Source organism: Molothrus aeneus, chromosome 8 (genome assembly GCF_037042795.1).
Source record: "Molothrus aeneus isolate 106 chromosome 8, BPBGC_Maene_1.0, whole genome shotgun sequence".
In the NCBI taxonomy this organism is placed as follows: domain Eukaryota; kingdom Metazoa; phylum Chordata; class Aves; order Passeriformes; family Icteridae; genus Molothrus; species Molothrus aeneus.
The window spans coordinates 9,320,751-9,609,108 of record NC_089653.1 but is presented as its reverse complement, the minus strand read 5'-3'; the positions used below and the strand labels follow the sequence as shown (position 1 = coordinate 9,609,108).

The following is a 288,358-nucleotide window of genomic DNA, read 5'->3' as shown; positions in this document are numbered from 1 at the left end:
ATGGAAAGGCAAACTGTTTCCTTCCCTCCTGCCCTTGCTACAATAAGGGCATTGCTTTTGTGCAGTGTAAACTGCATTTAGTAATGGTCTTGTGCTTAAGAGCTTCTAGTTAATGAGACCTATTAACAATAATGAAAAATGGCATCCTTAAAGTGCAGAGCTAGTCAGAAAAATAATTCTTCAAGAATGACTGGATGGCTGTGTACTCTTTCTTGGCTTATTTAATTTAAGGGGTGGGGGAGGAGCACAGTCTTGGCTCTGAAACTAATTATTCTTCTACATATGTGCCCGTGATCTGCAGTTCCTGCTGGGGATTTGCAGAGCTGGGGCTTCTAGAGCTAAAGAGCTTCCCAGACTTCTAGAGCTAAAGAGCTTCCCAGAGCATAGCTGAGACTGGGGCATGTAGGTTGGGCTTTGCTTTCCCAAGCCTCAGTGGGAGCAGCAGTAGTAAAACCCTTTTTTTTGTCTGCTCAAATGAACACATCTGAGTCAACAACACAGAGCAGTTGCATGGAGTAGAAAAGTGATTTTTTTACATAATTATTCATCTGGCTATGTTTGTATTGTAGTGTGTTGCCACCTCCGCATCATGTGCTGTTTTAGTTAGACAAGATATACACTGCTTTTCAATATGTGAATAACCCTGCTTAAGGAAAGGGGAGGATTGGCAATGATTTTATTGGATTTGAGATACAAAAACCCCTACATTCCTGCGTAGGAAAGGACACAAGGAGACTGCCTGCATGATGGCTGTTCATATGAATAAATAGTAAGGCATTACAGGGAAAGTCTAGAGAAGTGAAAGCTACCTATATCTCTGCCTTGGTGTCCTCCCACTCAGTATTGCACTCCCATGTACATTTTAGTAATTCCCTTTTCAGCCAGGACAGCCTGTCATGCCAGCCAGCAGACTTGGAATAGCTTCATTTAGTATCGGACCACCTTGTCCATCTTCACTGAAGAGGATTTCTCTGGTTCTGTTACTGCTCTGTTTATGCTAAGAATTGCAGCTTTTTGTGGTTATAGGTTCTGTATATTGGGAGAACTTCCATGCTGTGGGACAAAGTGGGCACATTTTAGGACAAAGGAGAGATTTTCATGTAAAAGGGATGTTTCTTCTCCACTTTGGGGGCAGCACTGATTAGTGAAGACAGACTTAATTTCTTGGTTCTGTACCCTGGCTGCCAACTAAAGCTAATGGTACCACACCCCTTGGGGTTTTAATTGAACATCTTCTAAGAAGGCACCATCCTATTAACTGCCATCTGTGGCAGGATCACATGCTCAAAACAGTCCTAGATGGATAGACAGTGTCCAGCTCAGTGGCATTTCTTCTGTCTCTTTATCCTCTGGTACTAAGCAGAAGGGTGTCAGTGTCTGCTTACAGAGGAGCTGTTTCTGTGCTATAAAGAAAGCATTTCAAACCACTTTGTCCTTGCTTCTAGCAGGTTTTGAGAGGTTCATGTAATTTTTCAGGATATTTTATATGCTAATGTATGTGTCCTTTGTGGAAGAGAGGAGTTGGAGTGTTTGCCATAGAGCACTCAACCCCTACTGTAGAGACTGTTGAGCCATCTGGGAGAGACAATCACCTTCTTGAAAACAGGCTTCTGAAGCTGTTTCTGTGTGGAAATTGGAATCCAGTGGATACCTAGGGCATGTAGGAGCATTGGCTAGGAGATTGCTTTAAAATGGAGCCAACAAATATGCTGTATGGTGAGCTTCTGCATCCCCAGTGAAGCTGCAAGATTGTTAGACGGGAAGCAGGCCAGTGCGTGAAGAAGGAGGTGACTGGCAGTGAAGTGGGGAGCAGAGCACTGATGGGGGTGTGCAGAGTGCTGCTCTGTAGGTGAGAGGAGAAATTAGTTCTTGGTGAAAAGTGTTTTGTGGCCTGATGGCCAAGGCCACCCACCAATGCCAGCTTTGCATGCACATTTGGCCAGATTTTCTTTTCCAGGTCTTGCTCTCTCCTGCTGTACACTGCCACAAGTCCAAGATTTGTGAGTTTGACCCAGAATTGCAAGGATAAGTCTCTGCTCTGTTTTCTTAGACTGGTGTGTTTGAAAAGATTGGGATTTCCTTACTGAAAAATCAAAACAGAGATGATTTCCCCTGGAATTTCATATCTTCTAATAAGGTGTTAACAGAAGGAAGGGGAAAAGTAATTCAGCAAACCTGAATACCCTGATTTAAACTTGTGCTAAAACTTGGACTTTATTAATTGCCTCTTGCTCTCCTTAGCTTGTCTGTTTTTGAGGTGGAAGCACTGAGCACCCATGCTTCTACTGGGCATAATTTATCTTGACATTCCCATTGTCGAGCATTCCTTGGGATCAAACATCTATTCATGCATTCTCTAATCACATCTGTGACGTGGCATCACTACCAATTTGCACAGACAATGTTAATTCTGCTATTTTTTTAACTTCTAGGTGTTTTGGAATAGAACTTAGGTATTCCATTTTTAAAAATGTGTGTTTTGCCTACTGGATCTATGTAAATATTCTTCCTCTTTCTCTTAATTGACTTGGTCATTCAGTGCTGCAATCCAGTTTTTTATTATTCCCACTCCTGGGTTAACTGTTGGCTGGTAGGGAAGGAAGGCTTTTACATCTATGAATCCTTTGCTAGGAGATCGTGTCTTTTGCAGTAGCTGCCACTTCTCCTTCTGTCTCCCTTTCTATGGAGATCAAAAGAGCATGGTGAACAAAGATGCAGTTTATCACAATCTGCCATCACTTCCAAGATGTCTAGAATGTCTTTTGACTACAGTGAATTGGGATAAATGGCTGGATGCCACTTCAAAGTGCATTTAATGTTTGGATATTAGAGCATAGTTTCTGTGTAGCTGGCATGGAAGAGGAGACACCAAGAAATGCCCTTTATTAGAAGCATCTATAGCAAATGGGTATCTCTGGGGCAATAGTGTCCTTTTCCTTAGAAACCTTACTCATAGCTTTTGTAATAAGTTGATAAGGCAGTCATTGCATTTTGGTGTCTGCTGAGGTTTGGTATTCAATTCAGACAGAAAGCCCAATACCTCCTCTTTTTTTTTCATCCTTTTCTCTCCTGTCTGTCTCCATTCTTTCAGAAGTAGCTAATGTCTGGTCAAAGCAAGTCAGATTGTTGGGCAGGCATCATCTGTGGAAAAGCAGAGAGTCATACTGGGCCTCAACCTTTTAGAATGCAGACAATTTTGAGTCTTGGATTGTGTTTCTGTAAAATGGGGTAGTCTGTTATGGCTGGAACTATTAGGTTAAGTTAATTGCTGTTCAAAGCATCTGAAAAACTAGTGCTAGAAGTTGTCATAGGAAATGTTGGGTGTTCTTTTTGCAGCCAGTATGAAATGCTAGATCTGTATTTTGTTTGAAGGGTGTTTCAAATTCTTCTTGATGCTTAGTCATTACCTGTCTGTATGTTAACATCCATTTTCTACATAGTAAATACAGACTTTAACAATTTATGTGCTGAGCAGAAGGATCTTTCCTATAACATGAAATGTTTGCTAATAAGCTGTCATGTTTTGGGTCACTCTGGTCTACTGAGGTAGATGATTAGAGCTCTTCTAGTGATGCCCTTAGAGCTTTGCTAATCAGAATCTTATGAACTGAACCAGGAGCAAATATTTTATCTTTGTAATAAAATTTCATAAGCTGAGGGATCTCAAAGTGCATTCCAAGCTGACAGTGGTAGTGGGACTACTGAATTGCAGTCATAGGCTGGGGAATCACAGAACAGAGCTATATCTTAAATTGGTGCTGAATCTGAATTCTCCTATTGCATAATTCAGGCATGGTGAAGACACTTAACATGTTGGAAATATGATGGTTCAGCATAAAATCAGAAGAAATAATAAAGCTTTTTTCTTGGGGGGGGGGAGTGGTGATAGTTCCTGCTCTTTTAAAAGTATGAGGAGCAGAGGGAAGCAGCCTTGCACTGACGAACACAGGAAGATGCAAAATAAAGATCTGGTGTATTTTTGCCAAAATATGACTCATTGTTTCTCTTGTCTGACTTATATTCCTGGGAGCATCTGATCACAGAGTTGCAAACTGATTTTGCCCAGTGGTTAAGACTAAATGATGCATCTTGTTATTATGAAGGCAACCAAAAGTTCCTAAGGACTGTCTTTTGTCAGAATAGCTGGATAGGCCAAAATATGTTTACTCAGCAGGAGGCAAAGAAGACTGGAAAAGCACCTTAGAGCAGCAGACATCTGGTTTTCTGATATATGTTGCCCTCTTTCACCTCTGATGGCAGGAAGCAAACTGCCCCAAGTTCTCCTATATGAGGACCTGCTTATTTGATAAACAAAGCAAACTCTTCAAAATCCCCTCTTTTCCCGGTAAAATGGGTGTTTTCCCTCTCTGGACTCTGCTTATCTCGTTTTCTGTGTGCTGCAGATCAGAGAGGCCAAGACGGGTTTATCTTAGCCCACAGCAGTGTAGCCTGCCATCAGTGAGTCTGGCACAGCACTTCCTGCCAGCCATGGTTCTTGGTGCTGTCACCTGGCTCTTCCTTCTGAAATGCCTTCCTACCACATCTGCCTGGGCTGTTTGGTACCTGCTTTCCCCAGACATGTCTTCCTTTGTTCCTGTGGAGCCATCTTAATGATTTTTCTCTTAGTGTGCAGATTTATGTATAGGCTGTAATAAAGAAGCGCTTCTCACAAAAGCAGTCACTGATGTGCTTTTCTGGATAAGTTGCTGTTCCCTTGAAGCTTCATTTCTTTTAGTTGTGGAGTCAAGTGTCCTATTTCTCTAATATTTGAATAATTCTTGATGTGTGCCTCTGTTCTTGTCAGGCAAACTGGGAAGATTTAGCTGTCTCCAGTTTTAACTTGGGATGCTGTAAATGCCTCAGTGCTCTGACCTGGTGGTTTCCTGACCAGCTAGAGCTAGAGAGAGAATTGCTCTTTATGCTTATGGGCATAGGAGGAGATGCTGCTCCTTCAAGTTTTCCAGTATATTGAATGAATGAGAGAGGGCTAAATGCAGATTTAGGAGTTGGTACACTGTAGTTTTGGCTGCTCTTGTTAAAGAGCAGTAGGCAATCTGAGGGATATCATTCAGTGTCTGTTCTCATGGGAGAGGTCCTTGGTTCTGACTGTAAGCAGCCAACTGCATAATTACTTCTTAGGAAATCGCTGTGTATCACTGCCTGCTGAACAGCCCATCTCTAAGCACTGCTGTCTCAATAACAATGTCCTATTTGCCTTCATACAATCCAGATTGCATGTGATATCCTGGTATTTTATGGATAGGTTTTATTTCTTTCTTTTAGGCACAGGATCTGACTCCTTGCAAATTTCAAATAAATTGCTATATTCTCACTCTACTTTTTTGATTTCCAGAACTGAGTATTTTTCTTCACTACATGAAGTGGGGATGGTAAAGATAGATATTCCCTATGTACTTACAAAAATGATGGCCTCTTTATGGGTGGCAGAAGTTATTAAGGGTGAATATTAGGGGAGATCTGAACAATTTTCTCTTATGATGGGTCAGAAACTAGGGGTAATTCAGTCAGGGGACTAGAACATCTCATGGTCTGACATGAACTGTATGTGAGCAGTATCTTGGAGTATCATAGCAAAGGGTAGTTGAACTGTCCCCCATAGCAACATGAGCAGTCTCAGCCAGCAGGAGCTCTGCTGCTGCTGAAAGAGGCAGCCTTTCTTCTGGCTGTTCGCTCCTTGCACTAGCACAAATTCTTTATATAGGTGTGTGGTGAACCAGGTTAATGATGGATCAGTTCAGTTATCCAGTTCAGTGCGCTGCTGCACAAGTGCTTGCGTCAGCATCAAAAGTAAAGAGGATACAGGGCCATTAGCAAGAGGCAGGGGAAGGATGTGACTGCTGTGAGTGCCAGCTTTGCAACAAGGGGATCTCCTTTACCTGCTGTTGGACAAATCTGCACCACAGACAGGGCCAGAAGAGTGATCTCTTTTTTTCCTAGAGATATTAAAAAAAAAATCTGGCTTTATCTTAGCTGTGGCCTTTCAGGGGAGGAAATCGGGGTACTACATCAGTGCTGTAGTGGGATGTTAATTTCTACAGCTGTACCACTGAAACCCTTCATTCCAGTGGCTTACATAAAGAATCTGAAATGCTGTTGCATCTCTATATAGCTGAATTACTAAAATACTATCTTATGAGTATATGGGCTTTTTTGGAGGAAGTGTGAGGTTCTTTAGGGTAAGCACTGTCTTGCTGTGGTGCTAGCTTTGCTGATGTGCACTAGACTTTGCTGAAGGAACTCTTCTAATGCAACATCCTGGAATTGCTTATGCCTATGAAATTTATTTACTGGTAGACATGATCCAGACAGAAAGGAAGACCAGCAGTGGTTAATATCACCTCTAGCAGGGAATTTTGATGTTCTGGAAGCATAGTCTTGATGGTGTTTTCTGTCCCCTCAAGCCTCTGTGTCAGGTGCTGAACCCAACATTTGGGTCTGAGATTGGTCTGATTATCTACTTAAAGCTACTGATGGTTGAAGAGAATGTCATACAGTCTAAAGATCACTTGACTGAAGAGATCTCTGTGCAGTGTGTCCTTTGTCTCTGTGGCGAGCCATTTCATACATAGAGGAGCTGGGCTGCGGGAGCGGTTATCTGCGTGATCCCTCGCAGTGTCATTGCCCACACGGTGAGTCACTGGTAATGCCCGAGTTCTTATTTTTAGTCCTGTTGCTGCCATCGTGCTGAAACCATTGGCCGGTAAGAGACTTAAGCGAGGAGATAAACATGTTAATCTCCCTAGACCTTCCCCCTCAGCTGCTGCCTCTCTGCCTTTGTGCATCTCAAGATGTAGCCTTTCCCGGACTGTTGGGCAGAACGATGTCCCCTGTGTACCCTGGTGGGATGTCACTCAAATATTTTCACAATTAAGTGCTGGAGCTGGGAGGTATGCCTTCCATGCATGTGGGTTTGCATGTGCAGGCAGGCCACTGTGCTGTGTCAGCAAGCAAAGCAAGCTGGGCAGGCTGTTGCTGTTCACCCAAGCACCTTTGCCATCAGGGCTTTACAGGGAACATCCACTTTTTCCTTGGGTCCTGTCACCCAAGTGCCTTTCCCTCAGTTCCCTCAGAAGAGTTCTGAAACAAACTCAGGATTTACAAATGGCAGGATTCTTTTGTATAAGCTTGCTGTAACAATTAAGCAAGTCTGTCTCTTTTGGTGAGTTTTTAAAGTATCCTGTTGAATTCTTGGGTAAGGCCACTGGTCTTTCTGATATATTATTTTACTCTAATAACTGTTTTTGTGTTTATTCTTAGGCTTCCTATTTTACTTGCTTTCTTGACATGGCAAGATAGAGGATATGGGAGTACTAGTGACTGCTTCTTTGCCCAGTAGTTCGCTGGTAGTGATGCAGACTGAATAGAGTGTTTTCTTCTGCTCTGTCCTTCTTGTGCTCCCTTTCCTAGATACATCTGATCCTGCAAAATTAACTAATTTGCAGATCCCTAGGGGTCCAGCTAGTTGTTTTCTGTGGTTAATTTTGTTAGCACGTGTGTCTCCAACTTCGAGGACTCTTAAACAGATTTACACTGTGTGAATTTTAAGGGAAGAAAGGAGTGTGTTCAGGTGTTCTACAGTTTTGTTAGCAGGGTTGATTATTTCCTTAAATTATGTATTTTGAGGGTTTTGCTTGGTGAAGAGAAGTGAAGGAAATACAATCAGCTGGCGGGAGCTTGCTCTTGTTCCAGCAATAACCTGAGCCCTCGTGGACCTCATTGTTCCAGAAGTCCCAAAACACACATCCATAGTTAGTAGCACTGTGTGGTTTTGGGTGATCTGCTTCTCCGTTTCTTTAACTCAGTGGCCTTGGGTAGCCAGCTGCAGCTCGTAATTTGAGTATGGCTCAGACTCCTGAGCTCCTGGCATCATGTTGGTGGTACAAAAGCGCGTGCTTAACTGAGATGGAGTTCAGTCCTGTTGATGATGGCTCTGTTGGTGTCATTCTTCTGACCTTCCTGGTCCAAAGGCTCTTTGAGTTCTGTACTCTCATTTTTGTTCCTGTCCATGTGCCTTTGAGGGTGGCCTGATCTTTTTAAAATTCAGAATGATAATTTTGAAAACCTCTTTTCTTTCTGATGCCTACCTTTTGGAAGGAAAATAATGCAGTGCTGGGTGATTCAGGCCTGGCCTCTTTTTTGTTGGTTTGTTTGTTTGCAATTTTTTCTGTCAGACCTGGGAGAGAGAACATTAACTCAACCTAGGAAAAGCACACTCAAGTATAGAGTTGAGCCATAAATTGACACACTAACTACCAGTACTGCCCCATCCTGCTGGGTGACGCGATGTAGAAAGGCAAGTGAAGGGAGTGATCACAGTGAATGAGGAAGTAGTACTGCCAGCATGCTGAGAGGGGGAACCAGTCCTGTGTGTGACTGAACTCACCTGCAGCTTCTCTGGAGGCTGCTCATTGCACTGAAAATGAAATTGACCTTGGACAGTGGAGTTGTGAGACAGGAAGTGTAATCACTTCACCCACATGTGCTATGAGTTCCTGGAGCTGGTCTTCATGTGTCTCTTCCTTTTGGTGTGTTTTTATGTTATTATTATTAATATTATTTATTTATACAATCACTGTTCTTGTATGATTTTGTTTCTGCATGTGCTCAGTGTTTGAGAGTGAAAATGCACAGGACTGGACAAGCAAAACATAATTATTAATACCTCAGTGTCTGTATTTTCTCTCTGTCTCTCCCTCTGTCAATTTCTCTTACTGTGCTACTCCTAGTCTAAACACAAGAACTAAACATCTGAAGCTGATGGAGAGGTGAGTCTCTGCTGGTAGTGTAGCAGAAGGTGTGATTGCAGCATGAAGGACACAGTTCATGAACTTTATTCTCAGTGTTGTAGAGATAACAGCATTGAAGCCCCAGTGATATGGGTTTCAGTGGAGGCTAGCAGTTTAGGAACATATGTAAGTCCCCAGCAGGCCTTACAATTTGTGTTCAAGTCTATGAATCCCACTATTACTAGTCCTGCTTGTGAGGTGTAGTGCTAACATGGATATGTATGTTCATGCTGTGATTAAACCTTTGATTGTGGACTAGACATCTCCATAAAGATTGGAGCTCTTTTGCAAGGACAGAAGGTGCCCAGCAGGAGCAATATCAGAAGCTGGGTGTCTGTCTCCTGCTCATGAGTGCCAGTTCCAGAGGAAATTGTTATGCAATTTGCTTATCACTTCAGTTTTACACCATCTCTCTCTCTGCTGCTGCTGTACTTTTAAAGTGAAGGTCTTGGCTTCTCAGAGGACAGCTGCTCTTGATATCCCCTTGCACAGGGTCTTGTTCACTGAGGCCCAGCCTCCTGGAACTTTTCTTCTCTCTAACCCTATGGAGAAAAATCTGTGTGATCACTGGAGTCCTTATAGGCAACAGCTTGTCCACGATGCTGGATTAATCATCATCATGGGATCCAAGGGATGGCTGATTTCTGTCCCCTTAGTTGAGGGGAGGAAGCAGATGGATGGAAGACACTCGGAGCCATCCATCTGTCCTTTCATGGCACAGTAGCAGAGAGGGTTCTAGAAAGCCAAAGGATGTTGATAGCCTGTGTCTGTGCTAGCTGTGGTGTGGTAGGGGTGCTAGTGTTTTTAATGTCCTGGAGGTCACGAAAGTTAGTACTGTAGTGTGCACGGGGAATTACCATGACTCTCATGGCTTATGAAATGTGAAAAAGGGATCTAAAAACTAGGAAAGTGACCACAAAGCCTAGTAACCCATGTGTGCTGCAGTATACCTTACTTTGCCCCTCCACTCACCTTTCCTGCCAAAGGAATGAAAATGCAACCATGGGAATTATTAGCTATGTTGGTTTTGGCAGTGGGATTGTTGGGTTGTGGTTTGAAGAGGCCTTCGTTTTTGTTGTTTGTTTGGGGTTTTTCTCCCTCGTCACAAAGCTCCAGAGAAAACTGTGTTCTTGGAAAGGTGACTCAACTCTGCCCGGTGGAGTGGACGTGTCAGCCCTAGAGCTCCCCAGGGCAGATACCTCAAGAACTGCAGTAAACAGGGGAGAACTGTGGGGACAGCAGGGCTGAAACCAAGATTACCTGATTCTTGAAATCAAAATAAGAGATGCTTCCTTGCATGCTCTAGGTGATCTGTCAGACCTGGTGATAGGTTCTGTGAATTTCATTTTTCTGGTGCTTGGCTCTTGACAGAAAGTTCAGCAGCAGTATTGACTGTGATCATTGCAGTCATGTCCATGCAGAAGTTACCCTGTTGTCCCTGCCAGAGACCTTTCCCTGCCACCTGGTCCTGTGTCTGTTATATGCTTCCTCCAGTTTGCCAAGCAATTTTCAGAATCTTTCCTCCTGTTCACTTGGAATCTCCCCAGCTGTAGATCTGTCAAGATGCTGTTCTGAATCAAGGTTGTTTCCCCACTCTAGATATCATTGTGGATTCATGGATATATTCAAGGCTGCTGTTAGCATCTCAGGCTCTGTGGAGCAGGAAATGGACAGTGACGGTCATTTATCATTGCTGGATGGGATGCAACTTTCCTGGGTCCCTAAGTGTGGTCAAGTAATCACTGTGAAAATCCTTGCTGACCTGTTCTTCAAGACTTGTGCAGCCTCTTTTTCTGGATTAGACAGAGACTCACCCAGCTTGCATGGAAACTGATGGCTCAGTCACCTTCTGTTACTCCTTTGCAGTAGCCTTAGCTCCATTTGAGCAGCTGCTTCTGCTGGGCACTAGAGTGAAATCCTGTCCCTCATGGTGCAGTTTCCTCCCCCACTTACTCTTCCCCAGGCAGACATCCACAGATGCTTTATGTTGGCCATGCCATGACTGCCTCTCTGAGCATTCAGTTTTTCAGTGTTCCTGCTGCTCCTCAGCTGGACACAACTCTGGATACACCGCCTGTGTTGTCCTTCTTTGTTGTGCTTTACAACTAGTTCTGTGTTCCAAACCTCAGTTGTATTGATGCAGGGAGTTCCTGTCTCTGTTTCTGTGAAGCTTTGTGGCAGGAGATGAGAATTATCATCCAGCTTCTGAATGAGGGTACAGCCAGAAGGGAATTAGCCTCTGACGTATGGTTGAAGGGACAGTGGACGCACAACATCACTGATGGCATGTGGGCATAGGTTAAGAAGGTCAGGATAGCAAAGCAACATCTGCATAATCCCTTTGCTGTTTTGTGTGAAGATGAATGAGTGGCTGGGCAGGGGAAGGAGGCAGCAAAATCACTGTTACAAAGGCAGACTAGAGTGTGGTTACAGGTTTGATTTTTGTGTTTGTTTGTTGGTTTTGGTTTTTTTGTTTTTTTTTTTTTTAGCAGGAATGAACAGGTTTTTGGTATAGTAGCAGTAAAACATGCACTGAGCTGGCAGCCCTCATCTCAGGAATTTGAGAACTTCCTAGAATTGCTCATGTGAACTGGAGGCAGATTTCCCCCCAGCTCAGAAACTCTTGAACAGTTGATAACAGCTCAACATTTGAAGGGACAGCATACTTACTCTGTGACTATTCTTGCATTCCTCAGCCTGCCTGACCCTCCAGCCCTCTGGAATGCTAGCCTCTCTGCAGGTGCTGGTGAAGCACAGCAGCAGCATTTCCTTGGTGCTCCCTTCATGCTGAGAGGCATCTCCTTCTTGCTGCAGCCTTCCTTGCTGGCTGTAGCCAACATAGAACAAGAAGGTGTGCAAGAAGAGATGATTCCTGTCTGGCTGCTGGGGATAAGGTGTGCTCAGAAAGCTGGAGCAGGCACAGAAGCCATGCAGAAGTACAGTGTAGTTCAGACACCTCAAACTGCCCTGGCTAGGGGAGAGTCTCTGTGTATTTTGGGCTTTCTGCAGCATGCTGCAACTTTAGGCAGGAAAAGAGGAGTGGCTGTCTTTTCAAAACATCTGAATTGCTTGCCTTGCACTCTTCCTTTGTGGACGAGCTTTCATGAGAACAGTGACAGCTACTAGAGAAGCTGCAGCCTCAGGATTTTCCTGCGTCTTCCTCCCACCAGAGCTGGCGGTGCTGTTTTGATGTGTGTTTAACAGACCAAGCCTTGAGACAGTGTGGGCCAATGCCAGTTGGAAGGATCCATTTTCCAGCTGCATCTTGCTAGTCAGTGTCTGTGAGAGAGCAGAAGGCAGTGCCTAGATGAAGGGATATGGAGACCTCGTGCCATTATGAGCACTTTCTGGAAGGAAATGTGCAGCAGCTGCACTTTGGGGCACGGAGGCCTTGTCTCCCATGGAAGCTGGGAAGGTAGAGCCCTCCTCAGCTTCCTCTGGAAAAAAAAAAACAGTGGATAACTAATGCACTCTTTGTAAATGCAACTTGTCCTCTCAGTCCTATCAGTGACTAATGAAGGCTTTTTTTTCCCTTCCCCTCCTATCTCACTAATATAAATGGAGTTGCTCAGAGCTCTCTTTCGTCTTGTTTTATTTTATTCTTATCAGTGGTGTAGCAGGTGATGCAGGTCTTTTACAAAAGGCAGCTTATTGCTCCTTTTTCTCATGTGATACTTAATTCTAGAAGGTACTTTCTGTATTTGTTTTTTTATGAGGGTCATGGTGCACTCCTAAAGTGTTTTTTTTGTTCCATATGCTGATCTTTCTTTCTCATATTGGAACCTGTGTTATGTCTACAAAGCAGGAGAATCAACCCTTTCTTTAATTTTTTTGGTTGGACGTGTGACAGCATGCAGTTAGTCCTGTACATTTGGACTGTACTCAGACACTTGCTCCTGATTGCACACCTAATCCTTGTGAAGGGGCAGCCTATTTTTTTCCTGGCATTCTACTAACAGACAGCTGCCAGCCTGCAGGTTAGGAAGCCTGTGGGCTTGCTAAAAGCTCTTGGAGAAAGCTCACTGTGCTAGTGCCATGCTGTCTGGCCCTCGCAGATACACACAGTATGCTAACAAGCTACCCTAAAGAACCAGAAACAGTATTCACCAAGATGTCTAGGGAGATACAACTCATGTGGTAAATGCATTATGAAAAAGAAGGACTTGTAATTCAATAGGAAGCTTAGTTTTAGGTGGAAATGGTATATCAAATAGAAAAATTGCACACAGAAGTTCTCTGAACCCTGCTCTGAATTTTCTCCATGGTCTCAAAGGTTATTCATCATTGGAGACAGATCTGTAAGGGACTTGGAACAATAATGTTCTTGAGTGCTGTCTTGGATTTGGCAAGTAGATTCCATAAAAGCCTATCTGACTTTGTCACATTGACCTTTTCTGAAAAGAAGTCTAGAAAACTGCTTGTAAGTTGGGTCAGGTGTTTTGCATCCCAGATATATTTCTATTTTCAAGGCAGCAAGGACAGAAAAAGATATCTTAATGCTGTCAAATACCATGCGAGCTCTGCCTTGTGAACCTTCTGGAAAGAGCACAGAGGAGCAGTACTTGGTAAGAGCACGTGTTTTCTTTTGAGGAGGCCATCAAGCGTATTTCTTCCTTCCCTCAGTGCTCTATGTTGCTAGAGTAGTAGTTAAACTGTCACTGCAGTGTTACAAAGAAGAATTTTTCAGATTTTTTTTTGTCCTTTGTCAGGCAGGATTATTCCTCATTTTCCTCTCTATTTTGCTCTGCACCTCCCATCCTGCCCTTCCCTCCACCAAATCATGACTTGTTCTCTTTGGTTGCTCTCTCTGCCTGTCCTGGTATGACACCAAGTCTTCACTGCAGCCTTTCCCCACCCTCTCTTTATATCCAGCTTATAACTGACCTTAGTTGCTCCTCCTGTGACAGGCTAGCTGCTTGCTCTTGCCTACACTTGTACTCACAGGTCTCTGGGGTGCTTGTAGAAGTGAATCATAGAATCACTGAATATCCTGAGCTGGAAGGCACCCACAAGGATCATTGAAGCCCAGCTTCTGGCATGGAACAGGACCATCCCCAAGAGTCTCACCAGGTGCCTGACAGCATTGTCCAAAGACTCCTTCTACTTTGTCAGGCTGGTGTTGTGACCACTGTCCTGGGGAACCTGCTCTAGGGTCCAACCACCTGCTAGGTGCAGAATTTTTTCCTATCCAACATAAACCTCCCCTCAGCTTCAGGTCATTTCTTCAGGTCCTGTCACTGGTCACCAGGGAGGAAAGATCAGTATCTGTCCCTTCACTTCCCCTCACAAAGAAGCTGTGAGTTGAAATAGGGTCTCTCCTCAGTCTCCTCCAGGCTGAACAGGCCAAGTGACCTCAGCCATTCTTCATAAGCCTTCCCCTCAAGGCCCTTTGCCATGTTCACAGTGCTTCTTTGGATGCTCCTTATCTGTTTCTTAAAGTGTGCCCAGAGCTGCCCCCAGCACTCGAGGTGAGGAGGCCCCAGTGCAGAGCAGAGTGGGACAATGCCCTCCCTTGCCCTGCAGGCCATGCTGTCCCTGATAGCCCCCAGGAGGTACTTGGTTCTCCTGGCTGCCAGGGCACTGCTGACTCATGTTCAGCTTGCCACTGCCCAGGACCCTCAGATCTCTTTCTCTAGGACTGCTCTCATTACCCAGTCTGTACACACAAGTGGAGATAGCCAAGTCTTACGCTCCTGTCTGACTTTCAGAGGTCACCATAGTGGCCCTCAGCTGTCTTTTGGGTACCTTCTAAATTAAGATTTATATGAAGTTACTTGCTGACTTTACTATGAAGAGCCAAAGTATGGATTTTCTTCTATAGGCCTTTTGAGTTTGTTGTTTATATTTCAAAAGGAAAAATAGGTTTATTTATAAGCACAAGTCTGTTGGTTAAAATGTGAAGTAAGGAAAGAGATGGAAGGAATATAAGAGGGGAAACTTGGACTTCAAAAGCAAGAAATCTGTGCTGGAATCAATCACACGTTTATCCAAACTCCTGTCATGAAATGGAAACAAATTTGCCATATAAAAGGTAGCATAATTGCTGGTAGCAGCAAGCTGTTTCTCCTAAAAATGTTTCTTTCTCCAAAGAACATAGACCCCTGCTTTATCCCACACAGGTTCAACACTCCTAGTGACTTCCTCCTCCCACAGACCTTTTATCTAGAGTTCTTGGTCTCCTTGACAGCTCAGTGAACAGTCTCTTGCCTTAGGCTTCAGAGTTGGGCTAAAGAAATGCCACTCTTAAATATGACAAAGTGTGATTAATTGCACAAGCAGGACCTGAGCCAGTTGATACGAATCTGCTTAGGGAAGTTAAGCAGGGATTACTTTAGAGTGGTATTGGATGGACCAAGCTGACCGACAGAAGGAAATAAAGAAGTCTTCCCAGGTCTCCAAGTCCACAGGTTGATTTGTCCATTGCTGTACTTTTACATGAGCTCAGTATAATGGGAAGATGCTTTCCTCTGCCTCTCCATAGTTCATTGAGTCCCCGCACCATTTTCTTGTAAAGCAAGGATTTGCTGTTTGAGGATACCTTTGCTAGGGCTGGGTGGAAGACAGAACTTTTTAAGGCAGGACATCTTGGCATTTTCAGGAGATTTTAGAAGCCTCATGAATACATCAATATCTTGGGCTAGCCTGTTTTTTGGCACATTGGCACTGCTAGCCAGGTGTTTTCTTGGAACAGGCGGCAGCATTGGGTTCTTCAGAAGAACCAGTGTGCTGGAGTACCCAGCTGTAGACAGGACAGAGTGCTTGTGACTAGTGTAAGTCAGTTTGCTTTGCTGTCTTGGGGTACAATAGGCAGTACTTTGTGTCTTGACCGCTCGTTTCATCCATTCTCTTGCTGTTTCTCACTATATGCTGTGTTGATCTGAAGGCTGTAGAAATGAGCATCTCTTTCCTCTTCACTTTCAGTAATGCAGTAAAGGAGCTCAGATAATCTTGTCTTGACTGTTTCATTAGAGAAACCTGGCATCAAAGCTTTCAAACAATTCCACCTGCATAGGGAACAGATATAAAGACTGCACAAGTAGTTTAATCCATTGACCTTTTGTCAGTATTTAGTTATATCAGTGACCCTTTATGGAGCTGTTGCAGGTATGGGTACTTGGTAGGATTTGTTGTTAACATGCCCTGGGTTGAGGCGGGTGCCCTGTGCAGCACCTTACTTGCTGCCTTGTGCTGCTCTCTCTTCTTCATATATTCCTTGCTTTTAACCATGCGTGGCAGCACTGTAGTCCTCCCATCCATGTGTCAACAGTTGCAGGCAGGAAGTTTTACAGGTACATCTAAAATGACTGGATTTTTTTTTTTGTGACAGGGAGTGGGAAAATCACTGTAACATTCTCTTCAGGTCAGAGGGAAAGATAGATTAGATGAAGGATAAGCTGTTCTTTTATTTCTTTGGATTCTGTGAAATACTTATGATAATGATTTGGAGGAGACACCAGTGCAGTCTTGGTCAGTTTTAACTGTGGGTACAACTGTGTTTTTTCCCAGAGTTCCATTTGTCTTGTAATTTCACAGCCAAGAGTCATGAGGGAAGTTTTCAGAACTGCGTGACATAGAAAGTAGAATTTAGAAAATTGCAAAATGTAGCATCATTAGCTTGAAACTTGGAGTTTGTGGCCTGACCTTTTTTTCTTGGTATGCATATCAGCTAGCCAGCTTCTGTTTCTGAAATCCTTAGCATCCAGCATGTACACCAGTGCTGTAGATGCAGCTAATTGAGACTCTGCTCCTTCGAGGTTCTTTTCCTTTTCTTGCCATGTTCCTTCTGGTATATTTGTACACTTGGGAAACCAGGGTAAAAAAATTCTCACATTCTCAGGGCGTGAGGACAGTTAAAACTTCAATAACTGTGCCACAGGGATTGCATTGGGCATAGGACTTACTTAAAGTCCTTCATTCTTAAAACAATGAATGACATGACTGCAGAATTTGCAGCTGTGGTGCCTCAGTATTACAGCATTTAAGGCTTTGTCTTACAGAGATCTAACTAGCTGGAGTGTTTTAGACCAGTTCCCTGACCTTGGTGCATCTGTAGTGGAGATGTTACACGTGGTACAGACTTGATATGATTTGCTCTTAATTCTGATGCATTTTGTGCTTTGGGTAATTCTGCCTTCACCCTAAACTTCTGCATCAAGGTAAGGCAGTTCTGATATGATCCACTAGGACTTGTTGCTCAGATGGTACGAGTGAGCATCCTGCACTGTAAACAAACTAATGCCAGTGCAGGGACTCAGAGCAACATCCTACACAGTGTCTTTATTGCTATTTTTATCATCTATTTGCTTCCACACTTTTTTCAGTATTTTCCTTGTCTAAATGGGCAAACTTTATAATGCATCCTCATCTGCCTGAGATCTCAGCCCTTGAGGGACAATTCCTGAAAGCAGGAGCAAGGGCAAGAAGAGACATAAAAGTCAATCCCAGGCAAATGGGAACACCTGAGCCCTAATAGTGACTGTGACTACCTCTCTTGCTTGCCCACTTGCACAAAGATGGTGCTGTTCAGTGCAGGCTTTGTGCCCACCAGGAGATGAGCAGCAGGAATGCTGTGGGCTTAAGAGTCGGTTTGCAGCACCCATCATCGACTGGCAGCAGCATTTATCTAGGCCAGCAGGGATGCAGGGAGTGAGTGACTCACTCGAGGATTCATGCGTGCTTTCCCCCTCTCCTCCCCCACCCGGCACAGCTGTGCCTTGGTCATCAGCCATTTGGGAACTAGCAGCTTTATTTGGTTGCTGTTTGCAGTGGGCAGTTTCTGTTGGGGTTGTTAATTTTATCAACTGCTTTCAAAGCTAACTGACTTCAGAGAAGACTTAAAATTGCCTTTGCTGCTCTCTTCTCCTTCCCTGTTCGTAGGGCTGTCACCCAAACAGCTGATCTGGCACTGAACTTGGCTGAGGAGGTGAGAACAAGCAAATGGGCTGGAGGCAGAAACTTCCTGAGCTGATCCGCCAGCAGCATGGTCACTGTTTTGGATGGTGGCTCTTGTGGTTAGGCTGAGTGCCCTCTCTGGGCACCTCCTTGGCTGTGAGGACTGGAGGGTCTTATGGCTTTGGTCCAGCACAGAGAAACATGTTTCAGTGTGTGGTGGAGGACTGAATATGGGTACAGTGGGAAGAACAGGAAATTGTTTAAATAATTGTAAAATTAAAAACAGATTCATTTATGATTAAAACAGTTGCTAAACTAATCAGAAGTTGCCAAACTTAATTTCTGTTGAACTGTGGGTGACATGCTCAGTAAGGCTGCTGAGGGTTGTGGCCCATGAAGGAGAGCAGCCTGCCCTGGGCATCCACTGTGCTGCCTTTTGCTCCCATTCACCAAGGCCAACAAATCACATCTCTGAGTTGGGCCTTCTCAGTTCACATGATCCCATTTTCCTTATGCTGCCTCTTTTGGTGGGTTCTCTGTCCTTCCCATGCTCCATACACATGGCTTTGTCTTCCCTCTGGACACTTCTTTAGTTGTCTTTGTCTCCTGTCTCTCTTCCTGTCTACAAGTGCCATTAATGTTTTTCTTTTAGAAGCACAGTTTATGCTTGCATTTCCCAGGGCCTGGAGGACACACTTTCTAGGCCTTCCTGCCCGTTGGCTGCTGTCACTCCAGATCCTGGCTGTGTTAGATATAAGCAGCTTGGGAGACTTGCTGTTCCTAAGTCCTGAACACTGCTGCTTGCTCTGCCACTGCTCCCCTCCTCTGCTGGGTCACAGAACCCAGGAACCTCTTTTGCTGCAGAGACCAGTCCTACAGCACAGGTGACTAGTTAGTTAGCTATTTATTTTAGGTAATGGGCCATACTGCTTTTTTCCACATTCCCCAGCTGTCTGTGAGCTTGTGAGGTATGTATTTCTGTGCTGAGGCTGCAGCAGTATCTTCACAGTATACACCTGTAGTTGTCCTCTGCCTGCTGTGCTGGAGGACTGCACTATTTGGATACCCTTCTTGACAGAAGAACTGAAGAAAAGGAGAGAGGCTTAGGAAGGGGCAGGAATCACCTTTGCTAGCATTGCCCTTGAAACAAAGATGGCAGCTTCAGTGATAGGATGAGCAAGATCCCAAATCTTATTTTGCTAGACCAGCTGTCCAGGTAGAGATGGCAAAAAAAGTGAGCATAAGGACACATTTTTTACCATGCTGTCTGCTGCCAATGGTGCCTGTTCAGAAGCTTCTTCTACCAGGGAGTGCTGCAGTCTACAGCCCACCTTTGTGCTCCACAGATCTCATACTGGACTGTGAAGACTCCTCAGGCACTGGTCATAGACAAGACCATGATCTGCTGTCTTTATTGGATTTGAAATTCAAACTCTTTGTGGAAATAACATTTGGAGGGCAGAAGTGTTCCTTTTAGGTCAAATCTGAGGCTGCCTGGTGGGTAATGTGGAGAAGATTTTTCTGCCACTCTTCTCATTTATGTGTTCTGTAGACAAAAGAGGGTTTGGTCTTCAGACACGTTGGCTTGACATCTTAACCACCACCTCATTAAAACTGAATCTCAACAGAGAAAGTTCCTTTGTAGACATCAGTGTTAGTGTTTTAATAACCGTTTCACTGCATCTTCTTTCTCCATATGACAAACCACCCTTTACCCTCTCATTTTTTGCCTCAGATAGGCAGCAATTTACAGAACTGTGTGCTCTGAGATAACGTGAGGGAGACGGTTTCAATCCCTCTTGTTCAGTCTTTCTTTGTGGTGGGGTGGACTTCATCAGTGAGAATGTTCTGGGTGTGTTGTCTGTTAATCAGCAAATCTGACCATCTCTTGAGATTCAGTAAGTGTCTGTTGACTTGATGTGGTGCTGTGCAATTCAATGCCAAAATGTACCACATAATTTAGATCCAAATCACAGCAAGAGACTTGGTGTGGGGGAGCTGTAGATGACCTTAAAATTGGTATTACGGTAATGTAGCAGCATTAAATGCCTCCAGGCAAACAAGATCTAAACTGATCTAGCCAGGAGCATTAAACATTGATCAAAACAAGAAATTAACTTAGCCAGAGAATAAATCAAAACTGTAGCATAGCAGCTGCTTTTTTGGAAAAAGGTGCAAGTCGGGTGCCTCATTCCCTGAGAATCTGAAAGCAAGCATGGTAATGGAACAGGGTGACCACTTTAAAACTGTTGTGCACACCAGATTGACCAAATCTGGAGCTTTCATGTGAACGAAGCTATTTTCAGGCTGTGCTCTTGTCAAGTGCAATGCAGTCTTTGTTGGGCGGCAGTTCCCAAAGAGAATAAATGTGTGTTTTTTTAAAAGAAAAGTATTTTTTTTCCAATTCTGAACACCAGACCTCATAATAAAAATTTTTTAGGTCCTAGCATGCCATTGAAGTCAGCTTTCAGGCTTCCCAGAGTGAGACATGATGAGGTATCACAGCAGTACTAATGCTGCCCCTATCAATTTTTGCTTTGAGTGTTCAAAATCCATTAGATCTGAACTGCATTGTTTCTATCTTCATTTCTCTTTCTGCAGAGGGATGAAAAACAGCATAGTGAAAGGCTCAGGTTCCAAAGATCTGAGTTTGTTCACAGACTTGTCACTGACATTCTCTGGTTTCAGTACCTCTACTTTTCTTCTCCAGCTCTTTAAAGGTAGAGAAAGAAACCTCATGCTTCAAGGGTTTTCTGGCCTTAGAGTAAATAATTGTTATACACCTAGAGATTCTCCAAAAAAAGATACTATGGAAGTAGTTGTTAATTTATGAGCATATTTTGTTTTCTAACTTTTTTCCCCCACCATTTAATTCTCTGTTTTTTAGAAATTTGCCAGAATTTCTATTTTCCCAAATCTCTGCTTGTGCTGTGTAGGTTTAGGGGCAATTCAAGAGAGGTGTCTAAAGGGCACCTAAGGAAATACATTATTGTACAGCTCTGTGTGAGCTAAGAGATGCTGCCATGCATATTATCCTGTCCATCTCATTGCAGAAAGCATATGGAACCCATGTAAAATTTAGACTGTGGATTTTTTAAAAAAATCACTTATCCCCTCCTCATGTCTCTGTGAGAGCATGTTGGGATGCTCTCTATTTAAGCATATATCCTACAGCTGGCCTCTTGGATCTAAAACATTCCCCCTCAACTTTCTAACCAAATATTGTGGTGTGTTTGTGCAAGTTAGCATTGGTGCTGCAGCCTCCTGCCTCAGCGCCTCCTAAGCCACAACTTCTCCCTTTCTCTGTGTGCGAGCCATAACCTTGGTGGGAGAGATGAGCTCCTTGAATGTTTGCCTTCAGTGGATCCAATGGGATGCAAAGCTGGTGTCCCATCTCTTTTTGGACTTGATGGTTGGCTACAGCATGTGAGCTGCCAGATTCCCCTGTTGTGCATTTGCTCTGCAGCTCTGCTGTGAGAGTGTCAGGGGGAAGGGGCTGTGGTAAAGGAGGGGTGTGGGTGGAGGATCTGCTCTTGGTCTTAGTGAAGTTTCTGGTAAGCTGGTCACATGAAACAAAAAATACATCAGCTCCCTTCCCCCATACACCAGAGTGTTTCTTGGCTCTGCACCCAAACTAGCAGCTGATCACATGATTTACTTGTAAAATGCAGTTTTTTTAAAAAAATGGTGCCCTTGCAGATGGGAAACTAGGGATGGGAGAGCTGGGCTGGGGCTGCCTGGGTGCAGCTGGGGCTGCCATCAGAGGGAACGAGGATGTCTCCCTGCTAAGTTGCTGAAACTGGGGGGATGTGGGGCTGCAGAGGAAAGTGCAAGCTGCAAGAGGCAAAATGGAGCAGAATGTGCTGAACCACAGCCTTACCGGGGAAGGAGGTGGGCGTGCTGCATGTGGGGCAGGCACAAGGAAAGGGAGGGCTCTGTTGCACGTGGTGTGAGGGGCTGGGCTTTGAGAGTTGGGCTGCACAGGTACTCTGAGTGAAGGTCTTCTTTGCAAGAAACAGTCTGAAATGTGCATGACAGAGAGTTGTAGTCATTTTTGTTCTGGTTTGGTGCAAGAAAGGGAAGTTTGTTTGACCATTCACAGTTGGGGAGCTCAGCGTCTTCTGTTTGGAAAACTTCATTCATTTTGCTAGTTGTGTTTGTACCCCACAGTTCTTCTTTTCTCTGGGATATAGGCTTTTGAAAGTTTTTAAATTACACTAAGCTAATATGCCCAAGAAGAGCTAAAATAAGCTGTTATGCTCATCTCACACTTAGTGGGGACCTTCAAGCAAATGCCCCCAATGTGCCAGGCTGGCCAGCAGGGCAATCACACCATTCTTAGTGGGTGTGCAATTGCACCACATTTCTTCCTGTGTCAGGGCTATGATGGGTGCACTAATGCCCCCTGGCCACAGTAGATAATATTTGTGCCCTTTGCTGTGCTGCTATCAGCCTGACAGAATTTGTGGTTGGTGATCTTCATTGCTTCAGATTAGGAGGAAGGTGGCTGCATTTTTGTTCTTGTCAGCTGGAGGATGTATTCCTTCAGAGGGGAGCTACAATCTGCTGCTGTGGGAATGGTTGCCAGGCCCTCCCACTGCAGCACTGATTTTCCTTGTGTTCCATCCCACCCTGAGCAAGGAAGAAGTTCGTAAAGCAAGAAATGGCCTTCTTTGCAGTAGCCAATGGAACAGGTGGAGTTGGTGAATGATGGGTAATTTTAATGGTCAGTTTGTAGAATTCTTAATTATTGCAGCAGACTGTAGGTACCAACTTGGTGGCTGTAGGTGTTAATCTGGCACACAGCTTTGCAGGCAATCTCTGAGCTGAAATGTTTCCTTCCTATCCATTCACCACCAACCCTGAAAAGGCACTTCCTTCTATGACTTTCCTCCATTGTGTTGACATGAAATAAACGTGATGGTTAGCAGGAAAAAAGAGGAAGAATGAAATTCAAGTCAGAGCCTCTTGGAAATTCTTCATTGGTTTTTAGCAACTAAAGTAAATATTTGATGGGAAAGACAGATAATAAAGCAGAATAAAGCAGAGTTGGCACAGGCCTTGTGTATCCCACTGGTGGCATGGGAAAGATGACTGGGGAGATGGAGAGATGTTTATCTTCCCAGCAAGAGAGACTGATATGCCCTGAGAAATGTGGACCACAAACAGGCTCGTGCGTGAGATGGCATGTATGTCACGTCAGATTTTATTGAAGACTCTAACTGGGTCTCAGTGGTGCTTTGGCTTCTGTCGGTTGTTCTGTAGGCAGGTATCCTCCACTCTCCTAAGGCAGTCGTCTGCTGGCTCATTTGTCAGTGGCTGCATTGACACCAGGGCTTCCAGCTGAATCCACTGGGCTTTGCTTGGCTCATTGCACTTTGCTGAGTAAGACTGGGAACAGTAAAGCTTTTAAAACAGTGTGGAGGGCAGGGCCGCAGGAGCCTGTGGCTAGTGGGGAGGGGGCAGTGTGTGGTGTGGAGGGATGTCTCATGAAGGGGTTTACAAAATGCTTCCCTGAGTGCTGTAGAAAGGTCAGAAGGAGTTCCCTTGCCCAGATTCTGAGTTTATCTTAAGTTTGGAGCCAAGGACTATGTCTGCAGTGGATGGCTGGGGTGCTTGCTCCCTCCCCTTCCTGAATGCCCATGCAGTTGTATTTCGTGTTGCTTTGCAGTGCTGGCTTTGGTCAAACTGTGGGATCTTCTGGAGGTGAGAACCTGCCAGAACCTGGTTATCATACTCTCTGAGATAGTGAAACACTCATATGGCTTTATCTGTGCCTTTGTAGGCAAAGAATGGCATGTTAGGCTTGAGCACACTTAATCTGCTCACATCATTAATTGTGACAGAGATCACTCTCACCTGTAGCAGTGAGCCTGTGCTGATTCATTAATTTGACCTCCTTTGATTCTTGAAGTTCCTGGAAAGTTGCTGGTGGCTGCGAGAGCTCGAGCTCCCCACTTCCTCTTCACGTGCACATTGGTGTGCTGCTGGTTTGCTTTGTAAGGCGTGCAGTAGGTAATACTCAGGGTATGTGTTCCTGTTGAAAACAAGTGGAATTCTCTTTCTTTTACCAGGTCCACCTGCTGGATAATTCAAAGAAAAATTTTCGACAAGTTGTTAGCTGATAAACTGAGAAATATACACGTGAATAGAAAAGGCAGCTTTGAGTGACACCACATGTAGAAAGTGCAATGTCAAAGGTGCCCACTATGACTTTTTAAAAAAGATTCCTCTCTTCTGGGTATTTTTAATAGCTTTTTTGCTTTGGCCACTGTTGTATACATATTAATATCTGCCTTCAGTCAGATTATCTTTGCAAGGTAAGTACAAGGTAATGAAATGCAGGAAAAGAGAATAAATTGCTGTGGCCCACTCTTCAGGGTGCTCATTTGAGATACAAATAGAATTACTTAAACCATCTTGATTTCTACTCTGTGGTGTTCAAAGTCTAATTTCTGTGTTACTTGAAGAGAAAAGTAGAGACTGTGCTAAGTTTACGTAGGTTGTTTATTTTAATTTGTTTGTTTTGGTTTCTCTGTACGGTAATACCGAGGGGTTCACAGATACTGGTGTGTGTAAACAGAGCTTGTGACCGATGGTGTGGACTTAAGATTGTCTTTAAGATCTGTGTGTATATGTACTGTTAGGGGTCATATTACACTTTTACACACGGAGTTGTTTTCAACAAGGTGTTGATGTTAGTGGTTTTACTGAAGGAAAGGCTTTCAGAAAATATGTTTACCAGCATTTCTTGAAAGAAATCTTATATTTCTTTATTGTGTCATGTTGGCACTTAAACCTCCTCCTTCTGTCTGTAGCTGATGGCAAGAGATGAGGATTTTGCCACTGTCTTGTTTCTCTAGCTTTCACTGGCTGAGAAGAGTGGAGCTTGGCTCTTTCATCCTCACATGTGGCTCCAGACATGTGTTCCCCTTGGTGACTTTGTGACTCTTGCACAGTTGCTACCACAGAGGTGCTGGAGGTGCTGTTTGGGTGTGAGAGCCCCTCTGCCCTTGCACTTGGGACATGGTGGCACTGGGATCATTCTGCACTGAGAGGCTAGAAAACAGACTCTGGCTTTCAGAAATGTTGCCTGCAATGGCAGTAGTATGGTGCTACAGATTTATTAATTTTAGCTGGTCTTTGAAATGGCAGTGTAGAAACACTGAAATGAAAAGGAGGGAGGAAGGGGTCATCATATGCTTATTTTCTTAGCATTTCTTTTTAGGCATCTGCTCCTAGCTCTTGTCAGAAAGGATATACTGAATCCATGGGAGCCTCTGGTCATTCCTAAGGCCTAGGATGATTTTTATGTTTGTTTCTACTAATTCTGCAGATGGGGAAGTGGTGTCAGTCTAAGGCTTGCTGGTATCCCTGTTTAAGGTGGTGGTTTGGTATGGCATAGTGTCCTCTGCTACCCTGTTGCAAATGCTGAGACATGTCAGTTGTTCTGTAGTACAGTCTTGCTGGAAAAAATGACAGAATATGGGGCGAAGTCTGTGTCTTGAAGTGCAGGGTGAGGGAGCTAACTCTCTTTTGCTGGGAATGTCTCAGAGAGGAAGTTTAAATTTAAACAAGCATGAAGGAACCTGAAGGTTTCAGACTAGTCTCACACTACAAAATGTATTTGATGTAAATTCGATTTCTGTCTTGAAGCAACTCAAATGGTATCTTAGCAGCTGGCACCAATTGACTATCTCCCGGAATTGGCATGATGACAGCAATCAAACTGAATTTATTGCTTTGAGTTTGATTCTTCTTCCGGACTCTTCCCATTCTCAGAAATGTAATCTAGAATGTGTTCCCACAGGAATGATAGTTGTAAGCCTCCTTTAACAGCAAGGACAGAGCATGATCCTAATGCAGGATGAAGACAGGTGGACTGCAGTATTGAGCACCCAGATTGTATATTCCAGTCGAGAATAGAAATATTATGCATTTGTAAAGGGAGGAACACTTTTTTTTTTCTTCATGACATAGATTCTTATCACAGAGCTGATTCACATCTAAGTGTTAGTTTTCTTGATGCTTCTTTTTACTGCTTTAGGAAAGAATCTGCCTTTCCACTAAAGTGGCAAAAATTTAGGCTGCTAAAAGTTATCCTCTGCTCCTTTATCTTTTTCCTTTCTTAAGGCAGGTGTACTAAATAAAGAGTGAGCTTTAGCCACAAGACCTGCTGAAGTTTGATGCATTGTGGAAAATCAGGACTAACTATGATGGTTTTGGTCTGCTGTCCTCTGTACTCAGGCAGAGTTGTTGTTTTCACCTTCCCAGTTAGAGTTTCTTACAGCAGTGACTTTACTGATTGTGCTGATTTACAGCCATTTCTGCCCATCCATTGTTCATGAAGAGTCCTGCCTCAGTGAGTGGACTGCATATTGTGTTGTGTGCTAACACAGCCATTCTTATTTTCTGTTTAAGTAAATCAAAAGCAAAAGCCATCCCAAAGAAATCCCAGTTCTTTTAAAAGGCATTTTCTCATCAGGTATGTTCTAAAGCAGTAATGTCACTGAAGTGACAGTGCTATGTTTGCAGGGCAATGATGTTAAAGGTACTTGAGTTAAATGTAAGTTTGCATGCTGAACAGAGATAGAAAAATCATACTATATAAAGGACTGATAAAAATAAATACATATTCACACTTTAGTTTGTGTATCAAACACAAGTAAGTTTTGTCCTTTTTTTAAGCACCATCTTCTTAAGCATTTACATTTTAAGTTTTGCTGCAAAAGAGATACATAGACTGCACTTTCCTGTCTGTGTAGATACTCATTGCTTCAGACTGCAGATAGAATAATTTTCCAAATAGCAAGATTTTTTTTTTTTTGGCTGGAAAACAGTAAATGAATATTAGATGAGTGTTTGTAATATCCTGTACTTAAGTTTTAAGCATCAGCTATTGTTCAGGGCTAGACAGCTCTGTAACGTAGCAGGAAAAGAGCTTAATGAAATCCAATATTTGGAAGCAGGAGGTAGATGAATTCAGACTTGGAACAGCAGTGCCGAATTTTAACAGGAAGGAGAGCTAACATTTGCAGTAATTTCTGTGGGTGTATGACTTTATTTATCACTTGTATTCTTGAATGTGAACCTTTATGCTTTCTAAAGGATATACTTTGTTTTAGGCAGATTATGGAAATTACTGGTTGAATGCCACAGTTTTGTGAAAGGTGAGAAATAGGCCCAACCTAGCATCCCAGGCCTAGAATCCTGCAAGGTAGGTCAGATGTGTTGTTGTGTTCCTGTTAGCTATGAGGTATAGTTCCACTGTGCATTAGGAATAAACACCTCCACTCCAGAAATGACCTGCAGAAATAAGTGTTTTCTTTAGGGCAGAGGGAGGAGAAATTATTTCTTTGCAAGCTCTTGGTAAGGAAGGGATCTTTTAATTGTTATTTTAATACAGTTAAGACTACATTGCATTTTAAAGTTCAGACAGATCCTGTATGAGAAAAGTGTTAAAGCCAACCCATTCACTGCTCTGCTGGACTCAAAAAATATTGGATATTTTGTCTCCTGCTGGAAATAAACCTTTGTTAGAGCAGAGTAAGGTAGAAAATTGAGGTTCTGTGTTTATTCCTTATGCATTTGGGTACCAGGTTGTTCCCCATAAGTAGTGAATTGACTCTGGTGCTGATTTGATAAGAGTCAAGTGTTTACACCGTGCCAAAGGCCACCAGGTGCTGAAGACCTTTGGGGATGGCGTGTTTATCAAGCCACTGGCTGGGCCGTGTGCTGGTGCTCCTGCAGGAACGGGAGCTGTGATCCCGTAGGGCAGGCGGCAGGAAACCCGCCCAGCCTGACCTTTCGCTGCTCCCAGTTGTGGCGGCTGACTGCTGCAGGCTGCTGCTCCCAGGGCTGGAGTGTGCTTTTTCTCTGTGAGTTGTGCTTGAGTTGGCCTGTTTTGTTGCCCTGGAGACAGAAGAGTGTGGTATGCTTTCCCCCCGACCAGAAATAGTTTCCTGTACCTTGTGACCGGAGTGCTGTACTCCTCCTCTGGTCTCCGGCCAGGCTGTGTGGTGCTGGAGGGATGGAGTGTGGGGTGGTGACCTCTTGTCACAAGTTCTGGTGTGGCTGCTGCCCATGAACACTAGCTGCCCTGCCAGCTCCCCTCCCTCTGCACGACGGTGTAGGATTTCAGGGGAGCAATTGCTCTTGATTTACATCTCCCATGGCATTTTGATGGTTATGTCATTTTGTTTGAGCCTTGCTCCTGTCAGCTGTCTGTCCTGACTGTCAGGACTTGGGAGCTGAATAGCACGTGGTGAGCTCTTGCCTCTTCTTCCCCCTTTGCTCAGCTGTTTTTGCTGCCTGCTTCTCTGTGTCCTTGTACTTGGGAGCAGATTCTCAGCAAGTATAGCTGTGCACGAGGGCAACGTGATCTGGGCAGGTGAAGGATCCCCTTCCGTAGGAGTTCCAAGTAGAGCTGAGAGGGAAAGTGGGGAATTTGCAAGGCCAAAGCACGCAAGCAGGCTGTGGATAGTTTATCTTAAACTGTTGTCCTGCTGTAAGAATCTATCCTGAGTGCAGAGTGTGCAGCACTGTCTGTTACTTTGCTACTGTGTTCTGCAAAACTTCATTTGTGAGAGATGCTGCTAAACGGGAAGCAAAGACACCCCCACCCCTTCCAACTAATGCAGGTGAGAAAGTGCTTGCACTGCACCAAGGCCTCAGGAGCATGGAAGCTCTCCAGGCTTTCTTGCTGCCTCGTATTTTATTGGAGAGTGGTTCTGGCACAGAACTCTAAAATATATGCAACAACAACAATAATTTCCAGGACTGAGAAAGAAGGAGAGATGAAAGGAGTAATTTACCTTCCCCCATCCCTGAACAATAGCAGATGAGGATGTAAGCACATCTCAGCCCTATAATGTATTAATTGGGACATTTTCTATAGTTCAGCAGTGGAAAAGAAGACAGGAATCGTGCAATGCCCTGAGCTTCTATTCCCAGCCTGGGAGAGAAAAGTGTTCTGTGCTGAGATTTGGCTCTGTCTCAGTCTTCTGCTCATGGGGAAGAGAACAATTGCCCCAAGCCTCCTTTACAGAGAGAAGGGAAGATGGTGCAGAGACCAAGTAGCTGAACAGACAATTTTCAGGCATAGTAGTGCAGTGCAGCTTTGTTGAAGTGGGTCTCCAGTGGGGTTCCTATAAATCAAAGGGTGCTGCATTCCTGCCAGTGATTGGCTGAGTAGTCCAACCAGACAAGGATCCTGCTTACTCCTGTGAAGGTCTGTGTGTCACAGGGATAGAGAGTCTCACCTGTGCTGAAGATCTGCTAGAGAGGAATTGTCAAGAGTGGGCAGGTTCGGGTACTTCCTTTTGCTATGTTCTTTAGATGGCTGGAATGAGAAGTCCAAGGACTGGACATTCTTACTTGTCTTGTTCTAGGCATCTGCATCCACAAACATCTATATTTTAGCAGCTGCCAGGGCTGCCTAAAATATTTTGTCTCCCTCAGTTCCTTTCAGTCAATCTGTGCTTGTCCACTGTGAGCATTTCAAAGGAGAAGAAGGGGCTGTTGTAGTGTAAATTCAGGAGTCAACCACTGCTGTAGTGAAAAGTCTCAGTGGCTAAAAAGCCCCTTGCTTCTTGGCTGAGAAAGGCAGAGTTGTTTTAAGTCCTTCTCCTTTCCTTGAACTCACACATGGGAAGAGAAACCATTTTTTACTCTCCTTGATATTTTTCTTTAATCCAGATGAATGTCGTGCTTGAACTGATGTTGCCTTTGGGCTGGAATAAGCATACTTAGCATTTGAGCAGAATTTCTTGCCTGGAGATTCCTAAGTGCGTGATCAGCATTTCACCAGCGAGTCTGTCCATGGGTACTGAAGTATGGTTACCTTTACAGTTCACTGAAGCTGGCAGAGTTCTCTACTTCATGTGATGGCTGTGCACTAGCAGGAGCTGTGTTCTCCCTCCTACTCTGCCCTTCTTTTGCACTGTTTCTTTGGAGTGGAAGCAGTTCCTTTTCCCATTTCATGTGTGTTATTTCTTCTGAGACTTTTTCTCCAACTCTGCAGCCTTGGAGAAAGAATACCTCCCAGAAAGGGTCTCACTGGAACTGGCTTTGCATATTTGAGAAACTGATGGAAGAGCAGTGCCTTTCATTCTGCAGCTACTCACTTTGAATCAAAGGGTGCAATACCAGTTTAGTGCTGGCTCTGTAGTGTGAGCGGCAGTCCTTGTGCAGCCTCAGCTGCATAGTCCGCTCCTGAAATGCCTGTGAAGTTTTGGGAGACAGACATGTTCCAGCAGTTCTCAGCCTTCAGGATGTCTGCTGGGTCACTGTGTTCCCCTCTCTGTTGAATATGAGCAAGAGCTTAATTCAGAGTTGTGGTACCTAACACCTTGTTTCTTATTCTCTTTCAGATCACCAGAAACTGGAACGTGAAGCTCGAATTTGCCGACTTCTAAAGCATCCAAATATTGGTAAATTTATTTGGGCTCAGAGGGGTAGGGGTGAGACAAGAGTAGCAGTGTGTCTCAGCTAGCATGCTGTAAGAGAACAGATGTATTCTGAATGTTCACAACAGCTTGTCAAAGTTGAAATCACCTCAGTAGTTTATCTCTCTGACAAATTTTGCATCCAACCCTGTCCCATGCCTTAGCATCCTGCCCCAGGCGTTCACCAGAGAGTGCAGTGTTCCTGCCTGCTCCCCCTGCAGAGCTGTCCCTGCTCTTTGGGTGAGGCATGACTCTTGTCTGCTCATCTGGCATTCTGCAATGGAAGTGAGGTGTTGTGTTTGTTTTCTCCACATCCATACTCTGTTTGTTCTCCTTGGCCTTTACTGACATGTCAGTTTAAATGCTGTACTCAGAGACAAGCATGGGCTAATAATTCAGCTCCTCTCATTGTAGTGGCCACTTACTCTGAAAACAAGGAACCAAGACTGAATTGCCTTTGTTGAAGGGGGGAAAACAAAAGAGTACTGGAGCAAAGGGAATAGTTTGTCTAAAAATAAAGAGGGAGGCAAAATAAGGCACAACATAAAAAAACCTAACTTATTTACTGAAATGTAGAGAGGGGGCATGGATTTTTATCTAGTTCCAAAGCACCATGGAAGCTTGGACCATTAATAATCCTCTTTTTAGCTTTTTTAAATAAATAAAGCCTCTAGGATCCTAGCTACAATCTGATTTGAGCTAATTTATTTAAGAAAACATTAAGAAATACCAAACTGCCACTTTTAACCAAACCACAGTTAAATATCAATTCCTGGGAAGACTATGATGTATTACTTTGTATTACTTTTGCATAAATCAGTCAGTAGAGATAATACTTTAAGGGCATCTCTCTGGTCTTCTGACTTTCAGCTTTGTAATCATTTGCTCCTGCTCTGAAGGGCTGGGAGAGGAAAGGTGCCTTAGAGCATACCCCATGGACTTGCATCTCTACTCTATTCCATGTGTGATCAACAAGCAATTTCCACAAGCTCAGGACCTGACTTAATGCAAAGTTCCCTAGCAGCAGATTTTAATCAGAAAGAGCTTTCTTGCATCTGAGTGTAGCTGTGATATAGGTATGGCTTGAGAGGACCAGGGCCCCCCTTCTGCAGTAATTTGCACTGATGAATATATTAGCCAGTAAGTTTATTGCTTGGCAGTACTCAGACTGACTAAAACTCTAGTTATTGCATTTCATTTGCCCTGTAAGACTTGCTATACTTAGTTTAGTAGGTGATGTCACTTTATATTTTGACCTTAACTTCACTTCCATAATCTCTCATTTTTACAATTTCTTACATCTTTTCTTTCCAAACCTCTCACAGAGTAAATTTTATACACAACAGGAAAACCACTCTTATAAGTAAACAGCATGGAGAGAGAAATATATCACATTCCTGGTTCAATTCTGCAGTTGTAATGAGTGGCAGTGCTTGTCTTCTGTTCTCTTGTGGTTTGGAAAAGACACTTTGGGGGAATGTCAGTGGTCCCTTGCATTTTCTACAGAGAATTTCCCATCTTCCTAGAAAGAAGAGATTTTCTTTTAAGAAAAGGAACTAGTCATTGTAAACTCAATGAGTGCTTACAAATAAAAATAAGGGAATCAATTTTTATGCCTACAATACAGAATCAAAGTGCATTGAATAAGACCTCAAGAAGTCATATGGTTCATTCAGCAATCCTGTGAAAATCTTTTATATCTGGCTGGTTCCAGGCATGTTTGTACTTAAAAACCTTTAATCCTTTCACAGCCCCTGGTGGCAGTCTTTCAAATGTTTCAATTTCTGTTAGTTAAACATTAAAAACATAATTTGCCTTTCTCTTAGCTTGTTGTTTCTAGTTGTATCTGGAGTATCTGGGGAAAGTAGTTTTTTTCTTGTAACAATCTTTTACATATTTGAAGACTGTTATCATGTCTCTTTTTAGTCTATTTCTTCAGACTAAACAAACCCAGTTCTTTCAATCTTTTCTCATATGTCATATTTTCTAGACCTCCAGTCCTTTTTTTCCCTTTTCCCCCTCCTCCTTCTCTGGACTCTCTCCAGTTGCTTCATATCTTTCTAGAAATGTGATGCCCAAAATTGGACGTGACTGAGGTCATGTCAGTGTTGTCCAGAGGGGAAAGAATTGCTTCACCTGTCCCACCAAAGATGTTTGTTTTGTACATCAACCTTTGAAGCTTTCATTTAAATATATTGTTGATGCACATATATTGTTGATTTGTTTTTTGACACATTATTGGTCCAGACTAGTTTCTGCAAAACTTCTGGCAAGCACTTTTTTTTTTCCTGTATAAATGAGAATCCCTATTGAACTGACTGTATATTACCTTTATCTTTATTTAAAAAGACAGAAAAAAGAAGAAATCTGGTCTGGGGGTTCACCTCTCCACATTTGTCAAAACCATTTTGATTTTTCTTCTGATAGTGTAAAAGGGTTTCAGGTCCCACAGGAATATGGTCTTTGATAACAATGCCATATATTGAATCATGTAGCTAGTTAATAACACTGTTGAGTACTGTTGGACTCCAGTCAAAATCTTGAAGATATCACTTGATTCATTGTTCCAGTTTGACAATGATAAAATTTGAGTATTTTTCTCAATGAGTTGTAAACACTGTTGTCAGCTAGTTCTGAATACACATTTTTTCTTAATTGCTTGTGGAAAGAGCATGTAAGATGCTGTCAGAGGCCTTGCTGAAGTCCAGATGCTACATGCATTGCTACTTCCATGTTCCTTGGACTTGTTATTTTGTCATGGAAGGGAAACGTTGCTCTGATATAGTGGTTTTTTTTTTTTTCCTCAAAATGTGTATTAGCAGTTAGTAATCACCAAGTTTCTGGCATTCCATGTTGTAAACTCTTCTGAGTGAGTACTTGTTGTGTTGCCTCAGTGTGAGCTATGTGAGTAACACTGCACAAACCAAAAAGAATTCTGCAGCTTTTGCACTTGCTTTCAATTTCAACTTTTGTTGTTACTGTTTTTGTTGCAAACTGTGTTGCAGCAAATCAACAGGGACCTGAGCCTGTAGCAAGTCTGGGCAGAAGACTGAAAGTTAGAACTCTGTGAGGCAGGCTGCTTTTCCCTCTTGCCTGTACACAGGATATAAAGCAAGCCCGCTGTTGAATTTGTGGTTTAATGCATTTACTGCAGGACGGTTGATTCTGAACTGCAGTGCATGACCATAACACTGCTATCTGATAAAATAAAGATTTCTCTAGATAAAAAGTAGAAGTGATATTCCCATTTTATGTTGGGTTTGTTTTTAAATGACTGCTTTCTGAGTTATCCTAACATGCCTTCATCAAATATCAGCTCTAATTAGAGGCTTTGACTCTGTAGCTGGGTGTTTGGCTTGTCTTTAGATGCACATTATGGCCAAGGTAATCACAGTGGAGTAATCCTTCTAAAAGCTTGGTGTTGCAATAAGGGATTTTTGTCTGGACAAAAGAAAGTTGAGTCGAGGCAATTTTCTTCTGATATCCATCTTATGGTATGCATGATATGGAATGTGTCATTATAGCTGGTCAGACTTCACTAGAGTAAGTATTCTTTTCCTAAATTTCAGTTTGTTCTTTCTCCTTCTGACAACTCTTTGAGAACTTTGCATTCTGGCCCAGAGAGACATTTGCCAGCCATTGTCATCAAATACAGCAGAACTGGACAGAGATCAGTCAGTGATCTGTTCTTTTCAAAAAAGGCACCCATTACTGAGGATATGGATGTGTAGAAGAGGCAGAAGACAACATCATTAAAACCCCACTGTCCATAAAGAGATAAAGTGCCTGTGGAAGTTGGCAAGAGTTATGGCTCTGTGGGAAATTCCACTTCTAGAACAACTTAGTGTTCAGTGATTCACTTAGGTATAGATCTTGTGACATTAGACATGGATGTATTTCTGAACATGTAGAAGAGAATGATACAGCTTCTTCCCCCTTAATCCCTGTTTTTCTGGAAAGAGGTAGATTTCTGTAAGAACAATCATAGCCCTGACCCTTCATTTGCAGATGCTTTGCTGGTTGTGCTACTGAAAATTGTGCAATTGCTAAGATCAGAGCTAAACTTACAATGTCTTGAATATCAACTCCTGCTTAAAGGAAGAGCTGTTTTGGTCTTCTGCTTAGTTGAAAAGTTTAGTCAGTCTGAAAATCTGAATTTGATTTTTAAGTCCTGTAGTTCATCCACTACAGACACTGTCTTTGTGAAACATTCATTTTTCCCTCATACTTCCTGCTACCTATCAAAGGTTTAAAGCACTAACAGAGCTGGGAACCCTAGAATCTTCCTGCAGGTATGTTCAATGCAGATATGAAGTTCAGAAACATGACCTTTCCTGTCTTATTTCCCAAAGCAATAATGATGCAAAATTCAGTCCAAGTCATCATTCATAGTTTTGAAAAGTCTTTTCTAGCATTCTCCTACAAAGGTAGGGTTGTGACTTGTTCAGTGTACAGAGCAGAAGTCTGCTCTGTGTGTGGGTTTTGTCCACTGTGTTGTTAGGTGTTGCCCTTCTCCTAAATTTTCTTTGTTATGGCAGTCTAAATATGGGCCTCTTTTCGGGATTTGTCATCACTTGAGCTGTATTTTTTATTAGGTGTTTTTAATCTAACTATACAAAAGAAGTTCTTGAATATCTTTTGTTCATAGTTGGAACTGAGCACTTCTGGTTGGTCATTGTGCCCCAGCTCATGGCAGCCCATTGCTGTGAAGAGCTGCGTGCACTTAGGTCTAGAATAATAAAACCATATGTTTTAAGAGAGGTTGGTAGTAGCCCGAGAGCCAGACCCAAAATATTTTCCTGATTTCTGCCTTTGTATCCTCTGCTGAATGCTTCAGAGTTAATTTCTTTGAGGGAATTTATAGCAGTGGTGAAATGCTGTCCTCAGCATCTATCAGAATTATTGCTTTTTCAGGTTTTTCCTACTTCAGACTTCTTCTCCAAAATATGCTTGCACCTGAATTCTTCTTATTTTAACTTCTATCCATTGGCTTTTCTCAGCACAAACCCACAATTTTAGGCATGTCCTTATTTAAAATGGGGAGAAAATGGTATAGAAATCTCCTGTGAATTAGAAGAATTTCTTTTGACCCAGTTGAATTTCATTTCCTTTGACAAGTGGTCTGTCCTCCTCCTACCTCTGAGTTGTGGGAGTGATTTTGATGGATGTGTATAAGAAAAGGGCTCCAGTTTGTGTGCCCTTAAATGGTGGTTACAGCTGAGGTGTGAAGTGGGGCAAAGACAGAAAGAATGCTGTGCTTCTGTGTCCAGCCCAGCTGGATTATCCCACAAATAGCAAACCTTTGTGGGAAACAGGGTGTGTGGATCACATCTGCAGAATTAATATTGGACTTCTTGTCTTGATGGTATCAGCCACAACTTCAGGTTCACTCATTCCTCATTTTAACATACTAGTCTTGATTAGAAAGCCTTCAGTATTTCTCCCCTGCTGCCATTTGGAATGTTTTCCTATCACCTTTTCCTTAACAAGAGATTTGAATTGCTTCCTTAGTGAACAAGGAAAAAAGTGTAGGCTGTGTTTTGCTGTAAACAGCAGATTTCCTTGTTTTCATTTGGCTGCAGGCATCCAGACTGCCTTTGCATTTGGGACAGAAAGGATGTAATGTGCAAAGAATAGTTAAAATCAGGGGATTCTCCAGTGTTTTGGCCATGATTGCTCCCTATGGATACTCAGGGGTTTTCAAGTGGGATGCTCCCATGCATGGCTGGCTGTTTAAATCTGCTGCCCTGCAATTTATTGCTGAGGGACTGTTTCTGGTGCAGAGGGGATGGTATAGGGAAGGTAGAGTAGGAGGAAAAGAGACCTTTTGGTAAGAGTTATGCTTTGAGACTTTCTCAGTTACTGAGCAGCTTTTCCTTGGAAGTGTCATGGGGCTATCTGAGAGGACAGCAAGTTGCTGAGCTTTCTAAGAGGTCAAACAATAATATTCTTGGACTTTAACCTGCTCTCCTCCTACCTTGCCAAAACAACAAAAAAAAAAGAACCAACACCAAAAAACCACCAACAAACACTCAAAAATCCCTCAAACAGACTATCAGCTGAAGTGAGTTCCTGCTACAAAGTTTGGGCCTTTGAGCTGCAAGTTACCATTTGTTATTTCTAGTCTCTGTATTGTTAGAGATTTAGGTGAGTGCTCATGCATGTTTGCCTGATGGAATGCTCTCCAAAACCCCAGGCAGTCCACCTTTTCATTTCTCATTCTGATTTTCACAGTTAATTACTTCACTATTATTTATATCTGCATATTTTCTTCTTTTACTGCTATCTCTTCTTATAGCTTTTCCTCTGGTTTCAAGAAAACCATTTCTACATAATCCATCTCAGTTTGGGAATGGAGTAATAATTGCATTTTTTTCCTTGCCAGGGGATATATTTATTCTGTATGTCTCTCTGGTCTATGCTAGAGACATATTTGGATTCCATTATTCATCTATTTAGCTGTAAGATTTATCTGTGTGCAAGCAATCCCTTAAAAAAATAAATAGTGGGATGAGGGCCAGATTCCGTGCACTCAGAGGTGCTGCAAAAATCAGAGGAGGATTCCCCTACTTTCTGCCTTGCCCCCACACTGAGGAATGGAGAGAGCCTCCTTTGGGCTCCCTCTGCCCAAGGCCTGATGGCAGCAGGGGGTGGCTGCACTCCGGTCAAATCCTGCAGGCGACAGGCGGCCTTTGGAGCAGAGCCTGCGGCCGTGCCAGGGGCTCCTGGCTGTGCTGGGCAGTGCCAGGCACGAGCTGAGAATATCAGTTTCACACAGCAAGGTTTGGGGATGGCAGGCACAACACCTGTCTGCAGGGATGCAGCCCTGATGGCAGAAATGCCAAGATGCAGAGCATTGTGTGAGAGAGCTAAAATTTGTCGTGGCCACTATCTGTATTTTATTAATTTTAATAAAGTGGGTGTTCTCTGCTTATTTTCTTTGAGATACCAGTGAAGTTGGCTTGTTATTATTTTGGGTGTTTTAGAAAAAGCTCTTATATAATACTAGTGGTTATCAGAAGTACTTTGCATATCTGCTATGTGGCTAATAGGAAATTATTAATAATTCTGGATGGTCATGATTGCACTGTTATCAGGAGAGCAGGAAATATTCCTGTGGAATATTCTTTTGGCTCATCTAATGTTTAACTAGGGCATTCTAGATGTTATGTATTGTGTGCTGAACTTCAGCTTTTCAATACAGACATTATAAAATCAAAGGAAGAATAGCATTTAGTTGGCACTGAAATGTTTTTTAAAAATACTTTGTGTGGGTTTTTTTCTTTTTTACTTCTGCTTTTTACTTCTGCAGAAAGACAGGTTTCTTAACAGGAGAGGTACTGTTCTCCCTGCAGCTCCTGTGAATTCTGTGAATTTCTGTGCATAAGGGAATTTCCCAACTGGGCACTACCTTAGTCTCATTTTTTAGGGCTGGAGAGTTAAAAAGGTTACAGTAAGAACAATGGTGAGGGGGACAGGAAATCCACCTCTGTGCTTGTGGGCCTTGTCATACTTCCTTAGCAGTGTTCCTTGCCTTTCTTTGCAGAGCCTGCAGCAGCTTGGTTCTCTCTGAACCTGAGCAGAGTGTTAACAAATCCTCCTTCTCTTCCATTTTCCAAAGCTTTGGAACTGCATTTGGTGTAAAATGCTGTGTGCTTGGGGCATTTGTCCAGCATACCCTGACCTCGCTGTGTCAGGCTGGGGAGAGGAGGAAAGCAGAGCACGTTTCTGAGGGGCTGGGGAACAGCAGCCTGCTGTGTCCTGTTAGCTAACTGTCCTGCTGCTGCTGGTCACTGCTCTGACAAAGCTGGGCATTAGCTGCTGGGACAGATGATTTCTAGAGGATTATTTGCATTACACAATTTAATGCTTTTTAATAGCGAATTTTTAATTAAAAGGAGAGTCCTTTTGGAAGCAGCCTGAGCAGCTGCAACTGAATTTTGCGTGTTTAATGTAATTAGAGAAACAGCTGGGGTGGGAGCTGAGCACCCAGCTCCACAGCCAGGCACAGGTTGGTGGTGGCTCCTCGTGGGACAGACATCCTGAGTGATGTGAAGCGTGCAGGAAGTGTCCTGGCACACAGCCAGGCTTGGAGATGGTGGGACAGTTCCTGTCTTGGCTGCCCAGGCTGCTGAGCAGCTGGGGAAGCAGGGAGTGTGGGTGGTAGCCATCTGCCTCAGTTCACTTGTCACTTGTGCTGCCATGGACAATAGTGTTCGGTTTGCAGGCTGTCGGGCCATGTGTGTTTGTAATAGTTTCAGTACCTCCTGGCACATTGCAGAGTGTCCATGGAAGAGGAATCAGGTAGACTTTACCCTCCAGTTTTATTCTGCTGCTTCTGGTATGCAGAGTGTCTTGAAATAAGCCCTTGCAGCATCTCTAACTTCTTCCATTTCTCCATGATACAGGCAAATATCTGATGTCTGGTTGAAAGTTGCTGAAAAGTGAAGCTGTGGTTTTTCCTAATGAGTGGCTGATGTTTAAATAACATGGCTCAGTCCAGAAGATCCCAGAGCACTTTTGAGTTTGCATTACTAAGGCTGCATGGAAGAATTCCTGTGTTGCAATTACCATGACCCAGGAGACAATCATAAACCTCTTCATTGTCTTTTATTGGCTCTGCAACACCGGCAACTTAATTTGAGAGCCCTAAATACTGCATTGTGCACTCGATGTGTGTTGGTGCAGAAGTAGTTGGCTGATACTGTCCTTTGTGTACCCATAGTATCAAAATGCTTTACACTTTGGAGCACCAGTGAACCTAGATTTAGCAGACAAGATTACCTGTAGCTTGAACACTTTCCCTAAGGACCGGCAAAGACTACTGATACATAGGAGTAAGCAGATTTCATCCTATGTTACCTTCTCCTAAGCAGAGATGAGTGATTGCTGCATGACAATACTGGGAATTGTCCTGTGAAATTCTGCTTCTATACTTACTTTTTGTTGCAACTTTGGAAACTTCTTTGCTTTAAGATATTTACTTGCAGCAGGTTGCCAGAAATCACCCTGTGTTGACAAGAGCCTGTCTGCCCTAGCCATGGGCTAAGCCCCTGTACAGCCCTGCTCTGCTGTTTCCTGTGGATATGGGATACGGGGAATGTTCATCCTGGGGCTTACGTGGCAGGCACAAATCCTCCTGGCCTGTTGTGCTTGACGTAAGAGTAAAAAGATAATAATATTCAGCACACTGGACAGAGTGAAAGGGAGATGTGGGTCAGAACTGGGCTAGGCATATTCTGTGTTTGTGACCCCAATACCAATTAGCATTATAGATATGACCTTTTAAAGATGAGATGCCTGTTGCTTTTCAATGTCTTATGTTCTTGAAGTTCAGGTGGATTTTTACAAAATTTGATAGCTATTTTCTGATTTCTTCATTATTCACTTCAACTTTTGCATTCACAGAGCTTTGCTTTGCGTGACTCAGCAGCAATTTGCATTTGTTTTTAGGCTGGTGCAGTTTGTTATGAAGGAGATTTTCCTCTTATGTTCAGTTGGTTTGTATCACACTCAGGCATCAGAGAGCTGAGGCTGTCTGTACTAGGTCACTTTATTCAGGCATGGAATGCAAACCATATGGCATGACTGTTACTGCATTGCTGTTTTTTACAAAAATGCCTAATTTTTTCTCCTTAATATAATACCTTTCTAAAATTTCTTTCTAAAATAAAAAAGGTAAGTGCACAAGGATTTTGGAACACTTTGAAGTAGCAGCTTGAAGTTCTGTTCTTGAGGCAAGATTTCCAGTGAGACTCTGAAGACAGCAGGCAGGGAAAAGTAATATTCACAGCAGATGTTCTTAGAAAGTGCCTGAACTCCAGTCCACAGCTGCTGTTAGGTTCGGTAACCGCAGCATGTCCCCTTGAGCCACTCAGTGTGGTATCAGGCTCTGTGCAAATACCCTGGATTGCGTTAGGGCCTTGGACCTTGCGCACACACCCACACAAGACAGAAAAAAACTTGCCCTAACTTGCAGGGTGTGCTGAAGATCTGAGTTTTTGGGGAAAGGGAGCCATTTGGTATCTTTTTCTGTTGTTAGTTACTTTTCCAAAAGACCAGTGTTGTGGGAGATGCTTCCTGTACAGGTAAAATCAGTTTACATAGGATAAGGCTGAAGGGAAGGCTGAGCAAAGAAAAGTATGCTTAGAGCAGTTAGGTAGGTTGTGTCTTGCGTGTGTCTCACAGCTCTTTAACAGTGCAGTCACATGTGTGCATTTAAAATTGGAGGGACAGCTTGAGTAGCAGACCCTTAGTGGAGTACCACCGCAGTACCAGATTCAGGAGATACTTTAAAAAATCCATTAGGCTTTCTTTGTGGCTTGCTGAAAACATTGTTTCATCAAGATGCTGTATTGAAACCACTGCTTATTCCTCCCAGAATCTATGTGCTTCTTGGCAATATCACCCAAGTGGTGATGCACACTTTCTCCTGACTGAGCAGCTGGTTTTGTTGGAAAGCTTTCTACCTACCAGTCTGTAATTGATGCTGCTCCTTTGGACAGCATTTGTTCTGGCAGTTCTGACTAGTGCTCTGTGGTTTTTTAGGTATTATTTCAAAAGTTATCTGTAAGACTTGTCAGTCTTACAAAATTAGATGTGCTTGTGAACTCTACAAAACCTCTTTGTTTTTTTGTGTGGATGGGACTTTTTTTTTTTCTCCTGAATAAAACTTTGGGTGAAGTCTTTCACCATATCCTGTAATTGATTTAGTGCCTTGTTGTCTGACTTGCTTCTTTTTTCTTTCCTACTCCCCCCTCTGTCTGTTCTTGTGAACCTAACCATTGTAGTACATCCATCAGAGATCTTTGAATGGGAAGAGTCATCAGGTGACTCCAGCTGTGAGTGGTATTGGCAGGGTCTAATTTCCTACATCTAAAAGAATCCCCATGTTAAAAGGGTTTGGCTAGGAAGGAAACATGGTTTGAATTACTGCTTCTTGGTAACAGAATCAGCTAATAGAACTAATCCACCTCATCTTCTGGTGAATAGAGTGAGATGAGCTTCCTTGGCAAATACTGATCTCTTTTAAGTTTGGTTGTATTTTGAAAGACACTCTGTTACTGTTGTGCAACTTCCCTCTTGCTGCAGCTTGAGACTCCTTTTGTGATGTGTGCATTTGTCTAGCCTACCCTACTAGACACATGCATCACTGGTCCCCTGATGACAGAAAAAAACACAGTACTGTAATATTTTTGAAGAAAAGTTTAACTGGATGAATACTTTTTATTTCTCTGTTTTTCTTATTATGAATAATCAGGTTTCAGGAGTACTTTTCTCTCCAGTGTCTCCACATAATTATATTTTTCACTCTCTTGTAACCTCTGTCAACAGGTTATACAGATATGAGCAGCTTTTGTGGGCTCTGCTCAACCACTGTGTTAAAGCTGAATTTATGGTCGTAAAGGAGCTGTTAGTGTGTCAGGACCAGCAGCCTGTGAAAGAAATGAGATACTCTTTTCATGGAAAGATGTTTGAAACAGAGGACAGCCCGATACTTGAGTTTTGCTCTTGGAACTGGCATTTAGGCCATTGAAACTGGGATTTTTCTTGTAACGACGAGAACGGTCAACACTGCTTTGGTCAATACTCAATTACAAGGTGTTAAAGTGACTGAGACCCAGTCTTGTCTCAGCTAGTTGCTTTACTTGGGTGAATCAATAGACAAAGATTATAGATGGTCATATGAAGAAGACGTCTTGTTCTAGTCAGGATGTGAAGGCTTAGGAATCGAGTGAAAGAGAATTGCTAACTTGTGACTGATTGGCGGGGAAAAGAGTGATGCTCTGCAGCAGAGGAAAAAAGCAAAAAGTATGGTTTCTGTAGCCATATGAAGTTTGTCCTCTTGGGTTACAATAGTGCCTAGGTATCCAAGAATGGTCAAAGAAATGGAGATTTTGAATCAGGCAAGAGGGAATGGAACTGTGCTGAATGCATAGATACAATAGTTATTGCCTGTGTGTAACATGGGGAAAGGAGAAGAGAACCTCAGAGATTAGAACCTCAGAGATCCCAGAATATTAGGGAATAGTGGCCCATCATGAGCCCGGGACATGGAACAGTAAAAGATGAAAGTTAATTTAGGTAATAGGAGCAGAATTAAGGAGGGATAGCTGAAGGTGGATGAAATTTTGAGAAGCGGAATGTGATCAAATATGTCTTTGGAAACAAGCAGGTCAGAAAAATGAGACAAGAAACTGGTTCTGAATTTTGGGTAAGGATTTGCAGTGTAAATCAGAATGAAGTGAGGAAAAAGAAATAAGAGAACATAGTTAAGCCTTACAGATAAATGGCAGAAAGGAGACCATTGTTACTGACATGCTAATAGAGTCAGAGTCAATTTATGGATTGAGGGTTTGTTTCAGGACTCAAGAAAAAGGTTTGTTTTAGGAAATAATGGATTGGGAGAAATGCCAAAATATGAGCATGTAGGAAAAAGTTGGCAGATGTGAAAGGAGGGTACTGAAACATTAGAGAAGAAGAATGAACAGGAGGTCAAAAATACTCAGAGCTTGTTTTGATGCTGGAGAGGGGTGAATGTATGTACAGGACACCCATCTGTTCCTTTGAGATAACAGAAGAAAATAGGTCACTGAGGGAGCACACAGAGTAAAGGGCATGGGGAATTAATAGACTGAGTGGGTTGAGGGAGGACTTGGTTGTGTGCATGAGTTTGATTTGTGAAGTGTCATATTTGCTACATGCTCTGTAAATCTCCAATTCTTGATTGCTTTTGCAGTGCGACTCCATGACAGTATTTCAGAAGAAGGTTTCCATTACCTCGTCTTTGATCTGTAAGTGTCTGTCTCTGATGCTTCACCAGTGATGCAGTCACATTGGCGGTTGACTAAGAGTGGAATAAATAGCACCTGCATTAGTATCATTCTCCCCTTCTCTTTTGAGACCTGTAAATACCTCAAATAGACCTCTGGCCTATTTGACAAAAATCCATTGACTGTGTGGTGGGGACAGACCAGGAAAGCTCCTGGCTCCTTGCACCAGCTGTAAGTGTGGGGATGGCAAAGAATGTCTGTCCTGTGTATGGAGACTGATTTTTGTCTCTGAGGCAGCCCAACAGGGGTTCTTCCCAAGCTCAGCATACACCTATGCTCAGCAGGGGTGTGTGGGCAATTCGTGCACGGTGTGTCAACAGTGTCCTGTGCACTGCTGGTGCAAAGGCAGTCCAAGGGCTCAGTCATGTGAATGTAGCAGTGCTGGTGCCATAATGGTGGAGCTCTGCCCTGGTTCCCCTGGAAGGCAGTAACCCATGCAGGCTCTGGCAAAGGGCCCTGGTGGGTGGCCATATGCATCCTTTGACTGCACAAGCACGGGCTCTGTAACATCCTTTGTTCTTTTGCACTCCAGGGTTACTGGAGGGGAGCTCTTTGAAGATATTGTTGCTAGAGAATACTACAGTGAAGCAGATGCCAGGTAAGACTGTTTCCAGACCCTTGCATGCATGTTCCATGTACATGTACAAGTGGAATGAGTTTCCTGACTGCTGATCTGCGTGTGACTTTGTTCTAACACTCTTGCCCCTTGTCTGGATGAAACAAATCCTCTTTCTGCTATTAGCATGAACTTAATTGTCACCAGACAGCCTGACTCAGTACAGCTCTAGCCCTTGCCCACTTGGAGACATTGCTGTCTCTGCCACTTGCAGATGCTGTGCTCTTTGCTGGGAGATCCACTGTTAGCAGCTTTGTCTACCTGGCCTTTTTGGTGACAGAATGTCTTTACAGAGCAAACATAAGGGAGAGCTGTGAGGGTGCTGCCTGCTTGGCCTTTTTCTTCTTCTAGCAGGGTTTCCAGTGATGTGCCACTGCTGTTGGGCAGATCCATTCAATTTGCCTGTGTCTAGGTAATGGTTTACAGGACAGTGAGGAGAGGGGGCTTTGACGGCTGTGTTTCTGTGGAAGCCCTCTCTGACTGTCAGCTGGTCAGTGCAGTGACAGAAGGCACAACATGAGAGAGCAACCTTCATATTTTAATGTTAAAAAGATTTAGAATTATGCCCTTCTGTTCCTGAATGTGTCCCCTCTCTCCCACATGTGAGTTTCCTGAAGTGGTACGTGCATGTCCCTGTTTATACAGGGTGGATGTTTTGTGCAGCAGTAGCTGAGGGTGTTGTCTGACCCATCCATCTGCTGGACATGCAGCATCTGGAATCAAAGCTGGGATTAGGCCACTCCTGCTCTGCTTTTGCATGGCCTCAGAGTGGCCCAGTGGTGACATTTCACCCTGCAGACTGAACACCAGTCATGTTCTTATCCCATACTAACCCTTGCTGAAGCAGAAATCAGGGGAGCCATGAGAATAGAGGAGTAAGAAGGATGTAGTGGGTACCGTGGCAGGTTGAGCTTGGTAGGCAGTACTTTAAGGACAGAGATACTGGGTGCAGGGAGGGAAAGAGAGTGTGACCTGGGGTGTTGGTGTAGGTTCTGCTAATGGAGTCTGCAGGCACTTGTTTTCCCTGTGGTTCATTTACAGTGTGTGTCTTCTGGTCATTGCAGGCTTTCAAATGAGGCACTGCCCTGTGTGCTCTGCCAGGAGCCATCTGGTGATTGGGAAGGCCAGTGAACTCATCAGCTCTGCTGGAGCTCCTGGCAGAGAGGTCTGAGAGCCCCATAGATGTTTTCAGTGGGGTGTACAGATCCTGTAGGCACAGCATCTCAGATGGATACACAGTCAATCATGCCGCTCTGCCTTGAAGTTGGGAAGTTTTGAGGTTATCAATCACAATCCTTCCCCTGTTCCTCTTGCCAGTGCCTGCTCCCTGAAGTGCTCAAAAGCTGTCAGTGACTGACACTGTTCAGGAAAATTATGGCAGGGTTAGGGGAAAAGGAGGACTGTCTGTTGCTCTGTGAGCCTTCCTCAGGGTGCTCAGCACTCTGACTGTCAGCTGGTCAGGTCTCCAAGTGCCCACAAGATGACAGAGTGAAACTCCTCCCTTTCTCTCCCCATGCTGTGCTGAATTCCAGAGCAGTCTGAGAGAGCGAGGGAGCGAGGTCTGTGCCAATCTGCCGTGTTTGGCTCGCCTGGGACACCTCACACTTTTGCCATTTTTGGCCAGAATATCTCTCTCGCTCAGACTCAGCTCTGTTCTAATTATACATTTTTGTTTTGGGAGCAGGGAGATTTTCATGGATTCCGACCCTGAGGATTGTACTGCCAGCTCCAGAGGGTGGGGGATAGCAAATACACAGTGCTGTACCGCCTCTCCTCTTCCTCTCCTCACCCTATTCCCATCTTTTCCTGTAGCCTTTTTCCTTCCCACAAATATTTCACTTATTTCAAATTTGTTCCTCTGTGTTTTGTAGAAGTCAGAGAAGGATCTGAGAGATCCTACAGTGAGGACATAGACCTCTCTGAGTTGTCCACATCTGTGTGCTTACTGCCCAGCCATAGTTGTCAAAATCCCTATTCTGTTCCACGTGCACCCTTGGGAGCCAAGTAAATGTTTAATGGAAGGGATGGTTCCAACCTGGAATCTCACCCATGGGTGGATTGTGCTGTTGTTATGCGACAGGTGTAAATAACATCTTGTTTTTGTCCCTGTGGTTTACAGCAGTGGGAATGGCAGAGACAGGGTTTTCTGTGAGCTGGGGGAGTGCAGCACGCTGCACTTAACGGAATGAGTCTGCTTTTCAGATTACTAACCCCTTAAGTGGGATCTGTACTTAAAAGGCACCCAGCAAGCGGGTGTGTGTGCACATTGTGTATATAAAGTGCTTGAGATGCTCCTCTGAAAGCTTTGCAAACTGGCAGGCACCCAGGCGTCGTCATCCTGAATTTTCTGGGGGAGGCTGCTGCTCTCCCGAAGTTTATTCTTTGCTCAGGACTAGCCCAGTGGAATGTTTCCTGGAGTGATTTGGTCTTGCTTGCATAATTTTGGCTGCTGTTTGAAGATACTCAGATACCTTGGTTGTTCTGTGTGGGGTGGGCACTGTTGGCTGAAGGAACAAATGAGAGGCTTAGTATGATGGGAAGGGAAGGAAGGAAATGATGGGAGGTAGGAGAGAGGCTTTGTGGTCCTGCTACAGAAAGGATGTTTGGCATCCTGTTACTGGGGGTGCTGGAGTCGTTCATCTGTGATGGTGCTGAGCTGTGGCATCCACTGCTCATAAGGAAGACATTCAGCATGAGATCTTGAATGCCCTGTAGTACAAATATAAAAGTTAGGGAGGTAGTTCTGAGACAGATGAGATGTTAAATGTGTGTGCGTAACTTTGTGTGTCTCTCCCTTTTATCTTGCAGCCACTGTATTCATCAGATACTGGAGAGTGTGAATCACATTCACCAGCATGATATTGTGCACAGGGACTTGAAGGTAATGTTTCCTCTGTGCTGTAGTCTGAGGAGAGCAGCCAGGGGATCATTGGAAGAGGCAAGACAGGAATATTGTGTTGCCAGCTGGCAGAGATTTTTGTGTGGGCTTTTTTTGGGTTTGGTTTTGTTGTTTTTGGTTTTTTTTCTTTACTTGAACTGGGTTCAGGGGTTCCTGAAGCACGAATTTGCTTCTTCAGAGTTTTCTAGAGGGCTAGAGGGTGTGATGAACTCCCAAGGAAGTTTTCAATCTTTGTGAAACTTGCCAGCTCTCAGCTTCTCTGAGGCAGCTCCAGGATGTGGTTGTTGTGAATCTTGGAGAGAAGTATGCTTCCAGAGAAACTTGGGTAGGATTCATTATAATGAAGGACACTTTCTACTTTGTGATTGAAGAGATCTCTAGAGACCTGCAGCAATCTTTGTTCAATCTGCCAGGATGAGTTTGTCTGCACAGAGCATGTATATTTTTATTCTGCAGTGTTGCCAAATACATGCCACTGCGCTAGGGCAGAGATGTTCAACAAGAATTTTTTGTGTTATTTCTTTCTTCTCTCATCAGTAGAAGCACTTTTAATCTAAAACCAAAACTGCTGGCCAGTTAAAGACTGGATGAATCAATCATTTGACACATTATAACACATTTATAGCCCCTAAGCCTCCGCAGTAGAGTCTCCTAAACTCCCCAAACTGGGCAGCTGTGCTGGGAGCTGGGCAGGCTCCAGAATGAAGGGATTTGTGCAGGAAAGTCTGCGTGCCCTGGAGCCTTCTCTGTCTAAAGTGGCAATGGTGATGGTCACCAACAGTCCAGTTAAATTAATGCAGGATGACACCTGCTGCTAGTATTGGTTTGGGCTTGTTAAACCATGTGTGAGGGGGAAGGTAGAAAAAGATTTTGCAGAGAGCAAGGTAAAAGCACACTGCAAGCTTGGTAGCAGTGTTCTTCTGGTGTTTTGATCTAGTGGAGAACCCTTTGTGTTTCTGACAAATTCCCATGCAACACTTTTGACCTTCTGCTTCACTACACTGTGAAAAAATGCAAATGATCTGCTGTGGATTGTGGCTGGTCCTGATTAGACCCAACACCAGCTCCTGAGAAAGCAGCATCCAAGAGGCACTAGTGCCCAAAATTAGGGAGTCTGTGAAAATCAATAATGTTTTCTAGTACAGAAGAAGCTTTCGTTGTGTTCAAATATAATCTGGTTTCCTTCCAAAAGTTTTGTTTGTAGGAAAGCTAGCAACTCGTTCAGAATTTATCAGCTTCTAGACACTCCCTGTTGTAATTAATATGTTTCTTCTGTTGCTTGCTCTGGCTGTATGAAACTATCCAGGCCTGAGGAGTAACCATTCCTTTTAGCAATGAAAGTTCCTATGCTTTTTATTTAATATTTAGCTCCTCTCCAAAAGCTTGGCCTTCAGGGTCAGTGTGTAATAACTGCAGAGCCAGCTTCAAGTAAGGTTTTGTCTTTTGCACCTCATTCTCATAAGCCTGTCTTTTGGCTGACATGCTATTAAAGAATGTCAAATGTTGAGCTGCCTATAGGGACTGGAAGAAATTAGGGAGTGCATTCACATCCTCACCAAAAAGTATGTGAAACCTGAGACAACCCATATGCTGGCAAACATGCACATGGATAAGCACCATTAGCCTTAAGGTGTTTGCTTCTTAAATAGAGGTACAAAGTGCTTAACTAGCACAAGTCTGTCTTAAATGTTGCTCTTAGTCAAGCTAAGCCTAGGTGCAATCTGGAGTTGAGAGGGATTTTCAGAATATTTAATTGATCTTCTGCTTTAGGGTCTTGTTTATAGTGGTGAATTTTCATTAGTGTAGCCTAATTACCACAATCTTTTCTTCTTGCCATATAGTGAAAAGCCAGTGGCATCCAAATGTATCGAGACCCAGCTGTCCTTCCTTCCCTGCTGCTTATGGCAAGGACTGTGTTGAGGAAGGCTTTGCTCCTTTCATTCAAGGTAGAAGTAGGCACGTGCCCGGTACTTCAGGACAGATGAGTGAGCAAAGCATCTTGTGCCTGTCAGGCAGAACAGGGGTAAAGAGTTGCTATGGGGTGGAAATACTGAGCAGGCTGCAAAAAAGACCCTTATCAGATTTTTGAAACTGAGACAAGGTCCTGTTTCTGGATTTCCAGGTATCCATCCTGCTCAGTTAAAAAATCAACTTGATAACGAATTGCATAAAAGATGAGAAGAGGTTAGGATGAGAAACCACCATTTGACTTGCCTATCTTCAAGTTGATTTTCCTGCAAAGCCATAATAGCCATCACCTTAAAGGCTTTGGAGTTTCAAGGAGTCCCATGTAGCTAGCTGCTCTGGTGTTTCAGAGGAAGCTGCCAATTCTCAGTCCACTTTTTGGAGCTGTGTAAAGCCTTCTGCTGAAGTCCTCTGTTGGAACACAGCAGAATTATGGTTTGAGTGAGATTCATTCAAGGTGGAAATATGAGGGTCAAAAGTCTGTCTCCCTTTCCTAGCACATGGGAAAAGTGACATAGTTGCTTCTTGTATAGGTGATGGCAGCAGTAGCAAGACAGAATATTTTATACTGCTGTAAATGTGTAGCATGAAAAAATTGCTTACAAGAATACTCACTGCTGTGCTGCTTATGCCAGTTTGAGGCTGAGGCTTTTTCTGTAAGGGATGAAAACTACTGCCTAGCCAGATGATGCCTTCCCACATTACAGCAGTGTGTTTGGCAGCCCTTATTAGCATCATATTTACTTTTTCAGTGCCTTGGGGACTGTCTAATGTTCAAGGGGAGAAACATCACTGCAGATTGTATCTCCTGCATTGTCCCTCCCTTCTTCCTCCGCTTCCCTTTCCCCTCCCCCCAGTTATCCTCTCTGAGGAGGGCAGAAGAGAATTTTGGCTTAAGTGCTGCAGGAGCTGTACTGCCAGTGCCCTCTGGTGTCAGCATGTAATGTATGGGCTGGGTTAGAAGAGGCTCTGTCTCCCACGGAGGAGCCAGAGGATTTGTGATAGACTTGACAATTTTCTGCCACTCTTGGTCAAGGCCATTCATTGCTGTTGCTGTGTCTTCATCTGAAGAGGTTTAGTACTGCATGCTAAATTCAGTCAGCAGGTGCAATTTAGTGATGTGAATACTAGGTGAGAGGTTTTAACAAGGATGTCAGTCTTTCATTCTTACTCTCTTTTTTCTTTCTTCTCCTCAGCCTGAGAATTTACTACTAGCGAGTAAATGTAAGGGTGCTGCTGTCAAACTGGCTGACTTCGGACTGGCTATAGAAGTCCAGGGAGAGCAGCAGGCCTGGTTTGGTAAGACTGAGCTTTCCCAGCTTTGCTCCCCTGTTTTCTGGTGCCTGATTGAGTTGCATCCTCCTGAGTACTTTGTCTCAGCTCTTCCAGCACACTTCTCTGTATTTGGCTGTTTCTTTGCCAAGGATGACAGCCTCTGGGTGTTAGGCTCAAGCCTAGGTGCAATAGAGGAAAAACTAATAAAGAAAGACAGAAAAAATGGCTATGTGTTTCTCTATTTTTCTTCTCAGTTTACAGTAGATGCTAGTGTCAGAGATGAATGCAGCTGCTAAGTTTAGACCCTGATGTGAACTTTCCTACTGCTCAGAAGTGTAGACATCTGGAATTTTGTTTGGTCACTTTACAGAAATGCATTTGACCTAGCCTTCCTCAGGCACATTTGGATCTGACCTTATATTTGTTTAGCTAAAACATAATTAGAAATGAGACCTTTTCAGGCTAAAAATCAGCTCTGATACTCTGCAATGCTGCAGAGATTCTGGAAAAACTGCTTCTTCTCCTGGTCTCCCCGTACTGCTCAGCAATCAGATGTGTCCCATTTGTGTCTTGTGTTTTCAAACTCCAAGCCATTATATGTAACAATTATATAAAGCCTGGCATACAAGTTTGTGCCCAGCTGGTTGACATGGTCCCTCTTACTTGGCTGTTTTCCTTGCAATACACAGGCACTGGATCCCATCTGATTTTCTGTTTTATTTTGGGGTTTCTTGCCTCTTTTTGCTGGTTTACCAAGAGACAGCTCTAGCAAATGAGAGATGAAGGGTGGGAGAGACAGGTTTTGGAATTTGTTAGTTACCACTAGTGGATTTTGTGATATGGCAATCTCTCTTCTGCTTGGGTACTGTAAGTCATGTCATCCATTTTCTGGCAGGGTTTGCTGGTACTCCAGGCTACCTCTCCCCTGAAGTCTTAAGAAAAGATCCTTATGGAAAACCAGTGGATATATGGGCATGTGGTAAGATTTGGCAAAATGTTTTACACTTAAACAACATCATTTCGTGTAAAAGAGTGATTCCTTGTAGCCTGTTGCTGGGAGGGTGCACAGTGCTCCTTACTGGGTGGAGACATGAAGGCACAACTGAGGATAAGCACCTTGTGTAGATGGAATGAATACTGGAGCCTGAACTCACTTGATTCTGGCTCCTAATCTTTTCCTTGGGCCATCTATCAGATGTCTGAGACTCAAGAGATAGGACCTGTCTATGCTTTGCAGAGTCAGTTGTTTAGATAACTGTAGCAATTTCCTATTACACTAACTATGTAGAAGATTAAATATACTGAAGAGGGATGATTTTTTTTTTAAAGAAAATAAGTAACTGTTAATGTATCTGGGACAGATAAGTTTAAAGATTTGTGATATCAGTGTTGCCTGACATGGACTAAATAGTTCTCTGCAGGCCAGGAGTGTCAGCTTTGTCAGTGTCAATTTTGTCCCAACACCATGCACAGTAAGCATCTAAAAACAGAGTCCTTCCTAAAACATCCCTTGCTGCCCAGGAACCCTCGGAGATGTGGCTTCATCTTACTCTGAGAGCAGCTGGGAGTTGTGGCTCACCAGCCATGGTAGCCAGAGGAGGGTGGAAGGACATTGCGCAGCTCGTTCTAGCTCCTGACACTGGCGTTAAGAGCTGAACATGAAGTGCCAGGGTGAGGTCCAGCAGGTGACAGATTTGTACTGTGCTTTGCTATCTCAGAAGGCTAAATATGATGGCAAATGAATCTATGGAGCAATCATTGCCTTGGGGACTGTCAGGAGGGAAGGAAGAGGGGCTGAAGGAATAAATGGCATATGAGCCTAACCATAGTGTATCTGTGTCTCTCCCTCCCAGGAGTGATTCTGTACATATTACTAGTGGGGTACCCTCCCTTTTGGGATGAAGATCAGCACAAACTCTATCAGCAGATCAAGGCCGGAGCCTATGACGTAAGGGCACTTCCTTGCTGAGTACCTGCATGGGTGTAGAAGCCATCCAAACATGGCACTGTCTCACCTGGTGTCCTGCAGCAGGCCGAGCTTCTGTGCCGAGTGACGTTTGACGTGCTCATACACCTCGCTGTCTTCACTGCCTGGGATACAGCCCTGTCTGGGGCTGCTGGAGGGATATGGAGGGAAAGCATCACAGTGGGCACTAGAACATTAACACTTGTTAGGGAAATGCAGAAGTGGGAAATGGTGTCTTCTAGTAATGCTGATATTTTTAGTGGAGTAGAGGGAAGATAGAATGAAGGAGCTTGTCTTTGTCAAGGCCTAATAAAAAGTATGGGGATGTATTCTGTAGAATATTAACTTGAGTTATAGTCTTTTACTCCTCTGTGCTGTAGTCCATGGAAACCATGGAGGCAAGTGAGAAGACTGAATGGTGGGGGACCATTGGAGGGGTGGCTTTGTGGTGGGGATCAGCATGGTGGATTGGGTTGGAGGCTCTTGTAAAAAGAGCCTCCATGGAACATCATGGAACACTTCCTAGAGCACAGCAAAACTGAGGTGTAAAAAGTGCCTGAAAGAGGAATAGCAAGGAGGTTAGTACTGAGGGAAGCAAAGGTGGAATAAAATATAATTTGAGTACCACAGCTTTAATGTTTGACGTAAATTCTTCCATGTAAGGAGAGTCTTGAGAGGGAAGAAGGAACTCCTGGAAATCCTAGTTCAAAGCCTGTGGGCATGAATATCAAGAAGAAGTTGGGGAGTTCTTTTTGTAGGCCGTCTTGTGGTTTGAATTAAACAAAAATAAAAACCCAAAAGGTGAGGGTTCTGCTGGACTCCTTCTGCTAGCTACCTCCTAGCTTCTGTGCTTGAGACCATGAGAGCAGCTGTGCTGGTGAGAACAAAGGTCTGCCTATGTCCTGGCTCTGTGGCTTTCCTGAGTGAAAGCAAAGTGATGTCTTTGTGCTTGATAGCTTTAAATGGACTTGTGTTCTTCTCTTGCCTTGCTGCCCCTCCAGTTTTTGTGTTAGTTGTTCTTATTTGAAGCATATTTGCACTAATTATATCAATAGAGATTTTCAAAGCACTTCAGGGATTAAATACCTCTTTCTGTAAGTCATGAAGAGTGAAGTGCCTGATTCCTCCTTACCTATTTATTGTTTTTGAATTCTTATCTATAGTGAACAAATCTCACTAGATCCTTCCCTCATTTTGCCTGATAGAAAATTGCTGCATTTTAATGATGCACCCCTGGTGTCCTTACCCAGCACCAAGGGGCTTGTAGGCACATGACCAGTCTGTTGTTCTCCCTTGACCAGACAGGAAGTGGCAACAGTGAAAACAGTGGTGTTTTTTTTTTTTTTTTTTTTTTTTTTTTTTTTTTTGTGCTGTTGAGTTGGGGTTTTGCAAGACATTACTATGAATACTTCAGAGTTCAGGTGTAGGAAAATTGTCCTTGCCTGAAGCTTCAGTATGATGATTTTTGAGTATCCTTATGCAGTGTTTGCAGAACAAATTGTATAATGCCTTAGTGATGCCTGCAAATGCAGAAATGAGATTATATGCAAATCAAATACAGCAGGTGTATTGTTATGACCCAACAGAGTAAAGCAATAAAAAAGCATGAGAAAAAAAGATGGAATAAACTTTTTCTAAATTATGCAGTACTGTAAGGAAATGTTTTCAGGATAAATCCATTTTTTCCTCCCACTTAAAGACAGGGAACTTTACCCCAACAGCATATTTGTGTTCTGAAGTTCACCTGTATTTGTACAGTAGATTCATAGGATTTAATCTCAGCATGCTGTCATCCATACCACATGCAAGCCTGTACGGGATGGTATAAATATCTTATCTTTATCATTGCTGGAATTAGAGCAGAAAGCAGTTACCCCTCATGGATGATCAGCAGCTGAAATACTTAAAATTCTTTTCTTTGTTTTCATGCTTCTGTATTCCCATCCACTGTTACATCTCTCTTGCCCCCCAAGTAAAGATGTTGGTATGGTAGGTGATTGCTAACAACTTGCTGGTGGGTTGCTACACCCAAGTGACTGGTATTGTTCTAGGATATTGTGTTTTATGGTGGGAAAAGTGTACCTGGTGGGATGTTCCCTGTTAGTGGGTTTTGCTTTCATGCAGTTTTACTGTAGTTAAGTGTTTGTGATTTTTCATAAGCTGTTAGAGCTTTTAGTATGCTGTAGAAAGAGACAGGTAGGGTAAAAAAAGATAGTGCCCGTGTTTTTCATGTAAGAACTTGGTTAAAAAGATCTGTGACTTTACTTTTTTGACTGTTGAGTTTGAAAGAAATTCAAAGGTCTGAGTGATTCCTAAAAGGTATTTAGACTCTTAATCTTCTTGCTTATGTCTGGTGAATGGTACAGGTGTGTTCTGCTGTCTGGTACCATTCATTTGTTGGATTCTGGATGATTTTTGTTCGGTATGAGTTTTCACCAAAACTGGTGGATTTTGCAAATGTGTTAGCCCTGGCATCAAAAGGGCAAAGGCTGGAATTTAGCTGTGTAGCAGGGAAGAATCTCTTCTGCTAGTAGAAGATATTTCTGTTCAGTTCATCATCTGTTCCTTCTTCCTCTTTTAGTTCCCATCACCTGAGTGGGACACCGTGACTCCCGAAGCCAAGAATTTGATCAACCAGATGCTGACGATAAACCCAGCGAAGCGCATCACAGCTGACCAGGCTCTCAAACACCCATGGGTTTGTGTAAGTGTTCTCCTTGTGACAGGTTAATTTGTGGTTTGCCTTGAATGGACATGACAGGAAGACTTGAAGGACCCAGTATATTTCTGTGTTGGCAAAACCACCACATTCCACCCCTCACTACAATTTCAAATATTTCAGGGGGTTTTTTTTTGACTACTGACCTTCAACAAGCCAACTTTGTCATGCTCTCGTGCTTTTATTGCCACAATAGTAAAAAAAAAAATCCCTTGTTCTTTTAGAATTTTGTCAGTGTCCACAGTTTCTGGTTTTTTCCCCACATCTTTTCCAATCCATAGCATCCAAAAATATTAAATGGAGTTTGGCATCAGACAAAAATTTTAGGACCATTTTTTTCTTCATCTCTACTTCAGTTTATGGCATAGCTTCTTGGCAATATTTGGGACATTTCTGCTATGCTGCAGCTTAACTGGCTGTAAACTTGAAATCAGCAAAAAATCTTTTGCTGTTCTGTGTATGTAGTTTCTGCCTTGCCAGGCCTCACACATAAGTATTTTTCATCTTTTGCAAAGTTGGCAAGGAAATCCCAGAACACAGCTGGGTGTGGGTGTAGGGGAGGGCAGCAGTGATGCACTTTTATCTCTGCAAGATGAAATAGTTTGACCTAAGTCTTACCAGACGCTCTGGTAATACCACAGCATACTTCTGGGATGGGTCTAGTGTGCTCCTTTGCCCATTTGTTCTTGAAAAACTGTGGTGGTGCTCCTTATACCACAAATCAACAGACAGCAATTTAAAGTTAATTATGTGAACATCTGTCTAACAGGAGTGTCTGCTGTAAGATGATGCAGTTCCTTAGAAGTCAAAACTTCACACTAGCTGAGACTGCAGATATATTTTTTTTTCTCCTTGCATGCTTATAATCAAGTTCCTGTGTATTAAACTTTCCTCCCAACGCCTGTAGCCAAAGTTGTATTATGATAGCCCACTCCCTGTGGTAACTTTACTTCTCTGAGCTAGGGAGAGTCTGATTTCACTTCCCAGCCATGTCAGCCTCTAGCTGAAACTGCCTCCTGAGTCTGTTGTTTCCCTTTGCTTTGCAGTCCCTGTGTGCACAACATGTTTTTTTCTGGATATGTATGGCTCCTCTAAAGTAAATGTCATAGGAAATCGAAAAAAGTTTAAAAGTTTATCTGAGACACTGAGTGTCTTAGCATCACTGAACTTCTGAAATATGTGTCCTGATTCTTGTAAGTGCGCATTGAAACAGCTGGACATCACTGTCTCTCCTGAAGAGACTGGAGGAACCAGCCAGAGTTGTTTGAGGATAATTTGGCTACATTCTCCCCACACACTGCCATGTCTGCTGCAATGGGTGACCAGATTTGACAATAGCATCAAAGCGCAGAGACTTCCCATGAAACTAGCTGAATATATGCACAGTTTACAGTTCTTTTGGGTATTGCAGAATTTTTTCCAAGCAAGAGAAAGTTAGTGGAGACTTTATTCACACTTACCTGCCAGGTTAGAAATTCACTCACTGTCCTCGTAAAGGGAATTCAGGCTTGTGGTTCTATGCAAGAGCAACAGCTACTTTGGCATTAGTCACTGGCTTCCTCATGTGCTCTAAAATGCTTGGCAGTAACAGTCTCTGATTTCCTCTTGTGGTCTTAATGGCTGCAACACTTCTGGGAAGTTGTCTTCTAGCAGTTGATGGCATCCCAGTCTGCTGTGAGTGACAGATGTGCATCACTGCATAGAGATTATGCTCATTTTTTTCCATTGGTACAATAGAAATACCCAATCTTTTCTCTTACATGCTGAAAATCTGTTTCTACAGTACTGATATAAAGGTGCCAAGCCTCTGCCAGTCAATCTTTTACATTCAAGGGGTTGCCATGTCCAAGAAGTCTGCTGCTCACAAGTATTCCCTTAGTGCTTGAAATTTCCCTTTCAAACTGTAGCCAATGCAGCCCAGGTCTTTTCTGTAGTGCATCTAACTCAGTTGCCCATGGGTATTCTTTGTCTTCATACTATCTTAAAACCTGTGTGTGCCTGAAAGGCAGGGAGCACTGATTCTCACCTTTACTTCAGTCATAAATTTCTTGGGTGCAGTCCTGTCACAGCCCATCTTGATTAAATGTGTCTTTAATAGAAGTTCTCAGGTTATGAACCAGTTGCAGTGCTTTGCGTCCACGCAGTGGTGAGAGGCTCAGCCATGTCAGCCTAAATGTGTTGATTGTGTGCAAGTGGAATGAACTTCCCTGGCTGATTTGGTATGGGTATGTTCTTGACCTTCTGCTGTTCCTGTTTTTCAGCAACGATCCACTGTTGCATCAATGATGCACAGGCAGGAGACTGTGGAATGCTTGAGAAAGTTCAATGCTAGAAGGAAGCTAAAGGTAAGTACATCTTAATTTGCTTTAGGTTTGATTTTAGTTCTCTGAATTTGAGGTTAGTGCCTTCCTAGCAGCAATACTTTTCATGACTAGCACAGTTTTAGAGAAGTACCTTATGTGATCCTCCAGTACAGGGCACTGAAGCAGTGTACTGAGGAGCTGGGTAGTTTCTTTCTCCAAGCTCTAAGCTTCCCATGCCTCCTCTGCTACATATTCACCCCTTCTAGTTTCTGCCAGTGAGTTGAAGTAGAGCAGGTAGTTCTGGGACTTTTAGTTCTGCACCTTCCAGTAGTAGTGTTACCAGTTGCCTGCAGCTGGGGCAAAGCCTCTGGCCTATGCACAAAGCAGCTCTCTGCTGTGTGAAATCTAGGAAGCAGCTATGTGTTTAATTCTTAGTGCCATTTCAGATTTCCTAGGCTACCCTGCCTGGCATTTAGCTGCTGCTCTAGAAAGGCAGGACCGTGGGTGGTCCTGTGCTGGGCCTAAGAGGCACATGTGGGAATCCTGGATACACTAGGCTTCTTCAGGGTACCAGGGGGTACCTCTGCATTGGTAACTGATGCACTGTGTCCTCCATGGGTCAGCACAGCCCCTTTCTCAAGTGGCACTTTCTGTAATCCCTGCTTTGTCTTCCCCACAGGGTGCAATCCTCACAACGATGCTTGTGTCTCGGAATTTTTCAGGTAAGTCCTCAATGTTCCCATCCCTTCTTTGGTTTTGTTTTGTGTGAGTGAGCTGGAGAATATTTAAACCATTTTGGGGTCAAGTAGGAGAGGAGGAAACATAGTTTCAGTTCATCATGGTGGTCACTTTGCCTGAGCTGGTGACCAGTGTGAAATAGGAAATTATTTGTTTGGAGAGGAGCCCATGGTATTGTAGTCTGGCACAAAACAGAAGTAAAGTCAGCTTCCATAATTGTCTCATGATGTTTTATTAGCAACTTACTTGTGAGAAATTCTAGCTGGTATCACTAGCTTTCCCATCGTAAACCAGGAGTGAAGAGCTCTTATTAGGTAGGAGTGTTTCCTTCAGACCTGAGGCAGGGACAGGGAAGTAATATTGGTGAGAATAGGGACAGGAGCTATTTGGATATTGTATTACTTTGACTCATCAAAAATGGGTCTGAAGTGTCTGGCTATTAGTTTTCCTTCTTGGAGTCTCAGAAGTGGTTTTCATCCTTTTAAATTTAATAGCTGGTAGTCTGGCTCCCACCCAAGTGCATTACGTAGTGCATTTACTGAAAATGCAAATCTCAACATGTAAATCCATGCTTTTTGGAAGATTACTGTCTTGGCTCGACACACCTAGGTGACATAGTCTTATCTGGGTTCATTTTCATTTGGGTGGAAAACCTCTATTTGTAACTGCTTTTGGTTTATGAGATCTTTGTTTTCTTTACCCTCTTTGGAATTTTCTTTCTCTTGTAAAAGAGCAGCCATTGAATTAATGAGTCAGATTTTTATTGCACCTGACTACAGCTGCTTTCAAGTGGAAGTCTGCTATGTGGATTATGTGATGATGGAAGTGTATTGATTTCATCTGGCCATTTACTAATGGTGGATACCAATACTTATATTCTGGATGTTGTTACAATAAACTTGTAATTGGAATGAAAACCTCTGTGAAATGATCATCTCAGCACACAAAGTGCACATTCTTGCATACATTCTTCTGTGAACTCAAGGCAGTGTTTTTAACCTTCTGTATGGTGATGTTAAAAAAAAAAACAATTAAGTGAAACTATGCTACAATTAAGGGCCACCCCTCACCAACATCCAAACTTTTTTTTCTTGGTTCTTGCTTTCAGGAAGACCTGTGCCAATATGTCAGCATTGCTTGTGACAAAAAAAATTTCTTTTTTCTGAATTTCTCATCGTTTGGCCTTAAAGGGACAGAGTAATTTTATCCATTCATCTGTCCCACAATTGTGCTATTACAGGACTTTAAAATGCTATAATGTTTTCTGAGATTGATTCTGAAATAACTGTTTGAGGAGCTATGGCACAATGACAGGACTTCCACAGGCCTGTGCATTTTCTTGGGCCTTCTGCTGGTGTGAACTGTTTTTGTTCTATTTACACGGCTCATCTTTATTTCACTTAATTGATGATTCTGGAATAGTCAGGGGTTTTATTCCTTTTTTATAAACAGAAATTTTAGATAATTTTTAGTCTGCAAATGTTGTCACTTCTAATGAAGCTGCAGAAGTACTTGGGTGAGAAAATCTCTTATGGGTAAGATTCTGAGTACATGAAATGCCAGAGAGAAGGGTTCTCCTTAATGGTGTGTGACCTATACATCCACTTAATCCCTGAGCTAGTAGTGAGGAGGAAAAAGCTTGCTCTACTCATTCTTCTCTGTGTCAAGGGCTGAAGCTGCTGGATCCACTTCAGTTAACAGCTGAAGAAAAGGAAATCCTAGGTGGCCCATAGCGAGTGCAGGGTTTGCAGTGTCACTGAGTTCTGCTTTGAATATAAACTGTGATTCCAAGTATGAGACACTCAGAAAAACTGTCCAGAGGGAGATGTTGTGAATTTAGATGCAAAGCCTCTGTCGAGAGTAGCAATTCCTTGCCTTTTAATGTGTTTTTAGAGGGATGAGATCATCTACTCCTGTTTCCTTTGCAGGACTGTGTGTAATATGAGCTTGACTTTTTAAAATTGTAATTATTTTTGTAATTTACTTTGGTTTTCTAGTTGGCTGCAGTTGAAGTAGGTACATCTGCTGAAATTAAAGAATAAATGCATGCTAACTAAAAGTAATAAGTTTAAAAGTTTGTGTGGGAACTTCAGGTAGGCCTCAGACTTGAAGGGCTCTGCAATAATATTTCTTTCTTTTCCTAAAGCCCTTAAGGGGTTTTTATTTTTCTCTAATTGGGTGACACTATTTTGTGGATTTTTCAAAGTCCCACTCGCAGCAGACAGGGGACTAGATTTATGAAGAGGGAAGCTTCTTCCTGCCTGGGGATGAGATCTCCTAAAAGCTTCTTTCATAGATGTTTTGAACAAAGAGGAAAATAAAGGCTCATGTGACCCCAGTATCAATTAATTAGGCATGATTGTACTATCTGCAGGAAATATGAGAAGACTCCTTTAATCTCATTGCCATTACTATCTCCCATGTCACATTTTGTGGTATGGAGCTCCTTCTCTGTATAGACCTGTGACAAATTGTATTCCTAAAGAATCTGTAGCAGTACTTTCTCTCTCTCCTTAGCCCATCAAAAATTCTTGCTTTTTACAAAGAAAAAAAAGTTTCTATTCTTTTGTGAGTGATTTGTTGCTTGCTGTGTGCCTTTTGCCCCAGGCCAGTTAAGTTAAAAGATATCTGGTTCCTTTCCCCAGTTATGATGTATTCAGCCATTTAATATTGGCTGTTTGTGGTTCTTTTTAGAAGATTGCATCTCAGGCCAGCTGTAGGCTGTTTGGTTAAAGCAGGTACAGTTGTACTCCTTTCAGCATAAGTCAGGAAGAAGAAACCTGATTACAATAAGGGGTTTGTAGCTTCTCTCCACACTCTGGTAAGGTGTTAATTCAGCTGCAAGAGAGAACAATGGCATCTAAGTTTTGCTGTAGGATTGTTGGGGTCACACCAGGGTACCCCCAGGGTTACTTGGGTGTTCACTTGGGGCTTCAGATGTTCAGATGATCCAAGCAAGCACTGATCTGATCTGCATTCATTTACAGAATACAGAAGTGCAGTCGGTAAATCAACTGATTAGATCATATGCAAGAAACTCCTAAATCATCTTCTGAGAAGTAAATGTAAATTTATTACTAGAAGAGAGTTGGCAAGGTTTTTAGATACTCCTGCTATATTTAAGGGTGCCTGGACTCATTTATGTAGATAAAACTCTGTAAATAGGCTTGCTATAAACTGAGTAAAAGGATGAAAAAAAGCTGGTTTTCATCTTAGGAGCAGCCATGGTGCCAGGAGGAGCATCACAAAATACTGAGAAGTGGCTTTTCTCCGTAAGCTGATTTTTGTGCACAACTTACAAGTGGCCTCTGTGAAATTCTTAGTACTGTTTTCCTAAGTGGATTGCAACTGTTAATTTGGGGAGCTGTTCAACAAGCTTTCACACTGTGAAATTAATTTCTATCACGTGGTTCAGCACAAGTCTTCTGTTCAAAATAGATCCTAAGGCAGACATTGCAGGTAATTACGCCTTATGCCTGAAACCTCTATTTTTAACTGATGTTGAGCTTTTTTCTGGGTTGTCACTGCTTGCTCAAGTCAGTTTTGTGAGGGAGCTATTGTGGCAGAGTGTGACAATAACTGGAATTCGTTACATGTCTCTCACAGATCCTTATTAACACTCCAATGTGCAGGTTTGAGGTTTTGGCTAGATAGGTGAGGTTGAGAGAGGCTGGAGACAGATTTGAGGAGCAGAGTTCTTTCTAACTAAGTAAAGAAGGCCTGAATATGCCTGTGTATATTTAGTGCAACCTGTACAGAGACATTTTTTTTAGCTGACTAAGGAGCACGGAGGAAATAATACAAATACCGAAGTGTTACTGAAATATTTTGCTGTCTTGTTATACCTCCCTTCCAGAAGTGTGAAACTGAATTTTTGTTATTTTGTGCATGTGTGTGTATGTATATACATATATATCTATACTCAGGTTGAAATTTGAGTTCTTTTCTTTAACTGAAATGAGTAATTTATGTGAAGTTTCTACTGTGTTATGTTAGGTAGATATTGATTCAGGACCAGAAATTTGTATCTCCTGGTAGGAATCCAAAGGTATGAAAATCTGGAGGGGGAAAAAATTATTAAGGTATTTGTAGAGCTTTGACTAAAAAAGTATAACATCACTGAAAACTACATTTCCCAAGCAGAAGATGAAGTCACATTTAATGAAAGATCAAGTTGTTTTTAAGTGTTTTCTCTGTATCTACTAAATCTCTTAAGAAACAGTAAGGGTTTCAGTGAATGGTGCTCAGCTACTACAGTGTGGACCTGGCAAAGTAGTGGATTGCAGTTAGTTAATTCCTAGAGTGATACAGATTTCATTACTTCATTCAATTGTTTATCGCTATAGCCAGAGAGTCTAATTTATCATCAAAAGTGGATGTAAATTATTAGAATAATTTCTTCTACTTCTACATTCCTCTCTCTAAAGTTCAGGAAAGCTCTGGGGATACTTTTTATTGTGGTGTTCGTCCTTAATAAATAGATATTCTTGAAGTTACACTGCGTTCATGGGTATTGTGTGTGATGGTAGCCAAAGTGCCTCTTGTGACTACACACTGACTGTTGGCTCCTTTGTGGTGACTCCAGAAGCGTCATCAAGTTGAGAAATAGTTAATATTACTTTCTTTTAACTGAGAATATGAGAATGACAAGCTGCAACTCTGTGTCATTGGGAAGTCTGTATTGGTATGATACAATTTTTATTTTATGAAGTCTTAGTAAAGTCCAGAATTCTTCAGGTGTAAATGCTTCTTCAGGTGTTTAGAAGCCAGAACTTGGCTTGTTTGTTAGACTAGCATCATAAGTTAGTCAGACTTAATAAAAGCAGCCTCAGTATTCTTCCTGCATCCCCAAAAAAAAAAAAAATCTCTGGAAACTTAACTGAAGTGAGAAATGTCCCTGAGTTTTGGCAGTTGAGGACAGGGCAAGCCCAGGGACTGGCTGGATGAAGGGGTTGCTGTCTCTGGAAGAGGAGGAGTGGGGCTGGCAGTGGGGAAGGCACTATCCATGGCTATCTTTGCAGTGACTTTCCTCTTCAGTCCCCCCTTGGCTCTGGTACATCCAGAGTGTCTGGTGTTTATTGCTGATGAGTTCAGCATTAAGGATTTGTGTTTCTGCCAGGAGCATGGTCCAGAGCCCAGGCTGTTTACTATGGATGCCAGAACTGAAAAATGTGGGAAGAGGGAGGAGTATGTGCAGGAGAGGCCTTTTGTGTTTCTCTTCAGAGTTTAAATGAAGAGTGTCTTGTTAAGCCAAGAATAGAATTGTGTTTTTAAGTTACTGGGTTAGCAGCATGTGCTTTCATGTTTCTTTATTCTAGAAGAACTCTTAACTTCTAGAAGTTAAGAGAAGAGGGAATTTAATCCCTTTAACATGTAGAGGAAATGGGAAAGATAGAAAAAATTAGTCCTAGCATCTCACACCTGGAAAACCGTAGAGCACTGGTACAAGACTGCTTGAGGAATGGTAAAGAATCTGCCTGCATGTGTCTTTGGATATTTCCCCTCCTGTTGTCTCTTTGCTAATCTGCCTGTCTTCTAAAAGGATTATTGTTACAGGAAGTCTTGTCTGTTGCTTGTGCAGAAAATCCTCTTGCATCCCCTTTTATTTGTGTCTTGTAATTTGTACAGGTTGATCTGTGGGTAGACCTGTGTGTTTCCCTGTTGTCTGAGGTGTCTGAGTCATCTTTGTGTGTAAATGCATTTCATGGGCTCTCCAGCTCTTTATAAACACAGTATGGTGCATGAACCAAGTACACCACAGACCAAGTTTCTTTCTACAGTCCTAGGATGCAGTCAGGGCTGTGGGAGAGCAGTGTATGCCCTGCAGAGCTACAATCAGGGAAGGAGGCTGGATGGGCAGGCTGCACCAGGGAACACAGCATTACATAGTGCTGGGCTGCAGGGAGGGACTCTCAGCTGAATTTGCTCTAATGTTGTAGAATGTGGTTTTAGCTGCCTTCTGTCCACAAAGATGAATGTGAGGTTGTGGGAAAACTGCAGAAAGTGTGAAAAATGTTGCTTCCCTGCTTGTCTCTGGGATGTTCCCAGAACATATGGTGGTACTATTTTGCTTCTCTGATGGTGGCTTTTTTTTTCCCACTTCAAGGATGTCTCATTTGGCGTATTTGTTAAGTTGCAGAATCCTTTACTCCTTCTGAAGTGTTGTAAGGCCGTAACAGTTTCTTGTTTTCAGCAGTTGTTGTGTGAGATGCCTTCATGCATGTGTGGTATGAATGCTGGATCCCTTTTGACCCCATAGTCACATTGTTCTCCTTCTCACTTGCATGGAGAATCAAGCTAGCCTTTGTCATGCCTTGAAGGTGGCAGGAACTTACTTGTCTTGCAGTCTTGCAATGCTTTAATATGTGTACACTCAGAAAAGAGACTGTTGCAGGGCGGATGAGTTGCTTTGCGCACGTTTATGTGTGCACATTGAAACACTTTGTTTTGATACGTGACATTCAGAAAACCCCTGCATGAGGTTCTTCCAATGTTCTTGGCTTCTGAGAGCTGGAATGAAAACAAAATTGTAATCTAGCTTTATACTTGCATTAGAGAGTAGAATTTAGGAAACCAATTCAAAGATTCTAGTAAGCTTATATGGGGTGCCACCACTGCTGGGAGGAGATCCTGTAGTCATTTGCACCAACTCAGCTAATATTGTGTAGTTAATCCATGTCTGTATGGTCTTGTAGAGAAGGCAGAGTGGAAATTGTGGTTGACATAAAATTTGAACAGTTGCTTAGGTATTGCAAAAACCTTTTTTGCCTGATGTTGCTGCTTCTAGGGAGACTGAGCACTCTGTGCAAGTTGGTCAGTATGTGTTTGGGAATTTCAGCAGTCATGTCAGCATTGTCTTAGGACTTGCCTTTTCTCTAGGCCTCATCTTTGCTGCACCTAAAACCCCTGTGCCCAGACCCAGAAGGTAGCTGCTTAGGAGAGCCATAGCTTTTTGTTGGTGCAGTAGTTGTCTTGCATGCTGTTTACAGAAGTTGATACAACTGAATACATTCTTCATAAGTAGACAAGAAATGGTTTGTATCTGTTGAAGTTGTAGATGGGGTCTTGCTGTTGACAGTCATGGTTAATGCACCACTTTGCTATAATAGATGAAGCAGCTCCTTCATCACTCCCAAGTAGGCATTTGTTGTGGGCTCTCTGTGTGTGCTTATCATTCTCAGTTTCATTGGTAGTGCTAGTTGTTCAAGTTGAGCACAGCAGAGCATCTTTATCTTTCAATTAAGAAATTCAGCCTAGTTCCCCATCTCTTTTGCCATTCTTCCTTTTTTTTCAGTTTTCAGATGCTGCCTTTTGCACTTTTAGCTACCCAGCTATCCCCAGAGAAACTGTGAATAACAGTAATTAAAAGGCTTCTGTATTATCAGCACCCCCTTTATAAACCACATCTGTTATGTGAATGGCTGTACTTACAGGTGCAGCCTTTATCCTGCTGCAAAAATCAGAAAGGTTTCTTTTCCCCTGTAACTGCTGACACTTTTGGGTGGGGTCATAGTGTGTGAGTGGGGGATTGACAGAGAAGCTCTAAATTACCATTTCAGACTTGGTCTTCTTGATGTGGTGAAAGTGGTAGTATTTTGCCTGAATAGGTGAACAATAGATAGGATAGATGACCCTCTGCTATCAGGATGAATTTGATGAGTGACTTGTCCTGTTTTCCAGGTCTCTTGCTGCTAGAGAGGAATTAGCAGGATGGTTGTCCTTCTGAAGTTTTGTGCATTTTTAAGAGAATTGGGAGAGGGGGAGAGAGAGAGAGAGAGAGAGAGAGAGAGAGAGAAGATAGTCTTGAAACCAAAATGTGATCTACTTCTGCTTTTCTCCACAGCTGCCAAAAGCTTGCTGAACAAGAAGTCAGATGGAGTGAAGGTAAGTTCTTGCTTTGCCATTCACTGTCTCTCCCACCATCTGAACAGAAGGCAGCCAGTCTCTCTGGTGCCTGTCCCTTTCCAGGGTAAAAACACAGCCCTGTGTCTTGTTATGGAACCCTGGGTGGGATCTTAGTGTCCCTTACATGCATAACTAGCTAAGTGCACTGTTGCAGCAGCAGGAATTCCTTTTCCCCTTTCTGTGATGTATGGAGAACTGGTCAGCACTGGATTAGAAAGACCAAGGACTTGCTCAGTTGTTACACATGCCTCTTACAAGTCTGTTCTGTTCAGTGCTTCTGACTGTGAAAATTGCATAGAGCAATTGTGAATGACTGATGATACAGCCAGCAGACCCCATGGAAGTTTCTTGGTCTACTCACTTGGACAGATGCTGAAGGCTGAGCTGGGAAGAAGGGTGGGGAAGGAGGAGCCTCCAAATGTTCATGTTTGGACAGAACGGAAATTAAGGATTGTGTAAAAAGTTCAATTCATGTGCCTGAAGTTGAGGCACTCTCCTGTTCCCTTCTGAAAGGAATTATTTTTTCCCCACTTCAGTGTCACTCTTTGTGTTGCATGGTCATCCTTTATTTCTGGAGATCACACAGGCCCTTGCCAAGGCTCTGTTGTTGCAGGCAGCAGCCCTTTATTGTCTGGTACTGGAGGAGAGACAATTTTAGGCTAGAGCATGGTCCTCCCCTGTTCTTAATCCTAACTGTTCTTAAGGATAATTGTCCTCCACATGGAAAAGAAGAGTTGGATTCATTTGCTTGCATTTTCCTTTGAAGACCAGACCTTTCTCCACAGCTGTTAGGTGGAACAGTTCATCTCCTGGTTTAGCACTGTGGCAGTCTTCATTCTCCCTCTGCTGGGGGGCTGACATTCACACTGTAGGACCAGCACACTTGTTCTCTCCTGCTCTATGAGCCCTTTTCCATTTTAATGAGGCTTTGTTCCCAGAGGGCTCAGTACAAGCAGGGTGCTGGAAAAAGAGGTGTTTTCAGAAGAGTTGTGTTTGTTTTTGGGACTGCTCTAATAAAACATGTATTCTTACAGTTCTGCAGTATTCTGCCCTATTGACATCCAGGTTTTGGGGTTTGTTTATTTTTGGATCAAAATGCTCTGTTAAAATGCTGTTCCTGCCCTAAGATTCTTGTCTTTGATATGTGCCCTCAAGAGTGAGATTTTGGCCATTGCACCAGCCTGCCTCTTGTACAGACATGCATTGAACACATGCACACTAATACAGCAAGTGTGTTAGAGTTGTTGCATCTGTTGATATTTAAAACATTACAGTAGAATTCCAGTGGAATAAGAATGGATTATCCCTAATGTTGTGAAATGAGAGCCAACAGGTGCTTGCTTCAAAATCTCAATGAGGCAGGGGAGAAGTAATTGGAAAAACAGCAGGTATCAACATGTCTACAAAGTTTTGCTACCCATCTAGATAAAAAATGGCTTTCTTCTTAGGATTCTTGATTTCTAACAAGCTTTCAGGGGTTAAAATATTGGGTGATTGGGTTAAAATATTCAAAAAATGGGCAAAGGATGTACACGTAAATCTTGAGGCACAACTTCCTGGTAATGTAGTTACAAGGAGAGCCTGTATGTTAGAACCTTCCAGCTCCATAGAAAGCTTGTGGTGTTTGGTTCATGGAGTACACAATGTCTTCCTCTGTGAAAAGAATAATTCTGGATTTACTTTTCTTCATCCCTTTGCAGTGTATGTTGCTCCTCGAATGTGTAATTGAATACTTGGATAAAGTGGAAGGTATATTAGAGAGCATAGCATTCTCTGTTCATGGTGAATGAGATTGTCCTCAGGAAACCAGTGCTTCTGCAGGACCTGCAGTCAAGAGTCCATGCAGCTTCCTCCCTCCAAAGGGTTACAGCAGTCTGGCTTTGCAGTGTGAGCCTTGGTGTTGTCCATGAGGTGCATTGCTCATGATCACCCTGGGCTGAGGCCCCCCAGGACTGGTGTTTAAGCTTCCCATTTTCCCTAAATGGTGTCTATCTTCAGGTATGGATTTTGAGTCCTCATTTCTGTAAGTGTTAAAAACACAGAAATAAATAATGTGTTTCTTATTAAAACTCCTGTTTTGAGTTACTCTTGTGCTCAATAATACAGACTTTTAAAAGTACAAGTTGTTTTCCCCCAGTGCTAAGCTTGGACAAGACAGAGAATACATAATGCTCTGTGTGTGTTAGTAGGACATCCTTAACACTTCTGTTGTAGAATTTCTGTGTCTACATGATTATCTCTTTCTTTGCCCTACTGTAATGGGTGCTGCATCCCATTTGAACTGTAGTCTTTTACCACGTCCATTTGCTTGTTGGAGCAGTACTGGCCCATGGACTGCTGAGGACAGGCTTTGTGCTGGTCACTGTCTGGTTGGTGGCCTCACCATTGTGACCACCATACTTGTCACATGTTGCTCCTTATGCAGGGAACGTGTAATTTTAGCTCCACTCACTTTCTCACCCTGTACAGTTCTGACAAACAACTTGTGCCAGTGTCTGGTTGAGGTAAGAGCATCTGGTGTTACTTGTGGCGAACAACGATTTTCTGCCCATTGCAGTAGTGCAGAGCACAAATACCATGGCTTGAACACCAACCAGATTTTCAGCTTTGTGGTATCCTTTTCACTCCCACTTCCTATGTAAATTATTCTACATCCAGTGCAGGTTTAGAACAAGCACTGCATGCTGTACTTCTAACTGGAGTCTGCTGCTGACCACATGCCATCTGGTTAGGCTGTTTCTCATGTTTCCTCCAGATAAGAAGACTGGTTTGTTTGATTGTAGAGTTTTCTGTTTGTCTCTTACAACATTCTTGGAAATCAACTCTTGATGGAGATTTGAGAGGAAATATGTTTCAGTTTCTTCATTGGTTTTATCTGATCCAGGGTGACTATGCACCATAAGACTGTTGTCACAGATATCCACAAAGTAGATAAGAATTGAAAGAGTATTTCTTCCACAAATAGATTATTACACAAGTGAAAAACTTAAAGGCTTTAAAGACATTGAAAAAAAAGCACCACCAGTTTGTGTTTATTTACTTTCTGTTCAAGGTAACTTTCCCTTTTTTTTTGGCTGGTATTCAGAGCTGACTGTGCTAGAATTCCACATTGTTTGACAAGGATAGTAGGAATTTCTATTACATAGTATTACACAAGCTTGAGTGAGACACACACATCTTTCTTGAGTTTTATTCCAAATAACTCCATGAAAATGTGTGTTGGTGAATTTCTGATGCAAGGTACAGCATGTACTGGCTGACTTAGCATAAATGAGAGAGGAATGATTTGATAGTCATACATGGTGATAGGAGGAACTAGCGTGAGTTGTGTTGAGCTGATACTAAAAAAAAAAAGCACAATTATTGTTTCTCTAGCAATAGGTTCAAATCCTTTGCTGAAGAAAGTTTAGCACTAAAGCAATGAGGATGCATGCATTTTACTTGGATCAGACCATTTTGGAAGGCAGTGGGAGAAGTTTAAATCAGGAGGGGAGGACAGGAAAGAAACTCTTTTTTAAAATCCCAATACTAGTGTGTCCACACTGGGGTTGTTTTGATAAATTTCCATAGAAATGACTGCCCCCTCCAGCAAATTCCTTTCCAAATTTTATTTGAAGCATTCCTGGTTTTCATTTTGCACTGTTGCTTCTATTTCAAGTACTAATTCTGCTAATTGGTAGATATTTCATCAGCTTGGCACTTGAGAACTTTTCCATTATCTTAAATAATGAATGATTTAAACTGCCTTGAATCTTAAATTCTGCCTGCTCACCAAACCTTTGTAGTGCTGCACTCACTTTTTTCAAGCAGAATTTGGATCCAAGCTGTTGGAGTAGGAGCAGGAAGGGCCAAGTTTTCTCCCCAAGGAATATGGTTTTCTGCTTTCAAATCCAGAAAGTGAGGCTAGAAGATACTGAGTGACGAGTTGCAGAGCCCCTGTAAGATACCACCTATCTTGTGGTCATCTCTGTAGGTCCCAGGTATTTTTTTAAGATTCTAAATTTATGAGCAATGTTGTGCATCTACCATTAAAAAATTTACTTTAGATACTTTCAAATCAGATTTATTTGCGTTCTTGTTCCCCTTTATGACTGTTATGTGGAGTTGGCATCTACTGCAAGGTGAGAGGGGTTAAGGAGTGGGCTGGGGTAAACACCTGGATGAAGATTAAGGACACTTTATGCTGAGTGTCCTTCCTCTAAGCTTGTCAGGGTCTGGGCTCCCTGTAGTGAGTGTTACAGTCCTACTGATGATTTTTTTTATTTTATTTTGTCTCTGGGTAGCACTTCAAAGAGGCATGTTCCCTTTTTTCCAAAGGGGTATTTTACTTCCTGCTGGTGTGAGAAGTTGTGTGTGTTACCAGTTCTAGCAGGGCCTGTAAGACCCATTTCTATAATCAGAATTTTTTAATGCACAAAGTCTTATTTTCAGTTAAGCATGTAATGGTAATTATTTTTTAATTGATCCTTCTCTAATTTCTTTGTCAGTTTCTTTTTTTCTTTGCTGTTTACTTCTGACCACTTGGGTTTGTGACAACGATTTATAAAATTATATCAATAATGTTCTTCAGGCCCCCTGTAACATTATGTGGATAGTAAATTGTGGAGCATGCTGTGGAGTGCAGGAGATTTTAACAGCATTCACTTGCAATGCTTTGCCAAGTCAGTTGATTTTCTACCTTGTCTTTCTGCCACATGCACTCTGTTTTCTTTCCCAGTAAAAGCTGAATAGCACAGCTGAAAGGAAAACTCGACTGAAAGAGGAAAAATCCATTCATTTGGTTTAACAAGGTTAATGTTCTAAAATCTGCCCTATATGTTACATAACTGCAAAGAGGTACCAAATGCCATTTGTTCTGCTGTTTGTAAGAAATATTGCAGTAAGTGTACATTTTATGCCTGATGAGTACCACTTTCCCTGCCCTTTGCCCAGTAAAGAGTATATGGGGAAGGAAGGATGCTCTGTAAATTGGCATGGCTGCTGAGAAACAGTTGGTGAAAGCATGCCTTAAACAGAGAAGGCGCAGTAGCAAGGTAAAGCAACTATAAAATCTGCAAGAGTCAAGTAACATTCACACAGTGGCCAACAGGAGTTAATGCTCCTATCTCTGTATCTGGACTTGTTATAATCTTAAAGCCATACTGTTTAAAGTGTAACTGATTGTTTTGGTGAAGCTAAACAGGGAGAGCCCAAGTTCATCTGAACAGCAGAGTTTTGTGCTGAACTGTGTTATGCAAGACACCTGGGGAGTGCTTTAGATCTGTCTGAGTGCTGACATCCAGTAGCACATTATATCCATCTTTGATGCAGTCAGTTTTTTCACTGCATTGTTGTAATGCCTGGAAACACCAACTGAGATCAAGGGTCCAGTGTGCTTAGCTAGTGGTGGCTAAGCAGAAAATCCCTGCCTCTTAGCTTACAATTTAAATAGACAAGCTGACAAAAGGGCAAGAGAGAAGATGGATTGACAAAGATTAAATTATTTGCTCAGCATCACACAAAAGGGCTAAAGTAGAAGCAGAAATAGGACCTCAAATTTGCTGGTTCAAGATGACTCTCACTATGATGATCTGCTTTTAGTTCAATATTTTTTTCCTACCTTAAGTTCTGAAATGACTATACTCTCCATAGGAATATGAGTTCCTGCAAGCATGATATTTTAACATAAATACTGTCAGTATCAGACTGGGGGAAAACTGCATGTAGAAGATGGAAACACAGAAAGCTGTCATAAAAATAAAATAGCCATGTTAAGTTCCTGGGACTATGAATGGGACCTTGCTTGGAATCACTCTGCTTCTTATAGTATGTTTTAGTATGTGCTGTGGAATGATTTACACTCACCATTTCTAGTATCGCTGCCATGCTGAAGAGAAAGTGATTGTTCAGATTGTCCTCTGTCACCTGCTGACTTCTGTTGATTGTTACCTAAAGCAAGACTGTTCTTTAAGTTTCACTGTAGAGAATCTGCTCCTCTTTGAGAGATGAACACCTAAATTCACACACATAATAAAAATTGTCTGTAGTGCTTTGGGAGAATGTTTTGTCACTCAGGTGTAGGGAAACTCTCTAAGTGATCGGTGAGGTGCTTTACCATAGGCTGTGTCTGACTTTTAACAAGTTTTTTTCATTCCCTGGGACATCTCTGCCCTGCCTAGTAGTTCTTAGAGGGTTCTGTGTTATAGAAGGGAAAGAGATAGCTATACTTCTATAGCTAAACTTCTGTTATCTTACTTACTTTGCTAAGTTGCAGTCACTTTACAAGAAGAACAAAAAGGTTTGCCCACTCAGCTAGTCACCTTGGGAAGGTAACAATAGATGGTTCTGATGCAGCTGTTAAGATGTACTGGGAGATGGATCTGGTTTAGTAACTTCCTTGTATATGATTTGACTTAATAAATTTTAATGCTTTAGCACTTCCTGCCAGTGTCTCATGTTGGCATTATCTAACCTGTCTTTTATTTTCATAGTACTTTGATGCTCTGGTCCTAACACAGACATCACTCCCTGCCCTTTTCATACTGCCAACCTAACTTTTGTTCCCTGTGTTATTGTAGTAGCCAGGAATAATGTCCTTTCTGGGATTTCTACACTACATCATGCCCTGTAATAGACTAACACTGTTTTAAATTTAGCTTGTACTCTAATTAAGTTCTGATCTGCAGAGGGTTCTGTTTCCTCCTGTGTCAGTGTTACTTGTGCCTCTGTGTAGGAGGGTGTTTGTTTTCCACTTGGTTTAGTTGATTCTTTTCCTATTGAACCTTATGCTTGTATCTTAACATTTTCTGTCCCTTTTTTCTTTTGTAACTTACTGGAAGTCTGTATGAATTTCAAATGAGATTGTCTTTCTTAGGGACGGGTTTACCTCAGTATCCATATAGTTCCTTTTTGTCTGCTGCAACTTACAGGATGCATTAAAAGTAAAACCAGTAGTTTTTCATTGTTTTGAATTTCCACAAATTCCCTGTTGTGATGGGGTACAAGGATCTCTCTGGGTTGATGGCAGTCTAAGGATTATATCCATGCACTGGTAGTAGATGCTGTTTTAGTTCTACCTTGAGGAAAAGCCTGTGGAGAAGCTAAATTGTCCTGAAAGAAATGAGAGGAAACACAAATTTGTACACCATGTAATGGCAAGCCCTGTGTTATGCCTCCATGAAATGGAAGATTTGTGAGCCAAATGGTGATCAGATCAGAGTCTATCTGTTCTGGAATTAAAGATCAGATGAGGCAGAAGCTTTGCTAGTTTGAGTCTGTTCATGCAGTGCCTATGTGGCTGTGGACTGTATGGTGTGATTAGGAATGTGGTTCTGGGTATGAGGTGAACATGGGCACTTCTGCTTCCAAACACATGCCACTGTTTGTGTGTGATTGAGCAGCTCTGATGCAAGGACAGCAGGGATGAAGGCAATATTCAAGGTAAGAGCTGTGAACACTCAGTAAGTGTATGGAGTGCGGAGCCACAGCTCCATGGCCTGTTCTGTGTTCCAGTACCAAGGCTGCTCCAGGGGGTGCTGTGGTAGTGTGCAGGAGTCCAGAGCTACAGAACTGAGCCCACACCATCATGGGTTTTGACTGGCACGAGGTGTACTGTGCTGTACCACTCTGTGGGCTAGACTGTAGTAAGCAGCAGAGAAATAGCCTAGATAGTACCAAAGGAGGAGGGGAGATGGAAAATGCACATGGAGACAGCAAGGGGAAGGCATAGCATTGTAATGCTGAATGAACTGCCAGGCTCAGCTTGAACTGGATGACTCCAAGATTTTAGTGAAAAAGGAGGGAACTGCATGCTGAGCCTAATTTACTGGAGAGTGCAATTTGGTGTGAAGGTGTTTTTGAAGATGACTGAAAATGCCATTAAACAAGAGTAGAGTCCAAGAAGGTTGAGTAGTGTTTGAACCTGTTTGTTCTTCTCCCAATATCTGAGAGTGCAAAGTGCTCTAGCTGTTGAGTGCTTCTGTCTTACTTTGTTTGAGCATTACCTCTCCAATCAGGCCCAAATTCAATGTGAGGGAGCCTTTCTCCTCCCCATGCTCTGCACACAAGTTCCCTCTTCTTTCGTCCGTCCCTGTGTGCCTTTCTGTTGTGGCCTCCTCCCTACCCTCTAATTTGAGTTGCAAACACACTCTGCATTCTCCAAATGTGAACACACAGGGGGGTTCTGCCTACCTCTTCAGTTTGGCTGGGGAAGCTGCCCCATTTTCTGAGGTGGGAGAGCACAGAGAGACACCCCCTTCTATCCCATATCTTGTGCACATATATTGCTCTCTCTTCTTCTCCCCTTATATCAGTGTGTGGGGCACCTACATTCTGACCTCAGTGTTTGAGGAGATGGGGGTCTTCAGCCCTGCCCTTTCCTCTGGTGTGTAGTTGTGTGCTTTAATGGTGACTTTTCTCTCTGTTCCTTTTTTCCGTGCCTGTGCATTTCTGCTGCTGCTTATACCTGCCTCAGGGGAGCATTATTGGCAGGGGGGCCCTTGCTGGCACACTAATGTGTGAATAGTTTCTGTGCTTTTCTTCTCATCTCCTCTCTTCCCTTCTCTTTCCCTCTCTCAATGATGTGTCCAGAAAAGGAAGTCGAGCTCCAGTGTGCATTTGATGGTGAGCACCTCCCGTAAGCTGCCTGCGATTCGTGCCTCCGCCATTCTCCATGCCATGCACGCTCGGCTTGTGCTCATCACCCTACATAGCATGTCCGTGCCAGGGGGTGGCCGGGGGGGTCAGTGTGCACCCAGGGGTCCATGTTCTCACAAAAAGGGCTCTGTGATCCTCTGGCCACATACAGCTCCCATTTTGTGCAGAAAATCCAGCTGCTGGCAACTCAGTTTGACTTTGCGTGCTCTGAGTGTGAAATGAAAAAAGACAGTGGTCTTCTGGGCTCAGCAGAGCAGGTGTGTGCCTTCCTGGACAGAAGGCTTTGTCATTCTGTTGCAGAGGTGCCAAAAAGAGGAACAGGTGCTTTGCCTGGTGTTGGTGCTGCCATCCTTGATAGGAGTCTTGCAGTGTAGAACAAACTGGGAGTCACTCCAAATGTGGCAGAGACTGATGGGGCTCCACTGCTCAGATGAAATGTGTGGGCACAGCACCACTGTGCAGCTCAGAGCTGCCTGGTCACTTCTTTTTTTAGCATACTTACTGAAAAGGTTTGTTCAGAGCCTTTATAATCCAAAACTTCCTTTTGTCCCGATCTTGTTTATGTATCCCAGCATGACCAAATACTAAGTAATTGACCCCCTGTCCTGTTCATTTCCTTTTTCATCCATCAAGGTGTTTGACATTTATAGAATTTGTTTAAAAAATAGTCAAATCCACTCTCAAGGGTTCAAAGAGGAAATTGGCCAGTGTCATATTGTCAGAAGTCATACACGGCCCAATGACACACTTTGACACCAAGATACGAACAGTAACCAAAGGACAAGAATTAGTTATTGTATTATCTCCTATGCACAGAAAAATAACAGAAAGGATTTCTCCCATTTCAGATAGAGGTGGGAATGTTACAGTACCAAGACAGCAGAATAATTGTTTTTGCATTACTACCTGGAAGATATTTCTCCTCTTCCTCCTTCAATGACACCTTAAAACTGTGTAAAAAAAAACCCACAAAAAAAGTAATCCCAAAGTACTGCTTTGAAAATCTGAAGTGAGTGACTAACTTTTCACCAGCCCTGCCTTTTATGTGGGGCAGAAGTTCACTTTGCCATTCTTGCCCTTCTGCCAGCAATACTTAAATTTGCCTACTGCCAGCAATACTTAAATTCTCTTTGCATATTGTTTTAAAGCAGTTGGGATATGTAAACCATGTAAGCATCAGCCTCTGAAAATATGGAAGCAGTGAAAGTGGCTGAATAACCAGACACGGCCCACGTATTGGTAGTTTCTTTTAGTTGGCTATGTGTGTGTGTCCCTACGATATGAGCACTGGTCTGTTTTCTTTCTCTTGCACCCTCTGTTTTGCTCGTGCCTGTCTGTCTGTCTGTCTGTCTCTTGTCGAGCTCAGGAAATGTTGCCAACTGCTGTGCCAAAACGAATTGTGTTACAGATCTTAAGAAGGACCTAGCACCTTTTTTAGGTGAATGGGCCTCTTTTAACTTGAGTTGTATAGAATTACCAAGGATTGCACCCTGGCCAGTGACTGATGCTGGCTGGCAGCAGGGGGGAAGGAGGGGTAAGAGTTGGCTGTGCTGCCTGCACCTCTGGGAAGGAAAGGCTGGCTTGTTCCAGGGAAGAGCACGTGGTTAGATGGCCACAGGATGTGTGTGCAGGAAGCTCAATATGTCAGATACCTTCCTTCACCTGAGAAAGAGCTGTGAAAAACATGCAGGCTAAGCTGCCTCCAATTTCATTGGGACACTATCCTGCAGTAAAATGCTATCCAATTCTGGACTAGCAAACTTGGTTGTCCTTCAGCCCACTGGCTGGGGAAGAATATTGTGGGTGAGCTGGGTGCTCAGTGCAGACTGGAGGGTAGGCTGTGTGCTTTGAGTATGTGGGGCTTTGCACTTTATAAGGCAACATAAGACTCCTAACAGGCTGTTGTCAACTTTTTATTTGCAACAGTGGCTTCGTGGATGTTTGTTTAGGTTTTGGTTGTTTTGTTGGGTTTTTTTCTCATTTGGCCTTTTAGTTATAAAGCCTTCCAAACCAGTGGAATTATTTTTGTATAGCTTCTTCCGTGCTAATTTTATCTTCTTATCCCAGTGGGATAAGAAAAATGGGTTACCTTCCTCTCACTGGAAGAGGTTTGGAAGATAGATCTCTGCATTAGGATGGCTGTTTCTGAAGAAGTACAAGAGCCTCAGTGCTGCGTGGAGAGGTGGACCATTGTCAGAAGTTTGTGCCATAAAATAGCTTGGGATTAACTTTTTCAGGTTGATCTGTCTCTTTGACATCTACAGTGACCTGTCATCTCTTCTGCCATCAGGCTGGAAAGACATGCATAAAACAAAACTCTTGGAAGGCCAGAGTCTTAGGACAATGCAGGGATGTATAGAAAGAGGCAGCAAACCATAATTTCTGTGGTATTTCTCCTTTCTTAAGTTGGAGTTTGAGTGTAAATGTTGGGGTTTTTCCCCACAGACTTATAAAGAGTTCATTTCTGCCTCTCTTTCTTGTACTTCCTCCCCCCTCCATGTGCCCCATCTTCCTCTTTTGTTTCTCCTCTCTCCCTCTCCAAAATGGATAGTTAAGCCAAGACCTGTTGCTTGTGAAGAAAAGCTGAATTAGTAGGTGTTTGTTAAGTCTTGGTCTTATAAGATCTGTCACTGGTTGACATAATTATACCTTTGGCAGATGTTTTCCAGCTTAGCATTTCACTTTTCGATTCTTTGTGGTGTTTGTGGTGTGGTGATGAGGGCCTGATGTTTTGCAGCATGAGTTTGCACTCCCTGAGTGGGATAGAGAGCCACTGCAATGAGGGCATACACTACTGTGAGCTCCCATCAGGTGCCCTGATCTGTAAACTGAGGAGTGTGAGTGAGGCTCCTGCAGAGGCAATTTTGACCTTGCTGCTGGCGTTCAGTGGCAAAAGAGACGTAGCCTGGTGTGGGGGGTCACACGTGGGCTGGATTTGTGGGCTAGGAACCCTGTACTTATGGATAGGTTTGGCTTCCTACAAACATAGACTTGGTTCATTCCTGACATACATGACTCAATGGGATGATTCTTTTCAGCAAGCTGGTGATGGCCTCACTGTTGTGCTGTATGAATGCAGAAAATGGAGATTTTATTCTTCTGCTACAGCTACAAGAGAGTCTGAAGAGGGGAAAGATGAAAAGCTGCTGGGCATCATCCAGAGAACTTCCTACTTGTGGAACTATATGGCCTTTTCCTTATGTCCCAGTCCCATTCCTTTCAATATTTTGGTCCTGAAGTCTCTTTGTTCAGGTTACAACAGGGATACAACATATCATACATTACTTTTTCTCTACCTTTTCTAGCCTTACCACGCTTTTACTTGGCTCAATAGATTCTCTGGAACTCTCACCTAGAACTGTTTCTGTACACTTTGGGACACCTCAGACTTGACTCCCATTTGTGCCCTGTTAGAGACCATGACTGCTGTGTGTTTCTCACTTTTGTAGTCTCTTTCTCTCAGGACAGCTGCCATGTCTCATTTTCCTTCACCAGATATTTTTTGTTAGTGCTCATTGCAGGATTCTCCCCACCCCTTTGGGCTGCTGCCTTTTTGCCTTCTGTTTTCCTTCCTTATAGCTCTAGCAGTCCATTTGCATTTGAATTTTGGTACACCCCTTACAACTTCTATTGCCTCTGAGGGAAGGATGATGTCCAGCAACTGGGGCAGGACTCCTCCTTCCTCCCTCTTCTTGGTGACTGAGATTGTGGGGAGGGTCGGGTCTGAGGAGAGATGGTGGGGGTTGAAGCAATACTGTCATTTTCTTGCTGCCTCTGCTGCCCAGCATGGAAACTAAAACCATGTTTTTCTGTCTCAGCCACAGAGCAACAACAAAACCAGTATAGTAAGCACTGCAAAAGAAACACCCCCAGTGCAGACGTCCATGGTATCTTCCCCAAACGCTATTTTTTTTTTCCTGTTTGGATAAGTTTTGATTCTGTCCTCTCCCCTTCTCCTCCCAAACCCCTTCCCGAGTGCTGCTTGTGCCACTCTGTTTCAGCTTATGTTTTGGCTTCATTCTGTCTGTGTCCCTGTGCTGCTGTGGGGCCTGATCACAGCCTCACAGGCTTTGGGATGGGGGTGCTGAGCAGAGCTGTGGTTGGATGTGGGGATCGCAGCTTGCCTGGACTTCCCCGTGTGCCACCCCTGTATAGTTCTGTGTGTCCCGTTCATCTGTTCCTGCTGGCTTTGGGGAGGATGGTTTTGAAGAAGAGAGTGTCAAGCTCCATCCACTCTCCAACACTCAGGAAATGGAGGATGGACTTCAGGACACCAGAGAGGGAAGGGCAGACAAAGGGTTTTTAGAAGAATCCTTTGCTGGCCTATTTGGCCTGCTCAGTTGAGTGGCTGATCTCCTGCAGCTCACAGACTTGCTGGGCTGGCGCCTTCTGTTTGGCCTGTGTGCAAGCTCTGCAGTGCCAGCACAGTGCCAGTGCCAAGTCCATTGAATGGCACAGCTTGGGTGTGTGGCCTGCCTCAGTACCCATGGAGTCAGGCAGCAGGGCAGCGGGTGGCAGAGGCAGATGGAAGAGTGTGCAGCACTGCCCAGCACTGTCCCTGATGCCCTTGCTGAGCCACCCAGCAACAACAGCAGTGGGAGGAGATGGTGCAAGATCCTGAAGTCTTGTCCTGATAATGAAGGGATGAGTGCAGGAGCTAGTTAGCACCCATAGGCCTGGTAGCTGCTCTTTGTTGTCTGTCTCTGGAGAGCTGGATTTGGCATTTCTGGGGCATGGGACGTGGGATTTGGTGTTGGGGTTTTTTTTGTTGGAGAATGAAGGATTCTTGGGACACTTCATAATTTTCTGCTTTCCTTTCACTAGCTTTTTCATTATGTTTTTGATATGGAGAGAGCCTTTCTAAATTATTAAATATTATTATTATTGAAATTGGAGCTCATTTCAGAGGCTTTTAGAAAAATGTGCCTTTTTTCACAGTTCCTTAGCAACTCCTCTCTGAGAGGCATTGAGGTGGTCTGGTCATCCTATTTTTATTATGAAAATTATGAATGTCCCTTTTTTAGGGTAAAATACCCAGCAACCTTTCCAAAAAACTGGGAGACAAAGGCCCCAGCCCAGTATTATCCTTTCTTTCCCCTTTCCTCTTCTGAAGCATTTTCGAGTGAGGATGCTGTTGAGGGGTCATTACCTCATGAATGGCTGCAGACGGTGCAGACTGGCTGCTTGGTTGCCCCCTGGTGTCTGTGGCAGCCTGGTTCACTGGAAGCGAATTGGGAATTAGGGGCAGTTGCAGGGAAGCTGGGGGCTTTGTCTCCTTGTGACTGTAGCTTTTAGTGCAGCCTCTCTCTTAATGAAACCTGTGCAGGAAGTGTGTGCGCACGCACGCAGGCACACGTGTGCTGTTTGGAGTTTGTGGTTTGATTTGACTTTTTTAATGTCAGTCTCCTTTTCTCCACTTGCTGGGGAGTGAAGGTAAATTAGAGAATGCTTTGGAACTAGAGTTTAATGATTCTTCCATCCTTTCCTAGGAGCCTCAAACAACTGTTGTCCATAATGCTACAGATGGCATAAAGGTAAGGGATAGGAGTGTTGTTAGAAAAACCTCTGCTTCTCTCTTGTTCCTGTCTTCATGTGTCTTAATTCAGTTTCTACCTTTCCAATGTCTGGTTTGTAGCATGCTCCTGAATACTGCTGACAATAGGAGGGTTGTGTTATATGGCTGTGGATCTCTGGAAGAGGCTGAGTAAAAACAACTGTTTGGATAGTAACATGTCTTTCCTATTGTGGTATATAACTACCACTCTCTTTCATATGTGGAATGGAAGAGGAGAGATAGGCACTTATGCAATTATTTTTTTTTTCTTCTACAAATGGACACTTCCTCTGAGAAAGCCTAGGAATCCTTCTTTAGCTTCTTGTGGCTATTCTTCCAAACAGATGCAACTATCATTAGATTTAATTTGACAGAGTTTGGTAACTTCCACACTTGTAGAAGTTCTGGGTTAAGAGCTCGAACATGCAAAAGCTGAGCAGAGATGCTGTTATGTTATGCTTTGTATTTGGCCTGCTTACATTCAAATCTTCCTTGTATCATCCTCTCCCTTCCATCCCTGCCAACGTTTTTGTGCTTTTACCCTTCTTTCTCACAAAGAAATCAAACTATTTGCTCATTCTCCCAACTGCTGATGCCTGGTAATGCTCTGTTCTGCCGTGCAGGGTTCCACAGAGAGCTGTAACACCACAACTGAAGATGAGGATCTGAAAGGTAGGTATTTTGCCTGTAATTTCTAATACAGCTAAGTGTAGGCAAGGGATTCTAGAGATTCAATCATTGCCTTGAACTAGCTTCCCAGATTTCTGTGTCTGACTCAGTTCATAAATTCGCCATGACGCTGTCATTCCTGTCACAGTGGGACCATGCACTGGGGAACCATCTGACTTGGCCTCTGCGGTATATAAACACTGAGCTAATTTGTTTTTGTCTCAGAGTTGGAATTCTTTTCTTGCATATATCATAATCTGTTCATCTCCAGTCCATTTCTAGGTGTGGAAAATCCCTACCAGTCCCTTGAGGTTTGAACTCTGCTTGTGTGTTTCTGCTTCCCTGTAGATTGCAGAGAGTTGAAACATCTCTGTCACTACTCAGACTCCCTTTTCACCCCTTTCTGGGAATGTCTTCCATGACATGCAATGACTTTCCTTGTTATTTTTTCTCTTTGGGTCTGTATTTTTTTAAGATGAAGATCATTCTCAGCCTGTTGTCCTTGACTGAGATATCAGTAGAGGGAGAGGCCAAGAAGAGATTTCATATATTTCAGTGACCATATCATAAATATCCTGTGCTTGTAAACCTCTGAAATGAAGGAGCTCCAAGTTCCATATCTGTTCATGTTGTTTGAGCAGCTATTTTTGCCTAACCTCCCTAACGAAGGATGAGCAGACATCTTCCTGAATAAACAAGTTTGAGATGGGTGAAGGTAGTTTGCATTCTGAGACAAATGTGTTAATAACTTGCATTTTGAGGCAGAGGTATTCTCATTCTCCATGTAGTTTATCTGAGTTTCATATCCAGGGAAAAAGCAGTGCTGACCCTGTGATGTAGCAGCAATGTCACCTCTGTCAGTGGGGTAATTCCTGATGCTTTTCCTGTGGCTTGTCACAAGCTGCTGGCTCCTCTTTTGAGGAATCACAGGGAGCAGAAACACACGCCAGTGAGTGAATGAGCTCGGCAATACAGATTGTTTGAGATAAGACCTGGCCTCATTATAGGACAGTGTTCTAGCTCCCACCTTTTTGCCAAAGAGTAAGCTGTGGGTTAGGAATCTAGCCTTGAGTGACAGGAACTGGATGAGTTTCATAGTGCAGTTATAAATTTGATTTATCAGCTCTTCTGGATAGCCATCCAGAATGGGTATTTGTCCAGAACCTTGTCTCCTGTGGCACTTTTTATTCTGGAGAGGTTCCATGGTTGAGCTAGCTGAGCCAATGGGTGTTGTAAGTCAGGAATACAAATGCTGCAAGGAAAAGAAGTCTAGGACTGCAACAGAAGGTGGGTAGGAAGGAAGGCAGCTGGTCAGTGTACAGAGTTGTATATGGCTACATTGCTACAGATCAAAACTTTGGGGTTTTTTTGGCAGAGGTTAGAAAATTTTGTTATGATTTAATAGAAGGGAGCATTTGAATGGTGATTGGGAGGGAAAGAGTTTGCACAGTAGTGGTTTGTGCTGTGGCCAGCTCTGGTAATTTTAGTCCTCCAGTTTTAAGTGTAGCTGTGTTCACCAGTGTTCTTTTTCCATTCCTGCCCTTCCACATTTTAAGATAAGCAAGTACTTGGGCAAAACTAAGTAGACCAAAAGGTTTGGGAGTGTTGAAGTTCTCAGTGTTCTGCATAGCCATGACTCTCGGAAAAGGGAAGTGCTTGTGCAGTTCCTCTGCCAGCTTCTTGTTTTAAATAGACACCAGGATACACAGATCAGCTCTGCTGTGCTGTAGGGGACATTATCTTTATCCATCAGTGACAGTGGCCTCAGGGATATGTTGTTTCCACTGTGGTGAGGCTAAAGGCAGTGTGTGTCGTCGTTCTTCCTCCGCCCCCCTGCCCTTGTGTCATTCTAAATTGCACAGCAGGTTCATGTTGTCGAGCTGTCTACTTGGCTTTGCCCTGGAGGATACTCCTGCATGTTTTGTGCCCAGCACTGTGGTTTCTTTAATGTTCTCCTATTTACTTTCTCTTTTTTTATTTACTGAACTTGCGTGTTTTGTTTGTGTTTGTGTTTTAATTCCCTGCCATGCTAGCTCCCCCTCTCTCCACCGGGGACGGCAGCTCAGTGCTTGAAGGACGGAGGCACAGTGAGAGCAAAACACAGACTGAGTCCATGCAGTCCCAGCTTTCTCTCTGTTTCTCAGCCAGTAAGTCCAGGGGTGCAGTGCTTCACAGCATCTTTTTCTCACCCCTTCCTCCACCCTTCCCATTTCTCCTTACCTCAACTTCCTTCCAATGTGTTGATTTTCCATTTCCAGTGTTCCAGAATACAAAGAAATCATCTCCCTTCCTGCAAAATACCCTCCTTTGCACACTGAAATTTTCCAAACATTTCCTTCCCTTTCTGAAAAAAAAAAACCAAAAAACAAAACAACCAAAAACCAGAACCTCATCCTAGCTAATTTCATTCCCTTGCTTTCATCTGGATGAAATGTGGAGTTCTGTGCAGAGACACTGCCTTTTGGGGTTTCCTTGGGCAAGTCACTGCATCTCTTAGTTTTTCTTGTGGTAAATGGGGTCAGTGGTGCAGGTCTGCTTATGTGCTTATGGAGGGGATGCATGAGACTGAATTCAGTCGCACTGCTCAGAACTTCTGAGGACTTCTGACATGGATGATGCTCAGAAGTACCAAAGGAACAAAAACCATTTTTTTCAGACTACTTTAAGGTGCTTTGAAAGGGAGGCTGTGGCTCCTGAAAGACCCCAAAGCATTTTTTAATCCATTATCAGGTGCTTTGAGTGAAAATTCTGGGATAATGTTGGCTCTGAAGAGCATTTGTCTGTCACGAGCTTTACCTTGTGTGTTTGTCTTTAGCTCACTTAGCTGGTACTATGGTTAGTTTATGAGTTATGGTAAGTTCTGCCTGATAGCTCCTGAACTTGCTATCTCTGTATAGAAGCCTGTGGCTTCCGAAAATTCCGAAAAATGCATATGAAAAAGGCTATTAGATTGGAGAAAATCTAGGTGGAATTCACAGCCTTTCTCCTACACACATACTGTACTAGCTGTCTGACTTTAAAGCAATAGTAGAAGGATCTTTAGTGTGAGCTGGGAGCATCTGGAATATCTGATTCTGTTCAGGTCAGTCTAGGAAGGAAGAACCAGGTGTGTCCTCCTCTGTCTCTTCCCGCAGTACTTCCCTGGTTTTCTACACACAGCACCAGTATCTCATATACTGCAGCAGTTGGAGTGTCTCTGTTAGTAGCTCAAAGTATGAAGTAGCTCAAAGGATGTCAGACCGCTGGTTTGTAAGGTGCAATAGGAAAGGTGTTTTGCCTAGCCAGAATAGAAGGGAAATGATCTCTTCTGAAGTCCTTTTTGCTGTGAGCTGTCCATCACTGCTCTCTTATTAATTCCTTCCTCTTGCTCATAGCAAGGCCCTGCTTGGTACACTGAGGAGTGCTGAATCACCTCTCTGCCAAGTGGGTCAGTGTTCTCCTACTTTGCTTCCCTCCAAGTTGAGATGTGCAGTGATTTGGATATCCCTGCTTTCTTTAACCCCATCTTGTACTTGCCCTTGTGCTGCTGTCACTACTCTGACCGCTGTTTTAGGTCGCCCTCAAACTTCCTCCAGCACTGGTGCAATTCCTGCTGTGCTTTTTGCACCAGTGCCCGGGTGGCCCCTGCCAAGCAGTGTGTGGCCCAAGTGATGTGACAGAGGCAGGAGAGCAGGTAGAAGTTACTGGGATGTGGATGTGTCTGTGTGCTGACCGGGGCTGGGGCTGTGTGTCTGCACTTCTTTGTTGGTTTTTATTTTACTTTCTAATTTTTGTCTGTTTATTATTTTAACGCTTACATTTGTTTTGCAGCTACACAGTCTTGTGAAGAGAAGCTCCATGCCTGGGACAGCCCAGGGCAGACATTGGAGTTAGAGCGTGCTCGGTCGGAGCCTTTGCTAACTCCAGTAGTTCCCTTTGTACTTAACCGGGCACCGTGTAAGTTAGCAGCTGGGTAGCAGTAGTGGAGTAGTGCAACTCACGCTAGTTACCCTAGATGTAAAGTTCCCTTCTCTATCCCCCCGTCCCTCACCCCGCCCGTCCGAGCCGGGCCGGGGCCGGGCGCTCCGAGCTGGCGCCATCGGCCCGGTGGGGGCGCGGCTGCAGGAGCGGGTGCGGGGAGCGGCGGCGGCCGCCGGGGGGCGCCACGCGCGGGGAGCGGGGCCGCCCTCAGCCCGGCCCACCCGCGGCCGCCGCCCCGGCCCGGCCCGCGGGGGACACAGGGCCCGGCCCCAGGCCTGCCCCGGCCGGGAACGGGGCTCGCTGAACGCGCCCGCAGCGCTCCCCGGCCGGCAGCGTAGCTGCTGCGGCGGGGCTGCCTCCTGGGCTCGCACAAGGCAGAGTGGAGCAGCCGTGGGCCACGCTCGATGGCCGTGCTGGTGCATGTCGTCTCCCGCTTGTGCCTCTGCCGTGCCAGTTTGGAGGACCCGCGGATTCATCGGGAGCGGCAAGCGCCAATGCCGCCCCCTGGACATCCCGAGGCGCTCTGTCCTTCGGACAGAGCGGTCACCTCCCGTGTGCCGGTTCTAGCTCGGGACATGTAGTGAGAGCCAGGAGACGAGCACAATCTGATGGGATGGACTAGTGCTGAAGGACAGGCCCGATGGCACTGCATCAAGGCACCTCGGAAGGGAATGCAGATTTCCTTAAGATGAGCCAGCACACCGTGACTGTGGACTGCAGACTCCCTCACTCATCCCAAATGTAGCCTTTCCCATGCACTCCATCTTCTGGACATGGGTGGTGCGTGGCTTGGAGGTCCAACCAGCAGCCCTTTTTCATGTGAAAGTTATCCCAGACAACTTGCTTGTAAGGACATTTTTCACAACAGACACAGCCCACTGTATCATTTTGACCCATTCCCTGTGTACATCTTTTCACATGTGGGAGTGTATACAGCCTGCATAGTAAAACCAGCCAACTTACTGTTATGAGCCAGATGTCCCCTGTCTGAGGGGTTTCTGAGGCTGGCTCAGTAGTAAAATTCTCTTTAGTGATTTCCAGAGTGGGTATGGACATCTTTCATGGCCAGTGAGATTATTATCTTGTTGCTCTTTGGGTGCACTTACCAATGGTGGGATGAGGTGCATGGGCAAGGGGGGAGCAGTTCAGAGTAGCATCTTCTGGCATTTAGAATGGAATTCAGTTTCCCTGACTTGAACATCTAAGGGTAGTAGGTCAGTAGGTCCTGATTTAAACACCATCCCCCTAATCATAGGCCTCTAAGATGCCTATATGAGACTTCCCAGAAGTCCCAGCACAATTTGCTTCAGGGCCCAAAGGGAGAACAGTCAGGGGACTGGTTCTATTTCAGACACGTATATTTTAGATGCTGAAGGGTACAAGAATGGCACTTCTAGTGGCAGGAATTGTATATTATCTGATAACATTGAAAAGAATGCTAGAGAACCTCTTAAATGCCTATATAATGTGCAGAAGAGTCTACCTACAGGTGTGGGGAAGGCTGAAGAGATGCGAGGTTGTGCATATAGGCTCAGGCATAGGTATGGTGCACACAGTAGTCATAGACTATAATTGTGTTGTTTAACAGACCTAATTGAAACTTTGTAAATGTTATTGATTCTTGAGATCAGCATGGATGATGGAGCACTGCAGAGGGTATGGGGCCTGGGCAAACTGTTGTGGGGAACCAAGAGAAGAGAATGCAGAGGTGCTGGCCACATGGGGGCCAAACAACAATAGATAGACAGCCCTTGTCTTCATTCATCTTGAAGTCCAGTGTGCTGGGTTGGCTTAATGGCAGTGCTGTCAGAGTGCTATAAAGAATTGTGCCATAGGGATTGGCAGAAGGTAACTGCCTGAGGAACAGTGTGCACTCTCAGACATAGCTAGGACCTGCTCATTCAACCCATCCATCCTGCTGCTGTCATCCTTCTAGCTTGCAGAAGCCATCCCTACATGTCCCAGTTGCTTGTGCAGCATTCACAATAGCTGAGGTGTTGATGATGGTGATAGGCAAGTTGTTGGGAGACTCTTTCCAATTGGCTTGATCTGTGTGGTGGCCATTTGTATATGGCTACTGTGGTGAAGGTTTTCCACGTCTTAAGCTGCCAAACTACTTCACATGGGCAGGGCCACTGGCATTCATTGGTCAGACTCCCCAGAAGCAGCTCTCTGGCTGTCATTTAGGAGACACCTCTGGTGCCTTAGACCTTTGTAGAAGAAAAAAAAAAGAAAATTAATATGGTTTCTTTATTTCCTTTCTCCCTGCATTATGGGATCACCATTTCCCTTTCATACCACTGCCCCCCTACTCTCATGTGGATTGCTGTCTTAACTGCATATCTCCAGAATGCAGGGAGCAGCATCCTATGAGATCTAGACTAATGGTGCTCTACAAATTGCTTGTAGGAAGCACCCACTAGCCTCATATTTCTACTGAACTCTTCAGCACAGCTAAATTGCTCTTTCTTCTTGTTCACAGTGCGTAAGCAAGAGATCATTAAGATAACAGAGCAGCTGATAGAGGCCATCAACAATGGAGATTTTGAGGCTTATACGTAAGTAGAGATGCTTTCTGACAGGTTGTTTATCAGTTTGTGTGCAAGTGATGCTCTGGCTCCTGGGTATGAGGAGCTGTCACACAGTCAGGGATGGTAAAAGGTTTTATCCTTCTTAGCCTACATCAGTTAGGATGGAGTAGTAGAGCTCTAAATGAATATTAAGTCAGGTAGCACACAGCAACAGGAGCAACAATAGGAAAATGTCCTGGGTTTGTAAGAAAAGTGCAGGGGAGGGCAACGAGAAGAGCAGAAAGAGAATAAAAGGAAAGTCAATAACCTAGAAATTTATTTCATGTGAAATGCCATCTAGTTGGCTCCTTGAGTTATGGTAGGGTTGAGTCTTCAGGAACTTACTTCTTGTAGCAGGGAGATGTAGTTAGGTGGACACAGGGTGTGAGTCAAATGGCATAGCAGCACTTCACTGTGTGAATAGCTCTTGGGCTCAAATTCAAACTGTAAACCTGTGCTGCTTTTCTTTGCAGAAAAATCTGTGATCCTGGCTTGACCTCATTTGAACCTGAAGCACTGGGGAACCTGGTTGAAGGAATGGATTTCCACAAGTTTTACTTTGAAAACTGTGAGTGGGTAGATTTGGTAACTCCAACACCTTTCTCTCTCCTCTTCCTTTATGTCACATTTGGGGAAGAAAATTTGCCTTGTTGTTACTGATTGTCAGAGTAAGCAGGAACTTGATTGTGCTTGGGTTATGATGCATTCATAAAAGCCAGCAGCCTTTCTGTCAAAAAGCCTGTTCAGCAACAATTTCAATTCTAACCCCCACATCCCTTCACTCTAGGCATACAATCTGCCAGGTGGAAATGTTTTGTACCTGGCACGGACTGCAGGAGTTTTAAAAGTTTGACTCACTGGAGTTCTTACTGATATGAAAATGGAAAAAATGATCAGATTTTGGCGGAAGCAACATGTATGTTTGGGGTAGACATACTGAATGGTCAGGCACAAAGATGCTTTTGCTTTGAACTTTCCCTGGATGGTTTCAGCTCTCTAACACCTAATGAACCTTTTACATAGACAAGAGTCACCTTGTCAGTCTGGGGCAGGAAAGAGTTGGGAGAAATGCTGTCATTTATACTATGGGATTTGTCTCCTTTCCTGGATGTCTCCACAGGATGAGATAATTGAAATTTAAATCCTGAGCTGTTCAATCTGTTTTATTTTGGGGGTTAGGTCAAGGTCCTTTGTATGGGCAAATGTAGTTCTCTAAGTATGCAGAGACTTTGTCTCTCTCAACAGCCTATTTATGGAGTGATTCTAACACTTCTCTGAGGTTTGTTCATATTTAATGCTGTCCTAGCTTAAAGATCTCCTGATTACTGACTCCTTTGCAATGATATTCTGTCAGTGAAAGTTCTTTCCCCATAACTGAAGACACAGCAGCAGAGGAAGTGGGGGCAAAGGGGCCAGGGCATTCCTGGCAGTAAGTGTACAGTTCGTAGCGAGAATAACAGGTGATAGGGGTAAGAATTGCTTGGACTTTTCCTGAAAAATTGCAGGACCAATTTTTGTGGTATTCCAGAATCCAGTGAAAGGTGAGTAGAATATAGAAGAGGTTGGAGAATGTGGGACGCTGTTCCTCCTTAGCTGTAAAATGAACCCGATGGTTTTGCATGTCCTGCCAGTACTGTCGAAGAACAGCAAGCCAATCCACACGACCATCCTGAACCCGCACGTGCACGTCATCGGGGAGGACGCCGCCTGCATCGCCTACATCCGCCTGACGCAGTACATCGACGGGCAGGGCCGGCCCCGCACCACGCAGTCCGAGGAGACGCGCGTCTGGCACCGCCGCGACGGCAAGTGGCTCAATGTGCACTACCACTGCTCTGGAGCTCCTGCAGCACCTCTCCAGTGAGGATCACATACGGGTATGGGTACATCACACACGGCTGAGGCTGCTCTCTGTGGGAATTCGGCATTCGGGGCCGTTTAGCTGACTGTCAGAGAACCATCTTTAGTTGTCTGTATGGCTCAACACTTTGGCTTGTAGATGGTGTTCCTTTAAGTTCTGTCCTCTGGACTCAGTAGGGTTATCTGCCACTCCACATGACAAATGGGAGTCATGTGCCAGACAGCTGTTCCTGGGCATAGGTCCCCTTGTAGCAGCTGTGCTTCCTCCCAGGTGCTCAGGTCTGTGCTTGGACAAATGGCTAATCTGGAGCAGAGAGGAAGAGTATCTCATGCTGTGCACAGGTTGGCCCTTTCACATCTACCTTTCAATGCTGGGGGTCATTTCAGAGGACTTTTTTAATGATTATGTCATCTTCTAGAAAGGATATTGTAGAATCCATACTGAACAATTTCTGTGCCATAAGGGGTAAGGGTTTATTCATATAAATTTTACTACTGATTTTCCGATAAGCAAAAAGTATTTAATGTACCACGTTGTGAAAACTCAGAGGGGAAAAGAATCTAAACAAACAGTAATATCAGAGGATTTAAAAAATCCCCCAATTAACTTGCCACAATTCATAATTGGAAGAAACTTTGGCTCTAAAATATGTCATGACAAAATGATTGTTGCTTGCTCCTAAGGACATCAGATCCACTTCTTCAGCATTAAGGCATTCTTGTTTATTGCCTTAATGTGGATGTACAAAGTCTTTCTGCATCCTTTCGTTTTATGCTGAAATACATGTTACATCCATTTTATAGTCCAAAGTTTCCTAATCTTAGGACCTTTCTACTAAGTATTTTCTATTTAAGGGCAAACACAACAAACATTTCCATCTGGGAGGCAACCTTTTTTTATGTGGTCATTTAAGGATGAACCGCTCAAGTATAGCTGCTACTTGAGTCCTAGTTCTGTGAACAACTTGGTACTAAGCCAAGAGCAGTTTATATTCGTGTGTTGTGAGGTATTCAACCCTGCTGAAGGCAATGGGAAGGAATGTGAACTATCACAAGCAAGCTGCAGAGGTCACAGATGGAATTTGAAAAGCAGAAGCCAGTTGGGGGCACCAGAAGCAGGGAAGCTTCAAGGGAGCTGGAAAATCAGCTGCATTTCCAGGGAGTAAGGCAGTGAGAAGGAAAAAGCCTTTGCAGGAAAACAAAAAAAAACTTGCATCAGATTTCATCACAGAAATATTGAGAGAGATGTCTGTCCAAAAAATTATGCAGAAGAAATTATTAAATTAAAGATCAGTATGGCTCAGTGGCTATGCCTATGACTTCTGAGGAAATTTAGGAATGGAAAGTCTGCTGCAGAAGAGGTATGTTTCTTGGCTGTGGAAATGCTGAAGCCCTCCAAAAGTATGTGCTGGAGGGTTTCTGAAAACTGCAGAGCAGAAAGTATTTCCAAACCACAAAATGTTGGTTAAAACAATATTTAAAAATACCCTGTAAACTAATGGAAGTTGAAGTATTTGCATGCATTTCTGGGTTCTGGAGGAGGTATACCCACAAGCAATTACAAATGGGGTCAGTGTGGGCAGCCCCCATCTGAATGCACTGAATCATTTTGGAGTAGTGTTATCCTATGTGCAGTGAAAGCTAAGGATGAAGAATGAATGAGGTGAGTAAGAATGCTTAAATAGAAATTAGTGGTTTCTTCTCACCTGGACGGCAGAGTTCAGTTCTGGGTAAATCATCTGAAAAGGAAACTGCAGCCAGAAAAAAAGTTTGATATTAATCAGAGGACTTCTGTATAAGGAGAGAGTGGGAACCATGAAGGGAGAAGACTTATAAGGGAGATTCTGCAAAGATTTGCAAACTAAGAAATGGTAGAAAGAAGAGTTTGGCTACACTTTCATGACAGGATAATGCTAAACAAACATGAAAAAACCCCAGACTTAAAACTGATCAAAATAAATCCAGTAATTTGGTACATGAGGGTTAACTAGGAAGGGCCTTTGCTAAAAGCAGTCAAAAGGGCTACAATTTCACAAAACTGCAGAGAAGCTCGTACATTTGTTTAAATATTAAGTAAGTTCAGAGACAAAATTATGGAAGATTTGAAAAATAAAAACCCTAACAAAAATATAATTATCTTTCAGTTCAAGGCAAAAGCCAATGGAAAGTGAGGCAGATAATGTTCCTTAGGACCAGAGCTTTTGAGCACTCCTTAGGAAACTTCTTCAGCTTCTGGGTCATGGCTATGAGAGGGTGGGCTCAGGGCTGCTCCAAAGCAGCATGTAATACATTTTAGCAATTACTTAATTTTCACTGGCACTCTCAGCCCCCTGGAAGGGGATGTGAGTGCCTCTTACCTTTAGAAGTCTCCTCATGAGCTGCACTTTGTCTTGTGTTAGGGGTTTCTACCTACATTAAATAATTAACCTGTAGAAAATGTGGTTTTTTAATTGTGTACAGCTAATATATGGCTTTATTTCCTTCCATCTTCCATCCTCTTCTCCCCTCTCCTTTCTGGGTGGACATTACCTCTTCCTGACTGCAGCAACTTGTGGAGATACTCAGCTGGAGGGCAATATCTTCTTAGCAAGCAGCTCTGGAGTGCCTGAGTGACAGCAACGGTCATGTCTGTTTTGACATTAAAAAAATAAATACAAATTACAAACAGGCAGCAGCCAAATGCACGAAACCCTGCATGCATCTGATGCTCCGGGCACTGCCTTTCTGTTGTTTTCCATGGATCCATCGTGTCTGTTTCTGCTGTACGAAGGTGTTTTTAAATCTAAAAAAAAAAAAGACATGTTGTTTGTATAAAAGAATAAAAAAACAGGAATAATGCTAAATAAATGACAGATTATCCAACATGCCCCCTCCCCCAGGGCTAAGAAAGTGGCAGCAGCCGGAACATCTTTCAGAAATGAAGTGAGGGGGAAAGCAAAAGTGAAGGAGAGAAAGAGAGAAGGAGAGCAAGAAAGGAGGCGGCTTGAACAGCGGATGGCTGAACTGTGCTCCGCAAAGCGATGTGGAAGTTAATACCACAGTCGGGCTGTGCTGCAGCTACAGTCGGTGAGAGGTGGCAAGGAGAGACCCCAGAGGAGCCAGTGTGAAGACTGGGGTTCAAGAGAGAGGAGGTGCTTCTCTTCCTGTTGCCCAGCAGTCTGACTTCAGCCTGTTTCTTCCTCGATTTCTGCACAGCAAGAATACTATGGAGACCTGGTTGCTCGGCTGCTGGATCCCAAAACAGACTTTTCTTTTCTTTTTTTTTTTCCTTTTTTTTTTTTTTTTTAAAGAAATAAAACAAAATGGAATGTTGTTTTAAAACTAAAGATGGAAGTAGGGATTTAAAAATGGGTTTAAGTAACCCATTATTAACCCAATTAATTAACTTGAATAGAAGCTTGCTCTTTAGTGATACTGGTTTTAGAAACAGCCACTACCTGGACAAACATGGAGTTTTGAAGCCAGCTTATTTAATTTAACAAAATAAAAAACCATTTCATTAAGAGCAGAGATTTTAGAGGAAGAGGGTATTTGTATGGGATTTTCTATTTTTTTTTCTTTTTAGTAGCGTAGTTGGGATCCACAGTGCTGCAGAACACATGTTCCTTAGGAAGCAGACAAAAAACTTAGTGTTATGTTCTTCATGAAAACTTGCACATACACTCCTATATGAGGCATAAATAGCGTGTGTTTTTTATACTGAAATATATGCACCCTTAGAATTAAAGGGGTTACCTGGCCTCCTGTATGATTTGTTGGTCTCCAGTAAAATAGCAGTGGGAGCCAGCAGCCCCAGCCAGGTGCTTCTCCCCACCACTAACCCATCTGATGTTTGTAAGTGTCATGTTTCCTAGTGTTTATTTGGGTAATTTTTCTATTTTTTACAGTGATGTTGTAACACAGAAAACTGTCAGATCAGAACCTCAAAAGCTGTAGCTGAAGGAATCCAGGCCACCCCCCACCCCGTGTTGCCTCTGGGTGTTAGAGGATACCTCATGAAGCAGAGGGGAAAGGGAATGAACACGTGATCTGATGTTCGTCCTTTGGGCCAATTCATTTTCCTTTCTTTTCTTTGCTGCAAAAGGAGTTCAGTTCCTTTATTCATTGGGTGGGAGATACGGAAGTGTTTTGTTGACCTTACCAAGGAGGGAGCCCAGCCCCAAGAAGAAAATGGCCTTTCTGGCAGACCTGATGGGATATGTCTTGACCAAGGGAAGGCATCACTTGCAGAAGTTGGAATGGGCTTTTACCTGAATTTATCTACCCCTAATAATTTTTTGGACCTCTAGAGAGAGTTAAAATTATTTCCATGAGAGCATACTAAGTGTGTGGCAATCTTTTAGCAGACTATAGATGAGAAGAAAGAGAATTTGCAATGTTAATCCTTATTCAATAAAATGCAGACAATTAAAGCTGTTGCACAAAGTGGAGCTGTCACTTTGCAGCAGATAGCGCTCTGCTCCCTTTATTGGAGAGGTGCTATCCCACACCAGGATTAGATCAGCTAACCACTGATGAAGGAAAAGGCCATCCACTCTTCCCAGGTTTATTTAAGCAAACACCCTTTTCTTCCTCCCTTTGCTATCCCAGGGGAGGAGTGAGGAGGGGACTGAACCCATGGGGGGGCAAACACTAGATTTTATTATTTCAAAACATTTTTAAGACAGTGACTGAAGTGGAAAAGTAAAAAGCCGTGATATTTCATTCAGAAAATTTTTTAAGCCACAAAGAAAGCAAACAGATTACAGTTATGCCACTTAAAAAAGATAAATACAAAATATTATGCATGCCTTCTTTCGGTCTGATCTTCCTTGTCTCTTTACCTGATAATTATTAATAGTTAAAAAAAGAGAACCCTCTGTATTAAGTATATGCATCTTTCAGAAAAAAATTTAAAAGAAGAGAACTGTTGGGTTTTTTGTTTTTGCACAGTCTTGGAGACAAACTCTTTTGGTTTTTTTGTTTTGTTTTGTTTTGTTTCCTTTTAAGTTAATGAGAACCTTAGCTTGGTATGGCCATTATCAAACACAGCTGTACACCTTTAGCATTCTTAATGTTCTCTTATGGGGCTAATGTAAGCATCTATATAATATATATTATAAATATCACATTTTAAACAGGAAATGGAAGGCATTTGATGCAGAATTTTTGCATGATATAGAAATAATTAAAGTTAGCTAGTGTTTGTTTGTTTGGTCTGAATGTTGGTAGAACCTTCATAGCTTTGTTACAATGAAACCTTGAACTGAAGATATTTAATAAAATAACATTTAAACAGTGTAAAGTTTGGAGTGTCACATTATTCTCCTGAGCAATATGAAGTTGGTACTTCTGGGATAAGAATCAATTGACAGAGGAGGTGTTTTTTCCTGTGTCATTTAAAAATGTAATGTTTAAAAAGTTAAGTGAGACCATACCTAAAAGGGGGGAGGGGAAGAAAACTAGCATTAAAAACAAAAGGATGACAGAACCTATTAAAATTACCTTTATGGCATTTCCCTGACAGACTAGGGATAACAGGGAAATTCTGCTTTTGTTCCAAATAGCCTGATCCTTGGCAAATCAATGCTATTACTTCCTTTCCTGGTCTTTGTTTTCCTCAACAATATTTAAGATTATTCTTGTGGGAGAAGCTATCTTGCTATTTGGTTTGCCTGATGTAAACAGCTGATCTCAAGTTGTGATTTAGTTATTTATTAACTAGTGTATTTTGTGTCGTAGCTGGGATGCTTCTGCAGAGGCACAGAACTTGTCAGGTCTAGCAGTGTAAGTATCATTTCTTAAGTTAAAAGTTAGTTGGATTTAACTAATTTTGGTTTTATACTGCCTCTCGTTATCATTTCACGTATGCCCCATGAGGTAGGCTTTGTTCCGCTCCGTCCTTTGCCGCTTTGCCCTTTCTCGGTTATTCCCACCCTGCAATCTCAGCTGCTCCTGAGGGCAGGTGGCTGAGCCGAGGCTCAGCAGGCGCTGCCCGAGCCCTCTGCCGAGCCCTGCCCAGCACGGCTGGGCCGGGGGCGCTCGGGGGCTTCTCCGCCTGGGCTGCCCACGGGCCTCGCGTGCGGCACAGTCACTGCTGTCACTGTGCGGGGACACATCTCCTGTCCATCACACTCACTGCTGTCACTGTGCGGGGCACACACATCTCCTGTCCATCACAGTCACTGCTGTCACTGTGCGGGGACACATCTCCTGTCCATCACACTCACTGCTGTCACTGTGCGGGGCACACACATCTCCTGTCCATCACAGTCACTGCTGTCACTGTGCGGGGCACACACATCTCCTGTCCATCACAGTCACTGCTGTCACTGTGCGGGGACACATCTCCTGTCCATCACACTCACTGCTGTCACTGTGCGGGGCACACACATCTCCTGTCCATCACAGTCACTGCTGTCACTGTGCGGGGCACACACATCTCCTGTCCATCACAGTCAGTCACTGCTGTCACTGTGCGGGGACACATCTCCTGTCCATCACACTCACTGCTGTCACTGTGCGGGGCACACACATCTCCTGTCCATCACACTCACTGCTGTCACTGTGCGGGGCACACACATCTCCTGTCCATCACAGTCAGTCACTGCTGTCACTGTGCGGGGCACACACATCTCCTGTCCATCACAGTCACTGCTGTCACTGTGCGGGGACACATCTCCTGTCCATCACAGTCAGTCACTGCTGTCACTGTGCGGGGCACACACATCTCCTGTCCATCACACTCACTGCTGTCACTGTGCGGGGCACACACATCTCCTGTCCATCACAGTCAGTCACTGCTGTCACTGTGCGGGGCACACACATCTCCTGTCCATCACAGTCACTGCTGTCACTGTGCGGGGACACATCTCCTGTCCATCACAGTCAGTCACTGCTGTCACTGTGCGGGGCACACACATCTCCTGTCCATCACACTCACTGCTGTCACTGTGCGGGGCACACACATCTCCTGTCCATCACACTCACTGCTGTCACTGTGCGGGGACACATCTCCTGTCCATCACACTCACTGCTGTCACTGTGCGGGGCACACACATCTCCTGTCCATCACAGTCACTGCTGTCACTGTGCGGGGCACACACATCTCCTGTCCATCACACTTACTGCTGTCACTGTGCGGGGACACATCTCCTGTCCATCACACTCACTGCTGTCACTGTGCGGGGCACACACATCTCCTTTTGGCGCTGGCTGCAGCAAAGGGGCTCTAGCCAGCATGCGGCCCCCATTTGGCAGGCCTGGCGGGCCTCCGTTCCCTTGAGCTCTTCCCAGGTGTGTCTGGGAAGTGGCGAAGGGAGGGAGTGGCTTTGCCTTATCACTGAAAGCGAGTTCATTGTGCTTAATCCCCTTTAACTGCAGCAATTACCCAGTAAATAGGTGTCAGCTGGTGCTGCTTAGAGAGATGATTACTTTTGCTGCCTGATGAAACAGGAGGAAAAAAAACCTGTCCTTAGTGTTTAAAGGGAGAAGGTAAGAGTTTTATAGTCCGTTTTACTGGGACTAAAGGCAATCTGCTCGTGCCCGGAAGAAATGGCTCCTGCTATTTGGGGAGCAAAGAGACGTTCTGCTCTCAGTTCTGACCTAGGAGGCAGGAGCGTTCATCAGCGAAGATTTCTCCTGAAGCAGTTAATCCTGTCTTGATGATCTTTGAAGATATGTAGCAATATGAGCCGATAAGCACTAGGAAGGTACTCATAAAATTAGTGGCGATATCCCGTGTTTTTAGGAACCCTTTTAACGAGGATAAGAGTAATTTAAACACTTGCTGAAAGCAAAATAGACTAACACTCAGGTCAAGAATATTTAGTGTAGCATATATATGGTGCCTGTTTTATGTCTTATGTTTGAGCTGACAGCAGGGATTAGGAATGATACTTCCCTGCATTGTAATAGCTCCAGTATTGAGCTATCAAACAGGGATAGTCCCAGAACCTTACTTCCCACTCTGCTATAGCTGTTTAAAATCTGTTCATCCTGTTAGATGAAGTTTTGCTATCTTCCTACCAAAGATGAGTGTCAAAACGTGTTTTTTTAAGTTCCCTTCCAATTTATGCACATGCATGATTGTATACACAGGTGGATTACTCTGTGGGAGACTTGTAATTGATGGTAGCTTTTATTTATGCCCAAATAGATTTGCTTTTAAACTAGGATTGCTCTGCTCTCACTTGCTGGGCTAGTGGCACAAAGGCCTGGCAGGATGCTCCTGTGCTTACAGTATCTATGAGATGTGGGGAGAAGTATGAACAGCACTGGGCCCTGAATGTAAATATGAATATGAGAATATGAGCAGAACTGGACTCTGAATGTCAATATCCTTTCAATTTTACTATGAAAATTGTTACCTCTTATGGGTAATTGATAACATAGAAAACCAAACAGAGCATTTTACTAATGATTGGATTTGTGATCTGGTTTTGGGTTTGCTATGGCTTTGCAGGGTGACTGCAGATAAGCCAGGTATGTGCTCTGTGCTTCAGCTTTCCCATTTGTCCATGCAGATGATAAGCCTGACCTCTGTAGAAACTGCTGTAAGAGACTGATGGACAGTGCTGCAGAGAAGCTAAGATGGTCTTGCTGCTGCACATCACAGGTGATTTTTTTTGCCTGAGAATTTGAAAGGTTTAGGACTGCAGATTAATGCACCTGGAATGCTTGTTTATTTGGGTTTGGTATACATTTATTTAAGAGTAGAGAAAGGTGATCCTTTGGGGGCACTTAAAGCAGCTTGAGTGGAGGATTATGAATTTTTCTCTTGAGATCCTTGATGCCTGAGAACTCCTCACCTGCCAGAACTCCTCACCAGCTCTTTGCCTGCTGGTAAGGAATAGGAATTTACTGGTTGGTGTGTAGTGCTCTAAAGAATTTTAAGCCAATTTCTTATGTACTTAACAAGTATTAGAAAACAAAAATGCATATGTTTGTGGTTTTTAAGGCAGACTGGCTACAAGGAAAGGATGAATATAATTAAGTTAATAAAATCTCATTCTGAAGGTTTCTTGTGCTATAGGAGAGTCCTCTGAAGCACTGGCGGATGGGGAGAGGGAAAGGTGGCTGTGCCTAATTTGTTACTATTTATATAATTTTACCATAATTATCTGTGAATGGATGGGCAGGATGACATTTATTCACAGAAAACCATTTTGCTAATGCATCATACGACTGCATGTTGGCAGACTTGGGTTTTGGCCAGTACTTGCAATGAAATACTGTCTCATCATGGTTTATTTCTCCTTCATGCATCTGTGGGAAAGAGTAGTGCTCGTACCAACAGAGGACAGCCTGCAAAAATGGCACCAGGGCTCTGCTTCAGAGGCTTGTTTACATTGGAACGTGCTATAGGTTACATCAGAGTCAGAGCAGTGCTACTGCCGTATGGTTGTTCCTGCTCCAGAAAGCGTTTGTTTGTTTGTTTCTTGCTACATGTCTAGTTCAAAATAAACTGAAAAAAATACTTATACAGAAAAGGATATGTTCTATTAAAGTGACATTTGAAATTCATTGCTTTAGATTTAGCATATTTTTCTTGTATAAAAAAGGCCCAAACTTGGTATAGATAGTCTTAAACGTTTTTAAGAATTGTAAACAGATTTCAGTCTTGTTCATTCCAAAAAGTATTAATGCTGAAATTGTTTTATATATGGTAAGTTAGCAAGTTTTAACACCTTCTAATATGTTATAATATCAGTAAAAATCTTCCATCCCTATTACAAAGACTATATTGAGCCTCAACAGAAACAGCAAGACATTTAATTTTCTACTTCAACTTTCCCTTTGGGAAGAAACAGGCCTGAGCCCTTAAACGGAATATCCAGGCAAAGATGGTTTATGTGACCTTAAGAAAGAGAAATTGCTTCAGTGAAGTGCAGTGTTACCAGGGATAGCACATGCTAAGTGAGGTAGGCACAGAGCAATATGATAAGCTGGAAGATGGGAGTCATAAAGCCAAGCACTCAGAGTGGGTTGGAGTGTGAGGAAGAGAGTGTGGAGATGCAAGATGGGGTTGAAGGTGTCTTGCAAGTGAGTAGAGGAAGTTACATATGAGGTAGCTAGAAAGGCAGTGAGGACAGTGGGATGGAGAGTTATTTTGTGGTGCAATGAGAAGGAAAGTAGGTGAATTCTGTGCTGGTGGTTTGAGGAGGGGTTTGGAGAGATGGGGCATATTTTGGGGTAGTTTCTTCCATGGCACATTTAGCTAGAGTTTTAAGCTGATAGATACTCTTCTGCCTGTATAGCAAACTATAGTGTACAAAATACCTTCCTGTCACTGATTTCCCTCCCTCGCTGTAACTGAGATAGGTTGGACTGAGGAAGAAATTTTTTTTTTTTTAACCAGACTATCAAATTGTACTTTGAAATGATAAATCCCATTTCACAGAATGTAGTACTGGATGATAAATGTTACAAGCACATGACACAAAGTTCTGAGCTGCCACATAGTCCATAGTCCCTCTGTTGGCTCAGATTTGATCAGCTGTTTTGGAAAGTGCAAGGTCTGTGCTAGACTGGGCATCACCTGTTGCTGCCACACTAGCTTTGGGACGGCTGCAGGCAGGGGAGTGATATTAATCTGATGTGAGCACTGTGGCACGTGTTTGGGTTAACTCAGCAGAAATGCAATCACGTGTTAAATATGTGCTGCTGGGGATTTTGGCAGCACAGACCTGTGAGATGGGCCGGCAGGTGGTGGGAGCAGCTGCCTCATCCACCTCTGCTGAGGTGGGGGTGCTGTCAGCCAGAGGCAGAACAGGCTTTTGAAGCATGCTAAGATATGATTGCTCATAGCTTTGTCTATTTTTCTTCAGTTATTTGATTCACCTGCTAACATGGGCTTAACAGGCTTGCAGAAGTCTGGTCAGTGCTTCAGGTGCAAATTTGATTAGCTGAAGATTAAAAATCCTCTATAAATGTGTCCATAAACCATGATTTTTGAGCTTTTCAAACTTTTTCATAGAGGAGCATCTTGCTGTACATTAAATCTATATATTGCATTGCCTTTTTAGAGTTATTCAAAGGGTTTTCTGAGAGTTATTCACAAGGTGATCAGCAGGATGGGAAGCAGTACTTTGCCAACATGAGGCCTTATTCCCTGAGCACCTGCTTTGCCTGTGCTTTCCCTTTTCTTCTGTCGCTTTTGACTGCTCCAGGTCCCAGTCATGTTAACCTGTCCCAAATGTTCACTCTCTGCAGCGCGGTGGGTTCTTTCTCCAGAGCTGATCCAAAAGCAGGACCCTGCAATAGCACTCCCGGACTGCTGTCCACTCCTCCAGCCTCCCCTGAGAATAAATGTGTCTGTGATGTGGCTTCACATCCCATTCTGGCTTCCTAGTACAGTTTCCTCCACCGCTTTAACGTAGCAAATTGCACCGTGCGTGTTTGTGTTTCTCGGGAGGCAGCTGCCGGGGATGTCACAGCAGCGGCAATCCCTACCTACTGCTTTCCTGGGCATCCCACCCGGGAGCGCGGCGGCCGCGACCGTGCCGGGCAGCACCGGGGCCACGGCGGGCGGTGTCGCCGGTGCCCGCGGCCGCGGGGAAGCCCCGGCCACGTGTTGGAGTGCGGGGCGCGGCCGGTCCGCGGGACCCCGGCCCGAGCCCAGCCCGGCGCTGCCGGCGGGCGGGGCCCCGCGCCCCTCCCTCCCTCCGTCCCTCCCTCCCAGCGGAAGATGGCGGCCGGGCAGCGCGGCGGCGGCGGCTCCCCCAGCGGCCGGACGGACGCGCAGCGCCCTGGAGCCGGCGGGCCGCGACCGGCCTGAGCGCTGCTCGCGGCGCCGGGGGACGCCCGGCCGCTCTCCCTCCGGGACCCGTGCCCTGCCCGCCCGGCGGGGCCTCCTTGCGGCAGGTGAGGTGGAGGAGGAGGGCAGCGCGGTGGCGGCGGCCCGGCCCGCTCCGGCTCGGAGGGCGGCGGGGCTGAGCGAGCGGGGCCGGGGGAAGTTGTGCCGGCCGGGGGCGATGGTCACGGGTGCGGGCGGTCTGTGAGGGGCGGCCGGAGCGTTGGAGGAGGCGGGGGGGGGGGGGGGCGGGCGGTGCGGAGGGCTCTGCCCCCCGCCCCGGAGCCACCTGTGCGGCTGGGGGACCCCGCTGGGAGCCCACTCCGGGGGACCCGTGCCCCTGCACGGTGCTCCGTTGCCGGCCGTGCCCGGGGCCGAAGGTTTCGCAGCCTTTCATGGCTGCTTTCGTCGGGTGCTGGGTCCCCGACACGCGGCTGGGAGCGGCAGCCCCTGCCCCATCGCGGCTGCCGCCCCTCGGAGCCCCCGTGCTCCGGCCGCCGGCGGGGAGCGGGGTCCTGGGCCGGAGCTGCGCTCCCGGCCTCGCTCCAGCTTTGTTTACCCCACGGCGTCGCCTTGCAGGCGCCGAGGAGTACGGCGGGACCGGCGCCCGAGTAGTCGGCGTGCACCGGGGCAGGGGATGCTCCTGTCCCCGTGGCGAGGCTGCGGCTGCACTGCCCGTGCTGCACACGCTGCTCTCTGGGGGCTGCGCTCAGGGCAGGCCAACCGCGGGCACAGTTGTGGTATTATAAAGGCACAACAAAAATTACATAGAGAAAGCTCATGGAACGTGAGGAATCGCTCCTGTAGTATTTCCCATCATATTTTAGTCGTTAAAACATTTTTACAGAGGTAAAGTGATAAATAAAAGCATGAGACATCCCTGTTTGCTTATGCAAGAGTGAGTAAAGTGTGTTGCCTGAATTAGAAGTGAGCAAATGTCAGACCTCTGAATTCAGCCACAGGTTAAGCTACTCCACACTGGGATCCTTTGTGACCAATTTTGCCAAGGAAGTATTCAGAGTTATTAAGAGTATGTGCATTTCTCATTAGGAAATGTAACTTTGCCCTTTGTGGCAGAGGTAAACTAGAAACTTCTGATGGATTGTTCAGGTTATGTGCAGTCAATTATCTGTGGTAATTGGGCTGAGAAATTTTGGATGATGGCGGTATAGAGGGACACGTCATGTACGAAAACACCCCAAGAGCCAGAAAAAATTAGAAGCTTAGCATCAAACCAAGAGTTCATTGGCCTGGGTATCTACACGTGCTTACATTGATTGCCCATGTGAGCTGGCTCGGCACCTGGACAGTGATCCCAGAGCCAAGCTCTCTAGAAGTGCTGCACAAAGACACGTACGGTGCTCCATCCACAGTGGGTTTGTGCAGTATTTCTTCATTGGGCTTCTCAGTGCAGCTGTTTTCATGGCACTGAGATCACCGATCTGCTGACAGAATGGACATAGAAAGGCATTTTAGTTTGTTCTTCACCCTGCACAAAAGTGATTGTGATGTGTTGAGATTGTTGGTTCCAAAACCAGCCAGACTCCAGTAGATCAGTTTTGAGCCAGTGGAAAATCTGTGTGCTTAAGTCTGGCAACCAGCATAAAATGGTCTAAAAACTTTCTCCTGTCAGCAGCTGTGAACAAGTACATATCTCTTACGGTTATTATCTTGTTCAGTAGCTGCTTCTTAAATTTTTCTTCCGTATCCTAAATTCCTCTCTTTGTTTGTTCTTCCCTTTTAGTTTTTGTTCTCCCCTAAGCACATGGTAGTGTTTTCCTTGCTGCTTCTTGAATATGGTTTTGTAATGGGTCTTCTCTTCCTCTGTTTCAGTATTTGTTCATTCTTTGTAAAACTGTGGTTTTGCATGTATATATGAACTATGAAGAACTGGGATTTTCAAAAAAAGATACAGCTCAGAATGAGCTGCAAGCAAGGACACAGAGCAGGAGTAGTGGTACATCTGTCCATATTAAATTTTTTGCTCCAGTTGCAGAAATTACTTTTGCTTTTGGTATGGGTTCTCAGACTGGAAGTCAGAATGGAGAGTGGGGGGCAATCTGGCAGCAAAATGAGATTATGATGCAGAAAAATTGAGAGTCAGTGTTTTGAGGTATGGTATAATATGTGCAATTGTTTATCAGGATGTGAGCATGTGCCTGGGCAAGCTGGGTCTCCCAGCAGCATCCAGTAGTGCAGTGATGGTGGGATCTGCTGCATGGATTTTGCATAAAGCATGTTTCACTGTTGTGCCTAACCTTCAGTCTGATCTGCATCAGAATTCATGTAGGGGTCTGGTAAAAATAGCTTGAGCCTACTTTTGTATTTACATTTGTAATTCCATGGGGGTCTTTTTGTTTTTGTTTTTTTTTGTTTTAACGGGGGAAGGGGAAATAACCAAATGCAGCTAAGATTTCGATGTGCCCTGAACCACAGCCTATCTCCCCATCACTGAGCCTTGTTTCAGAGGACTGAGATCTGACTCTCAGGTCTCTCTGTGGTATATCTGGAGTATGTGGGGATTCTCTGAGCAGAGCTGCACAGATAAGATAATCCATTTCATTTTAATTGGCAGAGTTGTTTACACATGATCTCTTGCTCATTTTCCTCTTTTAAAAGAATGCATATCCATCCCTGATTACAGCTCAGGTCAAAATCCCTCAGCACTCGTAGCAAATCTCCTTTAATTGGTCTCATTTAGCTCTCATAAGGTTGTGTTTTAATTCTCGCTCTTCCGAATCCTTTTCCCCAGTCTGTAATGTAATTTATTACAGGATATTTTATAGACAGGGGAGCAGCCTCTGGCTGTCAGCAGCCTTTGCAGTGTATCAAATTTCCAGCTCAACAGGCAGCTGCAGTGGAGTTGGTGGGTGTAAGGCAGTGATGCTGCAGCAGCAGCACACAGACAGTCAGTGGTGGCGGCGCTGGGCATGAGAGCAGGGTTTGTCCTGGATTCTGGAGATAACTGGGAGGAATGCTCCTGTTTGCTCTCTCTGCTTCTCTCGTTTTATTCTTGCTTTGCTGATGCAGGGGTCTTTGAGTTCAATTTTTTCCTTTCTAGCTGTCTTTCCAATCTCTTTGTTTCAAGGCAAACACAACCAAGTTGCTGCTGTTTTCTGATGACAGGCTTTGAGCAGTACAGGGGTGGTGAAAGGCAAGTACTGGGAGCGCATTTTTACAAGGCCCAAAGCAACATTAGCTGTCTTTAGAAAATTCCCTGTGACTTTGCTGAACACCGTTGCTTTGGTTAATTGAACATAATGCACAGAGGTGAAGCTCTGTATTTCATTATGCCTGTGCTGAGCACTTCACCTCTGGCCTGTAGCAGCGCAGTCTGCAGGCACCATGCGCTGTGCAGCTCCCGCCTGATCGCTGGCTGTTCTGCCATCAGCTCTGAAAGGCTCAAAGTCTGGGCTTTTTCTTTTTTGTGCTGTACCCTCTGCTTTTACACTGGCAGTTTTCCCACTACAGTAAAATCAGAAGGGACCATGTGCCTCTGCTTCAGCTGCTGGAGATGGCAGACTGCATGGTGTATCAGTGAAGGTGCAGACAGACCTTTGGCTTTGCTGCTCCTGCTCTGGAAGCAGGAATCTCCAGTAGAGCTGTGGAGCACAGTTATAGCTTAAATCACCACTGAAAGATTTAGTGAAGTGGACAGATCAGAGCCGTACCTGTTCTTCCTGAATAATGATTTTTGAAGGTCTTTGTCCTCTGACAGTTGCTGTTTGGGGACTGTTTTTCAATATAGACCCATATCCTGAAAGAAAATTATATAGATCACTGGACTCAATCCATATGTGCTCTGTTAAAAATGCAGTAGAACTCTCTAGATATGAGTGATGAATTAATCTTCTGCACCAGGAAGATACCCTCCATCACATTCTTGCCTGCTCTAATATTTTTTAGTAAACTAACTGATTTATCAGTGAATGTGAGGGATTTGGTAAGATTGTAAGTGCAGTTTGGACCTTCTCAAAATATTTGTGGCTTATGCTGGGCAGTGTAACAAGATCTGTTTTCACAGAAGTGGGATTTGCTGTTCACTTGTTTTCTAAAGCTGCCCAAACTCTTCAAACAAGGAGAAGGGATGGGCACATGCTCTCTCTATATAGGCTCAGCTTGCTTTTAAATTTGTCAAGGAAAATAAAAAAAAAAAAAAGAAAAAGGACAGCTTCATGCAGCACTTGCTTATATACTAGCAACACCAAGAAGGTGTTTGGAAATACCTGTCTCTTCCAAATGTGTTTGTAGCTGTCTGTAACCACAGCCATTCTTCCTGCTGGGGTTGCAGATGTGGAGTATCAACAGTGCTTGCAGCTCTTCTCAGGCTGAAATGTTACCACCTTAACGTAGTCTATGATAGTGCCCTCTTCTTTCTGTTAAGTGAACTTTATATTTGTCATTAAATACAAATCATGAAGTTATGCATTAAAAGTAACAGCAGTTAGATACCAACGTTCATATTTTTTTCTCCAAAGTCAATGGAGGTAGAAGAAGGGGAGATAGATTTTGTCCTTTGCTCAGTGTACAGGGCTTGTGCAGGTCCTAGTGCTGGTAGTCCCTGTGCTTTGGGTGTCTCACTCTGCACTTAACATCTACAACATTTTGTCGTGTTTTGAGTGTGGAATGGAAGTGAGGGGCTGTGGGATACAGTTGTACTGCGCTAGTACTGATCTGTTTTCTCTCAATACTGTAGTGCATTATTCTGAATTATTTTTATTTCCCCTTTAGAAATATCTCCATTAGTAGAAAAGATTGTCCAGGGCATTCTCAGTAAAGCAAGAGACAGCAGAGTCTGTCCCCTCCTCTCTTACCTCCCTATCCAGTACAGCAGCTCACAAGAGCAGGGTGCCTCCTCAGGGAGGGTTTCCATGGCAGGGGAGAGAGTAGGTCATAAAGCTGCACGTGTTAGATGGCACACCAGCAAGTCATAGCCCTCTCCAGAGCCAGGGGTCACTGCTGATTTTTTTTATTGATGTGTGTTTTTTCTCTGTATTCAGTTGTTGGATTGGCAGCTGGGTTGGCATAACTGATGGAAGAGGGAAGGAGTAAAGAGGGACAGCAAAATGACAATTTTATCCCTACTTAATCTCTTTTTGCAGTCCTGGTCTGCCATCTGGTCAGTCTCTTTGAAAGCATACAACCCTGTCCTTACGCTTCCCTTTGTTTCTCCAGTCTCCTACATCCTTCAATCCTGTGTTAGGAGCTCTCCAAGAATATCACACTCCTGAGTGGTTTGTGTTGGGAGGCTCCTGTGTCAGGACCATTAGATTAGCTGATGGAGCAACTTGTTTTCCTTTGATGGTATTTAGTTTTACAGTTCCAGATGATTCCATTAGCCTAATATTTTATTGGTCTTTAAGCTTGTCTCTAAGTAATGCTAATTTGCTTGGCAGTACTTCTGAAGTAAAATCAGAGCTTGCACGTGGGTTTTTAGAGCTCTTCAACAGATCTTAACTTTCACATTTTCAATCACTTTGGTATTAATTCCTCAAAGGAAACAGTGGAATGATAGGCCTTAGCTGTTCTGCATTGTGAGTAATAGAGTAAAATTTAGAAAAGCAGAGAAACTTGAGATTTACTTCAGAAAGGTTAGAAGAACCACAGAACATTTACAAATGTCTATTTTTGTTTTAAGAACCTCTTACTAAATGACTTTGCATTAGCCCTTCAGCCCTTACTGGTACTTTAAGGTAAATGGAAAATTTTGTATTACAACGGGCTTTTAAAACAGTCAGAAGAGAAGTCTAGCTTCTCTTGGATAATGAGAGTTGGACTCATCTGATTACATGTGAAAATATAGTATGTAAATACAGCTCAAGTGTCCACAACTGAGCTGGGCACTGTAAGTTCCCTTTATGTTAAGGGTATGTTTGGGCACTGTTCATTTCTAAATCTACCCTAAAGTACATGTCCACATTTATTGAGGTGAATCACTTGCTGGAAATTCTTTTTTTGCTTTTCCACTGAATATATTAAAAACTGAGAATGTCACTCCAGATGTAGAGAATGTCAGCAGGATAAATATCTGAGCAGAAGCTGAGTTGAACACCTTCCAGAGTGACAACTACCTTGCTTGTAGTCCTGGACTGCTTTTCAGTGTAGCATTTTTAATATCATCACTATTAATTATGTAAATTTGCCTATTCTTATCTTAACTACCTTTTCCATATTTAGAACGTTTTTTCTGTACATTTATCTTTTTAAGCTAATGCTTACATGGGGATTCTGTGCCACTCACACTTTATTCTGAAAGCTTTTGCAAGTGCTGACTGTTAGGGCTTGTTCTGCAGCTGTCGATTGTCTTTGCCCATGCCTCTGAGATTAAGCTGTTCAACAGACAGGATTCCATTGTAAGTGGTAACCAGGACCTTACTGTGGTCCTGGACAGCCATCCTGTCCCTGAGAAGTGAGACCAAATCATGGGTGCGTCTTTGATTCAAAATCTAGCTGCAGAGATTGTAGTTGACTCTAAGTGAGGAGAATGTCAAAATGTCAGGTACTGCCCAATGACTTTTTTCTGTCAAGAGACCAGTTTCTGTCCTGCACAGTCTGGGTTTTGCCCTGCTGGAAGCTTAAACTTGACCAGATGGTGAGGTCAGGTTTGGAGTGGCCCAGCACAGTGGCACATAACAGGACTGAGATGAATGCTGTCATTTCACAGGAAGTTGAATACCTCTTAGTATTTAACGGCCCAAGATGAACAAGGGGCACAGCAAGACTGGGAACTCTTGTGCAGTTTAATAAAAGGCAGAAATTTTAGTGGAGAAAATTTTAGGGTGTTTTGCCTAACCCCTTAAAATGTCATCATCTTGCATCTGTCATCCCCCATGTTTTGTTTGTGTTTCTTTTCTGGACATCACCTGTGTGTAGGTCAGTTTCAAGTATAGAGATGTCTTTGAAGTGGCGTCCTTTGTCTCAGCAATGGAGCTACAGAACTGAAATCATCACCACCTAACTGTTGGAAAACTGCTTGTCCTCAATTTTTTGAGGGCTGTAGAGGTATTAAAAAGAGCAGACAGAAACTAGTGTAGACATTGTATTGATCAACACAGAGTGTCTGTGTGTGAGGGCTGCTGCAGCTCCCTGCTTGATCAGCTGTGTGAATCCACTTTTAGGAGAACCATGTGAACTACAGTAGTGTTAAACCTGCTTTTTCAGTGGGACAAGGTGGGATCGTGGCCCAGTCCAGCTGTTGTGAGGAGGCAGATTCATTTCAGCACTGAAGCCTGGCATAAATTGCTAGTCTCCATGTCTGATCTATTGTTCAGAACAGCTCTGAAACATTCAGCTTTCCCCTGCCCCCTATTTTTGGTTAAAATAATGTTTTTAATTTGTTACTTGTAATTTCATTATTTTTAATGTAATGCTCTGGATTCACTCAGTGATACTGAAGCTCAAAATGAATGTGCCTTACTTTTGGCTGAGTCATAATCATCTTCCTCATAAGCAGAGATCTGTCACTGTCTCCTGATTTAGTTTTGTCTGGAGACTTCTATCCATATCCTTCCTTTATGTTCCTTTTTCTGATCTGGTCCTTTTTCTGATTCTATTGTATCAAAGCATGATGTGAATGAGCCTACTTTCCTGAGTCAAGGCTACCATGAAAGCTGCTGTTATCATGTGCTCGTATCTAGATTTTAGTATCCTGTAACTGTGCGTGGAACAGGGTGTGTTTCCATGGCCCAAGTCCACATAAACATATAAACACAACGCTTTCTGCAGGAAAACTCGCTTTGCCTCAAACAAAATATTGATGTTTGCCTTTCCCAGCATCACTTATAAATACAAATTCCTCACTAACCACACGCGATGCTACAGTGCCTGTGGTGGCAGGCAGAGCTTGAAGGTTCTTTTTGGTCTTGCACTGTGTATGTGGGCAGGTTAAGAGCAAACTGGTATTCAGGGATTGTCATAATTGCAGTTGGTGTTGAACATAAGGTTTCTCTGGGGTTGTTAACTCTTGCACGTAGTAGAGCTATGGTATAATTATTTTTATGTTAGTCCTAGCATTTTCCTATTGCTAAATGAAAACAGGGTGAGGATGCCCTTTTGAACATGCTCCTCTTGGTTGCATTTAAACTGATACTGCTGCTGAGGAAAGCAATGCAATCCTGTACTGGTGCTTCTCGGTATTGGTGCAAGGACTCAGCAAGGAGGATCAGGAAACTCATGTGGAAATTAAAATAACAGAAAAAAACAAACCTCCTTTTTTGCTATGTTATCATTCTCCAGAAGGGAAAATGAATGTAAGAAACCCAGACAGGCTCAAATGCTCTTGCAGTGGCACACCACAGAGTACCTTGAGGATAAGATGAATTGATGGCATGCCAGGGCAGGTGTCTTTGGGGGAGAGGAGTGACCACCTAAAGACATGCCAGATGGTCACCTCAGTAGTTTCACATGGAGTAAGCTGAAGAGGAGTCTTGTGCTACTTCTCTCTGCATCAGTCCTGCAAAGTTTTTAAATCTAGGTTAGCCTTAACTAACAGTGGTCATCAGAAACTCTGAAACAAGCAGCAGGATAAGAGCCAAGCTGCATGCTGCAGTCCTTTATTGCTGCCTGTTCTTTTCCACCTCTAATTGGACACTGGATTAATTTTTATATCGCTGATTTCTTCTAAGGGGTAAGATTGAAGAAGCAATAGCAATAGCAGTTTCTGGTGAAAATGGGTCCTGAGGAAGAGCAAAGTAGTCATTTTGGTCAAGGTGCATACCAGCACTGAGTTCACATGTTCTGCACTTTATTTTTTTTTTTTCTTTTGCATCTACTCCAAGAATTCTCAGCTTCTCTGATGAGCAGTGCTGTATTATCTTTATGGTCCTGTGCAATTTACCAGAACAACATGACATGTTATGTCAGAAAACTAGTTACGTTTCTGTGGAATTAATCTTGGGCTTGGTTTTTTCCATATTTTGTTGGGGAAAAAAAAACCCCAACCAAAAACAAACAAAGAAAAAACCAAACAAACAATAGCAATGTTTCTCTGTTTTCCTCAACAAGTTTTTTCTAGCACCCTTGCACAGACACTTTGTCCCATGACACTGTTCTGGACAGATCTTTGAGGACTGAAATTGTTGGGAGTGCTCAGGCCCCTTCCCCTTCCTGCAATTATATCTTCCTGAAGTGCATCCTGTGCAAGGGTGAAGATAGCTCCAGGCAGTGCTGGGAAACAGGGCAGTGGAAACTGATCCAGTGTCTGCACTGGAAGCTAGACTTTTCTTGAAAGGTATGTCTGTAAACTCTTTGGTCTTAAAGTGTACTGAGTACTTCTAAAAATGAAGAAAGAATAAAAATACAGCCAAACACATCTTCATACAGCTCTAGGGTGTAAACCACAAATGCAAGATTCCCAGGTTTTCCCTGTCATTAGGCTTTATCTGGAGAGAGCATTTGGTGGGGACACAGATGTTATTTGGTCTTCATGGGTTAGTGATTTAGAAACCTCATGCTTGATCTTTTGGGATGGGATGGGTAACACTAAGCTTGAAAATGAGTATTGAGAGTGCTGCTCATTTTGTTCTGTGTTCACAACTCTTTCACTCTGGTGTTACACAGTCTCTGCTAGCTGCTCTCTGCTGGGATACTTTTCCTGGGGCTCTGTGGAGTTCCATCCTCATTTGCAGTCATGACCTTTAACCACGAGTGTCTTCCAGTGTAGCTGTGAAACTGCTGACAGAGCTGGGGAAGTGGTTGCAGTGCTTGTGAGCACAAATGCCAGGGCTTTCATGGTAGCCAGAATAACATGAGGGAGCTCTCAGCCAAATGAAGTATTGAAACCTTGTATGTACAGACATCAGGATATAACACTCAGGCCTTAAAATTTCAATTTCATAAAATTAATTATCCTTAGGTAATACTTTTTAGAAAATCTTACCTAGCTTGATTCCATCTGTCTTGAAGGAAAAGAAAAGAGAAGCAGGAAGAAATGTGGGTTTGGCAGGGTTTTTTCATGTAAAGTTATGGGCACAAGCTGCTACTGCAGGGAAATTCATCCTGTGACTGTGAGGAGACTTCTTATCCCTCTTTTCTGCTTGTAAGGCTGGCTTCACTGAGACTGCGGAAATCAGTGTGGAATACAGGAAAAAAGGAGAAATGAGTTTTGACTAATACTGACCTGAAGCTAACTTTGAGTTGGTAATACTAGTCCAGAACATTTTTTGTCCTATCACTGTCATCCAAGATCATCTTAAACTGTGATGAGAAAGTGTCACACAAAAATTCTTAGAAATGTTGGTTAATTATCATTGGGTTTGGAAATGACAAATTCTAGGAAGCAGTCCTTGAGAGCAGTGAATGCAATACTTTTTCCCCTGTTACACTTGCTCAGATATATTGTCTCTCTCCTGGGGAGAAGTCATACGATGCATTTTTTGGCTTGGTAAGCTTCTTGCATGAGGTCAGCATTCCCATTACACTGCTAGCCCAGCATAGTCATGCTTTAAATGTACTAGCTGCAGAGGTTGTACATGACTACTGACTTTTTTGAGTGGTACAATATTAAATATTCATAGGCAGTGCCAAGTGCTGTAAAAATTCTGTGCCTGTATAATGTAGCTCATATTTGGCACAACTAATCACTGCTAGGGTTTAAAACCTTTGGTGTATAGTGCATCTGGGAGCAGGTAGCTGTAAGACTGGGCAGAAGAATCCCCTTTCTTTTCCTTCTTCAGTAAAAGCTCTTTCTTAATATAAAGGTCCAGTTGCTGCTATTTCTTGTATAATGTGCAAAGCACAGCACTATGTGGTCAGCAAACTAATGCAAAGTGTTCTCTTGTCTAATGTTTTATTGTTCTTTTTGCCTGAGGCTTTGCAACCTTAGTCTTTTTTAGTTAAAATCTTTAAACAATGGATTATCTGTTTTCTCAGGCTTTAGAGGATTTGATGTAGCAGTCACCCTTAGGCATTTGGCTCAAGATTACAGCAATAAATACATTCATCAGAGCCCCCTGGCCCTTCCTAGAGCCAGGCAGTCATAAGATTATCTCTACCATATTCATCTACTTCTAACTCCAGTGAAGTGTGTCACCCTGTTAAGAATTCGAGTTAAGTCCTGTTCTTCCTGAGCATTTGCACTCAGATGGTTTGTAAGAAAAGGGGGGGCTGTGTGTGGTGAGGTTGAGAGCACCTGCAGTAGGCAGACTTCATTCTTGCTGTGATGTTGGCTTTTACAGCATTACCAATTTGTACTTTCCAGGAGATAGAAACCTTTTTGGAAAACCAGCTTTGCTTCTTTTCCCCCAAGGTCCAACAGTCCGAAAATTTCATATGGCTTTAAAATTTTGACATTGGAATGTAATTTTAATCAATATTGACTTTTCTGATCTTTGTGTGCCAGCTGGTGTTTTTCTGCATGGTTCTGGGACTGGAGGGCCCTGTGCCAGAGATTACAAAGCAGTTGCCACCCAGCTGTGATACCTGAGTGGCAGTTTCTGTAAGAGTGCTTCCCCACTGCACTCTTTAAACAGTCGACTGTGATGTTTTTCTTCTGTTACTGTGAGATCTAAGGTAGTTTACAGATATTGGCCATTCTGCTGTGTTGCTTTGGGGAATGATATCTGCTGTCAGAAGGAGACCCAAAAGTCAGTTTCAGTAAAAAGCTACATTTTCTAAAGGAGTTTATTTCTGGGTAGAAGAGCTGTTTGTTGTGTGCCTTTGCATGGGCAGTGCTTTGCATGGTGGGGCTTCTAAAGAGAAGCTTTATCTCAGGCAAGCTCAGTTGCCAAAAGAGAAATGTTAGACAGGGAATTGACAGATGACCAGAGAGGACAGGCAAGTGTGGCATGAGGAACGTGAGAAGGTTAGATGGAAAAGATGGGTTTTGAGGAGAAAGGAAGATGAAGTAGCTAAGATGCAGATAGCAGGAGTAGATACAAAGCTTTGCAGATTTAGAGACCTACATTCCATGTAGGACACATTTCCTGTACCCTACATGGAATGTAGCTCTCTAAATCTGAAGACATGGCTGTCAGAGAATACCTAAAACCTTTTGGCAGTGCTGCTTCAGTTCAGAAGTGCTTCTACCCTGAGAACAACCACCTATAGTTGCTATAACTTCTAGTTAGCTCAGGATGCCCCTGTGGCTTATCAGATGGTTGCTCAGCCTGTGTGATACCAGTGGGATGCTTGTGTAGTGGAGTTTGTCATTCAGGATTTTGCTTTAATGTGGGAATTGTAAACAGGAGGAGGGACGCACATAGAGACGTGTATGGATGTACACTACCACATTCAGAAGTTGGTGAGGACAAACATAAGATAGAACATATCAGAATTTATTTTGTTTGAGCAACTATGTTATGTCCCTCTTAAACAAAACAAGTTCTAACAAGTTCTAACTCTAACAAATCATAAAAATACAGTGGAAAAATTTAATTTTTCAAAATGTGTCCATTTAATTTTACCATCTATACACGCTTTATTGTAATTACTGTAAGGAAGAAAGCATGCTACAGATTGAGGGTTGTTTTCTGTCTTCTGGTATTAACTGACCTTTTGGACTCCAACAGTGTGAGTGATCTCATCATTAGGCCTATCAGAGACATCTTTTGAAAACTGTTGAATCATCTGGAATTGTTCTTCTAATAAATGGAGAGATATTTGACCCAAGTAAAACCTGATGGCTAACACAGGGAGCTAATTACTAGATCTCTTTAGCAGTACTTAGATATCCATCCATGTTTTCGAATTGTCAATACAAGAAAAGCTGAAATCAAGTAAAAGTACCTTTGAAGATGGATAGCAAGATATTTAATCTATTTCAGGGACACCATTAATTGCAAGAGATGAATTAATGGCTATGTGAGGCTTTTTAATGGAGGAGAGGGTCACATGGTTCCTGTCCAGGTTTTCAGGTGATGGAGAGGAAGCTAGCCAGCACACTGATGAGGCTTGGTTTTGCTGCCCTAAGTAGCTCTGCCAGATCAGGACAGAAGATCCAGTTCATGACAGTGAAAAATATAAGAAAATTCTTTGCTTAGCTGTCCTAATAGTTTATGGTGGATGAAGAGATCAAATTACTACATTGGAATCTCAAGTGGGTTGTTCATTGTATTTCTTTCTTTATGTCACTTAGTTGAGTAATCTCAATTTTCATGTGTTGTTTGGCTTTTTTGTATGTTGCTGTTGTTGTTGTGGTTTTTTGTTTGTGCTACCTCAGATTTTTATAAAACAGCATCATGAGGACACCAGCTGCTTCAAACTTGACATTCTGCAGGTAGGAATCATATATAAAGGCAAGTTCAAAAGAGCAGCACTCCAGTGAATAGCTAATTCATACAGCTGTTCCAACCACCAAGGGAGGCATGAATCTTTCTGGTATACCACAGCTGTGCTGCCATGCTCAGAAAGCTTTGTATTTATCATCATTCCTTGTGATAATGGTATTGCTGGTCCTGTTGTTCCTAGGCCTGGGTGTTGAGCTGTGGGGAAGGTGCTCTGAGCTCTGCCCTTCAAGCCTTAATGCAGGGGCACATAAAGGGTAATCCTGCTGTTTAGAAACATAGGCAGAGAATGTGCAGTGCATGCATTGTCAGTATCTTTCCTACTGATTGCAGCATCTTTATGAATTACTGTGATTGCAGAGTTATTTCTATTTGTAAAATTGTTTCTCTGTAAAAAAGATCTTGTAAAAGGGATATTGACGATTTTTTGTTTGAAGTAGTGGCTTAGTTAGAGATACCTTGCTGTCATCAGAAAAGGAAACCGTCAGTTATACTGGGAAATAACAAATTCATTTCTGGCCAAAGGAAATATATTCCATCAGTACACAAATTAATGTGTGGAATGTATTGCTACAGTACATCATTGAGGTTAAAAATGTGTAGGGTCAAAAGTCATCTGATATTTATGTGTCACAAATCCTGCAAATTAAAACACTTTTTAAGGTCTTCTAGACAGCTTCCTTGAGCTCAAGATATCCATAAGTATAAACAATAATAAGAAGGACTACTTTTCCTTATTCCTATTTTGCAAATTTGTCTTTAAGGCTTTCTTCTGCTAGTCTTTGAAATACCTGGAGCTGGACAGTACAGGTTGTAGGAACTGAAGTGAACGAGTTTTAGGTGAAATTCAGAATGAGTTTCTTATGTCCTGTATTTTTCAGGTGTTTTCAATAGCTATGATTCTTGTTAGTCAGAAAGCAATTACAAATATCCCATTAAAAACAAGGTGTTAAATTCAGATTATTACACTGGTGATAAAATATTTGGTAGAAATGTATTCTGCATTGCAGATTAACACTAAAAATAAACACTGAGTTTTGACAGGATGGAGGAAAAATGTAGTTCAAGGGGGGGGCAGTTTTCCCCCTTTTTATGTGATATGCTCAAGAGCTACAACATAGAATACAACTATAACTAGTTGTTATTTGGATGGATCAGGCAATGGCACATCTTCAACTTCTTCTCCCACCATGTTCAATTTAAACCAAGCCCAGAGTTAGCTCATTTTAGACCGAAGTCTATGTGCTGTTGTGTTTGCCTAAACCTTTGTCCTTGTTGAGAAACTGAGGAGAGGTTAAAGGCCTGTGCCAGTGCTCAACCCTTGCTCCACAGGAACATAACTTCAAAGTGGGCGGTTTCTGTGCTGGTCTCAAGTACAAAAGTATTTCCAAAGCAGTTGCTACCTCTCCTAAATGATTAGGTTTCTCTTTGTTTTGGGGTTTTTCTTTGGGTAAAAAGGTAACATTCAGATGTTTACTGGTTTATTACACACAGTTTTTAAAGAATCATTTGCTTCATGTATTTGGAAACTACAGTTTATGAACAGAAGGTCGCATCTGTAGTTGAAGGTCAGATTACTGGTACTGTATATGGGAGTTGTTTGTTATCCATTCAGTCATCAAGTGCCAGTAAATTAATGACACCAGCGTACCACCATTATAGCATGTTATCTTTTGGCTGTATAAAAACAGGAATATGTTGCTTCTATTGTCAGCAATAGAAGATTTGAAAATAAGCTGTTTAAAACAATTCAGGCATCGTAGTTTTGGGCATGTTTTTGCATTTGTGTGTCTGGCTTATGCTTTTTCACCTTTATGCTGGAGTTTCTTGGCCTGAGCTCTGTACCATTTTGTTGTGATCTCAGATACTGGCCTCTCAGACAGGCCTGACTGACCTGATGTGCTATGACAGTTTATAAATAGCCCTAGAAAATTAGGGCATACTCCCAGAAAGGGCTGAGCTCTGTATATTGGAATTGCAGTGGTGTGGACCAGGAGTGGCTTGTTAAGGTGTGCTGATGCCAGGAACTGAGGTGTGCTTGGAGGGGTTCATGGTCTCAGCCTTGGAATAATAGATACAGCAGTGGGAAAGCATAAGATGGGACGAGTGCATTTTAACTGATGTTTTCTGGTTTTTAGTTTACCTTACTTAAAAATTCATTCAGTGTGTCTTGATTAGTTTAGATTCTTTTCTACCTCCTTGACTTGTATTACTTCAAAGTCCCAGTGGTTTGACATGTTAGAAGATTTTTGCGTGCAGACTGCTGGAAGTACAGAGTGCAAACAGGGAAAAGAGAAGCCTTTCATAGAAGGGTCCAAACAGAATACATTTTGATGCCAAAGGCACCTTTGTGTAACAGCTGTTACTTAAGAATGATGTTTTTTATTATAATTCACTGGAGAGAAACTAATGCTATTGAGAAGTTACTATTTTGTATAGGTATGTGATATTTTATGTCTCTCTTCTTGTACCATGTTCTGCACAGTGCTTTATTGCCATCTATGTCTTCTTGTCCCACTATTTTCCTTCATATCCTGTTTTGCCTTCTCAATGCTGAAGTCAAAATATATACTGCTAAAACTAGAGATTGTCTTTTTTTTTTTAAATCTTTGAGAATAAATTTGTAATTGGAATTGTTTTCATCCAAGCTTGAAATTCTTTTTACTTTCCTGCAATTTTTTGGATACTGCAGTTGAAAGGATATTGGCCATGTATTAGTGCATATGTGGCTGGAAAGGATATGTGGAAGTGAAAGTCAAAAGCTGGTATTTTCTTTCCTTCTGTTTTTTAAGACAGAAACTAAATATAGTGAATGTTAAACAGATGGCTATGCTGTCGCATAATAAATATTTAAAGAAAATTAAATTATGTCCTGCCTGCTCGCTGACGACAGTTCCAGCCCCCATAGTAACAGCAGTAATAATAATAGGAGGATTTACAGTGTATTTATTTTTTAATTCTCAAAGTGAGCTACCTAGCAAGGTCATTTGAGGAGATATTTTTTTAATGTGGGAAAGATAAGTGATGTACTTGAGGTCATCCAGCATGTCAGAGAGTCTCTTGAAAGAGTGTGCAGGGTCCCCTTGACTACCAGACAGTATGTTTCCATTTTAAACCATGCTGATTTGCAAATACTTGAGTACTTCCTACAGAACTTTGGGCTTTGATGTGTTTTTTTCCTTAATTCCAACCTAATTGTTCATAAATGTTAAGTTGCCAAGAGGAGATAATAAAACTAGGCTTGCATTCCTGTCCAGAAAAAAAAAAACCCTGCACTGTAGGTCCTCCTGAGAATTTTGTTGTGAAGAGACGGTGGTGGATGCCAGAGAGATGACAAAGACTTAGCTGAAATGAGGGATTTTATTTATACAGCTGAGTTTCATCTTGTGGTATTAATAGCATGCAGGCATTTCTTTTGGAGAGAGGGGATGGATACTGTATTTAGCAGAGGTCGGTGTGCTACTCTTCCTGCCATGAACAGGAAAATCCCATTGCCTTTAGTTGTTCACACACATTACCTGTCTTTACTGGGAGAAGTCTTCTGTAAATCATTCTGATGTTGCAAGTTTGAAAGCTCTGTAAGAGATGCAGGATGAGGACAAGAACTGTAATATTTCACTTAAAGGTGAGAAGGCTGGACAGCAGATCAGGTTCATGGCAGCAACAAAGTTCATCTGGCCATGGTCCTCCTCCTTTTACTCAGGATTCTGCAGATGTGCTGGAGAGCAGGTTGAGGAGTTCGTGAGTTGTCTCAATTACCTATTTCTTGCTAACTTTTACTGATACTTTTCCATCCTCTGCAAGTAATTATATCACATAATAGAAGTGGAACTGGTGCTTATTGCATGATAATTCACGTGATGGGAGTAGTTTGCTGCTGTATTGCAGCAGAGTGTATGATCTGGGGGGTGAGTAGGATGGTTTTTGGGTTTGGGGGCAGGTTTTTTCCAATTGGTGGGGAAATGAGGCCTGGAATTCTTCACTGCCTCTGTAAAAATTTGTCATCTGCCCCAGCTTAAAGATATATTAATAGTATCATGATCTTTTACATGCATGGTTGGTCCTGTTGCCTGGATACAAACATAAAGTGATTAGAAAGATACCATTAATATGAAGTGAACAAAATAGGTCATAGAAGTACGCAGTTATGTGTTTTTTCTGTGTGCCCACCATGCATACTGGTACTTGACTCTTTTGCTTGCTTGTTGCAGATTGTGCTTTGCTCCAGTGCTGCATTAGGCTTTTCACTAAGCTGCAGGTGTAACCTGTGTGATATTTTCTGCCAGCTCTTTCTCTGTGGTTTCTTCCCTGTTCTTTGAAACATACCCTTATCACTTTTTCTCACATCATTTGTACCCTTCTGTGGTCTGTTACCTTTGTGTATCTGATCAAATGCTGTTGTGTCTCCTGAACTTTTTTCAGTATGCAATTGTATTTTTAGTTTCTGCATACTGCATTACTCTTCTTGGTAAATATATGCACTGTGTCACATGAAAGAGTATTAAAAATGCTACAAAAGCCCCTTGTTTTTTAACATCTCCCTAGGGTCTTGTCATGAATTTGTTAAGGCTCCAGGGAGATGTCCCTTTCTAACCTAGCTTGTGGTTTAGCGCTTTGCTTTTCCATCATTTCCTGCAGCATTTCTGATTTTCTTAATAAAAGCACATACTCACTTCTGATACACTCTTAGCTGGTTTTGCATGCTTTTTTTTAAGTGTAGATGAAAATGTCTGTGGCTAGCTTGCTTTTTTTTCAGTGACTCCTTTATTTCTTAAAGTCTGCACTCTAACTAAAGTCTAAACTCTAACTAACTTAAGGTGTGATTTTTCTCTTTTCAGCTGTTGTAGTGTAGCACTCCATCATACTGTAGTTTTAAGAGTGAAGAAACTAAAGCAATTTTTTAGTTCTCCTGATTTAACAACCAGCTGCTGGAGGTGGACTGCAGTGACAGAATTCCTCGTTTCCTTCAGTTGTGGAATGAGCTGTTTGCTTAAACCCTGTTGTGTAGGCCTTTGGTATGAACTGGCACGAACTTAGGAGAAGGAGGAAGAATGAAAATAGTGATATTGGCTTCCTAAATGCAGGATGGTAAAAAAAGAAAATATTTCCTGCTTTCTTTTGGAGAAGTGTTGCATGTTGTTCAACCACCAGTATTTCTGTGAATGAGCATTAGGCGCAGGCGTTACGTGTGTGTGTGTTATTTGGTGATAAGGGAGGGGAGAGGAGCATTGTTCTGTGGTTAATGAGCTTGTAACTGTGATTAGAAAATTAAATCTAGGCCTCTTGTTCTGCTTTTCATGTGAACTTTGGTAGTTCACTCATTGCTGTTTCAGTTCTGTTTGTGTAAAATTTGGATAATACTTCTGCTTGTGTGCTGTATCCATTTCTTTTAGAAAGGATGTGGTACAGCATCTGTCTTTTGTTAGGCATACAGAAATCTGATTGCATGTACAGATACTGTTAGAATCCTAGTGGTTTTGGTTGGAAAAGACCTTATCTAGTTACTAGCACTCCTGCCATGACCAGTGACACCTTTCCACTAGCCCAGGGTGCTCAGAGCCCATCCAACCTGGCTTGAACACGTCCAGGATGGGGCATCTGCAGTTTCTCTGGATGATTTATTGCTGTGCCCTAATAAAGCCTCTGATTGGCCTTATCATAAAGCAGAGCAATAGGGCTCAGGAGCTCAGTCCCTGAGGAGGGACCGGGTGCCCGAAGCTCGCTCACTCATGCCAACGCCGCGGGGCTGCCATCTAGCAAGCATGGTGATTATCAGCTCTATGGTGATTGCAAGCTCTCAGGATTTCAGCTCTGCTTGCTAGGTAGTGGTGCCCCGGGCTTGAGGCTGCAGCAGATGGAGAGAGAGGAGAAGGAGAAGGCGCAGGCTGTTCCACGGAGATGGCTTTATTTGGGGAGGTCCGTGAAGGGTCTCTGCTCTTCTTCTTCCCCACTAATGGGGTACAGTATGCTTCTTTTATAGGGTTGGAAAGGATCCAAGCTTGACCAATGGTAAGGGGTTAACATGACATTGCCTTATAGGGTTACAGAGATAGGTTAAGGGTGGAGGACAGGGAAACAGGAATTTTCTTTTGCTGTTTCAGCATTCCTATTGTTCATATTCTCCATGGTGCTTTTCCCAAACTTATGGGGTTTACTACAGTGCCCCACCACCCTCATAGTATCTTCCCAAATAAAACCTGCCCTCTTTCAGTTAGTTTAAAGCCATTCCTCTAAGTCCTATTACTACATGCCCTTGTAAAAAGGGCAGCTGTGTGTTTGGGTAGATTCTTAATATGCAATGAGCCTAGCCTTGGCTGAAGCCTTTTTGTCTGTGCTGTAATGTAAATAGAAGTGAGAATATAGTTGAAACAAATTATAGAAAGTTTTCTCAACAATTTGGTCACAAAACACTGTTTCCTGTTTTTTACAGTAAGTGACATTTTAAAGTGTTGTCATAATTATGGTGTGATGGCTTTCAGGTGTCATATATCCATACGCAAATACATTAAAGAAAGATTGCTGTCTGTCATTTCATTAGTTTGTTTCTTTGATGTCATTATTGTTTTATTTTAACAGCCAGTCTCCTTTCTGGCTTACTTTGAGGCATAGAATGCACTGATAAGAAATAAAAAAGAAGAGAATGCTGTATCCAGTCATAGAAGTGCTGTGTATAATACGGTGTCCTGCTCTTAGTACCCAATCTACTGTTTTGGAGGAAGTGATAGAATCTTTATTTTTTGTGTTATGGAAAATTGATCAATGGAAGAAACTGACCTGGATTGCTCCAGTCTGAACTCAAACTACAGCAGTCCTACATGATCTTTCTCTTTACTGTGTTCTGGAACAATGGACTACTGCAGATATTTTTGCACACCATATTTGAAGAAAGATGAGGGCCAACTGAAAGTAGCTCAGGAGAATGTAATAGCAAAGGAAACGTGACCTACCAGGAGAGAATGGAACAATCAGAATTGTTCAGGCTAGAGGAGTCCAATAATGTAAAAATTTTAAAGTGTGCTGCAAAGAGAAAAAAAAAATTCTCTCCTATTCTCTCTGCCCAGAAGTAAAGGGTGTAAATTGTATAATTAGAATTCAGGAAAAGCTTTCCAACAGTGCCAGCAGTTAAGCAGTAGAGTGGATTGCCTAGAAACCAGGCATATTCTGTCCTGGAAGATACTAGCAGAGATAACAGGCAAATGTGGAAATGCTTTAGGTGTCACTGATCCCAAGCCTGTTGCCTGTGATTTTCAAGGGTACTGAAATGGTTTCTGTATAGTTTCCCCTCAATTTTAGGCGTATTCTTTGTGCTGATAATTTTCACTGAATTTTGATGAGGTTTTTTCTTTCTGCTAAATATTGCTTCAGTCAAGCTGGAGACTTAAATACATTAAAGGTGAAGGTATAGGTTTAGAAAGTGTATGCTAGTGAATGCTAATATATAGAATGGTTTTTTTTTCTAAACATCTTGTCTACTTTTTTTACAGTGCTGATCACATGACTGTTTTTACTGACAGACAACATAAATTCTTACAGAGTAACAACAGGAAGTTTATAGCTCATAATTAAAGACCTCTCTTTCTGGGGTTTATTTCTTTCTCATCTTTCTCATTTTCTTTGTTGCTATGGTTTCAAACTGCCCAAGAGTTCTCTCTGTTAGAATTTCCTTAAATAATACACATTATTCTGTGTATTCAACCCACCTCACTCGAAGTTGTGTCCAGATGAAATTTTATTTGTTTTCGCTTTCTTTTGCAATTATTTAATAACAACCTGAAAGAAATAGATGCTGATGTTTGAGAACTCCACATATACCCTTCTTCCATGCTCAAAACTGATCAGTGATTCTTGTTTAATTTCTTTTTGCCAGTTTCCTGCTTGTGACAGTACTTTGTTCTTCTTGCCTGCACAGTGACTTGAGTAGCCCTTTGTGAAGGACTCTACCAAATCTTTTGAGAAAGTTCCAATAAATAATGTGCTTTTGTATTCCTTTACTCCATCAATTTTTTTTTTCTAATCCTTGAAAGAATTCAGCTCCTTAACAATTCTACCTTGTGTTCAATTCATCTTGTCTCCTCAACTGTGCAGAAATCTTCAGTGTTCGTTCACATGGTCTTAAGGATTCTCCTTCTGTTTGTTTCTGAGAAGTCTTTGGGTTTTTGCAGACTTCCCAGTTACAGGATGCCAGGCTTACTTTCTGACACTAAGGTGATGCTTACAAGTGGGAATTCAGCACAGGACTCGATGGACATTTTCTGTGGTGTAAGTTCTCACACAGTCCCACTCCCTGTCCCTGCATAATCTGTGCAGAGTACCATTACAAGTATTTGTGCAGATGCACAATGCACTAGATCTAAAATAGAAAAGTAACCTGGCTCACCACAGGGCAGTGGTGGCATGGTGGCACGACAAAGGCAACGTGCTGCTGGTGAATGTGTGGGGAAGGGAAGGGAGACAGCTGCTGCCTGCTAACAGCACCCCTGGCATAACTGTGTATTGTAACTGGCTTCAGAGACATCAGATTGTGTGTTTTGGTCTCTTGCATTAGATAATTCAGGCTGAGAGTAGGAAATTCTCAACAGGAAGTCACAGAAATGTAAACATGGTAGTGCTGAAGAATACTCTATTTAGCCATGTGGAGTCCTTGTATTGTTGTATCTTACTGAAAAATGTATGGTTTTACACCTTTATTAGAGGCTGGGGTCTTTCTAAACTTCTCAGATGCCGAATGTTAGAAGTGAATTAACAATGAAGACACTAACAGAGGAACTAGAGATAGTAGAACTAATTGGAGAATATAAAAAAAAAGTACTTCCCACTTGTGGGGAGGCCCTGGGGAGAATTCAGTCAAAATGGTTTAACAAGAAATGTGTTTGTGTGTGCTCCAGGGAAAGAGTGAAACTGGAAAAACACTAGTTTTTCAAGCACCAGAAAGATTTGGAGTGAATAGCTGCACAGCAGATAAATCAGTTTACAGATGTGTCATGGTAGCAGGTGGTAAATTAATACAGTTTTGAGTTACAGAAATTAAAGAGAAGGTCCTTCTTGAACAACTGTGAGAGTTAACTTGCAAGTTGTACCAGGCTCAAACTTCTTGTTTTTAGATAGACTTAAATGAACTGAAGAGATTGGAGGGACAAATGGCAAAGGAGTACAGACCAGGGGACCTACAGGCACACATGCCTTCTTGGCTATATGATAACCAGAAGTGTAGCTGAGAGATGTGATAAGAGTCTACAAATATTTGAAAGGTGCATACTTGAAAGATAGAAACTAATTAAATTAGTAAAGTGAGAGGAGGCATGAGGGAATGAGGTTGTAAAATATATTGAAGTATGGAATAATCTGCCCAAAGGAAAGACTGGAAGAACAAATATATAAAAACAAATATATAATACAGAAGACTGATAGAAATAGTCAGGAAATACTCTAACATCAAAGACTCAATTTTCTAATGAAAATAGATTAAATAATTTGGAAATCTTTTACCCATTTAATTTATGTTTGCTTTTGAGGTATTAGGACAAGTTTGCAGACTCTCTTAACTCTTTAATATTGCCTCCATACTGCTTCCTGCTGATTCAAATCTACATTATTGCATACCAGTCTTAGATACTGCCTTTCTTCAGGAAAAAAGTATTTTAAAAAGGAACAGTTGGGCCAACAGTATGAAAAGGTATAAGAGAAGAAAGGTGAGTAAGTTTCAAGAATGATTTTTCAAGAATGGTGTCCTGCTGCATTCTGCTTAAGAGCTGTAGCTGCAGATACATGGGAGCAAACCAGTACCAGATATAGAGGTCTAGTTGCACTGGTTTGTTCCTGTTTGCGTCTAGTGGGGAAGGTTAAGGGAGCTCCTGGACTGTGAATTACTGTTTGTGTTATGTGTGGCCACCTGCACATGATAGGATGGTATGAACAGGATTGATACCTTTTTAATGTAGGGGAAGGCAACAGAGAATTTTTCATTAATGAACTAAAGTGCATCTTAAAATTCCATTCAGAAAGTCAGTTTGGCTGCATCTGAACGGATAGGGAGCAGCCCTGAGCTGCTCTGTTTGGCTGGTGCCATAGGGTAAATAGTAAAATGTGTTCAGGTTCACTGCTCCCCTCAGTAACTTCTCTGGGTAGGTGCCAGTGCCTGCTGGGCTCTGGTGTGGTGGAAGTGGACAGTGAGAGGTCATCACATGGAGCTGCTGCCCCAGACCCCAGCTTGGGGGAGAAAGGACTTGCCTGTGCTTGGCATTGCTGGGTGATTCCTGTAGGCTGGAAGGCAGCCCCTGGAATTAATTTGAGGAGATTATTTAAAGAATTTGGAAAATGTACCAGTCTGGGGATGTCCCTTTGCAAAGCAAAAAACCCTGAATCTTTTTTTTCAAACACAACTATGAGACAGCAATTTATATTGCTCCATTTAATTTCTATGCATGGTCTCTCCATATCCTCAGGATCAGCTCAGTTGGTCAGAGCATGGTGCTAATAGCACCAAGGCTGTGGGTTTGATCTCTGTACAGACCATTCACTTAAGAGCTGGACTCAACCATCCTTGTGGATCTCTTCCAGCTCAGAATATTCTGTGATTCTGGTATTATGCAGTCTGCACAAGAGTTTCAGTTGCTGTCTGAACTCTGGTATTGAGGACTTCCTATTGGGGCATGTTTTAACTTTCTCATTACAAAGAAATGTTGTTATGTGAAATTTAAGGCCAAGTTCTCTGGCAGTTATAGTCAAGGAAGTTGGAACTCTCTTGCCTGTTGGTGGACTGTTAACTCTTAAAACAAACCAAGGGGTTCTTAGCATATTTTTTCTCTTCCTACTTTTCCTTCTGTATACTGGGGGTTGGTTTCCATGACTGAGAAATACTGCATTTGCTTTCACTTGACATGTTTTTAGGGAGCCACAATAGTGTGTGCACTGTGTTGAATATTTTCTGTTTAGAACAAAGTGGTTGGTTGCACAGCCTGTGTGCAGTGCTCTTCATATGTGTATAAAATAAAGTACTCTTTGATCTTTCTTTCCTGTGTATCTCTAATCTCGACTCATTCTGGGTTTTTTTTTCCCAGCTGGAGGGTGTGCTTGTAAGCCAGGCATTGTTGACTTTGCTCTGTGTGTTGGCTTCTGAACAAAGGCACTGCTGAAAAGGTGAGTGCTTAACTTCCATCCTCTTTGATGCGGGTTTATGTTCAGAGGAACTGATAAATCCAGACTTGCAAAACCTGTCACCTTAAACTGTATCTAGGTTTGCAATGGAAAAAGTCTAATCTACCAGCTCATAAAATTGCAAGCATCAGCCACCAAAACACTGTGAGACTCTGGTTTAGTGTAAATTGTGTGGCATTCTGCAGCACTGGAGACCAGAGAAGCTGACAGGTAGGCATGTTTCGTCTCTTGAACAGATCTGAATTTAGAGCTAGAGAAATCTGAGACCCTGAAAATAAATGATACAAATGCAATACCCAGCCTGTAATCTACACAGGAAGGGATGGCTGAGGGGCATGCATGACTACGTGTTTCCTACATAGTTGTGTGAATTTCTCTTAAGATTCTATGTTTACCACATCAGCTCTCTTCTGAAGGTAGCTGAGGTACCTGAGCATTAACTGAACAGACTTTGATCAAATCAACAGGACTGTTTATAAGATGGGGAATAAATTTAATGGCATTACTCTGCTGTGAGTACTTATCAAGAGTTTTTCAAAATCTTCCCCTTCAGTCAGTGAAATACCAAGTGTGCTAGGCATGTGGCAAGAATGCAGTGACTAAGGGGAGTGTCAAACTTAGTTTATAGGAAATAAAAACTTTGTTTATAGGAAGTTATTAGTATTCTGAAGAAGGGTAGATGAAAGTAAATATGTGATATTGTAATGTCTGTATTCGTCTGTTTTCCATGAGACTGCATTAATCATCAACCCAATTTCAAGACGTATCTTTGAAACCATGAAAGGCGAGGCAGGATTCTCCTCCTCGTTTTGTTTATAGATAAATTTGTCTGGTAAAGCAAGATCTTTTTCTGTCATTATCTTGCTCTGTGATTTCAATGAGAAGAACCTATCTGACCAAGGACTCCTACAGTCTCCTAACTGAAGGAGACTAAAATCAGTAGTTCACTGCGTACAACTCCAGAGGTAGTTCTGTGTGGCAGAAATATGTCCCTAGCTGACATTTGACATGACAGTATGCATTGAATTTAAAATTCCATTTGGTTTGCAATATTTCCTCGGTCGGGAAGTGGTGAGATGCAATCACGATGAATACAATATCAAGAAAGATTAGCAAGCAAGCAAGAAATAAGTTTAATTTAAGAGGTAACAGGTAGATGTAAGGATCTGTCCTGGAAGAAGTTACAGTTATGAAATTGTAGTTTTATTAAATAATCATAAAGAATAATTCTCTGTACCTGGGGGCTTGTAGAGAATAATCATTTCTAATAAGGTTGAATTTAGCAATTACATTAGTACTCTTGAGGCTAAGCATTTTTGTTCTTTCTACTGTTAGTGGCTAAGTCATGTGAGACTTTGTGATACAACTGAGCTGAGTTGGAAATAGCACTTGGGTTTTTTTCTTCTAAAGCTTGCTGTTGTAGACAAGGCTCTGAAAGTGAGTAAATCTTATATGTTGAAGAAAACTGTAAGGGCAGTTACTGACGAGCCATGTGTTTTTGTGCTTGTCCTCTAGAAAACATTAATTTCTTTAAAAGAGCCAAACCTTCCCCCATCCCAAGCAACTCTCTTAATTTTATTTCCCAGTGTGATGCTTTTATGAAATATGTAGCCTAAGGAATCTACATCAAGTTGCTTCTTTCCTCCTGTCATTTCTCTCACCCTTCTAAATGAGTTACTCTTTGCCCTCTGCCATAGCCATGTAACTGGCTGAACTGTGGACGTGCAGTGACTTGGTGCAGCTACAAAAGCAATATATAATGCACAAGCCAGGTTTTTTAATGAGACAGCCTGATGAGACCAGAGATACAAACATCACTGGATTTAGTGATGTAGTTTTAGGTATCAAAAGAAGCTGATTGCTCATCCCTCCTGTTTGGTGGTATCTGTTGCTTTGTACTTTGATTTGTGATGCAGGAAGGCCTGAATATCTTTTTTGATACGTGTAGAATCTGTAGAGGCATCTTTGGAGTCCTTAATTAGCATACTGCATTTTCACTTCCTTTTCCATACCAAGGGAACGGATCATTTGGAAGTGGTTGCATGTACGTAGCTTTACTGCTGGAAAACTTTCTAAGATCCTTTTTGAGATTCTCACTCACCAGAAGTTCAGGCGCAGGACAAAGTTTTGGACCTCTATATTGAAAACACCAGATTTGAACATGGAGTTGTGTTCTGCTGAGAGCTCTGGGCATGTAGGGCTGTATTATCAGCAACTGCCTGAAGCAGACCCTTCCTGCTGAGGAATCTTTTTCCACCAGATATCTCCCTCTCCAGTAAGCATCCTTGTGATTCCTTTCAGATGTGCTGGCCGTTGTGGATTTGCGTGTATGAGGATGGATATTGCACTGAATTTGGTGTTTCTCCCAAGCTGGCAGGGTTGTTCCCAGCTGTCAGTGACTCACAGTAGCCGAGTTGTTGTCTCAGAGTTCAAGTTAATGGAATCTGCAGTTCAGTTTCCCTTGATTTGTTTGGCAGAGATGAAATTTCCCATGAACTAGCAAGAGCAGGAGGGAGAGTCCATATTCAAAGTAGCAGCTTTGAAGATGTGTTGGGTCTGAAAAATCTGTGAGAAATGCTGTCCTTACTTCCTCAGCTCTTCCTTGGGAATAACTCCTCCTCAGGTGTTTCCTTTTGTTTTGTCAAGCTTTTTCCACTGTACTTATTGCCAACAATCTCTGATTTCCAGAACTGCATTAAATATGTAATAAATGTATGCCACATGATTGTCATCTTATTCATTCTCTGAATGGATGGCAAACTTCATTTCGATTTAGAGATTCTGTTTTCTCAGCAGGCTAACTACTTTATTTATGCCAAAGAAAAAGGGCACAAATTTCATCAGTGCAATTCATTCATAGAACTAATTTATTTACTGGGTGAAAAGTTAGATTTTATCCTGTCTTTTTTGCCACTTGACATTTTTACCAAGCAGGTTATCTTATGGTAATATGGAAGGATATTTGAAATAACTGGAGCGTGCCACATACAATGGGGACGTGGTTTTACATGTTGATTTTGACAGTTGTTCTGATAGTGTGTGATTCCTCTAGAGAGCCTGCTGTACTGCAATAGAGCTGTATTTGAATGTAGGCAGTATTAAGTGCTGGCTAGTGAACAGCACTGATTCTTCCAAAATCAGTAGGAACCTTTGAATTTTGTTTATTTTCTTGGAAGACATCTGTTAAGTGACTGAAAATCACTATCAGTTTCCAAAATAAATAGGTCTTCTGAAACTTATTTGCCTTCCTGTTGCTCTGTTACAGAGTATCAGAATATTGGAAGCAAGTTCAGTCTGAACACTTGTAGCTCGATTATAATGCATGTGAACCTCGGGCATGTGTATGAAGAGTATTTTCTAGTTCAGGGTGCTGTTAGAAAATGCATATGAGTCCAAGAAAAGAGCTTATGTTTGCTGTTCAATGTTGTGGGTTTTCTATTGTCATTAATCTATTAGAAGAAACCTCCAAGAACCCAGAGTAAGAAGATGATATTCAGTTCACTAGTCAGTAAGCAAAGAAGGGAAAAAGTAATAGATACAGTTTTATTTTCTGTTTATGCTAAGCAAGAACAGCCCAAGAAGATTAAATGTGTTTATATTTCAGACTTCAGGTGTATTTTTCCATTAAGCAGGATTGCTTTCTCCTCTCCAGCTCTATATTTGCTTCTGTTGTCTACCCTTTTATAAACAGTAATCCTGTCTTTTTCAATGGAATTACAGATAGTGAAACTCCTCTGTTTTTATGTAGCACAGATTTGCCAAATCGAGTTTATAGGGCCATGGTATTCATAGTGAGGTTAAGGACCCTTTCGAGGTACTTCTCTCTATTACTACAAAGTACTTGTTTTACTGTCTGGTAAAAACAGATGGGTTTTTTTTTTGTTACATCCACCATCACAGGGAAATATTGAAGTAGTTTTCCTGCCCCAGAGTTACTCTCAGGGCATGTGGAGGGCAAGAGTTTCATGTGTTGACTGAAGACTTGTTTGCATGAATGCAATGAGAAAAGGTAAAATCAGTGTTTTACAGCTAGGAAGTCAGTATGTAGTAAACTCAAGTACCAACAAGTACCTTAAATCATGGTGTAGACTTATTATTTAAAAAAAAAGTTTACCTGAGTTTGCTGTGTCTTTAGCTTTCTTTCTAAATACCTGAAGAATGAAAGCTCCTGTATATGACAAGGAATTTTGTAATGATCTCCCCTACTGATTTCAGTGACATATTAAATTATGCAGAAGTCATACAGTACATGCAAAAGTTCTTCATGTTTATTGCTTGGATTTTTTCATGTTGGTGTTGTGACACTGACTTTGGTGGTTGTTCAGAGTCCTAAGAGCAATCTTTGCTAGAGGACATGCTATAATTAATATCAGACTGATTGGAGTAACCTATGGTCTTAAGAAATGTACTAGAAATTGTGCTTAGGAATGTACAGTAGGTGATAATACTGAAAATATTGTATAGATACTGTTTGTTACCCAGACTTCAACAGGCCGTGTTTTCTAGTCACTTTAAAGCCTAGGAAAGGATACAAGAGAAGCAAAGGTAGAGAGCTACATACACAAATGAGGAGTACCACTGTACCAGATAAATACGATTCTAACTTTTTTTAAAGTGTTGAATACTTCAGCACAGGGTATTTGGAACCCCTCAGGCATGCACGATTGAGGGAAAAGATGAAAAAAAGAGCCAGATAGAAAACAGATATAAACTTGCACAATTGTCCAATATTTGAGCAACATATACTCCAGCTCTGAATTGTCCTCTGTACTATCTTACAGTTTCCTGATTTTTGTGAACTAATGTAATTCATTGCAGGGAAACTGCATCAAAATTCACTCTGTTTCTAGAAGCTTTTTGTGGAAGGGGATTTCCCACAAAAGACTTATTAAATTTATCTTACTTTGCCCTCTACTCTACCTTTTCACTCAGTTATGTAATTTATAACTTTTGTTCTTCCTTGCCCTCTTGATAGTTCAGAATTCCAAATCCTTCAGTCATTCTCTCTTTGCAGCTGCTGTCTGAATTCATTCCATCTGACTTCTGCAGTCTAATAGAGGAAATCTTGGACAAAGCATGTAATCTTACGTTTTGGAAATTGGGAATCAAAAGCATATGTTTCAAGTGAGGAAGGAACTGTCTCCATCTCAGAGTACCTGATCTGCTTGTCCTGTGTCAAAAAGTGAATAATCTGATAAGTATCCATCTGTCATCAAGATAGCCAGTCAAAACCAGAGCTTTCAAGACAAGAGTACTGTAGACTGTTTCTTCTGTTGAGCCACTTGAGGGGCTCTGAATGTAAGGGACTTTGCTGTATGTGCATGTAGCATCAAAGGCAGAAGTCCTTCAGCCAAGTCCTAAAGGCAGCAGGCAGTCTCAGGGTCAGCTGGGAAGCACTGGCAGATTGGCAGATTGTCTTCCCAACCTGAAATGGCGCCTGGAGCTTACTGTTTGCCATGCCATTATTATGAAAAGTACACATTATTCTTTTGGCTCCACAATGTTTTAAAAGCATTTTACAACTTCTCTCTTCTCCTAGTGCTTTATGACTCTTGGGTTTGACCTGTTTTCTTGAGCTGAAATATTTTATCTTGTCATAAAAAGAGGTCCCTCTTGCTTTTGTTATCTGTGTTGTAACTTCAGTAGCTGAATTTGAAGTATGGTAATTGCTTACTTTCCAAGATAGTAGAGGTGAGGAAAAGCAGCAATGTGAGTAGGTGAATCAGTGTAACATATGAGAGAATAGTGTGATGATGAAAGGCAGTGAGCTTCTAAATAAGCACAGGGAGAATGTGTGTGTGTGCTAGAGAAGGAGGTGTCTCAAAAAGCTGTGTTTGTTCTCTTGAGGCTCCCGAGTGCTATAATTGAGTCAACATGTCAAAGTGAAGTATGTCCTGAGCTTTGGGAGCAGGGGAAAACTGCATCTTCTGCATGTACAGATTTGGATGAACCCCATCTTACAGGGATAATAAGCACTCTGCTTTTGCACTGCTGAAACTACAACTCAACAGAATAGCTGCCCAACCAAGCTCTATAACTGATGTTTCTCTAAGAACTGCTTTAAATCTTTGTTTGGTTGGGAAGCTGCGAGTAATTGGCTTCACCTTTGCTTCTGATGCAGATGTGAACAAAGGTGATGAACAGAGGGGAATATGACTGAATGCGCTATTGAGATACAGGCAAAACAAACTGAAAGAGTCTTCCTTAATTTATTTCTAAGTCTCAGAGAAACAAATATTTGTATGTCTTGTCATATTTCTTATGTTGGTGTAATGTTTTGGGGATATACTGACTTCCCTTTACTGTAGGATTTTTGTGTTTTAAATGGATGGAAAAGGGTTGATTGCAGCCCTTTGTCCTGGCGGTTTGTTGCAGCCTTTGGCTGTGTGACTTCATGCATGATTCTGCACAGGCAGCTCTCTCCTTGGCCGTAGCTCATTGCAGCATTGCTCTAGGAAATCATATGAAACTGAAAGTTCTTTAAAGCCAATGTTTCCCTGCTAACTTGCTAATTTTGTCTTGATTGGGTTTTATGTAGAATATCTACAATTGGTGCTTTTGTATTTTATAAATCGTGCTTACTGACATATCTGATGATCTGATTGTTTCCATAGTGACAGCAATGGCAAAAACCTGAAAAAGGAAGGTGACAGCACTGTATTTTTAAGATGAACTGTTTTACAGAGGAATGGTTTGAGGGGGTGGGAATACAGTAGATTTTTTTTTCAAGCAGTAACAAGATACACTTTTTCAAGCAGTAGTACTTACTTGGAGGTCAGAGAGGAAAGACTTGGCTTGCTATTTTGGCGTTTATTTGTGTGGGGAAGTAGTGAGCACAAGGTTAATCTAGGTAATATGAGATGTTTTCAGCAATGTCTCCTTCCTTGCTGCTCCAAAAGGTGATAAAATCTTAAAATGCAGAAAACTGAAATGTGCGTATTATCTTCACAGGAAAGGTAGAAGTCAATATGCCTGTGAGAAAATGTGTTACATACTTTTGTATGTTACATATAAATGTGTTACGTAATTTTGTTTGAAGATTTCTCCCTTCCAAATTCATAAACTAAGCACGGGAAGCTTTTAGTATTAAAAATCAGACACAAAGCCATTAGTGAGAGCTTCAACCTTCTTTTGTCCTTTGGTAAATTCAGTTAGTTTTATTTTATATTCTGGGAACAAGGCTTTATTCCCTTTCATTACACATCATATTATTTGCATTTGAAAGTAAAATACCTTGAGAGAATGTAGGCATATTTGTTTAGAGTCCATGCTGCAACAGAGAAGGGTTTTTTCAAAGCATTTTGTAGGAGCCACAAGCTTCCCTAACATTCCCTTTTGTCACTGGTGTCGATGCTTCTTCCTGTGGTGCAGTCACTTGAAGCAGTTGCCTGACTTACAATATATGCCTGCTGTTCTTATGTCAGCACAGACAAGTGAGAGGAGATAATGTGAGAGATGTTTGTAAACTATGTGAAATATTTTCATTCAGGGGCTAACTTTTTTCTGTGAATCTATGCTTAGCATTCTAGTTGAATCACCATACCTGGAGGTATTTAAAATATGTGTAGATATGGCACTTAGGGACTGCCAAGTCTACCACTTGGTTTGATATTTAGGTGTACCTGACAGTGCCAGCTTGATGGCTGGACTGCATCTTAGAGGTGTTTTCCAACCAAATGATTCTGTGATTCAAGGCATGCTTCTCCTGCCCACCCTATCACAGTGCCTAGGATCTGCGGTCAGGCTGGGGACCTTGTGCCCAGGTAGTTCTAGAAAAGAGCTTAGAAAGGATAAGTCAGGCTGTGCTGCCCATCTCCAGGTGGCAGACACATCCTCCAGCCCTGGGGAAATCAAGCAGGCTGGTAGTAAGACACAGGTGCAATGCTCCAATTTAACACATTGTTAAATTCATATCTCTTATGCCTTGCAGCAAAAATGTGGCATCATACTGTTAACTGAATATGTGTTACATCTTATTACACTGGGGAAGAGAAGCCAGCAGCTGGGAGTTTGTGTTGCTTTTTAAGTTGCACAGGTTGGTTGGTTATCTGTGCCTGAGGCCTCTTAGGTCACATCTGCATTAGTACTTCAGCTGGTTCTTCTGTCATTTTGGTGTCTTGGGAATGGTGTGCATAAAAATATGTAGTTTATGGTTCTTCTTTATATTTATCTGCAGTGTTTGATTCTGGTTTTCCACTGACCTGAAGGAAGGGGAAGTTTTTCCCTGTTGTTTTACAACTGGGATCACTGTGTAAAACAGGAAAGTAGTTAAGAAATCACGGGAGCAGTTAGTTGTTGCAGAAAGGCTGAAGAAGATGGTGTCATCTGTTCTAAAAAATGTCCTCTTATTTACAGAATGATACAAACGTAAATATTTTTTTTCTTAAGAGGCTGGTTCATTTATAGATACTTGAGTTGTTGAAATGCTGACTTAGTGGAAAAAAAATTGGTTAGTTGGTGTTATCTCTATGCCCCCACTGCTCCCCACCCAAAAAAATCTCCAACCGATTGTTTTTGTATTATTTTTGCTGATGGAGTTTTAAGGCATTGTTTAGTGCTTTGCCTTAAGTAGTGTCCTGTGTCCCAAGCATATGTTGGACATCACTTGTATTTCAGTAGCATTATGAAATGTAGACAGAAGTAGACATTTAAACATGCCCCTATCATGTGAAACAGATTAAGTTTCTTCATATTTCGTTTCTTCAAACTTACAGTTTTAAATTCGTAGCTTCTTATGATCCCCATTGGAATGAAGAGGTAGTGGTTTCCTTTCTTGCACTGCTAGTGATAGCAGTTAGTACTGATTCATTGGTATTGACCCCTCTGCTCCTTGTTAAAAGATAGCTTTATTTGCAGAGGTATCACAGTGAGCTTAATTTGGCTTGCTGCATCTTTGTAGCTGTTTTAATCTTATATGAACTAGATGAAATCCAAAGGAAATTGGGAAGGAAAAGAAAAAAAAAAAACAAACCAAAACTAACTATTCACATGTAAATGTACCTATTAAAGCCATAGACTGTGTAGATTTAGATAGTATTATATTTATTTCTTGATGTAGAACTTTCCCTTAGATCTTGGGAAAGCATCTGCAAGGAAGAAAGCATCTCTTATATGTCTTTTGCTCCTGGTTCCAATTACAGGCAGCTGTCTGATTTATACTCAGTGAAAACTGCTAATTGTGCCCTTTTAAACTCTTTTAGTTTAGAGGAAAATGTATTTATTTGCATGAAAATGTTTGCATGTGAAACACTGAAAACCTTTTCTGCAGATACAAAATTTTAGAATTTAAAATTTATAAGCCTCTAATGCTCTCCTAAAAGCTGTTCCTTCCCTGGCTGATAGCTTTTACCTTGCCATGTGTCATTAACATTTACTGCTGTTGCAAGTTCTTGGATAACAGATTGAGGTGACTTTGTGTGCTGGTTTAGATGGCATTTGCCAGACAAATTGTTAGGAATCTTTCTGTCATTTGCTCTTTTTCTCTTATGAAACGTGAAATTCTTGTGATCCAAAGGATTTTGCATTTATTCTTTTTGTTTCTAAAGTAGTGGAGAGTTCCTATTTTATTGAAAGTTTTTATAGCATTGACTAAGTAAAAAAAAATTAACTTTAAGTAGGTTAAAATTTCAGTCTTCACCACTGTGGTGATTAATGCTGATTCTTTTGAGGAGCTTTTTATTAAAGTCTTTGATTAATTTTGGGGCACACTTGAAAATAGGAAACTATTAGGTTAGTATAATTTTGCTTGTTAGAGAAATATGTTTTGATAAAATTGCACACATGAAGTCCACCTCTCCTGTTTTGGGGTGGTGTGTCTGCAGTGGGCAATGCCTGGTAATTCAGTAATTCAGTGGCACAGTATGTTCTTTTACTGATGGGGCACACACACTGTGTTGTCAGGTCAGCCCTGTGTACTCTGTCCGTACTCATTCCTACCTCAAAATAATTTCTATTGAGAATGGCTCAGAGATATTTCAACCATGGTTGTCAATTTAAACCAAGATGCTTTGGCTTTCCCAGGTGCTGCTCTCAGAATTTTTTGAGGTCTTGATGATTTTTGTGTGCTTTCCAATCATGTTTTTTAGCCTTTTTTGTTCCCAGAAACCATTTGTTAGCTGGGCAGGTGCAGTTCGGGATGCTGTGATGTGCCGCTGCCAGTGCTGTCCCAGTGAGGTTCACCACTGGTTCCCACTGGTTCACTTCTCTGGGAAATTGCTGTCAGTAGAGATGGTAGCTTTAGTAATGCAAGAGCTGTGTGGAGACCACCAAACTTGATCAGAACTCAAGTCAGTTTCGTTCTCAGCCAGCCTGAAGCTATTGATGCGTTTCAGCTTTTATTATTGCCTGGCAGGCACACATGGTAGGCAGTCCTTTGAATCTTGGCTGTACTGTACTGTTTATTCTTCTGTTTTGGAAGCTGGATAAGGCCTTGATTCTGTGTGGGCATGCTTCACCCTTCACTTCAGTACCTCTTGGTAGGGTGCCTTTTGAGATCCTAGTTTTAGCCAATTCATAGTAGATTTGTTTCCAAAATGTGTATCTCTGTGTGTGCCCTTGGTGAGACACATCGACATTTCCCATCTGGTGGCTGAAAAGGAATACACAGTGGGCACTGTGGTTGGTACTACTCTGTGCTCTTGGACTGGATTTTGTCACATTTCTGAATATTGGTAACATTGTCAGTGTCTTCTTTCTTGCCTAAAGCATGCTGCTAGAACAGATTTGGGAAAGCTCTTCATTTCTCAGGGTATAGTTTTTGGATCATAGGAAGACAAGTGGGTAATGTTAATAGATGGCAACTCTTTGAAGTACATTAGAATCAACTTCAGAGAGAAAGAAAATCCCTTTCCCTGAGCTCCAGATAAACAACTGGAGCTTTCAAACCTTCAAGAGGATCAAGGTGAACAGCAAGTGCAGGGAAGATGATTCTGCTTTTATGGCAATTGGCAAAAAATACATTCTTTCCTTTTTGTGCTCCTGTAACAAAGCAAAATAACAAAATACTCTGAGATTGTTCTATGAAAAGAACACAAAAAGCTTTCTATGTTAAATACCCTCATCTTAATAGATGTCAGTAGAATATATTTTAAATGGGCTGGAAATATCTCCTTGGAATTCTGAAGTGTCTTCAAAACTAGCTGAAAAAACTGAATTCATCTGATTATGCAAGTGCATTTAACAGCATTTATTTGTTTATATAGAGTTGTAGGAGGCTGACATCTTCCAGCTGAGGTGTGTGTCATTCCCACTTTAATTGGCTTTAGCTGGGAAAGAGAGAATGGAGTAGTCTCATTTCTCATTTTCTTGCTAAAGTCTTCAGGAAAAAAGGAAATAGTTCTAAGCCATGGACCTGAAGTAAATTTCAAAAGGTAAATGTGCCCTCCTTTGCCTAAAGAAAGGACAGTCTCGGGAAGATAAGTTGGAGAACAAGTAGCAAGTGACTGTAAGATTGTTCCTGCTGAGGTTCTGTTTTGGTCAGTCATGGAAGACAAAGGAGAAAATAAAACATTTTTTTTTCAGAGGAGGAAAGTGATTTTCAAAAGCAAGAATGTATTCATGTGGCTTTGAAATGATTAGTGAGAATAAAGGCTGAAATTCACTGGGCAGGATTGTGTATTAACATGCCTTATGGGTTGCAATGTCATGAATGGTAAAGATCTATGTAAGAAATTGAAAGTTGTCTATCCAAAATTCAAATTAGTACAATGAAGAAAAATTCATAGTTTTTAAAAAACTATGATCTGAAGCATATTTGTTTATACATAAGGACTACTGAAAAAACTAAACTCTGCAGGTCATCTTTAACAAAAAGCTCTCTGTATAGATAATAATATAAGTTTAAAAAAAAGTATCACACCAACAGCATGTCCCATATGCAATATAAAAGTGAGAACAAACTCCAAATTGAGAGATGGGGGATTTGGATGGGGGAGAGAGATTTAAATGTGTTCTTCAGGAAAGAATCAGTGTACAAAACAGAAAAAATAAGATGGCAGCAGCCAGGATTTGCAGAGCTTTTCAGTCCTTTGTTGGGTTATCTTGCATAAGTACTTTAGCCAGAGACTTTTCAGTAGCTGCATGGGGCCAGCTTGGAACACAAACGTGCATGAATCCAAATGTAATTTCCCTGTTGTGCACATTCTGGCTGTGACAGCTCAAGTTATGAATGTAAAATAGCAGGAAAAAAAGTTCAGAAGATGGCCAGACCTGAAATGTTAATAAGAACTGACTTACCATGAGATCCCTTGAGGCTGGCAAAGGTGCCGCCCGAATTTTAAGTTTGTCTGCTTCCATGCTTCGTTTTGGTGTGCCTTGGAAAAGAATAAATAAATTCCTTGTTTTTATCTGTGCATCTAAGTTGTTTGGCATAACAGAAGTAAGAAACATTTTCTTCCATGTAAGATGAAAAGCAGAGTGATGTTAATCCTCCACTCTGGTTTGTGGTCAGCGCTGGCACACAGACTGAATCGGCATCAGTGGCTTTGATCTGTAGACAAGTACTGTACAAGGAATGACAGTATCTTTCCCTTTCAGACAGTTCTTTTTTCTGGGGGGGCAATAATCTGCATTTTTCCCAAATTTCCAGTGTTCAGAAGGCATTTGTCTTTCCTCTGGGTAGGACTGGTGCAGGATAAGGGATTTCCTCTCCCTACATCAATACGCTGCCTGGAGAAAAGGCACCTCATCGTGGCCACGGCTTGTCTCAGACTGCAGGCAAGGAAAGGGCTTTTCTCTCTTCTGCATGCAACTTGTACAGCAGAGAGAAATTGCAAAGTTTGCAAGTTTCCCTGCATCTTCAACATTGGATTTTCCCGGGTCTGTACTCTCTCCTTTTTTTCCTCAGCCTCCTTCCATCTCTTGTTACCATGGAGAATGAAATGCCTGTTCCATTCAAGTTGTCGGCTGAATAGGTTTTGAGGTTGATGGATGGTGAGAATCTCTTATCCCTCCTTCTCCAAACACCGCCCCTGCCTGTTTCTTGACATTTCACTTGCCAGAGACTGGCAATCAGTGAGTGGGAGCTGAAAAGGAGGCTGGCAGTGTCCTGCTGAGATGCTCTTTCACTTGGTGGATGAAATCAGCAGCCGTGAGAAGGTCTTAAGGGCTTCGGTGCAGAGCCTTGTCCACAAGCTGAGGCATGAATGCTCACTTGAGTGAATGTTCTTGCTTCCCCAGAGCACCAGGGAAAAAAGAATTCATATGTGAAACCTGTTGCTGCTTATGACTGTGTTTCAAGGGGTGAGGTAACCTCTGCAGTGTAAAGGGAAAGGTAAGGAATGAATGAATACAATAAATGCTCTGGCATAATCTGTTCCTCTCATATATACTTCTTTATTTGTGTCCACATCACATCAGAAATGGAATTTCTTTGCTGCAGTCTGACTTGGGTGGTTTCCTGGCTGTGATGCTGAAGTTAGCAGGGGTCTCTGTGTTTAGTGGGGTTCCAGTAGTCCCTGTATGAGCTGACTGCATACATGGGGCATCGGTAGTGCAGTGTCAAAACAGCTTTCTGAGTAAGGCACCTTTTAATAACAAATATTGTGGATATTGACAGGCCCGGGGTTGAAATATGAGTTTGAGGCTACTGTTGACATGCAAGAAATGGAGCTGCAAAGCAGAAATATTAAAATTATAGCTCTGTAAAATTATACCGAAAACATTTGTTTTGTTGTTATTTATTACTTTTCATACAGATAACTATAGTTTTAGAGGGTATCAAAAAAATGTTTAGCCTATGCTGAAAGGCTTAAGCCTGTCCTTTTTAAAGAAAGGGTTGTTTTGACTGATGAGCACTCTAGTAGTGATGGCTTGGGAGAAGTGTATACCTGGCATTATTTAATAGATGTGTGACTTTTGCATCTGGAAGTAAATGTTATGACTTTAAATTTTGACATTGCTTCCAAGTAGAAGCATTTCACAAAGATATCATTGTTGAGAGAAGATATTTCTGTGAGTTTTCTGCTAAAACCTGCTGTGTCAGGACTGTACCAGCAAAAGAATTAATACTGGTGGTATACCTTAATGGGTGGTGTTTCAGTATTTTTGAGATCATATGTGAAAATTTGTCCTGAGTGATTTTGAACTGCTGTGTTTGATAAGTGACTGTGAACTTTGTTTCAATGCATCTTTTCAGCACCTTGCACTGATAAATATTTCTACGTCTTCTGTGTATTCCTAAGGTTGCTAACCAATACATCTCTTCACACTACCACCAACAGCTTTTGCATCCTCAAGAGGTCTTAGCTCCTCACGAGTTCACTTTCCGTTTGATGCTTTATGTCCTGTTTGTTGTTGGATTGTTGTCTCCCTGCTGGAGTTTTCCTACTGTGCAATTGCTTTTCCTGTTGTGCAAGCCACTTCCAAACGCTGCTATGTTAGCTGTTTGGGAATTTTTAACTCCTGCATCAGAAAGGCATGTGTGTATGTCAATACATACATGCAAAATAAATACATGTATTTGAAATACATCTGAACATACCATCCAGTCCCTCAAGTAGTTTATTCTAGAGATTGTAGTAGTATTTTTGTTCCAAGAGATCAGGATTTCCTAGAGAGATGTGCACACAGAGGATTTGACTGCCTGTGACCTTCAGTCATACAAAATAATAGATGATAATATTCAGGGTTTTGATTTCCTGGTTGGCTAGGCTACTGCAGAAAAAAATAGATTTTCAAAAATACACCAATGTAGCAGCTTTTTTTCTATCATAAATAAATCACACATGTTGGGTGGAGTTGAGGTAAAGTGTTACAGAGAGGAAAAAAGGGGAAGTCCATTGGGAGAGAGAATGTAGTTTGGGATTAGGTTCCTGATAGGAACTCAGCTTCATGTTACCATTTGTAAGGGATGGGGAAAGAGTGAGCATCTGTTTTAAACTGGTGATTTTGAGTAAGCAGCAACAACATCAGCATCAAAGCTTACATGTATATTTCCATTTATTCTGTTAACCTGCTGGAGTTTTTTGATTTAGTATTATCTTCTTTATGAAAAACATATACTCGTAGCAGCTTATGGATTTGCATGAGATGAAATCCCAAATCTTTCTCTCATACTCTGTGAGGATTGTTATGCTAATAATTTTAGAGATTGTCAAAATTTTTTCTGAGTATTACTGACAGGATTCAATCTCTGAAAAAGATCTTCCAGTTTTTAACATGGATGTATTTAAATTCACTTTGCCTTCTGAAATTCCTCCTTTTCCCATCACCAAGATTGACCTTTACTTGATTGGGGTCTTTTGATTTTTATGTTTTCTCTGAGGCTGACATAATAAACTTGTAATTAGGACATATCGCTGCTTCATTCCATCTGGTCTTTTGTTAAATTATTCTTGGAAAAATTCTCATGTCCCACTCTTTTTAGATTCAGAGTTGTTTGATTCCTTTTTCCTGTCTTCCTTTTTTATCTTAATGGTAGCAGGAGCTTGGAATTTTTTTATCTTGTCCTTGCTATTTAAATGTGGGCAGCTGTAGAACAATCCATCTCTAAACCTCTTTCTGCTTGCTAGATGTTTTATTTCAGCTTTTCCTTAGTGATCAGTGCCTGAGTTTCCCTCCATTGCTTTCCCAGGCGGTGCAGCATGGAACTGACCTCATTTGCTTCAGCTCCACTCCTGTCCCTGCTGCCTGGTGCCCCAGTCAGCGAGTGTAGGCAAAGCTTTGTTCAGGGCCGCTGGGGAGAAAAACCTGATTGAGCAGCAGACTGAAGCTATCTGTCCATGGATTTACACAGACAGTTCTTCACTGATTTGTACCTTGTAAGTTACCTTTATAACCTTAAAATCTGCAAAATTAATTTTAGCTTAGCTTTTGCCAAGGCTTCCTACCCGTTCTGTTTGAGTGAATTTTTAAGCCCTTTATAATAGGCTGGTACATATGCAAAGAACGAACATTGTGCTCTCCAGTAACTCATTCTGTTATCTCAAGTGTCATTTACTGGAATCTCCTTACCTTTTGCCTCCTGTAAAATGTAAACTGAATTACAGGCATATAATTAAATCAGCATATTAAGTGTGTGAGGAATGAGAGGCAGTGGGAATTTTGATGGCTATATCCACAGTGAGAACATGAAAATCTAAATCATCAGGTATCTAAACTATTTTCTAGTGTACTGAGAGCACTGGTTGTAAAAGAACAATTTTCAGGTGGATGGAATGTGTTTCAGTGCTAGATCAGCACAACAGGCTATCATTTCCCCTCACCTGGCTGAGAGGCTGCTTCACAAACCATGGGGCTGCTAGCTGAAAGACTCAGATGTGCAGTATTAGTGCTCATCAAGGATGGTGACATTTGAATAATTACTAAATAGTTGTGAGGTTTTGACTGCAAAAAAAAAAGACAATTTCAGGTACTGACATACTTGCTTTTGCCTGTTATCCATGTCCAAGTCACTTTGTTGCATATGGCATACCTCATAGTTAAAACTAACATGGTCAGTGTCTGAGACTGATTTTAATTTTTTTGTGCCTAAGCATCAGGCACATAGTGTTGATGCTGGCATTATCTAACGATATCTAAGAGCATTTGCTTCTCAGAGATAAGAATTTTTAATTTATTTTATTTACTTTATATTACGCATAGCAATTCAAGTTCCTGTTGTCTTGGCCATAACCCAAATTTGGAACACAAAATTTAAATGAAAAACTGCAAAACAAAATAAAGCACAGAAGGCATGACAAGAAGTGGGATTGATCTCTGTAATGTAAATATTATTTTCTCTAGCCTTGGATTTCTGATTAAGTGTTGATGTCAGTTTACTGTGAAGACCAAGCATAGCAAACTGTTGTGAGATTGAGTCAAATTTGGGTGCAACATGAGAGATGCCCCTTGTATTTCAGTGGATTTGTGTCGCATGTGTCTCACAGCCAGTTGCTGGCTCTTTCAGATTTGTCCCTGTGGAATCCTCTCCTTTAGTCTTGTTCCAGAGCTGTAGCACTTGACTCCAGTACATCCCTCTCCAGCCAGTCTGGTTATCTTCTGTTGGCTCTGCAGTGCTCTTCCCTGGCTGTGATACTGGATTGTTATTCTGTCAGTAGGGCAAAATGGTAGGAGAGAAGCAGGGGAAGGGATATCTGAAATGAGTATTGGCTGCTGTTTTAACTGAAAGTTAACATTTTTCATAGCAGAGAGATACTATACAACAAACAGGAGGGCACACTAGGGAGAGCTCTTGAAAATGCTGTTGTGTTTCAGTCTTGTTCAGGGTTTTGACTACTAGAACATGTTCAAAGTTTGTTGTCAGTTTAGAGTTTAGAAGTTTATATGGAAATAACCACTTTTTCAGCTCCATAGTGATTCTTGAGATATAGGACAAGACACACACATGAAAAATGATTGTCTAATGGATTAGGGCATTCTTTAGCCAGCCTTTTTATCTCCTGCCTTTCCCTTTAGTCTGAATAATAAAGATACTGTTTTGTGAGAGGTCATCTCAAACTGTGCTTCTCCAGGAAAGCTCAGTGTTGCTCTCATCTGCCACAGTTACAACATTCCTGTCTTCAGCTCCTGCAGTCAAGGAGTTGTAGGGTGCATTTTATAAGCTCATAAGTCTGATTGATAACAACTCTGGTGAATTAATTATTTGGATGAGTGTGCTATAAAGCTGGGGATGGGGGTCCACCTCTTTTGCTGGCAGCCACTAAAATTGCTTTATGCTCCTTGCAGAGCTGTACCCTGAAGTTCTTAACCCTCCACTTTGGGATAACTGAGTACAGCCTAACCCTAACCCAGTATTATATTGCAGATGAGTACAGACAAGCTGCAGTATATAAGCAGTATCTTGATGCAGTGTAATGGCTGTGTGTACTGAGTTGTGAGTTTTCAGACTCAGTTGGGCTGGGTATCATCTGCAGGAGCCAGGTCAACCCTGGTCCAAGCTGGAACAGCCATGGGTGGAAGCACACTTCTGTTCCATCCTCTTCTGTCTTCTCTCATTATTTGCTCTCTTTTAGGCTTTGCCCCATAGGACTGACTACCTCTTCCTATTTCATGGAATCTTAAACTTGAGTTTCCATCTGTGTTTTGCAACCCCACAAATCAGGCATTGCTTGAGGTTAATCACAAACACCAAACCTGTGGTGCCCTGTGACATCCTGTGATGCCTCTGTTCCTGTGCAACACTGAGCAGCAGAAGCTGCCTGTACACAAACCAGATGTTAGTGACCTCAGCCAGAAAACATTAACTGCATTGGCAGGGTTGCTGGCCCCTTGTTCAGATGAGAACCAACAAGATGTCATCAGGAGCTGCTCTTGTGCCCTAACTTGGAAATTGTTGTTGAGACACTCTACCTTGGCAGTTGATCTTCTCAGACATTATGGCTCTTTTATTGCCTTCATCCAAAAGTGTTTTTTCTTGATTTATGGTGAATAAGTAGATTTATACAGTAAAGGAGGTTGCTTCTAGTTCCATCTTCCTATTTCCATATTTTATCCGAGAGTTGCTTCAGTTGTTTAAAGTACATGGGTTTGTTACTCTGGATCATGGATATAAATAAATGCCAGAAGCATGAGGCCTTATCAGCTGTGAGCAGCTGTACTTGCCTTTTCGTTTTAAATCTGACACTTAAAGTGCAGATAAACAACAAAATTCATTTTTCTGGAAGGTGAAACTTTAAAATTTGTTGAAGTTTGTTGAAGGCTGTTGCATCTCTACTTAAAGTAAGCTAGCATTAATATCTTGGGGAAGGCTCTGAGCTCCTTGTTAGAGCTCAGAGTTACAGTTCAGGGTAGTGAGTATTAATGTCTGTAGTGGCTTGGTTTTGAAATACTGTCTATGCATGGACAGTCATGCTTAACCTAGTACATTGCTTGCATATATGGCACAGCCTAGAGAATTAAGTTGGATTTCCTTGAGGGTTTAATCTTTATGTACTCTTTGCAGAAGTGGGTCTTGGGGAATGCCTGAGGATGCTGGCAAGTGATGAGAAATATACTCAGGCAAAGCCTTAGAGGACAGGATTTTAAACACTGTATAGGACATGTTGCAAATAACCTTTGTTAGCTTGATAGGTTGATTTTTGACCTTAGAATGACTTCGTAGACACAGAAATTTGCTGTTTTCTGCACGGATCCATTATTCAGGTGACAAGTTATCCATACTGAAATCCTGGGCTCAGACCTGGAAGCAGTACATAGGTTTATGTGTGGCTCAGACCCTGAGCTAGTTCACCTGCTGAACCCTCACCACCTTCACTCAGAGCTACTGCTGATGTCTCTGTTTATGCTTCTGAAACATGGGATGCTGGGAAGCTGGCTTTGAAGGTGCTGGAGGAGCATTCAGGAGCCATCTGGCTCCACAACTCACAGATGTAGACTAAAGCTCTGGCTCTGCAAGACTTAGAGCTGTGGAGCAGCAGTTTCAGGAGGGATAACTGGTGAAAGAGTACCATGTATCTACTGTGATCCCTTCTGCTTTGAGAGATTGGTCAGGTGGAGTTTCTTATGGGGCTGCCTTTGTACCTCAGCTGAAATGTCCCAGAACTTGGAGTGCTGCACAACATGTTGCAAGGGCCCAAGGCTTTGGCCTTCTTGCAGCAGTGTGTTCAGGTTTTCTGGTTATCTGGCTATTCCCATCCCCCCCTGTTCTTGGACAGTGGAAAGCCAAGTTAGTATGCTAGTGCTCTGTGGAAGGCTCTGTCAAGTGGTGTCAGACCAAGGTAAGAATAAAGTGTTAGTTCTAATTTAATCTTTACACTTTCTTTATTGTGTTACTTTTGAAATGTCATAAAGTACAAGTAATGAAGCTGAGTAGTGACTCTTTAGGTATTCAGGCCTGTATACTCTTAGAAATTACTTTTTTTCCCTGTTGGTATTGGCACTGAGTTATAAAAGTGTTAGAATTTGTGCTGAGTATCTAGCCTATGTACCTTATCATAGTACTGTAGTGAAGTACATTAGCATTTGCACACATCAGCATATCCATATACATACATATATATTTTCAGATCAAAATACTGAGATGCAGATTGCAAATTAAGAGTTTACTTGTCTGTCTCTTGTGCAGAATCTCCTGGGTAGGAAAGTATATATAATGTCCTCATGTATGCTGTAGCTATCAGTATATTAGGTCTAAGGGTTTTTCTTTTTAGCTTTTCTGTTTTGTCCAGTATGCTCTTCAAAGATCAAATTTTTGTAGTACAACTATGCAAGGAGTACCTGAGTATGATGATGTTCAGGGGATATGAATATGAAGCAGTAACCTTCTCCAGAGTGCACCTGTAGTTATTTTTGGCACTTAGCTTGCTGTACTTTCACAAGCAGAATCGTTCATTTTGCTTCAAGTGATTTTATCCTCCAGAGCTCAGTGGGATGATTCTGCTCAAGATAGGGAGCTGTCACAAGTTCAGTCCAATGGGTGGCTTTGATGTTGGGAGCTGGAGCAACCTGTACTGTTTCAGAACACTGTATTTATTTTCTCATCATCAACTTTTGGGAACAGTAGTAATAAGAGATTATGACTTCTTGTCTCCCAAGTATTCCCTCAAACATGTATCCCTGTTAACATTTCTCAGCTACTCTGCAGGGCTCTCTCTCTGGCACACATCTTCCAGCCCTTTGGCAACTGCTCATTTCACGTTTCCATGTATCTCTCCAGTTAAAGTTGTTTTGAAAGGGGAAATTTAGAAAGAAAGAGTGGTCACACTTTCTGGGCTTGATTTCTTTGTGTTTAATGTGACTACCTGTCTCTGGGCTGGGGCTGGCCACTGCAGTGTGCTCCTTGTAGCAGAGGAGTGTTGCATCACCTCAGGCAGGTATTGCAGAGCTCACTGGGATTCAGTGGATGCAGTTTTACACAGGATGAGGGTATCTGTGTTACATTGCAAAGTTTGGTGTTAAACCTGATGTTACTTTTCAGCAGTGAAAGACTCTTTAATCTTCTTGTTACCATGGCCCAGGGGAGTTGCAGGGACAGTAACATCTGTGCTTGCTGTATAAGGCTGACAGCTGTTTCAGGAGTCAGTTGGTCCTTTTATCCAGTGTCTCTGAACAGCACAGGGAGTGTGGGCACTGCACCTTCCTGCAGGAGGTTTTAGAGGATGGCAGCAAGTACTGGCATTGCAGCATGCTGAACCATGGGGCTCCATCGCTTGCCTTTGACTTCTGAATACTTCTGAGATCCAGAGCACTCCAGAAAAGTTAGGAAGCATGTTGGTTGCAAGTGAGGTAAAGTCAGTACTCAGACAAACCCTGAGCTTGGTAGGTGACCATAAATGACTGAAGAGATTGAATCAGGGCTTTAGTGACTGAATATGAAATGGATAATGGATAATCTGCTTTAGAGAGTATCTTGGAGATCCCCCAGCCTCAACCTTTCTACAGAATTACTATGTTGAGAGTAAGGGAATAAGATTTCCGTTGATGTGCTCTCTTTGTTTCTGTACTGCTTCCTTTTTGCTTATAATTATTCTTTAAAGAAATAACAAAAACCCCTTACAATTTCCATAATTAAGAAGCTCTCCCAACAATAACAACAAAAACAAACCCAAAAAACATAAAAGGGAGGTGTATAGGAGCCTCATTCATCACCTTTTGTCACCAGACTTGATTTGACATCTGAGACTACAGAGAAAGTTTGGCAAGTGCAATGATTTCCCGTGTGGGGGTAATAAGAGAGAAAAAAACCTGTCAGTTGAAAACAGCAGGAGCTGCATTAGCAAATATAAATTAAACAGATGGCTAAGATACTGCAGCTGTCACATAGAAAGTCCAGGAAGATTTTTAGCTCAGAGCTGCAGGAGGCTGTTTTAAAAGGAAAGATGAAAACAACAACAACAAAGCAAACTTGAGCGTGACAAAAGAGACAGTAGAACCATTCAGATTATTATATGAAATTTATCCAGGATTGTGGTGTTGGTTTGGTTTTGGGTTTTTTTTAAGTTTGTGTTTTCAAATCTTAGGATTCTAAAATTAAGTTAGGATCAGCTACTATTAGATCATTTTCAGATTTTGATATCATGGGTTTGCTTGTTTAGAAATACTCTTCTGTATGAGACACTGGCTCTGACATTCTCTGGAAAGCAGGGAGACATGTAGCACACATCATGCCATTTTGTTTTTCAGCTGTTTGTTTTACAGCTATTTCAAGAAAAATCTCTTATAGAAGAATATATAAGTAAAATCTTCTGGAAAAGTGGTGTGGAAAGTGTTAACATTTTGGTGGAGGAAGAACAAGAACCTGCATTTTAGTCTTGCACGTTCAATCTTAAGATAACTTTTTTCAGACTCATTTTCAGCTGAGAAGTGACTATTCCTTCGTGAAAGAAGCACCAGAACAGCACCCAAGTCTGTTACATTTAAGTACAGACATACACTAAAATGAGAAGTTGGAAATTCTGTGCTGTTTCTGAGGCACCAAAAGGCAATTAATTTTCTCAATGTTACGTCTTAAGTATTTTTGTCAATTAGGGCTAATGGTTTGTCACAGATTATTTGTGCATAAGCAGAGACTGTTATGCTGCCTTTATAGTTAAAAGGTGATGTGAATTATGAAATAAGTTCAGCTACATTTGAAGCCTGTGTTCTACATTCAAAGAAATAGCATGCACAAATGGATTCCTAGGCAGGCTGATTGACTACCCAGAGTTCTGCTTTTTCTTTGGTTTCTTTACTGCAAAAGAGTAAAGAAAGCATTTCATTATGTATTTGTGGTTGACTTTTTAAATCATACTTACTGTGCTAGAACTTCTGGATTTCAGAAGTTCTGTGCTAGAACTTCAACCCTTTGTGGAAAATTAGTATGTCTTCAGTTCTGCCTGTTGTTGTCCGACTTGTGTATTTCTTTAAAATAAATATCTTTAGGTACTGTTATAGCTAATTCTAAACTACTTCTATATGGATTATTCAAGAGCTACAAAATCTACATATCAAAAAATTAAATCTTTTTTCCCTCTGTAGTTATCCTTCCCGCCGTCATCCCCATAATGAGTACAGAGGCTGCAGCATGCTCTGGAAGCTGGTGAACTGCCATTCTATTAGAAATAGGAAGTTTGTCACTGAGATACACGTGCTCTTTGCTGCCTAAATCTTTTACCTGTCCTAGACCTTCTCCCATTCTTAGTGGTTCAGGACACAAATCACGAAGGACATTGAAGGTCAAAAGCAACAGCTTGGGCTTGGGCTTGATGAAGATGTATACCCTCAGTCTTCCCATACTGTTCAGAGTGCTTTAGCTGGCTCAATAGAAGTGAGCTCCTCATAATTTAACTGCATTTCTTTTGTGGTTGGGCTTCGTGATTAAGTGCAGGAAAGAACAGTGGATCATGCTGAGTAACTGTTGTTTCTACCCTTCAGATTTCATTCCTACCCCTGCAGAAACTTTGCAGCACTCCAGAAAACTGGGAGGGAAAAAGCCTCAGCCTGAGTGTATTTCTTTTCTTCCATTTTTGCTTAAGAGAAATGAAGCTGGCCTTGAAGTGTACTTGAACTTGAGAATTATAAATGTGGGATATCTTTGTCTGTGATAGAGGGATGTTTCAGAGTAGGTGACCTTTCAGTGGGAAGCCTGGCCTCAGCCTCTATGTACTTGCTCCTAGGCTTTAGCTTCCAGTGCTTTAGCAAACTTGGCTGCCAGGACGTACACAGCAAGGGAGCAGCTGTGCAGGCAGGACCCACGGCATACAGGAAGATTACATGCTGAAATGTACAAGTTCCCCATGACTTCTCCTCCTGGGAACAAATGCAGGGATCAGTCAAGTGTGATCAAAGGCTCAAGAGAGCTGACAGTTAAGAATGGATGGGAAAGAGCTAAAGCAGAGAAGTGAGTTGGATGGGAAGAAACCGAGGGGCAAGATAGCCTTGTCCTGAAAGATGGTTAACTTTAAATTGTCCTGCTGAGTATCCCAAAGGCAAGAGTGAACTTTTCCACCTGGAAGTGTAATAACTGTCTAATGGCCATCTATAGTCTCTTCATCTTCATGCAAGCCTTCTAAAGCATGTAAGGTTGCCTGGTTGTTTTGCTGTAGGTACAGTAAATTGAGTACTGTCTGGCCTATGGCACAGAGCTGATGAGGAAAATGTCTTTATAGACATTTGTCTTAAAGTCAAATGTCATATGTCTTTGAAACAGTCTGTGACAAAAATTTTTATGTCATGTGAGGTGTTAATATTAAATTCTCACTGATTAGGATCAGCTGCTTCCACGCAAAATGTATGACAGTGGAAAAAGAAAACATGATCCAGCTTTTTTTTAATACTCTCATGACATGAAAGTGCAGCTTAGGGAGCAAGTGGTCCCAGCCTTTTGGTGCTGTAGCTTTGGTGTGTATCTTAGCAACTCTGCAAAAAGATTGAACCTTCATCTTTTTAACCCTAGTCCAAAATTGCCAAGTCTGTTTTCTTAGGTCAGTGTTGTTCTTATGCTATATAGGTAGCTGCATCAGTGACTGAAAGAACATGCAGCAATTATAAATTGCTGCTTATTATTGTTCTTATCATTTTGGAGGTCACATAAATGAATCCTAGGTGGAATAAAACAGCACATCAGGTAGTGCTGGTATGTGAGCTGTGTATTCTACAGTCCTATGTCAATAAATAATGAGTTACTGATTAATTTACAGTAGTTAGTATTTTCGAATTTGTCTCAATAGCAGAAGATTGTTAGTTTTGCTTTAAAGTAGTGTTAGCTTCACTTTTCAGTGGAAAGCAGCTGAATACACCTGTTTAAATTTTGGTTCTGCAACCATCCTTCATATGCAAGATAAATATTGTCAAATATGGCAATTTCTATCTGGATTTTGATCTCCATTCCAGATTCGAACATGTCTGATCCAGATTTGTTTGTGGAATAATGTTTAGCCAATTTGTAACCCACCAGAGTTTTGAAATCTGACTCTGCCAAAGTCTTACACTTTAGTGCATTACTTTGGTCTGTTGGATGTGGAAAATTGTATGTACTGCGCATGGATATGGAGTGACACCTTTCTAAAATAAATACAGGTATCTACCAGAGAAGTGCTTTCTAGAGATGTGAAACAGATGAGTTGCCTTTCCCTGTCTAAGCAAGCCCATAGATGATAAGATCTGCTACAGGCTTCTAGCAAGAAGAGGAAATGTTGAAAGGCAAATGCAGATGCACTACTGTAGCTTCAGGCTACCACCCTAAGCTGCTCAGAATATGGTCAAACATGTCTAGAAAAATGGCAAGTAGTCATTTGGGAACCTGGCATAAATGGTGCCTCTCCACCTTTGTTAGGAAACAAATAACAGTTGGATATTTAGTGTTGTTTTAAACTTGAGTGAGAAAACTGGGGGTTTGAATGGAAAATAATAACAGCACAGTTCAAAGAACTAGCCCATGAATTAATTTCTTGTACCACAGTCTTTGTTCTTTGCAGTTGTGTAAGTAGTTTCTAGGCATTGATTCTAGTGCTGTTAATCCTCTGTTCTTTTCTGTTTGGCAGAATATATCTGACTGTGGCTTTATCTTTATTCCTTCAATTATTTTGGATAAAATAGTAATGTCATATGCATTTTTTGCTAATGGGATCTGTTTCCAGGGACTTTGCTTCTAGCTTGTTCACACGAATAAATGAGCACAGATGCTTGGTAGTGTGGAAGGAGGAAATACTTACCCTTCATTTGCACTCTACAAATCATGTTGCTCTCAGGATTTTTCAGCGTAACTGTTTTGTAAAGATTGTGCAGAAATCACCCTTAGCTGACATACAATATCCTATGCTAGATTCAGTTAGATACCACCAAAAGTGTGCTTCTGCTAGTTTAGCATGTTTTTTTCAGGGAACTGGTATTAGCTGTTCTGTCAAAATAACTTTTTTGCCTGTGTAAACCACATCTTGACTAGGCAGATTTACTAGTATAGCTATTTTAGCAAAGCCCTTCTACTGTAGGAAAGACCTTATTGATAATACTGTGAGGTTCCCACAGTAGATGAAAGGCATAATACAAAGGGCTTTACAAACATGAATTAAGCTTCACAACACCCTTGTGAAATAAATCATTATTCTAGCTTGCCAATGGTCTAGTTTCTTTTAATATGAGATGTTTTGCAGGGATGAGAAGGGAAGGTAGAAGATGCAGTTGTGGGGATTAATGTCTGGTAGCATTGCAGTGTTTATAAACAAATTTATAACCTGTTCCAATTCCCTGTTCTCTTTGTCTGGTGTTTAAAATGTCCTCATAAAATCAGTGGTTTAGACTATCAAATTGCTTCAGATTGCTGGTTTCACTAATCTTCGGTAATACCAGGAGTTTGGATACTGACACCTGGCAATTTCTCACTTCTTGAAAACCTAGAGGGCTTTTGTGTCAATGGTGTTCTCATTAACACTGTTTTTAACTACATTGCTCTCTCTGATTTGCATTAGACTCTTGCAGTCTTGCTGTTCATGTAGTAGTTCAGTTAAGGGACCTCAAAGGGAATGGAGAGAGGAATAAAACTATAGGTTTATACATGAGGGATTTTAAATTCCAGTCATTCAGATTAGAGTAGTCTGATATTGTGTTCACCCACATGGTCTTAGTTTAGGCATTTTTGAGTGTTAATTATCATGTAATCTATAATGACACAATCACATTCTTATTTATTCTCTTTCATTTCTTAGGGAACAATGAACGGAAGAATTCTGCTGGGGTGTAGGTTTATTTTCTTCTGTACCATTCATCATTACCATTACCATTCACCATACCATTCAAAAATACATCAGCATTGCTTTTGAATTCAGCCTGTAAACCTTTGGATTGGGCCCAGGCATTTCTGCAGTTCTCTGTTAACCACCATATCTTGTATTCTGTGTTAATACATCTCTCAGGAATTTAAGAAGGCTGTGCAATTTATGCACTTCTCAGTTTAGGGCCTTCAGACAGTGGTAGTTGTTTTCACCAAGAATAGCATGGAACTCACATTTGAAAAGCTATTCCAGATCTGAAATCTGGGTGGTGGTGGAGACATCCAGCCTGGCTGGGTTCCCTGTCCTGACCCTTCAGGCACGCTGGGGGAAGTTGCAGTAACTGTTCAGTGGTGTGCCTGGTCCTCCAAGAGGTATTTGATCTGATAGGAGTATTTCTGTGCTCTCACACAGTTTCCACAGCAACAGCACACTTTCCCTTTTTTTCTCCTCTCAAGGTGACTGTTGCCTTGAGAATTAGATACATGGAAAAGCTTGGTCCTCTTGTTCTCTACTGAGATTTTGGTTTGCACAGGTGAAGAGTGGAAGGAGTAGGATGGGGAGAGTGTGACTCTTGGCAGAGACGGTATAATTATGAAGTGACAGTGAAAGTAATGAGTCTTACTTAACTGTGGCTTTAGTGCTGATAATGTGATTGTTTTGAAAGTCACAGCTCTTTCTAAGTTCTGCAGATGAAAGGTCTGGGTCATTAGTGACTGTCACCATAGCCCTTTGCATGTGCTCTTGTAATCATTTAGAACCCACATCCACTTCATGCATGTGTTCATGTGCTCTGTAAAACAACGGTGTTCCTTCTCCTGTCTCCTGCCCGCAGATACTTTGTTGTGTGCGTGTCACATTAAAAATGCTGCTCTTTGTCACAGAGTTTGTCCTAGCACTGTGGGGAAGAGATTCACTTGTTCCACTGAAGTAGGATGTAGCTGTTATGCCATGTCCTTGGTATGGTACTTGCTGGGGTATTGAGACATTTCCTTTCAAACAATACACATGCCCATCTCAACATCTGCTACAGTGTGGAGGACTAAGAAGCTTTCCATTTTTGAAAGAGTTCCACAGATCTGCCCCTTTTCTTACCATTTAAAGGTGGGTGAGAACACAAGCATGTGGCTTGATACCAATTTCTTGCTGGGGTTGGCTTTTTTCACCAGTTTAGAAAGTTTCCTCTTATATGGGTGCCTAACACAACCCTAAAAACAATTGTTTTATTTTTTTCAACTGTTTTATTTTGTGTCTTTGCCAGTACCTTTGTCCTAAAAAATTAGCTGTCATCTTTTCCTGCAGAACATACAATTTGTGGTACTGAGCTATTCCCTGTGATTTTATTTTTCTTTTTTTTTTTCCTTCCTTTACTTCTCTTCCCTTTCTTAGGAACTGCATGTTCATGCTGTAAGTGCTGTTCTGCTTTTTAACACGCTAACTAACCCACTATATTGTGGAATGATTTGAAATTCAGACAAGTCAATTATAGTAATAATATTGAATTTGGGAATCTCCATTCCTTTAAGAGTGAATATCTTAAGCAATATCTGTCACTGTGTTCTGGCTTTTGCAGTAGAGACCTCTGCTTGATGCGTGTTGTGATTCTTTACCATCAGTATTTTGGTGCCTAACAGTTTTGAGTCAGGATGGCAGAATTTTTTGTTATTTTTCTCTGACAAACAGTAAGTGAATGTGTTGACTGGGAAAACAAACAGCTAGTATATGACACCAAATAATCTGGGTTTATCTTGGAAAGGCACATTGTTTATAGCTATCTTTACAGTTCTGAGGCCAGAAATGCTCTTGTCCATATAATGCTTATCCATATAAAATGTTAAAAGCTGTTCAGGATTAAGTGTCCAAATCAGAAATGTCATATCCATATAAAAACCAGAAATTAACAAAAATACCTTTTAGTACTTTTTCATTGTAAGCACATCTGGATGTACTTCTCCTGTTAAAAATCTTACATTTAGTTGAAAGATGAAGAGCATTCCAGTACTGAGCCATTTTAAAATTGAAAGTAAGTTTATGATTGCAGGGCTTGCATTGCTTCACTTCAGTTCTTTTTGGTTGTATCTAGCTCTTTTTGACTGCACACTGAAGAAACTGTAAATTTTTGTTTACTCAAGAATTTGCTTATTAAAAGACCAAAGTAAAAAATTCCATGTCTGTTTAACATTCAGTAATTTGCTATTAAGCTACTTGACACAAGTTAAAATTTATGTTAATACTGTCTTGATTAAACAGCACTCATTATCACACACTCTGATTTGGCTAAATTGGTTTCCTAGCAGATGTCTCAATAAAGGAACTCACTCTAACATGAGCTCACTCTTGACATGAGATGCTGGAGCATGTCCAAATTAAGTTAGTGTATTGCTGTAACGTTTGGCACTTGCGTAGCATCTTTCATTTCAAAGCATTTCACACAGTCATGTATGAATTGGGAAAAAGTGTAGATAATACAATGGCCAAAGCAAATTTATACATTTTAAAGAGCTAGAGGACATTTTACAATTCCAGCAGATGTCTGGTATTACAACTTATAGTGTTGCGCACAGTGTAGTTGTCTAGTGGTTTCTAACACAAAACTCAGTTTCCATAGCTTGCAGAAGAAGGTTTGAGTTAACCCTCTGGAGGTCTCTCTGTATAAAAGGACTTCAAATCACAGCTTCAAACTACTTTTTAAGTAATGCTTTCAGCCAGTCTTAGAATCATCAGTGCCCTTCAATCCTCTTTTCTTTCATTTTCTTTTAAAATTAGAACCACAGGCTTGTGATTTCTCATCTTTACCTTTAGTTATTCTTTGGTGACTCCTTGCAGCATCACTTAAATCTCCTGTCATGTAGGCTTAACCAAATACTGAAGTCCAGGACTTTTTTTTCCGTGAGTGGTGTTACTTCATCTTCATAGCTATGAGTTAAGACACTCCTCCTTTAGTCCTCAGAGTTTGTTTTTGTGTATTTTGTTACTTCATTTTATATGTGCAGGAGAAGCTAATACAAATCATAATTGTGCATATGCAAATCTAAGGATTTTTCTGTGTTCAAATTGTTTGTCTATAATGTGCTTTTCCAACTCCCATTTTCCAGCCTTTTCAGTATTTGGAAATTGGATTATAGTTCTAGTGTAGTGCAAAGCAGATATCTGACACATGAGACCTAACAAGTACCTGCCTAATTTTTTCTGCTTAAGAATTAAACCTACTATGTTTTGCATTTCCTTAATGGTTGTGCTTATTGATTGTATTTTACAGATAGCATAACTGAGTGCAGACACTGAAAGCAATTTGCCTGAGAAGCCCAGTATTTCCTGTAATTCTGGTTCTGTTTTCCTGATTTGATTTGGAATGGTTCAATTATGAACTATATGTAATTTCATAGATGTGTGATGTATCAAGTTTGTGGCTCATCAGATAACTTTCAGACTCGCCTGCATGCACCTGTCTGGGTTTTCTTGTAACCACAACTCATTTTATTGTCAAATTTCCCAAGTTTAATGTTTCATGGGCCATCTTGTAAGGTTGATGTCCATGTTATGTTACAAGGTGAACACTTCACTTGGATTTCAGCCATCCTCGAAAGCAAAGAGTACATTTTCCACATATGAAAATGATTTCTTGAATTTGTTAGGTTTCTCTATAACTCAAAGGCAGATGAAGGGGTTTTGCTTAAATGAAGGATTAATAGCGCAGTGCTGAAGGCAAAAGTGAAATCTGAGGAGCAATTAACAAGAGGCTGAGAAGGTGGAGGAGCTAGGTGGCATAGCCAGGAGGCTGCAGAGCCCAGCCCTCCTGCCCCCCTTTGATCCTGAAGCCTCTGTAATCTGCTGGCTGCCTGCTGCTGGGAAGGTGCTAAATGTTGGAGCTCCAAGTTCGAGCTGGATTTAACACTGGGACTGTAGCATTTAAAGGAAATGAAGGATATGGCAAGTGAGAACTGAACTGTGAGATCTAGTGAAGCTTTCTGAGGCATTAGGGGTCCTCCCAGTGGAGTTCTCTTATATTATTCATGGCCTTTAAGCTTTTAGCCAAGCTCAGCACTCTGCACTCAAGTGTAGTAGTAGAAGGTAGAAGGCAGTTAACCCTATAGTGATGCATTGTAAGTTTCTTGCCAAGGCAATAATTTTTACTGTGTGAGGGGATAGAAGCATGTCTGAGAGAGGGAACAACTGGTTTCAGCTCTGAACTGATCTCAGAAAGTGCTCAAGCAGGGTACTCTGCAATAAACCAGTAGGAAGACCACTTGAACCTATATGCAGGGCCTGGGGTCCCTTCCTGCCTTAGCCTTCCTCATCAAAGTACCTCATCTAAGTTTCAAAAGAAGGTATAACTTCAAGCTGCAAGATAAACTAGTACTCAAATATTTCCAGTGGATATTACGGAAAGATTTGCTGTTGCAGGCTTCTGTGTGTTAAAGCTGACAGAAGCAGGCAAGACTTCTCAATGATTCTGTGATCAGGTACAAGAACCCTGTATCTGAATTCCTGCTTCAGTCTAGATTTTACTGTGCTTATGATTGTCCATTTGAATACATTTACCTTTTCTTATGTTTAAGATTTTTTTCTTCTACATCTCCTTCCTACCATTTTTTATCCCATCATTATGTACGTTGGGAGTGCATGCTCAAGGGGGCTTTTAGAAAGGGTTCAGAAACAGGATATTTTTAATGCAGTGGATCTATATTGGTAATTGATCTGGGGTATTAGTGCTGGAGTGGTGTCTCATATCCAGCTTTTACTCCCTGTCTATTCCCTAGCTCTTCTGAGGTTTCACTACAAGCATCCAGAATGTAGAACAGATTGTTGCAGACTATTGGATAATGACCTCACTCAGAGACTGAGTTACACTGGGGGTAGAGTGGAGATGGTGACAGTATATAGAAGTCCTTTGCTGGTGTGTCAACTTCAAGATGTGTAATTTCAACCTGCTGTATGTACCTTTTGTTGATAGGACTAAAATATATTCCTTTGGAGGCAAGGAAGAAAACACATGGAAAAATGCAATACTTGTGCCAAGCACTGGTTAATTTATAAGCACAGAATACCTATTTCCCCATGTGCTCACACAATCTTTAAATCTAGATTCCTCCTTTTTCTTTCATCCTTAAAGAAAACTGTGTTCAAAGGTAATATTTTTGAGAACAGATTATTACTTAGAAGCACAAGGTCTAAGGCTTTTAGTTAAAAGTCAGTTGTGAAAATTTTACATTGGAATGTATATGTCTTCTAGGCTGGAGAGAGTAGTTCTGGTTTTGTTGAAGCCAAGAATTTAATACATTTTTGACTTGACATAAGTCTTAAAAATAATTTTATTAGAAGACTGTGTGTTGGAGTCCAGCAGTCTGGAATAAAAGGTCTCTGTGAACGGTGTGTCTCTCTATGCTCTGGTTCTCAAGAGAAGCTAAAAATGTTTGAGCCACAGCAGTAAGGGCCAAGGGGAAAATGCTATAGGGTACATAGTGATTAGTCCTAGTTTGAGTATCATAACTGCACCCAGGACCCTTAAAAGACAGAAAGGAGAAGAGTTTAAAAAACAAAACAACATTCTTGTGAAGATTGCTGCTCTGGGATTGTGCTCTTGATTTTGCAGCCTCATAGCTGCATCTGAAATGAGCTGTTGCGATTTTACCCCTTGGACAATTTTCAGGCTACTAAACATTTCTTTTGCCAGCAGATATCAGCAGAATGTTCTGGAGATCCAAATGTTACTAATGGCAGCCTTAAGTGATGATTGAGAAGCTGGGTTGAAAGTTCTGCTCAAAGTATGTTAAGCATTTGATAGTTAAGCAGTTAAACTCTTTTTGACATTGGTTCAATTATGGCATTTCCTTATAATCACTGCTGATGGCAGATAATTTTCTTTATGTAGTGTTTTTGCTCCAGTGTCCTTCAAGACACAGAATCAGTAACAAATGCAGTGGAAAAGATGCTGGAAGATCCAGAAAGTCTGTGTTGAAGGGCTTTAGCAGACCAGGCTTTCCTACTGCTTGGCTGTCATTTATGAGACACAAGCTTTTACAAGAGCTCTGTTCTTGGTTAATTTTATGGATGATTGCAAAAATTCCAGTGCTGTTTGGTCCTTCTGTAAGTAATACTTTCAGATTCCTTGTATGTTTCTTATTTAAAAGAATCTCTGTAGTGTTACAGCCTCTATAATGGCACAAGCAGGTGGACTCCCCAGTGCCCTTCCTGCTCAGTCAGTCATAGCAGGGAGTCTCTGTACACCTGCCACGTGTACAGCAGGAGAGCCACGTCGGAATTTCAGTGCAGCCTTTGGTTCCTCCCCATCCACAATGGAAAGGGCACCTGCAGAGCCACTGGGGAAATGGTGCAAACTTTTCACTTGAAACAAAGAAGCTCTGTGCTAGTCTCCACTGCAGTTGGCAAAAAGGGAATCTATTGGGTTTTCATGCCATGGTTCTGCTAGAGGGAGGGCTACAGCGCTGGCTTCTGTTAGAAGGTATTATAAGCTTTCCCTGTGTCTGATGGATCCAATACCAGCTGCTACTAAGATGGAACTGCTGCTGGCCAAGGCTGAGCCCATCAGAGATAGGGTAACACCTCTGGGATAAAGGAATTAGGAGAGAGACAAGTTGTGCAGCAGCATTTGCAGCCAATGAGAGGAGTGAGGAGATGTGAGAGGAACAGCTCTGTAGGCATCAGTGTCCTTGCACAAGGGGAGGCAGGAGGTGCTCCAGCTGCCGGGGTGGAGATTTCATGGCAGCCCCAGGTGAAGACCGTGGTGAGGCAGCTGTGCCCCCAGAGCCCATGGAGGGCCATGATGGGGCAGACATCCACCTACAGCCCGTGGAGAGCCCCACAGTGGGGCAGGTGGATGTGTCCAAAGGAGGCTGTGGCCCCGAGGGAAGCCTGTGCTGGAGCAGGCTCCTGGCAGGGCCTGTGGACCATGGGGAGCAGCCCATGCTGGAGCAGCTTTGCTGGCAGGACTTGGGACCCCCAGGGAACTCCTCTGTTCCTGAAAGACTGCACCCTCTGGAAGGGCCCCATACTGGAGCAGTTCTTGACCTGCAGCCTGTGGGAAGGATTCACCTTGGAGAAGTTTGTAGAGGACTGTCTCAAGTGAGGGAACCTGTGCTGGAGCAGGGGAAGAGTGTGAGGAGTCCTCTCCATGAGGAGGAAGGAGCAGCAGAGGTGATGTGTGATGCACTGACTGCAACTCCCATTCCCCTTCACTGTGCACTGCTTGGGGGGATGTAGGGAAAATCAGGAATAAAGTGAAACCTGGAAAGACAGAAGGTGTTTTTAAGATAAGGGTTTATTTCTCATTATCCAACACTGTTTTGATTGGTAATGAATGAAATGAATTTTTTCCCCAAGTCGAGTCTGTTTTGCCTATGACAGTAATTGGTGAGTGATTTCCCTGTCCTTATCTTGACCCATGGGCCTTTCATTATATTTGCTCTCCCAGTTCAGCTGAGGAGGGGAGCGATAGAGCAGTTTGGGTGAGCACCTGGCATCCAGGCAGGGTCAGCCCATGGCAAGGAAATAAAAAGTAGTAGTCCAAGGGTGATAGAGCAGGGAAACACCACTGTTCTCAGTCAGAAATGTAACAGGAAACTCTTGCTCTGGAGAGCAGGTAAGCTTAGCCTGGGAAATAAGGGGGAGTAACTACAGAAACTGGCTTTCACATGCAGCAGGCTGGCTCCATTTGAGTGTGCAGCATGTCTGCTATGCTTAAGAATGTTGGTATTTAAATAGTTTTAAGCAGGCTTTGATGTTAGAACCATGTGAGTTAAGGTAGAGGTCAGTGTGTTGTAACTGTTAGCTGAACATTGCTAACAACTTTGTGTACTTTTACATTTTTAAGCTACTTGACCAAAAAAAAACTAGGTGTATGATTTTTAATCGTAAGCTCAATGTTTGCAGTTTTATGTGGCAAACCCCAACAAATCATAGAAGGCTGTTTTTTTTTCTGCATCCACAGTACCTTTCTTCATGGCTTAACCAAATGTATGAAATTATACCCTTGGGCCTGGATTTTTCCTCCAGCATGCAGAGAAGCGTGTTGTTATGGTTTTAAATTTTAAACTGTGCTTGTCAAGTGTTTTAAAGCAGGGAAATCCCAGGAAGGCGAGGAGCGGATGTGTCCCATTCGCAGCGGCAGCGAGGCTGTGTAATAATGGCAGTGCCTGGGAAACTGGTGCAGAGCGGCGCTTCACGCGTCAGCCCCGCGGGCACTGGCAGCACTGGAACTGGAAATTTTAAACAACAGTATCGATGTAGACAAGCCCAGCACTGCTCATGTGGAAGGAATTAGTCCACAAGATTTTATCTTCTCTTTAGGTTTGCTGTTTTCTGTTTGTGTCACACCTCCTCACTCTTCCCTAACTTCCAGGAGTGCCTTCTCTTGCAGGTGAGGCTCCCCTTCCCTGAGCTGTGGTCGAGGAGGGTGTGAGAGACACTAGCAGAGCCTTGAAGAAGGGCGTGCAGCTGTATTGCCTGTATTGTCAAGAGCATTTAGAACACTTGGGATGGTGATTGCTGGAGGCAAAATGCTGCTTCAGACCTTTTAAGATATAGTTGAGTGGAGACTGCACTGGTATAAAGAGGCCAGTATGGGTTGAACGAGCAATTACAGAAGAGCACTCCAGTGCAGGTGAAGTGGGAAAGAAGTATTTCCCAACTCTCTACACCTCCCATCCTCCCCCACCCTCTCTGGCGGGAATATGTTTACATAATGTGTAAGAAAACTGCTCTCAAATATCTGTAATTTTATATATATTCCCAGGAGTAAAAAAACCCTCAGAGATCTGTAATTTTCTGAATATTCCCGTGGGGACAGTAGAATGTGTGATATAAACCACCCTTGATCTTTGGCACATCATCCGCCGTTCCTTCAGATGTTCTCAGTCCTTTCTTGCACTCAGAGGTTGCAGAAAGCAACTAAGCGCCAGCCCTGAAGGCACCAATGTCCTGAAAACCTTCATTCTGGACCTCTGCCTGTGCCCTTGTTTCCCCAGGAGTCCAGGGAGTTCCTCCAACTCAAGCCTCAGCCTTCAGTCCCAGTCTGAGTGGCATGATAGGTGTACCTGTCTCCTCTTCTGTAGCCAGCCTTGTTTCCTGGATGGACCCCACAGTCTTGTTCAGTCCTTTTGCTATGAACTGAACGTTTGGGTGACCCTTAGACCTGTTCTGTCACTCTCCTTGCTTGGGATTGTCACCAACACACAGCTCTGCCCACCATGTTCGGATATGTGTGTGGCCCTTAAGTGCCCTGGGCTTTCCACTCTTTCTGTTGGGGCAGCCAGCCCTTGAGGTACCCTGAGACCGTAAGACATCGTGCCAGCTTAGTCATTTTAGGTGAGAAAAGTAACCACAAGTGAAGGAACAAACTACCTGCAAGATCACTTTGTCTTTATGTAGCTGAAATAGTTGAAAAGATGAAAATGTGAGAGCAGAGGGTTAGAATGCTTCTTTTCTTGCTGGTGGTATTTCAGTGGCTTTTTTTTTTTTTAAGCTGTTCCTGCCTAACACCAACCACCCACACTACTGGTAAACAGCATGTGGCATGCAACAAAAATTCTGTTTTCTCTCTCCTCATATTTGCTGCAGGACCAACAGTGGTCTGTCCTTCATATTTAAGGGTCTCGATCCTTAAATCATATTTTAAAAATCTCCAGAAATGCTCAAAATGTGTACAAAACCTCTTTGATTTTAAAAACATTGGCCCAGTGTTGTTGATTACGGTTATCTTACCTTCTGTTACAGCTTTGACTGTATGTCCTCCGGTTGTCCTCTTTTCTTAAGCTTAAACTAGAAGATCTTTGTTCTGTCTCTCTGTGGCACTTTTCATAAGACTTTATCACACCATAGTGATATCATTTATGTGGCTTTTTCTGCAGATGAAACTGCTGCTGGTATGTCTTTTCCATTTTCCTTAGAGGAGCAGAGCATCTGTCGATCAAGATTCCAAGTCTTTCCTTTGTGAGCAATAGCTCTGTTAAAGAAAAAACTTCTGCAGAAAATTATGTTACATTTATCCTAGGTGTTTACTGTTATGTTTTTCTTTGAAATGAACATGTTTCCTTTTTTTTTATTGTTCTAATTCAAATATTCTACTTACGAATATTAATATTTTGTAATTTTCTTAACATCAGTGTAACTCTACAGTAAGCACTACAGGATAATTGTGTATGATGTGTAACTATATAATCTCAAACTATCCACATTTTTTGCCCTGAGTAGCATTATGTATTCCCTTGTTCTTTTATTAGGAAACTAAATTAATAGTTCTTAATCTGACCAGCCTCTCCTCTTGACTGTTGAGGATTTTTTCATGTGCTTCTTAAATGCATGTTAGATTTTATAAAAAAAAAAACAAAAAAAAAACAAACCCAACAACAACAAAAAAAATCACAAACGCAGCAGACTTCAGATGGTTGTCTTTGTTTTCGTCAATTAGTAATTTCAATCCATTACTTCAATGTTCTGTTGTTTTAGGATCAACTGGTGAGAACTGAACAGTGTTTCACAGTGGAATGCACATGTTAGTTCTTGTACTACTCATCTCTGAGTTTCTTATGCATCTTAATATAACTTAATGTGTGTTTTTATTGTCATTTTTTATCGAGCACACAGTGGACCTTCATTAAGGTGTCTGGTTTTTCCTCTTTTTTTGAGCTAGTAATTTATTTATGACCCTGTTCAACAAGAAGTATGAGTGGTTATAATTTTCACCGTTTAGTACTTTGCTTAAATATAATGTGTCCTCATGTTTCCTCTACATAATTAAATTCTCCTGAGAGAAATACATGTACATATGAAGTTACTGTTTGGATTACAGTCTGTTTGTATTGCCAAAGTGCATAGAGTCCTCCACAGGTCAGGTGCTAGCTGTTTTGGATGCTGCATGAATACAGCACAAAAGCCCAAATCCTTCATCTGAACTCATTTGTAAGCTGCAGAAGTCAGATTTATTAATCAAAAATTCATTGCACTACCATTTCTGTATGTTTAGAGTACAACATTTGTGACTTCAAATCTTTGAAATAGTTTTCTACTGTTGTTTGATTAGTTCAAATAGTTGTATTTTCTGTCATCAGTATTATGATTTTATCAAACAGCTTGTTTTATATCAGTGTTACCTGCCATTCTTTGAATTTCTGTTCTGTATTTCGTACCATGATTTGTATGATATGAAAGTTGTTTCCATATGAATTAGATTCTGTTTTTCTCCTAATAGAAAATGTTTTTATTATACTCTCTGTAATCCTCTGCATATGACAAATCTTTTCCTACCTCATTAGTGTGATGTATTCTGGTTTGTAGCCCACTGTGATTGCAGCCTGTTGACTTCTGTCATTCTATTGCATTTCGATTCTGCTTGTTAGATCGTTCACTTCTTGCATGGCAGAGTAATTTTCTCTCTCTTTTATATCATTCTTCATCCTACATCAGCCTCTTGAGCCCCAGATGTTACTGGTCTAAAAATGGGACAGAAATTAACCCTGAACTCAGAAGACCCCAAACACTCACTTTTACCATTTTTGCAGTCTACCGTGTATGAATGCATCTTCTGTCTCTCACAGGGAGAACATTTTTAAAGGGGCCAGGGCTATTTCACAGATTCTGATTTCCATGTCCCTCAGCTGTGAGAGATACCTGGAGTAATGATGGGCTGCACAGATAAACCAGTTATCAGGATTCTCCAGCTGTGTTTCCCCCACCTTTTCCTTTGCCCCCTGCCTTGTGGGCACTATTCAGTGCTGTTCTGTCCATAGGCAGCCTGTACTAGTAGCTGTCTGCTACATACTCAGGGCTTATCATCCGCTTGTTAGCAATGGCATGTTATTTCATCCCACAGCTTCAAAATCTGTCCTCATGGTCAGAGCCCCAGACAGACCTTGCTTTCTCACGTTGCCTTGGTTGTAGAGCTGCCCTGTGTCACAGAGGGCACTGCTCAATGGGGGAAAGGAGGATCTGCTGGCAGAAGATGCTTGGAAGCAAAACACTGGGCAGAGTCCTTCCCTAGAGAGTGCAGTCTGCATTTTCTATTTCTACCAGCATTTTAAGTCAGAATTAATGTGCTGTGTGCTGGGGCATTTTGTGGTTTCCTGTAGCAGGGAGATTTGGGATGGCTCCAGTGCTTGCAGCAGCAAGGTGAGTGATGACATAAGTGGGGACCTGACTCTGCAGGCGTTGGGTGCTGCAGGCCTCGTTTGTCAGTGCAGCAGCGAGCGCGGGGTCTCCACTGGCCACTTTAGTTTGTCTGTCTCGGGGAGCATCCCTAAGCTTTGCTGGGCTCAGGGGAAATGTGGGTGATAAGACTTTTTATTTTTTTATTTGTGCGGGGGATGGGGAAAGGGCTGGCTGTTTTGTAAGAGCTCCACTGTGATGGATTAACTTTCCTCTTGAAGGATTGCACTTGGCACATCCAAAAGCGATTGCGGAGGGCCCGAGCCGGGCTCTGTGGGCCCGGAGCAGCGGGGGCTGCGCTCTCCTGGCTCGGCCTCCTCCAAGGCGGGCGGTGCCAGGCTCCGTGTGCCCTCACTTCCTGAGGGAAACAACCCTTTCCCTCCCTCCTCCCGACAGCTCCACTAGCTCCCTAGTGAACCTCAGCGGGTGAAGACGAAATTCTGTTCATGAATAGTTTTACAGTCCCCTTTCTCCCGCCTACCCTGCTCTCTGTCCTGGGAATGTGCTGCCCACACAGTGACCAGAGAAGAATCCGGAGACATTTGCAAGATAATGCCATATCAAATGTTCCATTCTCACACTTTGTTCTAGAATTTTTCAAAACTGTTTAGTACGCGTTCCCTTTCAGTTTTCATGAATAAGCACACTTCTCCCAGACTAAGAATGGGAAAATGCATTTCCAAATGTGTGAAGCCATGTAACAGTAATGAATTGCTGTAATTATGTATGGTGTGGTTAGTTTCGGTTAGTTTCTGGAAGCCTGTTGTGCATTTCTCCCTGCAACAAGTAGCTTTTCCTGTTTGCTTGCTGCTGTTTATCAGACTGGCTATCCTCCCAAAGTAATCCTCATCCAAATTCTTCATTCGAAAAATGCTCACCCGAGAGCCTTTTTGATCTTCAAATGCTCAGTGTCACCTTGGTTGTTGCTCTGACAGACCGCAGAAGGTAGAGTCTAGATTTCTTCATTAGAAATTTGGTGTCTGACGATGTTTTTAAGATACATGTTTTTCATCTGGTTTATGAAGTTTTTAGAAAGATATAAAGTTACAGCTCAAGGGAGAGTGAATGCAGTTTCAGACATCTAGTAAGCACAAGTAGAGGTTATTTATATCATCTTCCTCAGCTCCTGAGATGATGGCTCCTGGGAACTTGAGCAGTGCTCTTGCATGCTTTTCTGTAGTTACTGATTTTCCTGGTAAGTGCCAAATTCTTTACTTTTTTTCCTTTCCTATAGTGTTTGGGAAGATTGGGGAAATGTGCTGTCAAAGCGTTTTGGCTTCCTTATTTTTTGAATGACAATAGATACAGAAACATAATTATCTTATTTTTACTCCTGGCTAACGAATGTTTCTTACTGTTTTTCTCTTGTCCACTGTTGCCTGCATTAGACCTGTTTGTTTTTGTTTCACTTGAAAATGAACAAGCTTTTTAACTCTCAACCTTTTGTAAGGTAGATAGTTTTGGAGTTACTAAGCTGAAGTTATTCCCTATGACAGTGAGTGACTTGAGGTGTTAGGAGGTATGAGAAAAGGTCTTACTTTGAAGACTTTCAACTTGAAGTTGAAAAGGAGGCAGCAAAGATTAAAAGGAAGCTTTTCTACTTTCTGTTAGGGGTTTTTCCCTATCTGCAGTGTGGAAAAGTTATTCAGTACTGTTGGGATTAAATGCAGAGAAGTAGTGACAATAAAAATTTTCTCTTCCTCTGTAAAGAAATGATGTTTCAGAAGGTTTGGAGTCAATTTTGAGAGCTAAAACAACCCTTCATATTATGATGACCTGTCTGTTCCCATCATATCCCTCATCTTCTCTGAGGGGCTCCTGCAGAGCCAGCCACAGTGATCTGAAGTGTCTAGAAATATCCTTTGTGCAGCCCTGCCCACAGCTGGGAAACTGATAGCATTCTTTTGTTCCTCTGCGTGAAGCTATCTATGTGTGCAAAAGGGAGATATTTGCTCTTCCTTCCTAAAGCTTTCTCTCTAGAAGTTGCTCTGCTCTCAGGATACAACGACCATATAAATGAATTCATCAATCACAATAATCTGATTAAATTGATGGGGGAGAGGGAGCCAGCAGATGAAACAAACAGATTATTTTAAGATATATGAGATACCCAATTAGTAACTGACTCAGCATTTAAGTGAAAGTGTTGCTCAAGAGATTTCCTGGTAACCGATGTAATAAATTACCCTTTGTGGCTTTTGTCTTTGAGAAAGGCTCATGCACTGTTATTAGGAACCTGTAAGTAAAGCAGTAACAAAGTGTTGCACAAAAGAAATATCAGCTATATATTACTTTTAAAAAAAGTATGGATTTGTGTCTGTGCATTTTACTTAGAAATAGCCTAGGCTATGGGCAGTATCACAGACAGATTAATATGGATTTTAAGCCTTGTACAGGTACTTCAGCCATGACCTGCTGAATGTGTGTTCAGGCATATAGGAAACTGAGACTTGAGTAGGAAGGGAGTTGCTTTGTGTCACTGAGGTTTCAGGGGCAATCCCCTGGAGTACAGAGATAATGGGAGGGAAGCTCTCTGTCAGGGAGCATATGTTTTTGTGGCGATTACACTGTGTATAGATTAGGACTTCTGGGAGGGAGGGAATGGGAAGATGTGCTTGGAACACAGGACCATCTGCCAGTACCTTGGCATAGTCATTTCATTAATGGGAAGCTTTATTAGCTTGAGTCCTGCAGAGATAGACAAGAGAGGCAGTGAAAAAGACAGAAAACTGTCATCCAGCTGCCAGTGAAAATGGGAAAAGATGGCTCAGATAACCTCTAAAATCTGATTTTATTAGAACTACTTGTGCTCTTCTAGGTAAGAAGGTATTAATCTTGCAGAAAATTTCTTTCTGTATTTTGTGATGCAATGTGGGATGTTCTTTGGTAGGGAAACTATTAAAACTGAGGGTGAGCTGGAATAGGAGAGAAGGTGCTAGGAAGAAAAAGGAAGGAACTGTGATTTTTAGTGGGAAGTTATTTTTTTCATCAAAATCTGCCCTTTCCCTTTGGTAAACACTTGAGGTGACCTATATTAAATGTTGGATATTTAATGTTTGTGGTGATATAGGATGACACCCGGAAGATAAAACCCTGAGAGCATCACAGTCTCAGCCCTGGCCTATGCCAGGAACCTCAGAGAACATGGCCTGTGTTCCATGGGAGGAGAAAATTAGGGGAATGCTCTGGTTGGACACAAAATAGTGCTCCAAGGCAAAAAGGCAATGGTTAGAGCCTGTGAACTCTGTTCCTGTGTCCTCTCATGCCCAGTTTTGCTGCTGACATGGTAAATGTTCAAGCTCATGTTCTCTTCCTCAGTTTTGCTGTCCTGTAGATCAGAAAAACTATACTTAGCCTGTTTTAGGGAGAGCTCTGCTATTCTGTTGACAGAAGGCCTAAATGCTGTTGTATTTGAACAGTTCTGTTTTTTTTCTGACAGTTGAGTCAGACTTGAGTCTGGGTGATGGTGAGATGGCAGAGCCTTTGCCTGGTGAAAATGGTGGTTGGAAGTACAAAGTGGTTTAAGTGTTGGCAGTTGGGAAGTTATTTTCCTTTGATTTATACAATTCAGGTTAGACTGGTAGTTAAGATGAAGAGAAGGAATGAGAAAAGAACTGTTTCCCATGAAAAGCCTTATAATCTGCAGGTGCCTTAGTTCATGGGAGCGTGGGTGTGTTCAGGACAGTGTGAGGGTTATGTAGTTCACCAGCAAGATGGTTTGTTATCTAAGGCTGGACAAGTTTCTGTTTGCACTGCTAAGATGGTAAAGGCAGTTTCCCCTTATGTTTTTAATGATTTATGAGGTAACTCAGATGGAGCATTGTCTCTGACTTTGTCTGTTGTAAATCTAGGGAAACAAAAGGAACATGCATTTTCAAAAAAAAAATGAGTAGAAAAATACAGCTTAGGAGTGTCAAAACACCTAAGCAGAGTGATGCTTTACTGAAAGGGGGTTGGTTAGTCATCCACTTTGCAAATTCTCTTTTTGTATTGAGGATGGAAGAAGATTAGTGAGATGAAAATCTGTGTTATTACAGAGATAAGAATGGGTTATGGCTGGGTCCCAAAGGAGAAGGAATTTTTTAATATTATTAAAAAACCCAACCCTTTGCTGTGATTCATGTGTAATGCTTAGACAATTACACACAAAAAAATTACAATAGTAGTGTACAGCATGATGTTTATATCTGTAAATGTATGTACAAATACTGACATAACATAAATTTATATCTTGACCCAGTGCTTGTTCAATTCAGGAAATGCTTCTGATGGTTCTGACAAACATTTAATCAGATTCTCACACTGACACTGGAATGTGTTCTGAAACTCAAACCAAATCTTCTGCTTTAGAATATTTTTTTCTAACTGCCTTAAAATGGAGCAGAGTTGATTCAAAGTCTTAAAAAATATTTGCCCTGCACATGGGACCTTTCTGTGTTTTTTTCTACTGAAACACTGATAGTATACAGTGATAATACTCACTTGGATGATTTTTGCATGGAGTCAGAACCGTAAAACAGCAGAATATGCTGACTTAGAGGGGACCCATCAGGATCAACGAGTCCAACTCCTGTCTCTGTGTAGGACACCCCAAGAATCCCACCATGTGCCTGAGTGCATTGTCCAAACTGACAGTTCATGTACTTTCTCTCTCAAGTAGTGGAAGAATGTTGTTGGCCCCACAAGGGCATGGTAGGTCAAGGTTTTGGCTCAGTCTACAAGTCTAAAAGGCTTTTCACTTAGTGAAGCCATAAAGAAACCTCCAGCTGGCTGGATGCCCCTCTTAAAAACACAAGTGTAGCCTTATTCCGAAATGATGCTCAGGGAAAGTTGTGCATGCCTCAGTGTCTTGGGATGAGAGGAGTGGGAGGGGGGCCTTTGCTGAGATTCCAGTGAAGCCAGGAAAGTCAGATGTTTGCATGGAAACACAGGGAATTTAAGCTGATTGACTCAGAATTACTCTGAAAGGCTAGAGTAAGAGAGGGGAAAAGAAAGAAGGATGGCAGCAGAGAGCTTTTAACTTGAGATATGAAAGGAAATTAAGAAGGTGAGCAGAAATTTTTATTTCATTGCAAGCACAAAGCTCCTTTAGCTCTTAATGTGAGCTATAAAATTGTGGAGCTTCATGCAGTGTTTCCCTTCCAGCAGAAGAGCAGAGAGCTGAGTGCTGCCTGCATTGGGAGTGTTATGTACAGCTTTACTTTAGTGCCTTTCTGGGTCAGTGGCTCTCCAACAATGCCACACAGAGCTGCTTTAGTTGTGTTTCCATGTGTCAGTCTCTAAGTACTGACACTTCTCCCTGATCATAACCCAGTGTCCTAGAGAATCTCCAGGCTTTTCTGACTGCTAATCTCAAAGCATTTGTGGTGTTCCTTGAACTCAGGTTGGTTGATCATGTGTACCTTTTTTCAGATGCCATTCTTCCTTACAATTCAACCACAGTCAGATTGTTGACTTCATAAAATCAAGTAAAATTAGGCAGCCAAGTCCTTGTACCTTTAGCATTGAAAGAATTGATAATGCTCTCCTCAGATCGTTCTGGCACTGCTCTCTCAGTATCCATAATCTGTATTATTGTCTCATGATTACTGATTTATGCAAGGATTTTTCTTCCAGGCATAATGTACAGCAGGATCAAGCAACTGCATCATTTGTAGTCTTTCAAAATAGGTTTGTGCAGCAGATTGTTTTACCTCTGCATGCCAGAAAACGTAAAGGAAGAGGAATGAGAGAGTAAAATAGTGTATTCAAATATACTTTCCAAACAAGCATATGTGGTAGTGGAGACTTCTCTGGATGGATCAGGATCAGGTATCTGTTTCCATATGTGGGAAGGTTTGGTGACAGTTTGAGCATTTGTACAGTCAACCTCAGTGACAATTGGGAGCCCCGAGGGAGGAGGGAACAGTCTGTTCAACATTTGTGTATTCCTCATCAACTGACTGCACCTGCAATCTTAATCATCAGCAATCAGCTATCTGGGCATTTTGGAAAGTAGCAGCAGTGAGGAGCAGAGCTTGAGAAGACTGTGGAAAGAGAAAGAAGGCTATCATTCCTGAAGTGTGAGGAAAATCCTGAAGATATGTCTGTTTCTGAGCATTGGCTAAGCTGAATTTGGGGCTGAACATTAAGCAAGCATGTAAAAAGGGATATTCTGTGTCCTACTCTCTATTTCTATATTTCTTTCTCTTCTCATATTCCTGTGAATATGAGAAAATTTGCCTATTTTGACTATATCAAGCTATATTCTCTTTTCCCCATGTATGCTTTATCATTATATATTTTCTCTGTGCTTTGGGCTTTTAAAATGATTAATATTTTTAAGCTAAGGACAGTCATGTTTCTTTGGTGTAATTGCTACAGAGACATACAGGGTAGAACTGTTGTCTGTCTAGTGTGACTTGGATTGTTTGCCCAGACTGAGGATAAGATCTTCATGGGAAAATAGTTCTGCCTGGTTGGGCTCCTATATGAATACTATTCTTCTGACTAAGAGGATCCTGTTATATTTGATTAGTGTAAATATTAAGGTTTTTATGCTTAAAAAAACCAAGCACCCTTCTCATTTTCCTGAAAGCAGTTTTATTTTGTAATGGTGAAGGGGGACCACACACGTGCTCTCATATGTGTCATGGGATTTCCAGGCACCATCTGTTATACTGAGATTTGGCCTTTATTCTGGAGTAAAAAAGTAAAGCGAAACTTCCAGTGTGACTGGTGTTTGAAGAAATAAAGCTGTCAGGAGTACAAATGTCACTGCTTATTGAGTCTCTGTGTGGTGCACACCCTGACCTACAGGAGTTCCTGCAGGAGCCTGCCTGGCTGGCACACAAGCTCCTGAGCTTTCCCACTCCGCTGTTATGGCTGGTAAATTTGCAAGTAAATACAAACATGGGAAAAGATATGATGCTTCTAGAGTTAATGACATCCTTCCAAAATCACTTAATTGTGTGCTAGGCAGAGTTTCGTTTCCATTAGTAAATGCTTTGATGCCTAGAGATGAAATGTGGGGTTGCCTCTTCTGTTCAGCATTTGGGAGCTGGTATTAAGCAGCTGTTGATAATGGTGCAATGTACACTTTGTGTGTTGAGAGCTTTGCAAACATACAGATCTGTTTGCTTTTTAGGGATGACATAGGCACAAGAGTATGTATGGAGGAGGGAAATGGGAAATCATTAGGTATGTTTTTTGCCACCTCACTTGACTTTCTGTGGAAATGACAACTGTGTCATCCCTTTCACGATGACTTCACGCTCCTTTAATTGAGGTTCTGTAAAATAAATCTTGTAGCTAATTCAGATTTGGCCAAGTCCAGTCTATTTTACCGATAGATTTTTCTGTCTGGTTGATAATATTGCTCTGTTCTTTGTGTTTAATCACTAATCAATTATTGCATTCAGTTTAAATTCCCTGTTGCGCCATTCAGCTGGCATTGAATTCTGCCACCTTCTTACCAAGCTCTGTTGCATTTCTAGTTGTATCTGTTTTGGCATGCCTAAGTGGAAAATTGGCACAAAGAGCAGTTTCTTCACCTCCTTCCTATAACAATTCTCTGAGTTTCTGTAAGCAGGAGTAAGTTGAATTTTTAAAAGCTGAAGACAAAATCGTTTGAAACTTACATTCCTCTCTGAGTGTCTCCCCTGCATTTGCTATCTGCTAATCCTTTTGGGTTTTTTCAAGTTTTCTGTATTCTGGAAAGTAAAATCAACTAGATCAGAGTGATACTGTATCCTGTTCCAAATCAGCATCTTGGTAATAGTTTACACCAGAGAGTGCAAGATACTTTGCAGTGAAACAGAGAGCCAACCCCTATGGGAAACTTCTATTAAATGCTAGTAGTTGGATATTGGTCTATCTGCTTGTGTGGGTCTTACTGACTACCATGAGGGTAGAATTTTATAAATTCTGCTAGTAATTAACTTCCTAATTTGACTGTTTTTCTCAATGACTCTCATGGGATTGTACTGTGAAAAAACGTTTCTTTAGTTGTCTATTCTTTTTACAGTGAAATCAAACATTCACATCTTCTGTAGTTTAGTTGTTTCGTGGTTTCATCTGGCTGTTCCAAAGTTTACCCCTGGTGTTTTGGGATCTGCGGAGGCCAGGCATGCCGGGCTTCTTATTCTGCTTTCTCAAACTATTTAATGAAGGAAGATAAGAATTATGGATCAAAAGAAAAGAGAAAAATTGTGTCCTGCAAAAGGCTAGGTGGTTTTTTTTACTAAACTAATCTTTATCTAACCAGGAAAGAGGAAAAACTTTTGCTCTTGTAATTATGTGAGGAAGGCAGAGAGCTGGGTGTGCTTCATTATATTTACAGGCAGGGCAAGTGTGGTTCTTGTGCAGTAATTGGCTGTAGAGGTATTAAAGATTATTGGAAACTCAAAGGTCAGAACTTTTGCTGAATCAGGGTCTGTGTGAACTGGAAGGCTACAGAGGTACCTGATGTGAAAGATTTGACTTCAGAGGCTGTCCAACAGGTATAGTAAAATTATAGCAGTCTAGTCTGTGCCCTCCCTAGGGGTGTTGGTGACTCTTGAGATGCCCTCCCTGGCCAGCTGCTCCGTGTGCCTGTCTCAGTGTGTGTGTACACAGACACATTTCCTGAGCTTCATCTGAGCTTCAGCTGCTTCACAGAGTACTTCCATCCCTGTGATCGCCAGCCAGGCAGAGGTGTGGAGGAGGGTGTGACTCCCTCCTTGGGGTAGCTTGTTTTTATTTCACAGTATACCTAATTTGGAAGACTTTGGGAATAGACTACACAGACTTTGTCACACCATTGAAGTTTTACTGAACTGATTTAGCTGTGGCTAAGACAAAAGAAGGTAACATCTTATAGTTTGCTTTGTTGGTTGTTTCAAAGACGACAATATTAATGAACAGGTGTGAGAAATCCCTCTCAGATTGTGCTGGCATTTCCAGTTCTCTCAGCTCATACTGAATTTGCTTGTTCTGTGAACTTTCTTTTTCCTTTGTGGTTCTAAATCCGGGATCCTGGTTTGTTGACTGGGGGATTTTTTTCCCCCCTGCATTTTTCATTTCTCACCTTGTCCCACTCTTTCTCACTCATGCACAGTTGAGCTTGCTGCAGTGCAGCCCTGTGTCATTGTCTAGTCATTGCCAACATGGCTGTTGTCAGGGCCTCCATCTGTCCTCATGCCCTATTTAGTGTAATGTAATCATTACCTTGCTTGTGGAGAGCGAAGGTGCTCCTGCTAAGTAAATGTTTACCAACACTGCTGAAGGCTAACTTAGGGAAGAGAGAGAGGGAAAGATTGTTTTAAATTTTGTTTTGTCTCTATTTTTTTTAAAACAGAACCTTGTTCCTGAGTGAAGCAACTGATGAGTGTTTTCCTTCACCAGACTGTGATCAAAGGTAAGTGCACAACCTTTTGCATTTTTATGGACTGACATATTCAGACTTGGTGAGGGTAAGGCCTCAAGTCCTCCTGAGCAGTCTCATGTCAGAAAAGAGACGTGGATTAGGAGGAGGCTAGACTATTTTGCTGCAGTGTGAAGTTGCACTCTCTTTCATCCCTCTATAAAGAGTTGCAGAGGAAACAATTTCATGTCTCTGGTCTTCAGTTGTACTGTTGTCAGCACACAGTGGCAGGTGAGTTAATTTAGGTCAGGAAGGAATTTCTGATGCAGTTCTGGGACTGTGATACTGTGATAAGACTGGGTTGCTTACTGCTAAATATTACTTTATTTAGATGGAGTTACTACTTCCATACCTTCTGGGCAAAATTTGGGGCAATGTCATTCATTATCCATTAACTCTGCCTTTGAAAAGAAATGGGAAGGATGTGGGCTAAAAAGCTTTTAAAGTTTCAGATTTTGCGTTTCACAGAATCTCTGACCCGTGCATAACAGCTGTAAGATCCCTTTGGGAATAACTATTTATGTTCCTCCCAGCATACTGGAACTGCATTCGTGACTTAAACCCACAGGAAATATCATAAATGTAATTAAAAATTAAAAATAGGAATACTGGATTGGTCAAAATTCTGTGCTGAAGGAAAGGAGTTCTATTTTCTTTCCCCCCTCATTTCTGTCTGGATGAATAGTGAGGGAAGGTTATTCTTGTGGAGTTTATTTAGTATATATGTTTGAATACTGTACTCTAATGTAGCAAAAGAAAAGCACTGTTCTCCCAGGTTGTCTGATGGAAAACTTGCAGAGATTCAGCCTCCTGTAATATTTATGATTTTCAGGTGCTAATATACTTACAAAAGTGTTAATCCTGTCTTAGGAGTGGAAGTTCCTACAATCAGTGCAGTAGAAAGACAGATGATGCGATCCAGTGAAAGGTTCTTAGATTGTTTTCTTGGAAAAAACAGGGATGATTTAGTTCTGTGTGTATGCTGAACAAATCTGATTGAAGTACTTTTTCATGCCTTAAAGAGTGCTGTATGGATTTCTCAGATTGCTTTATTTGAGTAGACCACTGTGGCTTTAACTGTGCAGAAAATCGGGGGCAGAGAAGGAAGGATGGAACAGCTCATGACTTAGGCAAGTAGCCTGGGTTTATGGAAAGGAGATTACAGAGCTGGTGCTTAGGGCTGAGTTCCAGTGTGCAGTAGCTGACGTGGTGAGGAAAGGTGGATATGCTGAAACAAAGACTTTGGGCTCTTTGAGCCCTACATAGGCTACAATTCTAAATTCCTTTGTATGTCAACCAGAAGCTGCTGAACCTTACTGAATTTTCCTGTTAAGGCTCTGATACTGTTGCCCAAATGAAAGATATCTTCCCAGGCTGATTTCCACCCAGGTCCCACTTTCTTTTGGCAGCCACTCACACTGCAGCTTTATGCTTTTTCACAACCCTAACCCTGAGTTTTCTACAGACATGTAGACAAGAGTCCTTAGGCCTTGGTTGGATAAAAGGATTTTGGAAGAGAGGTATGACCTACGTAGGTGGTGTGGCTCTGTTATCATAACTCATTCCAGTGTGATTCAAATACTAAATCTTGTCTCCTGTCAACTTTTTATCAGTTTTGCAGGTGATATTTGCAGAGACACTAGTAAAGGAACAAAAATTACTTGAAATGTGTGGTACATGTTTGTATACTTGCAGTGCATTCTTGTGAAGAGTAAACTGGTAGAAGAAGCTGCAGCTAAGTTTGCAAACTCAAAGTTTTAAAAAGAATAAATTGCACAAAAATTTGACATGGAGTAGAATGAGTGTAGTGACCACATTAGCGTTCTACTCAGCTTGAATAGTGATGTACTTCCAGAGACATTTGGTGTAACTTTCATGTTGATAGATATTTATAATAAGTGAAAGAGTCAAAATATTAATGGAGCACTTCATGTGTTCTGCTAGTGTCAGTGTGTATATGACAACATGGCTAGAAGAGCAAGGAGAGAGCAATGTTTGACTTAAGGTAGAGCCACAGTAAATTGCTACTACACCACTGATTTCATTGACACAAAGGGTAGAAAATGGGAAAGACAGCAGAAATGTAGAAATTACAGGAGATGGAAAGGGGACCATGCAGTAGAATATACAGCCAGGTAGTCCATGCAGAATCCATTTCACTCTACATAAAAGCAGAGTTATTGGAAATTTTAAGTTATTATTATTAATTTAAAAGTGGAATTTAGGCTTTCCTTGTACTAGTATATTGTTAGTTCATCCTTAGCAATACTTGCTAATTGCTTAAGACTAATGTCTTAATGCTTCCTGCCTATGCCAGCAATATCCCACAGTTAAATTACAGAAAGTGAATGCCAAAATGCCTATAGCATACTTTTCAAAAAACATTTATTTTCCCAAAAGTCTTTATTTTCCTGTGAGATATCTCAACTCTATTCAGTTGTAGCAGAAATAGAGGGGCAAATAACTTCTTTTCTCTTCTATTATATTTTAACTTTTTCTAGTTCCTAACTGTGTTTGTTTTGTTAGTTGGTTCTAATAAGGATTTGTCTGCCAGGTCAGTCACCTTTGCAGTCACCAGTTCTTCATCTCCATGTCTGGAGCAGGCTGCAGTAAACCAGTTCCTCTGAAACTTTGTGGAATTGACCTAATATTATCAAAGAGGTGCTGTCATCGAAACATCTCCAGAGGTGTGCTAGTTTATTTAAATAGTGTGTCTTCATGGCATTGTGCCACATTTATTCAATAGGGATGAGTTCTAGTGCTTGGACAGGATTTAGTTTTAAACATTTCAATTAGCTTATTGGTCTGACGTTTGAGAACTGGCACATTCATAGTGGATTTTTGCCAGCTACAATTTACATCATTTTTAAGGGTTGGCTATTGCTGAAGATGAGTCTGTCAAGTATTAAAGATTAATACAAAAATTAACTACCTGAAATTGTAAGCACTATGAAGTGGAAAGACCGTATAAGACTAGCAACCTGCATAGCCATACCCACTAACCGCATTATCCTTTCCTCCATTTAAGCATACTTTGTCCCCAAGTGGGCCTTGGAGATCTGTGAGGTAAGAAATGTGAGCACAGCTGAACAGAAACAAATAACTAATTACAAAGCAGAAGGGCATGACTTAGGGTGCTTTGTGGGGGCCTGTTCCTCCCTTCTGGGTGTATCATCTGTTTGTCAATTGAATGGCTTGACTCTGACCCTTTTTACCCTGTTCATCATGCATTTTAAATGAATATCATGGCTGGGGAATGCTGCGTTCAATATATTAAGAGCTTTTCCCCTCCCTTAACATAGAAGATTAAAAGTAACACATTATTGTTAGGTTTTCTTCTATAAATGCAGATGCATATTCTTCCTTTCTTTCACCTTCTTTCACAAAATGATTCATGTGCTTAATATATTACAAAACTCTGTTAGTCTCTCAGATTTTATTTACTATATCTGGTATTAAAGTTGTTGGTCCAAAGACCCACACCAAACTGCCAAGGTCTGTCTGAAGGCCATCCTTAAAGGCTTCAGAAATCAGCTTAGGTTTTGATTATGGACAACTTGGAGTACTTCCCAGAAAAGACCTGGGCAGCTGACAGTTAAGAGATGAATATTGCTTCCATTGATTTTTAAATTTGTTCCTGCAACCGCTATGCACCAGCCTCTTGTGAGTGTACAGCACGAGCTAGGAGCTGAGGCAAGTCAGAAGGTAAGGGTGACCCCAGTGCAGCAGTGCCACCATTGATGAGGCACAGTTCCACAGGGTCTGAGCATGGCAGGCAGAGCTGGCTCCTAGTAACAGGGTTTGTTGACACTCCCAGCTAAGAGGGAGCAATGAGGTTCCATCCAGGAGTTTAAGACATGGCTGGAGGCAAAGCAGCATCGTGGGTCCAAAGGCCACCCAGGAGATAGGGCCAAAGACAGAACTGGGTTCACATTACACCATGTATATGAGGGATCTTTCCAGAAGAAGAGCTTCCTACAGACTAAGTCAATCCAGGAGATGAAGCCAGAGGCAGGGCTGCAGACAGGTATACCTGCAGCAAAGTTCAGGCAGAGAGCAGGGGGCCAGGCCCAGCCTTAAATCGGGGTGCAGAGGGAGTGCATGGAGGTCCACTTGAGAGTAGTCCATGTCATCAAAGGCTGATGGTGCCTCAGGTACTGACACCTTTAGTTCCTTAATGGGATGAAAGGTTGCTTGTTCCCTCTACTGCCATCTCACACGAATTTTAATTATATAACTGGTACCAATTACAAAGCCTCTTTGTTTCACTGAAGAAAAAGAAAAGAGTTCTCACTCACATGTTTATTCTGGCTTCAGAAATTGTTGCCTTGCTGGATAGGCACTCATTCCAAATGGGGTGGATAGTGGTTCACTTGTCTCCTGCTGTTAAAGACAGAGATGTGTTTTTAGGATACAACCATTTTGCTGTTTGCTTGTTTTGCTTTGTTTTGTTTCCCCTCTTAATTCCAACATCAACTACAACCAGAGTGGCAAAAAGGACCTTTTCAAGAACCACTCTTGTTTTCTATTTCAGTGCCAGGACAAAAAAAAGGATAATATGGCATATCTGTCTTTGATTAAATTTCAGGTTGGGTAGATTTCACCAGTGGTGACATGAACATTCAAGCCAACTAGAAATTTACCAAAATATGTGCAAATAAAATGACTTGATTGAAGCTGAAGAGATTCTACCTACTCAAGTCTGCAAAGTCAATCTCCTTTCTCAGCCCAATCCCAGCCTCCATTCTGGCTATGTTCACATGGCTTGTTAAGGCAATAAGCTCTTGTTGGGTTTAATTGTAGTCTTCCTTGTGCTTTGGGTGGATCTCTGTTATCCTTAGTTAAAGAGGAAATTCAGGAGAGGAAACTGTTCTTTTGTCAACGGGCAGATATTGGCTGGGTTAAGTGCATCCTTGAATCGTCTATGCCTTTCACAGCTGCTAAGGTGCATGAGAAGTTTTACCTTCTCCCTTAGTGATCCCTAGAAAATCTGAGTTCTGCCCAAGTATCTTTTTGCAAAGAGCTGAGGTAATATATATTCTGTATCAATATTTGGGTGAGGAAGAATGGAGAAACTCAAAGGAAATGAATTTTTTTTCAGCTAGTAAGTGCAGTATTTAAGTACCTCAATAGTAATCTATCTTTGCTGGTATTTTTTCAGGGAAATTTACACACAAATAGGTTTAGTCTTCACAGCTTCAGTGAGAATTTCAAGATTTATGGGACTGGCTACATTATATCCTGTGTGTTCCCTTCAGCTGCGAATATGGTAAATTGAGTTAATGAGATGGTGGACAGAGCCCGGGGGGACAAGATCTGTGAACAGGGTAGACTGGGGATGGGGAGGGGGTGTGTATGACTGAAGAACTTGGGTGAGTAATTCTTACTTGGCACTTTACCATAATCCATTCTAGATTTATGTCTTTCTCTCTGGAGTTTAAGATAGAACTATCAGTACTATTGTGTCATGATGACTTACAAATAAGGCTTGATGAAGAAAAACACTTCAAATAATGTAAGCTAAACAAGCACATGTCTTATTATGTCTTGGTAGCCAGAACCATTTAGGCCTTGACCGTTTCTCAAGTGTAATCAGTGTGAAAAGCATAATAAACCTGAGGTATTTTGAAAAACGTGTAACAGAAAAACATACCCTTTGAGCATGGCAGGGCATGAAAAACGTGTTTTGTCCAGCTGTTTAAAGTCTTCATGAAAATTCAAGTAAACATTGTAGTATAGCTCAATAAATGAGAGGCATCTGAGAGGATCATCAAGTGTCCTGCTTCATGAAGTTAGGATTTCAGTATATGTCTGTTAGCAGATTTGCTTGGACAGTCGAATTTTGCTGATTTTTTGTTTAATGTTTCAAGATCGGGTTATTTACAATCTAAGGCCACTTGGTTGAAATGTATTTACCTTGGTATCATGTGCTCTTTTAAGTTGGTACAAAACACAGCAAACAGCTTGGGTCTTATCAACATCCTAGAAATCATGCCATTATACAGTATGACCCTGGTGAGGTAGAAATACTGCAAATACTGTTAACATTTTTGTAAAAAACGTGATTCTTTTGTAGGGACTCTAAAAGACACTTTTCTTTCTCTGAGTTATTAGTTCTGATTTTTAGATGAGTTTTCCAGATTATGGGTATTAGAAGTAGAGGAAAGATACTGGCTGGTCCATAAATACTGCAGCATGCACGATTTCAGCCAGTGACGGAAGAGAGACTTTCATCTGAATCATGACTAGATATTTTGAATTTGTTTTCATTTCTCTGGGCATTACCCTCACAAAAATTACTTTTTCAATCTGTTTTAATTCACAGATCTAAAAAAACAAACCTACCTAATAAAGGTACTGACACCTTTACACAGAATTAAAGCTTCTGAGGATTGGCTTGATTTTCTTGGACCCCTCAGAAGTAGTCTGCTGATTCTGGTGGAGACCCGCTGCTCTGGTGTTGTATAATTCTGCAATTGTGCGACTGCTGTCTCTGTGATTAAAATCCGTTGAATAGCAAATATAAAGATCATGCAGTAGTGTCAGAAAGACCTTGTATATCACAGTCAGCACTGGGCCTGTTATTGAAAGACCTACAGGGTTATCCCAATGAGTGGGAAGCTGCCTGGAAGGGGAGACTGTCCTTAAATTGAGCAGCAGTAGAGACTGTTTGTTAACTGGTAGCAATATTTGCAATTTCCCCCTTTATTTCCAGGGCTCTTTGGAAAAGATTACCGCAAACCAACAGTGTGCAGAGCTGCATTATTGTCTTATGGTAGGGTAATTAGGACTGAACTGTGTAGAAAAATACCATTGAAATATCACCAGAACTACCTGCTAGCATGAAGACATAGTTCATGTGCTTGCCCCTAAATGGTGCTTAACCTCAGTTGGGCTAAGTTATTCCTCTGGTTGCCATTGATCTAGGGGACACTGTGGAATAGTTGTGGGAGTTGGTGGGGCATGGGTTAGGGCAGGAGGGTTAGGGTTAAGGAGGATGAAGAAGAGGAAGTCTAGCCTTTGAGAGAAATACTGAAGTTGTGACTTTAGGCAGTGAGCAAAAGTTAATTGTCTTCATGTATATGGAGCAGTAGTAATTCTTCTTTCTAATGTTTTCTAAACTAATAGATTTGAAAAGGTTACCAGCAAGTGTCCAGTAAGACTGAATCTCTATAAAACACTGGAGACTGGAGAAAGGTGTATTAAGTGTATAGTGGAAACCCATCATGAAAATCTCAGTTATTCTAAAAACTGGTTCTTTGTTGTGTGGAGTCAGAATTTTCTGTCATCTTTCTGATTAGTGGAGTATCAAGAGATTTCCAACATCTGCTGTTTGCATACTGCAGCTTGAATGGAAAAGGGTTTGTTTACTGGCATAGATAGGAGCTAAAAATTTTAATGGTTTTAGGTTATGATTCTATGAAAATTTTTGTCAGCATTATCCATCTGCAGTTCACAAAGGCTTGCAGATTCGCAGTGCTGCATTGTAGCATGACATGTATGTGAGAGGATTTTTTTTTTTGAATGAGGCAAAATAGAGAATTGTCTCCTCTCTTAGATGTGGAAACAACATTTTTCAAAGGTGCTCAACTTCCATTTATCTTTCATTGATTGATTAGAACAGCAGCTCTAGTTTTATGTGTGTAATCCTTATCCCTCAGCACCTCGTCTTTTATTCACCGCTTAGCAATAAATATCTTTGTAGCTATGTGCTTTCCTTTCTGAAATACTTCAGTGGTTTTTTTTCAGTTTTCATATTAAATAAATGAATGAAGAATTGTGCTTTTTTTGTAATATAAGGTAATGTAATGTTTTTGTAATATATCTTCTAGGATTAAAAAACACTGAGCAAATCTTTGTGCCATTGTAGGACAGAAAGAATACCTATTGTATGCCTATTCGGAATGAATTTTATTGTTAATTCAAAAGGAAAGTAATTTACTCTTAAAAAACATTTTAAAACATTTTCCACCTTAGCTTCCAGGGTTTTTTTTTTTTGGTCCTGCCAAAACAATGAGACAGTAGGAAATATCTTTGAGGCAGACCTTAAAGCTGGACATTCTACAAAAGCAGGTTAAATCATAGTAGGTAAACCCAAGAGCCTGGTGCTTGACCCTTGTTTCTGATGTTAGTTTTTAGTTTGTTATTGTCAGGATAAAATTTTTACGAGGTGCTTTTTTCACTTTATAACAGAGACGGCACTTGATGAATCAGTGAGATTCAGGCCTCTTCTGGAGTGCTCTCTACTACCCTGCAACATTCCATTGCATTAAGGTCGCCCTGTCTTACTACAGAAGTGTTTGCTGTGCACTGTCAGCTCCTGTTATAGGAACTCCTCTAGAGATGTGTGCTAGTATGTCATCCTGTCTGAAAACCCTCTACTCCCTAACCCTGACTGGGAAAGGATACAACTTTGAGCATACCTGGGGCATTGCATCTTTGAAGAGCAGCGTATGCTGCTGTGGTAGGAAGTGCCTTTTTTCCTGCCTGTGTCTCTGCTTCTCTACAGCACCGTTTCCTGTTACCTTTTGAAGTAGAGAGCCCCTCTTGTGCCAGGCTTTCAGGAGTTTAGCTCCTGCCCCCCCCCCAACCATTGCTACCAAAAGTGCTTACACGGGGACAGAGCATAATCTGAGATTTATGTATTTGTTCCTTTAACGTGTTAATTTTTTATTAGTGGTGCACAAGAAGGTGATTTTTCTTTGTCCCTCTGTAAATTTATTCCAGTCTCCAGATTCCAATAATAGTGTCTGAATATACATAGTTGATTTGCTCCCTGCACCGCCCCAAATGAGATCAGTTCCCTGAGTGAAGCTGCAAACCACATTAGGGCAAGAGAAGCAATTTACTGCTGCTGAATACATTTTCTGAGTGTAGTTTCTCTGATCTTGTCAGCTTGTCAGTCTAGAGGCATCCATAAACCCGTGACAGCTTCAGAAGATGAACTCTGGCAGCAGGCTGTCAGGGTGCCAGGCACTGCTGTCTGTGGGCTCCCTTTTTTTGCTCTCCCCCTTTGCCTGCCTGCTTGCTCTCCCTCTGCCTGCCAGCCTCTCTCTTCTCTGTCTCCCTCTCCTTCCTCTTCCCCCACTCACTCCCCACCTCCCTCTACCTTATTGATGTGGGTTTAGGTGCTGCTGTTCTTGGTGGTGACACCTTTTTGGTTTCCTCCTTCACTCTAGCCACTGGAACAAAAGGAGAGCTGGCTGCCCATGGTGCAGCACCTGTCTTTGCAGCCTGAGTAGTGACAGGGAGGGAAGTGGGGCGCTCTGCGTGCTCGCCCGCCTGCGCCAGCAGTGAGCTTGTTCAGTCACTTTGCTATAAATGCCTTTGAACTGCTGCCAGATCCCATTGTCTGCCGTGCAAATGGAGTTCAGCGCCCCACCGTGATTAGATGCACAGTGTGTAAAAGGAGGAAGGAATGGAGGAGCTGTTCCCACCCTGAGTCGCATCTCGAATCTGCCGTGTGCCGTGAGAAGCTGAGCACTGGACCATGCTTTCCTTTGCACTGGACCATGCCTTCCTTTGCACACCATCTTCCTTACTTTCCTCTCATTGTTCCTGAGATTTTAGGGAGTGACATGGGAGCTTTTCAGAGAGGAGCTGCAAGGCAAGATAGATTCTGGGGGGAAGGGAGCTGTGCTTTTGGATTGTTTACGTGGGACTGTGCTTTGCCCACCACCTACCTGTAGCTGCAGTATGGTATAGCAGCTAGTCTTTAATGGTGCTTATGCTCAGCACTAACGTGCTCTTTTTAATAGCATGAATTTATTTACATTTTTCCATTTGCCTGTGCTTAAAATTACAGCATCCTTAGGTTGACAAAATATGAGAGATTTTGGCAACACTGAGTGAAGGGAAGGCAGCCACTGGTACTAATGGTTTATCCATCTACCAGCTGTGCAGCCCAGCTGCCCTTCCCCAGAAAGGCCTAGCTCACTGTATGATTTTTGTGAAGACCAGCTCTCAGTCTTTCTTGCTTTCCATTTGGCTCTGTGTCTTTCCTTGGGTTGCTGACTTTCTGACCTGTTTGGATAGATTAACTGCATGTAAGGATTTCACTTTTAAAGGTAGGAATTTGAATCTTTGTGCCTATCTTCGCTGTTACTTGTCCAAGTGCTACTAGGTTGTTACAAGAAAACACTGTTTTCTTTCATGCCTTGCTGTTTGACTGCTTGTTAACCAGTCATTATCTGCAAGGACAATGCTTTGAGAGGAGGATGGAGGAGCTGCTATTCAGTGACTGTATTAGGCAGTGCACTAAGTGGAGTTGGCAGGGCTTGTATCTCATACTGATATGCCTGCTATAGTTCCTTGCTCATTAAGCTCTTTGTTAGTTCCTTCTCCTCTGCCTCCCCCTGCTCTCCTTTTCCCTCCCCACAGAATGTCTCTGCATCTAACCTTGCTGCTGGGTTAAATTCACGTTCTGAAATGTGCTGGAGGAGGATGAAATCTGGCCTGTGATGAACTGGTGGCTCATTAATGCACTTGAGTAGTGCAGGGAAGGTGGTTGTAGCTGCACACGCCTTTGCCTAGGCTGCTGCTCATGATGCACTATAAATAGATACTCCCTTGAACCTTCATTGTCTTGGCTATCAGACTGGTAGATGAAGAGATATCAGCAATATTGGTAATTGATGAAATCACTGTAAAGATCAGACCCATTGTACAGAACATTTAGAAAATCAGAGGATGCTTTATATGTTTTCTGAGGACTAAATCACAATTATTAGTGTTTTGTCACACAGCAATCTAAATTCTCGTTTGTATCTCAAGAGCAAAGCTAGTTCTGCTTAGTTAATATTTAGCAAGATGAAAGCTTAGAAATGGAAATTTTTATACATATTATTTTTCCTTTAACCACAGACTAGTAAATGATGATCCTTTGGTTAACAGTGTGTTTGATTTCCATTATTTTTTTAGTTTCTTGGAAAAGAGATTCACTTGGAACACTGAGGGTTTTTCTGGTCATTAAGAAACTTCTTGATCCTTGAGCTGACATGTAGCTGCCATTCTCTTGGTCAAGGCACATTAAACAGAATTTGGGTCTTTGAAAATACTCTTTTATTAACCAGTCACGTTCATGTCAATAATACAGATGCTCCTGAAATTTGGCCAGACACTGCAGATGTAGAAAGCAAGAGCATGGCCTGGGGCATAGACTTGAGACTTTTCACCAGGCCTCTTTTCTTAATGGTCTTTGGTTTTTCATGTTAAAGTAACAAATATAAGTTAGGTGGTTAGCCTGCATTGTAAGCATCAGTGTAGACTGTTGCTATCTAAAACCTGCCCTCACAAATGTGGCGATATGGAAGAGGAGACACAGTTTTCAATTACCTTCTCTACCCTTCCCCTTCACTCCCTAAATTCAGCTCATAAAGGATGAAGAAGGGTGATGGTCTCTGTTTAAGTGATGTCATATGTTTCAGGTTAGCTAAAATTGCAGGTTTTTTCCATATTGTTTTAGGATGTGGCCTTTCCATAAGCCATCCAGTTCAAGAATCCCAAAGATATAAAGAAAAGGTATATTTTGATAGGCATACTTAACCAAAAGAGAGCCAAAGAACCCTGTTGAAGGGTTGCTGCTGACTCCAAAAATCTTGGATCTTACTTCACTGCTGGAATTGTCAGACAGCCTCCCATGTGGCTTTTCAGCTTTGATGATTTGAAGGAAATTACTAAAAACACAAATGATCTTTCAACATAAACATTTTTTTTTCTCTAAACCATTGGAAATGCTGTATTAACTGTTCACCTTAGATGAAATATAACAGAAGGTTGTTAACCCTGCTGCTGTCCTTCCTGTGGAAGAACAATGTTAGGCACACTAAAATGCTGCAGTATGTCAGAGACATTTCAGGAATACAGCAGCCGTTTGCCTCAAGGCACAGTTAAGCTCACATTGCAAGGTGTTCAACCTGGTGTTACCACTTGGGTATATATAGACTTGTCCCTGTTGTTGTACCTCCTTTCACACCTGGACCTTGCTGAATTTTTCTTCCAGCAGGGTGAAGTTCCACTTGTAGAGCAGAGCTGGACAGGTGCCGGTATTGGAGCAGTTATCGCTCTGTGGGGCGCCTGTTTTCTGATGCTTCGTGATGGAGTCACCTGGTGCAGTTGTAGAAGCATTCAGTTATGTTTGAAAGCTGGGACCTTTGTCTTATTCTCTGCAACACTAAAAAGAAGGTGATGGTTCCAATAACCTTGCTTCAAAAGAGACACTTGATAGTGCTCATTTGTAAAAAATGTTGGGTTATTGGAAAATAGGAGGGGGAGGATGTAAAGAAGGAAGGTCTGCACACTAAGCCTGCTTGCACCCATTATGATGAGCCCAGGCATGAAATGAAAGGAAAACTCTGAGCTCTTCATTATCTAATGCTCTCTTAGGGCAATAACAAATTCACTGTAGAGTCAGCAAGCGCAGCCTAGGGGCTTGTGGAGAGGGAGCACACATTGTTCTTAGAATATGGCTGCTGCTGGAATATTTCACTGCAAGTATGAAGCCACTTTTAATGCAAAATATTCCTCAAAGGAATTTGGTTTTGTAGCTTGCTATTTGAAAAGCTGCTTTTAGTCAATGTGATGCCTTCTTCCAAACAAAAGACTGTGCAGTTAGGTATCGTATGAACATAGCATAGTCTTGCTTTTTCATACCCCTTACGTGAACTGAGATTATGCAGAGACCCTCCTTTTTGGAACTGAAAAAACCTAAAGAGAGACGTTTACCCCTCTCTGCTTTAGTGTGTTGTAGCTTTTCAGCCTTTTTCTGGTGCTTAGTGACCACTCTATATTATGTGCTTCATTTCAGAATAAGTAAATCAATTTTATACTGAAAATTCAAATGCAGAATATATTTGTGTGAAGGCCAAAGAGTCTTCCTGGGGATAGGGATGGGAATGTGGGAGAGCACATAATAAAAACCTCCAGAGTCTCCAACTGATAGATTGTTCGGTTTGTATTTCTATAAGGAGCAGGGGGTAGAAGATAAGGTGTTACTTCTGAGGTGGAAGCATTCATAGCGTTGATTCAGCCTGCAGATGTTACATCAGTTGGTGGACTACTCTGTTTAGCCTTGTGGAGGGAAGTGGAACTCTCCCATAGAAATAGAGGACTCCTATATGTCCTCTTTATTTGTATTCTTACCAGAGTATTTGCAGAGTCCAAGGTGATTCTTCATATAAGCAGTTTGACCTAAAATAAACTCTGTCTTCCCCCTTCTCAATAAATTAAATGTCACTGCCTGTAGTTTAACCTCCAAGGTGGCTCTTGTTGAATGAATGTGATTCCCGTTTTGATGCAAATAACAGCAGTGAAGGAAAGGAAATGTATGGTAGCCTGGAAAATGCAGTGGAAGGGAAAAGAATTTTCACCCCTTCCTTGGTTTCTTGTCAGCAAACCAAGCTGAGTTACAGTCCTTCTGCTAATTGAGAACGGATGGAGAATTTTTTACTTTCTGTCTGTCTCAGATCTGGTTCTCTGGAGTGTTTGCAGTAGAGCAGCAAGATGTGACAATCCCACCCTTATCACTGTTTTGAAGTTTGTGTTTTACCCAGGTAACACCAGGATACCGATTCATTCTGATACATTCACAAAGTCCTGTAGAGGCATTGATGTTCAGCATCTTTGTGGCATGTGATTCCCATTTTCCGGATAGAGTTCCGGAATGTGTAACTGCATCAAGGTAAAAGTGGAGTTAAGGACTGAAGTCAGCTAGGGAATTCATTACCCTTGAACTCCCTAGCATTTAGGATGATGTCTGGCTCCCTCCAAGAGAGTACATGAAGAAGTCTCACTGTCTCAAAGATTCTTTGAACCCATTTCTTCTGTTTGTGGACCAGTGCACGAAGAGAAATTTAAGATTTTAATGTCCCACCCTGTCTCATCTCCTGTGATAATGCTGTTTGTCCTTTTGTTCTTCTAACCCTGCAAAAACAGAAAGACAGAAACCAAACAGGGTACTGAAGTTTCTCTGGCAACTCCTAATGTTGGTCTCTTGAACACAGAATTCTCACCTGTAGCTCATCTGTGGAGTCTTCCTCTCTGAATGCTTTGGGAAATTGGCATTCAGGTGAGAGGACAAAAATTGGGTCCTTAGTTTATGTATGCAGGAATTAGAAAACAGTCATCCTGTCTAACTCTGGAGGAGCTGAGTGAGGTAGCAGAAAGCTGAAAGTTATCATGTTTTCAGGCTGAAAACTTGATAACCCTTAACCCACACCCTGGGCACTGCTGCCCAGGGACAGCCTGGCTGAGCACAGGGACACCAGGGCTTGAGAGCTAGGGCCGTGTCCCTGGGTTTCTTGAGGCTGAAACGACCAATGCATTTTTCAAATTGTCACCTTGTGTGGCTGAGGAAGAGAATGATGTTCAGGTCTGCTCTCCTGGGAGGGGTGGGGTGATACTGGTGAATTTGCACAGTTTTCCATGCCCCTCTCAGCTGAGAGGGAGGTCAGGCAGCAAAGGCAGCACCTGGCAGCAGAGAAGAGGCTGGGTTCCATCCAGTGGCAGGCAGCTGCCTCATGATGCTGCCTGGTCGTGTCAACTAAATTGTTTGGAAAAATTCAGGCTGGCAATGGGGAATATGGGAAAAAATAAACATGAAACCACTGGGGCAAGATTCTTGCTATAGGTACCAAGATGTCAGCAGGTCCTCTGAATGTGCTTTTCTGTTAACACTTGCAATCACAGATATTCTGCAAGTCACTTAGCACTTCACAGGAGAGTGGGGACAAACTCAAAGCATTTCAAATTACTGCAGAAAAACTAACCCAGATTCATAATGAACACTGAATTTTACAGGCTTCATTTCTTTGTTGTATAAGAAAACAGCATGTCTTCCAAAAAGGTTTTACCTTTATATTTCTATATACCATATAGAAATATGGTAGCTATATTCTGTATTCTAGCTATAATTCTATATTCTATAATTCTATTCTAGCTACCAAATTAATTATATGAGAGTTAAGTAGACCAAATCATTAGAGTTAAAATTAATTTCCGTATTTTACTTCTAAAATTAATGTCTAAAATTTTAAAATATGTTGTTCATTATATATATTTCAGTAACATAGCTCTTCAAAGTTACTGTCTAGCTAAAAATTATTTATTCTGGTGTTTTGTCTGCAATGAAGAAGGTAGGAAACTTCAGAGTTGGGATCCAGACGGCCTTTGCTCTCTCATTTGCAGCACTGTTGAGTAGAATATGGAGGAAAACATTATGTCTGGAAGTATAGTGTTAATCTGAGGCTATGAGAAAGCATTAATTATTTCATTATAGTGTTGCTGCGAAGTCAAGTTTGAATTAATTGAATGCTAAATGCAGTTGTTTTTCTCCCATCGCATACATGCACAAGATATAGTGTTAAGTGATCTGAAAACTATAAAGTATCTGTTATTTCAGTGACATCAATTAGCACATTTGCACTTGGGATTTCAACATTAATGATGAATTTTCAGCATTTATAATGTTTCTTGAGATTATTCTTTAATGCAGGTAATCTAAACTGTCAGCTAACTAATACCACTTTTGTCTCTGTGTGGGACATGGTAAACAATTGAAAGGGCAGAAAGCACTGTTGGAATGTAGTTGAGGCAACTTTACTCTTTACATAGTGTAGCTCTAGCCTTCCATTGCTCCAGAACGCTTTGTTCTGGACAAAGGAAAGGGATGAATGCAGCGAGTACCGCAAGCGTGTTAGGTTTTTCACAACCAAACCAGTAGTGCCTTTAGTCAGGATATGGATGCAGTAATGTTGCAGTGTGTCTGGAATATTGCGTGACATAGTGAATTTCAGAGGTCCGGACTGTGTGAGCCCTCCTCTATCAGCATTAAATGCATAAGCTGTAAGCATGCTGGCCTGTTTCTGGTGGAATTCATCTTTGAAGTTGAGTTGTTGAGCCTTTTAGACCATGTTTCTTTTGGTAATTAGAGGAAACTGTTTTTTTAAATGCAGGCAAGCTAGACCTAATGTCATAGGAAAATTCTGTCTTTAGCCACTACGTTTGTGCCTCCTTAAGCAATGTGAGCTGCCATTTTTTCTTACTCCCCTCTGACACGCTGTGTGTCCCTCCAATTGTCTCACACTCCCACTCCCCTAGGGTTAGGGTCCTGAAAACCACAAAGCCCAGAGCTCCAGGCACGCTGCAGCTGCAAAAGGCATGCCAAGAGGATCACAGAACTGCCCCAACATGGCTTCCTCCACAGCTTTTTCCTTGGAACCAGCCTTAGCCCAAGGCTGTGTTTACTACCTAGGGTTAGGGTTCTGCCTAGGGTTAGGGGTTTGAAAACCACAAAGCCCAGAGCTCCAGGCACACTGCAGCTGCATCCCAAGGGTTACACAGAACTGCCACAACATGGCTTCTTCCCCACCTTTCTGCTTCGCACCAACCTCGCCCCCATGCACCTCTTCCTACCCCACCTAGGGTTAGGGTTCTGAAAACCACAAAGCCCAGAGCTCCAGGCACACTGCAGCTGCAAAAGGCATCCTAAGGGAAACACAGAACTGCCCTAACATGGCTTCCTCCACAGCTTTTTCCTTGGAACCAGCCTTAGCCCAAGGCTGCATTTACTGCTCTGCTGCTTAGGGTTAGGGTTGCGCTTTGCATTTTGTTTCTACTGCCTAGTATTCCTGGAACAGTTTCCCAATCTTGGCTGCCAAACCCTCCCTCCCTTTCTCTGCTCTTGTTAACCCATTTCTTCCAGAAATCGTTCCTACGTTGTTTACTTGACTAATTTTCTCTCTTTTGTAGCCTTCCTTTCTTATATCTACTGTTCTGGGTCATGTTTCTTAACGTGAGATAGTATGTATGGCAAGATGGAGTGTATTTTTCCCTATTTTGAGCATTGTTTTCATTAGATCTTCATACAGTGGTTAGTTATAAATTCCCCTTTTCATTTTGAGTGCCGAATTTTTCACATAGTTTGCTATTTTCTGTGTCCTGTTAAAGAGCAGGCACATTTTATCTTAACATAATTGCCAGGTTGTGAGGAGTAGTGTCTGTATTACAGCAAGTGCCATCATCTAGCCTGTCTGTATAGGCAAAGCTCAGCCGTGTTGATCAACCTGCGGGAATGTGAAGTAGGAAACACAGGGCTCTGGGCAAGCTGGGTGGTGCTCAGCAGTACTCCTGTCATTGCACAGCTTCACTGCAGTGGTAATTATGCTGCCATGGCTGTTATTCCCTAGCATGGACAAGCTCACAGAGGCAGGCACGAGATGGATCTGCTTACTGTTGTTAAACCATTTTGCGTCTCTTTCTTTGTGGAACAAGTCTTTCCACAAAAACAAGCACAAGACCCAGCATACTAGTAGAAATACACGTTGGTAAGTGATTATGTTGTTGTGTGCAAGTGGTGGATCAAGTTACTGTGCTTTCTGCAATGCACTTTACAGACTGAGTACGCTGTAGCAGACTAGACCAAAAGAAATGTGTTCTCTGTCCTGCTGAAGACCTCGCCAAACAGGCAGATGCACATTTCTACTTGGAGAACATTTTTCTTTTCTGGCAATTTTCTTCTTTCTATTCCAACTGAGATTAGGCAATTGGATCACTGATTTTTTTTAAAAAAAATGTGATTTCCTGTATTCAGTTCACCTATTTGAACTAAGCTTAAAATTTATTAAGAAAGTCAAAGAATCCCTGAAAACATTAATGTTGTGTTAGACCAAGTTTCATAATCAACAGTGTTCTGAATGCTTCTTTTTTCTTAAGTCCTACTTCTGATATCATCTGTCCTTATCTCTTACTGCTACGTGTGAAACAGAAATAGTTTCATAATTGTTTTGTCCTATAAATACTTATAAAAACTTGCAAAATGGTGCAGACTAATTCCATTATTTTGACTCAAAGGTTAAACATGTTTTTTCATTATCAGAAACTATACGTAAACTTAATATTTAATTTCTTCATAGAAGAAAATTTTCATGCTTCAACACATAAACATTTTCCATGTTAATAATAAAAAATTAATCCGGTTTTCAGTAATTGGTTGCATTTCATTGGGCATTTTACTACCACCTATAAATTTGGGGGAAGGGTCCCCAAGATATCAGAGTTATTCTCCAAAATCTATAATTGAGCACCTTGCAGTTTTCAATAGCCAGATCAGTTTTACTTCAGCTGTAGTCCAGAATAGAGATCTATATTTTGCTCAAAACTCTTGAGCTTTTCTGACAAAACTTCAGTTTTATCAGAGGGGAGATTTGATTGCAAATATGGCAGCTTTTTTCCTGAGTTGTCCTGGGTACTGTTAATTAAGATGTTAATGAGGTCCTGGACTTAATTCTGCATGAATGAATATTTTAAGGATGCAGTACTTCATAGCAGAAAAAATCCTAGTTGTAAACAGTTGACTAATTAAAAATGTAAGAATATAGCACCCACTCTAGTAATTAAGTCTAGAAAATGGGAGAAAGACTAAAAGCTAGTGGCATGTAATTACAGTACAGTTTGAAATTAATATCTTTGAGATGTATGTCTTTTCAAAAGAGTTTCTTTTTTTGTGAGTTGATTATCTAAAAACAAGGTAGAAACAAGGGGAAACAGAAGGTATGGGGTTGAAATTATTGTTGTTTTTGTAGTGAGCATGGCATAGTGTAGGGTATGGAAATAAATGTGCATTGCCTGTGATTTTGTAACAATTGCAAACACAGATGGTTTAAGAGAAAATTAAATAATTCCACCCACATGAAGACAGGGAAGTCTAACAATAGTCACAACTTTTTATCACCCTATTTCTCTAGCAGTCTCTGTCCTCCTGTCTCTTACACATCCTTTGTCTATGGAAAAGTAAGAGCGTGTGAAGCTGCTGTGGGGCCCATCAAGGACCGCACTAGGCTGGAGCTGCCACCCCACCGTGCAGGGGCTCCATCCACCCTCTGCTGGCACAGCAGCACCCTCAGCAGCAGCACCCAAAGAGCACACGTGCAGAAGCAGGCAGTGGTGGCTGCCAGGTTCAGCCTGGACTCCAGTCACCAGGTGAGAGCACAATGATCAGTCAGGTCAGCAAGGCAGAGCATACTTGTAGCCTGGTTTGGGTCTGGCCTAATCTCAGGTGCAGCTCACAGTTCAGGAAGTGGAGGCTGGTCAGGGCATTCAGAGGCTGTTGGTGGGTACAGTGCCCCCATTGAGATCTATTTCTGCCATAATGCTTGTGAAAAAGCAAATAATGACTTTTCATTGCCCAGATGGACGTGAAGGCTTGGACAGGGCAGTAGAGCACTTTGGATTTGCTCCTGTCTTGTAAAAACCAGGCCTCCAAACCATTGTCTCACCCAGCCTGGGTAATCTTCAAAGACCTTAATTCATGCATTTTACACTCATTTTGCTTTTCTTCCCATTGTTTTTTTTTACTCTTTTTGCCTGGGCAGATTTATAGTTTGCTTATATCACTTTTGGCTCTCTTTTCTTATTTTTTTCCTTTTAAAATTTTTTAAATTTTTTTTTCTTTTTTTAACAGGAATTTGCGTTCTGTTAAGAGCTGTCTTGCAATAGACAAGCCAGCAAAAATGCAAATATTTTGTTTTCTGAGTCCTGGAGACTTATTTCAATCACACTAAGAGAACTGGATAATTAGATACTGCAAAGGGAGATATGCCATGAACGTTACACTGGGTGGGGATCTTGTGAGCAGAATATCTCAGTTGAAGGCAGGCAGGAGGGCGCTGCTGTACGCAGCTGGGGAGCTTGTTCTTTTATGAGCCCAGCACATTCTGACCCTGAATTTTACTGCAAATACACCAGAAACAGGTGTGGACAAGAACTCAAGAGCTTTCCTGAGGTTTTAAGATTTGATAGAGCATACTTAGTGTTCTGGTGTCAGTTTGGATAAACTTTCAGTGTCATAGTATTAAACCTATTCCCTAATGTCATATGTTCCTAGATAGAACTGATTGTAAAATATTATCTCCTATGTGTTATGTGACAGGAGGAAGAAACTGAATATAGAAGATCAGCCTCTTGTTAATTAAGGTGAAATTTTCTGAGTCCTCATAGGAAGAATGGTTAGGCTGCTTTTGTAACAATTAAAGATAAACTTTCATAATATACATTCTATATTAAGACACTTCAACTCTGACTGACACTGAATTTTCTTGGGTTTGCCAGTTTGACTCTATTTCCCCACTTGATTAAGTTACTTAGGAGAAATCACCAGAGAAGACGTTTTGCTTTCTGCAGCAGAATAGTTGATCTGAATTGTGATAAGCAAGGAGCATGAGAGAATGGAAATGTGATTCTTGTCCATATCTAATGCGGAAGGAACTGCACCTATTTCCTGTTCCCACAGCTAAGCTGGAGATGTTCTGCCGTGATAGGGCATACGTGTTGATTCCTGATGAAAGCAGGAGGCTGAAGATGGTGTATTCCCTCCCTTTGGGGTGACTGAAGAATTTACTTTCCAGCTGGGGGGATTGTAGAGCAGCTTGGACTGCCCTTGTGTTGCAAGGCTCTGGCCTGCAGTGTCTCTGGCTCTCTATCCCACAGCTCTGCGTGTCTGGGTGCAAAGAGGAGCTGCTGTCTCATTATCCCCTGCTGTGGGAAAAGGTCAGAGTGGGCACAGACTTGTGTGTCAGGAAAGGCACCAAACAGAAGGAGAGGTCTGGCCAGAATGAAACTGCTGTTCTTCTGGTGGCCTGATCCCTAGACTTGAAAGGCTCAGTACCATGTGAAACGTAGCAATGGATACTTCCCTTCAGTTAGCTCTGAGGAAAGTGCCTCCTTTCTCTCCGGTGAGCAGTTGCATTTCAGAGACCTGTGCATCCCCAGAGCACTTAAATCCCCTTAGCTGGTGGAAAGCTATGACTTGTGTGAGGACTTCCACTGCTATAATACCTTTAGTCTTTCCTTTTCATTTCAGCAGAGGTGTGCTGCTGCCAAGCTACCTGTTATTTCTATCAAGCAGCATCAGTGACTGCTGAAGGCTGAAATTTTATTTATTTGGTTTTTAACAGTTCTTCAGGTTCCTTAATTGGAGATCTTTAAGCAGGCTGAAAATAAAAGACAACAAACGGTTTTCCTTTCCCAAATTTGTCCTATGCTGAGGCTGTGAAATTTGTTAAGGCTTGTGGTTCTGACTTTTAACTTGAGGGAATACACCAGTGTAAAAGTCTGAAATTCCCTTGCTTTGGAAAATAAGGTCAGTTGTAATGACCCTAAGCAGTGAGTGTATTATGATGGGGAGAAGGCAGGGAGCTGAAAATGAGATTTCCTGGAAATTCTTATGAGGAGGATCTTTTTGTTTTCAGGAGAAGGGACTGGTTGCTAACAGGCAATGCTGGGCCATGCCTCTGGCACGTGAAGGAGTAAACCTGTTGTTTATTCCTTTTTGTAATATGAAAGAGCAAGGGAGCTGCAAACAAAGGTATCTATTATGTACCCAAACACCAAGAACCTTGCAGGAGTCCTGGGGTCTCTGTGCAGCCCTCTGCGAAGCTCACCTGGAGCCAGCCTCTCCAAGATCTCTGCCTTCATGTTGTCTTCAGACTTCATTGCACTGAGACAAGGGTAAATTCATGGCTGCAGTTGGGTTTCCACCAGGCTGGGATGAGAGGAGTGCATGCAGATCTGTTTAGCATGGACTGCAGTTTGTTGCTCTTGCAGAAGGTGTGAAGTTACTTACCTGTCTAGGGGTGGTAAAAAAAGAATTAAAATAATTATTACTTCAGCACACAGGTCATCTCCTCTTACCTCAGACTGGCACATTTCAAGCCTGCTGGCCAGCTGGCAGCTTTCTGGCTCAGCACAGGTCTGTACTGAGAGGCTTTTCCCTGCATGGGGACTTGCCCAAGCAAAACACAGAGCTGGCTGGAGGCTGCAGCCCTGTCTGTCAGAGCAGCATGGGCACCATTAGTGTTTCTTCTGTCTTTGATCTGAATTTTGTATTCCTTAGGCAGTCTCTCATGGCAGGATTTGACTGGCAGTACCTGTTAGCTGAAACACATGGCCAGAGCCCAAAAATGAGCATGGCAATTTCATTGCAATGTGGCTGTAATTTTCACAATATTTTTTCTACCCAATATGTGAAATACAAGCAGCATTCATTCTCCTGAGCTTTCTACTAATTCTTTTGCTGTGTGGCTTGCTGTGTTTTGCTGACACTACTTACCAGGTTCCCCATCTTTGTGAGAGAGAGGCTCTACCTGGAGGTCTGGCATACAGATGCCACCACAGACGATGAGACAAAGAGAGAGGGGCCGTGGTATCTCAGAATGGAACGGGACTAATGAGGAATTTTGTGTCTTGATGACACCATTAAAGTGGAATGGGTTGGAAAATCAATCAGATGCCTTCTCTGATTACTGTGTAACTCAATTACTGCAGTCTCCCTAGGGCCCAAGGCAACAACCATCTCACAGGAAGTGCAGAAGAAAGGCCTCTGAAATAGTGCTGTTGTGGACAAAGGCAAGATCTTGCTGCTGTGCATTCCAGACAGAGAGATTATATTATGAATAATGAAAAGGGCTGGGGGAAATGTACTGGTGACACTGGGGTTTGGGTGGTAAGACCTTCTGTAGCTCAGCTGGGAATGCATTGACAGTTCTTGATAAAGGTGTCAGATGATACCCAGTATCTTCCATGTGCTTTGGCATGAATGTACCAGAAGCTCCAAATACTCATATTCTGGTCAGTGGTTTTGGGTAAGTGCTGGTCCTGAGCATTTGTACTGATCTCCCACAATCATTTCCAAGCACTGGAAATAATCTGGAGATCAGATGTTAAAAACCACAGGGTTGAGGTTGTTATCTTGCTTTCATATCACATCAGTTGCTGTGTGGTTAAGCAGGTGATAATTCAAAAAGCAGTTTATGTTTCACATTAACACTGTATATCATTAGGAAACAGAATATCTAAGCCTTTGTCTTAATGTTGGTGATCTGTAGGATATCTGACCTTACAGCTGATGCTCTCTGATTTAGAGATGCTTTTCTGGCAGGATGGGTGCCTGCTGAGCCTGCGTCCTTGGACCTCTGAACATTCTTGCTGTGCATTCTGACTGCCACCTCCCTCAATTCACATTGAGGCAGTCCTGGCAGGAGTTCAGAGTGGACCTCAATTTATCTAGAAACCTGGTTTTTTTGTGGTGTTAGGTTCCCAGAAGTGATGTCAAAAGAGGACACAGGTATTTTCTTTTCCTTGAAGAGGGAATAATTTTCACTGTAGTTCTTTTTTTTTTCCTTTTCTTTCTCCAGTATAGATATTTCTCAGCTTTTTGGGTATGACTGGTTTCTGACAGTTCTCTCGCCTTGCAATATAAATTTTGTTCAGTGTATCTGTTTGTTGCTTTTTTTTTTCTTTTAGTTTGAACCTAAACCAGCTGATGCAGTCCCCGAAGAAAGACATGCATCCCGTGCCAGCTGGCGTGCCCTCTGGCTGTGAAGCCTTGTTAAAGAGATCGGAGCTGACAGATTCTTGAGCAGCAATCTGATACAGGCCTTTTTTTTTAATTTGCTTTTTTGAGCTCACCCTTGTAACAAATGGGGGCTTGTTTGGGAGCTTCGCTAGAGGCTTGAATGGAATCATTGTTATCAAAACACTGCAGTGATTCAGGAGTGCCCAGCAAAGGGGGTTCTTCTCCCTGGTGCCCCTCAGCTGGGCACTGCAGGTGTGGCAGCCTAGCTTAAACTCTGGTTTCATTCTTACTCTATGGAATAATCCAGTTGTCCTGTGATTTTCATCTTTAAACTGATAATTGGTAAACTGAAGCTACAGTTCTTTACAAAACAGAGTCAGCTCAAAAGTTAAAATTAAGTTGGAGAGATGAATGAGTCCCAACCAGGGAAGAGAAGTGTTTTCTATGTTGATGCTTTGGGAATAAAGAGTTGTAAAAGTAGAACCTTGCCAGGGTTTTGCATAAATCAACATCTTCTTGATTTTCTTACCTTTACCCTGGTGTTTAGATTACAAATTCTACCCCTGAAACACTTGCTTGGAAATTCATAGAAGTAAAACTTGGGCTCCTGAGTTCCTCTTTACATTATTTTCTCCTGCAAAAACAATTTTGTGTCTTAATACATGTTAAGATAGTGAATCTTTAAATCCAAAATAGTTTTTATGTTTCTATTTTATTCAGTGGGATTGACAAGCAAAAGGAAGTGAGTTATTTGGGGAGGCAATAACTTGGAATTCTCAGGTTTCTCCATCAAAACTGACTATTATTGGAATCTGAGTGAAGTGTTCAGCATGAATTTGTTGCACAGGAGTAAAATGAAGATCACTTCTCACACATGCAGCATTGTGATGTGCATGGAGCTGTGTATTATTCTGTTTTACAAGGAATTCACCTTATAAAAAAGATACAGCATCCTTTGTATGTTTCTCTTTTACCTCTCTCTGCCCTGCCTCTGCTGCCTCTGCTGGCTTCTGCCTCTCTGCAGCTTTGAAGCTGTAATGCCAAGCAGGAAGGTGGTAACATTGGAGTGTTCCCTGCAGAGTCAGTGAGATGGGAAGGGCTTGTTGTGGAGATGGAAAGGCTATTTTCCTGGCTGCTCTTGGAAGGTGGGACGTGTTTTGGGGTACTATGCTGATACATTTGAATTCCTGGTGTATTACAGGGACTGAACTTGACTTGAGAAGTCATGTTCTATGCTCTGTCCAGGGAATCATATATTCAAAATCAGTAGCAAGAAAAAGAAAAATCTATACAAGTTCTGGTTTTTACATCTTCACATAGTTATTTCTCACTTTCTCTCCCCTGTCCTTTTCCCAGTAAATAGTTAACAGTATGTAGAGACAAAACTGAAAGATGATAAGTTGTCTATGTATCTTATTTGCAGTGACCCCTGTGGCTGGAAGGAATGATGAATCTGACTCCATGTTCTCAGAAGGCTAATTTATTATTTTATGATACTATATTATATTAAAGAATACTATGCTAAAGAATACAGAAAGGATACTTACAGAAGGTTAAAAAGATAATAATGAAAACTCGTGACTCTTTCCAGAGTCTCGACACAGCTTGGCACTGATTGGCCAAAGAGTGAAAACAACCCACACCAGAAACCAATGAAACAATCACCTGTTGGATAAACACATTGCACATGAGCAAAACAGAGGAGAAGCAAATGAGATAATTATTGTTTTCATTTGTCTCTGAGGCTTCTCACCTTCCCAGGGGAAAAATCCTGGGCAAAAGGGATTTTTCAGAAAATGTGAATGTGATAGTCTGTGATTAAGAAAACACAGCTTATTGTTGCTGACTGTGCTGGATTTCCAAAGTCAGCTCTGTCATTACAGAGGGCCATTTGGGAATGGAGACCCCAATCCATTTGGAATCTTGGGAACAGGGACAATTCTACCAAAAATCCTGATCCTGCTGTGTTGCAGTGCAACCTTCAGTAAGTTTTGCTGTGTCTCAGTTTCTCCAGTGGAAAATTATTTGTGTGATATAATTTATATTCATAGTCTACAGCTATTCTGAAAACCTCATTAGGGCTAAGATTTCATTGTGCACTGCACAAACCAGTCCCTGCTCTGCTGAGCTTATAGCAGAGGTGTTGTTTGAGATAATATTTAATGATCATCATAAGGCTTGTGTAAAGAGCACTCTGACTCTCTTACATCTGCTGTCATAAAGTTAGCAGTATTATATCTCTTCATATAAAATCTGTTTGTGGTTTTTGTCTCTGCTTCAAGCTGCACCAACAGTTTGGGAAACAGCCTGGTGGGAGTCTTTAGAGTGGGACTTTTGGCCTCATCTATGAACTGGTATTTTCCCTGACTCAGAAGGACTTTTTTCCGTCTAGTAATACACATTACAAAATAAGCATCTGTCTCACAAGTAGTTCCTTTTCTGGTGGAGCTGGTTGTTAGAAACCCCTTGCTTTACTATACAAGAAACTTATGTATGCCTTGAACTCATAGATGAACTAGTCTTCTCATATTCTTTGTTACATCAGAATGGTAGAAACAGAAAAGCTCAAAAATGGGAGGAATGGAGAAAGGATGAAGATGTCTTTTAGCAATATTGTTTGCTATTGCTTTCTTGTGCCTCCTGGTGTTGCAAGCTGTGCCAGTTGAGCAGGTGGTTCGAGGGTTTGTATGTGGTGGAGCACATCTGCAGGAGTTGAGGGGGTGACAAAAAAAGCTTTTTAAAGAAAAAAGGTGGTTTAATTTTTACAAAGAAGTAGTCATGAGCATGACGGATTTGGTGAGCAACATCTGGCATTGAGGGTGCTCTTGCATTGTTCTGGGAGAGGCAGGAGGTGTGCCCCAAAAATGTGCTCGTATTCCAGGAAAGGCCACCAGGGTATTGCTAAGGGTAAGTCACACTGCTGATGGGGGAGAGAAGACTCCACTGCGAGTTTTACTTTTGTTTTAAACAAAGGAGAAATTTAGTTCTTTTCTCTGGTGTTTGTTTTGGATTATTTGTTATTTGTTGGCTTTGTTTGGCACTTTTCCTGGAAAAATAGCAACATATGGTGAAATAGTCTGCTGCCATGAACACAAAGCAGGAGGTGAGAGAGCTTTGTAACAAGAGGCTTTCATGTATTTGAGACCAACCCAAATTTATGTTGTGCTGTTGGTGATTTAAAACTGGCTTCATGTTCCTCAGTGGCATATGAGAGAAGGTGATGAAGGTTTCAGGAGATGTTTCGTCTCCAACTGCCACTGAATCATTTGGCAGCCTCTAAATGTGCAGTGTGTCCCCTGCCCTCTGTGCTGCTGGAGGGGTGATGCCTCTCCAGAGCTGTATTTTGTGACCTCTGGAAGAAAGTGAGTTCCCAGGACAAATAGAGACAGCCTTGCAGAGAGTGCTCTCTCCTCCTCTTGTTAGCTTTGAAATATAGGTTAGAATAAAAGGGTTTCATGTTTTCTGTCCAGTGGCTTGCAGAGGGCAGGGGAAAGGCCAGGTACTTGGCTCTGTTTGCTGTAGTGTGTGAGAATCTCACCCACGGTGAATGTTGAGTTGCTGTGCACTGTCAGGACCTTTCTTCCAAAGGCCATTTGGTTGTTCTGTCAAGCTTCCACACAAATGGGATGTGACACTTCCCAGGGACCAGACCTGCAGATGGGCAAGTGATGCTGCCACCCTGTCACCCTCTAGTCCTGCCATTCAGCCTGTTAAATGCTGGAGTCATACTGAGAATTGACTTTTTCTTTTTGAATTGCAGGATGCAAAAAGAAGGTGCCATCATGTGAATGTGGAACACCTAAATGAGAAACAGGACACATGGGAAGGCTGAGCTGAAACTGCCTGTGCACAGAATGACAGACTGATTTGCTACTGAAGACGAGATTCTGGAAACCTTGTTCTTCCAGAGACTTCCGAGTGAGAGGAGAGGAGCCCGAGGAAGCACACAAAAGAGCAATGGGAATTGAGGGCCATGGTTACCTGAGATAAATGGCAGATCTCTGGGAGTCTCGCCTTGTAGCTGTTTGCTTTAGCTTTTTCTCTCTCTGCAGCTGCACTTTATTTTTTGTGAGCCGCTGCTGGGCACTGCCACGGCGCCACTGGAGATTCCAAGCGCACCGTGGGTCCGGAGCGTGAGGAGGGGGTGAGCCACCCGCCTCACCATGATTCAGCTGTGGAAAGTGGTGCGGCACGTGCGACAGCTGGAGCTGCACAGATTGATCCTGCTGCTCATTGCCTTCAGCCTGATCTCCATGTGCATCCTGGCTTATTACGTCACTAACAGTCCCAAAATCAAGGAGCCGCCGCCCCTGCCCTTCAGTGACTGCAGCAGCCAGCACCGCATCTTGATCCCACCGCAAGCCAGCTGGAGGCTCACCAAGTCTGTGGACACGTCGCGCACGGATCCCGTGGTGCTCGTCTTTGTGGAAAGCATTTATTCCCAGCTTGGGCAGGAAATAGTGGCCATCCTGGAATCCAGCCGGTTCAAATACAGGACAGAGATCGCCCCTGGCAAAGGGGATATGCCCACCCTGACAGACAAAGATAGAGGACGCTATGCTCTAATTATCTATGAGAACATCCTTAAATATGTGAATCTAGATGCTTGGAACCGAGAGCTGCTAGACAAATACTGTGTAGAGTATGGAGTGGGAATTATAGGCTTTTTCAAAGCTAATGAGAACAGCCTGCTCAGTGCACAGCTCAAGGGTTTCCCCCTTTTCCTACATTCCAACTTGGGGCTGCGGGACTATCACATCAATCCTAGTGCTCCCCTGCTCTATGTCACCCGGGCTAATGAGGTGGAGCAGGGTCCTCTGCCTGGTGATGACTGGACTGTGTTTCAGTCAAACCACAGCACCTATGAGCCAGTGCTGTTGGCCAGCACGAAGTCCTCGGAGTCCATTCCTCACCTGGCCACTCACAAAGCCTTGCATGCCACAGTGATGCAGGACCTGGGTCTGCATGATGGGATCCAGCGGGTTCTCTTCGGCAATAACCTCAATTTTTGGCTGCACAAACTCATTTTTGTGGATGCCATTGCCTACTTGACTGGCAAACGCCTCTGTCTGACACTTGATCGCTATATCCTTGTTGACATCGATGATATATTTGTGGGAAAAGAGGGCACTCGCATGAAAGTGTCTGATGTAGAGGTAAAACCCTAGAGTAGATACCTCCAGAGGTTCTAGACAGATTTCTGGTGTGTGTGCTGTACTGGGAAAGCCAAGATGGCATTTAATTTGAGGGAAAGCACTGATTGCTGCAGTCGTACTCATCTTATACAGAGAATTAACCTGCAAAGATGCTGAGAAACCATGTGTGATCCTCTCAGCAGTTTTGCAGGTTTAAATGGAGCACTTTAGGAGCTGGCCTCTCTCAGTTTAAGAGGAAGGTGCCTGTGGTTGTCTATCCTGTCTCCTCTGTGATGTAAGGAACAAGTATATGCAGGTTTCCTATGCCAACCTATTTGTAGCTGTAAACTCTGCTGTTCAAAAGGAAAAAGCAAGTTGTGTTAGAACAGAACAGAAAAGAATGTGTTTATTATTATTTGTGATGTGTATAAGCTGTATATATTATATTGCAAAAGTGTAGGCCAGTCCATGCAGTGTGAATTCATACAGTCTGTATTTTAGCAATGTAGCTTTTCAACACACAACTAAATTGGGAAAGGAAGGGTTTTCTCTTTACCCTTTGTACCTACCTCATGCCTGCCACCAGCAGCTCTCATCCCTGAGGGAATATCAACAAATTCACCAGAGAAATATGCTCAGACCAAGCCTTCATGAGAACTATCTCTGTGGCCTCACAATTGAAAAACAGACATGCCAGCCCTGTGGTTTGCTTTCCTTGGCACTTCCTGGAATAATACAGTGACCTATTAGGAAAGGTTATGGGTAAGAGACAGATTTTGTGGAGGAGAGGGAACTGAGACAGGCAAAGATAAAAATAAGTAGGAAAAAGTTAAGTGCTTAAATGCTCCTTCTGATTCTGTGTCCTTGAAAGTAATGATGAAGTGTTCTGTTAAGTCTGTGATCTGTGTGCATGTGATGTTTCACGGAGCCAAGGACTTCCCTTTGTATCTTCCCCATCAGTTGTGGTTTGTAGCCACTGAGGGAGGTGCACTCCCTGTTTCTCAGGTGTGCTAAGGTTGTCCATGGGTAGTACTCTGGATTCCCATTCACCACTTGCCCTCAGGTGAGTCCTGGATGGTACCAGCCATGATGGTGGTAAGCTTGTGACAGCAACTGCTTTAGCATGTTTCCAAAACAACTTCAAGGTGAAGCACCCGTTCAACTTACATCCGAGGCACAAAATATTTGAGGCAAAGGTGTAAGAAGAACACTGTTGTAGAGGTTTGGCTCCTTACCTGAACCTTGTCTGTTGCATGTTCCCAAGAGCCCTCTTCCACCTCCCCAGGAGTCATACCACCTTTCCTACATGTTTTATGCATCTGTGCACCGTATGTCTTAGTTCATCTCCAAGGTTTTAGGACTTCAAGATTTTATGTTTTATATGGAGTATTTATTTAAGGAAGATGCTAAAACTTTCTTCATTTCACTTCAGTGTCCCTGTGCTTTGAAGTGCTGAAATGTTCGAAAAGAGAATTTTTTTTCTTTTTTTCCTTTTGTGAAGGAAAAATCACAATCTTATCTTGGTCCTAAGAAGGCCCTACACCCACTAGTCCAAACCAGCAGAGATTCAGAGATTCTCACCTCTGTAGTGTTTCTGGAGGTTACAGACCCACGTGGGAAGGCGGGATAGGTGGCCGCAGCTCTTGGGAACAAGGGCTGCTCTAGTGATGTTAAAAACAAACCCAGACAAGATTAGTCCAAAAGATGCTTTGTTTGGGTTTTAACAGGGCAAAATGGAGGAATAATCTGTGATCAGTAAGCAGAGAATCTCAGGCAAAGCAGATAAAACCCAGATTTATCCATTTAAAAGAAGCTCTCTGATTGCAAAGCCACATGAGGTTAATGAATTTTTATTTTTTAAAAGCGAGAAATAACTACATGGATTTGTTGATAGTGTCTCACCATGGGGAGAGAAGGGGATATAACAGTAATGGAACAGCTGGCATTTTCTTTGGCCTTTTATATGAAAGCTCTGTTTCAGTGCTGATATCTCAACACACAGCTCCTTATCTCAAAGCTTAGATTACAGTGGTCAGAGTAGTGGTTTGAAGACTGGATGTTGTCTGAAGGTATAAAATTGACTCTGCTGTCCCAGTGAGCCTCTTTGCCATATGCAGGTCGACATTCAGAGACCTTCCCAGACAAAACGACTATTAAAAGAAAGCAGTGAATATAATTTGATCAAATGCATGCCCATAGTACACAAGAGAAATGTTTTTATTTGTGATATGCTTAAAGGAGACAGCTTTCTTCTTTAACAAGAAAAAAGGAATTGTGCTTGCTTTTACTTTAAAGATGATAACCCTTGAGTTCCTGTTTCTGCTGAAACACTGCAGCAGAAGCTTGCAGTCCTCAATAGAAGTGGAACAGTTGGAAGTAGCACAAAGAAAATGTTTTTCCTTTGTAGAGTTTACCAGAGATTTGAGCTGCACATAATTAACAAAACTAAATCTCAGAGAATCCCTTCTCTTCTCAATTTATTCCACATTTAGTCTCTTCTAAAATCATAATCCTTGGAATTTACCAAACCTCCGTGGAACTGGCCAACAAAGACAAGCCGTTTCTAATGCAAAAGGATCTGGCTTTTGTGATCATTTCTGGTCATCTTTAGGTATGAGGAAAGAAGATTAAGTAGATGAGTTTATGCCTCTTTTGCTGGTAATCTCTGCAAGGGCATAAATAGTGAACAATCATTGCAAGTGAGTCTGAGAGCAAGCTAAGTGAAAATCAAGGACAGTAATTTCATTTTGGATTATGAATGGTGAGGATGCAGAAGAGAGAGCCTAGTGATGGTGACTGTCAGCCAGCTCTTGCCTTTCTAAATTGTAGAGGGTGATCTTACCTGCAATGGAAGTACTCAGCAATTTTTAACTCTGATTCTAAGACTGCAGTGGAGGTAGACATAGCAGTACCATGAGAGCTTTCTTTTTTGCCAGTGTTCTTTTGAGCTCTGCCAGTGCTACAGTACGCTGCCCAGGGCACTATCTGCCAAGACTGTGTTTCTGCCACATGTTCCTGGTATGGTTTGCATGAGCATTGAAAAGAGGCTGCCAAAGCACTCGGCTTTCTTCCTCCATTTTTTTATCACCTCTTTCTCTTCATTTGCCCATGTACTGTTTTCTTAGAGTCATGTTTTTTTCTTTTCTGAGCATCTCACTCTCGGCCTTATTTACCTATTTTATTTTGCCTCTTGTTAGAGGGAGCTGAGATAGGTAACATTTAGGGTTTGTGTAGAACAACTAAATTCTCTGCAAACAATTCCGGAAGTTAAAAATTTCTTAGCTTAAAAAGCAAATTTGCATTAAGATTTAGCCCTGTATCACTCCAATGCCAAGGACACCCTGTTATTTTAGGAAAGGATTTGGCTCTAAAGAAGCTGCCAATACAGTCAGAGTCCCAATACTTTCCCTGATTTCTTCCTCACTCTTAGAATGAGGAGAGATTTTATTTTCCCTGGTTGACATCAAGAGCTTGTAGTGACTGTTTAGGAAATCTCTGCGGATCTGTCAGTGAGATACAGATTTTTAATGTACTGCAACAAAAGGCACAATTTTAAATGGTTTTCCCCTAACATTTGCTTAGAAGTAAATAGTTATTGTAATTTGATATTATTAAAAAGCCTTTTTTAAAATGACAGATTGAGCTTAGACATTTTTACCATTGTGTCCAGAAGTGTGCCTTGGAATGTGGTTTTCTGTCACTTGGGCCTGCAGCATGACTGCCACAGTTAAGTACTAAAGGCCTCCAAAAATACAGATTGTGCATGGCAGTGAATGCTCTGATAGACTGTGACAAGCATGAAGCAGTCTGGCCTTGATATGGCTTAAGAATTCCAGTGGTCAGTGCTGGGAATCTCTTTGGAGACCCCATCAGTGCCTTGCTGGGGTGAGCCTTTAGCAGGGAGCATAGCTGGGCAGGCGCCTTTCTGGCTAGTTAGTGGGCAGGCTTGTATCTTGGAAGGCTTTTTGAAATAAAAGATAACAATAAAATATAAGAACAGATAAAAAGAGATACTTGGATGGATGGAGGGGCAGTTTTCTAGGGGAATAAAGTCTGCCTTTTAGAGGTGGGAGATAGCTTAAATGCCAGCCATCTCTCATACCATGTGAGCAAACTGAACTTCTTAAATATGCAAATGAAGATCTGTTCACATCTGGCTGGCTGTTTTCTCTCCTAAGGGGTAGCCTGCTCCACAACTCTTGATTGCCTTTTGTTTGAGTCTTAGAGCATATTATGGATACAAAAGAAATACCACTTGAATCACCCGTTAGATGTGGTTAATACTATCATATTCATCTTACTTTATGAAAGAGAGTGCAGAGAGAAGTGCCATCTTCCAGCCTGCATGATTGCACCTTACTGCAGCTTACCTCTTGAGACCTCTTGGAACCAATGTGGAACCAGGGAACATGGAATGCATAATGTGTTGAAACAAATGTTCACATACTGGCACCTTAGTCTCCTTTATCCTGTTCAGGGGAAAGGCATTTCATCAAACCTGTGCTCTGCCACCTCACGGCTGTGACTATGACAAGGACCCAGCAGCAGAGGGATGGCACACCATTAACAATAAACTTGCCAGAAAGCTGGACTCCATAGGACTCCATAGTCTCTGAATTTCTGGGGGCCCCACAGTTCCTCCCTGTTCCCTCCCCAGACACAAAGGATTGCAGCCTGCTGGAGCAGGGCTTTTTGGGATTTATTCTCAGACAGATGTGTTGTCATGGTAACCCCAGCCAGGCTTTAAATCTCTTTCTGTGCAGAGGAATGCTAAGCCTCTTAACCGCTGTCTTTCCTCCCACCACTTTCCTACTCAAGCTTGGGGAACTGGATGTGCCTTTCAGGCCAGCAGAGGGAAATGTTGGAGCTTGGGACGGCTCTGGAGAAAGAAAAGAAAGTGGCACTTTCCTGTTTGAATTACTGGGTGATGTGTTCAAGGTGCTGGTCCCAAATTTGAAGTGATCTTTGTAAACCATCATCTGGACAGACAGACGGATGTTTTTCCAAGGAGAGATGCACAGCTCTTATTCTGTGCTCCCTGATGTGTGGGGTGAGTCCCAGTGTCTTGCTGGGCCACGTAAAGGCAACTCGACCTCCCATTGCCTGCTCTGGGTCTTGTACTGCAAAGTAGCCTTCAGCCATCAGTTTTGCTGGCACGTCACTTTTTAAAAGCACTGCCTGTATTTGTGATGGGTTCTGGAGATGTCACCTGCCTTGCATTTATCAAATTACTGTTCCTAGGTGGGGACTGAGGTAAAGATGTGGTAGGCAAGTGGCCATGGAAAAGCTAAAATCTTAGAAATTTGTCCCCAGCTGCATTTGGTGTCTGTGTTGTGTGGATGTGGGAATGAGGAACAGGCAGTGAAATGTGTCTGTAGGGAAAAGTCTGAAAGCTTGGATCCTTCATAGAGAAGCATTGAGAGTGTCTTGTAGCACTGCACATGTAATCTGTCTGTCTTCCCATCCTGCCATGGTAATGGACTGCCTGCCTTGAGTGTAAAACCACTCAGCATATGTTTGAGGTGAATGGGTGATTGAAGTGAATTATAGAAGCCATTTTTAAATTAATGTGATGACCAGTGTTTGGTTAACACTGGTTTGATCTATCAGTGGCAGCAGTGATTCGTGAGGTTATCCATAAGAAGTTGGTGTCAAGGCACCTCCATGGAATGAGTCTGCCTTTGTGAGTGCACATTCACTGCTGAGGGAGTGGTGCACCCAGACAGTGCCTATGGAGTGTGAGCTGTGTGAGGGCACCTTGTGGTGCTGTGTTCTGCTCCTTGGGCCTGGGGAAGGGCAGCTGATGCAGGAAGATCTGTCCACCTTCCCCACATGGTTTGCTAGGTCTGTGTGCTTTCCCCAGAGTTATATTCCATGTTTCCTGTGTGATTACATCCAACTGAAGTCTGGTGTTGAGAGGTCATCACCTTCACCTTGGTGCAGCCATAGATCCATTGCTTTCTGAGAAAAGCTATTAAAATCTAAATAGCCCAGGCAAGGACCAAGTCTGTCACCTGCCAACAGCCCTCCTGCTATCCCCTTGTTTGATTGGGAATTCTCCCACAGGGAGATTCACCAGTGATATTTCCCCAAAGCACACAGGTAGCAGCAGAGTGTTCATCTCACAGCTGCTCTCTTTTTATCGTTTTCCAGCAGAAGGAATTTGACTAGAATTAGTTTGTGTCCTACTTGTCTGTGACACACTGAGCCTCTGGGATTTGGGTTTTGGTTTGGTTTTTTTCTGGCAAGGCTGTGTGCTGTCTTACTCTGTACCCTGCTGGCCCCTGAGGTTCGTGGCACAAGGCATCTTCCCTTTGGTTAAAGCAATGACTTTGGACATTTAAAGTCATCGCAAGTGAGCACAAGAGAACCTGTAGGAGATGCAAGGATTGTTAATGTTGGCTTTCCCAGATTTTCTTCCCAGAATCCAGGAAACTTTTTCTGCTACAAAATTTTGGCACTTTCAAGGGAGCACAAAGTCAGGGAAACCTATTTGCTGTGGCAGGACTCTTTGCATAGGTAGTTCTGAGAATCCACCTTTCCTCTTTAAATAAAAGCCCCCTCCCTTTGGATCACTTATTGTTCATGATATTGACTTCTTTCATCTGTGTACCATAGACTGCCCCATCTTCCTTTTCACTAGGACATAGACTGAGAAGGGGCAGAGTTTCATTAGCAAAGTCCCAGCCAACATGGTTGAAAAGGGAGCATCGAGGCTGAACCTGTAAAGTGTAAATAATCTATTGCTTTCAAGTGAGATTTATTGTCCTTTTGCCTTAGGACAGACACTCTGGGTCCCTCATATTGAAGTGGAGAGCATGGCCTGACCATGGTTTTAAAGAGGCATCTTTTAGTACAGCAGAACTACTTCAAGTAATGGCTGTGTATGAGGAGCACTTATCTGCTCTGCTCCACTCCAAGGGAAACAACGCCTAAGCCCCATCTCTTGTGATACCTCTTCAGACTCAGCTGGGCAGTAGAACACAAAAATCATGTTACAGAGGAAAAAATATTAATATGAACATTTCTTTTCCCTTTTGTTCAAACAGGCTTTACTGAGCACTCAGAATAAGCTGAGAACTTTAGTCCCAAATTTCACCTTCAACCTGGGCTTCTCAGGGAAATTCTACCACACAGGTAAGCCCCTGGCACTCCTTTGTCTCAGCACACCTACCTTGGCGTGTGTCTTGTGTAATGCAGTAGAGAGAGCATGACTGTTGGAAGGGGATTAGCTACTGCTTTTAAACATTGAGCCTCTCTTCTGCCTTTTGATTTTGCACTTCCTTTTCTGCTTTCTGTAGGTACAGATGAGGAAGATGAAGGGGATGACATGCTGCTCAAGCACAGGAAAGAGTTCTGGTGGTTCCCTCACATGTGGAGTCACATGCAGCCTCATCTTTTCCACAATGTCACTGTGTTGGCTGAGCAGATGAAGCTGAACAAGCAGTTTGCTGTGGTAGGGAGCATTGCAGATTATTTACTTTACAGTGCTAATGCTTAAACATTTTTCTCCTGGAATAGCTGTTTGGACCGCACTGAACCAAATACTAGTCTAGTATTTCAGCTGCATTTAAGCAAGGCAGTTCTGGAAGTTCAAATTGATGTGTAGCTCCTGCTGTCTTGAGGCAAGAAACACCATTCACATGCTTGCCTTTTCCATGGGACATGTTTCCCAGCACCTGCATGGCCCCAGGCAGCTCTGCTACATTCCAGGGTGCAAATCCCAAAGCTCTTGTTTCCTGAGGTATGAACTTGCAGTATTGCCATCCCAATGCAATTAATTTACAAACTCTGGCAGTGAGCAAGCATTTCCTTTTCCATCCTTATTTAGTGTGGTTCTGTAAGGGAGTCACCTGGTCGATAGTATAAAATGCTCTGTCTGCTAACAGCCCTTCTTCTGGCCTTCCAGACAATGTCGAAGGAAGTTACTTAGCTAGGAAGCACAGAGGAAATTCCCTGGGTTTTGGCAGAGGAGAGGGAAGCATTGAACATCCTGCATTGATGGAACAATGTCTGTTTAGTTCTTACAGCTCAGAGTTGAATATAGCATACATGTTTCACTGAAAAGAAATGTCCTCTTCACCTCTAGTTTGGTTCTTTTGATGGTAATCCCCTTGGGAATAACAGGCTGCTGTCTTGTGTTCCTGTGACACACATAGATGAGGAATGATCATGAATGCAGAGCACAGTCACAGCATTATAGAAACAATTTAGGCTCCTCCTTTTCCTGGTTAAATAACAATGCAGTCTTTTGCAAAGAGAGACAAAGCACAGAACACAATTACACATATTTAACATAAAACAGGCTAGCAGTCAGAAAAGGTTATTGCATCATTTAGGGGCTCTGGTTTTTTCATACACCACCAGGGCAGAGCTGTCATCATTGATATTGTTACCAGAACCATTTAGTGGAATTAAAACCCAAGAAATTCAGAAATTTCCTGTCATTTTAATGTAGCTCCAGGCCCCATCTCTTCACCTGCAATAGTCTCTTGCTCCTTGTCTGCTTTTCTTTGAATTGCTAGAGACAATACAGATCCCAGTCATCTTCCTTTTCTCTATATCAGTTAAGGAAATTTTGTTCTCCTTCTCTAGTGACTCACATCGGCATTGTGGGAGTGAGATGTGTCACTTAACAGCATTGATTAGTTTGTAGTAACCAGGGAGCCTGACCTGAAGGTTCTGAATTAATCTGATCTGTCACAGCTGCAAGCTACAAGACCATTCTTACAGCAGCTGTTACTAATGTTGAATGTCCTTGTTGGTACAGAATTCCCCTTCTAGTTCTACAGATGCATAAAGCAAGAAGTATGAGCAGTATTTCAGTTTTCCCAATCCAGAGAGTTTTCATGTTCCTCTGTCATCTTGCTCCAACTTGGATGCTGTTGCTAAATATGATCCTTATTAAGGCTATTAGTTAAATACCGAATTATCAAGCTGTATATTCTGCTTCTAGGAGCATGGGATTCCTACAGACTTGGGCTATGCTGTAGCCCCCCATCATTCTGGGGTCTATCCTGTCCACACACAGCTCTATGAGGCATGGAAATCTGTTTGGAGCATCCAAGTAACGAGCACAGAGGAATACCCACACCTACGGCCTGCCCGGTACCGGCGTGGATTCATCCATAATGGAATCATGGTAAGCACAGCAGAGCCCACTTGCCTGCCCAGGGAATGGTCTTCTCATGACCTCCATCAGGGACATTAATCTTAGTATCACCAGTGTTTCCAAAATCAGTAAGTGAGGCAGAGAAGAAAAACTTAGCTAGGGTCAATTCTGTGTTTCTCAGAACAATTCAGGGGTCAGTATTGAATGGAGAGCAAAACCAAGCCCATCTAGACTCAATGGAAATCCCAGTGGCTTGCTTACAGTGTGATGAGTTAGGTGGTTGAGAGGAATAGCAAGAGTCCTCTGCACCTATGCCACTTACACCCCTTACTCTTTGTATTGATCCATAAAGTGCTGCTTTGACTCATTCTCACACAGATGCTGCTGCATCTGCCTCTTGTCTAACTTTGCTTTTTTCTCATATTGCCAGGTTCTGCCTCGACAGACCTGTGGTCTTTTTACTCACACTATCTTCTATAATGAATATCCTGGTGGCTCAAAGGAGTTGGACAAGAGCATTCGTGGTGGTGAACTCTTCCTGACGGTGCTTTTGAACCCAGTAAGTTCATCTGAAAGGGGAATTTGTGCACAGCTGTCCCAGTGCCTGATATGGGAAAGGACTAGATCTTGTTGTGACCAGCTCTGGCTTGTGTAGGATCTGCAGCAGCTGTGGGTCTATGGCAGCCCCAGCTAAAAAGCTGTAGGAGTTTATACTTTCAGGTCTGGAAGCCAGCCTTCTGTCCCTATTGCCTGAGATAAATTGTTTTCTTTACACACCACAACCAAACCTTCCTGCTTGCTAAAAGTCTGGAGTAAGGAGGAGGTTGTTCTTTGTATTACGTATGGAGCGATCAATCTTGTGTTCCCATATGCTGGGTGAATTGCACCTTGCCCTACTCTGTAATTGTCAAATCTTGAAGCATGCAGAAATAGCCTCTGTGAAAGTAAAGGCTGTAGGTCTCTCCAGGAAAACCAGTTCCTAGGCTGTAATCTAGAGATCTTTACTGATCTAGGAGGCCCTGCCAAAGAATTAATAGAAACATAGTATCTAGAACTACCCATTAAAATTTACTGATAAGATATGATGGTCAAAGCAGCTGGCAGTAATCTGTGATCCAAAAACAATTTAGGAAAATTGTGTTCTGGTACAGGATGAGCTTATTTGCCAGATTTACTGTTGGCTCTTTGTGGTGACTTAGAACTCTTTCAGGGACCTTCGGATGCTTCCCATGTTTACACTTCTGCTTCCTTTTGGCAGTGTAGCATTTCTCTGTGTCAGAGCAGAGTGCTGTGCTCTAAGCTCCTCTGGTGTTTGCACAGTGACTCAGACCTTGCATTCCCCCCCTTGCTGATAGAGCCATCTCAGGGGCCTGATAGAAAGCTGGCCAGCTCTGCAGCCCCAGCAGTGATCCGTAGCAGACTTGGACCAGGCTCTTCCAGTCCTTTCTGGTGCTTCCAGCTCCCATTAAGTGACATGGAGGAGTATCCAAGCCTGTATGTGTGTGATCAACTCCACAGTGCAAACAGAAGATGTTTGATCTTCTGACTAGTGAACAGGGTCTGATGTCAGAATAGCTGTTGATCCTGAGCACAGGCTGATTGCTTCTCACAAACACTTCTGCTCACACTGCGCCGGCCGCTCACTGCTGTGCCCACAGCTGCTTGTTATTGCAAGGGTGCTCATACCCTTCTGTTTCTGTATGCTAGGCTCTCTGGGATCTTTGCTCTCATCTTTCCTCAGTGTGAAAGAAGGGAAATCACAGCACACTGACAGCAGAAGGGAGGGGTGAGGAGCGAGGTGTTACTTCCAAGTCAGTCTGCAGAGTCAGTGGGTGTGGATGAGAGGAAGGGAGGGAGACGGCCCTTGAGTGTAGCTTATGTCAGAAGGAGTGCTCGGAGCTGTTCTGGCAGCAGTAGCTGTGAGGGGGCAGAGCAGGCTGCCAGGCCTTGTTAAACAGTGCACATGTTACAGGCTGTGACTGCATGCTCAAAAGTCCAGGGAAATGGCTCATTGGCTGGATTTGTCTTTTCTTCTTCCAAATCCAGTTGCTTGTGACTGTTTGCAGGTGGCAACATTACCTGTGTGAGCCATTTTACCAAATGTAGTCAGTCTTGAGACACAGTTGCTAATTTGGAGCACATGCAGGCTGGTTTTTTCATTCTGGAAATCATGAAGGGGTCCCAGGTGGTCTCCTTTGTCCCCCCTGCTGCGATATTTGATTTGTGCCAGTGAGCCAGACTCCTCATACAGGAAATTTTTCCTCTATGTATTTCACCAGCAAATCAAAGGGATGAGGCATATTTTGCTGTCACAGAACCTCCCTGATGTCTTGCAGAAAGGGGCAAAATACAACATGAGATCCTCTTGCCACCATGCCTTGCAGTTATGCAGATCTTTCTGTCCTCTGCTCTGTGTTGTATTTAGCCCATCCTTACATAACAGCACCAAGCACACGCTGCTCTTTGAAGCGTAGTTGCCAGAGCCTGTCTGGCAGGGCCTCTCTGTCAGCTCAGTAGGGAACCAGAAGTGAAAAACTCCCAGGCAGACAAACATGATAAATCTTGATCTGCACTTACTTTCCATGTGTCCCAGAGTCCTACCAGTGTTTTCTGTTGCCTACCCAAAGATGCTGGGTTGTGAGCACTTTATGGACAGAATTAGGTTTGTTTCATACAGTCTTGGGGATGGCTCATGCACAAAGAGCTACTTTCTATCAGTACCTCTTCTTTTGCTGAGACCAACCCATGGTGACACTGGGCAGAAAACTGAATTCAGACTTCCTCAGTGCCAGCAAATGTCTTCATCCCAAGACCATCTGTCTCCTGCTTCCCCATTTTGCTCTTTTCCTACTGTGAGTGGGAAAGCCATTCCTGTCCCCTGCCAGGGAAGCCTGTCACTGCTTCCTGACCTTACCTGGTGTCACCAGAATTGAACCCAGGACTGTACAGCAATGGGTGCCCCTACTGTGACTGAGGTCATTTTCCCTCCCTGCACTTGCAGACACTGGGCAAGGCGTGCTAAATCAGCCATTCCTCCAGTGGCCTCAGTGTTCTGCTTTTGTTTTTTTAACTTCTAACCAAGGTGTGGTTTATGTCTGGCAAGGTGCTGTTGTGTTACAGACATGTTACTGGGATGCTGAATTCTATGGGACAGATCAAAACCACACACTAGAGTTAAGCTGACAAGAGTCCTTCACACTCTTTTCCAAAAATTAAAATAGTGAAAAACTGACAGGAGGGAAATGTATCTACTTGAGGGAAGAGATGGCTTGGCACAGCAGAGAGAGTGCACAACCTCCTGAGCACTGCAGTGCTGAGGCAGCTGCCATGGCTGTTGAGTGCCACTTTGCCCATGGATTTTAAAGCTTGGCAGGACACTTTGCAGGGGCTGCCTGTGCTGAAGGTTCTTGCAGGCTAAAACTTACCAGCTGGTGTCTCTTTCTAGGACAATATCCTACTGCAGTGTCTCTTTGCAGTCTCTGTTCAGATCCCCAGACACACCTGTTTATATTTTAAAGTGGGAGTTGCCAGTTGTTCCTTTACATTTGAGATGTCAGTTCCAAAGAGAATGAAAGCTGATGGGCTGTGGGCCCACGAAGGACTCCTGTGACAACCGTCCCTGTGCTGTGTGGCCTGGCCTGCAGTGTGGTACCCCCTCCCTGGCCTGCTGCCCTGCTGTAGCAGACTCTGCAGCTCAAGAGGTTGCCCTGGTTGTGCCTTGGGGAGGGAAAGGGAAGCCCCTGTTTTCCCATGAAAGTGGCTTTGCATGGTTTTTGAGTAGTAGGGAGTTACTGACTAAGCCTTGTTCACCTAAATGTCCTAGAGCCACTTGAATGGCATTTTGAAACTGTTCTGGACACATATCCAGGGTTCAGTTACCATGACCCTGCACCATTCCCAGGGATTACTAAGAGGTCTGTGCCCCTCCTCTGCTGAGTTCTTCTTGTCTTCCAAGACTGTTTCCTGACAGATGGACATTTGTCAGCCAAGACAGCCATGGCATTCTGAGCTGTGAACAGCTTCTTGCTGACCATGGAATCAGGCTAGGCAGAAATAGTTCTGTTACCTGATTTACCAGTATCCCATGTCTTTTTTATTTTCAGATCAGCATCTTCATGACACACCTGTCCAACTATGGGAATGACCGTCTGGGACTGTACACTTTTGAGAGCCTGGTTAAGTTTGTGCAGTGCTGGACCAACCTTCGCCTGCAAACATTGCCTCCAGTCCAGCTTGCAAAAAAGTACTTTGAAATCTTCCCACAGGAGAAGAATCCCTTGTGGCAGGTGAGAAGGCAGCTTTTACCACTCCTAGTGATTTTGTAAGAGGTGTATCCCACATTTGAACTGTAGTAAGACTGCTGATCCAGAGTACAGAGGGGTAAAGCATAAAGCTTTTAGGTTTAACTTTTGTGGCTTCAGGTTGCCTGTGACAAATGGTAGGGTGGAAGGGATGGGGGAGTAGGAGCAGTAGGACACAGTCACAGTGTGAGCTTAGGGACACGGATTGACTGTCATACATGACCAGGGGCCAGCTTGCAGGCATTTGGGTCATTAAAGGGTTTGTTTTAGAGCAAGCTGCTGTGAAATGTAAAGTGTGCAAGCAAGAGCCCTGTTTGGTGCTGGAGGAGCTTGCAGGCATGTTAATGTGATTAATCTCAAAGTAATTTCACACTGCAGAATTCATGTTCATTAAATAAAACCACACTTATTCCATTTTATCCCAGTGCAGCAGCTCTCTGCATGGTAATGAGCAGATGAAATTAACTGAAGGTGATAAAGTTGTCTGTCTGCCAGAAGCTCACAGATGCTGAGCTGTGCTGTCACAGTGGCTCAGCCCAGAATGGCTACATAGGGCAAGGCCTGTGGTTAACACTCTCAGAGGGACTTTGGATCCCGTGTCACTGGAGCTTTTGAAAATAGTCCCCAGTGTTTTTACTTAACACTTGATGCCTGGCAGAGCAGCAGTGTGGCTCTGAAGTATTCTTCATATGCTAGGAGCATTTTCCCCAGAGGACTGGCCCTTCCAGCTTTTCCTCCCCTTGCCATTACCTTCTGTGGTAATGCTTAATCTCATCACTTGTGCTACAGAATCCCTGTGATGATAAAAGGCACAAGGATATCTGGTCGAAAGAGAAAACATGTGATCGACTCCCCAAGTTCCTCATCGTGGGACCTCAGAAAACTGGTAATGTGAACACTGTTATATAGATTGTGGCTTCCATCTCACTCTTGCAGAGCTGGAAAGGTCCATGCTGTAGCTCTTTATGGCTGCCCTTTGCACAAGCTGCCAAATGGCCACAGAGGACATTTCAGACAATCTCAGATATGTTCTAACCTAAATCTGGCAAGTCTGTCAGTACTTTTCCCCCCTGGCACTGTGCTTAGCTTGCCCTACCTGTTTTGGCTTTCCAAAAGCTCAGAGAACCTGTGACCTTAGTGTGTCACAAACAGGCTGTCAGCAGGACTAAGCACACACTTAGCAAATGCTACAACGAATGTCCCGTAGTGCTTTTATTGCTGCAGATCTGTGTACCCACTGCATGCTCCATGTCACTGTCTCTGAGAGGGAGAGAAACTCCTTTGTCTGATCTCTGTCACCACCTTTAAACTGCTGTGGCATTGTGGCTGGCAGTGACATAGCTGTATATACTGTACTGATGATTGCCTTCTAGGCTGAAGAGAGCAAAATCTCTTCAGCTAAGACCAGGTCTTCAAGCCTTGGCTTTCTGTGTAATGCAGTGCAACAGCAGCACCAACTATTCACAGCAAATGGTGATCCTGGACTTGGGACAAAGGTTGTCCCAGGAGAGCTGCTGTCCCCTGGCTGTGTCACTGGGAAGCTCTGATGGTGTGTGTGCAGCATGAACCCAGCTGTATCATGACCCAGGCTAGTTTCAGGTGGCTCAGTAAGAGCAGCGTAAAGGGAAAACATCGACAGCAAAGGCAGGACAAGGCATCTCTGGTGGAGTTCTCACCCCAGGACACTAATGTTGTCCCTAGCACACCTCCTGCCCAGGCCACCTCTCATGTGGCACGTTTGTAGTCTGCCACATGACAATGTGGCTGTGCCACTGGCATGGGAGTAACTGACATGGCTGGCAGATGTCTTGCAAAGGAGGCAGCTCAAATCAGCTGCATGAGTTAAAATGTGGATTGAATTTGACTGAGCAGTGCTTGGTGTCACTGCTGTTGTAACCTGTGTGAGTTACAGGGTTGGTCAGCTACAAAGGAGAGGAGTGTGCCCATCTGGGAACAGTTTCTTGCAGTGTACGTAAGCCTTTAATTCAGCCAAAGCACTGTGTGACCCAGGTCCCTTAACTGGTTCCTGTTGCAGGCACAACAGCTGTGCACTTCTTCTTGACCATGCATCCAGCTGTCACCAGTAACTTCCCAAGTCCATCCACCTTTGAGGAGATCCAGTTTTTTAATGGTCCCAACTATCACAAAGGAATTGATTGGTAAGAGACCTGACACATGTTCTTCTGTGATATGGTGCGCCCATGCTGCCTTCTCCCAAGTCTCTCTGTATGTCTGCCTCGTCCCCTTTAGCAGCTTCTCTGTTTCTGAACAGCTGTTTTCCTCGCTTTGCTCAGTGCATGCTCTCTGTTTTCCTGGTAACCCAGCTGTGTCGTCCCAGGAGCAGCACAAGTAGTTTCTCATTTTACTGACTCTTCACCAGGAGAGCTGTAGGTATGAACTAGCTTTAAAAATTCAGCAAGTCCTTGATGAATGCACTGCTGTCACGAAGGTACTTTGACATGCAAAACAGACAGCAGTGTTTCCATTACAAAGTTCTTATGGTTTTAGAGTTAAAACACATAATACTGGAGGGGACAACCTCCCTGCTATTGTTCTCAAGCCTTGACACTTAGAACAACCACTGTGTTCCTTGTGCTGGCTCCAGTATCCATATGCATACCTTGCTGTTTACATGTAGAAGTTTCCACCTGGCAGGCAAATTCTAGCCTCATCATGGCACTATTATGCCACTGTGTTTCCAGGGAGACAAAGTTTAAAGGTGTTTCTTACTCAAAGCAGTAACTTTAGCTGACAGTGGCACTGGCCTCCCTTGTGTGTGGCTCTGAGGGATGGCTGTGTGGCACAAAGGCATTCTGGGATTTCTTTATCCATGAGTTGTGGGAGATTGACTTCTCTAATCATTTAGGGGCCTTTTGAAAAGATACTGGAAGATGGTTAGTACTTGAGCAGAGCTCACAGAAGTCAAGCACTACAGAGCAGTTGCACTAGCTGACAGGTTAGAAAGTGAAGGCTTCTATGTGCATCCCCTGGAAAAGTCCTCCAGATACATCTGGAGTGTAGCATCACATGCAAGGGGAGAATCTTTGTATTTAACACGGAATTTGCGTTTGTTGCACAGCTTAGATTTGAGCATAGATCAGCCTTCCAGTGCTTCACAGTCCCCAGCTCACCTTACCCTCTTATTAATCAAATACCTTACAGTTTCCATGTTACTTATTCAACAAGCTCCTGTGAGGCAAGGCAGAGATCTTTACCCTGCCCCTCAGCTATGGATTGAGGTACAAAGAGATAAATGCTTTAGACAGGTTTAAGTAAGTGATTGGTAACAAGGCAGGCACATGATTCTGACCTTACTCTTGGACAAAATGTCTTTCCAGCTAAAGCTTGCAACTGGGACCTTACCCTCAGGTTTTTCCTTCCACTGCCCAGGGACTCGGGGAACACACTCTCAGCAAAATACTTCCTTACCTTTGTATAATTTCTCAACTTTCTTTGTCATATGCCACCACCCCTTTTTGAGTCACGCCTTTGCTGCAGCTGTGTCTGTTGAAGAGGAGTAAGGGCATCGTGGGGCTCTGCCTTTTCTTATTGGGCCATTGCTGCTCACCAGCATCCCTTCTGTTTGGCAGGTACATGGAATTCTTTCCCATTCCCTCCAATGCCAGCACAGACTTCATGTTTGAGAAGAGTGCCAATTACTTTGACACAGAGGTGGTACCAAAACGTGGTGCAGCCCTGCTGCCTCGAGCCAAAATCATCACTGTTCTGATCAACCCTGCTGACCGAGCCTATTCGTGGTATCAGGTAACTTCCCTGCGCTGGCTGGGGATTAACAGCCACAGAGATATTTCAGTGGGGGAGGTAGAAAGCCCACGGATGTGCTTCCCTAGAGGAGGCAGGTTCCCTGCAGGGTGTGGACACATTGACATACAGAGGCATTGATGGGTGGCTGTGCTGAGTCATTGGGATCTGCACTGAGAAGCTTAAGGCGGAATCGTGTTCCTGCTCCTGAATCCAGCTTGTGTTTTTCAGCACCAGCGTGCTCACCATGACCCTGTGGCACTCAATTACACCTTCTACCAAGTGATCTCTGCGAAAGCCCAGGCCCCGCAGGAGCTGCGCACCCTGCAGAGCCGATGCCTGTTCCCCGGCTGGTATTCCACCCACCTGGAGCGCTGGCTGACCTACTATCCCTCTGGGCAGGTAGGAGAGCTGCCTGTGGAGCCCCCTGCAGGTTTAGTGTAGAAGAAAGGGGAACAAACTGATTCAGGAGCATGTGCGCCCCCCATCATTTTAGTTTTACCTTCTTTCTTGTCTTTTGGAACAAAAGCCACTACTTCCTTTCTCCTGTTATGAGTGAGTAAGAAATTAGGCTTGAATACTCCAATTTTGCACTTTATTGTATTTGTAAAAGAAAATGACTGCATGAGGATACTGTGATCTCCTAGAATGCTCCACAGTACTGGGAATTTCAGCAAGAACAGCAGTGTTAGCACTCCCTTCCTTTCATCTTGGCAGTCTGCAGTCCAGGGACCTTCTTCAGACCCAGAAGGTCTTCAGCCACTTGCTGTGGTTTTGTTGCTTTACAGAGAGGCTCATGGACTCTGCATCTTGCTAGTTCCCATGTTGTGAAGCCTTTAGCTGTCTGCTGAAGGGAAAGTTCACTGCAGAGATGTCAGGATTTAGTGTTTTGTGTATAAATTTTCAAAAATGCAAGTGAATAGACAGTGTAGACTATTTTGGTCTCTAAATTCTGAAGACATTTCTAAACTGTCTAAGATTATCTATCTATCTACCTATCTTTGTGTATATATATATATATATATTATATATATATATATATATGCGATTACTGTGAGTCAGATGTTTTGTCAAGTTCTTTCTGCTGCTGGGGTTATTCTTCAGACAGTCTGTAGTCCAGCAGAGGGTTATAATGTCCATTTGGTCTCTTATTCTCTGCCAAAGCAGCAGAGCCTGAACTGTACATGACAGATGTGTCAAGACTAAAAGAGAGATGGCAAAGCATTCTTAGGCTTGTATCTCATTGCCTTACTATTCCTGGAGGTTATTGCTTGAGGAATGATGGAGCCAAACACCCCCCTCCTTGTTCTTACTGCAGGTCAGTCTTTAGTTCGTGTGACTGTTGCTCCATTCTGTTCTTTGGAGTAGATAATTTATTAGCACAAATGTTGTTCATTGTCTGTGAGACATGTAACAGGAGAATACCTAGCACAATGGCTGCTGACATCCAAAAAAAAAGGGTTTCCAGAGACAATCTGTACACGCTGCTTCGGGGCCTTAGTTACAGGGCATTTGGTCAAAGACAACTTTATTAAGCAAAGCCTGTCATGTGGCCCATATCACAACTTCTCTATCTCTGGTGACAAATGGGCCACATCCCCACTGTGTTGTTCTAGAACAGACAGATTTTGGCTGCCTGTACTCACAGGCCAGGGCAGTTGGAGATGGAGGAAGCTCACAGGTGTCAGTCAGCACAAGCTGGCAGAAGCTAAGGCAACTGTTCTCTTTTCAGCTTCTCATTGTGGATGGTCAGGAGCTGAGACACAACCCTGCCTCTGTAATGGACAACATCCAGAAGTTCTTGGGAGTTACGCCGCTCTTCAACTACACCCAGGCCCTCAGGTAGGGAAATAGCTCCCTTTTGGGAGAATGCTTTCTCAGCCAGGAAGCCCATGATTAAAAGAATACTTCTTGTCTCTGATCACAAGATCTGCCAAGGTTTCACAGTTAATGCCTAACCCTAAAATTAGATTCAGATAGCACGAGATGCTTTGTGGAGACTGAAATCACACCTTGGTGTTTCCTGAAATTATAGGGGAAGGACGGGGTTCTGACACTGTCTTGGAGAAGAATGAAGTTGTTCACAGCAGTAACTATATTTTTTCCAGCTGGTCTTTGTGTTTCAGAAAAGGTGCTGGAATTATTAGCACTCCTTATGCTTTGTGTTATACATACATGTATTTGACAAAAAGTAGAAGAGGTATGATAAAAAATGTGTGACAATCTGCTCATATCTTCACCCAGATGGAGATTAGGGCTGCACTGCACAGTTTTGAGGTAAAGAGTCTGTTATTAGAGATGATGTGGATTTGACAGGTGCCCAGAGCTGTCTGAGGGAGCGTTAGCAGAGGCACCACCTCACTGCTACAGTTACAGGGTGTTCCTGAGCTGTGACTGTGATCTTGCCCACACTGCATGTACAGTTAATCTGAATAGATTAAATGCTGTTGAAGGTGTACTGTGGCCATACCAGTTCAGTGGAACTGTTCAGTGGAAACTGTGCAAGCCCACTGATGATGCTGAATATTGTTCTTTGCAGCTGAAAACTGTTATCACATTTTATCTGCTGTCACAGCCTATGCCAGCTGAGGATGGTGGGTGGGGATGCATGCATGCAGACACAGAACAATTGCCCTTTCCTTTCACAGTAAAGAGAGGACAACTAATTCAGTTCTCCCTCCCCCTACAGCTGTTTCCAAAGGGGTGGCACAGAGCTCCTCAGGGGTGAACAGATTCAGAGAAATGTCAGGTTACTTGAAAGCTTCACTTGCTGCAGCACATGTGCCAATGGTGAATGGAGTATCTATGGTAGAGGTACTGCCACTACCCCTCAGCCAGGGTCAGAAAATAGATGGGATTTGTCAGCTTGCCTCCAATTTCTTCAAGGGACCTGCTCAAACCTCAAGCTCACCTTTGGCCAGCTGAAGGGACAGACCAGGCCAGATCCAGACATGGTTCCCAGCATTGCCTCATGCCTGTGTTTTAGCAAGAAAAGAAACACTTGACTCTTAATAAACAGTCAGGGGATTCTCTAATACTCTCCTATAGTGAGGAGATTTAAAAGAATTTACATACACCAAAAAACTGATTATTATCTTTCCCCCCAGCTAAACAGACAAATTGTGTAACCATGGTACAGCTGAAATTTGCACAAAGCTGAAACCACCATGTTTGTAATAGATTTCTTGTCAAAGTAGTCCAGTGCTAAAAAATCCAAGGAACCAATATCACAAAATAAATAGGTAAAGCACTGAAATAGGAAATAACTATGGAGTTACTTAATTGCTGCTGCTGCTAATTGGGTATGTGGCTGAATCTTTCAAAGATAAATGTCTTTTTCAGATTTGATGAAGCAAAAGGATTTTGGTGCCAGCTGCTAGATGGAGGAAAGACTAAATGCCTAGGAAAGAGTAAAGGAAGGAAATACCCTGATATGGATTCCTTGGTGAGTAGCTGTCTCAAATCTCTTGACAACAAGAGAAGTAGAAACATCCCAGCAAACCCACATGCATTTTCCTACCCTCTGTCCTAGATGACCTGTGGAGCATGTGTTGAGGGTAACATCTTTCATGCTCATGTGTCTGTTCTTTCCACAGTCACGGCTCTTTCTAAGAGACTTCTACCGGGAGCACAACATTGAATTATCCAAGCTGATGAACAGACTGGGGCAGCCCCTTCCTACCTGGCTCCGAGAGGAACTGCAAAACTCCAGCTGGAGCTGAGAGGGACTCCCTGGCCCCAGTGCCATTGGCATGTGTGGTGCTCCAACATGTGCTATGATGCCATCTCCTGTCAAGCCAAAACAACTGGACAAAGGAGCAGAGAATGTGCATGTGGAGCCTTGCCCCACCCTTGGAAAGGGCTGCTGCCCTGCCACTGCCTTGGGGCATAGAGTGCAAGTCACATTCTTGAAGTATTAATGGTGTGCTACTGCAATTCGGCTTTTACTTACAGGAAGGATTTGAAATGCCTGCCCTACTTAGAGCAGGGGAGAAAGCAGAGTTAACACTTGGTGTATTTTTAAATTACTTTTCTCAGTCTATGAAACAGGCACGAGCTGGAGTTAATGTGTTACTCCTCTGAGCCCAGAAGTAAAGGCTGAAGAAGGGAGACAAGTGAGCCCACTGCTGAGAAAAGAGCAGCAGCCTAATAAAAGGGGAATCCAGTGCAGTGAAGCCCAGCTTTTACCCGTAGTGTATGTGGCACAGCGAGGCCCAAGAACGCCCTGTTCCTGCCCGTGCCCATTGCTTACAGTGCAGCTGTGTGGGGATGGTGGGGACTGCACCTGCGGGGACAGGCACAGACAGGTAACCTTGTCCCTCCTTATCTGCAGGGCTTGGGGTGGGATACACTGTCTGCTGACTCTGGTCAATGAATTGCTTTGTGATCTTAGAGAAAAGGTTTGTCACATGTGGCAACATGGCAAGTATTTCTCTGCAGGGACTTAAGACGTTTCAAAAGATAACCAAGGAGCAGTAATGTCCCTGTAGAGCACTTGGGAGGTGTAAGTGCAGCCCAGCAGCAGGGGGAGGCAAAGCTCAGGTATTGTAAAATATGGCTGATGTTACAGCTGAAAACAGGCAATTCAGTTCCCCATGTCTGATCAGCTTAAAAAACAAATCCCTTTCCAACAGTTCCAGCATCCCTATCACATAGTCCAGTTGCTAACACTGTTTAAATCTTCTTGCACGCCAAGAGTCCAAGGAAAAAAGGAAAAAAACCAGTTAAAAGTAAGTATTGTCAACTACAAAGGGACAGCTTTGCACCAGAAGTGGTTTCCTATGCCTAAAAGGGGCTTCTACTTCTGCAAAGTACACAAAGGTACTTTTCCTCCTGCAGTTACTGGATAATTATTCTCAGAGGAAATCCTCCATCATGGTTGTACATATTTTCTTTGAGCCCTCCTTCCCAGGCACAGGTGAGCCTTGGAGAGTTCTGCAGTGGGGCAGGATCCACATGAACAAGTCATGGAAACTTCCACAACTGTCACAAGCCAGTTCTCTCTCATCGACAGAGAAGTTGCTTCAACTGACCTTTTCCATTGAGCCTTAGGTATTGTGTATTTCTGAATGAATGGTGCATTTACCGATGTATGTAAATGTATATAGAATGCAATATAGTATTTTATTTCATGTGCCCGAGGAAAGGGTTATTTTGTGCAGCCAAAAAACTGATGGAAAGACTAGAAACCCCTCTCTCATTCCTGTTAGAGAGAAAAGCCCAACTTCCTGCACTTGATTCATGTATAGCATCATTCACATTGAATGATAATGAAGAAATTCTTGGCTCTCGAAGCTGAGCACATGTGTCTCAATAAAGACTAGAAGTAGTAGTAAGTGGAGATTCAATAAATGTACTACTTATTTTTCTTCTTTGTGATGATTTGGAGTGGTGTCATGGACCCTAAGCTGCTACAAGGGTAAGAAAAACTGGAACTCCTCCTCCAGGCCTTAGGCCTGATATTTGGAAGGGCAACAGTGGTGTTTAACTTACATTTGAAACAAGGTACAAGCAGTGTGCTACTTGCAGCCAGGCTGGAGTTTGAGACTCATTCTCACTGGTTTGTAGTAGTGGTGACGTTGGGGCCATTCCTGGCTACTGCAGTTGTTTCCAGCTGCTGTGCCTGCCACAGCAGAGCTTGGCTCTGTAGCTCCTGTCCAAGTGTGCCTGGCACAGCAGCCCTCACAGTAAAAACTGGAAGGAAAACATTGTTTGAATAGTCAAGCTTGTGAGAGCATTGTAAAACAGTCCTACAGCTTTCCTTCCACCAGACACGTCACAAATAACCCTGGCAGCAGCAAGGCATTTTCACATGCTGCCACAGGAGGTGGAGGATCCAGGACCAATGATTGTGCTGCTCCCTTAAACGTTATCCTGCTCTTAATTCATTATAGGTTGTCACACAATCACTTCATGCTTTACCTCAGAGTATGGTACATCTCTGAGGAGAGGCCCAGTAAAAATAAATGTGGTCTGAGGAATAAATGTTGGGAGGGGCTCAGTAAGTCAGTGTTACTTTACTGGTAATAGACTGTCACTCAAGGCAGCAAATGGCAACTGTGGAGTCTCATTATCTATTTCTTTCCTCCCCTGGTTGCTTAATTTCCGTACTGCACTAGTTCTTACTGCTTATGCTAATGACAGACAAGCACCTGCTGTGGTCAGCTCCAACTACAGGACATCCTTACCTGATGAAAAGCTGTTTTCCAATCTGCTACCTTTCTCTGACAGCACATGGATGCAGAAGCTACCTGCCTTCCAGTCATCGCTTCAAAGCTGTGGAATCAAACACTGCCTCCTAAGAGAAGCATGTATAATATCAGAAGCTCTGTGATAGCAAAAAGCCAACAAACCCCCTCTTTTTTAGTGAGAGAGACTGGGTACTAGATACTGACCCATTTGACACTAAAACATTGCAGATCATCCCCTTCCATAGCAGAAACAAACCTCACCTTCTTGCCTCACTGCTGCATAGAAGTTCATGGTAACCAGTTCACCGCTAAGGCAAAGGAAAATAATAAGCACAAGACAGGACCTTAAGGGTTTTTTTGGTAATGTATTAAACTTCTTTAGTCTGATGCAACTCCCATTTAAAAAGGAGTAATTTGGCCCAGGAAGCAGAAGGCCACGTAATTCTTACAGCCAAGTGCATGGGAGGTGAGAACTGGCAAAACAACACTAGGAAACTCTTTGGAGCTTGTGCTGGCCAACCACCTCAGGAATTCAATCAGGAAGATACTTAAAAGTTGTCTGCTGTCTCTTTCTAGTCAGCACAACGTTCAGGGAGCCCTGGTATGAATTTCAGGTATAGGGTGAAGACCTTGTAAAGGAACTGGAGAATTTCTCTGTAGGTGGCAGCATGTATCAATTCTACACAAAAAGCTGATCACTGAAAATTGCAATTTTCATTGGATGACAGCACTGCAAAGACAAATATTCCTGACAGAATCCTGCAGCTCCTGGAAGTCAGAATGACACACAGGAATCTAACAAGCCATTTGATCAACCGCTTCCTGATGTTGGAAAGAAAATGCATGCAGTTGGAAAGAAAATCCTTTGATTCCTTGCTGATCATTTTGCTGTATCAGTAGTAATATGGCCAGGAAAGTAATGATAAACAGGTCTGAACATGCCAACTGAATCAAACAATGCTGAATCGTGAGGGACTCCTGGCTGACATGGTGCACACAAGACATCACCACAGTAGCAGCCAACACATACAAGTGTTTTCAGGCTGCCTCAACCCAGGAATCCCATCCCCCATCACATAGCAGAACATAGATGGAACACTCGTACCTTCTCTCCATTTATCTGTTTGTTTGTTCCTTTTTTTCTTAAAGGCTTGTAGGGATTAAAAAACACAACAAACCAAGTAATATTCACCTCTGAAACACTTAGCAGACTGTTTTGCTACAAAAAGTATTCCTGACACTCATCTCCACTATTCTATGTGGAAATAAAGAATCTATTATTAGCTTTAAAAAGGGGCTTTCTTCCAAGACTTGGTTTCTCACCTTTCTCATCTCCATAGCTTTGTCAGCTCTCACATCTCCCCACAATGCTTGTAAACCAGCAGGTCCGTAGTGGTGACGCCCTCGCACAGTCAGAATCCAGCTCGTGGTTCCATGTCACTTACAGTGACAGGATCATAAATCAGGCTGGGCCATAACGCCCCAGGTCACTGCAAAAGGTGCTTTTCAGCACTTAGAGGAAAAAGTTCTTGGCTGACTTAAATGAGGCAATGCAAGCAGGACATGGAAGGAAATGTCAGGGACCCAGTCCCTGTTTACAATGCATGCTACATACATATACAGATATGTACTGGATTTAATGCATTTCCACCATTTTCCCCCCAAAACTCACAACTCCTTCATGGCAAAAAAGGAATTGTGCAGTGCAGCCTGGACAGCACTGAGTAGTTATGAATACTGTAACTGGGAGCAGACAATGCCCTCAAGATAAAAGGTCACTTGTTTAGAGAGCACAATCAGTCTTTACAAGAAGCAGAAACACTACTCAGTAATGGCAGCTCCTGACAGCACACACAGTTCATCTGCATGGTGCCCTCAGGGAGAGCACTCACAAATCCTCAGCTCAAATAAAAATCCTCATCCAGAACAGCCCCAGCTGCACTTGCAGCTTCCACAAATTAATGCTACTTTGGGAGAGGTGCCTCCACCAACCTGCCCCAAGTGCAAATACCCTTAAAATGGAAACAGGAAGCAGGAATGAGTTCAAAAGCCACATTTGAATAATTCTGGGGGCAAGGAGATAGTGAGGGGGAGGCAGTTTAAAAAAAAACAAACCACCAACCAGAAGATCCTGCCTTCACCATAATCATGTCAATGGCAAATTCAGGCACAGAAAGAGAAAACACAAAGTATTTTAAATAAACTAGTTGAGAGCCATTCAGTCTATGGCTTAAAAGGGTTTAAAAGAAAACTCCTGCAACAGTCATGGTGAGCAGATGCTGAGAAGTCCTGATGGCCCAACCTTTTACTTTCTGCACCTCAGTTTAAAAAAAAAAAAAAAAAAAAAAAAGTCAGTGGTAGCAGACCATTGTGAGAACATACATCTCTTTTGGCACATTCTCTTCCCAGTTACATCCTGAAAAATTCATTTTTATATCCTGCCCGTCTCTTAATGTCTAGGAAAGAAAAATACAACTTTTCTGCCTCTTATAGAAAACTGGTCTAAATTTATGCCATGTTGTTACAGCTGACAACTTTGACCAAGAGGTGGTGAAGAACTTCATGGGAACTTCAATGTTTACCCCATCTCCACTGACTGAAGTTTCCAAGGTTCCACAGAGCACTCCAGCACTGTGTAGCAATAGCCAAGCTGGTGCTAAATAAGCTGGGGAAGTAAAAGCTGTATTCTGCTCCAAAATACCACAGTTCCAGGCTTGATAAAAACCAAACCCAAGCAAAAAAAAGTTTAAAACTAGTTTCAACAACTCTCCAGAAGACTAGTTCTGAACAGACTCCCCAAAAACCAAAATAAAAATCCCAAATAAATTGTAAGGACTGTAAAGAAAAAGTAGACAGGGGGATTTTTCAGCTAATTACAGCCATACCTGTTGCCAGGAATGTCATTTCATTACAGGACAGCTCAAACTCACCTTGTTCATGGGCTGTAAAGACACTGAAGTTCAAAGGCAAACACTGTTCTATTAACTCATATTCCTGGAAAATGCCTCCAAAAGAAAATTTTCACAGGCAAGAAAGATGGTAATAGATGAACATGTCCAGAGATAGAGACACTTCATGTGCTGCTGGCAAAGTCCTGGAGAACATTTATTCCAAGTGAAAAAACGCATGTTAAAAGTCAAAGGAAATTTCAGTTGCCTTTTACAGGTCTTCTGCTGAAATGTCTTTTCAGAATTTCTAAGCCTGAATATTTTGTATATTTTTCCCCACTCCTGGAATAGTGACTAACAAGACTACAGTGGGTAATAATTTTTTTTTTTAACAGGAAATGAATGCTTGTGGGGCCATCAGGACTCACCCCATCTCTTATGAAGGAAAAATACCTCAATAACCTCACAGCCACATGGCAGTAAAAAACATCATCATCCCTTTCCTTACTTTCTTCTGTCCTTGCTCAGATATATTTCATGGGACTTGGCTCAGGAACAACAACATATTACCAGACACAGTGGTCTGAAAACACCTGCTCAGGGTCAAGTGTATTTTTCCAATCAACATTACAGATGAGGCTCTGACGTTTCATTTCCCTGTTCAATCCAAATTCTTAATGCTACAGATCACTTCTGCTCCTGATACTTAATATTCAGCTTTTACCATTTCCCTTCTGCTTCTTTCCTTCTAAAACATGCTCCCTTCTCTTCCACAGATTTTCCCCTATAGCATTAGAAATATTAGACAACTCATTTTTCTCTATGCTCCTTTCACAGTTCTGAACCTGCAAGCACCAGAGCACAGAAAGTGTTCTAGGAACCCAAACCTTCCACACATCATCAGGCTGTGCTCTCCAGTCAGATCCAGAAGTTTTGCAAAATAACAGGCAGCTCATAATCAACACAGACTTCAGTTTAAAAACCACAGAACCTAACCCATTATTATCACCATCTGCATTTCTAGTTAGCATGTAACTAGACACCTTATGGAGGAACACAAGGAGCTATAAGGAGATCTTTAAATAGTTACTGTTGCACAATCAGAAGTAGAGAAAGTAAGCTATACTCTCTGGCCTGTGCACTACACAAAGCCAAACCAAAAGAGCCTGTTCATCTCTTTTGCCCTGTGCCTATGATTTACTTTATTCTTTAAGAGCATCATTGAAAATATCAAACAGGTACATATTTCTAACTTGCAAAAATTAAAACTCATTGGCTAAACCCAAGTAAGAAGCAAAATACATTACTGCTGAGAAATGGGATTTTTAACATCCATAAGTCATCTAACTTCCACTTTTAAAAGCCCTGAAAGCTATGTGCTTATACACTTAAGCTATCTAAACTTAATTTTCTGTAATGCCATCCCTACTAGATACCTTTTACAGTCCACCACATACCTCTCATACCACCAATACATGGGAGCAGCTGGTGTTCTACACAATACTTGGGAAATACAAGGCTCTGCATTATCACACAGTATCAAGGCTAGAAAAGGAAGCCAGTGACTGACAGAACTGTAGGAAGAACATCCCAGACTTACCACCAACTCTCCCAACACCCATCAAACATGTAGCTCAGCCTCTGCAGAGGCAGGTCATTGTCAGAGCAGTACCAGGCAAGAAACCTTTGGGCCCCATGTTGTGCTGGACTGCTGCTCTCCAGAGCACAGCAGCCACCTACCAGGGCTCATAGGAACTCCCACTGACACACAGCTGGCCAGCTCCTTCAGACTGCCAACATCATAGCAGAGAGAAGAGAGAGTCAGTCTAAGAAAACAAGTGTTTAATCAGGAAACGAGAAGAGACGAGGGATAAGAAAGTGATTACAGGAGAGTAATACCCCAGCCAAAAGAAACAGGATTGTACAACTTGGAACAACCAGGATCAAAACATTCTATGAGCCAGCAGTGCCCAGTGAGGGACGCTCCTGAGAAAGAGCTCAAGCACTCCTGGCAGTCTCCAGGCAGCTCAGTGCAGTCAAGGACTCACTGCCCGAGCTCCAGCCTCTGTCCTCAGCTGCTGCAGAAAGCTGCAGAGGTGGCCCTGGCCCTGCTACTCTAGTATCAGCTTCTCTCACCAGGAGTTGCTGAAAGGGATGGAGGAAGCACTCGCTGTGCACAGCAGTTCCAGCCACTCTCCAAAAGGAGATGGTGTGTGGAGTAAGAGAAGCCCATACAAAAAAAAAAGTTTACATATTTATAAATGCTAAAATAAATATTTCAGACAGAATCCCCAACCCCTCTAACATGTGCGCAATCACACTGCAAACTGCTCGCAGGACAGCCTCCAGGGCTCAGGGAGAAAAGCAGTGACTACACAGGGCAGCCAGCTCAACTTCCTTCTCATTTCCTGATGCTTCTCAAGCCTGCAGCCCCCTGAGAAGGAGGAGGAAGAGCGAGCAAAGCAGAGCGCCAACACGCAACAGTGCTGGAGAGGAATGTCATGGTATAAATACATCAGATCAGTGGCTTCCAACAAGTTAAAACTAAAATAAAAAAGACACCAGAAGGAAGGATGGTGTAAATGGAACTAAAACTATGTTGGGCAAAGGGTTGTGTGTCCGTGGAGCTCCACCTGATGTCATGGTGAGAAGGTGGTCATTTCCAGAGAGACCCTTTGCCACAGCTCCTTTGTCTGCTTGCTGCGCTTTAGGTTCTGGAGAATATCATTAAACTGCATCATGCCCATGGGAGTCAGGCAGAAGGCGCTTCTGGCGCTGCGGATGGCATTCACAAAGTCATCGTAGTCAGCTGGAGTGAGATGGATCAGCCGATGATGGATGTACTGGATGGGAAAAGGGAAAGAGCCTTAAGGCATTTGCTCACCGCCCTCCTGCTGGTGACACTCACAAGATTGAGCTCCCAGAGCAATAGGTCACATGGTCCTGTTACCCACCAGTGGTCCAAGACTGGCAACTCTGACAGAGAAGAGTACCTCAAAGGCAGCAGTGCTGTATCCTACACCCCAGCACACCCAAGGGCAGTGCTCCCTCAGAGCACCAAAATGCAGCATCAGCAAGTGTCCTCTATGTCATGAGCACTGTATTGAGCCATAGTACAGCACTAAAGGCCCAGGTAATATTCCATCACACCAATATCCAACCCTTACAACCTTTCATTCTGCAGGTTACACCCAGCCTGGTCACTGCACATCTCTTTGCTAAGGGACATGGGCTGAGTTAAGTTTACACTAAATTGCTACAAAATATCTCTAGGCTTAACACTGTCACTTCTATCAGCTTCTCAAACAAGGCCCCAAGCCAGCAGGCTTAGCTTTCAAGGCCAAATGAAGAAGCTGTCATGTCTCAAAAATACCATCTAGGATGATAGAATAGCTAATCCAACCTTGACAATATGGCTACAGAATCACCCTTTGGTCGTTTATTCAAGAAGAAGGTATATATGATGTGTCCTGACTGCACTGTTTTAAAGAGCAGGCAGCTTTTATATTCCAGCTGGCTCACTGAAACACTGGTTTCAACAAAGCCTGAGAGGGATATCTGTGCTGGTAGCTAACCAAGCTATTTCCACTGTTGGTGTCAGCACTGGCACACCAGACAGCCAATGGTTTTCCCCTTCATGAGAAGGGGAAAACAGGCTACTGCTAACAAGAAAGTAAAAAGGATGGGCTAGGGACGGGGTGGACATGAGGCTTGAAAACATAAAGAAAGTTCAGAAATTAAAAGGTACACATAGCATTCAGAGTGAGGAAGAACACAACCACCCCAGCCTTCATGGAAGAGCACAGGAGGTGGAAGGCCTTGGCAGAAGCAGTACAGTGAGATCCTTTGCATGCAGCCCCCATACAGGCAGGTGATGCCTATTCCAGTCCCTGCTGAGGGAGAAGGATGCATCAGGAATGGACCACTTCAGCTCCCAGTGCCCAAGGCCCCTTCCCCTCTGCACACATGCACACAAAGGCAGCACCTCCAAGGCAGGCAATGGCCTGGCAGCTCTGACAGGCAGGAAGATAAGCCACACTTTACCTGCATATAGGCCTGCTGGCACCTCTGCACCAGCTGGTGGAAGGCTGGGGTGCGCAGGTGGTTGTGCACATGCGCAGGGTTGAGCCTCTGTAGAGCTTCCATGATGATCTCCTGAAGCACAAAAGGGCTCAGCACCCCCTTGGCAGCACCAACGCAAAACTGATGCACGTAGTTTACACCTGCACAGGAGGAAGTCAGAACAACAGTGCTAAGGTAACAGACACACAAGAAATCACACTTCACAGCAAGAACCTGGATCTGGAGCACCTTCTTCTCACAGTACTGCATCCTCCAGCAGGCTTGGGGGAGACAGTCTAGCAGACTCATGGGACAGAGAAGATTCTGCTATACCCATCAGGTCTGAGGAGAGACCAGGTACCACCTCAGTTACTGGTGTTTCCAAATTCACTTTTCTTTAAAGGAGATATGAAAGGAAATTAATGTAGCAAAGTTACTAGAAATACAAGGATAACACACTACCTTCTCCATTGTTTCCTGACTGCCCATCAAGGAAGCACCCAGATGCCTCAGCACTCAGGCTTTAAGGAGGCTGTAGACATAAGTCAAGCTTCCCCACCACTTCCTACGGTGGAGCTCTGCCAGCAGGAGCAGCAGAAGCTGTCCCACTAAACAGGCTGTTGGTTAAGATTTTTTTAGCTTACTGCTTATGAAAGCATTTAGAAAGTGAGCTGACAAAAAAGATCCAAGAGCAAAACGGAAGTAAAAACAAGCAACCCCCCAAAAATAGATGTTTTGAGCACCTATTGCTATATAAAAATCTTCACAGAAGGTATAAATATACGTAAGAGGAATACCTACAATACAGTGCAAATGGAAGAGAAAGAATCAATATTATAGAATGGAAGAGATACAAGCTCTGAACCCTGTCCAATCTCATGTACTTCATCCAGTGACTCAAAATTCAACAGCATGCCTACAGAACCCAAAAATGGGACAAATGACGGGATGAAAGAGCAGGAGGGATCTTCTCTCAGGAATGGCACTGCTATCAGGCTCACCCAATCTTTGAGGCTTCGCTCCAAGAGCTTTTTCCCACCATGGCCCAAATCCCAGCAAGTGGATTTCTGTTAAGTACTGCTCTGAGCCTTACCTAACTTTGCAGCTAACCCAAGCAGCCATTTTACATCCTCAGTGTAGGGCGGGCTGCGGGAGAAGTTGTTGGGATGGTCGTTGTGAGCTCTTCGGCCAAGCATCTCCAGAGCCAGCATCCCTGTGAGAAAGGGGCAGCCACAGTCAAGCAGCACTTCTGCCCAGTAAGGCTGAGTCTAGCATTTCACTCACTGCAACACAACCTGACTGGCCTGCCCCTCACCAACAGAAAATTCCACAGCTGCAGAGTCCAGACAGAAACAAAAGGGCAACCTTGGAGCCTGCCAGCACAGGAACTATCTGCAAGAACATCTGGATCTGCTGCTTCAAGCTGGGAAACCTGCACAGCCGTCACCCCTCACCAGAGCTGCAAAGAGGCACTCAAGCACCCACAGCAGCGTCAAGCAAGAGAGCCCCAAAGGCTGCACTACAAGAGATGTCCTGAAAGCAAAGCTTTTGATCTAAATTTTGCAACAGAGAAGCTACCCAAACCAACCTGCTCTGCAGCAAAGACAACAGGCCACCACTGAGCTGCAGTATTGCCAATCTGCAAACATTTCACTTATGCCATTACAGTTCTTCAGACAAATCTACCTATTTCAACAGTATTCAAATACCAATATGTGCCACGTTCTGATCTTCCAGACCATCTTCCCTGCCTGTGCCTCTCTCTTATTCAGGTTATTAAACACCTTTCATGGCATGCCATGTACCACTGATATTTTAAAAGACACCTGCACACCTTTCCAGCTAACAAGTACTCCCTATTCTGGCTTTCAACAAAAAAGTCAAGCTTTCCTTCCATTTTCCTGCTGTTTCTCTTCCTTTGCTTATTTTAGAGGCTTCTTTATCCTACATCAAGCATCCACTGGGTTGAACCATGAGTACGTACAAGTAGCTTACTACTTACTAGTACAGTAGCTTACTGCAATCTAAGCTTCATCCCAAACCATAAGACTGCTATCCTTGTACCAATGGCAATTCAGGCAGACTCTCTTATTTTCTCATAACCAGTGTGACTGGGAAAGCAATGCTAATTACATACCCACTCTTCACTACATATAAGTTCCTCCTGCATCTATCTTCAACAAATAACTGGAGAGGCACAGGGCACTTCCTTTGTGCATCTGAAGACTCAGCTGGCATTAAACTAGAGGTGTGCCCTCCCCATCCATGAGCAGCAGGAGCCAAATATCATTTTATCATATAATCACAACTTGCACAGTCACATCCTTGGAGGCCTACTCAGGCTCCTTTCTACATCTGCTGAAAGGCAAGACTCTTCCCAGCTCTAACCCACTTAGCTTTCTTTTCTGCTCTGATGGTCCTGAAAAGCAATTGTTCAATCTTACAATGCTTTGCCTTCACTTTTAGACTCCACATCTGATCATCAACTTGCTTTTCCCATGTCCCTCAGGTGCATTCACCCCCAACAGGTGCAGTAGCCAACTGCCAAATTGACAGTGAAAACCTGCAGCCTTGCCCTGAATCCCTCTCAAGGGGACTACAGAAACCCACTTGGCCATCCTTACCAACTCGGTATGCAGAGTGGAGGTAGTGCAGACCCTGGGGGCTCACAGGCTGACTGTGCTGCTCATCCTCGGCAGGAAAACCCCCCGTAACGAGGGAGGTGGGCTGTGAGGACAGAGTTGTCAAGGAAGCACCCTGAATCGCTGGGAACGTTGATCCTGCATGGACACTGCCTACTGAAGAGAGCAAAACAGCAGCATTAGGACCCAGCACCAGCCTAAAGGAAGGTTTACTTGGGACATCATCTCCTTCACCTGACTGCCCCCTGCCAGTGTAGGGTTATATTCCCCTAAACAGAACAATAAAGCAATCAAAACCCACAGGCTTACAACTGAAATACAATGGGCCAGGAAAAGCCCTATTCTGTTTGCAAGGTGGGCCTGACAGGGTCAGTAACATGTGTGTCCATTTCTTCTGCAGTATCTCGTGAACATGCACAAAATCCATGTTTTACTTGTAGACGTGTATGTTGATTTGAATGCATTTGCTATCATTAAATAAAATAGTTGGTTCTGATTTCTTGTCCAAGGAAACAATCATGTGTATGTCTACACCTGATGAGAAACTGCTAGGACCATTACTGAGCAGGAACAGAATTAAGTCACTCAAAGATCAAGTCCGACAATGCAAGATTTCTTCCACTTGGGCTGTATGACAGCTGTCACTGCATTCAGGAAGGCCATCACTGGAGGCTGACCTCCAATCATCCCTGGAAAGAACAGTCACTGCACACACTGGCAGCATGTACCAACAGTAAAAACAGCAGGGAGACTTGAGAAGTTGTCACCTTCAGACACTTAACTAGTATAAGCAAGCTCAAGGGAAATGAAAGGTTTCAAATGCAAATCCATTTCATTGTACCACCTAAACTTGTACGGACAGCAGTAAACACTGAGTCACTAAGCTACACTCTTACAAGACTCAAATTTACCTGTCCCTCTCAAGAAAGGTACAAAGAGTAAAAAGCAAGGTTTGCTTGAGAACTCCAGAGCACAGATGCCATTAGGTGTGTGCAAACTGTTGCCCTTATTTCACAGTTTCTCTGTGATGCTACTACACCAGCTTGAGCAATGCTCTAAGTTCCTTTTAATTTCCCCCTCCATGTTTGCTAGTGAACAGTTGAATACCTGAGAACAATGTGTCTCCCAGGAAAGACCTGTCTAACCTCCTCAACCAAGGAGACACAGGGTGCCAAACAACGCACAAAGCACAGCAAAATTCATACTGTGTTTGAAGTCTGGCCAAGGAGAATAACCCATAAGAATGAGGTAAATTATTGCCAGAGCTCAGGCCTCACCACATGATTCTGTACTTGAGGAACAGTGAAACAGTATTGTAAGAACTGAAAATAAGTTTATGGAAGCTGTAAACAATGGCAACTGGAAATGGTGGGGTTGTTTTCTCCTTTTGGTATTTAAAGCATTCTAGGATGAATTAGCACTTCTGGAAGATTCATAGCTCTTTGGAGGAGTACTGAAATGGTTTTTCACAATGAAAAGTCACAGCATCAGATTGTGCTCAAGGCTGGCAGCTATCAGATCCTAAGGCCTTCAAGACTGTTTTATTTGCTTTTGTGGTAGCTTTTTAGCATCAAAATACGGGATAAAAAATAACTAAAATTATTCTACTTATACTCTGAATATGAAGGAGACCAACACAACTCTTCAGTATTTTTCACATACCAGTCTTCCAGCACCTGGTGAGTTGCAACACACTGAAAGCAGAGAAATATTACAGCCTCTGCAATGATGGATTAGCAGAGATTGGGGTCAAGCACGACCCACTGGTGCCGAACTCCATGGCAATGACAGCATGTCCACAATCCAGTCAACATCTGTTGTCCCAGTGCTACATGCTACTTCATGGATTTTCACCATCACTTGAGCCCTAGCACAACACATGAGCACCCATTCCAAATGCTATTGACATGACTCTTGACAAAACATCCATCATCTCTGATAGTTCCACATTTGGGCACTGGCTGCCTCCAACCCTTTGAGGCAGGAAAAGACATTTAGTAGTGCTTCTGTAGCAGAAGTCTGCCTGCTTCCTACACTCTCTTCACCTGACCCAACAGAATTACATGAGTTTGCTCAAGGTCATCCATGCTCACCTTGCCCAAGGAGAGCAGGAATTAAGCTTTTACCGGTTAGAAAGAAGTCAGAAAGACCACAAGGGCTCCAAACATGATTTAGTCTTGAGGTCAAAACAATCTCATACTGGAAATTCAGCTGAACAGAAGTTTCTCTCTGCCAGCTGTATCAGGTCCCCTTGGGAATCCCAGTACCCCTGAGCATGCGCACCTTTAAAATGGCATTCATTGGGCCAGAACGTTCCAGTGCAAGAACCCTTGTTCCACTTGTAATCAATGAGGAACAGGACCTCACTGGTGAAGAGTTAAGAGACAGTAAAGAAACCTGTGCTCCCCAGCCCAGAGGTGTAACTTACGCGCTACATTGGAAGACAGCGACAGTCCCGTCTCACTGTGATAGGGATGCACAGCGATCTGAGTCATGGAGGGGACGGGCACGCCAGGGAAGGACACTGCTGTAGCTGCCAGGGACGGTGCAGTCACTGAGTAAGGGTACTGCGCCCCTATGAATGCTGGGTGGACACCCTGCAACAGAAGGTACAGAACAGCCGTGTCTGCTTCACCTCACCACTTACAAGTAATTCAAAACATCATGTCCCCACACAAGCCCCAGAGCTTTAAAAGTCCAGTCTGAAGGAAGCAAAGGAGGAAACTCACACCACATGAGCATTACATCTGCTTGCTCCTCCTCCTTTTAAAAACCTAATCATTTTGCAGAAAACCACTCCAAGACCTTCAAAAATAGGCAAAGGTAAAAATAACCTTTATTTGGCTTTCCCAGCATAGTCTCTGTTTAGCCTGCAAGCTCTCAAGAAAACAGGCTTTCTGTCCAGTGCCTTCTGAGAAACTACAGAGCAACAGAAATTAGGAACTACTGATGTATGATATTTTACATTCTCTTGAGACTTTAAACACAGCCACAAAAGGCTCCTTACTGTGCAAATGCTGAGCTGGAGGGCCAGAGTAAGTGTCACCAACTGGCAAGTGAGAGCAGAAAGAGAGACCTGATCTCAAGCCATGACAGTTCTGAGCCCCATGCTCTCCCCGCTCCAACATACTCCCCCAGAAGCAGCCCCACAAGGTCACAGTAAATGAACAAGGCACAGCCAAAACTCACCTGGGGATACGCCGAGCCAGGGACCGGGAAGACTGCTGGGCGCGGCATGTGCTGGATGGTGTGTCCGATATACTGGGGGTTACAGGGGATGTGAGTCTGAAGGGTGGTGTAAGGGTGGAGACCCTGCGTGTGTGTATGTGCCATTGCTGGCCCTGCCACCGTGTGCTGCTGGTACATGGTCGACCCCACAGAGATCACTGGCATGACAGTTGCTGCTGCAGTTACTGCAGCTGCCACTGTCACCGTGGTTGGCTCTGAGGTCACCCGGCTGTCTGCCAGGCCACGTGCTGCTTCGGACACGGCCCGCGCGCCACCGGCACTGCAGCCAGTGGCACCTTCTCTCTGGGCTGGGGTCCCACCAACAGTCTGTTCATAAAGCCAGTACCACTGATGAGCTACTTCAAACAGGACTTCTGGGTACACACCACCTCCTTTAGCTGCCTCTTCTACTGCCATGCAGGCCTTTTCCAGCATCAGGTTGTCCTGGGAGCAGTGAAACAAAAGAAGAAGTTAAGAATGTAAAATGAGAAACACAAGAAGGAAAAACTACAAGAGGGGAGAAGTACAAGGCCCGCTAAAATGACTAATATTATGGGGACCAGCCAGATGCTATGCAGCAGAATAACCAGTGTTATTCATGAAACATAAGAAATCCAGAGAACTGGGATTAAGGCTGGGCAGTAGCAAAGGAGCCAACCCCACAGGTAACAACAGCACATCCTCGATACTAGAAAACAGCCTCCACTAGCAGCTGCCATATGATGCTCACCTGTTCCTTACACTGCACCAGAGCCCTCTGGATCTCGTTTGGGTTCAGGGCATGGGCATGAGGCAGGCAGCTGAGTGCCAGTTCAGCAGCTGCCCGCACCATGTTGGAGTCTCTGGCCCGTGAAGCTCTGTCTGCCAATGATGCCACCTCTGGGGGAGTTAGATGTCCATCCCAACACTCCACTAAGATGTTCAAGGCTGCACTACCAATCTCCATGGCCTGCCCTAAGAAGAAGAGTGAGAGAGACTCTCACAACACTGTATTGCCCAGCACAGTTAGTCAGCTTTCTTTCAACAGCAGCTTCATTCTTCACTTCCTTCAGCAGCAGTGACACAACCCAGTTGCTTCCATTAAGGTTCACATCAAATTTAGGTGCCTCTTCCCAAAACACAGGACAAACAAGAGCCCTCAATGAGCAAGTGGTGAGTGAGGACACCATTACTTAAGCTAAAATGCATTGGAAATAGCAAAAGTACTTGCTATAGCTGATTTTCGTACCCACAAACCAGTCTGGACTGCCAGTCTAGTAATTCACATCAGGAAAACATGAATTTTTGAAAGTGTATTTTTTAGGCCTCTAAAAGCCATATGGATAGGTAGTAGGTATGGTTGCAATCAAAAGGAAGTGGACAGTGAGAACTGAACACTGCCAGAGAGCATGTTCAGACTTGACACATGTCTGTCTCTTCAGCACACTTCTGAAGGAGAGGTAAAGACCAGTCTCTGTATGAGAAGTGGGCTTTTTAGACTGAAGCATTTTGCAGTTCAAACAAGAAAGAGGTCACAAGAACTTTCCAGGCCAAAGTAACCACCACTGTGCAAATCAATGCTGATCAGTAACTACTGCAGCTGTGTGAGCTGCTCACATGGCTCCTACAGCACATCAGTATCACCATTCTCAAGAACAAGCTTGCTCCCCTACCCCACTTCCTGCCCAAAAGTCATCCTCCCAAAAAAGCTTTGCTGTAACCTGTGATCCAGGAGACATGTGAGGAGTAAGTTCGAGAGAGCCAGTTGGGAGACACGAAGTTGTGCAGCCCTAGTGCATACAGCCCAATCTCAAAGGCGCAGAGGTGAAGGTTGCGGTGTGGTCCCTGGTGCCCACCGCTGGAGGAAGGGTGGGTGAAGATAGAGGTACTGCTGTTTCCACCTGCTTTGATAAGGACTGTCTTAGCCAATTCAAAGTAGAAGTGAGCAGCTGCCTCTGAGGGCTGGTTTGGGACATGAGGAGCATGGCTCTCCAGCCGCCTCCCTTTATACCTAGAAGAAAGACAGAAGAATCTTTCACATAAGTACCCCAAGTTTGCCAGCTGGAGCTCCTGTCTTTGGGGTCTAGAGGAAACACAGCAAATTTTCCCCATAAAGTATTTCCTGATGCACGCATGGCATGTCCCCATCATCAGGCCTATAGGTTGCCTCTGTGCATTGGTATTATTCATTACCTGCCAACTTCCACAGTCTTTGCACGGGCTCCCCCACTTGCTCTCCTACTGCCACTGGAAGAGGAAGATCCCAGTGAATCACTTGAAGAACTGCTGATGCTGTCACTGTCCTGTCCTCTGCCCCAGGATGTTGTTGCCCAGCCCCCACGTAGAGGACGCCGACTGAGTGTTGGAGAACTGTCAGAAGTGGTTTCAGGAGCACTGCTGTCAATACTAGCCATGCCTACAACACCAGAACCAAAACAGAAATGTCACCAGGGCTGGTAAATGCAATGCAGGAAGGTAAACTCTGAACCATATCACCTGCAGTACCAGCTAAGATCAGTTGTGTCAGTGACTGCCTTAGGGCTGACAGGCATTCATTGTAAATTGAGAGAGGTTAAATCAAATCAATTTGGCCAAAGACATCAGTGACATTTTGTAATTCTTGGATTAAAATGCAGAAGAGTCCAAGAACAAGGCATTTTTATTTCCCCCTTCACACCATCACAGCCCCTCACTCCACCTGCCAAGTTTTGTGGCAGAGTATGATAACAAGAAGCAAATGTACTTAGTCAAGTTCCACAGATTATACAAATAGGAAGAAAACCCTTCAGATACATGCTGCCCAACCTTCACATCCTCTGCCTCTAACTTATACCCTTCCCAAGAGAAGTGTAGAGAGGCAGCAGCTTCTCTGAATTTATTTCTGGATCCAGGAGCACAGTGCTGCACTTCTAGAGTCAGCAGTCATTCAGCTCTGGGTATCTAATCCATCACACAGAACATAACTGGTGCAAGAAAGGCAGGAAATTTATGGAGCAAATCTTATTTGTCCATGTCAAACACCTCAGAGATACTCAGCTGCTTCTGTTGTACAGGAAAGGCTGACAAGTAAAATCCCAGAATCATAGAACAGTTTGTTCAGTCCCATCCAACCTGGTCTTGAACTCCCAGGGATGGGGCATCCACCACTTCTCTGTACAACCTGTTCAGAGCCTCACTACCCTTACAATAAAGACCTTCTTCCTAATGTCCAATCTATATCTCCCAGCTTTCAGCTTAAAGCTGTTATCCTTTGTCATATCACTACATGTCCTTGTAAAAAGCCCTTCTCCCAGCAGACTGCCTAAGGAAGCACTAGGTGCTGTATGAGCTAGTCCATTCCCACCTGTGTGTTTCTTCTTCTGCCTGACAGGTGAGCCCCAGCATCTCCCATTGTATCCACCTCGGTTTCCAAGGGCCAGGCGACTGGGGACCTTCCCCTCCTGTTTCAAAACAGTGGCCTCTGCAGCTGGCTCACAGGGGGACCTCTGAGAGCTCTCTGCTAAACAGAACAGGGACAACGTCAACACCATCTTGTTTCTGTATCTCTAAAATCAGACATGGCCATTTAAAAGATACAAGTATCAACAGATAAAGGATTTTTATGAAATTAATTATATTTATGAGCAGGATTATGTCAGTTTTCTTTCAGTTATAAAGCAGATCACCTGACACTAGGCCAAGAACACTTCACTCAAGATTTGGAAAATAGGCTGTAACTGTGGAAAATTTTAGGATAGCTGTTACAAACCACTTCTTACCCTGTGTACTCTTCTCCACAAAGTTCTCAGGACTGCTCTGGACTGCAGTGCTTACAGCAGCTTGCTGAGTGACAGAAGTCCCTGGAAGCTGCTGGATAGCTGCAGCAGACTGGGCAGCATGTTTGGAAGGAGATTTTTGGTTGGCCACTGCAGGCTTGCTGGATGAGTAGAAGGAGCTCAGCGTCTGTGGTTTGTGAGTTTGACTTTCTCTGTCCAGGAGTTTGTCTAAAATCTTCAACAACAAGGGAAAAAAAAAGGCACTCAGCAGACGGGTAAGAGACCAGGCATTACACTAAGATAAAGAGGTAAAATATCAAATCAACTTCCTGGTGGACAACAAATTTTATTTGTTGGAGAAAAAAAGAAAATATGCATCATCTTCCTGCACCAAAGAGCAATGCAATGCACAGTTGAGAGCCATGTGCTCTGCATTGCTTGAGGAAGGAAAGACTCAGTAATACCACATTTTCACTTGAAACAGCCACTGGCTTTACTTGAAAAGCACCCAAAACTCACAAAAAATAAGCAATTCTGGTATAGCAAGGACAGAATGGAGAATTCTAAATTTAGTTCTGTCAAATGTTGTTTAAGTCAGAAAAATTCCACGCTCACCATTCAGAAAATCCTGTCATACATTACTGAGAAACGGGCAAAGCCACTAGAGAAACTGCTTTATACTGGCCTATAGCAACATTTTCTTGTCATAATTTATAATGTAATTGGGGAACAATGCATCACCACATTCTAAGGGTTTGTCCACTTCTACTGTTTGTTCTCCATATTTAATCAACACCACAAGTCTGACAGATCATTTATGCACAGATGATTGATATCACAGTGTCCCTGTTATTCCCTGGAGAAGAGTATAGCAAAAATGCTTCTCTTTTAGGAGACAAAAAGACACTAATAATGTAGTTCTTGCTGTGTAGGAGGATTTCTGAATATAAAAGATTAATAAAACCTTTTCTGAAGCTTCAGCAGTTTTCAAATTTTTTTCTTCCTTTGGGGTGGACAGGCAGAGTTTTAGTCTCTCTCTTTTACATAGGAAATTAAGACAGGTGTAATGAACTAGTATATCAAAGAGGTGAGAGGTTAAGAAACAGAGCTTTTGCTAGCTATACTGTTCTGCAAGCCAATATCCCTGCAGCAAAACATATGCAATTCCCAGACCACACACAGACTGCACACCAAAAACCCTTAGGAGTGGACTTGTCTTAGCAATAAAAGCAGTGACAACACATGTCCTGACTGGATCTTAAGAAACCTATGGAAAGAATGCCTCTCCCAGGGCAACACGCTCCATACAATCAGGTTTTGCAGCAGTGGATGAATATAAATACCACAACATAGCTTGTAAAACATCAGTATGTGACACAGCAACTTACACTCACTGGCAAAACTATCAAATCCATCAAAACCCAAACCTTCCTTCTCTCCCCTTTCAAAGGGAAACTCACCTTCTTCAGCTTAGACTGATCATCCTTGTAAGTGATCATCAGGGCTAGTGCCAGATCCCCTTTCTCCCTTCGTGTGCCTTCACACAACAGAGGATGTTCTGCTTCACTGACAGTTGTTTTCATACCTGCAGCCCATAAAAGAGAGCATGAAGAGACAAGTGAGCTCATGGGACTACACTACATCCTGAGAGCTGTCTAAACTTCAGACTGTTTTAATAGCCTCACTGTTACAGGCAAAAAAAGATTTTTTCTGTTAGCTTCAAAAAGAGGCCATGAATAAACAGAAGCTGCAATCTGTCCCTAGAATACTAAGTTGGCCACAACTGTCAGAACAACCAGATACTAAAAAGCTACAGGAAGAGTCCAGGCAAGCCTATAACCCTATCTTGAAACACACCTTTTGGTTTCTGCAGATGCTACAAGCCAGCATTCCAACACCATAAAAAACTCATCTTCTTTCAGAGATGAGGCAACAAACACCAGGTTTTGTCTAATCCATTCAATTTCTTTTTGCATACTGCTTTAAAACACACATACAGTACTGTCAACATAACATGTATATAATCACTGCTTTGTTGTTGAAGCAAATGAGGCAAGAATTCACTACTATGCTAAGATCCTGAATGATAATACTTGAGAGTACTTCTGCTAATCTTTTGCTATCATTGTCTAATCTCTTCAAAAATTATTGCCTTTTGTCGTGATTGCCTCTGAAACTGTCCATTTCCATTGAAGTCCAGGCAATACATATTTCCTGACAAAAGAGCAAGCAGAAAGCTAAAATTCATGTTACTGCCTAAATACTGAGCTCTCATCCCATATTCTCCTTCCGTTTTTTCACAGCTTTGCAATGATACCTCAACCCTGGCATGTAGAATGCTGCACCTGGTTCTGTCAAACTCTGCAAACACTTCTATTTCTGCACCAAACTGGAATGAACTACTCACTCTCACCATTCAAAATGGGAAAGCATGCAGAACATGGATGAAGGCAGACTTTCCTTGTAAAAGATTCTTACCAAGAGCAGCAACAGCTGCCTCAAAACCAAGCTCTTCATCTCCAGGCATTTCATTATTCCAATTACGGCTTGGGGGTCTAGAGCCTGTAGGAGAAACCACTGAAAGAAGACAATAGAATTAGTGTTCATCTTTCAAAGCTAAGGCTTCAAAGCAAAAGACATTTCTGAGAGCTTTCTGAATTTTCATAGCTTCCTGTGGTCCTATTCTTAGCCTCATACCAGCTTCAAGATCACTACACCTTACAAGGTTTTCTTCCCATTTCTCTCTCTAAGCTCAGAAGGCTCAAAACCAGTATACTGCCAAGTCAGTCTTCTAATCCCAGGTTGCTGTGTTCTTATTATATTCTAGATTTGTATTAGATTCCTCAAAATATAACCAGAGTAAAAGCAGCAAAATCAGTAATTTATAACTATTTTACAAACACACACATAGTGCTGAAATGTCTTAAGCGTGCAGTTGTTTTCAAATGTAGGTAGAAGGAGAAACTGTTCCACTGGGGAACAAAATATCTTTAAAACAATGTAGAGGCAAGTGCAAGCAACAGTGTATGAAGAATTAAACTTTGGTTGTTCTTATACAGAAGACAGCTTCTCTTTGAAAATCCCTCAAGACCTGGCATCTCAGAATATGCCCGGCACACACTCAGGCCAATGCTGTCAGTACCTGGAGTGCACAGGACATCAAATATAAAGCTTGCCAACATCAGAGGCAGGACAGGACGGTAATCACACAAGGTCCCTTCTCGCAGTTCTTCGGCTCTTCCTCGAATAGTGTTCATCTCATTGGTGCCCAAGGGAATCTTCTTCAAGAGGGCTGCAATCTCAGATTCCTGGTAAGCCAGCTTCACCTGGTGGTATCCACAAGAAAACAGAAAAAAAGCTGTCATATGCACAGTCCCCTGTGGGGAGCACACCGTTCTCCCCTATACATAAAGTACAGCAATAGTTTTTATTAGTTTATTAAATGACAGCAGTGCTTACCAGCCTAGCCACCATTACCATTCTCTCCACAATGAAAAAAGGTTTTCAAATCTAATAAGAGTCTTGCTTCATATTTATACACAAATTTTTTTTACTCAAATTATGACTTTTCAGCTGCATACAGAAAAAATGCATCAGCTCTCACAAGAACATCAGCAGAAGTATCTGACTGGATAGGCCAGTGGAAAAGGTGGTTACTTGTAATTGTAGGAAGAATGCTATGTTAAGTGATACACCCATTTGAGACACCAGAGACTGATTAGCAGAAGAAAGGGCACAGTTGCAGCACACATGCCATCAGGATGAAGACATTTCACTGCTCTGTGCCTGTATTCCCTCCATTCTTAACATGTGAAAGCAATAGCTTTCTTTTAGGTAGCAAGTGACTGCCAAAGTCACAATTTTCTAATCAGACCATAAGAAGTACAGATAATTAATTCAATAATTGTAGTTGGTGGATAACTAGCAACAATACACACTCTAAGAGACTGAACAACCCTGCAGTGAAAAGCAAGGTAGCTGTAAATCACACAGACATGGTCTTCACTGGACACTTTTTTCAAAACAAGAATCCTCACAGTAATCAAGGAGTGTCCAAAATAATATGCTTGTACAGTGCATATGCTTGCTTGCCAGTGAATGAGGTATCAGCAAAAGCAACAATTTTCAGATACATAACAATTGCACCAATTCACCCTAAGGAATAACTTTCAAACCATTTCACCGATGCAAATACGGACAAATATGGGCATTTACAAATGACTTTGTTTTCCCCACATTGGCGAAGCAAAATGAAAACATATTTAAGATAAGAACTAGGCTGTTCTTATCCAAATAATACATTCATAAAAGATTTTGTATTCATTTAAATATTTTCAGACCTATAGCTTCGTCTGAGCTTCCTATCAGTGAAGGTAACAACAGCTCAAGTGATATTGCTAGAAATTTTTTTAGGAGATCAACATGTCCTAATGGGATGTGCACTCAATTGATTTAGTTCTATTGCAATCCATTTTAAGAAAACATATAAAAGCACAACAAAACTTCAGGTGCTGAAATTTAAACCACGTGAGCAAACACATTCCAAGAGAACAAGGTTTATGGATACTGTCTTTTTGAGATATTTCATTACCTCCAGAGCCTTGGTAGAGGCAGGTGGTCTCTGCAGCTCCAGAGCAAACATTCCTATTCGGAAGGCCAGGTTGTGGTACTCCAGCCGCTCACTCAAGACAGTCAGCAAGAAAGCAGCTTTAGACAAGGTGTTGGTTGCCATCCATGTCTGCTTGCTGGTTGACACCTTGTTCTTTTTGCCCTGTTTGAGGAGGAATTTGTCACAGACACTTTCCTAAACATCCTAAATGACTCTCTTGTCCTCTTATCCTTTGCAGTAATTATGGACAGAGGAAAGAATAAAATACATTTAGATTTTGTTCCTTCTGCTGAGAAATCCCCAATTTCAGTGGTTACCATTGAACATCAGCGCCTCCCCTATGTCACCCCAGGACAACACAGTGAAAGAGCTGGCCTGTGGACAAGACACATGTTCCCTGTTGGACTGATGCTGTGCAGGCAGATGTCACACACCTGTCCCTTCCAAGGGAACCCTTCTATACAACAAACACTACATAGTGTCACTACAACTGAGTTTCCAGAAACTTATGCTTATGTCCAACCTTCTTATCCTGAAACAGCAAAACTACTAAAACTACTACATTTCCAGTGATGTACACTATGAAATAGGAGACTAAGGTTTTGGACAGAATCTCAAGAAACAGGGTCACCTGCACAGAGCTGCACTAACATCAAGACTACTGATGGTTTCTGCCATCTCTCTACCTTAGTTGGTGGCTGCTCCACTTTGAGATCTGGAGGGTTGGCCAGGAGGTCCCTGGCAAGCTCTACAGTCAAGCGGGACGCCTCGCTACTGTATCCGTGTGCATATAGTGCCTCTGCACAGGCAAACAGGACCTGCAAGAAGGAACAGATGGTCATGTTCAAACCACACCAGCCCAGCCTGGAGTCAGCCTGTTCAAACCACCTGTCACAAAGACTGCAAGCACAATTCTCAACTAACTTCAGCAGCAGGTATTCTCAGAGTCCTCCTTGCCTCGTCCTTCACCATCACTCCCTGAAGCACTCCCCTAAAAAGCCTTTTCTTATATGATTAAGTCCCATCCTCTTTCCAAGTGCTGTGAGATCAGAGAATAGCTCAAAAAATGCTAAACTTCAAATTACCACTGTTTCCATGCATTGCCATTTGGCTGCTTGGTTATATTGGTGCAATCTCTAAGCACATTTTGTGGTTATTACAGGAATAAGACACAGTTTATTTCAACTGCTTCTTCTTCATAAAGAACTTCTGCTTAAATGGTTGGATTTAAATTTTTTTTTCTGAGCATGTCTCAGTCTCATTTTTAATTTCAGATAATTTTTGCCTTTTCCAAGGGTGAGACTAGGTGAAAAGCACACACTGTTTTGTCTACATTTGTAAATCCTGGAGTGTGAGATGGGACTAACTAAAACTGGGACACACTTGCAGTTAGCACAGAAACAGCGAATCAAGCTTGTGGGAAGCAGACTTACGCTACCACTGCATTAAGCTTGTAGATACCTTATGACACACTTGGTTATCACAACATTGTAATTAAGCACTTGATTTAACAACATCCTAGGTTCAGTGTAACAGTTATGAGGGTGGTGAGACCATGATTTATACAACATATAAAACTGCAAAACAGCAGTTTGAACTAGATTCAACTCACCTCCATCCGATTCTCCTGTTCCAGAGGCTTTATACCAGCAAATATATCCTGCTCTTCTTCAATTCCCCCTTCAGCTTTGTCATCATCTTCCTTGGCTACCTCTTGTGGATTCAGATAGTATACCTGGTAATCATCTTCCTCTTCTCCATCATCCCCTCCCCCTGCTGCACCATTCTCTCCCACTTCTTCTGGCTTCAGACTCACACCACCGGAGTTCTCATCTGCAGAAGGCAAGTCATCATCACAACTACCCATCTCCCCCACAGGATCCTTGGGGGGTTTCTTGGCCATGGAACTGCTCCTGAGAGTAGGCTCAGGTCCCTCGGAGAAGTACACTCCCCCATCCTCCTCAAAGGCATCCCTGTAGCTCCTGCTCAGTGGACTTTCTGTAAAACTGAAGGTATTGCTGGCTTCTGCCCCCAGTGCCAAGCTGCTGTCATCCAGGCTCATCTCTGCCAAGTCTGGCTCCAGAGAGCTGTCCTCGCTGCTCATACGGCGTTTCCCACTATGTTTACTGGTCAAGCCTTTGCTCACTGGCAACTTTGCTTTGCTCACTGCAGTCTTATAGACAGCTTTATCCCCTTCTGCAGAGAGCCGCCTCAGAACCCTCTGCGGCGTTTCAGAGACGACTTTCCTCTTCCCCGTGAGCTCCTTTGGACGGACGGCTGGCTCCTGGGGAGAGGGCCACAGCCTGTCCCCGGCCTGCACACACGCTCCCCCAGGCTCCTGGCCGTGCGTCCTGCCAGCCTCACAGGCATTTTCTGCACACTGCAACCGGCAGCTCCTCTGTTGGATGGCCTTTACCCAACAGAACGAGTTCTTCTTGTCAGTGCTGCTATATGTAATCCCAGGAATGGGATAAGCTTCCTCCCAACTGAAGTAACAGGCTTCTACAGCTGGCTTGAAACCTTGGAAGAGCTTCTCCAGTGATTTCTTGTGCTGACCCCTCTTAACGTTATCTATGACTTTCAGCTGCCACTGTCTGAGCTGTGAGCAAAGATCCCTGCGCCTAAGAGAAGAAAGGGGACAGGTTAGGAAGCAGACACAAAAAGCACCTGCAACAAACTACTACTCAACCCACAGAACACTTCCTTCCTTTGGCCAGAAGCATCATCTGCTGAATTAAGTTAATGCTAAATACAGGCAGCAGTAGTAAGAAGACAGGCTGAAAAAAGCAAACAGATATATTAACAACTGGGTTGTAGACAGGTTCATGATCCAGAAACAAAACACGAACATCACCAACATGAACGCACAATACAAACTGGGAGGTTTAAAATAAAACACTGTCTGCCCTGTTTGCTTATCTGCCCTAAAAATAAGGCATTAGTGATTTGAGTCTCAGCAATCTCAGATGAGTGAGATGAGCCTCAGAGTTTCAGTTCCATGGGGAACTGCCCTTGGAAACACTCATAAAACAGCTTGCAGCAGCTGTGAAACAGCCCTGTGAATAACTCCAGTTAAGATACTCACAAGTACAACCTAAATAGCCTACCCTGGGAAGCACAATGACAGACAGGACCACCTAATCTCCCTGCCAGGCATTTACCTCTTAACCCTAACGTGCCTATATAGAAGCCAACAACTTAATTTAAGCTTTAGCAGGCCATCCTCAGGAGAGCAAACTGTTGTAAACCATAGGGACAGCAATAATTGATGTTCAAGTAACTCTGAAGAAACAGCAAGCTGGCAGGACTACATAGACTCATGTTGCACAGTTAGTCCCATGCCCCCATATTACTATGGGAAGAACAAAACAGCTCTGCATTTTCCAGCTCCAAATCTCACATAGGGCCTATGCACTTGAGCAAAATAGTCTAAATGGAGATCTAATTCAAGAGAAAAAGACATTTCTAGAAATTTCACCAGGTGTCTCAATCAACTGCCATTCTGTTTCTGTCACACATTTCTCATGTATTATCCCAACACTTAAATCCTATCAGATTTCCTAATAAAAGTAAAAGGACAAGAAAACAAAATTAACACTGAGGTGACCCAATTTAGGTGCAAAGGGTATTAGGACAAGAGGGACTAAATGAAATGAACTACTTATGTTTGTCCACTCAAGAAATTAATTAACCAGGAAACATACTGGTTAAGAACATTATTTTCAAAAGGAAAATGGAGCAGGAACTACTTGGGAAGGGCAACATAAGGATGAGAATCTGTGAAGTCTCCTTGTGACTCCCTGTAAGGGCTGGGAAGCACAAGAAGAGGGTCTTTGTAGACTATTCAAATACCAAGAGAATAGGTAATCAAGCAGGAGCATTTCAATTATTCATTAGCTCAAGTAGCAGATCTAAGCAAATCTGAACTGCATCAAATAACTCAAATGTGACTATAGATAGCACAACTTCATATGTTATTAAAATACTTTATGCTTCATATGTTATTTAAATGCTTTATGCTTTTTCTGTGTGATTTGATTGATGTTTGTGTTTATTTTAAGCCTCATTCCCCACAGTTTTTGTCTTCAACTCCTATACTTAGCTACTTCATATTGTAAACTGTACAAGACAGAAACTGCATCCATTTTAATGTACCTGATATGCCTTTCATAGGGCACTTTATTAATGTTACACAATTCAGAGAAAGCTAATCCTGTTAATGTGCAATTGTTCTGAAATTACCATTCTGTTTTCATTTGTTCTGAGAAACTTCTGAGAATTTATAGCACATTAAACTAATCCAATACATTTTATACCCCACACTCTGTAGATAAGATGTACAAAACAAACTATTATGATGTCAACCACAGTATCTCAACAGGAGCTCTCAGTACCTCCTCTGCTATTCAACTGGTGCTAAATAAAGATGGTGCTAAATAAAGATGGCAGTGACTTACCAGAGCACAATATGGTTTAGAAATCTGCAGAAGCCACACCATTTTTTCTCAGACAATTGAAAACACTGAGTGAATATCATACACTGGTGACACTGTTTACCAATACACTGCAGAGAACAACTTCTTAAGAGCCCAGAAAGTAAAACCTGGTTCATCTCGAAATACACAATATGAATGATTGGGCTAAACAGAATTCCATTAAACTGCTGAATGGTTAAATATAGAAACCTTTAAAATTAATTGGTAGCTGATGCTATCATTCAAAGAAATGCTCTCCACTGGGACACTAAAATGCAGAATTACACCCATATGTAAGAAAGGGCTCTCAGAAAACAAATTAGTCACACTACTTGATGTTGGTAAAAGTAAGCAGCAATAGCAATTAAAGTAATTACAGTGCTTTGAATGTTACACAGCACATAGTCCAGAAGGACTAATGGTTGAACAGGTATTGAGGTAATGATTCAAACACAAGAAATTTACAGGATAAAATTCTTTAGTGTGGTTGAGTATCACAGAAATTAAAGAGAGACAGGAACTGATTCTGGAGCTCACCTCTGTGGACTAATAGTTGGGTCAAGGACAGCCAGCCTCCAAAGAACCACCATCTCATCACACATGCTTGCACAAGCATGAGCAGCTACTTCTGACTGGCCATTGCTGCGTCCCGTGTGCCCACTGGCACTGCTGTGTGACGCGGACGTTCGCACACTGTACCACCAGCCAGTTATCTGCAGAAGAAAAGGTTCAGTGAAGCTGTGCTGTGGCCAACATCTCATCCTCTGCTCTCATTTATCTCATAATCCCAAGGAAATGGGAACTGTAGTTAATACCAGGTTTTCATTTGACTCCAAAATAATTATGACCACTAAAGCAGTATTGGCTTGTGAGAACTAAGGGTCTCAAAATTTCTCTGGTTAGAAGGCACATGTCCAAAGAACAAAACACTCACAGGACATTCACTTCCTAGAGGTCTTCACACTTGGAGAGAAAAAGTAAACAAATGTGATAAATGGAGCATTTCCTTTCCCTTGCTTAAAGTCGAGGTATGGGATGGAGCAATAAGGAAACTTACACCACAATTTATATTACAGACTGAGGTCGAAGTCCTGAACTACCAAAAGAAATAGTTTCTTCTAATATTATTTTGACAAAATAAAAGTACTGCTTCAATCCACCAAAAGATATCTTCCGTGAAGATAACAAAAGAATCTGAGATTCTATCACACAACATATATATTTAGTTTTTATCAACATGACAGCTCATACATGACGTGCTTTGTTAAAAAAAAAAAACAGAAACAGAACAACTGTAAAATAAATCACCTTAACTGGGAAGAAATCAAATCAAATATGCTCAACAAAAGAACTCAGACTCTACATATTCATGGTAGAACAACTATTTGGGAAATACAGTGTTACCAGGACATCACTAAATCAGAACAAGAGCAAACTGTAACATCCTTTCAGTGTGGAGAAGCACCTGCCTACAACGCACATAGGCTATTAAAATAATAAATAATAAAATAATTGTAAAATAATAACATAATTGTATTCAGCCAGGGGTTGTACAGACACAAAGCACCAGTTACTGGCTCTGCCTGGTTCCTCAAAACATCCCCGCACTCCAAGCAAAGAGATACCTGCTCATAGTTGAGACACTGGTCAGTCAGAATCTCCAGCAAAGGAGCTGCATTGCTATCCCGCCTCTTAAACATCTCCCGCACAATGGAAAGCAAGTTCCAGATTCCTTCAGGTTCTCTCCCTCGCAGGGGACGCAGCAGACAAGCCCACTCAGCAGCAGCTGGTGGCTCAGTGGAAGACAGATACATTGAATTCACATCACTGTACATAAAGCAGAAGAATAAGGAGAAAAATCAAGTACAGTCATACAAAATCCTGAGTATAGTCTACATCCAGAAATATATTTGCCCTTCAATGGCACAGACACGAGTAACCTAAAAGACAAAATGCATAAATAGCTAAAGAACACCACACAAGCAAAATATTGTACAAATGCAGTCTGCTCTACTGAAATAACACTGCAGAAGCTACACAAAAATACAGTCCAGAAGAGTGACCATGAAACTGAGCATCCTTCAGTCCAAAGCATACAGGCTATATGGTGAATGAATTTACAGATCACATGAACATCACACTTTCCCTTCAATGGGAAACAGCTTACCTGAAAACAACAGGAGTAGGCCCACAGAATTTATGAAGGGTTTTCTTTATGTTGTCACTCAGAGTAGATTCATCTAAGTACCAGGTGCTTTGATCTGATGCAGAAGGTCCAGCAGTGGGATCTTACAAATGAAAAACACATTAACAGTATGCAAGCTTTGAAGATACTTTATGTGCCCAACCACAGAGTACACAGGCAGTGCTACCCAAGTTATTTCACCCATTGCTGAACACCCTATTCAGAATTATCTTTAAATGTTACCATAACATTACCTTCAACATTATCAACATTAAATTAGCAGATTCTTCTTGACCAGAAGGGTAAAGCAGCACTAAAATAGGAATGCTCTAACATCTCTTGCAACCAACACTTATGCTCTAACATCTCTGGTAACCAACACTTATGTAAGCTACCCCAAATCCCAGCTAACCCAGTCTAGTGTCGTAAACAGTCCAGTTTTAAGCAGGAACTTGGGAGACGTCCCCTCCAATCGACATTCCAGAAGTCTATACTTAATACCAAATTTTAAAAAACCCACTTTGTTAGAAAGTGCATTGCCTGATGCTCCCTTCCTCTGCAAGCGCTCTGAGGTGCCCCTTGTTGTGCCATATATACATGTAGGTGCCAACACTCATCCCTTTTCCTCTATTTCCATGTGTAATCCAAGCTACCGGGTAACAAATCAGTTCAGAAACCCGAAGCAATGGAATAATTCTCTTCCTATGTGTGATACAGATTGCTGAAATGAGAAGTATTAAAATTACCTGGGGCTCCACACACAGTGTTGATGGCAGTAGACTGAGAAGATAACAACTCATCCAGCAAGCGCTGAGCTGTTGGAAGAATCTGAAAACATGAAGCAAACTTTGAATATACACAGTATTTTTTATCCTGCTACACCCAGCCAAAGATCATGACTGAAGCACTCTGGCAATTTCAAGAGTATGGAATCCAGAGCTACGTTTTCAGAAAGGACGACAGAGGGTGCTAAAGATCACACAACAGCCACCAGCTGTGACACCTCTCTCACAGCCCATGAAAGGCTCACTTTCTGCAGTCACATCCTAAGTAAGCAAAAGCATCACAATTTATTAACTCATCTCTCATTTCTTGAGGAATAGGAGCCTGCAGAAAGTAGATACTGCAACTAATTTTGAGAGTTAGGGAAGCCACTGCTGTCAAGGTCACCATTTTCCTGTACTTCAAAAGATCTTTACTTCTTGTTCCTAAATAATTTGTCTAAAACCCAAGCAAACGGGAGCAGGGGAGCAAACTATAAAATACACGTAGACATAATTTTTGGGGTAGACTTTAGCTAATTTACCATCCAGTTAGTAAAGGGATGCAGTCGTAGATTAATGCAATTTCAGCACTAAACTGATCATAACTTCTGGACCAGCTCAGAGCATAAGCAGAGAAGGTTCACACTGATTGTAAAATCCTATACATCCTTAAAATGCTATTTTTGAAAGAAAAATGCACAGTTAAAAGAGTTTTTTCCCCACACGCTAAGTCTGAAAGTGTAGATCCATTTAGCCTTTGGTATGTATGCACAGAACATGCAAATTGTTAATCCACATAATTAGGATTAAAATGACTTGCAACAGAATGTCTGATATCCCCCAGCTCTCTCCATATAACAGCTGAGGTAAAAGATCACTCTTACTGTAAAGAAAGGAACATTCAGTACACCTGTCTTTGCAAATAGTACACATACATCTCAAACAGATGGAAGAAAAAAATGCTTCATACGGATATTTTGCATTTCAATCACCTAAATAAACTAATTCAGCATTAAACTATTTTGTACTGTTTTCCCACTACTACATATTTTAAGAAAATTCACAAGTCTCGGCAGTGTCACACCTTAAGGCTGAAGTACCAGAGACCTGCAGTTAACCTCCTTCAGTCTTTTTTGCTAAGATATTCATGCTTAATTGGAATAGGAATACTGGGTTCATAAGGGGAAATAGCTCTTGGGCAAGGAACTAGGTAATGAATTCCAGCTGCTTTTCCAGGATTTTCCTAGATATAGAAAACAGCTTCTATAGAGATTCTGAAAAGCATCTAGCTGCATTCCTATAAACCATCATTCTCTTACACATGAAAATAATTCAGCATTATAATACTGTATCATGTCATTCATAAACTGGAAATAAGGATAAAATAAAATCATGCGTACAGCCCACTCTAATTCTACGTCATGTAGTCAAAATATGGGGTCCCAAGGAATTAGAGTATCTATCTCCACCCAGAATCCTTGAAGACCAGGAATAAGACAGTTGAAAGAATGTGGGGCAGACCTTGCCTTTTTAAAAGAATTACACAACACAGGTTAAGACATATCTCCCAATAAACCCCAATTTTTTCTGTTGGGCAGCATTCAAGAAAAATTGTAATAATTAATTAATCCAGATGTCCCTGATGCACAGCTGGTACATGTGACCAAAGGAGAAATAAACCCTGCAGAAAGAAGCAGACAGACACAGAATATCTGAAAGAAAACATGCCAACTCACATGCTATTCAGGAAACAACCACTACCACTACTAGCCTTTCAAAGCCCTCCATATTAAGCACCAGACTGTACCATAAAGTTTAGTCTGAGGAGAGAAAGAAAGCTTTGCCTGTTACGTAATGCATCAAGCACACACTACTGGCACTCATTTCTCAGCAACAAAAAAGCAGTATTTTTTTATCACTTTCATATTATACAATTCCTCTATTTCCTCTCATAAGAAGATTAGTATTTCTGTAGGAAATTTACAGGATATTTTAGCAATAGAATATCATAGTGTCCTAAGCACAGCACCATAAAATCAATTTTAGGCACATGCTTCCAGTAATCTAACTCCTACTTAAGAGGAGTGTGTTACAAATGCACTGCTGAAATGTGACAGATACCCATGCAGGTCAGTTTTTCTCAACCTCCTTTAGCTGAACCAGCATAAAAAAGTTGCCAAGTCCTTGTAATTTTAAAGCAGCCATTTCACAATCACTTGGGAATTCTTGTCTATTTTGTGCAAACATTTTAGGCAGATGATACAAATGACCTGACCCTGAACAACACAGATATTTAAGGAATGAGAGAGCAGACTTAGCCTTTGACTAAAAAAATGTCATATCTATTAGACTGAATGATTCTTATGAATCATCAAGAAGTCACACTGGGGGAAGTCAAAAGGTTACCAGTTAGGTGCATTACAAAGTGCCCACTTAAAGCACATACAATACTTTATCTGGGTAGTTCTCTCCACTTAGCTAACCAAACACACAAAAAAGAAACAAGCTGATTAGGGCTGACCTAAGTTTTCAACAATCATGAACTGATTTACTGTGTTTGATCTTTCACAAGCTTAGCATATATTCATGCTGATGTGAATAGCCACCACTCTTCTTTCTCCTTTTGAGACACTTCTCATCTTTCACTTGGCAATAGACAATTGCCAAATAATAGAATAGCAAAACTGAAAAGAGCAAGAACTGAATGCCTTCCCAGCAGCTCACAACTGAATAGCATAACTGGTTATTTTGCAACAAAAGACATCACATAAATTGACCCAGAATAAAGATAACTGCATTTAACCAGTTGTCAGTCAGATGATGGTCCCCACTTACCTGCTGTGGAAGTTCACTGATTAGGTACTGAGCAAATTTTTGCAACTGGTCTCTTTGTAGCCGAGACAAAGACTCAGAAACAGGTGCTCGTAAGCACACTGCAGATGCCTGAAGAAAGAAAAGGAGACACAAACTACCATTAATGAAGCTGTGTCCACCAAACTGATGAAGTGTCACAAACACTTGCTATGCTGATGCATACATACCATGCTTGGTCTTGATGGCCAATTATTTTTTCTCTGAAATTATGTAGCATGTTGCAGATAAGATGCAAATAAGCTGTCTAGGCTTTATAAAAACTGGTTTTAAGGGTTTTTTTCAAGGAAACTGATGCAACAGCTGTGCTTAAGATCTGTTGTTGCTAGCAATTGCAGAAATACTGGCAGAGACTTCACAAACAAACCTCTAAAATAGGACATTATCCCTTAAGCTTCTGGCAAATGAACCAGCTCTGTGGGGGACTGTTTCACAGAATCACCACCATCTCATTTATCTCTTTAGAGTTTCTTAATTCAGTCTAAAAATCTCTTTCCATATCTTAGAACAAATTAGATTATAAAAAAACCTCACCACTTGCTTCTTAACCTTTTTCACTCTACATAACAAAAATGTCCCACTTAAAATTTAACCCATACACAGTCAAGAGCAGTTTGATAATAAAGACTCTTCTGATACTATCTTGTCTACATAGAGCAACATATCTTCACTTGTAACTTACTACTGTCAGAAGTCAGTTTTTACAAACACAAAAATACTTTCACTGTCACTTTTCAGGCAGAGAAAGGATTGGAGGCAAAAGAATGATTTTTATCTTACACAGGGTCCAAACGTTGAGTGTAAATAATATAAATGACACTTTAGTTTTTAGCCTCATTCTCCATATCCACCTTTTAAAACTCAAACTAAAAATTCAAAGCAGAAACTGGTTTTTTTGCCAGCTCTCCAGTCCTAAATACAGAAAGTATACCAATATTCTGATTATTTCACAAGAGTATAAATTTAAGCCAATTACACTTGTCCATTGTGAAATACTAACAAGCTTCAGCAGGTTATTAGAACTTATTAAAGAATCTAGAGTTGATCATAAGCATGGTAGCTGTAAAATGTTCTGTGACAGCAGAAAATCTTCTGTTCTTACCATAATCAAAACTTAATCCTTTGTGCTTCTCAGCTTCCCAAATTCAACTGTATGCAAGACCAAACTCTCAACTGGTTGTATTTCATGTTGATTCTACACATTTTCAACTGAAGGTTGGTTAGGATATAAAATGCCTACTTTTTGCTCTATGGAAAGCTACATAGAATTAAAGCAGTCAAATAAAAACATAAACCTGACTGCTTGAAATCTTCAAGTCCAAATGACAGTTACCTCAGTAAGTGTTAAAATGAACTGGTGAACATAAAGGCCAACAGTGTTCAAAATTACTTTCCTTCTGCATCTGATCAAATAACATAAAGAGTGAACTTTCAAATCCTGCACTTACAAAGACTTTATTAAAAGAAACTATTCCACTAAGTAAGAGTGACCTTCCATTCGTGTTCTTTTCAGAGATGAAGAAATAATGAGTGATTTTAGCATTTAAATGAGAAATAGGAAGGGGCCAAAAAGCACTTGGTATCTACCCTTAGAAATCTGCACATTACCAAAGACAGTCTGCAGTTTAGGGCCTCACACAATTCAGCCTGCAGACCGCAACTGCGAGCAGACATCTGCACAGTCTGTAACCAAAAGGAGTGCCAAGAGCCATTTCCCTAAAGAGAGTGTGTGTTGCACAGAACTGCCCTGAGGAGTGCCCGGGAGAAGGAAGGGGAAGCAGAGCTGTGCTGGACGCCTACATTGTGGATGCGGAAGAGACAGAGCGCCACGACGTGAGCGCACCACTTGGCCCCGGCGCCGCAGGTGCAGCTGCACGACGTGATCCGGCACCGGTCAAACATCACCGCCACGTTGTACGCGCCCTTGGGGGGCACCATCTGCGGGGGCACCACAGTGGCACTCAGATGGAAGCCTGTGGAAATTCACAAGTGCAAAGTTACTCTTCAGGTATTTGGGGAAAAGGTTCAGCCAGCACAGAAACACAGGTATATGCTATTTAAACACTGAAACAATGTCTGGCACCAACATCCACGTAAGGATGAACATGCATCTAGAGTCTCCAGTACTTCTTTCTTCCCAACCAACTATGCCTAAACATCAGCAGAGAAGCATAATGTGTTGTAAGAGACTCCAACATACCAGCTTGTAATACATGAATTAATTTCTCTTATTATTTAATAGAGAAAAGCAGAAGTGGATAAAGTCATCCCTGAAAACGGTCAGGTTTTGTTTACAGGGTCAAAGCTAGACTATACATACACATTTTAGGCATAACCTCTGTGCTAACTCTGGCAGCAGTGCAGAACGGGCCGGGTGACTTGTTCAGAATTATTTCCAAGTCAATCAATTTTCACAATTTCACAGTCAACTAAAAAAGGCAGTACTTAATCTGAACACTTACTTTCACTTTGTGGCTCCAGAAACTACCCATTTGTCATCAGTTATGCACCTCCTTGCAATTTTGTTAATATCCCTTTTTTACAAATCATGACCTCAGAAAAAAAAACCAAAACCTCTTGCTTAGACTAAAACAATGGAAAGGAGAAATTTTAGGAATAACACTTGAATCTAGCCCCATTAATCAGTGACCATAAACAAATAAATTACGACAAAGGACTTCAAGAAGGCTTAGCTTCATGTAAACTCATGAACAGTGCTTATGAATTGTACTCATAATGCAGCTTCCTCTGGAGATGTTGCTCATCCAGAGGGACACATATGATCAGGAAAGGGCCAGCAGCAGCATGGATTATCTACCTGTCTTGAAGGTGCCTATCAGCAGTTAGTAATCCTCTACAGCAATGAGTATCAGCCTCAGAACCTTTCTGCTAATCTGGAATTCAGTTTTTGCAAAGCACAGAAAGCACCGGGGCATCAAAGTCATAACCAAACTTCAGTCTGGCTTGGGATAGATAATAGCTTTTCCATCAGGAGGACAGTAGTGTGGATTTATAATGTACTTCCATAAGTTTTTATTATGATAGTGTGAGATGATAAAAATAATGGTGTTCAGGAGTGCACATGACCTACTAAATTTATTCAATTTAAAATAATGTGCATCATTCTCCTCAAAATATAATCCCCATACCAATACAAATTTTCTCTTACCTTGCTTAACCTTTCTATTTGTCCGGTTCACCACAATTCAAATCCTCTCCCTGATGGGAGTGATTAATTTGATTAGTACACATAATGCCATCCAAATTCTTCAGCCATTTTAGCAATTGGAACAGAATCAAAACAAAGGAAGGCATTCACACAACATTACTGCACTGCTTATTACCAGATACAGTTCTAATTTATGTTCCACATTTGGTTAATACAACCCAAACAGTTCAGCTAGTCCTTCTGTTATACTAAAAGCAACTCAGAGTAATGCTCTGACTTTCACATAAGCAAATTAAGCATTTCATGAGTCGGAATTGTAGCAATTCTGTTACACTGCAACAAAAGAAATATACAAAAGGTGTTAGAGAAGACTGGATTCCAGCTCAAGCCCCTTCCATGACATTCTTCTTTGTATATGAAGACAGTTAAATGATAATGCAACAAGGGAACAACACTTAAAAAATGAGACAAAATTTAAAGAGCTTAGCATGACATATCACAAGCTTCAAATCAATCTGTAGCTTGACAAACATGTCTGACACTTACAATGCTAATTCAAGCAGTACTGCCCAGTTAATTCTTTTGCAACACCAATCTTGCGGTACTTAACAATTGTTTGTGGGCTGGCACAGGAAAGTATATGAGGAAAGCAATCTGGATTATAATTAATGGTTTCTTTTACCAGGAAAAATTAAAAGAATCACAGAATCTTTGAGGTTGTAAAAGACCCCTTAGGATCATCTACCTAAGCATTAACCTGGCACTGCCACATTCACCACTAAATCATGTCCCCAAGTTCCACATCAAGTCATTGCAACATGGCTTTCTTCATCACTGTTGTGATGTAGCAGCAGTTCTGATGCCCCTACAACAGTAACAGAAAACATACATCTCTGCTTAGAGCTCAGGAACTTTTGGGAAAAAAATGGGGAAAACAAGAGCTGAACAAAAGCTTTTACATGGAAGGCATTTTTGGACAGTTGTTTGTTTTAACCCAAGACAGCAGAACCTCTAAAAAGTGGAGACACTATTGAAGGAGAAGCCAAGTTAGAATCCCAACTAAACCTGCTGCTGCCTTCCTCAGCTGTTAAAAAGAAACTAAGACTATGATAAAAAAGAAGTCCCTGCAATCTACAACACACCTGTTTAAGAACAGCAATAATGTCTTCAGTGCAACAACGTGGGTATATGACTGCTACAAAGAGAATGGAGGAAGAAGGTCTACAAAAGCCAATTCCATGTGTATATACAGTAGAAAGCTGTAAAAAACTGGGGGTTTGAAATGTAGTGAAGAGGTGCTACTGTTCAGAAATCATAGATATGGATATGCATGCAGACAAAATTACTAAGATTATTTATGGTTAAAAAATAAATCTTAGACTACAAATGGAAATGGGACAAGAAGAGCACAAAGCACAAGTCAAGATTTTTCCTACTGAACACAGTATCAAAATGCACTGCTCAATCCCTCTCCAAATCAATTCCTCCCTCAAGGGCTGCTTGATTTCCTGGGCTTCCTTTCCCATTTGTCAGTGTATGAAACCCAACACTTCAACTACACAACTTAAAATCCTTTGCAGTGGACAAATGAAAATACATTCACCCCTTCTCTGCTGCCCAGCTTCTGGGCTGCTATCTATGGAGGAAAAAAACCACCACAATTAGATACAGTTCCTCTCCTAAGGACAAGGCAACCTTACTATTTAAACTAAGTTTCTTCCTTCCCTTCCACACACATAATCCTTTGTCAAGAATCACAGTTGCTTCTATGTGTCCTTGAGAAATTTTTCCCCCTGTATCACTCCCCACCTCCTCTTTTTCCCTACTCTTCTGCTCCCCCAAACACAGGTTTTGCATTAATATTCCCAGCCTTTGTTCACGTACATTGCTTTACACCTCCTCACCTTTTTAATGTATTACTGAAACAAGTGCTGACCACCAAGTGCTGCCATCTCTTTCTCTTTTCGGTATCCCCAAACCTTTATAGCACATGTCCCTTTTATTCACTTTCTGAGAGCTCTTTACCTAAATTTATTCATTTCTCTCATCACTGAGAGTTAAGTACTCCTGGTTCTAATAACTAAACAGGCCCACAGAAGCTTCTATCCCTCATCACATGAAAATACAAGAAATTTCCTAAATTTTCTTCTCAATATTATACAGTTTTTTATATTATCATTTTTCTTATTAGAACAGGCTTGGTTCCCACATGCCAAATAATAGTCTGATTCTGAAGCTCACACTTGCAGGAAAAAAAATCTGCATGGGATTGACACAGCCTACCTTGACATACTAGTAGTACCTTTATTTCACATAATGCCTTCTGGTCAAACAGCTGCCACTGAAAAAGCTATCTCAATATTCTTCTTTGCTTCAAAGGATTTAATGAAAAAAACAGAATCCAATTCTTTGTATAGATAAAATTAGCTTCTATAGCCAAAATACACGAAAAGAACAAGACAGTAGGAGAAGCTATAAAAGGTACTGTCCAACAAGAAGGATTTCCATCTGCCAAAATACTACATGAATAACTGTACAATTAATAAAACTCTTTTGTTACAAAAATAAACCTAGCAAACTTCCTCTGTGCCATACATGTACTTTAGGCATTGGTCATTTGATCAGACAACTAGAATGTCAAGTTCTCTTTAGCAATGAAGAATTTAAGCATTATGGAGAAAAAGGTATCCTATACAGTTTTTTGGAAAATTCTAAGACACATTAAGGATCAGAACATTTCTGACCATTTCACAGCTGGGCTGGTTGAGGCCAAAATAAAACATAGCATTTAGCTCCAGACATTACAAAGAAGACATGTGGCAGGGAGTTTCAGCTAAGATGCCAGAAAAGCTTGTTTTGAGACACGGTCATCGCACTGCTGTCCCAGTGCAGATATGCTTTTGGGACTCTAAGTATCTAGAGACGTGGTGCTGCACTGTCCTTACCTATCTGGAGAGGGTCTTTGACAGCCCTGACCCGGAAGAGCTGCTCCCCTCGCTGGAACTCATCTGCACTGCCATTCGCCAAGCACGAGTACAACCTGCAAGACACAAACAGAACCTGTCAGGACCATCTGCTTTTGAGAAACTTCACAGCATTATCCTCTTTGCTGACTTTTTCCTCTGGCTTTTGAAAAAACCTTGCTATCTTGAATACAAAGTCTAGGTCTCTCCTGCCATTTCAACATAACAATTCTACCACAAAAATCATTCGTCTCTTCCTAACTGGGTTTGTGTATAGCCACTGGCAGTTTTAGGAATTTCCACCTAAGGCTCTGAAATATAAATTCATTCATAAGCTAAAATTAAGCCTTCATATAGTATAGTATAGTTCAAGGTCTAATGTTAGCATGCCACAGTAAAAACTCCTTCTAGACTAATTATCTGCATGCTCTTGTGAGGTTTTTTTATATGTGTGTTCATCAGAATAATGAGCATGTACAACCAGCTGGCTTGCTCTATTCCCTAGTAGGTGATCTTACATCAGTACTCCTGAACTATCTCCCCCAACTGATACCTGAACCTTAGACAAACATATCCAACAACTTTCAGCAAGATTCTTTCTAAAAGAGTGTAGTATCACTACTTTGCAACAAAATTCTGAATGCACAGTTACATGGGTAGACCTCCTACAACATAAAAGCTTCAGCAAAGCTTAGAAATAGATCTAAAGGCAGAAAATCTTTGACTATGTAGTCACATAGTTAATGTGGAAGCATAAGAAATATAGTCATCTGACTATATCAATTCTGATCACTGATGTATTCAGCAAATTCTGGTTCTCCTACTTACACAAACAAAAGGATTGCACAGCACACTGAGCAAGCCCTCTTTGACAATTTCTGAGCCCAGTTAAAGCTCTGACTCCAGCAACAGGTTCAAATTGGAAAGATGATTTTGTAAGATTAACATAAGGACAAAACTCCACAAGCTAGCCTAGCCTACTGTTAACCAAATTAAAGGATGCATTTATTTTTTTATCCTTTACACATAGAACCTAGACATCTACGTGGTTTTCCTGGCACATATGCAAGGCAGCTCACCTCAGAATAAAACCCCATATCACAGCATATCCCACAGTAATCTATCCATGTATTACAAAAGGCACATGAGAGCCACAGAAGCACCAAATACACAGGACATCAAAAGGACAATGATTCTCCTTCAAGTGAACAAAATCTTTTCTTAAGCATCAGTGAAAAATAAATAGTATTTATTACCTGATATCCTCCTCATTTTCTGGGAAACTCCAGAAGGCGATTCGAAGCTGCAGTTGTTCAGGCACTGGAGGATAAACTTTCTCCACCACCTCAAATGGAATGTGAAATGCAACCTGTTTTGCAGAGAGTTCCACCAATGGGATCACCAGCCCATCTAGAAAGACAAGAAACAAAACACAATTAGCCATTCAGACAACAAAACTTGTGAGAGGCTAAAGAGGTCAAAGCTCTTCCACCTTCTCTTTTATCTCACGTTAAAGACCATTTTTGACAGATAGTAAAGTCAGCACAGAAATCTTTTGAAGAGTTTTGAAGAGTTGTCTGTCAGCTCTATGTTTGTTTTCAACCACTCAGGGCACAAATCCCAAAAAACAGTCCTTGGCCAAGAGAGCTGCATCAGCCTAGCACTTTGTCTCCTGCCAAAACTGACATTGTTCAGAAAGACTTAAGGTAACCAAGTATTTTCCCACACATTTCTGTCACAATGTGGCAGCGACATCCCCTGAATTCCAATAGTCTACACAAAGAATTAGTCCAACATATATGCACAAGCAGCAACGGAATGGTTATCCAAGAACTTTAGTGTTGACTTTTTTTGACAACGCTCAGTATTCACCTATTTACAAGGTTTTTATTTCAATTAGTATTTGTTGGTTTATTTCCTTCACCACCACCCTTCATTTGATATCTGCCTTTATACTTCAAGCACCTTACAGAAGCAACTGGGAATTTACATGTCAGTGCAGTGCTGACTACACAAAGCTCATGAGGATCTTAAGGCAGTAAGAGCTTTATATAAATATATTTAACCATCACCTTTCTACCAAATTAACTCCACTTTTTATGGTTTTTACCCACAGATGAAGATTTCCTATCATCTGGCTACAGAACCCTCATGTTTCTGCTTTGCTCTGACCCAAATTACACTTTATACAAAATGCCAGACTTGTCATATCTGCAAGTACATACATCCCTGCTGTACTGAGCTCACCTCCTGATCCATCACTACAGCAGCCTTGGTTGCCCCATCTTCCAAACCCTGATGCCAAACCCCTAATTAATTCAGATATTCAATGTTATGTCTCTTTGCCTCCCTCACCAGCCACTAAAACATGACTGGAAGCCAGGACATAAACCAACCTGGCATTCAGCTTCCCCTCCACACCAGCCTCCAGACAGCATATCCAAGGAAAACTTAAGCCCTGATGTGAGTAAGCACTTTCTCACCCTCTGCCTAGAGACACCCTCCAGTCCCAGCAGCTGGGAAAGACAGGAGAGGAGAGGGCTTTGAAAATGCATGCACACAGCAAAGCAGCCAACATCTCCCCCAGCACTGAGCAGACCCAACAAGCAAAAGGATTACATAAGTATGGAAAAAAACATCAAACATCCACATTTAGGATTTTTTTTTTGCAGTGAAATTAGATTCATTAGTTACTATTCCATTCTCCCAGATAGAGTCAGTCTTTTGCCGTCAGGGTTGGTTCTCCACCACCAATGATTTTTATGTTATAGATCCAGTCTCTATTTTACAGTGCTATAATCCCCTTCACAAATGTGAGAGAAGCAGCTTATAAAAGGAGTGAAATTGGAAAAAGATGTGCCCCTTTCTCTACAGCTAGCAGATAAACAAGCTTTTAGCAGAAAAGTAATTTCATTTCCACATTTGACAACCAAAACAGGTGTAAAGCCTTTAATCAAGTCACTAAAAAATACACTGCTTTTAATTAGTCCCTAAAAAGTGTACTGTTTCTAATTAGTACAACACAGTCAAATTAATATCATTCCTGCTACTACAGTAGTAGTAGATACTGCAGAAAGTCCAAATTGAGGCACTTTCATACTTGAAATTACTCTGAGCAATGAAAGGAGAGGTATTTTGCATGGTTTAAAATGCATTTCTTCTATAGAGGTACTCTACTCAGTTATCTCATTACACAATACTAGAAAAGAGATTAACACCTAAACAACCTCTACAAGCTAAAAGGCTCAGAAAATGATGTCAGTATTGACTGAAACACCTGTACATTCTTTTGAGAGCTGCAAGCCTTCAGCCTGGATGGTATTCCTTTTTACCATTCCTTTCTATAAAGATCTGGTGCTGGGTATGAAGGTTAGATTAGAAATACTACAACAGAGACCTCATCTGCTCCAGCACAAGTCTAGCACAAGCCAGTCAGCTTGACTTTAATAACTGTACAAAGTAAGGTAAGGTAAGGCTGACTTGGCACTGAACCCATTAACTGATTCATCAGCTGTACCGTGTCAGTAGTAATGAGCAGAAGACAGGTGGCCAATTATGTGGCATAACTCAGAGCACACAGCTGAAACATCTTGGGAATAAGGTGAAAGCAGTAAAACCTGCAGGGGGAAAAAACCAACCATCTTACTTATAAGACCATGCATGGTTCTAAAGTTCAGAACTTTCAAGAAGGAAAAAGAGAGATTAAAAAAATAGTAGAAATTAACTGAAAAGTAGAAAACAATTTGTCAATCATACTCCAAGGGTGTGTGAATTCACAATAGCTACCCTGGCACACATGTAAATGCCAAAATGAAAGACGTTAAAGTGCCCTAAGTTTCAAGGAGATAGTCACCCATGTAGCCAAGGTGAGACAACCCTAACTGCAATATGGCTCAGAGCAGTCTTAGAGGGTCTTTTCCTTTTTTACTCCTGTAAAGTCAGCTGGACAGTCCTACTTTGGTGCTAAAACTAGACTTCAAATACTCTCATCTGAGTCCCAAACAAAGAGAGATCTATTCAAGAAGTTTATTTCTGGATACACAAATCTTGGGTTGGTGGATTTATACCTACTTGTAGGTAGATTCATACCCACTTGTACCAAGAGGTATTATCAATAAAACAGACAAAAGGTACTCTCAGGTTCTATAATAAATATTTTAGCAAAGAAGGAAAAAGGAAGTCTGCTAGAAAAGTAAAGGAGAAAGCACCACAGCTTCTGCTCATAAAGCAAAAATAAGTATAGGAAGGAAGACTGCAAATTTAATATTAAAAAAAATTAAATAGCAGTGAAGTTAAACTCTTGAGACAAAACTATCCAAGGGAGAAGATAATTTTAAATTGTGGAGCAAAATTAGCATGAATCGCTATTTGTTCTTGGAAGCACACATGACCCAATCAGAAGAAAAAGCACATTTAAAATCTTGGAAGAATAGAGTCACAAGTAAAGCATAAGCAACCTGAAACAATTCTCACAGGCTAAATGACCAAGAAAACCCAGGTCTGGAAGGGATTTTGAGAAGCCATCTAATCTATATCTCCTAACCAAAATGCAAGATCAAGCATATCTGAACCATTCTGAATAAATCACACCCCATTATTTACCATCACACAACATGCAGCTTTCATGAGGACTATCCTGCCCTTTTTGCTACTGTTTTGCATGAATTACAGGTTCAATTTTTACAGCCATTTTGTAAAAGCTGAAACCTTGCATAGATGTAATTATTCCTGCTGGAACAACAACAACAACAAAACACCTGACCCCAAAACAGCCAACACAAGCTGTGCACACAAACCTGCAATTTCACCAGCAGAACAACTTCTGTGCCAGCAGGACTTACCACACAGAGATGAATGCGTAGCAGTTGCTTAACCTTTCCTATTAGAGAGTAGGCTGTAATAAGGTGCAGCCAACAATTACTCATAAGAACAGATCATGTTCAAAATGATGTAGCAGTATTCCTTCAGCAGAGTAACCGAAAAACAGAGAAGAAACAGCTGGAATAATCAGCAGAACAGGACCGTGAGAATACCGAAGAGCTATTAAAACACAACAAAGAAAAAGCAACTGGGCTAAACACTGAATGTATCTGTTATCAGGTTATTTCCATTGATTACTTTCATTTGATACACATTCTAAAAGTAAAGTATACATATAAGTGAATGAATACAATGCAAGTGAACAAAACTCACAGCAAGAGATAAGACACAGTACAAAGACAGGACACATTGCTTTCCCTAACTTTAGAAAAATGGCATTTTAGGCTACATTCTCTTTTAAGAGATGAGTCTACAGCTTTGATGTTACAGCAATCCCTGGTCCCTATCTGACCTTTCGCCTCACCTTTCTCACTGGCTTCACTCCTAAATGTAACAAAGAGTAACAATGTAATATAACTATACACAGAACAAGAAGATGAAGAAAATTAAGTGAATCACCTGTGATATCAAAAGCTAGTGAGAACAGTAAAACTAAGAGGAAATATGCAGAGTTCAATCTTGACTGGTGAAGGAGGTATGGGGAGGGTGTTACAAAATCTGTTTTACAAATCTCATTTTAAAAATAGTAAATAACACATTGCTTTTTACAGGATTTCCCATGTAGAAACATAAAACTGTTACTGTAGAATGCACATACAGGATTTCTGCTTGTTTAGTTTAACTGCCTGTCAGTAAAATGCCCCTTGGCTTAAGCCAGTGATACACTGTCTCTCTGATACCACTTAAAATCAAAATGTGCTGACAATTCTCAAACAGGCAAGCAGAGGAAGCATTGCATTTAATCATAACATACATAAACCAACTCTTTAAAAAGATTTGTTTTCTTACTGTTTTCTGTACATTTCCTTCTAAAATTCTGCTGTTGGTTTTAGTTTATTCTCTTGCTCTTTTTTTTCTTTCTAGACATTTATTCTGAGTTGATGTCTTTAAGAAGTAGATGCCAGAGAAATACAGTCCTTCAGGGCTCAGACCTGGCAAGAAATATCAGAAAACATCACCTTTGTCTTTAACTCTGTAATACTTGAGGGTGAATGCTGTGAATGTATTTTTAAAACAGTTTCCCAAGGTGAACATTGCAAAATGACACACAAGCCTTTTAATTAAAGATGCACTTGTTTATTGCAAACAAATTATATCCAAGGCATTTAGGCCATTTATACTTCTTTTTCTTCTTCCATTTTACCATATAATCGGCATCTTATAAAAGCAACATGTCTATTAAAAATAGACAAAATCCATCTCTGAACTGCAGATAAGCTACATAGTATGTACCAGAAGCATTTTGCAAAAGTCTGAAAATAAGATACTTTCTCTTGCTTTAAAGGTATTTCTCATGCAAAGCTCCATCCAAAAGGCACATTAATTTTAGTTCCCTATTCAAAGAGGTGTTCATTAAGAGCAGAACTGATAAATGGATCACAGACACACCACCACAGTTGGTTTTCTATCACACTAACTTTTTGCCTCATTAAGTTCCAGCCCTACAAAGTCAACAAAAAGGGAACATCAGAAGGGTTGAACTAACATCCTTGCAGCCTACATAAGCAGTAAGGGTCACAAGACACAGTTCTGCTTCACATCTGCTTGCTGCTCTGTGGCTTTCAAGCACAGACTTGTGAGAGGAGTAGTAAATACTTACTATACAGTTCCCCAAACTTCAGGCAACATTATTAAAAAACACAGCCCATTTACAATGCACTAGGTACATAATATATAGAAATGATGGAATATTAAGAGCATCCTTGAATAGTCTTAGGATTACAATCCTGGGAGAAAATCAGACTAAGTAAATTTAATTAAGGTTCATGGTCCAGTCACAAACAGGACAGCTGTGTTTTCAAAGAGATAGAGGAAAAGTTCTCCACCTAAGTGGAAGAGATTTTTCAGCTACTCTGTGCCTGTAACTCTTGGAACACAGGAAGTGTTGTGAACCACAACCACCAAGCTCCAGAAGAAAACTACTTAACATAAAAACACAACTGAAATAACCAACATAAACTTAAAAATTTCAAAGAAAGAGAGGTAACATAGAGGTAACAAGCACTGAAAACAATTCAACTACTTACCTTTAAACACCCATACCAAAATGGGTCCAAGTAAGGGGAGAGAGGATTTGGAATAGAAGAGTGGAACTAAATTGAACACCATGAGAAACTTCCATTGTAAAGGCTCACAGATGAACTGCTGGAGCAGCTCTGAGGCTATACCATACAGCAAAAGACAGATCAGCTACACATATGCTGAGAGTAGACCGTCCAAAGAAGCACTGTAGATAATGAAGAAAACCTGACTCAAGATGGCCTTTTTCAGGCCAGTATTCAGATACTTACAACTAGGGATTAATTTCTCTTCAAAAGATCATCAATCTCTCAGCTGCATATGATCTCTTCAAATCCCACAGCTGATCTCAGTGGTGTTCAATGAGAACACACTCATCACAGACTGCTTCAGCTCAGCTGGAGATGCTGGGTTCTTACAGCAGCCCAGCAGGCACAAGGACTGAGCAGACACCAAGAAGAGGTACCACTTTCTTCTCCCACATACAACAAGGGAACAAAACCAAGAGGCAAGACAAGGGGTGAGGACCCTGAAGCTGAACCAAGACCCTCCTGCATCCGAACCTGGCAGGTGAATGGACACAGGGAGCTGCATCTGCACCCAGTCATAGTCTAGCTTGACTACAAGCAGAATGAAGCATCTGAAAACCACAAGACACAAGGCAATATTCAAATACTGACTCCCAGCTGTCTTCAGTTCGCTGGTTTCAATTCCCCTGCTTCAGATTAATAATTCCACGCCATTTTGTACAAAGGGAAAAAACCCACAACGTTCCTTTGTAAGTAAAAACAAGCAAACCACAGTATTGCTAAAAAGTAGAAGTTTTTCTTTCACAGGTTAAGGAAGCTAATGCGAAGATACAGGCTCCTGATTCCCCAACTATTTGTGCAGCATCAATCTTAAGAAAAAAAGCAACTTCTTTACACTGAAATACTTGCTGTAGCGAGCTATACTTGTTTCTCAGATAATACACACCCCAAACAAATTCCCTGCAAAACACCTCAGCATTCACAAAGCCAGCTGCAACAACAAATGGAGAACAACAGTCTTTGGTGGAATTCATCTGTGTGAGTTTTTCACACACTGTGACAGATCAAGAGGGTTAGACAAGACAAGAACAGGGATCAAGTGATGGAGATAGGATGCTACACATCCTACTGCTGACTTACTGTTAATCAACCTTGCTCAGAACACAGACTAGAGGGAACATTCTGACCTGAGGGCTCCCTTGGTTTTGTTTTCTCTTAATGTTTCTGTACTTTTAAAATATCCACATACTCATGGCAAGCAAGCACAACTAAAGAATTGATCTAGCAAAAGCAGCAAGGACAGGACACTGTAATGCAACCCTCAAGTATTTCAGGCAATTAGCCACAGGAAAAACTCTAAAAATATGGTTTTATCCAAGAGGGTTGTATGGCAGGATGATATTCTCATCATGGAAGAATGAAAATATTTATATACACACACACACATATACACATTTTTTAAAAATCAAAAAACATATTCATAGTGAGAACTAAGTGATCAACAAATGAGCAAAACGCTCTGGGGAACAAAGCAAGAGACACTTTGAATCACAGGTACACTAATTTGTTCACAAAAAGAAATCAAACAAGAAACTAGCGGGATTATTTGGTTTTCTTTTTCTGTCTATGCAATTCACTCATTAAATATGCACATTAGCCTTCTTACTGCCTGTAAATAGTGCAGAACTCTCAATTAAAAATTCAGGCTTTTTTAAAATTGAGAGACAAATCTGCTCCTCTTATTTGCTTTTATCTTTCTCCTTCTCCATTGCTACTAGCCCCATAAGCTTACTAACAGCACTAAAACCCTAATGGGATCTGTGCTTACAAGACCTTCTTATATCTCTTATTTCCTCAGCGAGAGTTATGCAACTCTGTCTGATCACATAAACATTTTGCAGCAGTAAAATGACATTGAAAATTATGTCAATGAGTTGCAAATGCAGAGATGTAGGACCATGTTGAAAGCAAAAATAATTTGGGGGAGGCCTACATCAGCCCTAAGCCACACAATGACATTTTATGTATAAAACAGTTGAAAAGATGAATAAGCAACATAATTTTTTCGTTAGCATTTAATGGATAACACTGATGAGATTCATAGCCACAAACCATTAAAAAAAACAGATCCCAGATGGGCAGATTTCTGCAGTTTCCAAAGTAGGAAACTTCACACTTAACTGACAAAGTGCAGCACTACACAAATTCCATTACAGACATCACAACATTTTAAGAATGGCAGTTTTTTTAACCCAATGCAAAAAGGGCTGTTTTATCACAGGAGGGTGTCCAATTCACCCACAAAGTCTCTGCTACCTGCAGCAAAAGCCATAGCAGAGTCAAATTTCATCTGAATGCAATTTCTGCAAACTGCTTAACAATACATCACAAACAGCTCCTATGTGTAAGTCAAAATATTTAATGGCTCAAATTATCTTTGGTTGCAGGATTTGGACTGCCCTTCAAAATGAGAGAAGTATATTCTTTAGCTGACAGCATATACATATCTCCTGGACTCATGATTTCTGCCTCCAAGATGAAGATAATTTAGGAAGCTATAATTAGTTCCTTCTATAAGGCAGGCCTTAATATACATTAAAATATCAGAAAAACAATACTTGTATTTTATTAGCACACAAGCCCTGTAGAATTGCAGAACACAAATGATTGCAGATTTAGAGGGCTGAGTGGGTGGGGAATCTTTTCAAGTGTCAGTAGTTCTAAATCTGCTAAGGCTTGCAGTTCCCTTCTGCACATTTCTGACAAACCCACTTCACTATGGTTTTCTACAATCACTCTCTGTATGTATACAGAGTTAAAAACCCCACAACTGAAAACCAACTGACTTAACTTTGCTCACCTGTGCAGAAATGACATTACCACAGTGTTAACATTGATCAGAGAGACTGCACCTCAAAACAGTTTTTGCTAATGAACCTGAGCCCCCAACAGAGGAAGAATGCCACGCTCAGCACAATTCCTGCTGTTTTAATGTTAGACTGATTTAAAACTATTTTATCTTAGGTCATTACTTTTAAAGTTACGTCTTTAAGCATTCCAGTGCCATGCCAACTCCTGGTAACACATTCACTTGACTTCATGAGTCAAAAAAAGCCCTAGAAAAAGGAAAGCTGGTTAGGTTTTACAATGGTTAGCAATAACTGACCAGAGAACTAAAACTCAGAAGATGCACAATGTCTGTTTAATCCAACATTAAGATTTCTAACACACTAAGAATTTAAAGAGGTGCATGTCTGAAAACTTTTTGCACTCTGAAGGTCAGCTGGCTGAAGAACAGATTCCCCTTCTTCTCTTACAAAAGCTCTCTGCGCTATGTCCTTAAAGCATCATAACTACAACATTCTTACTATATTACAAACCAGATCTCTACAAAGAAGACCATTTTATTAACATCTTCAGAACTATAGTTCAAGGAAAATATAGAAAGCTGCAAGTTACATTTGGTAATAAAGAATATGTTTGATGAGGGAAAGGGAAAAAATCCATTATTCGTTTCCATGACTTCAGGAAAGGAACATCGGCACATTTCTCCAACACTAACTTGAAGTCCTAAGATCCAACTCACCTATGTTCTGCCTAATATTTCAAGATTTTGTTGCAAAGGTGTACAATGCACCCACAGAAAACATCTGCTCTGAGAAAATGTAAGGACCTCTTCACACAAAACTCCAATCTAGACCAGAAAGGTGTTTTTCCATCTAATTTTATTGCTAATCCTATGCAATAACTGTGAAAATCTGCACAAGGCTATGTTCATGAAATTGGAATATTCTATGGCCTTTTTTTTCAACTCTCACCTACTCTAACATGACTGAGATCCCAAAACTCTGATACCAGTATTAGGCAGGTAATGCAGCATTCCCAACTTGAGAATCACCTCTGAAAATTCAGACAAGAAAATTCTTATTTCAAACCTTTCCATTTCCTTCCCTAAACAAATTTATTCATTTCATAAAAAGAGCAGCCTGGGCAAGCAACTGACAGCTGCTAGAAATCCTAAAATAAACAGCAGATTTTTGTAAAGCAAGACAGACAGTGCGACAAAACACTGCATTCATGCCAGTGCTGGCCAAGGTTTCACGACAAATTGGGCAGCTTGCATTCAAAATAAGTCTACAGCTGATGGAGCAGATTAGCTTCAGGCAAGTCATTTCCCCTGCACTGTTACTCCTTGCTCTCTCACCCCATGCAGAAAGAATTCTGTACAACCAGGATTGTGCATTCAGAGCACAGACATCAAACAGCTCCTGCCTCCTGAAAGCAAGACTCAGTATTACCAGTTATTCCCACTCCTGCCCCACACAAGGTATTTCAAAAGCTCAGAATTCAAAATTTTTTCCAGTGGCCTATGACCAAAAAAAAGCTACAAAGACCGACACAGACCAAATATTTTTCTGATTGTAGATGATGGAACACAAATATAAATCAAAGTCTGACTTCACCACAGCTGAGAATCAATCTCTATCAAGAAGTATGGATATGTTTTCAGACACAAAAGGAAGTAATACAAAACACCATGCAACCTCCACTACTTAGTGTGCTGGTCTCTACAGCACCATCCTTAGTAACCATCTTTAAGTATAACATGCAAAATTAATTCCTAACCAGCTTTTTTCAAATGTCTAAATAAATGCCAGAACAGTATCACTTGGCCTCCAAACAAATGCACTGGCAAACACTGAAGAGGTGCATTTACTGAATGTATCAGCATGTCAGGAGGCCAATTTTTGGGTGGCTGAAGGGAAAGTTATCATCTGAAAAGAATAAAGGATAAGCATTCTCACCTCTAGAGTAAAAAAAAAATTAAACAACTGTCAGGAACTAGAAGAAGGTATCAACGCTTAACATCACCAAATGGAAACCAACAGAGGTTTAAATATCTATTTCATAAATACAAGAACTTAGATATCTAAATTCTTTTGAAAAAAATCTTACCTGACTCCTTTTTCTTTCCTTTGGTTTGGTAAAAATCTCCCCAAATCTAACCTCAGGCTTCATGCAAAGTAACAGAGCTCAGTCTGCAATGTCCTTCAGTTCCAGGCTGTCCCCCCCAGTCCCAAGGCACAGCAGAGCAGTCCCAGCCTGTCTGAACCCCCCTGTTGGACACGAGCTTCCAATGCTGGCAGCACCCAGCCTGCCTTGAGCTCTCAGCCCCTAGCAATTACATTTTCTCCCACTCGAGGTAAAGTATTCATGTGATCATATGTTAATAACCAAGAGCTGGAGAGAGTCCCTCTTCTAACAAGAAATAAACTCCCTTCCAATTTCTCCCATCACCTGCAGGGAGAACAAAACAAGCTAAACAAAACTGGGTACAAAGGCACATATGAAGCAGGAAGGCATCTATAGAATGTTTACAGAGGAAGGGTTAGTTACAAGCATGTCTATTATTTTCAGTGCACAAAAATAATACCTAAAGCATCCCTGAAAACTGTGAGGCACGGATTAACTGCAGTCCATTGCATGAATTTGGCAAGGCAGATGAATAATATCTCCCAAGATCTTCCCAACATCACAAGACTGAAGCAAAGTCAACCATCTTCTCAAAATGTCCCCATGCACTACTGCTCTAAATGCAAGCAAGCAGTCAATGAAACTTGGAGAGATTTTAGGTCAAATACAACCTTCTCTGCAAGACATGCATAAAAAGCCTAAGTTACAAGTATTTTCACCCAGACCTCTGGTAAACAAATTTACCAGTTACATTTCTTTCTTCCTCCTGTCTCAGCATTCACTGACCTAAATATGAGGTAAGAAATGAAATTACAAGCAATATGCAATAGGAACTGTAAAGCGCTCAGGAGAATTGCTAAAAGATGCCCTATAGGCTTCACAAATGTATTCGCTTCTCAGAAAAATGGTAATTTCATTTGTACACCTATTAATTACACACTACCTGCAGGAGTACCATGAAGATTCAATGTCAAACCCTGACCAGGTACTTTCACATTAGCAATCATTTCCTAAAACCATGGAACTTGGGTATTCAAGCCATCATTAGGCTATTCAATTAGCCTCGAGCATGGATTAACAAGACTTCATGTTGGTGCACGATCCAAAGGATGAGACAGATGTGATTTTACCACCATAAGAATTCCAGTACAGGGATATTAAAAAGAAAATAAAAATCAGTCACAAAAAGAATCAGTCTCAAGAATCACAACTGGTGATACACAAAGGCAAATGGGAGCATATGCAGAGAACAGTAAACCTGAAACAAGACACAGACAGATTCCATAAGGCCATACAATACCCAATATTCACAGGTTCAGAAACTTTTCTGTACTCAACCAAGAACCTCATTTTGTCACACACATTGACAAGATGCCATCAAGAATGGCCCTAATGCACACAGGCATTATTTTAATAAATAGCTCTAAGAAAGAGTCTAGATGGTATCTTGGTACTTTTATTTTAAGTCACTTTTTCTTTCCTTTTAACTGGGAGACATGCTCAAAGCAGCATCTTTAGAGATCTCAAGTCTAATGAATAGAAAAGCCACACTTAACTTTTTCCACTGGTTTATCTGTGGGGAGGTTTGGGGTACAAGCAATGCTAATTGAATTTTAAAAGATTGGTGTTTTCATGTTCAGGTCTCCACCAATGAATTATTCATGTTTACCAGTATTTCTGGGTAGCAAAGAACGATGGCCATCCGTTTAAATTTTTCATCTCTCTGGACAGAGGAAGAAGCCAGACTCAGTGGCCCAGGTGTTCACCTGCCCACTGCTGCAATAACCCATCACATAAATGTCTTAACTTGGGAGAAAAAAGTACCCCTGGATGCCTCCCTGTAAAGACTAACTGCTTGCAGATAAATTCTGGGTAATATTTCTTTTATCATGCTACCTAGTTATATTTTTGTAAAAAAATGTGGACTTCTTTTTTTGTATTGTATTTGGTCTCCAAGGTCCCTCTTCTTCCTTCTGTCAACTGTGTTCTCCCTTCCAGCATCCAGCTTTTCTCCCACAAAAGGACAGGATTTCTTCTGAGGACAAATATTTTTCTTCCTCCCTCCATCTTATCAATTTATCCTTTCCCTTTCTTTTACAAGCCAATTTTTATCCCACAAGAGAAAAGAAGCATGAAAGCCCTACTATATGTTCACAGTCACAAGATAAGCCTAGAAGACAAAAGAAAAGCTAAACAGTCACTGAGACACCAAGAAATACTCAGGTTCCCCTACTTCCAGCAGCTGAATGAGAATGTTAAGATTTTGTTCAAAGACACTACTCCTGCAATCTTTTCAGGTTTCCTCCTTCTGTGGAAAGACAATGTCTTAACTTCCAATTTTTTTTCTCACACCAGCAGAGATTAAGGTAAATACAAAAAATCAACACAAGCTTTTTCCAGCTTACATATGTTCAGCTTTTGCCTAATTGATACTGGTAAATACTGATGCCTTCATTTTTCTTTTTTTTTTCTTCCAGCAACCTAGAAACACTAATAATGATTCATTGTAGAAGATATATTTTTAATAAAACTAAGTACTTTTCACGGCATCACTTTTTTCAAAACACATAATTCCAGAAGATTTTAATTAATAGGTATATTGCAACCTGACAGAGCTCCTTTGTTTTACTCTTTTCAAACAAAGACAGCACATTTCCAGCTGTATGGAAGCAAATATAGATGAACTAAAAATAATCAAAACAGCAAAGTTTCCACAAGCCTTGCCCATAATGTTTAAAGCACATGGGGAAATGTGGTCAAAGACATCACTTCCAGTCTTTTCTGTTAAAAATGCTACACAACTACCCACAGCCTTGCCAGAAATAAAGAAAAGATGTATCAAAGAACACACAAACTGTGAGAAGAATGAGAAACTTCTGACTGCTAATCTTACACTTAACTGCTCAAGACTACACAGCTTCAGAGGAGGCAATTTAAAAATGTGTCATATGGTATTTTGAAATTAGAATCGGTATTTCAAGTATTTTGTACATTGTGCACCACTGCTATTTAATGTTTAAAAGATAAAATTCTAAATGTAATATTTTAGCTAGTTGACACCTATGTGCTTTGACTTTTACTTCTGGAGGGTTCAGAAGGCTGTTACAAACCAGGAAGAGGGAGGAAAGTGCTTAATACACATAAAGTGCATTAAAATAAAGTTGAAAAAAATAACTTCTAGCCATGACACTATTTTATATTAGTCTTATAACTGCTTTACACTCTTACACTTAGATAGGTAATCCAAAAAGCTGTTGGTCTGAAAGGAGCAATGAAATTTTAAAGACATTATTCAACTTTAGGAACCAAAGAATAAATAGGTTTTGATTCCTTGTTAAGTTTCTTATACAAAAACAAACAAAAGCTTCCAAATCAATTATTGATATTCTAAATAGACAAACATTTACTCCAGAATTCATTAAAGTATGTAAACATCTTTTGAAACTGTACATTCCTTTTTTTCCTCTGGAACAAAGTACTGTATATTACCTAGAACACAGAAAATTAAAGAGGAATGCTCTTTGCTCCTGGTTTGTAACTGGCATAAGAGACACTGCTCAAATCACCAATTTCTATTTCTCTTCCCTCAAAGGTACTGCTGGAGGAGGGAGAGAAGAGAGCTTTTGTGTGTTTGTTTAAAAGACTGCAAAACACAGGTTGACTTCAGAGAGCAGAGAAAAAAGGGCCTGGCCACAAGTTAACATGAGCAATGTGAAATCTACTCCCACAATTCATATGCTGAATGATTTTTACTTTGGCTACATTAATACCTCTAAACAAACTTTCCTAAGTTTGATCAGTTGACTTCTCATTTCTTCCTTCCTCACTAAAGAAATACAGACTGTACAGAAGGTGCTATTTTTGTGCATATAGGGTATGCTATGGATTTGTGCTGTTCCTCAGACTGAACTGGAACTCCAAAATTGTAGACTTGCATATTAAACCACACTTAACTGCTGGGTCTTCAAACACACAGATCATTTCACCATACTACAACTAGAAGCAACCAGAGCAAGAGGAGCACAGAATGTACAAGAGCCCAGCACAATTCTTGAAGCTAGGAGGACACCACCTATTGACCAAGCCTGCCTGGTTTCTTGAAGCTTCTTGAAGTTGATGTGAACTCATCAACTCAGGGAAAAAAAATCCCTAACAGGGAGAGGGGAAGATAAAGAAAGGGATGGGAAACAAAGGCAGAGCACAATTCACAGTCTAGATCAAACCTGAACCCTTATTACACCTGTACCTCCCAGAAGTGTGAGCTGACTACAAAATCTCCCTCTTCATAGCAGAGGCACAAATAAAGCAGAAAAAAAAGAAATCAGTTGTAATATACAGTAATGGCCAGTAACAAAAGAACAGCAAACCACAGAGTGTCCATCTGAAGCTTCACTAGGCTCAAAGAGTGGACATACTTTGGGATGATACCAGCATTCTTCTCTGATTATACCAAGAGTCCCAAGAGCACACAGTATGAATTTGAAAGAGACTAAATATTCTTTCTGCTGTTTTCTGAAGTTGAACAAGGATTAGCTTGAATTTCTTAGTTAGTGGCAATCCTGAGGAAGAAAGAGTGCTCTTTATACTATTTATTCTTTTCCTGTATAAATTAATGAAAATCAGTCACTGTTATTTTACCAGCATAGACACTGCTCAGACTCTGCTCTCTGAACTGATCATACCTTCACCTCAAGCTCTGTATAATCTCTGCTAATGATTTTCTCTATACAGCTTGAAGTTCTGAGGCACTGTGCCCAAAACTTCACAATGTGGGTGCTTCTAACAGTTTGAAAGAACAAAAACTGTCTGCAGCTGGATAATGAGAATATTTTCCATGAGAGCACTACCTGCATAATTTCTTAGTCAAGTCTGAGGGGGTTCTGCAATAAAGTACACAATAATTCAAGTTTACAGTAAAGGAAAGGAAAAAAAGTCAAGTTTTCTCACTAGCTGCCTAGTGAATACAGATTCAACACAACTCTTCAGCACACTTTCAACCAAATCCACCATGAATGAATAAACACAAAATGAGTAAATATATTGTGAAGACACTATTTAACAATCCTAAAGTATTAATGCCAGCTTCCTAAATGTTTGGTAAATATTTATGCTTCAGAAACTGTGAAACAAAGGACTAAGGGTGGGAAAGAGCTTAGAAGCTTTCAGGAAGAAACAAAGGCACAGTGGGTTTGAAGAGATAATGAGTGTACTTGAACTCTTATTCTTACAAATTCTATCACAAAAATATTTATGTGAAGATAACATTAGATGTTTAAACATTTGCAGAAAGACTACACTTACTTCAATTACCAATGAAAAATGCAACTGCTTTAAAGTGAGAAAGGCATGAGAGGATCATAATGGCTCCTGGGAAAGAACAGACTTGTCCAGAAAAGGGCAGAAAAGGCAGGTGGGTGCATTTGTCAGTAGCTGGGTAACAAATTGGTGGAATGTAATTTGATATCTAAGAAAAAGAGTTGGAGTTACAAACCAGCTCTAAGAACCAGATAGTTCTGAACACACTGCAAGGACGCTGTACTTTCAAACATCCATTCACCTTAACTTCAGAGCAGAATCCTCTGTCTGTGTGTGCAATCAATGATGTATACAGGTAATGACTGGCCAAATGTCAGTTAGAAGCATTACACCACCAAAACTAAAAACACAAGGGGTAAAGCAAGCAATCAAGGCAGCTAACAAGAGAACAAGGCATTTGTAAAAAAAAAACCATTCCAAATCATCACAGGACTCCCAGTACGCCCAAAACTGACAGGTTTCCTCCAAGATTTCAGTGCAGGTGAATTAGTGGAGATTAAGAGTAGTTTTGAAATCTAAGGGCATCCATGAAGTGGACACAATGCATTCCTTCTCCACATTGGCAATTCTACACATAAGGAGAAAATTCCTTTCTAGAGTGCAGTATAGGAAGACTGTAAGAGGACTTTACCACAGCAGAAATCAAATGTGAGAAAAATCAACCAATTGTAATTCTATTTTTCTGATATAACTACTCAAGATACCTGATTTTATAAAGAAATCAGTTCCAAGGATTGTATTAGAGAAACTCAAGCATTTCTCTCTCCCTTCCATCATCTTCTAGCAAACCAATGGGGTGATTCACAGACAAGTGAATAACTCATCTTTTTGGCAACCCTCTGTAGTGAATACTGTGTATATTTGCAACCCAAGCCTTATTACAAAATTTCCAATAAACCTGACAGTAATATTAAAGATACCCAAGAAGAAAAAAACTTGCAGAAAGTAAGAAAGCTGTAACTACCTCTGTGCAGGTAGTTTGTTTGTTAAAGAGACAGCCAACAGCTCTTCCACCAGTCTTAGGGGGATTCTCTTTGAACCAATTAAAGAAGAACTTGACACTTACAAGGACAAACTGAAAACAATTGAAAAAGCTAGAAATCCTTTCTATTACATAACTTGTCTGACTAATTCCACACCAAAATACAGGCTGAGCTCCAAACTGGAGGAAAAGACTAACAGAATATAGTTCCTCTGTTTCCTCTTAGCATTTAACAGAATAACCTAGTGTCTAACCACACTTTTTGTTTTATTAGGCAACAGTAAAATGGCAAACTGTGGAAATAAAAATACACAGCTCAATTTTGAATTATCACATTTGAAATTACTCACTACAAGCAACAACCTCAGGACCCAGCAAGTTCTGTGTGTTCTGACTCAAAAACAGTGTCAAGAAGAGGTTATTAAGAACAACAAAACTGGTACAGGAGTTCTGAAATCCAAGGAGATTCCAGACAATGACAGATCTCACGTCAGACCAGACTTTCTGGCAACACAACTGTGTACAGTAAAGCACCTGCAAGTGTTCCACACTGGTAGTATCATATGTGACTTCACAGCGTGAACAAATAATTATTTAGGCCACAAATCCACATTCACATTCTTCTAAAAATAACTCTGACCAGAGCCTGGGAATTGCCAGTAAGGGCCTTAAAGAAGGCAACAGTATCCAGTATATATAGTATATACTATATATATATATATATATATAGTATAACAGTATATATAACAGGGACAACAAAAATGTCCCTCCTGTTAAAATAAGATTCTCATACAAAGGAATTAGGTGTCTAATAAAGGAGGCAATATATATATATAGCTGAAATATATGAACCTGAAATATATGAACCAAGTATAAGCAATAAAAGCTTTGCCCATGCAAGTCTGCAGAACAGCAACACTCCAATATCATGTAAATAATTACAATTATCACAGCAATGCTAGCTATTGTGTCTTAAATGTCAGAAAAGAGCCTGAAGACTGCAAATATGCACCATCTACTGAAGTATCTTTTCCTTTTAATGCAACAAGTGGGTGTCAGCAGAGAGAGCAATTGCTGCTTGATTTAATTCGGTCAAGAGAGCTCAAGGAACTAGGTCAAGACCCAGAAGAACACTCAGTCATACACTGAACCAGTGGAGAAAAGTTGGCTAAAAGCATCTAGAAGTTGAAAAAAAAATCATCTTTGCAAACATCAGTCTGACTTGCAGAGCCATGCAAACCAATCTGCCAAACTAAAGATGTCTTTATTTCCACACCAATGTGTTTTTAAAAATTCAGCTCCTTTCTAGCAAGATAACACGTTCAACGAGACTTAATGCAAAACATGAAATAAATATATATGTATATGCTTTGCCCCATGCACAATGCTTACTTCTGCATCTCAGGACTCACAGATTTTTACAAATGCCAACACAGTTCCCCTTCTTTGCAGCAGTAGAATTTAAAACTTAATCTGCTCTGGAAAGCCTATGGGTAATGCAAAGTGTACTTTATGGTACTAAGCCAGCGAAAACTGAACATTTGTCCATAGCACAACATGGCCAGATTCCAATTCAATTCAATATAAATTGCATTTTCTATTCATGTAAGGGCAATATTCAGAAGAGAATAAAGTTTTACAGTTCCAGATAGGGAGATATCAATGAGGCAGGTGATGGTTAAAGATCAGGAAAAGTACTGACACTGGCCTGAAGAAACAGGAGATAAAAAGAAAAGTAGAAAGAGTTTGTGTAATTTCAGTTAACTGTGTGTCTGACTCTGCTTAGTGCAAACATCACCTGAATTCCAGGGTCATGATGCAGTAGAATAATAGTGAAATCAAGTTTTGTTAAAAAGAAAAAAAAAAATAAAGCAAAGAGCTAAGAGCTATATGTTAATTAAAAATAAAATTCATTTGCTAATGTTGCTTATTTTGCTGTCTGCTATTAAATTACTATCAGCAGAAAGGAAATAAGACAACTCTTGAAGCAGGCACTCTGCTGTTGCAGACTTCTTTGTGGCAGTGGTAAGGCCCTCTTGCTCCACTATTGCAAAAGAAAGAGCTAATTTACTAGAAAAAGGAGAAATGCCAAGAATCAGACAAGGAAAATGGACTGCTCTATACAACGATGGCTTACATAGCTTTACATGAGTAGCTTGATAGAAGTAACAAAAACCTCCATGAAACCTTAGTGGACTTCAATCAAAGCCTGTGGGAACCTATGCAGTTATTCCCAGCCAAGTCTGCAGTTTGTTTATAGAAAACAGTTTTCAGATTTCCAAGAGCAATCCCACAAAATCTACTCAGTAGAGCAGCATCACGATACTACGAGTGCCCCCAGTGAAAACTCACCTAAAAGACATTCCCTTAAGAACCCCGGTGAACTCACAGTTTCAATCTTTGCACAAAATTTATCCCGACAATGAATCGTACACAGGAGTTCTCTCTGCTGCTCTGAATTTCATTCTGCAGATCTCCTCACCTACCACCCCCCGTTGCCCCACAACTTCCACGAATCCAAAGAGCATCTCAATTAAATCGGGTGACCTCACCTTTCATTTTGACCGTGGGGGAATTGGGTCCAGCCGATTGCTTCCTCCATCCTCTCCAGTTCTGGCAAAGGCTCTCCGCCTCAGAGATGAAGGAACAAAGAGAGTCTTCCTCAAAGCGATCGGAGTCTTCAAATGAAAACCTCTCCCCGTCCTCCCACTCTGCGAACATGAGTTCCATCACATCCGAGAGGCGACGTGGGGGAAAAGAAGAAAGACAGGAACAGCACTGCTCACTTTTAACAGGTGAATGGACTTGAGGGCTCTTGCAATACTTAAAATCTCGGTTTTGATTTGATCCCCATACTACAGTACCAGGAAAAAACAAAGTCAGCGCTGTCTGAGATGAGAGAAGCAGGAAATAACTACCAGGATAGCTGGTAAAAATTCCATGGGGGGAAACAAAAAAGTTCTTTAAAAAGTTAAAAAATGCTTATGTCCACAGAATGTACTTGAGGCGGAGGGGGCTGGTTAGTCCATGAGAGCTGCCTCCGGGCGGGACAGGTGCGTGCCGGGCACACGGAGGGTCCGAAGGCTCCCGGCGCTGCAGGACGAGGGAAGGGGGCCGGCTTCCTCCTCCGGAGCTCCCGCGGGGGGGCCGCCGGTGTCTGTGCGCAGGGCCGGGTCTCCCTGAGCTTGTGCTTGTCTCACTCCCGGCGCAGGAACCGAGGGGAGGGAGGGCAGGGGCACCGGCAGGGGCTGGGGGGGAACAACTTCCCTGCCGCTCGCGGGGGCTTAAAAACAGCCCGGTGGGGCCGGAGCGCCCGCGGAGGGGCGGCGCGACCTCCCGGCTGCTCGTCACGGGCACCGGCACCGGCAGCGGCGCGGGCGGGCAGGCGGCGGCTCCGGCCTCACGGGGGCGCGGGCGGCGGCCGGCGGGGAGCGCCCGGCGCTGGTCCCGGCGGGCAGGGTGGGGGCAGCCCGTCGCCGCTCCGGTCGCGGTGGCCCCGCGGTTGTCTCTATGAGCCCATGGCCGGCGGGCCCTGCTGGACGCCCCCGAGCCCGGCGCGGCCCCGGCGGTTCGCGGCCCCGGCGGGTCCCGTCCCTGCCCGGCGCGGGCACCAAGATGGCTCCGCGCTTCCCAGCTTCACCTGCGACACCCCCCGCCAGCTGAGCGCCCCTTCCGCCGCCGCGCTTCCGGCTTCCGCCGCGTGGGGCATGCCGGGCGGGCCGGGGAAGGAGCCCGCGGGCCCCGGGATGGGCTGGGGCTCGGCCGGCCCCTGCCGCCGCCAAACACACAGCGGGGCCCTTGGAGGGGCCGGAACAAAACAAAGGCCTGTGTGGTGCGCCTGCCCGCGCCGCCGTGCGCAGCGGGAGAGCGCTCGTTGTGCTAAAATACGGAGGCTGCCCCGGAACGCAGGGAAGATGAGTGCGTGAGGTAGAAATCACTCAGCTGTGATCAACTGATTGGAGATTAAAGAAATATACGAGTTCTCAGTAACAACTTTTTCTTTTTAAGAAAAAAACAACAGTAAAGGAGATCAAGGAGGAAAAAGGAACTGAGACCGTGGCTCGAATAAGTCCCGTTCAAGTGCAGTGACCGCTTTCCTTCGGCCGAGAGCCCCTCGCTGTCAGAGGCCGAAGGGAAGGAGGGTCTGAGGAGCTGCTCGGGTCTGAACAGCTCCAAAACTCGAACAGAGGAGATAACTCACGTGCCAGGTCCACGAGGAATTGCATTGGCTAGCTAAGGTCGTCCTATCCTACCCACTCTGAAAGCAGCAGTGATGCTCTTTTATTTTTTTTTTCTATAATTCTATTTCTTGGAGTTTTAGTTCATTGCTCCATTGAGAGAGTTGACTGGTTAAGTACCAAAGGATAAATTTGCTCTTAGAGTACATGTCAGCCAAACAGCTGGGCCTACACCTCCTTTCCTGTGTTTGCACAGAGGGGAAAAGCAAATGATGGGAAAAAAATAATAATAACACAAACAAAATAATAAAAAGAATAACATAATAACATAAGAAATAGTAAATGTAGAGCCGGGAGAAACTGAAATGCATCTTGGAACATTCACTATCTCCCTCCTCTCACTGTAGTCCTTGATCCAAAAAAATTATATTAATTGATGAGTCTTCACAGAGGGTCCTAAGCAATGCGTCTGCGATCCTAAAGGAAGCTTCCTGCATGGTTTGTCCTTACAAATGTAATGCTTCCAGTTCAAGGTTTTGAACACAAAGATCCATTGCTGCAGTGTCCATCAGCTGTAAGAGGTCACTCAGTGAAATGTCAGGTCCTTCAGTGCTACCTAGGCAGACATCCCAGGGCAGGGAGGCAGCTGGAGGCAATGTGCCACAGCACAGCGTACCAGGTTCTGGCTCCCGTGCTGCCTAATCCTACACCAAAGTTGTCCTGTCCTGATGCCTGACTCGATCAAATCTGTGCTGCCATAGAACCTGATAGTGCCACACCAGCAGTAATTCAGGAGAGAGACACACCTGCCTGATAATGGGAATTCTGGCGGGTTGCATCAATAGCGCTCTGAGTCAAGGGCATTGCAGAGAATCTCTGCCAGGTGAGAAAGCAAAGATACACAAAGGCATTGTAATACTTGGTGCGATGTTGCATTAAAGAAGGATTTCACCTGAGGAAAGGTGTTTCCCTAGTGAGAAAAAAGCATTTAGAAAAGAATAAAAAAATGCAGCTGAAATTTTGAAGAGTATATTCAAGAAAAAAGAAATTAAATGCATTGTGTCCAAGGAGTGAAGAGGTAACTACAGGTAAAATTCAGCACCCCGACTCAGATGTTGTGGCACTTGAAATGACAGAAATGGGCAGGGAAACACAGTGATGTCATAAGGCTGATGCTGCTCACCAATATATTTTGACAACATTATGTGCAACATGGCACTGGTAAATTTTAGCTAATTCCAGTAGAGAATACACATTACATCCAGAAAGGGCAGAGGAGAGGAGGAATATTAGACAGTACTAATTATAAGGGGGCTTCAGTACATTCATTGTGTTTGATTCCATTAAATTCCATTAAATCCTCACTCCCATTCCTCCTTCTTCCAGCTTTGGGATACCACAAGTTATGGATACTTTCAAAGAATCTTGCTTTCACTTTCTTAAACATCGTGAGCTGAAAGCATGGAAGAGGTAATGAAAATAATGAGACAAGCAAAGCAGAGTGAACATTTGGACTTTCATCTTAAAGTGCATTTCAAGACCCTGTAAAAATGTGTCTGCTGTCTCATGCAGAGCATGGGTGTGTTGCTGCCCTGGCCAGCATGAGGGAGTGCAGGTGTGAGTGCTTCACTTCTCCTTGTCCTCATGGCTTGGAAAGGCACACAAGTTTATAAACACTCTTCCATTTTTTTCCCCAGCCAACTTATTTCATGAGACAGGCATGTATTTCCTCTTGTGAATCTTCCAACAGACAAAAACTAGAGACTGTGAAAAATAATATCTGACATGTAACATCTGACTAATTTCAGCAGTGTTCTGCTAGGAAGAAAGAAATTCAGTAAGAAATCCTGCAGAAATGACAAGGTTGCCAGTAAGATGCTTCCTTCCTTGCAGGGATGTACTTTTTTTCTTTTCCAATTTCAGAAAAAGGAAATTGCTGTTGAGAATTCCTCTGCCTCCAATGCAGACAATTTTCAGAATGCAGCATTCCATATGAGAGAGACACATATGAGTACACACGCCTACCCTAAAGCAGAATTGCAACATTTACATTTGTTTCCTGTCTTAAGCTCTCGCTGGGGACTAAAAGTCAATGAGTCTGCATTGCACCTCAGAAGTGTCTGCTTTTCACTGGTGAGTCATGTGCTACACTGCAAGTCATATCCAGCATGTTCTTTATTTCTGATTGCATGGAAAGTAAAACACATCCTTGCTATGGCTTGAATCTAATACTCAATAACAAAATACAGCACTCTAGAGGTTTTCACTGCAAGTGCAGTGGGACCCAGCTGTTCATCTCCATTCTGACTCAACAAAGGTTTCATTGTCTCTTTGCATGTGATAATGCACTCAGAAATGACAAGCAAAGGCAAATTCTTAAAGCACACATATGGCTTTGTGTCTAAGTAATATATTGGATGTGCAGAGTAATAGATTTTTGTGCTCTAGAACTATAGCACAATGGCAAACTGCCAAAAGTTCCTGTTCCTCCTAGATGATCACTGTTTCATGCTATACTGATCACTTAATTAATAACTAATAATAATTAATAACAGATATTAAACATCTCCACAGACATAACAACCAGCCACCATTATTTATTTCAAAACATTAGGTCTGTACAACATATGGAGCAAATAACTGTTTTAGCACAAAAGAAGGGACAGCACACAGCTCATTGCTCCTTGCTCTGCTTCTAACTAGGCAAATGGCTGTACAAAATGCACAGAGCTTTTCCAGACAATGCATACCAGGAAGCTGAAAGCAAAGCTGTTCTGAGGTAATGCAATCTAAATTTCCCCCATTTGGATTAAGCATTTTCCAATCTTTGACTAATCCTTGCCACAGAAGACTTTAAACTGATGTTGTCCAAGGTGCTCTCTCTGGGATCTCGGAGAATATGAACATGTGCCTGAGTAAAGCCTTATTCAAAACTAAATTCACCATTTGTGAGATAAGTGACTGGTACATACATACATACACACATGGAAAATAGAGTCAGTAGGGAAACACTGTGCAACAGCTGCTAAAATTACTGTTATACAGCAGGAGACAACAATTATGGCTAAGACCTCATGTAGCAACATAACTGCTACTCTTCAGAAAGAGAAGGTGGCATTTACAGATAATATTGCCTGCAAGGATTACTGAGCATATGTTGTCTAGCATCTTGTATTTCACAGGATACAAATATATTTTCCTCTTCCTTTCACACTAACCTGCAGGAGCATTTGTTTTAGTTTTCACACTTCTGCCATTACCAAAGCTGACAGTCTGGCAGGGTCTAATATGCACTATACATTCACAGATAGAAGCACCGAGCTAAAGGGAACTGAAATGTTCTCCATTTTGCAGAGGGGAAAGAAAACAACTATTACACTGCAAGTCCTCTTTTTTCTGCCAGTATCACATTTGGACGTTTCCTTAGCCAGTGTGAAAAGATTGTGAAAGCAGTAAAATAGC

At 42.2% G+C, this 288,358-nt stretch overlaps 3 protein-coding genes across 18 annotated transcripts in view; 2 read left to right on the top strand and 1 right to left on the bottom strand.

Moving 5' to 3' along the window:
* Positions 1-91,851, top strand: part of CAMK2G (calcium/calmodulin dependent protein kinase II gamma) — a 114,016-nt gene extending 22,165 nt beyond the window's left edge. Inside the window, exons 3-23 of one of the 14 annotated variants that reach the window (XM_066555131.1) lie at positions 30,071-30,130; positions 42,885-42,939; positions 43,511-43,576; positions 46,403-46,475; positions 49,655-49,757; positions 50,629-50,712; positions 51,587-51,681; positions 54,281-54,403; positions 56,680-56,763; positions 57,401-57,443; positions 65,303-65,343; positions 73,933-73,965; positions 77,817-77,885; positions 79,488-79,532; positions 80,176-80,224; positions 82,255-82,368; positions 84,032-84,157; positions 86,664-86,739; positions 87,225-87,319; positions 88,383-88,628; positions 91,157-91,851. In XM_066555131.1, coding sequence (XP_066411228.1) covers positions 30,071-30,130; positions 42,885-42,939; positions 43,511-43,576; positions 46,403-46,475; positions 49,655-49,757; positions 50,629-50,712; positions 51,587-51,681; positions 54,281-54,403; positions 56,680-56,763; positions 57,401-57,443; positions 65,303-65,343; positions 73,933-73,965; positions 77,817-77,885; positions 79,488-79,532; positions 80,176-80,224; positions 82,255-82,368; positions 84,032-84,157; positions 86,664-86,739; positions 87,225-87,319; positions 88,383-88,615 — 1,667 coding nt within the window. In that variant the 3' untranslated portion in view covers positions 88,616-88,628; positions 91,157-91,851. The remainder of the gene's footprint in view (positions 1-30,070; positions 30,131-42,884; positions 42,940-43,510; positions 43,577-46,402; positions 46,476-49,654; positions 49,758-50,628; positions 50,713-51,586; positions 51,682-54,280; positions 54,404-56,679; positions 56,764-57,400; positions 57,444-65,302; positions 65,344-73,932; positions 73,966-77,816; positions 77,886-79,487; positions 79,533-80,175; positions 80,225-82,254; positions 82,369-84,031; positions 84,158-86,663; positions 86,740-87,224; positions 87,320-88,382; positions 88,629-91,156) is intronic. The other 13 variants (XM_066555132.1, XM_066555133.1, XM_066555136.1 and 10 more) reach the window with 13 other exon arrangements.
* An 8,489-nt stretch (positions 91,852-100,340) lies between these two features.
* NDST2 (N-deacetylase and N-sulfotransferase 2) lies at positions 100,341-223,945 on the top strand. Of its 2 annotated transcripts, XM_066554594.1 has the most exons (16): positions 100,341-100,455; positions 124,662-124,740; positions 172,855-172,914; positions 200,028-201,423; positions 208,452-208,539; positions 208,704-208,858; positions 210,359-210,544; positions 210,945-211,073; positions 214,618-214,800; positions 215,605-215,701; positions 216,851-216,974; positions 218,406-218,580; positions 218,809-218,979; positions 220,310-220,419; positions 221,920-222,022; positions 222,174-223,945. In XM_066554594.1, the coding sequence occupies exons 4-16, from the start codon at positions 200,431-200,433 to the stop codon at positions 222,297-222,299; spliced, it is 2,640 nt and encodes an 879-aa protein (XP_066410691.1). In that variant the 5' UTR covers positions 100,341-100,455; positions 124,662-124,740; positions 172,855-172,914; positions 200,028-200,430; the 3' UTR covers positions 222,300-223,945. The 2 variants fall into 2 exon arrangements, with proteins under 2 accessions (XP_066410691.1, XP_066410692.1); XM_066554595.1 differs by lacking the exons at positions 100,341-100,455; positions 124,662-124,740 and adding an exon at positions 137,989-138,028.
* A 5,538-nt stretch (positions 223,946-229,483) lies between these two features.
* ZSWIM8 (zinc finger SWIM-type containing 8) lies at positions 229,484-283,876 on the bottom strand. Of its 2 annotated transcripts, none has more exons than XM_066554716.1 (26): positions 283,271-283,876; positions 263,615-263,768; positions 262,341-262,435; positions 258,027-258,199; positions 256,191-256,298; positions 253,338-253,419; positions 252,574-252,694; positions 252,032-252,233; positions 250,944-251,119; positions 247,544-248,552; positions 246,618-246,749; positions 245,914-246,093; positions 244,465-244,648; positions 243,801-243,899; positions 242,783-242,907; positions 241,326-241,557; positions 240,911-241,066; positions 239,761-239,983; positions 239,289-239,578; positions 238,319-238,542; positions 237,550-238,032; positions 236,789-236,957; positions 234,343-234,516; positions 232,812-232,931; positions 231,701-231,879; positions 229,484-230,499 (listed from the first exon to the last, which is right to left on the bottom strand). In XM_066554716.1, exons 1-26 carry the CDS (start codon positions 283,446-283,448, stop codon positions 230,296-230,298), a joined length of 5,472 nt encoding a protein of 1,823 aa, XP_066410813.1. In that variant the 5' UTR covers positions 283,449-283,876; the 3' UTR covers positions 229,484-230,295. The 2 variants fall into 2 exon arrangements, with proteins under 2 accessions (XP_066410813.1, XP_066410814.1); XM_066554717.1 differs by having other exon boundaries at positions 240,911-241,063.
* Positions 283,877-288,358: the final 4,482 nt, after the last annotated feature.

Coding starts and splice junctions, on each gene's coding strand:
- NDST2 (XM_066554594.1), top strand. CDS start 200,431: ATGATTCAGCTGTGGAAAGTGGTGCGGCACGTGCGACAGCTGGAGCTG. Junction 216,975..218,405: donor TATCACAAAGGAATTGATTG/GTAAGAGACCTG, acceptor TCTGTTTGGCAG/GTACATGGAATTCTTTCCCA. Junction 222,023..222,173: donor ACCCTGATATGGATTCCTTG/GTGAGTAGCTGT, acceptor TTCTTTCCACAG/TCACGGCTCTTTCTAAGAGA.
- ZSWIM8 (XM_066554716.1), bottom strand. CDS start 283,448: ATGGAACTCATGTTCGCAGAGTGGGAGGACGGGGAGAGGTTTTCATTT. Junction 241,558..242,782: donor ATCAGTCTAAGCTGAAGAAG/GTGAGTTTCCCT, acceptor TTGTTGTTGAAG/ATTTTAGACAAACTCCTGGA. Junction 239,579..239,760: donor AAGACTGTGGAAGTTGGCAG/GTAATGAATAAT, acceptor TCTTTCTTCTAG/GTATAAAGGGAGGCGGCTGG.